Genomic DNA, 288,358 nt, shown 5'->3' on the forward strand with positions numbered 1-288,358 from the left:
CAGATAGTGGAGAGAGATTAGATTAGTGACAAACACATAGAGTTACAAGGTCACACGCATTCAAAGAGGGATTCCATTTAGTATTCAATATGGAATCATCCATACAAATTCACCAAAACTATACAACAGAGAAGCATAAAAGAATCTAAACATTTACAGATTTGAAATCATCCATACAAATTACGGCCATAAGCAAGTGTATAATGACTGATCAGTTGTTCAAAACTCAACTAAAATATGCATAAGCTAGTATTAAAGAAAGGGTACCTTTTCATCCAATCCGTGAATAAAGCCTTCTGTAGCACTCTAGACTCTACCGAAAGGTAGTAAAAAATCTACATTTCCCCACCCTACCTACACAGTGTAAGTATGTTAAGAAGCAAGAGAAATCTTAGAACACTCAACATAAACACAATAAACACATGAAGGCATACTAAAATATATGCCAAATTCCCAAATTTACACTAATGCTAATAGATGGGAACTACCTTTCTCATCGTAGATCTCGTGTCTGTAGGGAAAGTGAGCAACAACTTCTCAACTCTCGACTCATGACCCATCCACAACTTGATAACTTCTTATTTACACTGAATTCCTAAAGGTAAAAGTTACATCATCAAGGAAAGTAAAGAAAAATTACATCAGAAAGGAAAGTAAAGAATAAGCAATGCTGAATGCAATTCCTATCCCTTTGCTACCTGATCAGTTGTTCATATCAACCTCCTTATTTATGCACACTTAAGATATAAAAATCATTAAGCAAAAATAACATGACCACCAGCAAAATCATCCCTTTACTACCTCGTCCACACAAAAATTTGGAATTGGATACAAGAGTTTAGCATATCCCCAACCACTGTTCACATGAAGATTATCTATAGTTTAGCATGTCCCCAATGATGATGTCACTCATCATCCATAACTACAAAAAATAGATAACATTGAAGTCCATAACTACAAAAAGGTACTACAAACATTAAAGTAACTTAGTTGCTCGGTGCTTCTTTAACCTGCAAAGAAAGTAAAAAAAACAAAAATAAAGAAAACGATTAGTAAATATATGATAAAAAAAATATTAAAAACCAAAATTATATCATAAACTTACACAAAAAGATGGCCAAACGACATGTCCTCCAGCCACGTCTCTAATAGTTTTCCGCCGTCCTGATGGTCTTATCAGAAGTTCATCGCCCACTATTATAACCCTGACACTAACAAGAGAGAATCCTGGCCCAATCGGTGTGCCATCAACTATCATCGCCGGATCTTCGCTCACAAGAAGTCCTTTCGCCAATTCAATCCCCGGTCGTGCCAAGCTCATCAAAATAACCTAGGCAACATTAAGGAAATGAAAACTTGCAAATTACACAGTCAATGATAGCAGTCAAGTATTGGAATTAGCTGCATGAAAATGTAAAATCAATTATACCTCTGTGGAGGAGCAAGGCGGGTGACTTGTAGGGGGGGAAGTCACATCTCGTGATGGAGTTGCATCGGCAGTATTCTAAAATTATTATAAAATAGAAACGTTATGTAAAGAAACTCATTTTACAATTTTGTATCTTACTTGTATGCAACATAATTTCAAACATTACCTGGCTACCACTGAAATTTGACATGAAATTCTGAAGCTGCTGGGTCACCTCATCCTTAAACTGGCGAAAATCCTCCCTAATTTGTTCTTTGTCATTTCGCTCTTCTTCAATCATTCTCCGATAATCCATGCGATTCGGTGATGGCCCAAAACAATCAGTTGGAGTTGTACCAAACCCCATCATCCGTACCCTGCCATGTCTCTCTGATCCCATGAAATGGGCAAAGGCGTCGTCTCTGGAAATTGCAACGTTGCTACTGGAAGACTCAGGATGCTCCATCTCGTACTGTGTAAACTTTTTCTGAAAATAAGAAAAAAAAACAATAGAAATAAAGCTTAACATAAAACCGGCCAAATAAAAAAAAAATAGCATATAGTATTGGCACATTATATTTAATAACATACTATCAGATCCTCTGACGCTGTATCAACAATCTTCCCATTTTTCTTCGTATGAGTAAGCTTGAATAGTTCAGGGCGGCTAAGAACCTTGCCACTTCCTTTCTCCTGTCAACAGGAAAATAATTTTATCATGTCAAAACCAATATATAAATGAAGAGTTAAATTAGAAGTTCATGAAATTACCAGATCATAGCGTTTACATGCGAAGCTCTGAGTCCCATTTGTGTGCATCATCACTTGTTTGGATCGGTTAGCCTTGTTCGTTATACTGCGCTTCTGAAATTAGCAACCAAATATAATAATGTTAATTTTTTTATATTAATGTTAAAACCAAAATAAGATTGCATTTTACCTGAGCAAGCGATGACTACCAATGGGCGCAGAGACCCGTCCACTGGTCACCAATTACTCTATCATCCGTGCATGGGAAACCAGGCTTGAAGTAAGTTTTTCTCAAATAACACTTCCAATCTTTCCATTTTGTACCGATATTACTCAATGTCCAACTCTTATGCATCTCATCAACATCATAGTAATCCTAAATTGACATGTAAGAAGTCTTTAATACCATGGAATTATAACAAAATTTAAAATGAAAATAATACTAGCTTCCTAAAATAACTTGTAGGAAGTTAATAATACAATTTATTTTCATCGTACCTGAACAACTTCCCACGCATCTTCTTTCTTTTCGTTAGGCACTTGCCTCCAGTCGAATTGGTCAATTGGTAACTTAGCACCAAGTCTTGCTACAGTGCCCAAGAAATTTGTGAATTTTTTCCCTATTTTTCCTACGGGCTGCCCAAATTTATTAAAGACTACTCTCTTCCTTTGGCTCCTAGGGCGTCCCCATGTATCTTTGCAGTAAGTGGGACCACGTCTCTTCCAAGACCTCCTCGACGAGGAGGCAACATCCTGTGTCTCAGGAACAGAGGAGGGTTGTGTATGCAAGTGCCCGACCTGGTCATCCAGATCCTCGGTCTGCTCATCCCCCTGTCCTATCTGGGAATCATCATGTGTATCTTGGGCCTGAGAATGTGAGGGTGGCATAGTGAGATTGCGTTTCCTCATGTCTGATCACCTGTACATGATTAACAATTGAGATTGATATCTTAAATAATAAGCATACAACTATTGCAAATTGATAACAATTTAACGATTTGACATTTAAGTGGAGATGATCATGTATCCATCAAATTTCAAAAGATAGCAAGTGTAAGTATTTTAGTAAACAAAGCCTATAAATTTAAGAACATTAAGAATAGAGCAACATTTAGTGATTCAAAACTCCCAAATATGATACCCCCTCAACCATTTCTTAGAAAAAGAACAGGTACAAGTGTTCCACTACACAAAGTCTACAAATGTAAGAACATTAACAAAAGAGCGACATTTTGTCAAAATTCAAACAAATCAACCATCAAAGCAGTACACCAAATAGAGAAAGAGATATGATCCCGTTTATTTATCGTTGGCAAAGGGACTCTCATCGCCGTCACTATCATCTGAATCTGTATCACATTCTTCATCATCTGGTATTGCCTGGGTCAATTGTTCCAACGGTTCATCAATTTCTGTCCCTACTATATCTATTCGTTCGCAGCTATTTACGTCTTCCAAATTTTGGATTTGTGCTGCCTCGGTCTGGACATCTCCCTCATCATTGTTCCCATGTACCTCGTACAAGTCCCTAGGTTTTGTCTTCACAACCACATGCCAGTCTTTGTTACCGGGGTGATCTTGCACATAGAATACTTGCTCAGCTTGAGATGCAAAGACAAAAGGCTCATTTTTATAAATATGACGTGTCATATTTACAACTGTATAACCGAACGCATCTATTTTTATTCCCCTGTTCGGCGTTACAACATCAAACCAATCACATTTGAAAAGCAATGCCTTCAGGCGTCCAAAGTAGTTAAGTTCAATGATATCTGTTAAAACACCATAATAACTAATATCTCCTGCTATTGGATTCTGATCCCTGGCACTTGAAAAACTTCTTGTATTTGCAGTGACAACAACTCCACAATTCTGTGTTTTCCTTTTCTGTTCGCGAGCCTTTGTGTGAAAGCGGAAACCTTTACTAATAAACCCTTTGTATTTCCTAGCGACGGGCGCTGGCCCCCCAGCTAACCATCTAAGCTTTTCTGATATATGCTCACTCCTTGTCCGCTGCAAATTTTGAACCTATTCAAAATTTGATAATGATTAGCAAAGACCAACGTGTATGCTAAATAAAGTTGAAGAGTAGCTTAATGTGGGTGTGAGCTGACATGTGTGCCAAACCAAGTTGGAAATTTTTTATTGTGAATTTGCTCTATATCCCTTGCCCTAGCACGAGGATGCAACCTTTGAGTATGGTTTACATGTTCTCTGCATAAGCATTAATGTACGTAAGAGAAATGAGTTTCCAAGTATTTACCGAATAGATTAAAGACAATTTAATTGGCTTACGCAATAAATGGAATAACTGCAGGGCAGTTGAAGAGAACATATCGATGTGCCTGTTCAATTGTGGTTTGATCTAAAGGGCAACTCTTAACTTCGCCTAGAGGGCGTCCTGCTAGTGAGAATATAGAAAATCCTTCTTCCATTTCAACATGTGCATCTTCATCATTCCTTACCGGCCGATTCAACTTTGATTCAACACCTTCCAAATATCTTGAACAAAACGTCAAACATTCTTCTGCCAGGTACCCCTCTGCAATAGATCCCTCGGGACGACTTCTATTGCGCACATATGACTTTAATGTGAGAAGGTACCTACACAATCACAGCGTGCATTACTTTCACTAATATGAATTTATAGAAACCTTCAAGATCGAATCAAATTTTTTGATGAACTGTGCATACCTCTCTATGGGGTACATCCATCGGTATTGTACCGGTCCAGCCAACATTGCCTCATCCGCTAAATGAATAGGTAAATGCACCATAATATCAAAAAAGGCAGGAGGGAATATCTTCTCCATATGGCAAAGTGTTAGTGCAATCCTATCTTGTAGTTTGAGGATGTCGCCTACATTGAGGACTTTTGAACATAATTCTTTGAAGAAGTTACATAGCTCAATCAATACGGAGCTGACGTTCTTAGGCAATGATGAGCGTATAGCTAATGGAAGTAGCTGCTGCATCAAAACATGACAATCATGACTCTTCAATCCCGAAATCTTGCGCTCTCGAACATTCACACGTCGCGAGATATTTGAGGAATAGCCATCTGGAAGCTTGACATCCTTTAGGATGTTGCAAAGAACCTCTTTCTCCTTTGGAGACATTGTGAAGCATGCTGGGCGCAAGTATGTTTTGTTCCTTATAGTAGTCACTGGGTGAAGTGTCCTTCTCAGTCCCATTTCTTGTAAATCTAATCGTGCTTTTACACTGTCCTTTGTTTTCCCTTCAATATTCAATAATGTACCAATTACACTGTCGCAAACGTTCTTCTCAATGTGCATCACATCTAGGTTGTGGCGCAATAAGAGCGATTCCCAGTAAGGAAGACTGAAAAATATACTTTTTTTCTTCCAATTATGCTCCTTAGGAGGCTTCTCTTTTTTCTTAGCAGCGGAGGCAGAAATGTTTTCCTCCAAGGGACTCTCCTCTACAACCCTCTTCTTCCCACGTTTACCTTGCTTCTTTGCACCGGTATCTTGCTTCTTGCCAAATGTGATGTTAATGCTTTGTAGTTGATCCAGTACCTGTGTCCCTGATAGGGGAATCGGAGCTAACCTCTTCTCCTTAGTGCCATTAAAAGAAGACTTATCAGACCGAAATCTGTGATTGGCCTCTAAGAATCGTCGGTGTCCCATGTAACAAAACTTCCTTCCATGCTTCAAACGCAGAGAACATGTGTCCTTGTTACAAGAAGGACAGGCCAGTTTCCCTTTGGTGCTCCATCCCGATAAGTTAGCATATGCAGGGAAGTCGCTGATCGTCCATAAAAGTGATGCATGCATCTGAAATGTCTCCTGCCTCGATGCGTCATAAGTCTGCAAACCTGACACCCATAATTCCTTCAACTCTTCGATCAGAGGTTGTAAGTAGACATCAATGTCATTCCCGGGACTAGAAGGGCCAGGAATTAACAATGACAACATTATATATGGTTGCTTCATGCACATCCATGGTGGAAGATTATATGGAATGAGCACAACGGGCCATGTGCTGTGAGCAATACTCATCGTCCTAAATGGATTGAAGCCGTCGCTTGCTAATCCAAGTCTAACATTGCAAGGTTCAGAAGAAAACCACGGATATATGTAGTCAAAAGTTTGCCAGGCCGTAGAGTCTGCAGGATGCCTTAATATATCGTCTTTGGTACGGTTCTCATAATGCCATGTCATGAAAGAAGCCGTTTTAGTTGACATATACAACCTCTGCAACCTTGGCTTCAAAGGAAAATGACGCAAAATCTTTGCGGGAACTTTCTGCTCTCTTGTGGACGAATGGGTTCTCTGCTCATCTGAATTCCCTTCAATTGTTTTCCACCTTGAAGCCCCACAAATACGACATTGAGAATCATTGGAGGCTTCCTTCCAGTATAGCATACAATCATTTGGGCATGCATCTATTTTGTCGTAATGGAGGCCCAAATCCCTAATAATCTTCTTAGTTTCATAAAAGGACTTCGGCAATGCTTCACCCTTAGGAAGTACCTCTTTCAACAACTCAAGCAACATGGTGAATGATTTGTTGCTCCACCCATTAAGAAACTTTATGTGAAACAATCGAACCACGAAGGATAATTTAGTGAACTTGCATCCTGGGTATAATTCTTGCTCCGCATCTTGTAATAGTTTAAAAAACTTATCCGCATGTCCATTAAGCTCGTCCATACGTGCATCTGCTGAATGACCCTCCTCATCTAGTGGTCTATTATCATGATCATGGCTCGATCTTGGGTGTATATCATTCAATAGTTCGTGCATTTCATCTTGTATAATTGGTTCATGAGGTGCTTGGTATTCATTATTACTCATAGCACGAGATGACCCTTCCCCATGATTAACCCATCTACTGTAGCCCAAGAGCATCCCATTCCACAACAAATGTCCCTCGGCCTCTTCTCGATCAACCAATCTAACATTGCCGCATTTGTTACATGGGCAAAATATCTTTCCTCCATGAGCTCCATGAGTAAACGCGAAGTTAAGAAATTGAGAAACTCCTTCCTCGTACGCCGGGTCATTCCTATTGTATCCAAAAGTGAACACAAATTAAACATATTAAAATTATACATAATCAATCCAATTTCTTCCACATTTGAAAAACCTAAACGCTATCATAGTCATACCTTGGAAGTTGGATCCAACTTCGATCCATGACTTTTTGAGATTTGTCCGTACAAGTAGACCCAAAGCAAGGGAATCTCTATTCTATGGCCTATCCTATTATCTTTTGCTAGCCATACGTAGATGTAGACCCAAAGCAGGGGAAATCAACTCTCTTTAAGTTCTTTAGAGGCTCCTCTGGAGCCAAACCTGCACTTGAAAGACGATGAGAGCATATCCCTTTGAACTTTAACATCTTTTGATAAAGAAGATGAAGTTTCTTTAGCCCCAAAACACCCTGATAATATCTATAAAAGAAGTAATAGCGTAGCCCCAAAACAGAGTTTCTTCACCTCATTTCCCAGGGAAAGATGATTGTCATTTAGATTCAGCCCCACCCTTCAATCTTGATTTGCATAATACCCGGCCCTGAGAAGCTTGAGGTTACATGTAACCAAAGGCATGCTGCAACATGGACTGGTAACACTCTTTGGGAACACCTAAATATCAGCATATCCATGGAATTGCAATTGGTGATTTGATTCTTTTTCTATCGACACTACAGACTATCACTTGCCTCGTTATAGTGCCACATGCTTTAAGCTATTTTTTTCTTAACAGATGGACCCTACCAAATTAAACATAAATTGCTGACTTTAACTAATGGTGGTCCTCGCTAGCATAAAGTAAATTAACAGTAGAAATAATCAAAAATAAAATAATAACTAAAGGAGATTAAACAACTATAGCACATCAGAGTGGGTCTCAGCTACATCAAACAGCTTCCTCATGAACAAACAGCCTTGAAGTGGGGCCACATCACTATCAAGGCCTTCCTCACGAACTGTACTTTTGCTGCCTTTGTTGAGCTGTGGTTCCCACCTTGGATCATAAACAGCCCAAATATCCCCCTTCTTGCATAGGTTTTTATTACCTTTCGGTGCTCCAATTTTTGTATTTGCTGATTCACTATATCCTCAACCTCACTTTAAGGTTGTACTTTAGCAATTTGTTTTTATTTTATTGGGACTTGGATCCATTCCATCAGAGTCTTATATTCTTTATATGACACATTTTAGGATTTTTGGTTTGGACAAACCATTCTTTTTCATCATTTCATTCTAATTCCCGAAAGTGTGTCCAAGTTCTTATTTAATTCATTTTCCAGGGTGGTATCATACGTCAACAACTTTATTATCTTCTCAAAGACGAGAAAGATGGACAGGTGAGACTGTGAGACATCATTTATTCATTTAGATGTCCGTTTATGGTAAATGTGTTACCAACCGTAATTGTTTCAAGGATTTAATTCCATGTCTTGGGCACTAGTAACTTTTTAGGTGCATTTTATTATGAAAATAACACTTCTTTATGTTTTCACATCTGGAAATTTTCTATGTAACTTCAAATCAGCGCCCACAGAGCTATACATGTTTGGCCATGATGATCTCATTCACTTAAGACACTGGACTATCATTTGAACGAATTGGCTGCATGCCATTGTTTTTATTTTCTCATTGCTAAACGATGATCTCTTGTCTTCTCTCGGTTTCTTTTAGGAAAATAACACTTCTTTATTGTTTTTATTTTCTCATTGCTAAACGATGATCTCTTGGCTGCATGCCTACTTGAATGATAACGTGATTTCTTGTAAACCGGTAGAAAATTCCACATTGGAGTCTATTTGTCTTGGTCTTTTGAAAAATGCATGTGTATTTTCTCCATTACAGATCTGCGAGGCTTTGTGCTGCTTCAGTCAATTGATTGTAATTGGTCACGTAAAATTCCAATTTTGTTAATCACTAGTAATATTGACCATTCTCTCGGTAATCATTGAAATTTACATGTTTTCCTCTTTGGATTTGAGAGTCTGAAAATCCTATATATGGGTGTACTTGAAGCATCTTGTATTTGTTTTATTATTATTGTTTAAAAACCACTAGAATATTTCTACCTTGATGTCAATATCAATTTTGACTTAAGGTTTGTCAGATCTAAGGTATAAACAGTAAAGAGAAGACAAACACTTAAATTATACATCGTTAAAAGATTTTGCTGGTCATAAAATGATATTAAGCAGGCAACAACACTTGAAAAGTTCTCAAGAAACATTGACATATCAGAGTTGAGTTTCTCCTAGTCTAATCCATGTTTTACAAAGAGTGGCTAAAATATTTATGCTAAATTGAGGTTTTCTCATACACCTTGTAGTTTAAGAATTTAGGCAGAGGACCTGCCAGGCAACAAGATCAATAGCAAGAAAAGAACATTTAGCAGACTACCCTGTTATCGATATTGAAAATATCTGAATCTTCAAAACAAATGCGATTTAGGATTTAAAACAAATAGGAAACATACTATGACATCAACCCTTCTCCAACTTCTTTGACATCTAAACTGAAATCACTGTACATTACAAGAGGTGTAAGAACTGGAAGAATAAAGAGTTCCACAACAATCTGCAACAACTGAAGTTCCTAATCCAGACATATATAAATCATTTTCCAAATGAAACAACCCACTAAACTGTAATACTTTTGGGAGCCACCATCATTCATAATCTCCTTGGTGTCCTTGGCAAGGATCTCAGTTGCAACTCACAGAGATGCTAGGTTGCTGAAAGGGCTCAAGGGCATACCGATAACACCTCTGTACGTATATATCTCTATAACAAAACCTTAATTTTTTTTTAATAAAATAGAGAGTAGAGACAAACAAACGACTCAAATAAAAAAAAAAACTTCTAAAGCAATAAAACCTCTAAATCTGTCTGAGAGGGTGTCCAACACCCTCCAATCTCTCCACAGTGAGGAGACTGGCAAGAAATCTTCTTTGTTTGCCAATCCAATCACTCCCTTTTGACGATGATAAGACAAAGCCAAAGTATCAGCACCTATTGTGAATGGGATCCGATCCTCTTCGAACTCTTCTTTTGCTTGACTGATTGGGATCGAACGTGGGAGGTGTGGGTACTGGTTTCTCCTTAGTGTTCAGGTTCTCGACAGCAACGGCCTTCAGAATTCGTGGTTTCTCTGCTGCTATCCCATTGTCTTCATCCCATTTGATGGCAAGGCCTATACTTCTCAAGCCAGAAACCTTCTCTGGTTGAACAGTTCAGAGCCCAATACAGACAAGGATGATAAGCACTCTGTAAGTACACAAAACCATGGCTTCTTCTCCCACAAAGACAAATACAAAATCTCTATGGTTACAGTAATAGCAGAGTAAGCAACTCTGATACTGTAATCCTTCTCTTATTGTGGCCCATTCCTGTAGATATAAGCCTGCTTTTATCTCTGATCTATGTGGGTCTTAAAAGCATAAAGCCAGAGGGCCCATCAGTCCTAAAGAAGTTAGATTCACTTCAATCATAAGCCTGCAATCCAAGCAATTAAAGGCTGTTTTAGAAGGTTCTGACAGGCTTGAATAAAGAGATTGGAACAACATCCTTGAGAAGACAAGTATCTTTTCGTTGGTTCCCTCCATCATTTGCATTGCTTTTGTCTATCAAACAAAGACCAACTTGAACTTGGGGCAGACCACCACGTCACGCCCGACCAGGCTTATGTGTACATGCAGCTGAGCATGCTATACTGTTTTTTAGCTTAGTTAGCACAGCTTAACTCTGCTAATGGAAGGTAGTGAGTTCTATGCATTTGCTTTGTTGGAATAATTACTGAAATCTTTTGATTAATAAGAACACATAGAAAAAAGGCCAGTGAGCATCTACAATTTTTTAAAAAAAAAGAAAAGAAAATGGCCAAAGGAAGATAAAGAAAAATGACCAATCTACCCCTATAAACTCTGTATGTCATTAAAAAATAGCTAACTTTATAACCCAACAAATACACAACAAATTCACAGTGCTCATTTGTGATTGTTAAATCAAGCTTAAAACAATCTTAAGGGTCATTATGCCACATCTGCATAAGATGAATGATTTGTTGGTTCTTCTTTTCTTTTCTTTTTTAAAGGTAAATGAATGTTGTTTCTTCTCTATCTTAAGATGAATGATTTGTAATTGAACAAATGCTGAAATTGGATTTTTTGGTTCTTTTAATATATATTATTGAATAATGATAAGGGAACCGATAGTGGAACCGAACAAATAGCCTTTTCCCAAGTTAGATTTCTTTTCCTTGTTTTTTGGCTTTTTGTTTCCTTCAAATAGCAAGACTACTAAAAACATGGAATTATGTCGTGAAAAACTTTCATAGAAAACAAAACTATTCGACATTACAAAATAAGGTTAGTTTTCATGAGGTTACTACTGCACAATAATCAAAACAAAGATATCATATCCTTATTGAGGATACTTAATTTTTTTGAGGTTACTACTACACAAGAATCAAAACAACCAGAAAAATTGCTCTGAAATTGAAATAAGAGGAATCTCAATAGCTTTCGACAAGAAAAGGAAATCAATCCTTTAAAATGAAAAAAAAATCTGTGAAATTTGAGACTCAATTAGGAGAAGATCCATAGAGATAACAAAATAATATAAACACCAAACCAGATCACAAATATCATGACAAAACTAGTAAAATTAACGAAAAAGAAACAAAAGTTACCTCTAATTAAGATTCCTTTTCTTCTTTTCTTCTCCTTTGTCTTATCCTTCTCTAATCTTGCCAAAATTACCAAAGGGAAAGAGAATCATAAATCTATTAACAGATGAAATGAAAAACAACTGAAAATACAAAGGAACCGTAGCTCGAAAATCAGAAAATGGGTATAAGTGAAAACAAAAAACAGAGCCTTGGCACATATTTATAAAGAAAGAGAGAGATGGAACCAATAAGCAATAACTTGAAACCCTTTTTCAAAAAGAAAAGAGAAATCAAGGGGACTCACATTGTTGGAACGATGATAGATATCTTAGGCCAGAAGGAACCCTAACCCCAAATCAACCCCCTTCTTCTTCGTTTGACAGTGGCCAAAAACCCCAAATCAGCCGCCTTCTTCTTCGTTTGACAGTGGCCAAAAACCCCAAATCAGCCCCCTTCTTCTTCGTTTGACATTGGCCAAAAATCCCAAATCAAACCCCTTCTTCTTCGTTGACAGTGGCGAAAAACAAGGAAGGGCGTGGAGATGGAACCAAATGCAGAGGGATGGTCGAAACCCTAGCAAATAAAGGAAAAAGAACTGTGAAATCCTACAAAACAAAGCAATAGAAGCTTCTCTCTTCCTTAGTTTCTTCTCCTTCGTCAATCGGCAATGTAGATTACGGTTTCTCGACAGTTTTGGGCTCCTAATCGTTAGCGGATCCTGATGGAAAAGAGGGAGCGGGAGAGAAAAGCTAGGGCATGAGACAGAAAATATGGGTTAGCGCGGGAGAGGAAAAGAGGGAGCGGGAGAGAAAAAAAATAGGGCGCGAGTGTTTAATCGTTTTCTCCGACGATATACCAGCGGTCGTCAAATTTACCGCGGGTAAAGACCCACTTTCAACAGCGGTTTTAAAGACCGCTGCTAAATTCCCGCTGGTAATTGAGGATTTTGTTGTAGTGATCGCCGTTATCGGTTTTTAAACATTTGATCTTCCAATCAATATTACTATCCACTGGTTCTTGGAACTCTATGAACTTTCCAAGAACTTCTGATTTTTTTTTTTTAGAAAATAAACCCACATGTAACGGGAGAAATCATTCATAAATATCAACAAATAATTCATGATTCTAATCGAAGGTACTCTTACTTTTCCAAAGACGTGTGTTTACTGTCATGTAATGGGGTTGCTTTCCCTTGTGGCTTTCATTAGGTGGCTTGTCCACCCCCCCCCCAATGACATGTTTTTCCATATTTCAATGTATCAGTTTGCCCCGTGGCCTCTTAATTTTGGGTTAAAAAAATGTATACGCAATTGAATTTGGGACTACCATATAAAATTTCTCCCCCAATTATTATGTGACAACGATAGAGGATGTTCATGTAGGTAAAAAAACATGAAAAGACACTCTCTTTTGATTATAGGTGAAGTTTGAAAAATCTGGTATAGTTTGTTTTTCCCCCTTTTCTTTCCGTGTGATCCATGCATATCTAATTACAGGGTCCATCAAACCTCTCGATAAAATTTGGTATTATTCTTTTACTTATCGATTTCATCGTCCTAGTGTGCAAATAGAGGGAGCATAATCGAGACATGCTTATCTTCCCCCACAAAAGAAAGCGAAAATCTACTTTCGTTTGGGTGGTGATAAGGAATAAAACCACTTCTCTTATTATATGATAAAATCACTACACAAAGTTGGAATTCAAAGAGACTCCATAAAGAAATTAACCCTTTACAAGGTTGGGATAGTAATCTAATGAGAAATTAAGTTCCGTCTTGGTCATATAAATACATGATTTGGCGATGATTGACACATGGCCAAGCTCTTATTTGGAGGCACTAAACCCACATTTCTTAATTGAAAGCCATTGATTTCGAGTCTTTATATTCCCATGGCCCCATGCAGAGTTGGTGCAATTTCATTGGTTGTCGCAATTAATTTCACATGGTTTGGACCAATTGATGGAGAAAGATGTTTTGTTTGACATTTCCAAACACTATATCAAGAGGAAGGTTAATAAAAAAATTTGGGTTTTAACAGACCTAGATGTTGATGTTTTGTGTCTTGTAATTCGTGTGTTAGTGTGTTTATCTCTTTTTTGTCCATGGTTTAAGACTCACACGACTGTCTTTGGATGGGCTAAGCACAATAAAGGGATGTGAACCTCGATTGGTGGAAGGTGAGTCAAGTTCTTCACGAGTGTGTCCGTGAGCTTAGTGTTTGCATGTTCCTTAGGATTTGCACACGAAGTCACGAAAGAATGATATGGGGAAATTTTCTAAATCTCTGTTTGTTTTGGATTTTAAGAATCCAGTTTGAGCCCAAAACAGTTTTTTGAAAAGAAAAAAATGGGCATTTTGTACACAAATTATTGAGATAAAGATTTGATTTGTTTTCAAAATCAATTCTACAATGTGAACCAAATGCCCACTTTTGCCAAGAACTTATTACTGCTCAAAATCCCAAAACAAATTGTTTCTGAGGTGTTCAAATTTAGTGATTTATATGTAAAAAGCAAAAAAAAGGATACTTTCAATATTTTGTAAAAATTCCATTTATATGATTTTTTTCTAAGAAAAAAAGATAAAAAGAGCTGCCTATTGAAGTTTGAGTGTAAGAAAACCCGGCTATTATCTGATTTTGATTCTATAGTTGTCATATGGGGCTGATGGGGAGATCACCACCGGCTAGATTGACAGGATGCTCACTTGATCAGATTTCACATAGGGACAACTGGGTGGGTCAATGATTAGACAATTATTATACTCATCAAAAATTTAACGCAATTAACTACACCTATTTTCTTAAGGGAAATGATAAATGCGGCCCCTTTTCATCACTCGGGACACCCAGCAGCAGTGTATCAATGACTGCAGCCAAAGGTTTCAACTGATTTGATTGCCACGTACACTGCAGTTGGGTGGCCCATGTGATGAAAAGGGGCGCATTTATCATATCCCTTTTCTTAATCAATTGAAAGTAAAATTAGAGAACTATACCTGGTCATGGCCTCAACCCTATAATTTATAAAGTTGTTGTAGGAAGAACACAAGACATTTGAAAGCCTAGTTTCTTTTTTTATTAAAACCTTATATTTTATTTGGGAAATGATATTAGCAGAACCGTATTTTGATATTTTCACAATCAATCTTGTCTTTTACTATTTAATGGCCTGTCAAAAAGTATTAAAATTCCCAAAAAGCTCTCATGAGCCAATTAAAGATGAAAAGATAGCTGAGTTTGTGCACATATCAAAATATAGCCGACATTAGGTGCAGCAATTTCTTCATCCCATCGTGCTTGCGTCAGAGATCCCTTGTGCTTTGGTACCAACTAATGCAGGGAGCGTGGAGTGGTAAACCAAAGATAAAGATCAACACAAGAAGCGAATAAAATAATCTCGTGGGGGTATGAAAACCCATGCCACGGTTTGGAGAAAAAACTCCAATATAACACGTGAAAGGAGCGAAGCTCCTTCACCCATGTAAAAGAGCCAATGCTCTCTACACAAGTGATATCCCAAAATAAACTTTATTCAATCTTTTTTTTCTTTCCTCATGTCATTACATTATATAAAGAGCCAAAACCTAAGAATAGCAATCCTAATTTCTTGCCTAACTATTATTCTCAATCTTCAAACTAAAGTAACATAAATAAAAAGTAGAAACATGACTAAAATATTCCTAAATTAGTGATCCCATAATATTCCTATACCATATCCGTAAAATGCCTATAACTTAACCAAATCAAGTCTAAATCACCCAATCTTGAGCTCTTTAGATAGGTAATTGAAAAACCTTTCTAAAAACACCGAAATCAGGCCAAAAGAACAAGATTTGATGTCCTAAAAAAGTACTACAAATAAAATGACTAAAATAGAAAATAAAAAATAAAAGGCTTGTTCAACGCCATGCGTTCTACATTAAGGATTCCTTATTGGCGTCCCTATTGACTTTGAGGATTACTCTATAACCCAATATTAGCTGAAAGTGATCCTAAGTCATAACCAGCATTAGGTAGACTATAGACGCATAGCGGGACCATGAACCAATATCACCCCTCACGTCTAAGGACATATAAAGGGTCTGGTTTGGTAGAATAGCCTTATCCATATTTCTTGTCGACAGGTAATTATTTGTTAAGTGCACAAACCATTTGTTAGACCCATTCTACTTGCTTAGGGTCCAATATCCTAGTGGCTGAGAGAAGCCACCCCAATGCATTTATGGAGGCAAAGTCTGATGCTAGTTGAGTAAAGAAAGAGATGTCTAGTCTGAACCACAACCAGGAACCTTTTACGTCTACAAAGAGCAAGAATATCATATCTCCCTGCCCCTTAGGATCTATGAATCCGTGGGCAAGATATTCCTATGAGGATACCTAAGGACAATCGTGTGTCAAAGTAAAACAAACACATCACGCACTCCTTTATAGTACCCAGTTAATGTCATGAAATGAAATCTTTACTTATAAATAAAGTTTCAATACATCAATGACCGGCTTTTAGGGCATAAACTCTAATAAATCAGTCATCCAACATGTCGGTATTTTGGAGAATTTTATGGACTGGTCCGTCAGTTAGGACAATGATGACAATGATGGAGTGGGCCTTATGGTATGGCCTCAATTTCCGAGCAGCAATCATTAGAGCATAGGCAAACTTTTTGATCTTCTGATACCAACTTTCAGCATCATGGAGTAACCGGCTAATGTTGTATATTAGAAACTAGTTCTTATTTTCTTCTCGGGCTATTGCCATCGGGCTGACAACGAGGTCTAGATAAAGTTCTTCGCCAGGCTCGAACTTTGTAAGCAAGGCCAGTGAACCAAGGTAGTGATTAAGTTGCTCGGAAGTGCATTGACATTCCTCGGTCCAACGGAATTCGTTCACGTTCCTCGATATCTTGAAGAATATAAGACATTTCTTAGTATATTTGGACATAAATCAGCTAAACACAGCGATCTGACTAGTAAGTTTTTGCGCATCCTTGGTAGTTGGAGGCGGAGCCATGTCAAGGAGGACCTTTTTTTTTCTCCGAGTTGGCTTCAAATCCTCTTTGGATTACCATGAAAATGAGGAACTTCTGGGTGGTGACCTCGAACATGGACTTTGTGGTGCTTTTGGTGGAGGATGGCGAAGGTTTCTATTAGGTCGGTAACATGGTGGTCAGCCTTCAGGGTCTTGAAGAGCATGCCATCGATGTAAGCCTCCATGTTTTCGCCAATCTGTTGCTTGATTAAGCTATTGATGATCCCCTAATAGGTCACTACCACATTTTTTAGCCCAAACGGCATAAGTCGGGAGAAGTACAATCATTGCTCGGTGATGAAATATGCCTTTAGGATAACAGGTTCGTACATCTTGATATGATTGTAGCTAGAGAAGGCATCCATAAAGCTCAGCAACTTGTGCCTGGAGGTGGCATCGAGGAGGAGATTTCTCCGAAGAAGTGGGTAAAAATCCTTCAGGCAGGCTCCCATTTAGGTTGGTGAAGTCGATGTATATTCTTGACTTTCTTTGGGCTTCTTCACCATCACTATGTTTGCAAGCCAATCTGGGTAGTGGATTTCAGGATGAAACCGGCTCAGAGAAGCTTGTCGACCTCTTCTCTGTGACGTTGTCTTTCGAGGGCGAAGTTTCGCTTCTTCTGCTTGACGGGCTTGAAGCGCGGGTCAACTTACAGCTTTTGGACAGCTAACATCAGTCGATATTTTATATCAGCTAGCGTCCAAGCAAGGACTTCAGCATTGGTCTTTAGGATGTTAATCAAGTTTACTTGGAGCTCTCCCTAGAGGTCCAAACCAATTTGGATGGCTCGGTCATCGTCCCCATCGAACAATGGTACTGCGGTCAAGTCTTTAGCCGGCTTGCCTCGGACAACTCGAGCCTAATCCCTGAGGTCAGGCAACTTGATAGGGAGAGCCTCCTTGGCCATGTTGGTTCAGTTTAGGGCAGCAACATAACAACTGCGAGCCACAGCCTGGTCTCCTTGGGCTTCTCCCACTCCCTCACTAGTAGAGAACTTCATCTTAAGATGGCTAGTTTAGACCACGGCTAGGAGAGCATTCAACGTTGGTCGGCCGATGGAACCTTGAAGACCAGGAAAGTTGCCATGGTCGTTCTCTGATTGGGGGCAGTGCCTCTCAGTGATGGGCAGCTCTATGGATCCCTCATCCTTCACAATGTTGCCTAAGAATCCAAAGAGAAGGGAGCTCTATGGATCGTAACTAAGTCATAGGTGATCAGATCCAAAGTGGATCCAGTGTCAAAACACTAATGTATTCCTATTTCCACATGTCAATATTAAAAGTATTGTTCCCTCCATTTTTTCAATGATTTAAAAACCTTGTTACGTCCAGTAAGCCCATGGCAAATAAAAAAAAGATGAGGGCAACCCTATTTGCTTATTGGAAAAGCTCCTTTCCCAAGGTCGACCTACACATTTGTATTCCCACGTGTTGATGATCTATAAGTCAGGCGGCATCATCAAAATACCCGACTTTAAAAACCCTAGACAGCCTCTGATTCGTCCTCGATTCCATGCTCCTTTCATACTAAAATACTCTCTCTCTCTCTCTCTCTCTCTCTCTCTCTCTCAACCAAAACCTAAAACCGTCTTGACAGCAAAATTAGAGGTTTCTCTGACTAAAACCGCCCCTTTTGGTATAAAAAGGGTAAAAAGCATCGTTTGAAGCCATTAAAAAAGCTCGACAAAGGACAGGTTCTTTCCAAATCTCCAACAGGTTTTTTCCATCTCTGATCTTCTTCTCCAATCCTGATTTTTGTACTGTGTTTTGATAAGATCTCAAAAGGCTTTGAAATATAAACTATGCGATTGAGATGGGGCGAGGCAAGATCATTATCAGAAGGATCGATAATTCTTCGAGCAGGCAAGTGACATTTTCGAAGCGAAGAAACGGATTGCTAAAAAAAGCCGAGGAGTTGGCGATTTTATGCGATGCCGAAGTGGGTTTCATGATCTTTTCGAGTACAGGGAGGCTCTATGATTTCTCGAGCACCAGGTCAATGGAATTTAATCTTCTCTTTTTTTATTCCTTTCTCTTCATATTCCTTAATATTTTCGTGTCATTTTGATTTTGATTTTTTTTAAATAAGATTATGCATCTTCTCATCTTAACTTTATGAATAATATCGTTGGTTCTTTCTTTTTTTCTTTGCTTAGTTTGATGCTGATTTATATTTCATTTCTATTTGCTAGTTTTCATAGATGAAGTTTGATAATAGTTATTAGATATAGAGTTTCATGTTTTATTGATAGATAGTAAAGGATTCAATATTTTTAGAGTTGATCGTATGAATACGAACTGCATGGCATGTGGCTAACTTGCTGGTTTAGAAATCATGGCCTTTATCATAGGGAGGTTATTCTTTGTTTCCTTATTATTCCAATGAAGACTCTGATGGCTTACATGTGATGTGACTATGAGAGTCTCGAAAAATGGCTAAGTGGTGGGTGTGGAGGGATTGTTTAAGGATTGTTAGCTTGCCTAGTTTTCAAAATGAATCAACAAATGTTTATGCAGAGGGCCGGTATTGAGGAAAAGTTGGGAGTTAAATGTATTAATGCTGGTTAAGTACTGTAGTGTTGCAAGAAAATGGTGTAACTGGGTATTGGGTTTTCTCTGCTTGACCAAAAGTTGTCCTACTTTTGCTTCTATGGAAGATTGTTGTCTTCAACCCGGATTTGATCTGATAGAATGTTCGAGGTATGAAAACCTTTAGTGATGCCTTTTTTGGAGATGAGCTTTTCCGTCGCTAATTACTTATAGCGATATAGTTCTTTGCTTTTCGGTTACTGATTTAGTCTGCTGCCAAAACCTATATTTCTTATAGTGGATGTGGTGAATGTTACCAAAGACAGTTCTTCTAACATGTGGCATAAGTGTCTTGTTCACATGAGTGAGAAGGAGTTGCAGATTCTGGCAAAGAAGGCATTTTTTCTTTCGCCAAAGCTAAGCATCTTGACCCTTGTGATGATTGTTTATTAGGTAAACAAGACGGGGTTTATATTAATATGTCATCATAAAGAAAATTTAATGTTTTAGACATGATTTATTCTTATGTATTATTGGAATGAAACCAACTATGTTGGAGGGAGAAGATGAGTTTCATGAGAAGAAAATTATTTTCTTGATGCCAAACACACAGAAAGTAGCCTAGGTTGTTATACTACTCAATACCCTTCAAATTTCACTAAAATGGCTTACATATGAAGAAGATACATGGCCCAAAATATAACCTATACTTCAAATCCGAGATTAACAAGACCTTAAGCTACCACTAGAACAGTAACATATGAAAGCTAATGACTTGCACAATTCCAAAACATAAAACTAAGTTCATAGAACAATAACTCCTAAAAACTAGATTTCCAATGTAGTCGAGACTATCTTGCAAGCTACCAATGAAGTAACAATTTCCAAGACAATGGAAAAACCAAGAGTCAAGTAGTCAAGGGTCAAGTGGTCAAGCTTACATTTCCAACATGTATGTGGTCCCATTGAGGTGGAGTCTCTTGGTGGCAATCGCTATTTTGTCACTTTATTGACGATGCATAGAGGAAAGCATGGGCTACTTGTTGAGAATAAAAGACCAAGTGTTCTAAAATTCTCAGCGATTTCATGCTATGGTAGAATGAGAGACAGTAAAACCTTTGAAGTGCCTACGTAATGATAATGGGAGAGCGAATACATGAAACGAGTCTAAACATGGTAGAAGGCATGAGAAGATAGTTCTTGGCACTCCATAGCATAATGGGATGGTAGAGATGAACTGCACAATTACTAAGAGAGGCAGATGCATTATGAAGATTGCTAAGTTACCAAAGTCATTTTGGGGTGAAGCAATTCGCACTGCTTATTACTTAATTGATAGATCTCCCTCGATTGCTTTGAGTTTTGATATTCTAGAAAGAGTATGGACAGGAAAAGATATTTACTCCTCTTATGTGAAGTTGTTTGAGTGTAAATCCTTTGCCCATGTGCCCAAAGAGCAGGGGTTACAGCTTGATGATAAAAGCTAAACCATGTATATTTGTGGGCGATGAAAATGAAGAATTTGGCTACAGATTATGGGATCCTGGAAAGAGTATGATAGTCAGAAGCAGAGATGTTGTCTAATCTTTTTAAGGTCTAGAAGTTATTTTTCATCATAAAATTTCACATAAATTTACATACAAAACACCTTGAGTTTTTCCATGAATCCTTTTTCGTAGAAAATTATTCTCTTTCCTCTTTTGTGTTGGATGAATTTTCCCTTAGAAGGGAAAGTTTATCAATCTTTGGAATTTGCCTCGATGGCAAATCTCATATAGAGTTAGACTTTCCCCCGCTCTTATTAGTAATCCATAGCTAACATGAAAATCATTAGAAAAGATATTTAACTTTCAAAATTTAATACAAAAGGAGGAAAACCAAACAGGCAACCCCCTTTTTGTCAACCTAATCTAATCAATCAAATTAAATAACAAGGGCAAGTGCATTTGGCAAATCTTGTAAGAGAGAAAGAATTATAAATGACCAATATAGAATTACAAATCAGAAAGAATCTTGTAATTTCGGACGAAATTTTAGAAATGATGAATTAATTATTTTTTTACCAGATTCGACCGAAATTTCAGGATTTCGGCTGAAATTTCAATTTCGACCAAGGCTGAAATTGGGACCGAAACGGAAATTTAAAACCATGACGATAAGTACATGTATTTTCGAGTCCAAAACGGACCAGATTTATGAACTATAAGGGTATGTAATTTCGAGTCCAAAATGGACTAGATTTATGAACTGTAAGTGTATGTATTTTCGAGCACAAAACAGATAAGATATATGAACTGTAAGTGTATGTATTTTTTAGTCCAAAACAGACCAGATATATGAACTATAAGTATCTTTGTTTTTTAGTCCATACTACCGCCGGCAGCATGGAGCCAAGCAAAAAAGAACCTCCGCTCCCACCTAGGCTGAGGGATTATGATCCTAAACGAAAAACCTCTAAAGATTCTTGGCCAAAGAAAGTATTGCCCTCCCTCGGCGCACTCCCCCGGAAAAAGCACTGCCGGAAGTGATCGACGGTAATACGCCATCTCAGATCCTAAACAAGAAACCTCCAAAGATTCTTGGCCAAAGAAAGTATTGCCCTCGCTCGGTGCACTCCCTATGAGAAAACACTGCCGGAAGTGATCGACGGAAATACACCTTCTCAAATTCAGCACTTGAACAAGAAAGGCAGAAAAGCACTGCCAAGATTCCGGGTTCAATTGAGCCAGAACCAATTGATAATATCTCATGATCTCTGAAATAATCTATGTAATGGAAGGCAAAGCCCACCGTGAAAGAAGGCCTCATAGAGGTAAATCTCGATCACCCTTCCTTTAGAGGCGGCTTCACCAGCCCTCGATATTCGAAGAACAACATTTTCTGGAATGAAATATTCCATCCTAATCCTAGCAAGACCACCCTTTGTCACTAGAGACATACCGGAGGGTACACGGCTACTCAAGCCAGCAACCGAAATAGTAGAAGGACGATACTCATGAAAGGAAGCCAGCTTCAGGAGACCAAGTGTGGTGCAAGTCATAAGATTTCATAATCTAGAGAATAAGAAGAAGCAACATCGATTGCCTTTTATAGACAAGGCTCTCAGCAAAGAGACCCTTCATATAATGAGCGGAAGCAAACATATGGCAACACCCCAGAGGTTTTCACAAGGAACTTGCACTGGTTTCTGTTGCCACATGGTGGAACACAACATCATCTAGCCATTGTCGGATACAAGCAACAACGTTTCGATCCAACTCCTTCCATTCATCAATTTTAATGGATTCTAGCTTCTTCTCTATTCCTTGAATTGGCAAATAGTGGTCTCTTGAATATAATAGGTCTTCCATCTTGGCTTTCTAGATTAACCAATTTCCTCCATTTAGGCTAATCATCCTTGATGTACTACTTGCCTCCATCCTTCTGATCCACAGACGAAGGAAAAACTCCCAACCTGGCTCTGATACCAGTTTGTTGGGGAAACACGAATAAACCGCAGCGGATAAATTCCCCCCTTCTATCTGCCAATCAAGAAACTAACAACGACAAGAAAACCATAAAGCACGAAAAATAGCAATTCACCACACAAATCAAGAACACGTGATTTAACATGGAAAACCCTTCGATGTGAAAGGAAAAACCACGGGACAAACTCCGAAAGAAATCCATAAAAGAAAAGAGAAGTACAAAGTCTTTCTTCTCAAGTTTTCCCAAAAACTTGAGGAATACACAAGAATAGAAGATTAACAATCAAATCTTGGAGGAAATACGAGATACCTCACAAACCCCTTGTAAGAGAACACTTTCCCACCTCAAAGAACCAAGCGTGAGAGATCTTCTTCTTCTTCTCCAAGAACCACTCCAAAACCCTAGGTTTTGGCTCCTCTTCTCTCTTCTTTCTTTCCCAAGCAAAGACTTCAAGCTTCAATGGAGATTAGGGCTTCCAAAAAACCCCTTTAGAATTTACCCTAAAGCAAACCCTAGATGGCACAAGAGAAACCCTTATTCTCTCTTTCTATTTCTCCCTCTCTCTCTCCTCGTTTTTTTGTTTCCACTATTTTTCACTCGTTGGAAACCCCACCCACCGACTCTCTATTTTGATTAAGAGAGTGGCGTGAGTGGGGTGGGGCCTACATGGGGTGGACCCCAAAACACTAATATCATAATAATGGCAAAGCTAGTATACAAAACTAGATTCCTTCACAATAGGATAACGTTTTTTTGAAATGGAGATTTAGACCTTAAAAAACAATTTTGATTGCTCAATAGGTCTTAAGTCACTCAAAATTCAGTCACATAAATCAATTTCAAATATTTGAAAATTTCAGATCCAATCGGATCATAAACAACTCACAAATGAGACATAAGCCAAAAAAACACCCTCAACATGATCCTAAATCCCATGAGCTGAATGGATTATGTGCCCTATGGTTTCCTCAATCAAACCTCATAAAGACGTGGAGAAAAAAAATAGATAGTGCAGTATGATAACATTTCTCAACCTAATATCTCAAAGAGATGCAGGAACAACTCATGAAATCAATCTGATATTACTAATGGAGTCAGGGTTTCCTTAACCCACTCACAAAGAAATGAAAGAACCATCCCACAGCTATTCAAAGATGTAAAATAAGCCTCTCAATCTTGGGTTCAAGGTCTAGATCAAAGTCATACTTTGTTAGAGATTTTAAACAAAGAAAAGTCAAAAACTACTTTTTCTTGTGGCTTTAAAATTTGGAGGAAAGATTCAAAAATTTGAAAGATCCCTCTTGTTTTCAAAGCAAGTGACTTTTGTGGTTTATGGGGACTTGAACCCAAGACCTTGGGGTGAGAGGAGATGGCTCTCAACTACAATGCAAAAACATTTAGTCCCACATTGGAACTTTTGAGAAAGTTTCTCATCCTTATGGTGGAGTGGAGGAAAGGCTTGGGCCTTTCAAGAGGCATTGGAATTTGTTGGGTGACTTGGTTTTGTATGAATACAAGTTCATATACAAACACACGAGGGCGCGCCTGCCTCACCAGGCCGGGTTGTGGCCGAGGTCCGAGTTTGAGAATAATAAAATGACCTTTTTAGTGCTAAAAACGGTTTTATTTTTTCATTAAAACCAAATCAGATTTTACTTTCCCACGCGTTTTTTCAAGTGATACCTGTTACGCCCAGAATTGGTAACAGATAGGGCAGTGACGAAGGAGCTGATTTGACGAGTCCTAATTGCTGAACTGATTAAAAGGTTATGACCTGCACAGTAGAACACGAGGTCAGAAGACCAACCTAGAGTCGTAACTCCGAACAGGCCCTTCGACACTCAAGTCAGTGATGGGTACAACTGAGCATATCAAATCTATAAACAGTGATTTTTTGGGATTCGAGTCCCTTACCTTGTCTTATGAGGGCTATTTATAGTGAGGCTTTGAGTGTCAGTTTATTGATTTACCCTTTTGAGACAGGTGTCGTCCTGTTATTGGATGAAGTTTTGCCCTTGTTTCCTTACCCTTGGACAGGTGTAGGCCCAAGGTTGGGTGAGGTGAGTACATGATTCTCTCTTTTTCTTGGTGCAATGACCGTGATACCCTTTAGGGAATGAGGGCTTTATGGGTTTGCCCTAGTGCCACGTGTCGTATGATGATTGGAGCTGTTTCTCATACCCCATCATTTCCCCCCAGTTCTTCAAGTCCTTGTAATGACTTGGGGAAGTTTTCTTGGGCGTTTACACAGGAGGTGGCCAAGTCTTCGATGAACTGGGGTTCCCCAGATCGGCTCCAAACAAACTGGATATTCTTGTTTCTTGAATTCAGATCGGCTTCGGGTAATCTGAAAAATTGATTTCTTTATTCAACACTCAGGCCGATTGAAGTTATTCAGATCAGCTTTAGACGATCTGGTTGACTTATGTATTCAACACTCGGGCCGGTTAAAATTATTCAAATCGGCTTCAGACAAATTGGATATTCTTGTTTCTTGAATTCAGATCAGCTTCGGGCGATCTGGAAAATTGATTTCTATATTCAACACTCAGGCCGGTTGAAGTTACTCATATCGGCTTTAGACGATCTAGAAAATTGACTTCTGTATTCAACACTCAGGCCGGTTGAAGTTATTCAGATCGGCTTCAGACGAATTGGATATTCTTGTTTCTTGAATTCAGATCGGCTTCGGGCGATCTTGAAAATTGATTTCTGTATTCAACACTCAGGCCGGTTGAAGTTCTTCAGATCGGCTTTAGACGATCTGGAAAATTGACTTCTATATTCAACACTCAGGCCAGTTGAAGTTATTCAGATCGGCTTCAGACGAATTGGATATTCTTGTTTCTTGAATTCAGATCGGCTCCAGACGATCTGAACTTTTGTCGTTTAGTGGATTGCGTTATATCCACCCCGGCTCCAGACGATCTAGACTTATGTCGTTTAGTGGATTGCGTTATATCCACCCCGGCTTCAGACGATCTTGACTTTTGTCGTTTAGTGGATTGCGTTATATCCACCATGGCTTCAGACGATCTGAACTATTTTCATTTAGTGGATTGCGTTATATACACCACGGCTCCGGACGATCTGAACTTTTGTCGTTTAGTGGATTGTGTTATATCCACCCCGGTTCCGAATGGTCTGGACTTTTGTCGTATAGTGGATTGCGTTATATCCACCACGGCTCCAGACGATCTGAACTTTTGACGTTTAGTGGATTGCGTTATATCCACCATGGCTTCAGACGATCTGAACTTTTGTCGTTTAGTGGATTGTGTTATATCCACCACGGCTTCGGACTATCAGAACTTTTGTCGTTTAGGGCATTGCGTTATATCCACCACAGCTCTAGATGATCTGAACTTTTGTACGATCTCCCATAGTTTGTAGTTTTTGGTGAGTGGATTTTTATTCATTCCCTTTCCGGACTTTCCTCCATTCTCATTCCATTTCTGGTATTTTTATTTTCCTTCTGGCACTTGACTCTTCGTTTTTCAAGTCTTAATTAAATACCATGCCGCGTGGCGCTCAACGGATCGCGGATTTGACTGGCCGTCTGACAGGTTGGCATATAAAAGGGCCTGCGGGGTCTCATTTTTACCACCCGTAATTTTTGTTTTCCTTGTTGCTCTGCTAGTGCAATTTGTTTCTTTTGCACAGTTCGGTGCGGCTTGCTTGAGCTCGGGGTCATATTATCCATAGGTAATTCTCTAGATCATTTTCTATTTTTCTTTCGCCGCTTATGTGTAGTAGTTCTAGTTCGGAGTCCGGTCCAGGGTCTAGCTCAGGTTCGTCCTCGGGAGGAACTTTCTCCTCAAGCGGCACCAGTTCGGGTTCGTCGGAGAGAACGAGAACGGACTTAGGTTTGAGAGGGCATCAGGCCATGGCTGGCCGGCCAGCTGATGTAGTTGTAGACCCTGAAGGTGACGAGGAGGAGGTAGATATAGGTTCGGACGAGGTCATTGTGGACCTGAATCTGAGTCCTGTCCTGGTTGAGAATCCGGACTACCCAACTTCTGATAGCGATGGAGACGAAGAAGGTAATGAAGAAGGTAACCTTGATAGGAGAGCGTCTGTTTCCTGTAGTGGGAGCAGGGCAGTCGACATCGTGGCTACGGCAAGGATGGAGGGCGGTATTAGAGAAGGTACCGCAGCTGCTCGGGTGGAAAACACCCTTGATGTCTCTCGACTTAGTGATGTTTGAGATCGGTACTGTATTCCTGATCGATTTACTTTGAGAGTTGCTATAGAGTGGGACAGGGCGTGTAACGATAGAGTCAACTTGTGTATATACGAAGAGGCCATGAAGACTGATTTTAGGCTACCGATTAATTCCTTTATAGCCGCAGTGCTGAGATTCTACGGCCTGGCCCCTGCTCAAGTGGTGCCGAACTCGTGGAGGACTTTAGCCGGCTTTGCCTATCTTTTACGGTTCCGTCTTCAATGGAACTTGTCTATGCCTCTCTTCAAAAGGTGTGCTCAACTGAAAAGCCATCGATTGGGAGGTTGGATTTATATCAGCCAACGACCTGAAATGAGGATGATCACCGATATTCCGACCTCCATACACACTTGGAAGAGCAGGTTCTTCTATGCCAGCTCTGAGGAAGGATGGCTGATCTCAACTAATTGGTCTTTTCTGAACACGAAGACCATGAGTCGTAAACCGAATTTAGATGATGAGGACGAGGTGACCCTAACAATGATCCATGATGAGATCCGTCAGAATGGTCTTATCCATTGCTCGGAGTTTTCCAGGAAGGAGGTTTTGGTTGAGATCGGGATTAGTGCCGCCTCCCGAACACATAGGTATCGTAGGTCGTTCTTAGTTACTTGCGCTTCTTTCATTAGGTTTCCTTAGCCTGGACTGATCTTCGATACTTACGTTTTTTTTTTTGGTGCAAAGATGCAGAAGCAGTCAGCCTGGGAGAAGGTGCGTCAGTCCGTCCTTGGGAAGAGCGATGGCCAGAAGAGAAAGGTGCCTGAACCGGTTGCCCCTACCGCTCAAGTTAAAGGAAAAGCCATCCCATGTGACAAGGGCAGCAAAGCTCCTAAATCCGTAAAGGTGGTTGAGGGATCTTCGGCCAGTCAAACCACCCGTTCTGGAGATGATGACACGCATGTCCTTGGCTTAGAGGCGGCACTTACTACTCGGGTAGGGGCGAATACTTCTTTTCGCCCGAAGTGGGGAGTGAAAAAGGATGACTGCGGCCTAGACGATACCTGGGTTGCTCATGAGATCATCTCGAAGAGCCGTTTACACAAGGACCAGCTTCGAATCCTTCATGAGAACCACGAGATGGTTGAGGCAGGTGGTTTTGGTGCTCTTTACCAGGTACCCTTCTTCTTAATGTGTTCGGCTTGTTCATTAGTCTTGGATCATGATTGGGAACCTTACTTTAGTTCATATGGTTTTTCAGCTCAGATGCTATTGGACCGATATAGCGGATAAGTGTGCCTACTTTTCCAAGACGCTGACCTCGTCTGAAGAGAAAGTCGGTAAGTTGGAGAAAGACAAGGCCGACTTGGAGACGATTGCTGCGGAGGAGAGGGCTACCATCGAGCGTTTGACCGAGGAACTTAAGGAGCATAAGGAGTTGACGAGAAAGGCCGTTAATTTTGCAGAAAAACGGCAAGGGAATCACCAGTCTACTCTGGCCAAAGCGGTGCAGGCCAAGGAGGACGAGCTGGTCAACCTAGCCATTGTGTCGTTAGGGATGGTTTTGACGAGTGCAAGTCCCTTGTCAGGGCGAAGTTTTCTGACTTGGACCTTGATGATGAGCTCCTTCCTGTGCCGGAAGAAAACTATCAGGAGACCGATCAGGGTCAATCTCCCGTCCTCGCTGTCTCAGAAGTGGAACTCCTGGCTCCAACTCAGTCCGATCCAACTGCGAATCAGGGGACCATTGATGCCTCTTCGTGAACTCTATCTCTCTTCGTCTTGTTATGTATCGTTCCTCTTATTTTAGGACTCGTTGGGTCGGCCTTGGGCCAAGTTGTACAACACCCATAGGGCTTTTTGAATGGAATATATTTTGTGAATTTTTACAAGTGTTTGAGTCCGCCCACGTATGTTTATGTTCACCCTGTTTGCTTTAATTCGGGGTGAATGTCGATCCATTTGAAGTACATCGTTAAGTTCAATAAGAACGGCTGGGGTGAATGGTATAAATCCGAACTGAAAGAATTAGGCCTTCTCAAAAGATCTTAGGTTCCCTACTTTAGCCTCTTCCGACCAAAAATATATTTCCGGTCTCAATGTGAATGGCTGAGGTGAACCAAGTTAGCCCGAGCTGAATGACTTGGGCTTTCATTAAAAGTTTTTTTGTTTTCTACTTCAACTTATCCCGACCATAAATGTATTTCCGGCCTTACTAGAAATGGTCGAAGCGAACCAAGTTAGCCCGAGCTGAATGACTTGGGCTTTCATTAAAAGTTTTATGGTTTTCTACTTCAACTTATCCCCACCAGAAATGTATTTCCGGCCTTAATGGAAATGGTCGAAGCGAACAAAGTTAGCCCGAGCTAAATGACTTGGGCTTTCATTAAAAGTTTTTTCGGTTTTCTACTTCAACTTATCCCGACCAGAAATGTATTTCCGGCCTTAATGGAAATGGTCAAAGCGAACCAAGTTAGCCCGAGCTGAATGACTTGGGCTTTCATTAAAAGTTTTTTTGGTTTTCTACTTCAACTTATCCCGACCAGAAATGTATTTCCGGCCTTAATGGAAATGGACGAAGCGAACCAAGTTAATATTAGTGCGAGGCGAATGGGTTGGTGACTTGCAAAATGCGGTAGTATTTTTCATTAATCGTAAAAAAAACCAATGCGATTACATCTGTATTCTTTTTCACTTTCTTCTTTCTCGTAAGGATGCTACTGATAGTACTTCCTCAGGTTTTTGGAGTTCCAAGCATGGGGGAGCTGGTGCTCGTCGAGGGTCTCCAACTTGTAACTGCCAGGTTGGATCACTTCTACCACTTTATACAGCCCCTCCCAAGTGGGGGAGAATTTTCTGACTTTTCTGGGTTGGGATACGACAGCTTTTCTCAAGACCAGATCACCCACGCGATGTTCTCTAGGGTGGATTTTGGTGTCGTGGTAGCGAGACACCCTCTATTTATATGTCGCGGCTCGAATCTGGGACTCTCCACGGACTTCTTCGAGTAGGTCTAGATTGGCACCGAGCCCTCCCTCGTTCAGTTGCTCGTTGAAGCAGGTTACCCGCAGAGAGGGGACGCCGATGTCGATAGGGATTATGGCCTCAGTTCCAAAAGTTAGGTTAAAGGGGGATTCTCGCGTCGCGGTGCGCGGAGTAGTGTGGTATGCCCATAAGACATGGTACAATTCGTCGGCCCATCATCATGCCTTTTCATCCAACCTCTTCTTGATGCCTTGAAGGAGGATTCTGTTCGTGACTTCTGTCTGTCCATTGGTCTGAGGGTGGGCCACGAAGGTGAACCACTGCTCAATCTTGAGGTCTACACAGAATTTTTGGAAACTTTTGTTATCGAACTGTTTACCATTGTCCGTTATCAGAACTCGAGGGATTCCAAATCGACAAACCACGGATTCCCAGAAAAATGCTTGGATGTTTTGTTCGGTGATCTTGGCGAGGGGCTCTACCTCCACCCACTTCGTGAAGTAGTCTATGGTGACTACCACAAACTCTCGCCCTCCTGGAGCTGGTGGGAAGGGACCTAAGATGTCCATTCCCCATACAGCAAAAGGGAGCGGGCTGATTATAGGGGCCATTGGAATGGCTGGTTGGTGACTAGTAGACGAGAATTTCTAACACCTCTCGCATTTCTTTACCAGATTCAGAGCGTCTTGCCTCAGGGTCGGCCAATATAGGCTCCTAAGCAATACCTTGATGGCCAGAGCTTTGCCTCCTAGATGCTCTCCGCAGATCCCCTCATGTGTCTCCTGTAGCGTGTATGTAGCATCGTCTGGTCAGAGACATTTTAGGTACGGGAGAGTGTATGACCTTTTGTAGAGATTTTCCCAATCAATACCCATTAAGTGTGTGGAACGCTTCATCTCCAACAGTCACAAATATGATTGTTGAGAGAGAAACTTTCGAGCCTCTTAATTGTATTTATGTCTCCTCCAACAGACATATTTTCCTCTATATAAGAGAGAGATCAAAGCACTATTGCAAACACCTCTATTCTCACGAATTCTGTTTTGCAATGAGAAATACAGTTTCTGTTCTTGTTTTGGTTTATCTTCTTTTTCCTTCATTCCTTCGTGTCTGAGCACAATACTAAGGTGGTTCTAAGTATGGCTTTTGAGAATCAAACTTCAACTTCTATCCTTCCCACCCCTATTGTAAACAGAGTTCTAACTACTATTCCATACTTCTCAAAAATAGAACATTTTACTAGTTTGAACTACAAGTGGTGGAAACAACGAATCCTTTTTTGCCCTGCAACAAACTAGCACAACTTATGTTCTCACCCAACCAAAAACACGGGAAGATGCTCCTGATTTTTCTACTTTGAATCACAATGACTACATCAGCAAAAATCATTTACTGAATGGATTATCAAATGAGCTTTACAATGTTTATTACTCCTATGAACATGCTAGTGAAATATGGAATGCCTTAGTAACTAAATATGAATTAGAGGATGCTGGAAATAGGAAGTATATCATAGGAAACTTCTTAGACTTTGCAATGAAAGATGGAAAAACAATTTCTGCCCAAATAGATGAGTATCAATTCCTAGTTGGAGAATTGTCTACGGAAGGTATGAAGTTATATGAATCATTCGTGGCAGGTTCTCTCATTGAGAAATTGTTGTTGTCTTGGAAAGATTTTAAAATCGGAATGAAGCACAAGATAAAGGAATGGATTATAGACCAAGTAGTTGTTCAGATTAAGATTGAAGAGAAAAACATACTTAAAGACAAACAACAGAAGGCCAAAGAGGTTACCTCTAAAGCAAACATAGTTGAAACTAAGAGTGATAGGTTTAAGAACCTGAAAACCATAAAGGATAACAAGTTCAAGAAACCTACACAAATGAAGAAAGGGGTCTGTTTTGAATGTGAAAATCCTGACAATACAAGAAGGATTGCTGACACAGAAAGACTAGTTCGTACAGTGCTAAGGCTATTCTAACCAAGCCGGATGTGATTGTAGCGGTTTTGACTGAGGTAAATTTGATGAAAAATCCAAAGGAGTGGGTTCTGTATACTGGTGCTACTAAGCACATTTGTGGAGATCGAACCTCTTTCTAGCACTACACCACTATTAAAGAAGGAGATCAAGTCTTCATGGGAAACTCAATCCTCAAAAGTCATTGGTAAAAGCAAGGTCCTACTGAAGTTAACTTCAGGAAAGGTACTTGCACTCCAGAAGGTGCTGCATGTGTCGTAATAGGACGAAACTTGGTGTCAGGAGCGCTTCTCAACAAGAATGGTCTGAAGCTCACCCTTGAATCCGATAAGGTGATTATTTTTATTTTTATTTTTATTTTGAATGATCGCCAATTTTATTAAAAAGAAAGACTGAGGTGGCCAAATTACATAGAAAGTACAAATAGAGAAAGTAAAGGATTGTCATAAAGGGCTAGAGTCACCTTGAAATCCAAATATAAGTCCGGTTTGGCAACCTAGTGGGGGTGAATAGGTTGTTTAGAAGACTTTTACCTTTTGAAAAACTTTTCCCAAAATCACCCTAGTTTTATCCCTTAGTTAATTAAGTTTAGTTAGTTGAGCTTAAATGAATATTACAAATAGCGTAAGCTCAAAATTCAAGTTGATTCACAAACTTAATTAACAATGTAATTTGGCCTAATTAGAATGGTAATGATATATATGATAAATGCCTATGCTAATTACTCACTTAAGTAAAGATAAGAAAATGCAAACAAACATATAGTGAGTGAGAGAGGAAGTGAGAGATTGCACCAAGATGGAGAAGAAGATTGCACACAAGATTTTTATAGTGGTTCGGTCTTAAACCTAAGACCTACTCCACTCTTCCCAAGTTGATCTCTTGAGGAATCCACTAATAATCTTCTTCGCCACACCGGCCGATTACAATGAGCACCACCGCTCCAAGGGACTAAAATATGGTGCCCCTTTCGCCAAATACAAACCGAGATTCCAAGCTCCAAGGGTCTTCTACGGCGCCCTTTGTTGCCAAGTACAATAAAGAGTTGAAGATGTAGCTTGCTTGCCTCTTAGTAGGCTGATTACATGTAAATATCCCTCACTCTCACTCAAGAAAAAGATGAACAAATAAAAGCTCTAAGGTCTCTCAAGAACAACTAAAGTCAAGGCACAAGAGAGAAGGGGAGAGTAAAAATCTTGGTAGAATGTAGCAAATATGCCTTTAAATGCTCAAAGAATGTTAGGTTTAACCATTAAGTTCCCAAAGGCCCCAAGGTTCATATATATAGGGGAGGTCAAGATATGCCTTTTTTTAGGCTCCCCAACGGTCTTCTCGGAGTCCGCGCACGGAGTTCCGAGTGGAACGTTACAGGTTTATTTTTGAACGTGGACCATTTTTCAAAGCTCCGAGAAATTATCTCGGAGTTCCGAGTAGGCCATTTTCAGCAGGATATTCTTATCTTGTAAAATTCATATCTTCTTCGTTTCTTGTCGGATTTCGACGTTCTTATTCTCTACGGATATAAGAAAAATGAGAGCTATCTGTTAAAAATATTTTTAAAAATATTTTAAAATATTTTAAACAAGTTTTGAAAGGATTTAGTTACTGGTCCAGGTTGGCCTTCGAAACTCGATTTTTGTTCAAATGTGATGGAATGCCATATGGGTCCCAACATGTTGGTACACCACCATGGCCATTCACTTATGCATTTTTGTCCTTTAAGCTTATTGGTCTCTTTGAAAAAATATATTTTTAGGGGTTTTGAAATGTGCTTTGACTAGAGAAAACACAAGAGAGATAGGTGATACAATCTACCCTTTTTACCACTCTCTTGAATGAACTTTTGAGGTAGCCATTGCTTGATCTTCTCTTTAGTGCATGGCTTGCTTTGGGATCTTCAAGGTTGAGCTTTTTTGCTTGACACCTTCCACGGATGATGCCACCATTTGGTTCAAGCTCCTTTGCAAGTTGTTGATCCACAAGCTTTGGCCTTCATTGATCTTCCTTTGTTTGTTCAATGCTTTGAGATAAGTAATGTTGAGCTTCTCCTTGGTTGATCCTCCAAGGTATTTTTGATCCAAGTATGCTTTAGCTCATTTGCATTGTGTTTGGTCCATCTTCAAGCATAGGCCATCAATGGTGTGTGCTAGCATAGATTGACCTGTGAATTACCTGTCTATAGCACAATACTCAAGGCAAACGATCAGTCCATAAACGACTAATCAATTTGAGTTTGTTAATCATCAAAACAAGGTGATTGATTGAACCCATGAGAACCCATAGGCTAACAATCTCCCACTTTTTATGACGACAAACTAAATTGATTAGATACGTGGGAGGAACCTCTTATGAGGATTAGATAAACAAGATAATGATTACAACTCCCCCTCAACATATGTGTAAGTTAAATTTACCAAATTATAGTATAGAATTCATATGAATTATGGACATCTAATCAATTTCATAATTCTCCCCCTTTTAGCATAAGCAAAAAGGAAGGATTAACAGTTAAGCACAATACAAAGCATGAATGATATTCAATGAATATAGATGCTCCCCCTAACTTCTTATCATGAATACAAGATAAACAAGGTATAGATGCCATGATAAGAGCATAACAACATAGAAACAAGATACCAAATGTAAATCAAGTCTATGTTGGAAAAAAAATAAAGAAACATTACATTTTAGCTCAAATTTGTAAGATATATGAATAAAATCAAAAATTGAATAACCCTATGACCCGTAATTAATTTCACAAGAATAATATGGCAAAATAAAGCTCATGTTATACTTATCATGAAGGAAATAGAGTAAATGTAAAGTTTAGCCTGATAAGACCCCCCCCCCCATTTTTTTTTTTTTGTTAAGATATGCAACATAAAGCACAATTGGTGGGGAAATGTTGGAATGGACAGTGTAAACATCTTACCGTGATCCATACAAATGTAAAGATAGCAATAATTAGCTCTCCTCCTAAAGATTTGTCATTGGCCTTAGGTGAAACGTATGAGGTAAGGCATGACAAGGCATAATAGGCCAAAAATATAAAAGAGAATACATGGCCAATAAAACTTATCATGAATATATAGAATAAATCACTTTACAAGCACGTGATAAGGAGATCTTTTCATAGGGAATAGGAAAATCGACTATGGTATGGTCCTATGAAGGAGTTCTAGAGATTCTACAAGATATAGCTCTAGAATAGATTACTTATTCTTGGAATAAATGATACCAAATTTAAGATCTAACCAAATTGATTATCCAATATAAGTATGAAGCCTAAGAGGATATGACACTAAGGCTCAAGCTAAGGGTACTTGCCATAAATGAGATATGATCTCAAAAATGAAAGTATAAGACAAACCCAACTACAATACAAATGAAGCAATAGGGCTGCAAATGAGTATACTTAATATATAAAATGTAATACCCATATCAAACATCATATGATAAGATGAAAATGACAGATATTTACACATATTGCTCCCCCTTTGTTAGAGACTCATACCAGGTATGAATCCAAAGGGCTATCCAAACACAGAGTCACCAAGGGTTTGAGAGATGATTAGTTAAAAAACAACCCTTGGGCTACAAATGCATGATTGCTAGGGGTAATCAAATGATACCCAAAGGAGATGATAATCTAGCAGACCATGCTCCCCCTAACTATGTGTATATATATATTATATATATATATATATATATATATATATATATAACATTTCAAAGCACGCAAGGCTTATCATGGTTAAGATGCTGGCAAGAAGCCAAAATTAGATGCATTGATTAAAGGTGAGGGTACAATCTCTTTCTTAACAAGTAACAAGGCTAAAAGCACCAATTAAGTAGCTTTTAACTTTAAAATTCAACATCTTTACCATATAGCTAATATCATACAAGGGGTGATAACGATAGATTATATAAATATGCCAATTTTGCTTAAATCTATAAGACTCAGACGAAGGAGGAATAGACTATAGAACTATGTCTGAGAGAGACATCCATGGCTCATGCAAGTGAAAGCATACCACTATAGATAATCATGAGCAAGATATGACATTTTAAAGCATTCATAGATAGTCTACCATGTTTGGATACAAGGAACATGACACATAGGGTGCATGGTCCAAACATTTGCATCACATCTACAAACCACATATATAATGGTAAGGCATTAAGCACAAAAGTGCATAAGCCCATAAAAAACCAAAATGTGTGGGAGACACATGTCCGCATCATAATGTATTGCATGCCAACCACCATAATGGGTAAATGCCTAACAATGATACTAGATTCTTATAACGTTTTTAATTTTACTCAAATGAGTTTCATACATTGAATCTAGCCTCATTTTCAACTTCCCTGTATAATATATTCTTATATGAATTTAGGCAAAGATCCAAGGACTTAGAAAATATTCTTCAAGAGAGAACACCTTGGACACATGTATTCCAAAATGAACTACCATGACTAAATAATTTCATCTAAATTTCAAGGTTCATCTTAGTCATGAGAGGATATCCACTTTAAGCTTTTGGAACACATCTACTTTAACCCATTAAGATTTCTTATTACATTTAATGATAACCATTTAGCACATAATACGAAAGTCTTGTGAATGGGTTTGAAGGACAACTACGTGCATAATAATTTATAAACATATTAGCTCACCTAGGGCACAAGAGATGTCTAAGAAAGGATTTGAATAAGTTTTCCTAGACATGGCATTTAATCTCTTAGTTTTGTTAGAAATGATATATAAATGCCTAATAAACTAGCAAAAGCCAATTTTGTCCAAACTAGAGTTCAAGTATGAAAGATGTATACTTATGAGTTTAACATGAACTCATGGACAATGGTGAGGTTGATAATCATTTAAGCATAGATATGATTTTCACATTAAGTTCTCTATTGTGGCTTTTCATGTGGATGAATACTAAGTGCAAGGGGGTATAAGTTATGGTGGCTTTTCATATAGATACGTACCAATCAAGCAATATAAGCCTATTGTATCTATACTACATTTTCTAATGATGTCATCATTAGGCTCAACCTAGATACATAGAGATAGTTTAAGATGTACACATGTATCTAGAAACATATTTTCTAATAATTTTCACATCGAAGCTCAAATATAAACTAGATATCAAAATGGGATATCTAGGGAACCTTTTCCAATAGATATTGTAAATAAGTACAACATGTCAAAGTCTCATGGTACACAAGTTTAAGCATATAAACTTTGAATATTTTCAAAAAGATATTCATCAATTAAGATCATATACATATAGATACATGGGAATCAATCAAAGATAAGCTCGTGGTATCTATAATATATTTTTCAAAAGATTTTCAAATTAAAACACATACCCCTAATACTAAGATAAGCAAGATATATTCATGTTGGAGGTTTTGGAACCCAAACCAACTTGGGTCCAACTAGGTTTGTGTTATACAATGAATCTTTTCTTATCCATATAAGTTTAACATTTTTCACAAACCTATATCTACACTTGATTTTATAGTGTCCAAATCTACCACAATAGTCACAAGAAATGGAAGAACAAGTAGGACTACTATACTCATTACAAGAAGATTGATGACAACATTTATGATTTACTTCTTGTAAATTTTGGTTTTCCAAAACCAATATTTCATTTTTAGACCTCATGTCATTCATTTCTTCTTTCAAAGTTCTAATTTCTTGAGTAGAATTAATTCTTAGTTTTTCATTCTCTTCTTCCAAGAATTTACATTCTTCAATCAACACCAAGTTGTCTTTTTCCAATTTTTCATTTTCTTCAATCAATCTCTTTTCTTTAATCAATAAATCATTAAACTCTCTTTCCAACTTTTTAACCTCTTTGGAAGTAGAAGCAACTGACTTACTAAGAGTTATATTTTTCAACATCTGCTTGTGGGATTCTTGATATAAATTTTAAAATGCTTCTTGGAGTTCATCAAGAGATATTTCATTTTGTTCATTTGAAGAATCATTTTCTATTTCTTCTAATGCTATAAGACAAATATTTTCTTTATAGTTATTTTCAAGTGTAGTCCAAATTTAGTGAAATCCAAATAGAAGTCCGGTTTGGCAACCTAGAAAGGGGGTGAATAGGTTGTTTATAAGACTTTTACCTTTTGAAAAACTTTTTCCAAAATCACCCTAGTTTTATCCCTTAGTTAATTAAGTTTAGTTAGTTGAGCTTAAATGAATATTACAAATAGTGTGAGCTCAAAATTCAAGTTGATTCACAAACTTAATTAACAATGTAATTTGGCCTAATTAGAATGGTAATAATATGTATGATAAATGCCTATGCTAATCACTCACTTAAGTAAAGATAAGAAAATGCAAGCAAACATATAGTGAGAGAGAGAGAGGGAGTGAGAGATTGCACCAAGGTGGAGAAGAAGATTGCACACAAGATTTTTATAGTGGTTCGGTCTTAAACCCAAGACCTACTCCACTCTTCCCAAGTTGATCTCTTGAGGAATTCACTAATAACTTCTTCGCCACACCGGCCGATTACAACAAGCACCACCGCCCTAAGGGACTTAAATACGGCGCCCCTTTCGTCAAATACAAACCGAGATTCCAAGCTCCAAGGGTCTTCTACGGCACCCTTTGTTGCCAAGTACAACAAAGAGTTGAAGATGTAGCTTGCTTGCCTCTTAGTAGGCTGATTACATGTAAATATCCCTCACTCTCACTCAAGAAAAGGATGAACAAATAAAAGCTCTAAGGTTTCTCAAGAACAATCTAAAGACGAAACACAAGAGAGAAGGAGAGAGTGAAAATCTTGATGGAATGTAGTAAATATGCCTTTAAATGCTCAAAGAATGTTAAGTTTAACCATTGAGTAAGTTCCTAAAGGCCCCAAGGTTCATATATATATAGGGGAGGTCAAGATACGTTACAGGTTTATTTTTTAACCTGAACCATTTCTCGGAGCTCCGAGAAATTATCTCAGAGTTCCGAGCTCGGAGCTCCGAGAATAATTCTCAGGAGTTCCGAGTAGGCCATTTTCAGCAGGATATTCTTATCTTGTAAAATCCATATCTCCTTCGTTTCTTGTCGGATTTTGATGTTCTTATACTCTACAGATATAAGAAAAATGAGAGCTATCTGTTAAAAATATTTTTAAAAATATTTTAAAATATTTTAAACAAGTTTTGATAGGATTTAGTTGTTGGTTCAGGTTGGCCTTCGGAACTCGATTTTTGGTCAAATGTGATGGAATGTCATATGGGTCCCAACATGTTGGTACACCACCATGGCCATTCACTTATCCATTTATGTCCTTCTTTAAGCTTATTGGTCTCTTTGAAAAATATTTTTTTAGGGGTTTTAAGATGTGCCTTGACTAGAGAAAACACAAGAGAGATAGGTGATATAATCTACCATTTTTACCACTCTCTTGGATGAACTCTTGAGGTAGTCATTGCTTGATCTTCTCTTTAGTGCATGGCTTGCTTTGGGATCTTCAAGGTTGAACTTATTTGCTTGACACCTTCCAAGGATGATGGCACCATTTGGTTCAAGTTCCTTTGCAAGTTGTTGATCCACAAGCTTTGGCCTTCATTGATCTTCCTTTGTTTGTTCAATGCTTTGAGATAACTAATGTTGAGCTTCTCCTTGGTTGATCCTCCAAGGTATGATTGATTTAAGTATGCTTTAGCCCATTTGCATTGTGTTTGGTCCATCTTCAAGCATAGGCCATCAATGGTGTGTGCTAGCATGGATGACCTGTGAATTACCTATCTATAGCACAACACTCAAGGCAAACGATTAGTCCATAAACGACTAATCAATTTGAGTTTGTTAATCATCAAAACAAGGTGATTGAATGAACCTATGAGAACCCTTGGGCTAACACTCCTTAAACACTCCCAATCTAGCCATCTTATCTGCCACTCATTTGCTGACCGACGAACATGTTGATAGGGTATGGCCAAAGTTCTTGTATATTCCTCATCGAAATATGATTCAAACCTCCAAGGGTTCTTCTGTCAACCTTGTAGCCACTTAATTACATTGACTGAATCCCCTTTAATTTGTTTCTAAGAATAATCCGCTAGGCGATTAGTTGTAAGAATAATGTGTTTGTAGTAAATGGCTACAATGCCAATAGCTTGTTTGTACTTAATGTACTTGAAATCTTAAATGAAAAATCATCTTCTTCTACTTGCATAGTTGAATCTTATGATATATGACAATGACAAATATACCCCTAATATGTAAAATACGTCTAACAATGATTAAGAAGGAACAAGGCGGAGATTGGTACTAGGGTTCCGGAAAACAAGGTGGGGCGGGTGATGGGAGTTAGTTATGGTAAAAGGTAATTCTTTGAAGACAAGTGAGTGAAGTGGTTATCCTAGTGTATATTTTAACTGAGATTTTTTATATTTGTACCAATATGGATGCTTCCTTCTTTCATGTATTGTGTGAAGTAAATGAGATGACTAATTCTCTAGCTAAAGATGGGGACAGTAGAGACGTTTAGTGAGTGGTGGGGCAAGCAGCGCCACTGTTGCAATTTCTTTTCTTCTTAATAAATTGTTGCCTAAGTAAACAAACAAAAGGCTTCAGAACTTGATGATGACCAGTCATTCCTAAATTTCAGATAAAGCAACAATCAATTTGAACCTAGATTTTTAATGGTGAACATAAAAGTATTAAGCTCTGTTTACAAATTTCACTAGGATAATAATTGAAAGAATTGCAGTGGATCACGTAAACCATTACTTATGAAAGCTAAAGTTTAAGATAAAGAACTACATTTAGGCTTGTGTTTGAGGTTGATCTATCTAATTGAAGTTATTATATACCTGATAAGATAAAATGATCAACTTACTCGGGGTAGAGCCTCTATCTCAGTTGGTCAAAGGCTTTGTTCTTTGACCTTGAGGTCGGACGTCTAATCCTAGCTTACCTCCCCCAAAAAAATGATCAACTTACTCAGATGCAGTATGGTAGAAAACAGGTACAAAGTTACACCTACTAGCATGAAACACTACTTCCCTAGATATTATTTGAAGAGGTGTATCTTAGTTATATATTCTTTCTCTCTCTCTAGGCTGTGAGCAACCCTTTTCCCCCATTTTCTCTTAGTCTTTCTTTCTCCATTCTTTCGTCGCTTCTCTGTATGGATATGCATCACTACACCACAGCTTACAGATAGCCAACGACTTAACCCAAGGTGTAGGATATTTTGATCTTCTAAGATAAGGCATATAATCTTGTCTTTAGGGATTGCATGCATGATGATATCTTAACCAATATAATTACGAAAACAATACTGACAAGTGTTTTCTCTATTATTATCAGCATGAAATCAGTAATCGATCGGTACAAGAAAACAAAAGAGCAGTGTCATGTGTTAAACCCAACTTCAGAAGTCAAGGTATGCCTTCCATAAAAATTAAATACATTTTCTTCTGCAAATTGTCCTGCGATAATAAATACATGTTGAGGAATAAAAATTGTCGATAACCATCAGATTTTTACATTTTTGTACTGCCTGATGACTCATAAGTTAAAAGAAGGCATTTCTCATACAGGAAATAACAAAAGCTAAACCAAAAGAGTTTATGTTTAGAATTACCTAAAAATGTGAAGAAACAATGACCATTTGAGTTTCTATTTCGAAGCAATGACCATTTGAGTTTCTATTTCGAATCATGCCATGATCATAACAATAAATTTGTAATCAACCAAGAGTCAAAGAGCCTCGAATCTTATGAATGTTGGTGTTTCTATATAGGGACAGTATAATCTGATACGTCAATGTTCAACCAATGTAGGCTTGTGGAATATAAACCCATTGAAACAGGAGGAATAAAAGACTAATATGATACCATGAAAGAAGAAGATAGATACACTGCATTCTCCATAAACTGCATTAATAGGCACTGCAATGTATAATTCAGTTTACTGGAACTTGAATGAAAAGATGATGCTTGAAAATAATGAAAATCAAAATTCAAATGTTGGTTGACTTTGGTTTTAGATTGAAAATAGTTTGGGCAGTGAAAATCTAAATTTTCTACCTCATGGCTATGGTTTTAGATTTGAAATAATTTTTGTAGGGAGAATCTAAATTTTCTACCGCATGGCCATGAATCAACCACCACATTGGAGATATCATTCAACTTAAAAGAATGTCAATTTCTAAATCATGCCAATTAAAGTTTATGTTAGATCTATATATTTATGCGGATGAATTTTTTTCAAGCATGCACTGAATGTACTAAATCTTGTGCCCTTGGATTCAATAGTTTTGGAAAAGGGAAGCAGCGAGCTTGACGCAACAATTACAGCAGTTGCAAGAGAGTCATCGGTAAAAAATTTCAACCCCAATTACGTTCATATTAGAGTAACTTATATCAATAAAATCATTGAAGTTATTCCATATGAATTTAATCCATTATACCAATGAAAATATTCAAAGACTGACTACTAGTAACTTGATTTAAGGTATTGGAACATTCAAGTTAGAAAAAGGGTGCATATGTAAGACTGCGTGGAGTTTATAGAGACAAAATATCCTACGAATTTTTTAGCAATGCCTTGAAAAAGGCGTGCGACTCACACATGATATAAAAACCAAATGTTTATAGAAATGATCCGTATTTATGAAATGGGAGACAGGCATTTATTCATTAATTACATAAGGTGTGAAAAAGTACAAAGGTTATAAGTACTACGTACCAAAATAAAAATTGCATCCCCCATGGTAAACATATTCCAAAACAAGCAAGAATATAGTGAAAGGTTGTGCAGACACATCAGGAGATTAAGACAAAAAGTACTTAACAATTTACAATTTCCTTATAATGCAACATATGCTGATTTGTAGACACATCTAAAAGTGCTAGTTATAATATCAGGAGATTAAGAAAAAAAATTATTTACAAATTTACAGTTTGTTTATAATGTAACATACACTGATTAGCAGACACATCTAAAAGTGCTAGTTATAATCCTTTACTACCAAACTTATTTGTGCTTCGAAAACATAATTCGAATTTATGGTTTATCAATCGACAAAATTGCTTTCAACTTATCAAAAAAACGAAATAAACACATTGTATACCTCATATTCTAGCAAAAGAATTGTAATCAATAAAAGACATAATCTTTCCTGTCACATTATGCTGGATGCAAATTAATATCTCACACTTGAAATATGACTTTTAGACTGGTAACATACTATTTATTCTGATCATGAAAATTGCAGGCAGTTGATGGGGGAAGAGCTTTCAGGTTTGAGTGTCAAGGACCTACAAAATCTAGAGAATCAATTGCAAATGAGTCTGCAGGGTGTTAGAATGAAAAAGGTCCTAAGACACTAGGCCTCATATAATGCTTCTCTTTGATCCTCCCAAATTTCATATAAATCACATGCATAGATTGTAATGTCGTCGTTCATTTTTGCAGGAACAAATTCGAACTGAAGAAATTCAAGAATTGAACCGAAAGGTCAATCCAAAACAGTGGGCAACATTTATCATATTCTTTTGCTTTAAGTGCGATGCCCTTCAAGTAGCTAATCTTCGCTTGTTATTTGCAGGGGAACATAATTCATCAAGAAAATATGGAACTGTCTAAGACGGTAAACCTCATTCGTCAAGAAAACATGGAATTATATAAAAAGGTACTGGTTTGGACAGCTAATATGAACATCAAATACGTCTACAAATTTTTGAACCAAACACATTAAACCTTTTGTAGTTTTATATTTCAATTGTAGTCAGCCTAAGCAATAACTCAAATCTCTCCGGCCTCAGGTTTATGCAACAAGAGAGTTAAATGGTCTAAACATAAATTCAATTCTTCCAAGTGGATTTACCATTACAGAAGACTTGCATGTACCTGTCAATCTCCAACTAAGCCAGCCTCAACAAGAAAACTATGAGACACCAGCAAGAACTGTGAAGTTGGGGTAAAATATTTTCCTCTCCAATCTTCTTGAAAATTCAAATAAGTGTAGGAAATATATCTATCCAATTTTGATCCCAACTCATATTTCCTTGAAATTTGTAGCAGATTGCAATTGCATTAGAGAAGCAGATTTATGAACCATAGAAGGGGATGTTACTTCACCTCATATCATTACCATAACCAAGGTTCAATCATCAAGTGATATGTATGCTACACTACAGTAGGATGACTGTGCAACACAAGTTCTTTAAATCTGGTGTCATGTGTCACATGATCAAAGAAATCAATATTCTATGTAAAGATATGTAGTAATAAAAAAGCACAGATGTGCATGGTGTTTGTAGTTATTTGGGAGTTCAAAATCATAATCCATGACAAGAGCCTTTGGCTTTAATACTAAGATCTGTAATTGTATTTTGTAAGGAGCATGCATAATTAGTTATTAACTATGTAGACATGGAAAACCCCACCACCAACATCCAAAATACCAGCAAGAATTCGTAAGGCTAACAACTACTGAAGCATTATAGAATGAGAATCCACAATCTATGAGCAAGAAACTTAAAATACATTGGCTGGTGAGCAACTGATGTGGAGGGCTTATACGGACTTGGGCACCCTCCCGTTAACAACCGGCTTTTAAGGGTGAGTTCTACCTGGGTCCCATCAGTAGTTTCCGAGTTGGGGCATGGTAACTCCAGTCTACCACCAGGAAGGTCTCTCAGTTCGCAACTTGATCCCACGCGGAGGGGAGATTTTTGGGGTTCCACACGAGCAAAAATCCCACTTCGGTTGGTAAGATTTGAAAGAATTCTTCCCCTTAACAGCTGTCTTTTAAGGGTGAGTTCTACCCCGGTCCCGACACATGAACCACAATATGGAAGGTAAAAGAATTCCCCAAAAAGACTTCAGAACCAACTTAAAGAATTCTTCCTTCTAAAACCAAATGGGTGGAGCCATCAAAACCAGAAGTCAACGATACTATCAAGCAAGATAAGTAGCAACATTGAATAAACCAAAGAACAACAATGATAAGATCACTAACAAAATAAGAACACATGTATAGGTCCTCTTCAAGATAGCCATAAAGTTTACAATCAATCATCTGATATATATATATATATATAAATATATATATATATATATATATATATATACCTCAGAAAGTTTACAATCAATCATCTGTAAAATTCATTGTTGATTTGCTTCAATGCACGCATTCCTTTGATCTCAAGATTCTTGAGTGAGGGAAGTTGCCCAAGTGGTGGGATATTTTCACATCTTTGGCAATCAATAAGAGAAACGTCAACTAGATTTGTGAGTGCCAAGTTCAGCATCCATCCTGGAAATTGAATACCCTCATAGCCTTTTATCCCCAAATCTTTCAAACTGCAGTGCGGTTCAAGGCCTTCTAACACTTTTTCCTGCATCTCAACATCAACACGACCATCCTCCCATGATAACACCAATTCTCTAAGGTTTTTCTTGCTTTTCAAGTTGACTTCTTCGGCATCTCTTGCACTTCTCACTAGGCTAAGTTGTTTTATTGATAGTTCTCCTCTAAGGTTTAGATTGCGCAACTCACTGAGGCGACGTCCTTCCTCGTCACCCACAATGAAAATGGATAGCGTTTGGAGGCAACTTAGCTGCCCAATCCTAATGGGCACACGAGATAATGAGTCACAACCATAAGTATCCACGTGCCTAAGGCTACTCATTTTTCCCATATCCTTGGGCAAATTACAGAGCTTGAAACAGCCTCTTAGTTTCAATGTTTGCAAATTTTGTAGGTAGCTAACCGATTCAGGTACTGTTCTAATGTACCCATTCCAGGAGAGGTTGAGGTATCTTAGCTGTTTCAAATTGCACATTGAATCTGGGATCTCTTTAACATCAAGTCTACTTAGATCTAGGCATTGCAGGTATCTAAGTTCCATGATGTCTCTAGGGATTTGGACATGATAAGATTTACCTGGCAATAGTATAGTCCGTAAGGTTTTGGCCTTATATAAGCTCTGGTCTTCTAATGGTGAATCAGAATAGACATATCGAGTCGATGGAGGAATATTTTCGGTTTTTTCCGGATCCACAATATAACATTTGTTCCCAATAATAGACCGTGCAAGATCGTGCACCAAGTCATGCATCTTGCACCTTGTTATATTTCCGTCACCATCTTTTTCTATGTCTTGGAAGAAAGACCTCCATAATAAATCATTGAAAATCTCATTTCCAATTTCTTCCAACTCCATTCTTCCATTAGGGGTAACAAAGCCATTAGCCATCCACATTAGAATAAGTTCTTCTCTCTCAATAGTAAAGCCATTAGGGAACACTGAGCAAAAAGATACGCATTGCCTTAGACGAGATGGCAAATTAGTATAGCTCAATCTTAGAGCAGGAAAAATGGACAAATTTTCATCTTCTAGTTCCCATATTTGGTTGTCTCTTACAGACAACCACGAAGCTTCCTCCCTTTTGAGACGCAAGAGGCTTCCTAGTGCCTTTGCTTGCAATGGCACACCCCAACATTTCTCGACAATCTCTTTACCAATTGCGACCAAGTTTGGATGATCTTCACTTCTCCCTGATACAAATGCCTGACTCTCAAACAGAGACCAACAATCACTGTCTGATAAACCAGTCAAGTGGAGGAGGGATTCAGGAACCGCCCCCATCATCGATGCAACCGTTTCACAACGAGTAGTTACAACGATTTTGCTCCCTTTACCTCTACAAGCTAAGACTTGCTTCAAATTATCCCACTTCTCTCTATTTTCGTTCCAAACACCATCAAGTACAAGCAAAATTCTCTTCTCACAAATTATATCTCGGAGGCGTAGTTGCATCTCTTCCAACTGTGGACGTTCAGCTGAACTTCCAGTTACAGATACGAAAATTGCTTTTACAATTCTAGTAACAGAAAAATCTTCAGACACATAAATCCACATTCTTAGCTCAAAATGGCCCTTTACAATCTCATCATTGTAGACCAATTGAGCAAGTGTGGTCTTCCCCATTCCCCCCATGCCAACAATGCCAATAACAGGGACATCATTTTCATTACTAACAGCAGCTAGCAATAGTTTCGCAATTTTTACTTTATCCTCATCTCTCCCATAAACTTCTAACTCATTTACAAAGGACAACATAGTGGGTGTTCTCTCTTCACTCTCAGAACTCATAATTGTTACTTCCAATTTGAACTTTTTCATCTCATTTGCAATTAAGTGTAATCTCTTGGGGATATCTTTTATCCTAGTTCTTATCTCATGGTGAAATGTATTATGTTGGAAATGAAAACAAGGCAAGATGGTATTGCTTACGTGAATGTTGCCACGCCCAATTGTTCCTACAACTTCTAATTGCTGATCTTCCACAGCCAAGTCTGCCAAGATGTCATCAGCATCATAGGCCGCATCTGAAAGCTCTGAGAGCCAATCCTTCAACTCCCCATTCTTGACTCCCATTGCCTCTCCATTTGGAAGTATAAGTTGAATCTTTTTTACAATTCTCAAAAGCTTTTTCATATCTTTCTTTACACCCCCGAGTAGATGAAACTTGTTTTGGATTAGAGAGTTCAAATTCTCAAACAGTATATTTAGGATAGCTTCTGCCATATTTCCTTGGTGACTGAAAAAAAAATTCTCTCAAGCTAGAGCAGTAGAATCACACAGATATCTTGCAAGCTTTATCATGTTGTGTTATATAGACAGCTCTTCTTTTTACTTTTTCTTTTTCTTTTTGTTTTTTGCTTTTAGTACGTTTTATTTATTCCTTTCAGAACTTGAAAATCTTACTTTTGTAATACGAGACCATACTACTCTTTATGCTCTTAATCTTCCGTTAACTTAGCAAAAGAGTCCCCTCTTTATCTTGAAAATGTGGCTGTTTTTAAAATAAATGATCATAGCCACTATAACAAACTTACCCTTTTAAATTCTAATCTTGACAAACACCCCATTCCTCACACATGCCTATCACTTTCATCTATCTGACAAGACATGAACGGAGTAGCTACAAGACATAATAGACCCACTCTTTAACTACAAGACATAAATAGACCCTCTCTTTACCTCTCTCTCTCTCTCTCTCACACACACACACAAAAGACATAAGGATACCCCTTTCACGTGACATGTCCTGCACAACTCAACTCAACTCAACTCAACTCAACTCAATATATAAAATAATTATCATACTCAACTCAACTCAACTAAGCCTTTGTCCCAACTAGTTGGGGTCGGCTAATGAATCCTTTTAGAAAATTTTCATCAAGAAGGTGAAAGGATCTACCCAGCTCAAATTGACTAAGTCTACTCCTGACACTAGTTGAGTTCGTCTACATGGATCATTTTCTTCCATTCTATCCTATCCAATGTGATATTCTCTTTTATGTTCCTAGCCAACAAGTCTTTCTTCACTGTTTCTACCCAAGTTGTTATAAAATTAAGGAAATGAAATCACCCGCCCTAACGGTTTCCGTGAGAACGGTTCACTACTTGAGGATAAATTCACCCCCTTTAATGTTTTTCTTTGCCTTTTAAACTTAACGGATAACATTAAAGAGGGGGATTTTATCCGTTTCCGCTGGGGGGGTGGGGGGGAATATCATTCCCCTAAAATAATTATCACAATACCTATATTTGACTAGGGGTGCTACTCGGGTCGGGTTGGATCGAGTTGAGGCGAACCCTAACACAATCCAACACAAGCCTCAAGTTGAGGATGGTCAACCCTAACCTAACCTGCTTCTAAATCTCTCAACCCTTACCCAACCCCTCTACCCGAAATCGGGTTTGGTTGGTTCGGGTTCACAAATTTGCAAAACAGAAAAATACAATAACCCAAAGAAAATTAAGATCAAATTAGAGAACGAAGGTCGGGTTTGGGTCAGATCGGGTTGCCACGGCCTCAACCCTAACCTAACCCGAAATTAAAGTCGGGTTAGGCTTTCCCAACCCTAACCCAACCCAACATGAGGAAATGCCAACCTGAGCTAAAATCGGGTTGAACTGTTGAGCCCGACCCAAGTTGCACCCCTATATTTAGCACAAGCAACAATTATGAATGTGATTGTGCTGAAATCAATTTTTATTAAGGCCGTGTTTGGCGATCGTGATTTTTTTTTCCCATGAAATATTAGCTTAGGGCGGGAAATCGGGAATGGAAGAGAACTGAGGGAGATCCGAGTGATGAGAGGGCAAGTAAAGGCCGAAAATAATAACACTACAAGAAAAAGGACATTTAGCGACGTTCACGAGCATCGGTAAAACATCGTAAAAACATCGGTGAAAGTAACACCGACGGTTTGTCGTAGCGTCGGTAATGCTACCGTGACTAAACCCTTTTACCGACGGTTTCAATAAACCATCGCTGTATGATGTTATACCGACGGTTTTAAACGTCGGTAAAAAAGGGGTGAAAGAGCCGGAAAAAGGACATTCACCGATGGTTGTTAACAACGTCGGTAAAGGTTTTTTTACACCGACGGCCATGAGCGTCGGTAAATGAGACTATTACGACTTTCTCTTAAAACTATACCGACGTTCATTGGAACCGTCGGTGTGCATGACATACACCGGCGTTCTGGACCGTCGGTAAAAGATGTAGAGGCATTTTCTTTTTATTATTCACCGACGGTTTTATGACCGCCGGTGATTAGCATTTTTTATTTTTTTTGGAAATAAAGCTGTACAGTGAATTAGAACCTGTATAAAACCTATACCACCATAAGAAAGTAACATATATATACACATATTGGCATCCAAAGTCATCAAACCACCATTTCCATTTAAATTAAACCAAAGAAGGTCCTCCAAACAAAAATCATCAAACCAACTATCTCCATCTCCATATAAAATAAAAAAATATACCTCCAAACAATATTCATCAAACCAACCATCTCCATCTAAAATCAACCCATATGCCAACAACGTCTTCCTCACTGTGACATCCAACAGTACTAAAAAAAGACTATTTAAAGGACATTAAATGACACTATAATGGCATCCATCATTTCAAATACAATGACAAGAAACAAAATTATATAAAAGGTTCCATCCCTTCCTCTAAAAATCCATAGATCGACGATCCTGAGAACATGAAATAATCTCCATACACCCTGCATGTCACATAATGTTACAATAGTATAAGAGATCTCAAAATATTAAAAAAAAAATGAAAAAGTTAGGATTGTGTAAAGGAGCAATGTCCTCTCTCCCCTAGGATTACATGATGACCAAGGGGAGCTTTCAGGGATAGCTTTCATTTCAATTCCTGACAACCTAGAAAAACTTGCCAGATCATTGAGCTCTTTGACCATTCATCAGTAAAAAGAAGAGAAAAGTGTTTGCATAGTAAATCAATGAAGACCCCATCAAGACAAATTACATAATATTACCCCAAGTTATATTGCCTTACAGCAATAGCATTTGCTTAAAAAGTTATCTCGCATTCCTTCATGGTCATTTGATGATTCTTTTTTTTTTAATATTTTCATCTGCTGTTTTTGTTTTATTCTTTTCCATTTTTCCCAATTTTCCATTTGCATTTTGTTTTTTTTTTTTGGAATTGCTTTCCTCAATAACTAGAAGCTTAGTATGATATGTTGGCGACGAAATACCAATAGGAGATAACGAGGCCCTTACAAGAGGCTATGGATATCATGAGGAACACTGCTGCGCCTCCAATGGCTGCTGTTGGAGTTCTTTTGCCCCACCCAAGTTTATAATCTATTGTCTTTGGTTCGATTACAGTGATGGAAATGATTGTTTTTGTTCAACAAGGTCAACATACAAGAATACATGTCATCCATCCTTTAATCTGGAATTACACCAGTTCTATGAATACCATAGATTGCATCTTCTTATTGGGGTAAAAATCATGAATTTAGCTTTGTCTTCATTCATGAGGTGGCTCATCTGAAACATAAAACAGACCATCCGCGATGGACGCTAGCAAATCCCTTTATAAAGAAGATTCCTCGATATTTTACACTCAAGTTGTAATGGGTTGGGCCTCTATTTTACACCCATGCATAGCATGGAATCACATACCTATACTGTCCTGACGAGTAAAAGTGAGCATCTTATAACATGAACTAAACACAAATGATTTTCAAATTGAGATACTCTGCAGATTTGTTCCAAGTCTATAGAGATTAAGCATCAAAATTCCAGCATTTTCAAAATAAGATGCAATAACCTCAGATCTAAAGTGTCTGTATATTTTCTGAGCCATTGAAAAAGAGCTATGTCACAAAATATCGTTCTTGGGATTCTCAGCAAGGGAAAATCACAGGATAATTTATTTATTTTTATTTTTCTCAGGTTTATGTCGGAAAAAATGGTAAAAGAAAATTATTAGAGCCTCTAATTTTTTAGGGACAACCTACAAGTAAATACTATGTTCCAAATCTTTGAAAGTAAAAATCAAGTATAAGAGCAATGTTAGGGTCATGAACCTTCAACTACCCAAGTCTAACAGAGGCTTGACCATAGAGGAAAAGCAAAGTTACCTGAAGGTGTATCAGGTAATCCGCAATTATGTAACCTGAAAACAAAGGAAAACCAAGTGTAATGAATAATTTTTTAAATATACTACTTGTGAATAAATTTAGCATCAAGCTATAATAAACCTGTCATCATATTAAAACTACTTACCCAGTTCGATGGCCAAGCGATTACTCCACCTACAGCGTCTCCAATCTGAGTGGAGAGATAGGTTTTTCTAACCAGAGGCTCTTTTGGCTCCAATGCAACCGTGATCTGAACCTCAGTGAAATTACGGCCTAATGGCACCCCCTCGACTTCATGTGTCGGATCGACACTCAACCGAATACCACGGGCCACTTCAACCCCATCATTTTGAATGCTCATTATGGTAACCTTAGAAAAATCCAAATGATCATAAAAAAAATACAATTATTTATTAAGTCACAAACCAATATATCATTTAAGCTAAAATTAAATAGCATTTATACCCGATCGCCATGGATATATCTATGGCTGCCTGAGGAGGTTGCATGCGATCGTGACTGAGTATGATTGTCGGGTGGCTAACATACAACAAGATAGATATATATTAAGGTAATAGTGAACTAAAAGAACTATGTATTGAATAAAAAATTAATGTCATACATTGCTATTTTGGACGCCTTGGAACTGTGCTACGAGTGCCGCCAATTGGCGTTCCAAATGGGCCTGATTTTGTTGCATTTTTTCTTCCATTTGGGCCTGCTTCTCTCTCAAACATCCCACCTCATTTGTGAGTTCCTCGTTCGCCCTTTGAAGTGATGCAGCCCTCTCTTGCGACATCCCACCACTGCGCGTAGAGCCAAATATGGAAGTAGGGGTAATCCCGCCACCCATCATGCGTACCCTGCCATGTCTCTCCACACCAAGTACAAGGCCGAGGCTGATATCGGGATGCTGAGACTCAATCTCTTTTATCTGATCCTGAAAAAACCAATATGTGATAGAATAAAATCTTTTACACGGTTCTATAACATTTTTTTAAACAAGTATCAATGTTATGAAACATACTATAATATTTTGCTCTACAGCATCATAAGTCCCGTTTTTCTTACGGTAAAGACGAATGAACATGTCACCTCGACTTACAGCATTCCCATCATTATTTTTATTCTGTCCTCAAATGAAGAATATCATTGATAGCTTGTCATAATATACTTTTTTTCGGGAGAGTGAAGAATATACTTTTTTTCTTCCAATTATGTTCCTTACGAGGCTTTTCCTTGGTCTTCTCAATAGCAGAAATAGACATTTCCGCGGATTCACTTGGTTTCTTCCCACGTTTCCTCTTCTTCCCACCAGTAACCTCCTCCTTCCCATTGATATTGGCCTCCTTCCCACTGGTATTTGCCTTCTTCCCCTTTGTATCCTTCTTATCAAGGATAACATTAACATTTTCTAATTGTTCTAGGGCCTGACGCCCTGTCAGCGACCTTGGAGCTGGCCTCCTTTCCTCGGTGCCATCAAAACTCATTTTATCAAAACAGAATTTATACTTTACGGGTAAGAATCGTCGGTGGCCCATGTAACATTGCTTCCTTCCATAGTTCAACCACTGAGAACATGTGTCCTTACAGCAACATGGGCAAGCAAGTTCGCCTTTAGTGTTCCATCCTAACAGGTTAGCATATGCAAAAAAGTCACTAATTGTCCACAACACAGCTGCATGCATCTGAAACGTCTCATTTCTCGAAGCATCAAATGTCTGAAAACTCATATCCCATAGTTCTTTCAACTCTTCAATCAAAGGTTGTAAATAGACGTCTAAGTCATTTCCAGGTCCAGATGGTCCAGGAATAAGCAATGAGAGCATCATGTACGGTTGTTTCATGCACAACCATGGTGGCAAGTTATATGGAATAAGAACAATAGGCCACGTGCTGTGAGCAATACTCATCGTCCGAAAGGGATTGAACCCGTCACTTGCTAACCCAAGTCTAACATTACGAGGATCTGACGAAAAGTTTGGATATCTACAGTCCAAATCATGCCATGCCGGGGAGTCTGCAGGGTGCCTGAATATACCATCATTTGTTCGTTTATCATCATGCCATGTCATGAAAGCAGCTGTTTTCTTTGACATATATAGTTTCTGCAATCTTGATGTAATTGGAAAGTAACGCAGAATCTTAGCCGGAATGTTTGAGTCTTTTCTCGATGTCTGAGTTATTACATCGTCTGGATGCAATGCATATGTCTTCCACCTGGAAGCCCCACATATATGACATATAGTCTCTTTCGCGTCTTCCTTCCAAAACAACATACAATCATTGGGACATGCATCTATTTTATCATAGTGGAGGCCCAAATCACTAATGATCTTCTTCGTTTCATAAAATGACTCTGGCACCGATGCTCCCGCGGGAAATGCCTCTTTCAACAACTCAAGTAATATGGTGAAAGATTTGTTACTCCATCCATTGAGACACTTTATGTAAAAAATTCGAACAACGAAAGACAATTTTGAGAGCTTGCACCCTGGATATAGTTCTAGCTCGGTATCCTCTAATAATTTGTAGAATTTCTTTGCATTTGCATCAGGCCCCTCTCTACTTGTTTGATCTGGCCTTGCCCCATTATCTGCTGGCAAGTTGTCCTAATTATGGTTCACCCTTGGCCTTATGTCTTCTAACAATTCATGCATTTCGTCTTGTATCATCGGTTCTTCGTTCATTTGGCGATCACTACCAGCCATATCAACCGCCGATGATCCAGTTTCCGCATGGAAAACCCATCTGGTGTAGCCCTTCATGATCCCATCGACGATCAAATGATCAAAGCAATCTTTAACATCGACCAATTGAATGTTGGCACAATTAACACATGGGCATTTGAACTTATTTCCCATATACTGTATTAGCAAGTGCAAATTTAATAAACTCCACAACGCCAAGCGTATACGCTGGTTCATTCCTAATTAAAACATAGTTGAAAAAATGTGAGATCTGTATCTTCAACTAATGGAAAAATCAAATCTTACTATGAAAAGGTAACGTCACTTTTGAGGGCCATACCTAGGCAGTTGCATCCAACCTTTGTTCTTTGCTTAATTAGTAAATTTTTCAAGAACAATATGGAATTTATTGAAATGATGGATACATATGGAAAGAAAAACCACGTTGCTAATTCCAGCAAATTTTTATATGTCTGCAATTAATAACAACCATATCATTTTAAAATCCATTGCAGTTCCATGTTTCTAAGGAAAGGGTTTTCCAATAAATAAATTAATGATAAACTGAATTTTCTAAGGAGAGGGGTTTCCAATAAAAAAAATATTATAAGTAACAATGAAAATGGGAAGACGCATATCCAGGCCCATGCTATGCATAGTTGTAAAATGGACGCTAGCAATTCCCAAAGCAACTTTATTTCAGAAAGAGAAAAAAAAACAAGATTGAGGGTGCTTGTTTGTCAAAAAAAACTAATCCTAGCCACTCCCATTTCTAACCCAAAACTCATTAAATATGTCTCAAGAGATGTAGCCAAAAACCCAAAAGTTCAATCACATGAAAATGCCAATGAGACAGGCATCACAACTAGTTCGGCGAAGTATTACAATATGTTTCCCAACTTATTATGCATTTTTAATTTATTCTAACTTAAGAATAGAACTTATCAATTGCTCTCTTTTACCTATGAAAAAAAAAGGAATAGAACTTTTCAAAGTTAGGCTCACCTCATATGGAAATCATATATCCTAGATCAAAAGCATCACCTGGTGCGATCCAACACATCTTTTGTTGCCAAATTTACATACCTATCCAACAAGCACTATCATCACTCCCATCTGTTGGTTGTCTCTACCTTCAACTGCCCAAAGCTCTTCCAATTGCCACCACGCCAGGTTCAGTCCCTGCCATATCGCTCCTGTCCCCACAACCCTCAACTGTCCAAATCTGTAATTTGATCTTTGTTTATTGCAAAGCTCTTCCCACCGCCACCACTGAATGGCCAGTCCATGCCCTTATCGCTACTCTCCCTGCTACCCTAACTATCCAAATCTGTGATTTGATCTTTTTTTATTACTCTCCTAAAGAAGGTGAGATGGTTGCTTGATGCGGGACAGATCCACGAATTTCAAGAATAACAAAATTTGAATTTCCGGAATTAGAAAAATAGATAACTTTAGAAATTGGTTCGAGAAATGATCCAGTTGTTGGATTTCTTTCAAACTTTAGTACGAGACAGGAAATAACTTCAGAAGGAAATTATCAAAATCCAAGTTCAATCAGATCATAAAAACTCAAATCTTGGAGGTTTTTCTAAATTCGCACGATTTCAATATTCAAATAAAATATTGATCATAAAACACACTCTAACTGATAAATCGAGTTGAAAATTGACTATGTTTGGTTGACTATAATCTGAGAAAATCCTCAAAATTCACACAAATCCGACAGTTTAGATCAATAGCTCTGATCAATCTCAGAATTCTTTTATAGGATTGCCCCAACATATTTGCTCTTTCAATGTTGTGAAGAAAAAAATCAAATAAATACACAAATGAGGAGGAAATAATGAAGATTCAGGCTACTTATGGCCTAAACTAAGGGAAGAATTTTTCATCGCATAGGCAATATTCAAGAAAGAGGAGATAAAAGCAACATAGAATGAAATCAACCTATTGGGAGAAAATGGTTAGACACGATTTGAAGATGAATACGACACATTCAGATGACATAATTCATTATTCTCAAATGAATTGAGATAGACTAGATCATGAATTTTGACAAAACAGTGAAATGAAACTATATATACATTAGGTTGTGTCTTCTCTAGTTACAGTACCACAAGTTGAGGTTATGACAGACTTTGAACATATAAATTGAAATAGTTGCCACAACCAACTTCTTGTGGAAGTACTAAGACGCTAGAATCTTGTTAACTCTCAGAGGATATTAAACAAACAGCATACATGCATTCCTTAATATAGCACTCCAATACAAAACAACTCTCAAAGACAGAACAGTAATGGCCTGTTAATGAATTTGGTTGTAACAACTTCTCCACAATTGTTCTTACTTGAGGCTAATAGAAGTAATGGGCGTTGATGTACCAAATTAAATGTGAGGCTAATGGAGCTAATGTCCTTGGTAGCAAATGGAATTAATGCCCTTGGTTCACAGCTTGTTTGGCATACAAACTGACATTAATACAAATTCAAAATGTGACTAGCAACTATTTAATCATGGGCTCACTAATTAGAGTATTTGATTGGCTGATGGAACATGGCAAAGAGCACACACTCAACGGGTGTTTAGGTGGGTAAATAGGGCGTTTACAACTTGAATAAAAGTGGTCTTCGTTGACAGCTTCCATGGCAATTGAATGGCATGAATTTCAGGTCTACTTGAAAGCTTTCTTAACCAAAGAAAAAAACACCTGACGGGACACAAAATAGGGTAGATTGAGTATGGATCTTTCACAAGATCTGGACAAAAATTTGGGGAATTAAAAAAAATACTCACTGTTGGAACTCCAAGGCATGTAATAACAACAACAACAATAACAATAAGAAATAAAAGCCTAGATGGAAAAAAATCAAACAAAAGCAAAGCCCTAGGGCAAGGAGAAATATAAAATAGAAAGAAATCATGAACCTCCAGATGCACTTCCTGCGATCACACAAACTCAAATCATAAATAAATATAAAATATGAAGAAATGGGAAGATAAAAGGAGTAAATCCTTTATACAAATTCTTAGGGTTTCAACGCAAACTCTCCGGAGTCTACAAATACCAGAAACTGAGAAATAAAAATCAATGAAAAAAAAATTACATGGGTTATGTGCTAACAAAATGGATAAACCCAAGCACACCTTTCAGATGATTGCCGATGTGGGTTTCCTCTTCTTGTTTGTGGCTGCTATATTGGCAATGAACAAAAAGAAGAATAGGGAAAACAAATGAACAGAAGAGGGAAGATATCGTATGAAAGGGTGGAGGAGCCACCGTTAACTCCAAAAGCAATAAAAGTTAACGATTTCTGTTATAGGGGAGGAAAATATCCATCAGAAGGGGGAAAATATCACTGCCCTAAAAAATATGCATACCTTTCTTCTACTTGTTCTTCTTCTTCTTCTTCTTCTTACTATTCTTTTCTAATGGGGTTTTTTTGCACGAAATAGGGATCGACAAAATAGGGAACGATTTCTAGAGGGTTTCGATTTAGAAGGGAAAAGATGGGTTTTCATTGAGGATAAGCTGATACGTTTTACAAAGCGTAGGGGTTTGGAAAACTAGGGCGAAAAGATTGGTTTTCGAGAGGATTTTTAGCTGATACGATTAAGAAAGCGCGGGGCATGGAAAAGTAGGGCGCGCGCTTTTCATCCCCAATTCAATGACGTTCCGAAAACAAATGCCGCTTGTTGTTATAGTCACCGACGCGCACTGACCGTTGCTTAATATAAACAAAGATTATCCAATTAATCCCCGACGTTTTATTTAGAAACATAGGTAAATGCTTACTTTTAGTGACGGTTTTTTGGAACGTTGGTACTAGAACGTCGGAAATTATCATATTTCTTGTAGTGTAAAGGGAAACAAACTCTAATAAAAATCCAATTTGGTAGGGGTGCAACTCGGGTCGGGTTGTGTCGGGTTGAGGCCAACCCTAACCCAACCCGAGATAGCATTTTCTCAACCCTAACCCGACCCAACCCGGGTTGAGGATTGTCAACCCTAACCCAACCCGCCTCCAAATCGGGATGGATCGGGTTTGGGTTCATCTAGGGCCAAACAAAAAAATACAAGGAAAAAACATAATCCTAATAAAATCATGAAAAAAATAGAGGAGGGAGGTCGGGTTCGGGTTGGGTTGCCAAGGCCTCAACCCTAACCCAACCCAAAAATATATCGGGTTGGCTTTCCCAACCCAACCCAACCCGAGCCAAAATCGGGTTGAACCCATCGGGTTTGGGTTGAGCCCGACCCAAGTTGCACCCCTAACAGAGAGAGAGGTGGGATATATGCTGCTTTGATGTGTATTGTGGTCATTTACCAAAGTTCTAACTTGACGTAAATGGCTATCTGGTTTTAGTAGGTGAGGTGGTCTTAAATCGGGTGACTACCTCCTTGAGTAGGTGTGAAGGTCTTAGAAGGTGGGTCCTCTGAATTAATAAGGACCTTTGTATCAGTTCCCTATCAATAATTGTTAGGGGTCCACAAAGTCCCACCCACTAGGCATCGGGGAATCTGTTATTATTGGTTATGGTAGTAGGACCCACAACCCCACCTGCCACACATTGACATTGATAATGAGTTCTCCACCTCTGGGTTATACTCATTTTTCCTATTCTATATTTTTGAAAAGTCTATAATTTTCTTGGGATTTGCTAGGGACCATCGCTAAGGTATTTTACGGAACGACTGTTGCATGAGAGCTCAGCCACCTCATGAGTAAGGACAAAGTCTGGTGAATCCGTGAAATGCCTTACGCGATGGTCCCTAGCAAATCCCAATTTTCTTTGTTAATAAGGAAAATTCCAACGATTTTTTGGGGACGTGCTGGACAATTTTTGTTTTTTTTTGTTAAATGCCTTGTATGTATAAGATGCTTTAGCTCTACTTGTACCTTTTAAATATTTTAGTCCTAAGGCATTTTGCTTTATTAAAGGAATGTCGCAATTGATGGGATTACGGTTCTTCTTCATGATGAGGTACAAAGAGAATCCTCCAATTGCTAGTCGACACGTGGCATTGAAGCAAAACTGGAATTACACACTAAAGCCAGGGGTAAACAGGTAACAATACCCTCGAAAAAAAGCACTAAAGTAATCTCTACCCATTCACAGGTTGACACATGTCCAAGCGTAGAAAGGTTATCTAACACCTGGTATTTCACTATAAATAGCCCTCATAAATCCAAAGGTAGGGGTCCGAATCCCGAAATTTACTATTCATAGTTCTGCTTTCCTTATCTGATACGTTATATTGACTTAAGCATCAGAGGGCCTATCCGGAGCTACCACTCCGGGTTGGTTGTCTGACCGGGTGCTACGTTGTGCAGGTCACAGCTATGAGCTATGTGCTATGTACTATGTACTGAACTGACCCCTATGTCCTTTCAAACCAACCTTGTCATTACCTTCACTCATTCCTATCCCGGGCCGGACTAGTCCATCCTTGACTAGCACATCTGTTATAGATTTTGACCGTAACACTTCACATTATTTTTCAGAAAAGTACAGCGGGGTCTACTTCATAGGATGATCGAAACCGTTCATTTGTTGGGTCACAATGTAAATAGGTTCTATCCAGTGAATCATCTCCATAGGATGATCCTCATCCTCCATTCTCTAGAGGTTTTTATATTGTGTAATCCCTCTACGGATCAAAGGGTTAGGATCATCCTATGGGAACAATTTACGGGGTAAAACCTATTTACATTTTGGCCCAACAAATGAAAGGTTTGGATCATCGTATGAAGTGTGCCCATGTATTTATTTGCTTGTGAAAGATCAAGTCACTGGTCATTTGGATTTTGAGAATTGATTTTGAGTCCATGACTGATTGCTGAACTCAAAATTAAAGCCCTGTTTATTTGGATTTTCAGAATTGATTTTGAGTTCAAAACTGATAGTTGACTCAAAATTAAATGCAATTTTGCTTCCAATAATCACTCTTGGACTCAAAATCAATTCTTAAAATTTAAAAAGAACAGGGGCTAATTTTGACTCTAATAATTAGTTGTGGGTTAATTAGTTGTTGGTGTGATTGCATTAGTATAGATGATGAGGATGAAATTGAACCTTTGGTAACTTTATTTTTACAACGTAACTTTCTTTTAATTTTTATCTTAGAAAACAATAGATAATAGAAGTAGGGATTTGCTAGGCAATTTTGAGAAAACCCATTTCGCGGCCGACTTCTGCATGTGAGAACAGCCACCTCAAGTGAATTACATAAATAAGACAAAATCTGCTAAAAAGTTATCCTGCTTGGCTATTCTCTAGTGCAAAAGTAAGCTGAAAAATGGTTTTCCACAAAATTGCCTAGCAAACCCAAACCTTTTTGGTGATCCAAACCAGGCATCATGTCTGGACCAAGTTCAATGATGGTAAGTAGGGGTGCATCCGCCATAGTAAGGTAAGAAAGAGCCAGTGATAGTGCAGACTGCAGTCAGCTGGGGAACACCAGTGGCAAACCTTATTATATAAGATTGTCCTATGTGAGGTCTAGTACTTCCAGTAAAAAATGGCCTTTTGAGTCCTTACCTTATTCCTTCCCTTTTTTGCCAAAATAGTAGCATTTCCCAGCTATATTAAACGTAAACTTTCTTCTTTAGAATGAAATTTGTTAGCAAAAAAGAACCTGTGCCCCTATTAAGCAGAAGTAGAATGAAAATCTCCGAAAAGAAAACTCAAGGAACCATCATCCTGGGCTAGTTCTTAATAATGAGCTCATTTTTCTCTTCTCCTAATCAAGGCCTAGCTGCGCTACGATCCAATAAGCAAGTTATGAGTAGAGTGTTGAGTACTAGAAATAGAGAGAACTGAATGGGAAAAGGATTGAAGGTAGTGTTGGGATTCCCAAGCATATGATTTCAACAGTTCCCTTGTTAATTTTGTTTACCAATCAAAAACCATTCATTTTCTTAGATTATAAGAGGCTAAAGATTTTGGACTCTGCAGGTGAGAAACCCCTGAAGGTATTTGGCAGTGCAACCAACAGCTTTGATATCTATCCACAAAATCCAATCTGTTAAGTATAACCTTGTTAGAAGAATGTGTTGAATTTAAACGAGCTTTAAAAAAAATAGAATACACAAAGTGGGTTGGATTTGATTATTGGAATACTTAGCAGAATGTGATTGGGAATTTGGAATGGGAAGCCATAGCCATCTTAATGAGACAATCATATAACTTAACTACAAAAGAACTCACTGAATGAATTAGGAAACTGTTATAGCATCCCAACACTACCTTCACTTGGTTTAATACCAACCCTTCCTAGGTGGAATAACATCGTTTTAATACCAAATCAGCTAACAACTTTTCCCGAAAGCCAATGCCTTAAGAGTCAGAGCAGCTAGTTGAGCCCTAAGCACCATAGAAAAAGCAGGACTTCAACAAAACAAAGAAAGAGAACATCAAAAATAAAAGATATGGAATTTCTTTCCCAAAGCAACCCAGACAACTATGTATATGGGCATAGAGCTCCAAAAGATAGATTGAAGAAGAACGGATCACATAAGAATCTAAAGGGAGAGGGCATATTCAAATTCGCATCAGAGCAACAATCCTTCTTTATCATCAAAGAGAAGATGTTTCAGAGGATGTTGCACAAAGCATTTCAGTAGATAATGAATTTCTGGCATTAGTAAGACAAATCCATAGAATTGAACAAGAAATTAGAGTTTCTATAGCATCTGCTTAAAAATATACATAAACAAAAAGTAGGCTAAAACCAGCATATCTTTGACAACCACCTGCATTTAAGGCCCAGATTGCATTTAGAGAATTGATGAGCAGACAGCCTATGAAAAAAAATATTCAAACAAAAGGGTTTTTTTTTTCATTTTTACAAAGAAAGCAAGAGAGCATACATAAGTAAGTATCTGCATGGAGGCATGTGTACAAAACAAACAACAGTCTGGACAGCTTTCAATAAATTTATAATAAAATTGATGATCATACAACAAGGATAATGTAGAATGAAATACAAATAGTTCCCACTCATGTTTTTTCATCTGCATAAGCCCACCCTTGTTCCAGTCCTAGCTTCCCAATGCCCATGTCCCACAGATTTTAATTGATGCACTGGCTAAGTTGGTCGATCCAGCTCTCAAAGGACTAAATCCTCCCAAATATCTTTCACGATTTACTAATGTGGTTGTTTCCTGTAGAAGGTAAATAATGGACAGAAACAGCCACTATAAGATAAGCAAGCTCTGTCTCGAAAATGGAAACTAGCAATAAGATGCATGTATCAACAGAAACAAAGTATTGAAGTATGGAAGCCTTATCATATCGGGGAACACGCATGTGTACAAAACAAACAACAGTCTGGGCAGCTTTCAATAAATTTATAATAGAAATTGATGATCATACAACAAGGATAATGTAGAATGAAATACAAATAGTTCCCACTCATTTTTTTCTTCTGCATAAGCCCACGCTTGTTGCAGTCCTAGCTTCCCAATGCCCATGTCCCACATAGATTTTGATTGACGCACTGGCTAAGTTGGTCGATCCAGCTCTCAAAGGACTAAATCCTCCCAAATATCTTTCACGATTTACTAATGTGGTTGTTTCCTGTAGAGGGTAAATAATGGACAGAAGCAGCCACTACAAGATAAGAAAGCTCTGTCTCAAAAATGGCAAACTAGCAATAAGAAGCATGTACCAACAGAAACAAAGGATTGAAGTATGGAAGCCTTATCATATCGGGGAACACATTTTCGGTTCTCTTGGTGGATTGTCATTGTATGTTATCTATTATTTTACATCTTTTTGCTTCAAAAGGTTACACTTATAGACAGACAACTTTGAATAATCAGGACGATTATATTTTCTTGTCTTGTTAAAATGCATTAGCTTCTTATTAACTCTAATAATTCCCCATATACATGTTACTTGGATATTGGAGGCAATTCTTTATGGACATATGCATCTTCTCTAGAATATCAGTCGGCCCTTGAAGGTTACATGGTCAAAGAAAGTAATACCCTACATTTTGAATAAATAGGATATTGAACAATTGCTATGTAGTTTGCGATGAAAAAGGATTCAGAAATTTGAAAAACTAATCCTGGGATGTTAAAATCAAAGGTTCTGAAGGACAAACTAAAGCCTTAATTTAGCCTAGATAGATTCCGAAGTTTATGATGAAAATGGATTCCAAAGTTTTAAAATGCTTTAATAGTCATTGGAATTCCCAACTTAAATAATAAAAACCATATTCAGTGCTTTTGAAATCCAGGATTGCATCCAAATAGCGTAATATTAAATCCTTAAAAAATACAGGATGCTATCCAAATAGGCATATTTTAAAATCCAGGATTTAATAATCAAGCTTTCTTCAATTCTAGATTTTTGATGTAGCACATGTGATGGCATGCATGTGTACCTAGCATGATGGCCTAGATTTTGGTGTTATAATGGTGGTCAAAGAGTTAAAAAGCCTAGGAAATAAATTTTGCATGTAGTTGTAATATTTTGGAAGTGGTTGTATCAGAACTAGGAGATTAGAGTTACAATGTGTTTTGAAAGTTGTATTTGCTATAGTTCCAAGTAGGGTCAAAATCTTAGGTAATGGTATGCTTGAAAGTTGTTACCATTTGGGTTTTACTTAGTTTCTCAGTTGCCTTTTTTTTCTTTTTCAAGGTCCTTCCTCTGCATGGATGATGGCCTCTATATTGTCAGTGTAACTTATAATTGCTCTTATACAGGTTGAGTTTCTATTATCTCAGTTTTTATGGGGCCAATGCTTTCTCCTTCAAGCTTTGGTAAAAATATTTTGCCACCTTTTCTTTTTACAGCTTTAAATATAAGAGAACAATAAATTTTGAGGAATGCCAGGGTCAGCTGCAGAACAGCACCAATCACAGGAAGTATGTGCAATTTGAAACAACTTTCATAGGGTACAAGCAGGCACATGGCCGTTTCAGACTGGGCTGGTCCATGGCTACAGCAAATCTGCACCATAACCTTTTTCTTAATGGTATCTGCACCATAGCCTTTTAATAGCTATTAAAAGGTGATAGCTTTCTAATGCTCTCAAAATTTAAATGTTTGCCTGGATTCCATCCTCACTGCTTTAGATGAAGATGAAGAAATTAGTTATTTGATTTACCAATTGGAGACAGGAAGGAAAGAGAGAGAGGGCAAACCTATCCCCCTAAAACCAGTTAGTAATACTAACCTAAAAGCTTATGTACTGCATATCCTCCTCAATCTCTTTTGGCATTAGTTCTCTATAAGGAGTGCTGCCATAAATGAAGATTCCAATTGTTTAAGGATGTGTATGTGTTATTATCATATACCCTCAATTTGATTTTGACTTGTTCTTATAAGAGATATGAAACTATATTATTTTGGCTTTAATCTTTTCACTATCATGACTATTATGGTTTTGAAGATATAAATGTTATTGACATAAAGGTTCCTTATGCAACATCATAAAAAGACCATGTCTGAGATCAAAGAATCAGATGCATGTAAGATAGTGATCCTGTTCCTTTAGACCTAAAATTGTTTACAATTTGGAATGATAATTGAGCATCTCATTTTGGTACCACTGAAACGTGTCATGCTGCTCTGAGTTGGCTGCTCTCTCATGCAACAGCCAGCCGTGAAATGCCTTTATGTGAAAGCCATTAGCAAATCCCTACACACACACACACATATATATATAGGGAAATGATTTCAAAGCTCCAATGTTTTGAAAAACATGCGCTCCACACATTTGTCATGTAGCTTTAAGAGCTTTTTGAGAACCGTAATATGTTAGTAATTTTGCATTTTCAAAATCATGTATATTACATGTTTTAGTGTTTTGGAAAATGTTTTATCAAAAGCGTTTGGGAAAAAGAAAATGTTTTCTTGGAAATATTTGCTTTTACAAAAGGATGTAGAAGTGTAGTTGAAAAGATAGTTCCACATCGGATGAGAGAAAAGAAAGAGAAGGGCTTATAAAGCACTACCTTTTCTAACTCTTGTTGATTGCACATTGGGTTGAACCCATGGTTGGACCCGCGGGACGGTGCAACGCACCGTTCGCACACGCGCGCGCGGCGTGGGCAATGGGCTATAGGGCGCATAGTGGCGCTTTATTGGCGCTTTTTTAGGCGCACTTTGCACTTCGCACGTACGCAACGTCGCGATGAAGGTGGACCGGTCAAATGGTTCGCAGGCCCATCAAGCCGAATGGTTCAGTTGGGTTGGGCTTCGGTTCGGGCCTAACGGTCGGCCCAACGGGCCCATGACTCCAACGGTCAAAGGGTGTGATCAAATGGGTTGTGTCCCTTCCCCCAACGGTCATATGCCAAGGGGGTGCGATCCACACCATAGATGGTTGATCTAACGATGACTGGGTTGGAGAGAGATTTTACTCAAACCAACAGTCACCTCTAGAATCGATCAGGACCATTCAATATCAATGGGTGCGATCTAACGGTCAGATTTCAAACATTCTGGAAAGGTGCCCTGTAGAGGTGTTTTTCACACTGAAAAGACACCAGATGGTCTATAAAATATGTGCAAACTTCATTCATTTCAGATTGAAATCGAATTGGCAATTCTGACTGATTTTACACTCTCTTCTACACTCCTACAAAAATCCCCAAGTATTTCTACATACTGTTTTTCTTTTGTTTACTGTTCTAGATACTGTTTTTCTGCAGAAACAGAATCTAGAGATTTCTCTAAGGCTTGAGATTTCGGAAGGGCATTTCGGGTTTGATTCCGCTAGTGCTACGCGTCATCAAACATTAGTAGGGCTTCCCTACTAGGCTTCATTGTATCTTGGAGGCAATTCGCGGATCCCCTTTGCACACTACTAGTGGGGGCGAATCTTGTCTTAAGGAAAGTGATATCACGCCTTGAAGCAACAAGTTTCTGTTTTCTATCATCAACAGTATCCTCAACAAATTTTTCCAACAATCTTAAGACAAGATTTTTCTACTGTTGTTTCAATGGCACTTTATTCAGTTCGTCAAATGACCCAAGACTTTGTCAAACTCGAACGTTTCGACAAAGGAAATTTCAAGCGCTGGCAGAAGAAGTTGCTCTTCATTTTGACATCACTCAAAGTGGTCCATGTTCTCACTACTCTAAAGCCGTCAGCAAATGAAAATGAAACTTTGGCGGAGGCTCGTGCAAGGATGAAGTGGGAACAGGATGACTACATTTGCAAAGGGCACATCCTAAATGCTATGTCAGATACACTATTTGACATATATCAAGGCATGGGATCAGCAAGTGAAATTTGGAATGCACTTGAAGCCAAATACTTGGCGGAAGATGCCAGTAGCAAGAAATTCACTGTGAGTCAATTTTTAAATTTTAAAATGGTAGATGATAAGTCTGTTATTGATCAATTACATGAAATACAACATGTAATTAATCAAATTCATTTGCAAGGCATCCTTCTTGATGATTCCTTCATTGTCCCGTCAATTATTGACAAACTTCCACCAAATTGGAAAGACTTTAGAAAAAGTCTAAAACACAAGAAAGAGGAAATGTCTATTGAAGACTTGGCTCAATGCCTCAGGATTGAGGAAGAGTTAAGAATCAGAGACAAGAAAGAAAATGAAACTGTATCCTCTAAGATCCATTTGGTGGAAAATGTCAAGAATTCGAACCAACAAAGAAAAGGCAATTGGAAGAGAAACAAACACCCTGAAAAGAATACTAATAAGAATAAGAAAAGAAAGGGTACTTGTTTCAACTGTGGCAAACCAGGCCATTACAAGAGTGAGTGCCGACTTCTTAAGGATAAGAAGTCGGGTGCACCAACAGACAAAGAAAAGTTTGTCGCCATGATTTCAGAGGCAAATATGCTTGAAGATGGCAATGATTGGTGGATTGACTCTGGTGCGACGATGCATGTCTGTAAAGACAGGAACCTGTTTTCAACTTATGAAACAGTTGAAGATGGAAGCGTGTTATACATGAGAAATTCGTCGACAGCAGAAGTCAAAGGGAAGGGCAAGGTGGAACTTGAGTTCACATCCGGCAAGCGACTCACTCTAACCGGTGTCTACCATGTACCAGAAGTTAGAAAGAACTTAGTGTCTGGAAGCATTCTCAACAAGAATGGCTTCAAACTTGTATTTGAATCTGACAAGTTCATTCTTTCTAAGGGGGGTACTTTTGTTGGGAAGGGATATATGTATGAAGGGATGTTCAAACTTAATATCAATAAAGTGAATGTCTTTGCTTATGTTTTGGATTCTTCTTTATCTTTATGGCATAATCGTTTAGGACATGTAAATACTAGGAAAATGAATGATATGGTTAAGTTAACCTTAATTCCTAAATATGAAAATGACTTAGTAGATAGATGTAAAACATGCATGCAAACCAAGATAATCACTAAGTCATTTCCTAAAGTAGATAGAACTTCTAACTTGTTAGATTTAATTCATAGTGATGTATGTGACATACATAGTGTTCCCACAAAGGGAGGTAAAAGGTACTTTGTTACATTTATTGATGATCATTCTAAGTACTGTTATGTTTATCTACTTAGTCATAAAGATGAGGTTTTAGAAAAATTTAAGATTTATAAAACTGAAGTAGAAAACCAATGTATAACAAGCATTAAATGTCTCAGATCAGATAGAGGTGGTGAATATCACTTTCCTCATTTCTGTGAATCAGTAGGCATAGTCCATGAAACTTCTGCCCCTTATACACCACAACAAAATGGTGTAGCAGAAAGGAAGAATAGGACACTTACTGAAATGATTAATGCTATGCTTGTTAATTCTGGTTTAAATAAAAGTTTTTGGGGTGAAGCCTTACTTACAGCTTGTCACATTTTGAATAGGGTACCAAGTAAGAAATCTCATATAACCCCTTATGAATTGTGGAAGAAAAGGAAACCAAACTTAAGTTACCTTAAAGTTTGGGGTTGTAGATCTATAGTTAAAGTCCCTAAACCTAAGTTAAGGAAATTAGGTGAAAAGGGTATTGAGTGTATCTTTTTGGGATATGCTAGTCACAGTAAGGCCTATAGGTTCTTAGTTATAGAACCCAATGATTTTATAGATGTCAATACCATAATTGAATCTAGAGATGCCTTTTTCTATGAAAATAGGTTCACTGCAATTCCTAAAGAAATTGAACCTACAACTTCTGTAGATCATCCCTTAGAATCACAAACAGAAGTTGGTGAACCTAGTGTACAACCTAGTAAAATAAGAAGAAGTTCAAGAGATAGAAGGGATAGGAGTTTTGGCCCTGACTTTGTAACCTACCTGGTAGAAGGGACAAGGGAAAAACTCCAAGGTTCTGTCTTGTTAAACTTAAGCATTGAAAGTGACCCTCAAACCTATGGAGAAGCCATAAGGTCACAAGATGTTGCTTTTTGGAAAGAAGCAATTAATGACGAAATGGATTCTATCATGGGTAATAAAACTTGGATTTTGGTTGATCTTCCACCTGGGTCTAAACCTATAGGATGTAAATGGATCTTCAAGAAGAAGATCAATGTAGATGGGACCATAGAAAAGTTTAAGGCAAGGTTAGTTGCCAAAGGGTTTACTCAAAAATCCGGTATTGATTACTTTGACACATATGCACCTGTTGCTAGGATTTCTACCATTAGAGTGTTGATTGCCCTTGCTTCCATATACAAACTTCACATTCACCAGATGGATGTTAAAACCGCATTCTTAAATGGTGAACTTGATGAAGAAGTGTATATGGAACAACCTGAGGGATTTATTCTGCCAGGCCAAGAGCATAAAGTATGTAAGCTTATCAAATCTTTGTATGGGCTTAAGCAAGCCCCTAAACAATGGCATGAAAGATTTGATAAAGTCTTAGTGTCAAATGGTTATAAGATACATGAGTCAGATAAATGTATATACAGTAAATTCAAGGGTGGCAAAGGTGTTGTTATTTGTTTATATGTTGATGACATGTTAATTTTTGGTACTGATATTGCAAGCATTCAAAGTACTAAATCATATCTTTCTCAAAACTTTGATATGAAAGATATGGGTGAAGCTGATGTGATTTTGGGTATTAGAATCATAAGACAGGACAATGGTCTTATTCTAACACAATCACATTATATTGAGAAAGTTCTCAAAAAGTTTAACCATTTTGAATGTTCACCCATTTCAACACCTTTTGACCCAAATATAAAATTGTATCTTAATACTGGTAGGACTATCTCTCAACTAGGGTATGCTAGTGTAATTAGTAGTCTTATGTATGCTATGACTTGTACTAGGCCAGACATAGCATATGCTGTAGGTAAACTTAGTAGGTTTACCAGTAATCCTAGTTTTTCTCATTGGAATGCAGTCTATAGAGTTTTAAAATATTTAAAGAAAACTATAGACTATGGTTTATGTTATAGTGGGTATCCAACTGTAATAGAAGGATACTCTGATGCTAGTTGGATAACTGAGCGTATAGACCATTTATCAACCAGTGGGTGGATTTTCACCCTTGGTGGGGGAGCAGTCTCCTGGGCCTCTAAGAAACAGACATGCATAACAACTTCAACTATGGAAGCAGAGTTTATAGCTCTGGCAGCATGCTGTAAAGAGGCGGAATGGCTTCGGAATTTGTTATTGGAAATTCCGTTATGGTCTAAACCAATGCCATCGATTTATGTCCATTGTGATAGTCAGGCCACACTATCAAGGGCATATAATCATGTTTATAATGGTAAGTCCAGACATATAGGACTTAGACATAGTGCTATAAGAGAGTTACTTACTAATGGAGTAGTAACTATTGATTTTGTGAGATCGAGCCAAAACTTGGCCGATCCATTCACTAAAGCTCTTGCAAGAGATCTGGTGTGTAAAACATCATTAGGGATGGGGTTAAAGCCATTAACCAATAGTCACCAATGATGGAACATCAACTCAACACTTGAATAAACATCAAGTCTTGAGTTCAATGAGTCCAAGTACATCATATGGAGTGATTGCAAGCACTATAATCTGTATTATTTGCCATCCCAAGGTAAAGTGCTTGGTACCTGTAATGTTTAAAAGGAGAAGGCTGAGTATTTAAACTCTTAATAGGCTTATAACATAGTGTTGGAGTGTTTTAGTTACAGGGGCACTCTTGATAAGCCTACCTATGTGAGTGTGGGAGTGGTGCCGCTTCCTATGAGACCTGGCTAGTCTCTAGAGCGCTCATGAAACCAAGATATAGACACAAGGCCAGTTCATGTGTCGGTTTTAGAAATTGCCCAAAGAGGTGAAATCTTGTGTGTGAGACGTATCCGGTTAATCATATAGAATAGCTAGTTCAAAGATACGTCTACTATGCAATTCTGGTTAACTTTGATATGTCCTCACTAAGTGAAGGTTCAAATCGAGAGATACCTTCATCTATGCATAAGATTTCCAAGCCTGATGAGAAAATTTTCTTTGATTTTGAAAATGGTGGGGGATTGTTAGTAATTTTGCATTTTCAAAATCATGTATATTACATGTTTTAGTGTTTTGGAAAATGTTTTATCAAAAGCGTTTGGGAAAAAGAAAATGTTTTCTTGGAAATATTTGCTTTTACAAAAGGATGTAGAAGTGTAGTTGAAAAGATAGTTCCACATCGGATGAGAGAAAAGAAAGAGAAGGGCTTATAAAGCACTACCTTTTCTAACTCTTGTTGATTGCACATTGGGTTGAACCCATGGTTGGACCCGCGGGACGGTGCAACGCACCGTTCGCACACGCGCACGCGCGGCGTGGGCAATGGGCTATAGGGCGCATAGTGGCGCTTTATTGGCGCTTTTTTAGGCGCACTTTGCACTTCGCACGTACGCAACGTCGCGAGGAGCGATTGGAGCCTTTAATTTTTCAGATTTGATCTGCACCGTTGGATCAAGATGAAGGTGGACCGGTCAAATGGTTCGCAGGCCCATCAAGCCGAATGGTTCAGTTGGGTTGGGCTTCGGTTCGGGCCTAACGGTCGGCCCAACGGGCCCATGACTCCAACGGTCAAAGGGTGTGATCAAATGGGTTGTGTCCCTTCCCCCAACGGTCATGTGCCAAGGGGGTGCGATCCACACCATAGATGGTTGATCTAACGATGACTGGGTTGGAGAGAGGTTTTACTCAAACCAACAGTCACCTCTAGAATCGATCAGGACCATTCAATATCAATGGGTGCGATCTAACAGTCAGATTTCAAACATTCTGGAAAGGTGCCCTGTAGAGGTGTTTTTCACACTGAAAAGACACCAGATGGTCTATAAAATATGTGCAAACTTCATTCATTTCAGATTGAAATCGAATTGGCAATTCTGACTGATTTTACACTCTCTTCTACACTCCTACAAAAATCCCCAAGTATTTCTACATACTGTTTTTCTTTTGTTTACTGTTCTAGATACTGTTTTTCTGCAGAAACAGAATCTAGAGATTTCTCTAAGGCTTGAGATTTCGGAAGGGCATTTCGGGTTTGATTCCGCTAGTGCTACGCGTCATCAAACATTAGTAGGGCTTCCCTACTAGGCTTCATTGTATCTTGGAGGCAATTTGCGGATCCCCTTTGCACACTACTAGTGGGGGCGAATCTTGTCTTAAGGAAAGTGATATCACGCCTTGAAGCAACAAGTTTCTGTTTTCTATCATCAACAGTACCCTCAACAAATTTTTCCAACATAATATTCCTCTGACAGCCCATTAAATACTACACGACAAAAGTTGGAGCGCATGTTTGTCAAAACATTGGAGCGCGGAAATCATTTCCCTATATATATATATATATATATATATATATATATATATATATATATATATATATATATATATATATATATATATATTGTTTTGAAAATAAAATTTTGGGAGTCCAATTAATTAATGGAACAACATATAACAAGCTCAAATTTTGTAGGAATGAAATTCCCAATCTGATTAGAATACCTTAGAATACTCCAATTAGAATCATATAACTAGTCCTGGAAAACTTGAAGATCTCACACTGTATTGTGTCTAAACAACAGTAAGTATATGAGTCATGAAATTCACAATTGGAGGGCCATCATCTCTAGAGATTTCATGAAAAATCATTTGGAGAAGAAGAGTTCAAAGGCAAGGTGTTAATCAATATGCAGCACACTTAGATTGCTTGCAAGTAACTCTAAAATATTTCTTCGTGCTTTTTATTCCAAAAAAACACACTTCAAGATCTGGGATTAAATCTATAATAAATTTAAATCACATTTAAATCCAAGAAAATTGAAATAATCAATATTTCAGTATCATGTATGAACAATTTTGTAGTCCATATTAAGCAAGGATGATGTACATACAAGGTTGATGAGAAAGTACGACATACCTAATTGAATTTTATGCAATTTTTTGCATAAATACCATGGTTTTAAATTTTCAAAAAAATGGCACGAAACAGCCAAAATGATTCTTTTTTCATCCCCATTGAAAGAAAAAAAAAAAACAATGAATTCATTCAACTTCATTATTTCGGTCAAAACTTCAAAAATTCGACTGAAATTCGACCAAAATGCATAAACAAAGAAGAAATGTTTTTTTTTCGTTGTAAGCCATTTGACTTTGCATTTCATTTCATTAATATAGAGATATATATTTGGTAGGCTACATTATTTTCAAGCAAAGCGTCTCTTATGCATGGGATGTCAGATCAGCATATGACCAATACCATCTTGTAACTGTAGTATTGACATAGAGTTGGGGTCCTTGGAGGGATGAATGCTCATTGTACTTTCTTACACTCCATTACATTGTACTTCTTTATTGACTTTGTTATTCCAGACTTGTGCGACAATGCATTTCACTTGCATTGTCACTGGGTGTTTGATGTGATTAAGCCAGTATGGATGGCTTTCTTATTTATACGATGGTTTTTAAGTATGAATTTGTGCTTATTCTAGCATTCCATGAAGTTTCATCTTTAAACTTCATCATTTGCATATGTTTCCATACGTTTCAGTGATTTTACAAGATTTCCACGGAAATTTTTGAAACCAAAATGTTTCTATTTCCGTGTCGACCGAAACTCGGGGTGCAACTCAGGTCAGGTTGGGACAGATTGAGGCCAACCCGACCCGACCCGAGGAACCCATTTTTCCAACCCGAACCCAACCCGATTTCCAACCCGACGAGGTTCAACCCGACCCGAGGAACCCGTTTTTCCAACCCGAACCCGACCAGACCTGAGTTCAACCTTAACCCAACCCGAACTCAAACCGGGTTGGGAAAAGTCAACCCGACCCGAACTCAACCCTTTTCGGGTTGAACCCGATCCGAGTTCCACGCCTACCGAAACCAAAATTTTAAACCTTGATAAATACAATGAAAAAGACAATACCCACATCATTTATTAACATAAATTGGAGAAAGGTGAGATGGCATTTATAACCAATGATACCGAATACTTGTAAAGGCCCAACATATCACATCCAACATGACATGATACTCTTACCAGAGACTTAATGGATACTTATGTTGGCCAAAATAATTGTCATTGTTTCAAATATGTGTGTGTGTGTATCACTTTCTTCGAATTAATTATCATGTTGTTGCTTGTTAGTGTCATGCATTTGTAACTATAGTTTTGAGTGTATGAGTTATACATATTCTATTTTTATGCTTATTATTAATTCCATCATTTAAATAAATCAAGTTGAGTTTTATAGTTTTTTGTTTGTAGATGTCTTTTGTCTCAACTCAACTCAACAAAGCATTTGTCCCAAACTAGTTGGGATCGGCTAAATGAATCCTTTAGAAAAATTTCATGAAGAAAGTGAAAGGAATCTTCCCGGCTCTAATCGTGGCTCTTGTTGGGTTCTTCTACATGGATCATTTTCTTCCATTCTATCCTATCCAAGGTCATGTTCTATGTTATGTTTCTAGCCATCATGATATGGAATACTTGTATCTATATGACTATCTGTGTCCTACATTTGGAAATATATTATGTCGTATATCAGTTCACTTGTTCGTGTCGAAAACAACTGTCTTACATTTTGAGTGTATAAGGATCTCTGCCCCGAAGCAAACTCAAATGATGCAAGATCCCACCACTGCAAGCAATACATGGAACCGTTTATGTCTGTCTACCCCCAAAACTGCTCATATTAAGCAATGTATGTTGGTTCCAAACGAGTTCCAAATCTATGTATTGCAATGGGAACACAAATTTTATATGCATATACATATGCATACATACATTACACACACACACACACACATATATATATATATGAGGAAAGAGTTCCTGAGCTAGAGCTCAGATAAGCTTATCTGAGCTCTAGCTCAAAAACACATGTGGCCCCACATTTTTTGGGGCATCCAAAGCATTCATTTGGAAGGCCCTTCCATGGATAGGGTGTGTACCAAAAAGCAGATCGATAGGATCATCCTAACCCAATCAAAGGTGGAGGGGAAAATGGACAGACACTGTGTGTCCATGTTTCTGCCCATTTTTTCCCTCCACAAATGGCAGTGTTAGGATGATCAAATAGGGCTGATTTTTTGTGGAGACTCTATCCATGAAAAGGCCTTCCAAATGAATGCTTTGGATCCCCCCAACAATGTGGGCCCACCCCTGTTTTTACACTCGAGCGCGGATAAGCTTATCTGCGCTCGAGAGCAGAAACCCTTTACTATATATATATATATATATATAGAGAGAGAGAGAGAGAGAGAAGTGTAGCTACACATACGTGTAGCTAACTTAGCTACACCAACGGCTTAAAATACAGTGGGCCCCACATTGTTTGGGTGATGCAAACCATTCATTTGATGGGCCCTCACATAGATAGGGTGTGCCCAAAAAATCAGCTCCATAAGATCATCCCAACCCTACGATTTGTGGAGGCAAAATTGGACGTGTAAAAACCTTCACAAATCTATCAATTTTTGCCTTCACAGTTTGAAGGGTTGGGATGATCCTATGGAGCTGATTTTTTGGGCACACCCTATCAATGTGAGGGCCTATCAAATGAATGGTTTGGATCACCCAAATAATGTGGGCCCACTGTATTTTAAGCCGTCGGTGTAGCTAAGTTAGCTACACATATGTGTAGCTACACTTAACTCATATATATATATATATATATATATATATATATATATATATATATATAGAGAGAGAGAGAGAGAGAGGAAAGTGTTGGTGAGCTTAAGCTCACCAAACTTATGGTGAGCTTAAGCGCCACAATCACATGGGTCCCACATTTTCTGTGGTGATCCAAACCATTCATTTGCAAGGCCCTATCATAGATATGGTGTGTACCAAAAATCAGCTCCATAGGATCATCCTAACCCCTCCATTTGTGGAGGACAAAAATGGGTAGATTTGTGGACAAATAATGTCTGTCCATTTTGACCTCCACAAATGGATGGGTTAGGATGATCCTATGGAGCTGATTTTTGGTACGCACCCCATCTATGTAAGGGCCTTTCAAATGAATGCTTTGGATCATCCTAACAAAGTAGGCCCTAATGTGATTGGGCGCTTTGGACCATAAGTTTGGTGAGCTTAAGCTCACCAACACTTTCCTCATATATATATATATATATATATATATATATATCCTCTGTTCTAAAAGGCGACCGCCCAGGCCGCCTAGGCACTGGGCGCAGAAAAAACGCACTGCCCAGGCCCTGGGCGTTTAAAAAAACTGTTTCATCGCCTGGGCGTTATTAGGCGGTCGCCCAGGCGATGAAGCGGCCGCCTGGGCGCTGAGCGTGGGCCTAGGCGGGGCGGGTTTGAACACTCAGATGAAGATATAGTCTTGCTCTTGGAAGGAGAGGACAATGATTAGTGAAGACTGAAGAAGTGCTTGGATTTTAATCTTTTTTTGTCATGGATTTGTGTTGTATTGTTAAATACTTAAATTATTAAGTACTTTATACTTAATTTCTTATTATGTTTTTGACTTTTTATTATTATTTAATGTTTAGTGCTTATGCATAAAATGGTTTGGATTGTTATGTATTCAAGTATTTATATTTTATATAAAAAAAAATGCAAGATATTATGAAAATATATTAATATCTAAAAAAAAATGAAAAACGCCTAAAAATGCCTGGGCGCTGGGAGGTGAGTCAACCGCCCAGCGCTTTTTAGAACACTGTATATATATATATGAGAAAACGGTTTCTACACACAAGTATAGATAAGTTATCTACACACTAGCTTAAAATACAGTGAAGGGCATATTGTTTGGGTGATCCAAACCATTCATTTGATTGACCCTCACATAGATAGGGTGGGTGTTTACAAAAAATCAGCTCCATAGGATCATTCCAACCCTACGATTTGTGGAGGTAAAATGGATGTGTATAAACCTTCACAAATCTGTCCATTTTTTGCCTCCACGGTTCGAAGGGTTAGGATGATCCCACAGAGCTGATTTTTTCTGGACACCCTATCTATGTGAGGGCCAATCAAATGAATGGTTTGGATCACCCAAACAATGTGGGCCTCCACAGTATTTTAAGCTAGCGTGTAGATAACTTATCTACACTTGTGTGTAGAAACCGCTCTCTCTCTCTCTCTCTCTCTCTCTATATATATATATATATATATATATATATATATATATAGAGAGAGAGAGAGAGAGAAAGAGAGATAATAGTGTTCCTGCGCAGCTGCTCAAATAGCTTATCTGAGCAGCTGCTTCAAAAACTCATGTGGCCCACATTTTTTGGGTGATCCAAAGCATTCATTTGAAAGGCCCTTCCATGGATAGGTTGTGTACCAAGAATCAGCCCTATAGGATCATCCTAACCCAATCAAAGGTGGAGGGGAAAATGGACAGACGTTGTTTCAGACCATTTTCTCCCTCCACAAATGGCAGGGTTAGGATGATCCTAAAGGGCTCATTTTTGGTACACACCCTATCCATGGAAGGGCCTTCCAAATGAATGTTTTGGATCACCCCAAAAATGTGGGGCCACATGAGTTTTTGAAGCAGCTGCTCGGATAAGCTATCTGAGCAGGAACACTTTTCTCACATATATATATGAGGAAAGTGAAGCTACACCGCCGGTGTACCTAACTTAGCTACACCGCCGGCTTAAAATACAATGGGCCCACATTATTTTGGTGATCCAAACCATTCATTTGATTGGCCCTCACATAGATAGGGTGTCCACCAAAAATCAGCTCCATAGGATCATCTCAACCCTTCAAACTGTGGAGGCAAAAATGGACAAATTTGTGAAGGTTTTTACACGTTCATTTTTGCCTCCACAAATCGTGGGGTTGGGATGATCCTATGGAGCTGATTTTTGGTGGACACCCTATCTATGTGAGGGCCAATCAAATGAATTCTTTGGATCACCAAAATAATGTGGGCCCATTGTATTTTAAGCCGGCGGTGTAGCTAAGTTAGCTACACCGGCGGTGTAGCTTCACTTTCCTCTATATATATATATATATATATATATATATATATATATGTGTGTGTGTGGGGGGGGGGGGGGGGATTTGCCAGGGACCATCGCAGAAGGCATTTCACAGCATGGCTGTTGCACGAGAGAGCAGCCACCTCAAATGAATTAAATGAATAAGACAAAATCTGAGCCTATGTGGCTGCTCTCTCATGCAACAGCTGCTCTGCAAAATGCCTTATGTGATGGTCCGTGGCAAATCCCTATATATAAGTGACAAGTGAATAACATTGATTATACTGGCTATAGTTGTAAATTGTAATGTGTCTGTATACCATTCATAAAAAAAAAGGGAAAATTACATTTACACCCCCTCTAGTTTCTGACACATCTACTTCCACCCCTATAGTTTAAAACGTGACAAATACACCTCCATAGATTGAAGGGTTAGGATCATCTGATGGAGCTGATTTTTTGGGCACACCCTATCTATGTCAGGACCCATCAAATGAACGATTTGGATCATCCAAATAATGTGGGCCCATACCCGAATCCAAAGCGTTTGGATTCGGGTATGGGCCCATATTATTTGGATGATCCAAATCGTTCATTTGATGGGTCCTGACATAGATAGGGTGTGCCTAGGGGTGGCCAACCGGTTCGGTCCTCGGTTCTCGGTTCCATGAACCGTAAGAACCGAACCGAACCATAGTACACAGTAGGACCGAACCGAACCGGACCGAACATAATCGGTTCGGTCCGGTCCGGTTCTTCGGTTCTAATGGCTAATTATTAATTATTAATTATAATTTATAAAAACTTTTAATTAAAGTTATAATATAAGTTACTTTCTTATTATAATAATAGTATTAACTATTACTTATTAATATTATAAGTAATTTATATTATTAAGTATATGTATAATAGAAATATAAAAATATTATATATATATATATATATATATATATATATATATATATATATTCAAAGTTCGGTTCTTCGGTTCCGGAACCGAACCGAGAACATTAGTCTCGGAACCGAACCGAATAATTTCGGTTCTTCATCAGTGGAACCGAACCGGACCAAAAATATTTTTTTACAGTTCGGTTCCGGTTCGGTTCTTCGGTTCCGGTTCGGTTCTTTGGTTCTGGTTCGGTTCTTCGGTTCTGGGTGGGTTGGGTCGACCCGCAGGCACGGGTCGCATTTGCCAGGTCTATTTTTGGGACGCAAGTTTCATACAAGTTATTGGCAAACCTGTAATACCGTACTTATTATATCTCCACATATGAGACGTAAGTGATTAATCTAAGTCATTTATTTACTAGACCACACATTATATGACCTTTAGAGCTACTTGGAAGACATGCCCCTATCGGGAAATGATTTCAGCACAACTCTGTTTTGATACATGAGCTCATGTAACTTGTCTTTTAGCATTTAATTGTCACTAAGTACGGCTCTTTAAATACTAAAAGACAAGAAACATGAGCATCATGTATCAAAACATGTTTGTGTTGAAATCATTTCCCCCCTTATCCTGTGTGGACTATTAGTTTTTGGTAAGTAATAAATAACTTAGAGAAGTGATATATTGGCCCTTTGTTTTACTTGGATCATGCCCTCTATTGTATTTATGACTACACTTTTATACTAGAGGGGGCGGTCCGAAGTAGAAAAAGCGTGAATATATCATTTCCCATAATCTTTTGCCATATGTGTAGGTCCCCATTGGTTTTATTTATCGACGGGCCCATCTTAGCCCCATTATTTATGGGCAGTGATAAATCGACCCCCATGTCAAGGTGGCAAACGGGACAAATTCTCGGCCCAGCGTGGCCAATGGGCCGTGCCGTGCCGGCACGCCAAAGGGTGGGGGTTAGGCACGGCATGGCCCGGGGCCCACTCGTGGCGTGCCGTGCCGTGCCGGCACGTTTCAACATGTAACGGTTATTTTTTTTTCAAACAAGTGCATTCTCGGAATTCCGAAAATATGTTTTTTTTTTCTACTGGAATTTTTCTTGGAATTCCGAGAATATGTCTTTTTTTCTACTGGATTTTTTCTAAGAATTCCGAGAATATGTTTTCTCTACTGGAAATTTTCTCGGAACTGCGAGAAAATTCTTGGAGTTTCGAGAAAAATTCCAGTAGAGAAAAACATATTCTCGGTATTCCGAAAATGCACTTGTTGGAAAAAATTGGAAAAATTTGCAAGTCATTTATGAAAAATTTGCAAGTCAAATTGCAAGTAATTTAAAAACAAAGATCGATTGTGCCCGGAATATTTCTCCAGGAACCCGGGTGGCACCTTAAAATTTTGTTAATATAGAAAATTATTAGAGGAGGACATAGAACCCTGCCTCTAACCCACGAACATACAAGAAAAAAAGAAAAAAATGAAGTACAAATATATTGTGAAGTACAAGTAGAAATTAACGACTTCAAAATTTGAATCTTCATATTTCTTCAGGTGAGTCGGTTGAGTCATCTTCTCTTCTGTCTGGTGCTCTATCATCTGCATCCAACCAGTCCTTGAGGCACACGCATACCTCTACTTCTGCTCTGTGTGTCATCTAATACCCTGTTACATGCACTAAAAGCAGACTCCGATGCTACTGTGGACACCGAGGGGGTTAGTAGATCACGTGCCATTGCGGATAGTACTGGATAACTTTTTTTATGTTCTTTCCACCATGTCAAAACATCAAAACTCTCCCATTCATCAGGATTAAGGTAGCTTGAATAATCATTTCTCATATATAATGTTAGCTCATCAGAAGATTTACTAGCACTATGTCTAGGTCTATTTTGATTTATTAGTGACCAAACTAGGTTATTTCTAGGTTGGTAGTTTTGTGAAGAACTCGGTCTTCTATGTCCATGTTCTGTCTCTTACAATGCATACATAGAATGTAATAAATTTGTAATCTCATCTATACTATGCCCAAATCTAATACCTGCGTTTTCATTGCATGCATCTAAAATGACCTCTAAACCTTGTAACTTGATCCTTGGTCTATTATTGTACTTAAAAATATAGAGGAGGAATTTCTTGAAAATATTTTCTAAATTTATCCTCAATTCTATGAAGTAGACTTCCATTGCCCAATCTCGATCTATTATTTTTAAAACAAATAGTAATTTTATATATTTGACCCAAAATTAATTGTGAAGTTGGATAGTAAACACCGGAAAGAAGATTAGTTGCATTTAAAAATGCTTCTAATAAATCTGCAATAATTTCACAATTGTTTCAATATTCTAGAGATATAGTATGATTGCAAGGTGGAGGCATATGTTCTTGGCAAAATATTGTAATTATAGTTTTGAACTCAAATGATGCTTTTAACATTTTATAAGTTGAATTCCACCTAGTTTTAATATCTAAGGGGATTTTTGTAGTTTTTTTCAAAATTTTTACATAAAGCTTTAAATTCTTGTCTTCTATTCCCTGAAGACTGAATAAATTTAAGACAATTCTTAATAATCTCTATCTATGGTGCAATTTCCGATAACTCATCTTGTACAGTTAAATTTAAAATATGGCATGCACATCTAATATGAAATAGTTATTCATCTAAAATAGGTTTCAATTAAGATTTTAATAACCCTATTGATGCAGTATTATTACTAGCATTATCGAAGCTAATAGAAAAAATTTTATTTTGAATTTTAAAATCGTGAATAGTAGATAATATAGATTTTGATATAGAATGGCCATTATGCGGGAATTCTAATTGAGTAAAACTAAGTATTCTTTTTTCTAACATCCAGTTTGAATTAATATAATGTCATGTTACACAAATATAGCCTTCATTTTGTTTACTAGTCCAAATATCAGAAGTAAGTGCAATTTTTCCATTAAAATTTTTAAAACTTGAAATCAATTGTTCTTTGCTTTCAATAAATAATTTAAAGGAATCTGATTTTATAGTATTTCTAGTCACTTTTTTAAAAGCAGGATTTATAGCTTTTTGAATATATTTTTTTAAATCTTTTACTTTCGGCCATAATAAATAGTTGCTCATCTTGTATGATGTATGATGTTAGTTCTCTCCTATTCCTACCTTGAGAATAAGAAAAAGTCCCTAATGAACTAGAAGTGAGGCTTAATTGGGTTTGTTTAGGGTCTAATGACCCACGCTTTGCACTACAAGCAGCGGGATGCCTTGTCAAGTGCCCTGTTCCACCTTTACTCTTTCAACTAAAATCTTTTTTACATAATTTACAAATAGCCCTATATTCTAAAACTCCCTTAGAATCCTTCTTTTCTTCAATGGTAAAGAACTTCCATACTTGTGAAATCCTACCTCTAAACGTTTTAGTACTAGGAGCTTGACTCCCACTAGTACTACAAGGTCCTTCGGTAGGTTCAGGAGCAATTGGATATTCGGATTCTAGAGTATATGTATCGTCATTCCAAGGTTCTATACAAGCCTCCAGTAATTCATCATTTCCCATGATTTCATTTGGTTGAAAATAGTGGTCACTTGAACCGGCCATTTTAAAAAAATTACAAAGATGGGCTATAAGTAAATTTTAAAAAATAAATTCTAAATACCTCAACTTTGCTTGAATCGCCCACGGAGTTGTTAAGCGCCTTCTTGAATACTAATTACCGCAAGTTGTTAAGCACCTCTTTAATCCCTTCTTAATCGCTAATCGAAGTGAGTAACGGAGAGAAGGATTAGAGAGACTAATAAGAGAGAAGGATTAGAGAATTGGATATAATAAGAGAATTTGATGTAATTAGAGAGAAGATTAGAGAGATTAATATGAAAGAGAGAGCAATAAAAGTGAGAGTACTAAGAGAGTAATAAGCGAGTAATTGAGGGTGAGAAATGAAGGGAGGGGGAGAGATATTTATAAGACTTGTAATATAATGAGTTACCAAAATACCCCCAAAATATAGTTGTTGGGGGGGTTATTTTTGTAAAAACATGTGTAATCCCTAAAGTACCTCCAAATATAGTTGTTGGGGGGGGTTATTTGGGTAAAAACAAGTAAAATCACTAATGTACCCCCCAAATATAGTTGTTAGGGGGGTTATTTTGGTAAAAACATGTGTAATCCCCAAAGTACCCCCAAATATAGTTGTTGGGGGGTTATTTTAGTAAAAACATGTGTAATCCCTAAAGTACCCCCCAAATATAGTTGTTGGGAAGGGTATTTTTGGAACACAAGAAATTACACAATGTAATTTCCAAAATTACCCCCCTCACTAGCCGTTTTTTGTAACTTTAAGGGATATTTTTGAGAAAACACAAAAAATTTCAAAAAAACACAAAAAAACGAAGGCAAAATTGCCAGTGGGCCGTGTCGTGCCGTGCCGTGCCGGCGGGCCGACAAGCCTAGCCTGGCACGGCTCACGCCTTCGTGCCGTGCGAGCATGGCCCAATTGCCACCTTGACCCCCATGTGTCTTTCTCTCTCCTCTCGGTTAGGGAGAGAAAGAGGAAAGAAAAAGACACATAGGGGTTCAATTTAAGATATATGGATGTCGATTTATCACTCCCCTTATTTATGTGTGCTTCATTATTTTTTTGCCATTAAGCCCTTTGTGCAGGTCCCACTAGTATAAAATGCATTACTTTATATGGTTCGAGTTTATTTTTGTCACTAAAGTAGATCAGTGATCAGTATATATGTGGGGTTCATTATTTTTTTGCCCTTTATGCCCTCTATATGGGTCGAACTACTATGTGACTCATCCATTTATATGGGCCCCATTGGTTCTTTGCCATTGGGCCTTCCCTCTTAACTTGAGTAATAGATGGGCCTAGATGGGCTCTTCTTGGTCTAGCTGAGGCAGAGAAGTAGTTGACCGTGTGATCTGTAGTAAAAAAAGTGGGTTGGGGATGCTTGGAGTTGGAACCCCTGGAAAATCCTTCAAGTTAGACGAGGCAATACATGGATACAACCAGCATCAGACATGCTTCCATAATAAGTAGGGATGGGTTATCTCGGTCACTTGGCCGGCTGTTGGCCCTAAGTAGGTAGAATGGGTGCGGTGAATGGTTCATGCATTGGACCGGATCATTTACATAATAGCCTATGGACAAGGATATGACTAATGATATACTATTGGTCAGACCCTTTATAAGTCCTTAAACCTGAGGGGTCATATTGGTTTGTGAGCTCACCTTATGGCTTTGGTCCATCTCAGAGTATTCCCGTAATGGGATCTCTCGTGGGTGGTACTGGGCTCTATGATAACCCATGGGATCAATAAGGATGCCAAATAAGGAATCGTCCACCTCTATTGAAAGAGGAAAGTCATTTATAGTCTCGATCTCAACTAAGCCCTTAAATATGATTGGACAATCGATTTTGATAAAGTGTTTACCAAAGGTGTTTTGAGAAAACGGTTGTTTTTCAAAAATATTTGCAAGCCCAAGCTAATAGATTGGAAGGTATACCGTATAGTGGTCCTAGGGGGTAATTAGTGTCCACTCCCTGTAGTGACCAACCTAGTAAGTGTAAGATTTGATGAAGAACATACACAATTGATGTGATTAGGGGTATTTGATCTAACAATCATCTTCGGGATAATGTCCTAGTGGAGACCTCTTACCTTATGCGATTCGTAGTTGGACTACATTGAGTAAGGTTGTAGTGGGGCCCATCTTGGGGCTCTACAAGATCGGTCGTTGGATCTCTGCATCGACCCCACTCTTTACTTGACCTTGATCCCTTGTGGACAAATGTCAAGGACTTATAGATTGCACAGATGGATCAGATTGTTTGTAAAAGTTACGTGGAGGATTTACATTGTACTTCTGGTGTATGCGTTTTGGTGCATATACAATGTGTATTGATTAATTAATTGAGGAATGTTGAAAATTCCAACTGGTGGATAATTTTATGGAAAACTATGGAGAGAGAGAGAGAGAGAGAGAGAGAGAGAGAGAGTTTCTAATTTATGGAACTTTGTTTTAGAAACAAATAATAAGTAAAAAATATTTTTAACTACAACTGGGAAACCAAGCTTTTGGGAATGCTTGGGCGTCCAAGTTTCCTTGGTCATCCAAGACTCTTTCCCTTCTCTATATATATGAGTGAGATGGGAAGGGAAAAGCTGTTGGATGGTTTGCTCTCTCTCTCTCTCTCTCTCTCTCTCTCTCTCTCTCTCTCTCTCTTGTTCAAGAAAAGTTCTCCACGCATTTTTGTCTCCTCTGTGTATGTGTGTCTGTGTCTGTGTCTGTCTCTCTTGTTCAAGAAAAGTTCTCCACGTATTTTTTTCTTGGATCCAAGGTTGACTAAGGAGCTCTTCAACATCCTCCATTGTTCGTATATCTTGCGGAGCCATCACTCCAACTTTCGAGGATTTGAGTTTCTGAGACTTCGAAGCTAACCAGGGAGTCGATCAAGCAAAGAATACTAATCGGGTAGTCAATCTTGGTATTGTTTTATATTCCTTGTGTATTTCAATTTAGTCACCATCATCAATCTAGTAATCTTTGATTCCTGGGTTAAGGACGAGAGAAATTTTTATTTTCTATATCTCCACGGCCTCTTCTGCTGCGCACATGGTTGGAGCCCGATTTTGACCCCAACATGTTGCCCCCACTTGCTTGGGCCGGCACATATAATCGAGCAAGTTCCTCGAGGAGCTAATCCGATTCCGACTATTATTGCTGAAATTTTAAACGGTTTGGACATCGTCACTACATCTTCTCTATCTCCCTTTGCAGGCGGACCAGTCCTTCTCTATGTGTGGTCATGCTTAAAGCTGAATATTGCAATTCCTCCATCCAAGCTCGATGTGTCTCTCTTCAACTTCAATTCTCAGTATCGCCTCACGCATATTGACATTGAGCCTTACAGGGTCACATGGCTGCAATACTATTGCCAAGGTAGCATATCTTGGAGGATGCGCAGGTTTGATAAAGCTGTCATGATGACTAGGAACTCTGATTATGTTAGGTTGCAAGGAATAGAGAAGACATCCTTTGATATCCCGGATCGTATTGTTCGGAAATATGGCGCCTGCCAGGATGCCTTCCAAGTTCACACTGGCTTCTATCCCTCTGAAAAGTATAGTAAGAGGATAGGTAAAGTAGTGACCTCTGCCTGGGATGGAAGATCTCTCACATTGCATAGTGACATTGCTGCTGCTTGTGGGATGACGTAGATCTAGACTATTACCCTTGGTTGTTAGGGGTCAAGGAGGAACAAGATGAATGATAATCAATGAAATCTCTTTGTTTTCACATGTTCTTGTAAAACATAAAAAGAAAAGAAGAAAATAAAAGTTTGATTAAAGGTTTAGATTTCTTAAGTGTTGGCTTCTATTACAGGAAGACCCACCCACTTTTCATCATAGACCCAGCCATTTTTTGTGGGAGCTATCCAATCAGAGCTATCTGAATTTCAAGCACTTTATTAATACTGAAAATAGGGTCGAGGATTCAATGACCAAGGGTTGGTTACCTAGGTCGATCTCGGATATAAAGAATTTCACTGCCAAGAAACAAGTTGCCAATAAGGGTAAATTTTCCCCACTTGAGCCAAGACCACCTCCAAATCCTTTACCTAAGAACTTCAATGAAAAAGAATATTGTGACTTTTATCAGGGTAAATGTCACACTACCAATTCATGTTTAGCCGTGAAGCATTCCATTCAGGACCTTATAGACAAGGGCCTTTTCATTATCCCTCCAAAAACCAATGTCACCACTAATCCTCTTCTGAACCATTCGTCAACACCAGCTTCTACCTTTGCAATTAATGCCCTTTTTACCTCTTTTCCACCCATTGATCTAGTTACCCTAATTTGCACCCTTTCCACCAATCCTTATGTATGGGAGAGTGATATTGAAGAAATCGATTACGTTGAATCCCTCTTCAGATGAAGATGAAAAGACACCTACGCCGGATGTCTCTCACATAGAGGAATCTGTCCCCTATGTCTTTGATGGAAATGTCCGTACCTTTTGTTTTCTCTAACAATGATAGTGATCTTACAGCCTCAGATTTCGAGTGTGATGAGATGAGACATGTCACCCAAGGTGGAATAGCATTCAAACTAGCTTAACTAAGAGTAGAAAATCCTGCTGAAGCAGTAAAGGTGGGAAAGATTCCAGGACTAAACTTGGATGAATATGACTTGAATGTGATGCCCAACATGGAATCATCCATCCCTTCATGTGAGAGATTGCATTTACTCTTTTGATCTCAGCTCAGTCCTTTGTTAAGAGGCTGGCCAGCCATTTTGGTAAAAGTGTTATCAAATGTTTTTGAAAACATTATTTTTTTTAAAAGACTTTGCAAATGCATTTGCGGACTCTAAATTGATTGATCAAATGGTATACCATAGAGTGCACCCTGGGAGTAAGTTATGTCCATCCTCCGTAGGACCCAACTCAGTAGATGGAGGATTGGAGGAAGGACAATCACTTGGAGGTGATTAGGGTATTTTGATTCGATAGAATTCTTTCCTGGTGGGGGCCACTTACGTAATGGGGTTGTACTTATACTACATTGCATGAAATCGTAGTCGGGCCATTTGTGGGCCCTGCAGCATCGACCATTGAATCCCTGCGATGATCCCACTCAGAACTCGCAACACCCGGCCATGAAGGATTGTTGGAAAATCCAGGTTCCAAACTTCATAGTGCACGAGGTATGGATTGAATCCATTGCATATGATGCAAGGAGACACACCTAACATAGGGTGCGTACACACTTAATTGGAGAAGGGGCACTCCATTGGATGGTGGGCCATGTTTAATTAAGCATTTCATAATTAAATGCTTAACTCCTATTGGGTGGGACTTAAGTGATTTAATTGTGCATGTACCTTGAATACTATTTGTTGGGATTTAAGTGAAACCCTATTGGCTAAAAGCTTTGGAGGAATCCTAATGGTTGGTTTTCTACAAAGGAAATGATAGTTAGGGAAGGAATTGGAAACTCAATAGATTGGAAAGCTTCTACACTCTTCTCACAAGTAAAAAAACATTTTCCCCCTTTGCTTTATTAAATAAAGAAAGGTTGTGGGAGGGTTAAGTGTAATTGCACATTGCTTACCAATTCTAGAGGGATTCCTAGTGGGAAACAAACTCCCAAACTTACTCTATAAAAGGGGACATGGGCTGAACGAATTTCAACACTACACACATCAGTTTTTCTTAGAAAAATTCTTGAAATCCTCTCCCCTCTTAAGTTATCTTCTTTCCTTTCTAGTTTAGTAAGTTTTAGTTGAGTTCTAGTTCTAGTTTTTCATCAATTCTAGGTCTAGATCCTCTTAAACTTGAATTGGGTTTGTGAAACCAAATTTGTAGCTTAGATTTCAGTTTGGGTTTGGAACCCAAAGGACCTTCTTCAAACTCCTCCAACTTCGCAAGCTAAGAAACCATCACTTCAACCTTCGGAGGAGTTTGAGTTTGAGAAACCTATCACACCTAGCGAGGAGTAGATCAATAGTGATTATTGGACCAAGGATAATCAAAAGTAAGTTTTTTAACTCATTGAATTCATCACCAATATGAATCTAGTTACTAAGATCGTGGATTGGTTGGTTTGAATAAAAAATTTTGAATTTTGCGCAAATTGGTTCCGCCGCGCTTGCGATTGCACCACCAACTAGCACCATGCAAGCCAGTCAGGACACCGATGACAGCGAAAGAGAAGCTCTCTATTAAAGATGGAGCTCAAAAAGTTGAGCATCAGTCTATCGAAGCTTAGTTGGCTCCTTGATATATCTTATGAATACAAGGCCATGCATTGTCTACCCAGCCAGCCTCAATTCCAGCTTCATGAGTGAACCAAGCAAAAATAATTATACTGCAGCAAAATGGATACTGCGATATTTATAGGTAACAAAAAGTCTTGGCATCAAATACAAGACTGAAGAAGATGGCAGGCTCATTGGATATACAGACAACGACTGAGCAGGATCCATTGATGATCAAAAGAGCACATCTGGTTATATATTCTACATAGAAACAAAGATAGTTTTGGGGTCCTCCAAGAAGCAAATAACAATTGCACTCTCTTCAGCAGAAGCCAAGTATATTACAGCCACTGACGTCACCTGTGAAGCAATTTGCTGAGAAGAATCCTTTCAGACCTACACCAAGAAGAAAAAGGAGCCACATCAATTTATTGTGACAATAAGTCTGCTATTGCCATGGCGAAGAATCCTGTATTCCATAGTAGAACAAAGCACATAGAACTTCGTCATCATTTTATCTGAGACTTAGTCAGCAGAGAGGAGATTCGATTGAACTTCATCAGCACCAACGAACAGCTCGCCGACATATTCACCAAGGCCGTCACTTCAGAAAAGTTAGAATACCTCAAGCAACTTGTAAGAATTACAAATTAAGAGGGGGTGTTGAAGGTAATTAGTAATTTAGAAAAATCTAGAAAGTTGTAGAAATGGAGTTCTTAGGAAATATCTAGTATTAGGTAGAAGATGAAGTCTGTGGAAAGAGATTTGTTCAAGTTTCTAGATTTCTCATGGGTCAGTCTCAAACCTATAAATAGATGATGTATCCCTCATATTGCACACAACTTGAGAGAAATCAGAACTAAGAGTTCCATTTGAAAATCTCTTCTTCTTCCATCTCCTAACTCAACATAACCTAAGATAAGCTAACATGAAGAAAAAACAAAACATAGAACAACCATCATTTTATTCAGACTCCCATAAATGAGAGTACTAGAGCATGTCAACTACGAAACACAATTCCTCCCTCAAGTCTCGAGACCCAACATAAAGACGAACTAAAACATAAAGCTCTACATTCATTTTATTCCATACTTGAACATGTCAAGCACTAGGTCATTCCCAAAGATTCATCCCTTCCGCGATCTTCAGCCACGCCGACCTCGATAAGATGTCCTCCCACCAAGCCTTAACAAGTGGGCGGGACGTAATGAGATCGGCCTTTGGAGTATTCATGAGACAACACATGTATGGAAGATGGCTCAGATCAGCCAACGTAAAATAATCTCCAGCCAAGCACTTGGTCTTGGAGAGGCGCTCCTCGTAGACCTCGAGAACCTTCCCAAGCTTCTCTACTTGGGTCTCTACCACTTGGTGGTCAATCTCCTCACTGAACCATATTGGCTTGAGAAGGATTTCCCGAACAATGGTTGCGGCGCATGGATTGAACTGTTGGGCCTCCACCTCTAACCACTGGTTCACGATCGCTGACTCTGTGAGGCTATTGTGCCTCAAAAGATCCGGCCCTGTTTCCTTGTACTTCAGCGCTACGTACTTGGCGATCACACGTGATTCTGGTAATTGGATTAACATAAGGAAACATAAAACAGAAAATGTCTTAGAAAAGTCATGCCTGAAATTTTTGAAAATTCTGAAAAAATATTCCGAATCTTTTTGAAAAATTCCTGCAATCCAAATACAACATTAGGAGCACTTATAGCCGCGAAGATTTTTTTCATGATAAATTGGTTTCTCCAAGGGGTGATGAGGGTTAAATGGCTAAAAATCAAGATACGAAAAATAGGGAACTAGTGTCTCCGGGGATGAGAAGTGGCAAAAAATGAGACACTGATTTATTATGGGAAAAAAATCATAGTAGCCAAATGTGCACTAGAAGTTTTTTGGATCCAGGGAAAATAAAATAATGTAAAAATAATACTATTAATGGAAAATAAAATCTTATGCCTAGTAAGTTTTCAGTTTCCTTAAAAAAGGGGAAAAGTTATTTTGGGAAAACTTTCATAGAAAATGAGTTTACCAAACATTGGAAAATTCATTTTCCAAGGAAAAAGATGGAAATAATATTTTCCTGCACCCAAACAGCTCATTAGGCTATGTTTCAATTGAGGGAAAAATCTCTCTCACATAAACATATTTTCTAGGAAAATTAGTGTTAAGGGTTTTGTAATCTTAAGAACAAGAAAAATTCTAAATTGAAAGCCGCCCATGCAAAATCCAAGCAGTAAGGGGACCCCATTGGATCTACACGTATTGATAATGGCAGTAAAATTACAAAGTTAAAGGACTGAAGTGCGATGGATCCAATGGGGCAACTTCGCAGCCGGATTTTCTCAGTGGTGCCCTTTAGTTTAGGGCCTGTTCATTTTAGATTATGACAACAGATTGCCCAGAGTCCAATAATAGGTTTTGGACCGGCAATCGGTTGTCATAATCTAAAATGAACAGGGCCTAAGCATTCCTCTGAAAGTAATTATTAATAAATTCTAGAGACTTGGAGGGCATTTTTTTTCAAAAAGTCTTAATCTCTAATATATATATATATATATATATATATATATATATATATATATATGTATGTGTGTGATGGAACACAACATAAATAGGTTGTGCCCCATAAATTATTTCCATAGGCTGATCCTAGCCCTCCAATCTATAGAGGTTTCCATAATTCCTCTTAAATCGGATGGTTAAGATCACTCTACAGATTTTTTATTAAAAAACCATAAAGGAGGGGGGTAAGATTGAAATTATGTGGCTTTAATGGGTGCCTTTATTAAAAAGCATAAAGGAGGGGGTAGGATTGAAAATATGTGTGTTGAATGGGTGCATTTGTTAAAAAAATGTCAAAAAAAGTGATGTGTAAGTCTCATAGAATTTACAAAAAATTCAAAAAATTCTCTTCTTTTCTCTTCTGCTTTATAGTATACTAGTAAAAAACCCGTGCGATGCACGGGCCGACAAAGAACTGTACGGACCACGTCATAGGTTGATCCAAACCGTCCATGTGATGGAACACAACATAAATAGGTTGTGCCCGAAAAATCATTTCCATAGGCTGATCCTAGCCCTCCAATCTATAGATGTTTCCATAAGTCCTCTTATCTTAAATCTAATGTTCAAGATCACCCTATAGTTTTTTAATTAAAAAACCATCAAGGAGGGGGGTAAGATCGAAATTATACAGCTTTAATGGGTGCCTTTGTTAAAAGCATAAAGGAGGGGGTAGGATTGAAATTATATGATTTAATGGGTGCCTTTGTTAAAAGCATAAAGGGGGGGGGGGGGTAGGATTGAAATTATATGAGTTGAATGGGTGCATTTGTTCAAAAAAGTCAAAAAAATGTGACGTGTAATTCTCACGTGATTTTCAAAAAAATGAAAAAAACTCTCTTCTTTTCATCCCAGCTTATTGTATTAGATAGATATATATATTTATGCATGCGTGTATGCGTGTATATATTTATGAAAGAGAAAACAGTTTCTACACACAAGTGTAGATAAGTTATCTACACACTAGCTTAAAATACAGTGGAGGGCATATTGTTTGGGTGATTCAAACCATTCATTTGATTGGCCCTCACATAGATAGGGTGTCCACAAAAAATCAGCTCCATAGGGCCATCCTAACCCTACGATTTGTGGAGGTAAAATGGACGTGTATAAACCTTCTGTGGGACCCGCCTCTCTTGGTCTCTAGTACCCACGTGAATGGTGTGTGCCGTTTTTTTATTATTGAGTTAATTCATCTTTTCCGTGAACTTTGGATCACTAAAGCAATCTGAATTTCAAGCAAAAGAGAATGACAGAGTCACCCCCTAGATGAGAGATCTAAGACCCATAATTGACCAGAAATCTAGATTCGTTACCAGATTCGTTACTAGATCGCAATTACGATACGATTATGGACGCAGTCTTAACAGTTAAATTATCATAGCATTGTAAATTAGCAAAGGAAATCAATGATTTCTAAAGTTTCTATTTCGATAGTTTAAAGATTGAATACACGATGGAGCATTAGAATGTGTCCAGATTATAGATTTACATGAATTTTATGAATTTTCATGAATTTTAAATGTGTTTTGCTATCACTTTTCCAAAGTTGAATAGATCTGTCCAGATTATAGATTTACACATCGACTTATAGCAAATCTCCTCTAAATGAGTTGAGATGTTTACAGTAGATATATATTGACTAGATAAGACAACTGAAAATTTTTCATAGATTGTTAAGATGATTTACTATCAATAATCGATTTTAAAGATATCTATCCAGATTATGAAATTACAAATAAACACATAGTAAAAATAATCTCAATTAACCCAAACTTTGTGAAAAGATGTAATTCTAGCATTAAATCTCAATAAACTATTTTCAGAATTTTTTATTGTAATTTACTATTTGTTTCCAATTTAACGTGACATGTTTGATTTGGCATAAAAATTATAAACTAACATCTAACAGCAACCAAAAATCTTGAAAAATTTGCAAGAGATTATATCAGGTCTTAATTAATTCTCATCCAAATTTCATCTCTGGAAACCCTATATATTTCTTGAAAATTAGTTTTTCCAAAAATACCCTTAGAATTAAATAAAATTTTAAACCTCTTAAATAAAATCCAAAATTCTACAAACAATTCGTACTGTTCTAAAACCTTAAAATTCTATTATATTTAAATTTTCATTAATTTTTTATCTGTTTTGTCATCTTTTTAAATTCGATCTTTGGAATTTTACCCCTTGAAGGGTAAAGTTCAAAAGGTCAAATCGTGGTCAAAACGAAGTCAAAATTTTTGGAAATTCCAGATTTCAATGGTTTTTAATACGCAAAAGACTCAGAGATTGAAAAATTCAAGAAATTTCAAAGGCTTATTAAAGTTGCTTTGTAAAGTGGATTTAAACCCTCTTAATTTCAAATTTTGGATTTTAATATTAAAATATAGATTTTCCAAGAAAAAATTTTAGATTATGAAATAACCTAAACCTGATCTCATCTCCTCAAAATTTCACATGCAAACACTTTCATTTTCATAGTTTTTCAAAGAAAATCACAAATTCCATCCTAGCATGCTTCTAGTTTAAACTACATGACAGAGGGTTTTAGAAGACCAACCTTGCTAGCTTTCCTTTTCTCTAGGGTAAGTGATCCTTGGATATACTCTTTGACTTACCCTTTTAATAGCAAAGAAAACTCCGAAGAATAATAATATAGCCTCCAATGTTGAATATGTTGAATATATGAAAGCATTTTGTGTAGAACCAAGTGGAAGAGATGAACACCAAAGCAACAAAAGAGATGAATGAATTCCAAGGAGGAAGAAAGAGGGATGAATTTTCTAGAGCAAGGCCAAAGGTTGTTCTTGCTTTGTCTTTATAGAAAAAGTTAGGGTTATATTAGATTTGGAAGTTTCCAATGTGAGGACTCCTACCTTTAGTTAGTTTCCAATTCTCACCTATGGCTTGCTTTTTCCTTACCTTCTAAATTGGATTTACTTCTAATATTGATTTCTTGCAAGCCAAGCAATGCTAAATTATACAATGGAGATCCTTCAAGATCAATCTAGAAGCCTTCTCACATATGAAACTAGCTTTTATGAATTATTTTCGTCCAAAAAGGGTTGCCCGACGTTTGAGCTCATTTTTGACCTATTTAGAGGCTAATTCAGGAAACGTCATAAACTACAAAGTTGTAGATCTTTTCTAGACGTTCGAAAAATATATAATTGTAAAGTTTTTAGACCCGAAGGTAAAAAGTTATGGCTATTTTAGTAACCTGACCATATAAGCCTTTTCTAATTATAAATCTTCATTTCTTTATTATTTTTTCAAAACAAATATGATGTCACCAACTACCTCATCCCATGTTGGACGTTTTTGCATGTGACCTCCTCATGTGGGGCACCGACTTATGTGGCCGACCCACATGGGTGGGTTGACATGGACCCCCATCTTGTGGGCTTTAGCCCAATGGGCCTTCTCACATGGGTTTTGAGTTTTTTTCATAAACATTTAATAAAATTCTTTTAAATTCAATATTTTATGAATGGACCTAACCCATGTGACATTTATGGTGTATCCCTAACATATGATTGAACCATCCCCTTTAAAGAAACGAAATTGTTTTGGACCAAAACACCCCTATTTAACCATTACCCACCAAAATGCGACCAAAATACCCTCAAATTGGTTCATTTTTTTAAAGGAAAAAGTTTTTGTGGTCAAACCTCAAAAATATAAAGTTTTTAAGTTTGCTTCTTTTAGTGGGTAATATCAAACAAGATCATTTGGCATTCCCTAAAAATGCCCTCAACACACAAAATTTTCAAATCAAGAGAAACTCCTGAGAAATTTAAATTTAGCCGGCTTTCTAAAATTCACGAAATGACTTGTGAGTCCTTAGACACACTTTAGAGATCAAATGAAACACATTGGAAATGACCAAATTACCCCCGAGGTGGAAAAATGAGGGAAACCCTGAGAAACCCAAAAATAACAGTTTTTCTTATTTGATTGGAAACTTGATTATTCATCTTCCGGAGGCCAATGGAACCCCTTAGAGACTTTTAGGATTGCAAATCAACTTCAAAACTCCTAAAATGAGGTGAAATTCACCCTAAAATGTAAGAATACCTAATCTAATATGGAAGGCCGACTCAAGCCTCAATTAAACTACCGAATCTTTTGCCTTTTAAAGCGTAGTAAGATGGGGGTGTCTACACCTTCACAAATCTGTCTATTTTTTGCCTCCACGGTTCGAAGGGTTAGGATGTTCCTATGGAGCTGGCTGATTTTTATGGACACCCTATCTATGTGAGGGCCAATCAAATGAATGGTTTGGATCACCCAAACAATGTGGGCCTCCACTGTATTTTAAGCTAATGTGTAGATAACTTATCTACACTTGTGTGTAGAAACCGTTTTCTCATATACTAGTAAAAAACCACGTGCGATGCACGGGCCGACAAAGAACTGTACGGACCATATCATCGGTTGATCCAAACCGTCCATGTGATGAAACACAACATAAATAGGTTTTGCCCCAAAAATCATTTCCTTAGGCTGATCCTAGCCCTCCAATCTATAGAGGTTTCCATAATTCCTCTTAAATCGGATGGTTAAGATCACCCTATAGATTTTTGTATTAAAAAACCATAAAGGAGGGGGGTAAGATTGAAATTATGTGGCTTTAATGGGTGCCTTTGTTAAAAAGCATAAAGGACGGGGTACGATTGAAAATATGTAGGTTGAATGGGTGCATTTGTTAAAAAAAGTCAAAAAAGTGATGTGTAATTCTCATAGAATTTTCAGAAAATTCTCTTCTTTTCTCTTCTGCTATATAGCATATAGAAATATGTGTGTGTGCATGTATCTATATATATATATATATAAATATCGAATGTTGACCCTAACCCTCTAGAGATCGGATGGTTAAGATCAACCTAGGGAAATGAGTTTTGGGGCACAACCTGAACCTCTCCCATCTTATGGACGGTTTGGATCATCCTTTGGTGTGGGCTGTACTGTACTTTTTGAAAAATAATGGACTGTAAGGCCTTTCATCATATTAAAACTCATCAAAAAAAAAAAAAAAAAATTTATCGTAGTCAAAACTTGTCCTAAGGTAGAGATCTCACATTTAGAGAGATGAAGGGCTGCTTCTTATGCGCCCCAGAATTGAAATCAACGAACACAAACTCGTACTCCACGCCTTTCTCATGTAAGCATGTCAACATAGTTGCAGTGTATTTGGACATAGGATGACCATAAACCTTGTACGTCATGTTTTTCTATGTGTGTGTGTCTGCGTTTGAATGTTTTTGAGAGGGGAAGAGCGAAGAAAGATAATTATATAGACTATAAACAGAATTAAAGCATCTCTTTCAATATATGAATATGGGTCTCTTTGGAACAAAAAATAGTCACCTACATTGTTCAATGAATCCATTGGATTCTATTATGAGATTTTTTAGGTTTTCTCTTTAAATGGAAGATTTGACTAAAACGTAAGTTGAATTTTCACTCATGTTGATATTACTCCTCAATCTTTATAATTAATATCTTTTCAAACCCTAACATCAAATACTATATCCCATGCATGCTTCCCTTCTACCCATCCACCATTTTTAGTTATATATTTAGGGATTTGCTAGGGTCCATCGCAAAAGGCTTTTCGCAGCTAGTCTGTCGCACTTCAGACCAGCCACCATTCACGAGGTGGCTGGTCTGACATGCGACAGACCAGCCGCGAAATGTCTTTTGCGATGGATGCAAGCAATTCCCATATATTTATGGAGGTTTGAATCTAAAAGAAGACCAAATCACAAGATTGGCAGACAAGTCTTAGTATTTATATTTTGCTTTGAGAAATTCTAAAGTGAAGGCCGCCCTTGCAAAAACCAGCCATAATGGACTCATTTCCGCCGCTAAAGATATATAGGGATGGAATTAGCCTTTTTGGTGAGAGATTTTGTCCATCTCCAATTGTATTTCTTGTAGCATTGAATGCCCAACAATTAGTTCTCAGTTCTCACTACCCATGCCTAATGAAATAAACTAAGGAATACAAGGTCTCTAACAATAATCACGTAAACAAATAAAGGATAATGCTAATCCAAAAGATCTAGCCACTCTGGGACTCCGAACCTCCTGACCACATCCCAAGCTAACTCTCTTGATCTGTGAGATATTATCAACGTCAGATTAAGCCTCGTATGTTTATATGATGATCCTTGACTGATCCAGGCATGCAAAAACAACATGAGGCCAACCTATAAAAAAATACGCAATGAAATAGTGATTTCATGAATTGTGATGGTATAACTGCAACTCATATATATACGAATCAACATGGAAATAACAGTAATGTATAAGTCCAATGCTCATGAGACCTTTGCTTCCTTCAACTGAGAAAAGCAAGCACAGGCCACTAGAGCCCGACCAAAGCATCCTGAGTATCAGATACATAATCACAATACTACTCATGCATCACACAGCATGACATGAAACCTACGTATACCATTGCGCAACAGAGGTATGCATAACACAATAATGGACTGTTAAATCAGAATATAACATATGAGAGAACATGGATTTCATATTGATAAATCATGTGAAACATACAACTAGCATGACATGCCGGGTTCTTTATCATTTGAGAAGCTATTTTGGGAATTTCAGGGTAAAGCCATTGATAAGATTGAAAAGCTCTCAAGTATCAATTTATCATTTGAGATACTAATAGATCATCATAATTTAACACGTATCCAAAACCAAACCACCGTTTGAAACTTCAAAGGGTTCTTTTCTAGGGTACATATCATCAAAGATCCACATAAAATGTACCTAAAAAAGAACTCTTCAAATTTTCAAATCCAAGGCTTGATCACCAATCAACATGAATCACCTCATCAATAAGGAGGTTTGGGGGTGGAGAACACATGAGGAGAATAACCAAAATCTAAGCCAAAACCGAAAAATATCGTAAAACAACCCATGCGGACAGAACCATTCATGGTCCACCGTACGGTCAACCGTCCCGCGGACAGTACTGATGACGGTCGGCCACATGGTCGACCGTCGAAAGAATTCCGTGAAGTCTTTGACGGTCGACCGTGGGTACTCCTGTTTGGGTTTTTCGAATTTCTCCAATTTATTCTGATTTTCACAACTTTAAATGGCTATCACTTGCGCACTGATCATCCAAATTGATCACGGTTGGATCCGTTGGAACCCTTATGATGAGAGAGTTCCATCAAATCCAACCTGGTTATTAGAAACTCATCAGATGACGATCGGTGAAAATCTAGCGTGTAGGGTACAAATCTTCGTATATTCTTCTCTGATTACCAAAAACGGTCAAACTCGAATTCGGTGGAATCTCTATGAGAAGAAGACTCCAATGAACACCGATATAATTAGGATGGAGACACATCCTGGGAGGAGATACAAGAAGATTTAATCATTGGACAGGAAAAAATCCCAACATTCACAATTTGAAGAACATGTTTACTAGATTTAAGAGGTTTTCTTACCTTGATCACGGTCTTTGATCCCCTAGTTTGGTCCTCAATCTCTCACGCGATTTCGGCTTCCTCTTGCCGCCTCCTTTGGTTTTTTAAATTCTCTGAAGGTTTAGCCAAAACTTAGTATTTATACTAGCTTACAAAGAAGCCCTAATCACTTAATTAGAGTTGGAAGAAAAAACCCTGTTCTCAAGAGAGGGGATGAGTTTTACATGGGGGTATTTGGGGTATTTTATTCGTCCTCCTTTAAAGACATTTCTCTCGCGAAATTTAAACAAGACTAGGATACATGAGTCAAGGAACAAGTGTGTACTTCTCCACCATTCACTCCTCGAGGTTCCATGTGGCGACCTGCTCAGTGTGGTTTGCCCACTGAACTTTAACATATGGAATAGTGCAATGCCAAAGTACCTAGTCCTTTTTGTCTATAATCCTTATGGGCACAACCTCGAAAGACAAATCGTCCCTAAGCTCAGGGGGAGATATCCCAACCCTATGAGTTAGGCAGGGAACATACTTTCTCAGCATAGAAACATGAAATAGATTGTGGATGGTAGACAAGCACGGTCGCAAGGCAAGTCCATATGCCACTTCTCCCACTCTCTCAAGGATCTCGAAAGGTCCAACATGCCGAGGGCTGAGCTTCCCACATATTCCAAATCTCATGACACCTTTGGTGGGAGATACCCGAAAGAAGACATGATCACCCACTTGGAATTCCAATTCCATCATTTTGACATCTACATAACTTTTTTGTCACCTTTAGGCTGTCCAAAGTCGCTCTCTAATCAAATGTACCTTTTCAACTGTTTACTGCACAAGCTCAGGGCCCATAATCTTTCTTTCCCTAACATCATCTCAGGAAATCAGGGATCTACACCTCCCATATAAGGCCTTGTGAGGAGCCATCCGAATACTCGCATGATAACTATTGTTTTAGGGAAACTCTACCAGAGGCAGGTGATCATCCCAAGATTGCTTCAAGTAAAATGGCACATGCTCTTAACATGTCCTCCAATGTCTGAATGGTACACTTCGACTAACCATCCGTCTGTGGATGATAAGCCGTAGAAAAGTTCAATGAGGTCCCCATCGCCCTGTGCAAATTGGTCCAAAAGTACAATACAAAATGAGTGTCTTGATTGGACACTCTTGTCATTGGTGCCCCATGCAATCTCACTATTTGTTTGATATATACATTAGCCAGTTCTTCCATTAACAACCCTATTGTAATAGGTAGGGAATGTATGGATTTATTCAGCCAGTCTACAATCATCCATATTATATCATTCGCCTAGGAGTGTGGGGCGAACCTGATACAAAATCCTTAGTAATGGGCACCCATTTCCACTCAGAAATGGGAAGAGATCTCAACATCCCAGCTGGTCTCTGCTGCTCAATCATAATTTACTGACTAGTTAAACACTGAGCTACAAAGTGTGCTGTTTCCCACTTCATATTATTCCTCCAATAACTACATTTTAGGTCCTTGTACATTTTTGTGCTCCCGAGATGTATAATGTATCCGGTACAAAGGGTGTCACGCCCCGAACCGAACCACACAATGGCGCGTGACAACGCCACATATCTGTAGGCTACGTCAGAGATATGCAAGGCAAGGTACACCGGAATAATCCACAAGGTAGAAATGCTTTGTTTTGTTCCGTTAGATACTAGTTCGCTAACCAACCGAAATCCAAAAGGACAAATAATAATAACGTTGTTCTTAGAAACCCAACCCAAATAAAGTAACAAATTATTACAGAGTTCTCAAAGTACTCATGAAAAGATAATAATGGAAATAAAACTGAACCAACGATATTAACGACGCTCGATCTCCGAGCTCACGGCTACGATCTCAGCTAACTCTCAGGATCTGCAAGATATTATCAACAGTCAGCTAATAGCCTTGTACGTTTATATGAGGATCCATGACAGATCTGGGCATACCATAAGATATCAAAGGTCACTAAGATAAGATAACCAACTAGATAGAATAACCTTGAAGAATAACAACAATATAAACATCCAACACCCACAAGACCTTTGCTCCCTCGAACCGAGCAAAGCAAACAGCTCACAATAACCATATTACTCCACTTGGGTACCCAAGCCACGGATGCTCCGCCTCCAGTATTCAATACGTAGGGTATACCGCACAAGCCACTAGGGCTCGACCAAAATAACCCACCTGCCAGGTTTACCGCACAGACTACTAGAGCCCAACCAAAGCAACCTGTGAATACTTCCATCCGAATACAGGGAATACCACACAAACCATAAGAGCCCGACCAAAGATCCCATGTATCTAAGTCTCCAAGTATACTGCACAGACCACGAAAGGCCCGACCAAAGTATAACATACATCAAAGTCTCCAACTATACCACACAGACCACGAAGGGAACAACAAAAGTATACCATACATCCAAATGTTCAAGTATACCGTACAGACCACGAAGGCCCGACCAAAGTATACCGAGTGTTAAGTACACAATTGTAATACTACCCATCCATCACATAGCATGACAAGAGAATCCATGTACACAAGTAACAACACGAATATGCATCGTGTGTAGTGGCGTAACACGTTAGAACCATTAGTACATGCGAACATGGATTTCTCTACAATAGGATATGAAGGAAGGACATTGGCATGACGAGTCCTAACTTTTGAAGTTCAGGATAAAGCAATCAATAGGCATTCGTGTTTCCAAGTACCAAAACATCATTGGAGATACTAACCAAGTGGTACAACATAGTATATAACCAACCCAAACATTATTCGAAATAAAACGGGGTTCTTGGTCGAGTATACGTCGATCACAGATACAACAAGAACCGTACCTCAAAAGTGAAGTTCCAACCTCTTTGGAACTCGAACTCAGTCACCTAGCATCAAGTCATCACTCAAATAATTATAAATATGCAAAATAATGTTATATGTAACCTCTCAGAGACACCCTACGGTGTTTAACTGGGAAGAGATTGGTAAACCAAAGTAGGGTTCCTCTTACTACTTTAAAATTAATGTCACTATATAGTCCTTATAAAATTTTGAAACAATTTTTAACAGAAATTATGCATTTCTAGCATGTTCTTAGAGTACAAGAGCATACAAAACGGACGAGAAACGAAGAAGTTAAGAATTTTCAAAGTTGAGATGCTAGGAGGAAAAACTGCCATGCCGGACGTCCGGGATTCTTGCAGGGTTCCGTCTTAGATCAGGCCCTCCGCTTTGTCAGTCGACCGCCGCTTTACCTGTCGCCCGGCCCTGCGCGGACTCAGTTTTCTCCAAAACGCAATTTTCTCACCGTTTCGGCACAAAAAAGGCTCTAACTTGATCGTTTCCATCGGAATTGGGCATGGCCGGATCCGTTGGAAATCTTAAAGCGAGAAGCCTTCCAAGAGACTGATAATCTCTCTGGAATGTCGCCAGAACTCTCCATAAAGAAATTTGAGCTCCACAACTCCAAGGGACTTAAATACGACGCCCTTTCACTTCTTCACAAAGTTGAGGAAGAAAGAAGAAGATTACAACTCTTTTGCCTCTTGTAGGCTGATTACACAATCAAGAACAAGCTTCAAGTCTCTTAAAGAAAACAAGTATAAAACATATTCCAAACTCCCAAGATTGATTCTAAGTCTCAAGGCACATTAAGGGTTTGGAAAGATAGATTTGATTGCCCAAGTGAATTTTCAAGTTAGTATTGGTTTTAGGTTGAAATTAATAGCCTTAAAAAGTATAATAGTAGAATAAATGTCAAATAACCCCATATATATAGAGATTTCTCAAAACTACCCATTAGTAGGCATTCAATGGCTCTCGTGGTAGAGCCGTCGGGATTTTGAAAAAAAACCTTCTTATCGAGCGCGTTAGACCGCAGACTCTCAATCGACCGAACTCGGTAGACCACGAGGGGTTGGTAGACCCCCCGATAGATTCTGTTCCATTTTTATTTTACATCATATATCCTCGCAGTATACAGGGATTTCACAGTCAACCGAGCACAAAGTGCTTGAAATTTTTTAGTTTAAAACTAATAAAATGACTTTTAATCTTTGAGAACATAGTTTTAACTTAATTTTTTCAAACTTGGGGTCTTTAAAGTGTGCATTTCAACCTAGAAAATCTATGGGAGAATGGGTTTTATATTCTAAACATAAAGACTCCCTTTTGATTTTGATTTCTCCATGTGTGAGATCCTTTTTGGTTATTGACCTTGATTGTGATCCTCTTTACTTTGGCTTGTCCTTGTGACTCCATCCAAGTGTTGAGTATCTCCATTTTGCTTCAGGAATGTGTCAGTGTGTCACCATCAAGTGTTCATCTTCAAGCTTGGCTTTTGTACATTTGCAAGTTGTGGTTCACTAAAACTTGTCCTATAAGCATACACTTGCAAAGCACACAATTAGTCCACTTAATCAATTCGGGTTTGTGAGTCATCAAAACAAAGGTATTTGTTGAACCCTTGGGCTAACATGGACCATGGTCGATGTAACTGAGACCTGTACCCTTTTTGTTTGGTCACCATTTGGTAATACATAAAAATAATCTTTACTTCCCCAGTAATAATCTAAGTACTTTTCTTGTGTCTTTCTCATTTAATGTGATCACCACTCTAGTGTCTCAGTTTCTTTATATGTGCTTATTTTTCCAGGCATTGTCCCTAAGGAGTCTGAGGTAGTGTATCTGCTTCCATTTTCAGGAAACCATTACCCGTCCACAATAGCTCCCGGAAAATCCAAGCCTAATGTCCAGAAGCTCCTCCCGCTTTATTAGAACTGTAGAATCATCGGTCTCCTCACAGCCCAATATCATGGCCGAACCAAATGAGGAAGGTCTATTTCATCTGAGAATGCAACAGATGCTAGAGGCCATGTCCAGGAAAATGGCCGCCATGACGGAAGAAAATAGTCAGTTGAGAGCTCAGCTTAGTGAGAGATCTGGAACCTCTAGAGAACCAGACCCACAAGATGTGCAAGAAGTACACCCACCCACAAGACCAGTACCAGTTACTCCCGACATATTCTAAGAAGAGCTGTATGCGAATGAGAATTGTGTGCAACCTTTAGCAAAAGTAGAAAAAATATGGAATGACAAATTCCGAAAGATGGCCCAGTTGGAGCTGGAAGACCACTCTTTATCCCCTGATGTGATGCTCCCGACAGATTTCAAGATTCCTGACTTTGAGAGGTACGATGGTATAGATTGTCCCACCATGCACTTAAAGATGTACATTGGCATGCTTCAACCTCAGGGTCTCTCCCCAGAGTAGATGGCTCTCGTCTTCCAAATGTCGTTGTTTGGTATCGTACGGAAGTAGTTTCTGTGTCTAGATAAGTTTCAAGCAAGGAGTCGACTTCTTAAAAAGACATCGGTCATATGTGCCCACGAGAATAATTTGGAAAGGATCCTCTAGGCTTGAGTATTTGAGAGTAAGATTCCTCTCTTTGAAACTCTCTCATCTGTTAAGTTGTTATTGTTTGATGAATACATGTCTTCAATAGACTTCGTTGGTTTTTCTTTTAAGACTTTCCTCTCTAGGCACTTCCTTAGGTTTAGTTGATTCGACACCACCTCTGCTTAAGTCGAAAAGAACTTCCATTATTAGTTTCTCTTACAGAATACACTCTAATTCTAGACTATCTGGAAGACTAACTCTATCAAATGTATTTCAAGAGTGGTGGACAACGCCCGTCCAAGTGGAGGACTGATTCAAGAGCGGTGGATAACGCCCCTCCAAGTGTAGTCGATTTCAGAAGAACTCTGGTGAGTCACAGTCGGGAGATTTTGAATATTGCTTTGAAGGGGAGGGGGGTGTGATGAACACTCTAGAAGGATTATCCCGACGGAACTGGTTTTCCGAAGATTGCAAGAAGTGACGGGAAGCACAGAGTATAGTGTTCAACGAAGCATGGACCGTGTGGGAGAAAAATGTATTTCAAGTGAGGAAGATGATCTTATATTGCCATGCATAGGTGGGCAGATGAAGCTGTTTCAAGTCAATCAATCACAACAGGAAAGCGATGGCTATAGTCTTGGCTTCAGCTCCCTCGGAGGTATTAACTCTTCGTTTTCTTTTCATGGTAAAGAGATATCTTTTCCTTGTCCAAATATGCAGGGGCTTGATATGGGTTTCTGTGTAGATGATGAAACCAGTGAGACTTTTGGTATGGAATTCCAGAACCATTGCTTGTTATCCTCTCCTATTCCCTCTCATAATGTGAATCTTGAAAAGAGGTCTATGATGGGCAGGGGCAATTCCATTACTCCAAATGGGCTAGAGGGGGATGAGGGATCTGAAGAAAACTTGGAGTTTGTGGAGAGGGCTGTAGATAATGTTATAGAAGTCAGTGGGAAGGTTGGGGTAAGATACCTCGGACCCTTGTCAGAGTTTCGCGGTATGATAAGGTCGGTTGAATTAAGGGATAAGGTTGGGGGAGAGGTAAATGGGTCTCATATGTGTGAATCTTCGAAGAAGTCACTCCGAGAGTTGGCTAGATTGAAATCAGGGGTTAATTATGGGGGTAAAAAGAGTGAGGTAGAGAAAGTGAGTTCTTCATCGAGTAGTTTTAAGATAGGAAGAAAGGGGAGGAAGTACGTGAAAATTGGTTCTTTATGAAGACGCTATCATGGAATATAAATGGATTGGGCTCTTTGGTGAAGAGAGCTCAAGTAAAAGAAATTGTCAAAAGTTGCAAACCGACTTTAGTATGTTTGCAAGAAACCAAGTTAGAGGTGATAGATAAGGCAATTGCTCGGAGCATTGGTTTTAGAGGTGATTGGAGCTTTACCTTTGTGGGTTCGGTAGGCCTCTCCAGGGGGATTTTGGTTGCTTGGAAGGAGTCTTATTGGAAAGTGGTTGAGGAAAGGAAGGGTAGGTTTTCCCTATCAGTTGTTCTGAAGAGGGTGGAAGATGCGGTGAGGGTTGTTTTCTCCAGGGTTTATGGCCCTTCTTTAGTGGTGGAAAAAAGGTTGCTATGGGAGGAGCTTGATGGGATTAGGGCCCGGTGGCCCCATCTTTGGTTTATAGGTAGAGACTTTAATGAAGTTAGATTTGTGTGTGAAGGAGTGGCTTGTAGGAGGTCCAATGGGAATATGATTTCTTTTGCTGATTTCATTGCTAAGCATGAGTTAATTAATTGACCTTTCATTATCTGGGGCTCGGTTCACTTGGAATAGAGGGGATAGTCACAGTAGGATAGACCGCTTCCTTTTATGTCCGAAATGGATGAGTTAGACCCCCCAAGGTGATTCAAAAAACCCTTGTTCATTCTGTTTCAGATCATTACCCCATTCTCTTGGATCCGAGGTTAGAATCTTGGGGCTCCCCGCCATTTTGATTTTAGATTACGTGGCTCCAGGATCCGAATATGGAAGAAAGGTTGGGAAATTAGTGTGCCTCTGAAAATTTTGAGGGGCCTGCAGATGTGAGAATAGGAAGAAAGTTGAGATTTGTCAAGAAGATGCTGAAGGATTGGGTTAAGGAGAAGAGAGTGGTTGACTCTTGCAGGAAGAACTGGTTGGAAAAAAGAATTGTAGATCTAGGTGCTCATGAGGGATTGGGTAACATCGAATCTAGGGAGGAATTGGGGCACATTAGGGAAGAACATAAAAGTCTCCTTCTACATGAAGAGATATCCTGAAGGCAAAAGTCGAGGGTTAAGTGGCTGAAGGAAGGCGATAAGAACACTGCCTACTTTCATGCCATGGCGAGCGCCAGAAGAAGGAGAAATCAGATTGTCTCATTGATGGTATGCATCAGATGGTAAATCGAAGCCTCTTCCGGAGGGTGTGGATTTTAATACCTTAGGAGGTGATCAGAGAAGGAAATTGGAGGAACCGTTCGAGCTGGAGGAGATTGAGAGGGCTGTTTTCTCTTTGGGATGAGATAAGGCTCCCGGGCCTGATGGGTTCTGTTTGGCCTTCTTCCAATCTTGTTGGGAGTATGTCAATGTGATATAGTGGTATTTTTTCATGAGTTCCATCAGGGTATGGAATTGGATCAAGGTACAGGGGCAACTTTCTTAGCTCTAATTCCTAAGGTTGAGGGTGCTAGTAGGATCTCAGAGTATAGGCCAATTAGTCTCGTGGGTGCCTCTATAAGGTTTTGGCTAAAGTTTTAGCTGAGCATTTAAAGAGGGTGCTTCCAACAATCATATCAGATTATCAATGTGCATTCGTTGAGAAGAGACAAATTTTAGATTGTTCTTTGTTTGCGAATGAGGCCATTGACTCATATAGAAAACTTCGAAAGAAAGGCATTCTTTGTAAATTGGACATGGAGAAAGCTTATGATAGAGTGGATTGGGGACGCCTGGATTTCTCCTTAGAGAGAATGGGATTCGGATGTCTATGGCGTTCGTGGATGAAGAGTTGTGTTTCCTCTGCTTGGTTTTCTATCCTCATAAACGGATCTCCAAATGGATTCTCTAAGTCCTCTCGAGGGCTTAGACAAATAGATCCATTATTCCCTTTCTTATTTGTCATTGTTGCGGAAATCCTTAGTAGGTTACTCGCGATGGGGAGTCTTTTTAGAGGTTTTAGGATCAGTTTGGATGAGGTGGAGGTCTCCCATTTGTAATTTACTGATGATACTTTATTGTTTTGTGAGCCGAAACTGGTTAAGTGCGGAACTTAAAAGCCATTCTGTGATGTTATGAGCTCATTTCGGGTCAAAATCTAATTTCCACAAGTCTAAGTATTTGCCTTGAATATTTCTAAGGAGAGGGCCCAGAAGATAGCTTTGATCCTGGGGTGTGAGTTGGAATCGCTCCCTTCCTCGTGTTTGGGTCTTCCGTTGGGGGTGAGTAGACCGAATAAATACTTGTGGGATCCTATAGTCGATAGGATTGAGAGAAGATTGGGCTCATGGAAAAGGAATCTTGTATCTCGTGGTGGTAGGCTTGTGTTGGTGAAGGCTATATTGTCCAACATATCTATTTACTTCATGTCTTTATTTAAATGCCCTGTGAGTGTCTCTCTTCGAATTGAACAGATTCAGAGGAGATTCTTGTGCGGTGGAAATGAGGAAAAGAAAGGGATTGCTTTGGTCAAATGGGAGGATGTTTGTGTCCCCATCAAGTTGGGCGGGTTGGGTATCAGGAGAGTTAAGGAGTTCAACTATGTGCTTTCGGGAAAATGGTTATGGAGATTTGGGGATGAGCATGATCGGTGGTGGGTTAAGGTCATTAGTAGCAAGTATGAGTGCGATAAGGGGAGATGTGAATCCAATGACTCGTTTGCGATAAGAGGGCTGTCGGTTTGGAGAGATATCTTAAAAATGTCATCTCTTTTCAAGTTAAAGGTTGGATTTAGTGTCTATAGGGGTGATAGAATTTTGTTCTGGCATGATGTGTGGTGCGGGGATGTGTCTTTTAAATGTAGATTCCCGAGATTATTTCGCACGGCTTCTAATAGGGAGGCCTTTGTTTGTGATTGGTTTGATTGGAATGATGGTGTCCTTGTGTGGAATTCGGGGTTTAGAAGATCATTTTTTGAGTGGGAGGTGGAATTGGCCTCTAGCCTGATGGTCCTTCTTGAGGGATGCTATATTAAGAGGAATGGAGAGGATAAAAGGCTTTGGATTGAGGAACCTTCTAGGTCTTTCTTGGTCAAATCTTTCTATAAGAGTTTATTGCCCACTTCTAACCCTTCATATTCAGCAAAGGTATGGAAATTTCAATGCCCCCCCTAGAGTTTGTATCTTTGGTTTGGCTGTTTGTCGTGATAGAATACAAACTATCAATTTTCTGAGAAACCATGGTATGTGGCTTATAGATCATTGCCCCCTATGCCTGCAAGATGGGGAATCTGTGGATCATTTGTTTATGCATTATTCTTTTACTCAGCTCATTTGGCTGTTGGGTTTTCATGAGATTTGGGATTTGTTGGGTTTTCCCAAAGTCTATTCCATCCTTATTGCATCATTGGGGAGGGATTCCTTGGAAGGAAAAAGGGAAAACTTTGTGGAATCTTTGTTTACTCGCTACGTGGTGGTCTATTTGGAAGGAGAGGAATTCTAGGATCTTTGAGGTGAAAGCTAAGAACCCTCATTGGATCTACCTGATGATTATCACTTTGGTTATATGTTGGGTGAGATGCCTTCCTTCCTTCCGGTTTGAATTGGCTTTTGATCTTTGGGAAGGATGGAGGGAGGTTTTTTTTCGTGTTGATTGGAGAGCTCTTGTTTCGCAAAGCTGGGAGTCGCCTCCACAAAATATGCTTAATGTTAATTTTGACGGAGCGAGCTTCCGGGTCCGGCTAGGGTGGGAGGGTTGTGTCACAACGAACAGGGGGGAGTAGTGTGGGCATACTATGGCTCTATAGGTGTTTGTGATGCCTCAGAAGCTGAAGTGAGGGCTGCGCATTTTGGCATTTTGCATATTGATAGAAGTGTGATGGATCAAACCATTGTTGAAGGGGATTTGTTAAATGTGATTCGTTGGCTGAAAGGTGGGGCGGCTTCTCCATGGATATTTCTTTCCATTTTTGATGAGATTGGTGATATAACTTCGGGGTCTTCGATCGGCTATCATCATGTCAGAAGATCGGCAAATGATATGGAGGATGCGCTTGCCAAGCGCGATGTATCTGGTGGTCCTATTATGTGGTTTGACCATCTTCCTCCTTGAGGAGTAGTATGCCGTTAATTGTATATTTCGGTTCTTATGTCTTCTTGTATTCTATTGTAAATATGGGAGTTCCATCTCGGTCTCCTGTTTTTCCGTCATTTATAATATTACCATTTCAAAAAAAAAAAACTAACTAACTCTATCAAATGACCACCATTACGAGACTTCGTCAAATACCACATGTCTTGAAATGTGTTGGTTCACACATCTCCAAACCTTCCTTTCTGAACCCTACCCAATAAAGTTACATCAAAATGTCTTCTTATCAAACTTTCTACAAAGATAGTTAGGCACAAAGACATAGCATTATGAATAACTTATGGAAGGTTTGTTGTCCTACAACAACTCATATTGTGAGATAATTCAATCTTCAGTTGTGGAAGCTGATTCATTACTTCCAACAGTTTTCATATACTCAGCTAAAAACCGAGATGGAATGTTCTTTGCATGCATCACACTACTGAAAACTTCTGTCAAACATCCGTTCTTTCTCTCGGCCTCCTCATTTTGCTGAAGAGTGTGAGGATACATGAACTGCCTATGAATTCTGTGCTTATGTAAGTTGCAAACTCTTTCAATCTGTATTCATCACCGTTATCGGTTTTTAAACATTTGATCTTCCAATCAATATTACTATCCACTGGTTCTTGGAACTCTATGAACTTTCCAAGAACTTCTGATTTTTTTTTTAGAAAATAAACCCACATGTAACGCGAACAAATAATTCATGATTCTAATCGAAGGTACTCTTACTTTTCCAAAGACGTGTGTTTACTGTCATGTAATGGGGTTGCTTTCCCTTGTGGCTTTCATTAGGTGGCTTGTCCACCCCCCCAATGACATGTTTTTCCATATTTCAATGTATCAGTTTGCCCCGTGGCCTCTTAATTTTGGGTTAAAAAAATGTATACGCAATTGAATTTGGGACTGTTTACATTGGTGTCTACCATATAAAATTTCTCCCCCAATTATTAGGTGACAACGATAGAGGATGGTCATGTAGGTAAAAAAACATGAAAAGACACTCTCTTTTGACTATAGGTGAAGTTTGAAAAATCTGGTATAGTTTGTTTTTCCCCCTTTTCTTTCCGTGTGATCCATGCATATCTAATTACAGGGTCCATCAAACCTCTCGATAAAATTTGGTATTATTCTTTTACTTATCGATTTCATCGTCCTAGTGTGCAAATAGAGGGAGCATAATCGAGACATGCTTATCTTCCCCCACAAAAGAAAGCGAAAATCTACTTTTGTTTGGGTGGTGATAAGGAATAAAACCACTTCTCTTATTATATGATAAAATCACTACACAAAGTTGGAATTCAAAGAGACTCCATAAAGAAATTAACCCTTTACAAGGTTGGGATAGTAATCTAATGAGAAATTAAGTTCCGTCTTGGTCATATAAATACATGATTTGGCGATGATTGACACATGGCCAAGCTCTTATTTGGAGGCTCTAAACCCACATTTCTTAATTGAAAGCCATTGATTTCGAGTCTTTATATTCCCATGGCCCCATGCAGAGTTGGTGCAATTTCATTGGTTGTCGCAATTAAGTTCACATGGTTTGGACCAATTGATGGAGAAAGATGTTTTGTTTGACATTTCCAAACACTATATCAAGAGGAAGGTTAATAAAAAATTTTGGGTTTTAACAGACCTAGATGTTGATGTTTTGTGTCTTGTAATTCGTGTGTTAGAGTGTGTTTATCTCTTTTTCGTCCATGGTTTAAGACTCACACGACTGTGTTTGGATGGGCTAAGCACAATAAAGGGATGTGAACCTCGATTGGCGGAAGGTGAGTCAAGTTCTTCACGAGTGTGTCCGTGAGCTTAGTGTTTGCATGTTCCTTAGGATTTGCACACGAAGTCACGAAAGAATGATATGGGGAAATTTTCTAAGTCTCTGTTTGTTTTGGATTTTAAGAATCCAGTTTGAGCCCAAAACAGTTTTTTGCAAAGAAAAAAATGGGCATTTTGTACACAAATCGATCCTAGATCACAACAACAAGTACAAATTGTTGAGATAAAGATTTGATTTGTTTTCAAAATCAATTCTACAATGTGAACCAAATGCCCACTTTTGCCAAGAACTTATTACTGCTCAAAATCCCAAAACAAATTGTTTCTAAGGTGTTCAAATTTAGTGATTTATATGTAAAAAGCAAAAAAAAGGATACTTTCAATATTTTGTAAAAATACCATTTATATGATTTTTTTCTAAGAAAAAAAGATAAAAAGAGCTGCCTATTAAGGTTTAATGACATATATTGAAGTTTGAGTGTAAGAAAACCCGGCTATTATCTGATTTTGATTCTATAGTTGTCATATGGGGCTGATGGGGAGATCACCACCGGCTAGATTGACAGGATGCTCACTTGATCAGATTTCACATAGGGACAACTGGGTAGGTCAATGATTAGACAATTATTATACTCATCAAAAATTTAACGCAATTAACTACACCTATTTTCTTAAGGGATATGATAAATGCGGCCCCTTTTCATCACTTGGGACACCCAGCAGCACTGTATCAATGACTGCAGAGGGGCTGATGTACTTAAAGTCAGAAGGTTTCAACGGATTTGATTGCCACGTACACTGCAGTTGGGTGGCCCATGTGATGAAAAGGGGCGCATTTATCATTTCCCTTTTCTTAATCAATTGAAAGTAAAATTAGTGAACTATACCTGGTCATGGCCTCAACCCTATAATCTATAAAGTTGTTGTAGGAAGAACACAAGACATTTGAAAGCCTAGTTTCTTTTTCATTAAAACCTTAAATTTTATTTGGGAAATGATATCAGCAGAACCGTATTTTGATATTTTTACAATCAATATTGTCTTTTACTATTTAATGGCCTGTCAAAAAGTATTAAAATTCCCAAAAAGCTCTCACGAGCCAATTAAAGATGAAAAGATAGCTGAGTTTGTGCACATATCAAAATATAGCCGACATTAGGTGCAGCAATTTCTTCATTCCATCGTGCTTGCGTCAGAGATCCCTTGTGCTCTGATACCAACTGATGTAGGGAGCGTGGAGTGGTAAACCCAAGATAAAGATCAACACAAGAAGCGAATAAAATAATCTCGTGGGGGTATGAAAATCCATGCCACGGTTTGGAGAAAAACCTCCAATATAACACGTGAAAGGAGCGAAGCTCCTTCACCCATGTAAAAGAGCCAATGCTCTCTACACAAGTGATATCCCAAAATAAACTTTATTCAATGTTTTTTTTCTTTCATCATGTCATTACATTATATAAAGAGCCAAAACCTAATAATAGCAACCCTAATTTCTTGCCTAACTATTATTCTCAATTTTCTAACTAAAGAAACATAAATAAAAAGTAGAAACATGACTAAAATATTCCTAAATTAGTGATCCCGTAATATTCCTATACCATATCCGTAAAATGCCTATAACTTAACCAAATCAAGTCTAAATCGCCTAATCTTGTGCTCTTTGGATAGGTAATTGAAAAACCTTTCTAAAAACACGGAAATCAGGCCAAAAGAACAAGATTTGATATCCTAAAAAAATACTACAAATAAAATGACTAAAATAGAAAATAAAAAATAAAAGGCTTGTTCAACGCCATGCGTTCTGCATCAAGGATTCCTTATTGGGCATCCCTATTAACCTTGAGGATTACTCTATAACCCAATATTAGCTGAAAGTGATCCTAAGTCATAACCACCATTAGGTAAACTATAGACGCATAGCGGGACCATGAACCAATATCACCCCTCACGTCTAAGGACATATAAAGGGTCTGGTTTGGTAGAATAGCCTTATCCATATTTCTTGTCGACAGACTATTTTGTAATTATCTAGTAAGTGAAAAACCATTTGTTAGACCCATTCTACTTGCTTAGGGTCCAATATCCTAGTGGCTAAGAGAAGCCACCCCAATGCATTTATGGAGGCAAAGTCTGATGCTAGTTGAGTAAAGAAAGAGATGTCCAGTCTGAACCACAACCAGGAACCTTTTACGTCTGCAAAGAGCAAGAATATCATATCTCCCTGCCCCTTAGGATCTATGAATCCGTTGGGCAAGATATTCCTATGAGGATACCTAAGGACAAACGTGTGTCAAAGTAAAACAAACACATCACGCACTCCTTTATAGTACCCAGTTAATGTCATGAAATGAAATCTTTACTTATAAATAAAGTTTCAATACATCAATGACCGGCTTTTAGGGCATAAACTCTAATAAATCAGTCATCCCAACATGTCGGTATTTTGGAGAATTTTATGGACTGGTCCGTCAGTTAGGACAATGATGACAATGATGGAGTGGGCCTTATGGTATGGCCTCAATTTCCGAGCAGCAATCATTAGAGCATAGGCAAACATTTTGATCTTCTGATACCTACTTTCAGCATCATGGAGTAACCGGCTAATGTAGTATATTAGAAACTAGTTCTTATTTTCTTCTCGAGCTATTGCCATCAGGCTGACAACGAGGTCTAGATAAAGTTCTTCGCCAGGCTCGAACTTTGTAAGCAAGGCCAGTGAACCAAGGTAGTGATTAAGTTGCTCGGAAGTGCATTGACATTCCTTGGTCCAACAGAATTCGTTCACGTTCCTCGATATCTTGAAGAATATAACACATTTCTTAGTATATTTGGACATAAATCAGCTAAACACAGCGATCTGACTAGTAAGTTTTTGCGCATCCTTGGTAGTTGGAGGCGGAGCCATGTCAAGGAGGACCTTTTTTTTCTCCGAGTTGGCTTCAAATCCTCTTTGGATTACCATGAAAATGAGGAACTTCTGGGTGGTGACCTCGAACATGGACTTTGTGGTGCTTTTGGTGGAGGATGGCGAAGGCTTCTATTAGGTCGGTGACATGGTGGTCAGCCTTCAGAATCTTGAAGAGCATGCCATCGATGTACGCCTCCATGTTTTCGCCAATCTGTTGCTTGATTAAGCTATTGATGATCCCCTAATAGGTCACTACCACATTTTTTAGCCCAAAGGGCATAAGTCGGTAGAAGTACAATCCTTGCTCGGTAATGAAATATGCCTTTAGGATAACAGGTTCGTACATCTTGATATGATTGTAGCTGGAGAAGGCATCCATAAAGCTCAGCAACTTGTGCCTGGAGGTGGCATCGAGGAGGAGATTTCTCCGAAGAAGTGGGTAAAAATCCTTCAGGCAAGCTCCCATTTAGGTTGGTGAAGTCGATGTATATTCTTGACTTTCTTTGGGCTTCTTCACCATCACTATGTTTGCAAGCCAATCTGGGTAGTGGATTTCAGGATGAAACCGGCTCAGAGAAGCTTGTCGACCTCTTCTCTGTGATGTTGTCTTTCGAGGGCGAAGTTTCGCTTCTTCTGCTTGACGGGCTTGAAGCGCGAGTCAACTTACAGCTTTTGGACAGCTAACATCAGTCGATATTTTATATCAGCTAGCATCCAAGCAAGGACTTCAGCATTGGTCTTTAGGATGTTAATCAAGTTTACTTGGAGCTCTCCCTAGAGGTCCAAACCAATTTGGATGGCTCGGTCATCGTCCCCATCGAACAATGGTACTGCAGTCAAGTCTTTAGCCGGCTTGCCTCGGACAACTCGAGCCTAATCCCTGAGGTCAGGCAACTTGATAGGGAGAGCCTCCTTGGCCATGTTGGTTCAGTTTAGGGCAGCAACATAACAACTGCGAGCCACAGCCTGGTCTCCTTGGGCTTCTCCCACTCCCTCACTAGTAGAGAACTTCATCTTAAGATGGCTAGTTTAGACCACGGATAGGAGAGCATTCAACGTTGGTCGGCCGATGGAACCTTGAAGACCAGGAAACTTGCCATGGTCGTTCTCTGATTGGGGGCAGTGCCTCTCAGTGATGGGCAGCTCTATGGATCCCTCATCCTTCACAATGTTGCCTAAGAATCCAAAGAGAAGGGAGCTCTATGGATCGTAACTAAGTCATAGGTGATCAGATCCAAAGTGGATCCAGTGTCAAAACTTAATGTATTCCTATTTCCACGTGTCAATATTAAAAGTATTGTTCCCTCCATTTTTTCAATGATTTAGAAAACCTTGTTACGTCCAGTAAGCCCATGGGAAATAAAAAAAAGATGAGGGCAACCCTATTTGCTTATTGGAAAAGCTCCTTTCCCAAGGTCGACCTACACATTTGTATTCCCACGTGTTGATGATCTATAAGTCAGGCGGCATCATCAAAATACCCGAATTTAAAAACCCTAGACAGCCTCTGATTCGTCCTCGATTCCATGCTCCTTTCATACTAAAATACTCTCTCTCTCTCTCTCTCTCTCTCAACCAAAACCTAAAACCGTCTTGACAGTAAAATTACCAAGGCCTTTCCCAAAATAAGAGGTTTCTCTGACTAAAACCGCCCCTTTTGGTATAAAAACGGTAAAAAGCATCATTTGAAGCCATTAAAAAAGCTCTACAAAAGACAGGTTCTTCCAAATCTCCAACAGGTTTTTTCCATCTCTGATCTTCTTCTCCAATCCTGATTTTTGTACTGTGTTTTGATAAGATCTCAAAAGGCTTTGAAATATAAACTATGCGATTGAGGAGAGGAGAGGCAAGATCATTATCAGAAGGATCGATAATTCTTCGAGCAGGCAAGTGACATTTTCGAAGCGAAGAAACGGATTGCTAAAAAAAGCCGAGGAGTTGGCGATTTTATGCGATGCCGAAGTGGGTTCCATTATCTTTTCGAGTACAGGGAGGCTCTATGATTTCTCGAGCACCAGGTCAATGGAATTTAATCTTCTCTTTTTTTATTCCTTAATATTTTCGTGTCATTTTTATTTTTATTTTTTTTAAATAAGATTATGCATCTTCTCATCTTAACTTTATGAATAATATCGTTGGTTCTTTTTTTTTTTCTTTGCTTAGTTTGATGCTGATTTATATTTCATTTCTATTTGCTAGTTTTCATAGATGAAGTTTGATAATAGTTATTAGATATAGAGTTTCATGTTTTATTGATAGATAGTAAAGGATTCAATATTTTTAGAGTTGATCGTATGAATACGAACTGCATGGCATGTGGCTAACTTGCTGGTTTAGAAATCATGGCCTTTATCATAGGGAGGTTATTCTTTGTTTCCTTATTATTCCAATGAAGACTCTGATGGCTTACATGTGATGTGACTATGAGAGTCTCGAAAAATGGCTAAGTGGTGGGTGTGGAGGGATTGTTTAAGGATTGTTAGCTTGCCTAGTTTTCAAAATGAATCAACAAATGTTTATGCAGAGGGCCGGTATTGAGGAAAAGTTGGGAGTTAAATGTATTAATGCTGGTTAAGTACTGTAGTGTTGCAAGAAAATGGTGTAACTGGGTATTGGGTTTTCTCTGTTTGACCAAAAGTTGTCCTACTTTTGCTTCTATGGAAGATTGTTGTCTTCAACCCGGATTTGATCTGATAGAATGTTCGAGGTATGCAAAAAGAATGTCAGGATATTTGGGGTTTGGTGATGTTGTTGGATAGAGGAAGTAGACGAGGGGTTGAGTTATTTTTTCAATATTAATGTCGGTTTTTTTAACCACCATTAAAAAACAAAAAACAAAAATCATTTTTGCTTTAAACAAATAATACTAAAACAATTCCTATTTTGTTTAAAAATAGTAATATTTAGCGGCAAAAACAAATCCGACAGTATTTCCTTAAATTTCCATTGTGAAAACCTTTAGTGATGCCTTTTTTGGAGATGAGCTTTTCCGTCGCTAATTACTTATAGCGATATAGTTCTTTGCTTTTCGGTTACTGATTTAGTCTGCTGCCAAAACCTATATTTCTTATAGTGGATGTGGTGAATGTTACCAAAGACAGTTCTTCTAACATGTGGCATAAGTGGGAAGGCATTTTTTCTTTCGCCAAAGCTAAGCATCTTGACCCTTGTGATGATTGTTTATTAGGTAAACAAGACGGGGTTTATATTAATATGTCATTATAAAGAAAATTTAATGTTTTAGACATGATTTATTCTTATGTATTATTGGAATGAAACCAACTATGTTGGAGGGAGAAGATGAGTTTCATGAGAAGAAAATTATTTTCTTGATGCCAAACACGCAGAAAGTAGCCTAGGTTGTTATACTACTCAATACCCTTCAAATTTCACTAAAATGGCTTACATATGAAGAAGATACATGGCCCAAAATATAACCTATACTTCAAATCCGAGATTAACAAGACCTTAAGCTACCACTAGAACAGTAACATATGAAAGGTAATGACTTGCACAATTCCAAAACATAAAACTAAGTTCATAGAACAATAACTCCTAAAAACTAGATTTCCAATGTAGTCGAGACTATCTTGCAAGCTACCAATGAAGTAACAATTTCCAAGACAATGGAAAAACCAAGAGTCAAGTAGTCAAGGGTCAAGTGGTCAAGCTTACATTTCCAACATGTATGTGGTCCCATTGAGGTGGAGTCTCTTGGTGGCAATCGCTATTTTGTCACTTTATTGACGATGCATAGAGGAAAGCATGGGCTACTTGTTGAGAATAAAAGACCAAGTGTTCTAAAATTCTCAGCGATTTCATGCTATGGTAGAATGAGAGACAGTAAAACCTTTGAGGTGCCTACGTAATGATAATGGGAGAGCGAATACATGAAACGAGTTTAAAGGTTATTGTTCTAAACATGGCAGAAGGCATGAGAAGATAGTTCTTGGCACTCCATAGCATAATGGGATGGTAGAGAAGAACCGCACAATTACTAAGAGAGGCAGATGCATTATGAAGATTGCTAAGTTACCAAAGTCATTTTGGGGTGAAGCAATTCGCACTGCTTATTACTTAATTAATAGATCTCCCTCGATTGCTTTGAGTTTTGATATTCCAGAAAGAGTATGGACAGGAAAAGATATTTACTCCTCTTATGTGAAGGTGTTTGAGTGTAAATCCTTTGCCCATGTGCCCAAAGAGCAGGGGTTACAGCTTGATGATAAAAGCTAAACCAAGTATATTTGTGGGCGATGAAAATGAAGAATTTGGCTACATATTATGGGATCCTGGAAAGAGTATGATAGTCAGAAGCAGAGATGTTGTCTAATCTTTTTAAGGTCTAGAAGTTATTTTTCATCATAAAATTTCACATAAATTTACATACAAAACACCTTGAGTTTTTCCATGAATCCTTTTTCCTAGAAAATTATTCTCTTTCCTCTTTTGTGTTGGACGAATTTTCCCTTAGAAGGGAAAGTTTATCAATCTTTGGAATTTGCCTCGATGGCAAATCTCATATAGAGTTAGACTTTCCCCCTCTCTTATTAGTAATCCATAGCTAACATGAAATCATTAGAAAAGATATTTAACTTTCAAAATTTAATACAAAAGGAGGAAAACCAAACAGGCAACCCCCTTTTTGTCAACCTAATCTAATCAATCAAATTAAATAACAAGGGCAAGTGCATTTGGCAAATCTTGTAAGGGAGAAAGAATTATAAATGACCAATATAGAATTACAAATCCGAAAGAATCTTGTAATTTCGGACGAAATTTTAGAAATGATGAATTAATTATTTTTTTACCAGATTCGACCGAAATTTCAGGATTTCAGCTGAAATTTCAATTTCGACCAAGGCTGAAATTGGGACCGAAACCGAAATTTAAAACCATGACGATAAGTACATGTATTTTCGAGTCCAAAACGGACCAGATTTATGAACTATAAGGGTATGTAATTTCGAGTCCAAAATGGACTAGATTTATGAACTGTAAGTGTATGTATTTTCGAGCCCAAAACAGATCAGATATATGAACTGTAAGTGTATGTATTTTTTAGTCCAAAACAGACCAGATATATGAACTATAAGTATCTTTGTTTTTTAGTCCATGCTACCGCTGGCAGCATGGAGCCAAGCAAAAAGGAACCTCCGCTCCCACCTAAGCTGAGGGATTATGATCCTAAACGAAAAACCTCTAAAGATTCTTGGCCAAAGAAAGTATTGCCCTCCCTCGGCGCACTCCCCCGGAAAAAGCACTGCCGGAAGTGATCGACGGTAATACGCCATCTCAGATCCTAAACAAGAAACCTCCAAAGATTCTTGGCCAAAGAAAGTATTGCCCTCGCTCGGTGCACTCCCTATGAGAAAACACTGCCGGAAGTGATCGACGGAAATACACCTTCTCAAATTCAGCACTTGAACAAGAAAAGCAGAAAAGCACTGCCAAGATTCCGGGTTCAATTGAGCCAGAACCAATTGATAATATCTCATGATCTCTGAAATAATCTATGTAATGGAAGGCAAAGCCCACCGTGAAAGAAGGCCTCATAGAGGCAAATCTCGATCACCCTTCCTTTAGAGGCGGCTTCACCAGCCCTCGATATTCAAAGAACAACATTTTCTGGAATGAAATATTCCATCCTAATCCTAGCAAGAAGACCACCCTTTGTCACTAGAGACATCCTGGAGGGTACACGGCTACTCAAGCCAGCAACCGAAATAGTAGAAGGACGATACTCATGAAAGGAAGCCAGCTTCAGGAGACCAAGTGTGGTGCAAGTCATAAGATTTCATAATCTAGAGAATAAGAAGAAGCAACATCGATTGCCTTTTATAGACAAGGCTCTCAGCAAAGAGACCCTTCATATAATGAGCGGAAGCAAACATATGGCAACACCCCAGAGGTTTCCACAAGGAACTTGCACTGGTTTCTGTTGCCACATGGTGGAACACAACATCATCTAGCCATTGTCGGATACAAGCAACAACGTTTCGATCCAACTCCTTCCATTCATCAATTTTAATGGATTCTAGCTTCTTCTCTATTCCTTGAATTGGCAAATAGTGGTCTCTTGAATATAATAGGTCTTCCATCTTGGCTTTCTAGATTAACCAATTTCCTCCATTTAGGCAAATCATCCTTGATGTACTACTTGCCTCCATCCTTCTGATCCACGGATGAAGAAAAAACTCCCAACCTGGCTCTGATACCAGTTTGTTGGAGAAACACGAATAAACCGCAGCGGATAAATTCCCCCCTTCTATCTGCCAATCAAGAAACTAACAACGACAAGAAAATCATAAAGCACGAAAAATAGCAATTCACCACACAAATCAAGAACACGTGATTTAACATAGAAAACCCTTCGATGTGAAAGGAAAAACCACGGGACAAACTCCGAAAGAAATCCATAAAAGAAAAGAGAGAAGTACAAAGTCTTTCTTCTCAAGTTTTCCCAAAAACTTGAGGAATACACAAGAATAGAAGATTAACAATCAAATCTTGGAGGAAATACGAGATACCTCACAAACCCCTTGTAAGAGAACACTTTCCCACCTCAAAGAACCAAGCGTGAGAGATCTTCTTCTTCTTCTCCAAGAACCACTCCAAAACCCTAGGTTTTGGCTCCTCTTTTCTCTTCTTTCTTTCCCAAGCAAAGACTTCAAGCTTCAATGGAGATTAGGGCTTCCAAAAAACCCCTTTAGAATTTACCCTAAAGCAAACCCTAGATGGCACAAGAGAAACCCTTATTCTCTCTTTCTATTTCTCCCTCTCTCTCTCCTCGTTTTTTTGTTTCCACTATTTTTCACTCGTTGGAAACCCCACCCACCGACTCTCTGTTTTGATTAAGAGAGTGGCGTGAGTGGGGTGGGGCCTACATGGGGTGGACCCCAAAACACTAATATCATAATAATGGCAAAGCTAGTATACAAAACTAGATTCCTTCACAATAGGATAACGTTTTTTTGAAATGGAGATTTAGACCTTAAAAAACAATTTTGATTGCTCAATAGGTCTTAAGTCACTCAAAATTCAGTCACATAAATCAATTTCAAATATTTGAAAATTTCAGATCCAATCGGATCATAAACAACTCACAAATGAGACATAAGCCAAAAAAACACCCTCAACATGATCCTAAATCCCATGAGCTGAATGGATTATGTGCCCTATGGTTTCCTCAATCAAACCTCATAAAGACGTGGAGAAAAAAAATAGATAGTGCAGTATGATAACATTTCTCAACCTAATATCTCAAAGAGATGCAGGAACAACTCATGAAATCAATCTGATATTACTAATGGAGTCAGGGTTTCCTTAACCCACTCACAAAGAAATGAAAGAACCATCCCACAGCTATTCAAAGATGTAAAATAAGCCTCTCAATCTTGGGTTCAAGGTCTAGATCAAAGTCATACTTTGTTAGAGATTTTAAACAAAGAAAAGTCAAATACTACTTTTTCTTGTGGCTTTAAAATTTGGAGGAAAGATTCAAAAATTTGAAAGATCCCTCTTGTTTTCAAAGCAAGTGACTTCTGTGGTTTATGGGGACTTGAACCCAAGACCTTGGGGTGTGAGGAGATGGCTCTCAACTACAATGCAAAAACATTTAGTCCCACATTGGAACTTTTGAGAAAGTTTCTCATCCTTATGGTGGAGTGGAGGAAAGGCTTGGGCCTTTCAAGAGGCATTGGAATTTGTTGGGTGACTTGGTTTTGTATGAATACAAGTTCATATACAAACACACGAGCGCACGCCTTGCCTCACCAGGCCGGGTTGTGGCCGAGGTCCGGGTTTGAGAATAATAAAATGACCTTTTTAGTGCTAAAAACGGTTTTATTTTTTCATTAAAACCAAATCAGATTTTACTTTCCCACGCGTTTTTTCAAGTGATACCTGTTACGCCCAGAATTGGTAACAGATAGGGCAATGACGAAGGAGCTGATTTGGCGAGTCCTAATTGCTGAACTGATTAAAAGGTTATGACCTGCACAGTAGAACACGAGGTCAGAAGACCAACCTAAAGTCGTAACTCCGAACAGGCCCTTCGACACTCAAGTCAGTGATGGGTACAACTGAGCAGATCAAAGCTATAAACAGTGATTTTTTGGGATTCGAGTCCCTTACCTTATCTTTATGAGGGCTATTTATAGTGAGGCTTTGAGTGTCAGTTTATTCATTTACCCTTTTGGGACAGGTGTCGTCCTGTTATTGGATCAAGTTTTGCCCTTGTTTCCTTACCCTTGGACAGGTGTAGGCCCAAGGTTGGGTGAGGTGAGTACATGATTCTCTCTTTTTCTTGGTGCAATGACCGTGATACCCTTTAGGGAATGAGGGCTTTATGGGTTTGCCCTAGTGCCACGTGTCGTATGATGATTGGAGCTGTTTCTCATACCCCATCATTTCCCCCCAGTTCTTCAAGTCCTTGTAATGACTTGGGGAAGTTTTCTTGGGCGTTTACACAGGAGGTGGCCAAGTCTTCGATGAACTGGGGTTCCCCAGATCGGCTCCAAACGAACTGGATATTCTTGTTTCTTGAATTCAGATCGGCTTCGGGCAATCTGAAAAATTGATTTCTGTATTCAACACTCAGGCCGGTTGAAGTTATTCAGATCAGCTTTAGACGATCTGGTTGACTTATGTATTCATCACTCGGGCCGGTTAAAATTATTCAAATCGGCTTCAGACAAATTGGATATTCTTGTTTCTTGAATTCAGATCAGCTTCGGGCGATCTGAAAAATTGATTTCTATATTCAACACTCAGGTCGGTTGAAGTTACTCATATCGGCTTTAGACGATCTAGAAAATTGACTTCTGTATTCAACACTCAGGCCGGTTGAAGTTATTCAGATCGGCTTCAGACGAATTGGATATTCTTGTTTCTTGAATTCAGATCGGCTTCGGGCGATCTTGAAAATTGATTTCTGTATTCAACACTCAAGCCGGTTGAAGTTATTCAGATCGGCTTTAGACGATCTGGAAAATTGAATTCTATATTCAACACTCAGGCCAGTTGAAGTTATTCAGATCGGCTTCAGACGAATTGGATATTCTTGTTTCTTGAATTCAGATCGGCTCCAGACGATCTGAACTTTTGTCGTTTAGTGGATTGCGTTATATCCACCCCGGCTCTAGACGATCTGGACTTATGTCGTTTAGTGGATTGCGTTATATCCACCCCGGCTTCAGACGATCTTGACTTTTGTCGTTTAGTGGATTGCGTTATATCCACCATGGCTTCAGACGATCTGAACTTTTTTCATTTAGTGGATTGCGTTATATACACCACGGCTCCGGACGATCTGAACTTTTGTCGTTTAGTGGATTGTGTTATATCCACCCCGGTTCCGAATGGTCTGGACTTTTGTCGTATAGTGGATTGAGTTATATCCACCACGGCTCCAGACGATCTGAACTTTTGACGTTTAGTGGATTGCGTTATATCCACCATGGCTTCAGACGATCTGAACTTTTGACGTTTAGTGGATTGTGTTATATCCACCACGGCTTCGGACTATCAGAACTTTTGTCGTTTAGGGCATTGCGTTATATCCACCACAGCTCTAGATGATCTGAACTTTTGTACGATCTCCCATAGTTTGTAGTTTTTGGTGAGTGGATTTTTATTCATTCCCTTTCTGGACTTTCCTCCATTCTCATTCCATTTCTGGTATTTTTATTTTCCTTCTGGCACTTGACTCTTCGTTTTTCAAGTCTTAATTAAATACCATGCCGCGTGGCGCTCAACGGATCGCGGATATGACTGGCCGTCTGACAGGTTGGCATATAAAAGGGCCTGCGGGGTCTCATTTTTACCACCCGTAATTTTTGTTTTCCTTGTTGCTCTGCTAGTGCAATTTGTTCCTTTTGCACAGTTCGGCGCAGCTTGCTTGAGCTCGGGGTCATATTATCCATAGGTAATTCTCTAGATCATTTTCTATTTTTCTTTCGCCGCTTATGTGTAGTAGTTCTAGTTCGGAGTCCGGTCCAGGGTCTAGCTCAGGTTCGTCCTCAGGAGGAACTTTCTCCTCAAGCGGCACCAGTTCGGGTTCGTCGGAGAGAACGAGAACGGACTTAGGTTTGAGAGGGCATCAGGCCATGGCTGGCCGGCCAGCTGATGTAGTTGTAGACCCTGAAGGTGACGAGGAGGAGGTAGATATAGGTTCGGACGAGGTCATTGTGGACCTGAATCTGAGTCATGTCCTGGTTGAGAATCCGGACTACCCAACTTCTGATAGCGATGGAGACGAAGAAGGTGATGAAGAAGGTAACCTTGATAGGAGAGCGTCTGTTTCCTGTGCTGGGAGCAGGGCAGTCGACATCGTGGCTACGGCAAGGATGGAGGGCGGTATTAGAGAAGGTACCGCAGCTGCTTGGGTGGAAAACACCCTTGATGTCTCTCGACTTAGTGATGTTTGAGATCGGTACTGTATTCCTGATCGGTTTACTTTGAGAGTTGCTATAGAGGGGGACAGGGCGTGTAACGATAGAGTCAACTTGTGTATATACGAAGAGGCCATGAAGACTGATTTTAGGCTACCGATTAATTCCTTTATAGCCGCAGTGCTGAGATTCTACGGCCTAGCCCCTGCTCAAGTGGTGCTGAACTCGTGGAGGATTTTAGCTGGCTTTGCCTATCTTTTATGATTCCGTCTTCAATGGAACTTGTCTGTGCCTCTCTTCAAAAGGTGTGCTCAACTGAAAAGCCATCGATTGGGAGGTTGGATTTATATCAGCCAACGACCTGAAATGAGGATGATCACCGGTATTCCGACCTCCATACACACTTGGAAGAGCAGGTTCTTCTATGCCAGCTCTGAGGAAGGATGGCTGATCTCAACTAATTGGTCTTTTCTGAACACGAAGACCATGAGTCGTAAACGGACTTTAGATGATGAGGACGAGGTGACCCTAACAATGATCCATGATGAGATCCGTCAGAATGGTCTTATCCATTGCTCGGAGTTTTCCAGGAAGGAGGTTTTGGTTGAGATCGGGATTAGTGCCGCCTCCCGAACACATAGGTATCGTAGGTCGTTCTTAGTTACTTGCGCTTCTTTCATTAGGTTTCCTTAGCCTGGACTGATCTTCGATACTTACGTTTTTTTTTTTGGTGCAGAGATGCAGAAGCAGTCAACCTGGGAGAAGGTGCGTCAGTCCGTCCTTGGGAAGAGCGATGGCCAGAAGAGAAAGGTGCCTGAACCGGTTGCCCCTACCGCTCAGGTTAAAGGAAAAGCCATCCCATGTGACAAGGGCAGCAAAGCTCCTAAATCCGTAAAGGTGGTTGAGGGATCTTCGGCCAGTCAAACCACCCGTTCTGGAGATGATGACACGCATGTCCTTGGCTTAGAGGCGGCACTTACTACTCGGGTAGGGGCGAATACTTCTTTTCGCCCGAAGTGGGGAGTGAAAAAGGATGACTGCGGCCTAGACGATACCTGGGTTGCTCATGAGATCATCTCGAAGAGCCGTTTACACAAGGACCAGCTTCGAATCCTTCATGAGAACCACGAGATGGTCGAGGCAGGTGGTTTTGGTGCTCTTTACCAGGTACCCTTCTTCTTAATGTGTTCGGCTTGTTCATTAGTCTTGGATCATGATTGGGAACCTTACTTTAGTTCATATGGTTTTTCAGCTCAGATGCTATTGGACCGATATAGCGGATAAGTGTGCCTACTTTTCCAAGACGCTGACCTCGTCTGAAGAGAAAGTCAGTAAGTTGGAGAAAGACAAGGCCGACTTGGAGACGATTGCTGCGGAGGAGAGGGCTACCATTGAGCGTTTGACCGAGGAACTTAAGGAGCAGAAGGAGTTGACGAGAAAGGCCGTTAATTTTGCAGAAAAACAGCAAGGGAATCACCAGTCTACTCTGGCCAAAGCGGTGCAGGCCAAGGAGGACGAGCTGGTCAACCTAGCCATTGTGTCGTTAGGGATGGTTTTGACGAGTGCAAGTCCCTTGTCAGGGCGAAGTTTTCTGACTTGGACCTTGATGATGAGCTCCTTCCTGTGCCGGAAGAAAACTATCAGGAGACCGATCAGGGTCAATCTCCCGTCCTCGCTGTCTCAGAAGTGGAACTCCTGGCTCCAACTCAGTCTGATCCAACTTCGAATCAGGGGACCATTGATGCCTCTTCGTGAACTCTATCTCTCTTCGTCTTGTTATGTATCGTTCCTCTTATTTTAGGACTCGTTGGGTCGGCCTTGGGCCAAGTTGTACAACACCCATAGGGCTTTTTGAATGGAATATATTTTGTGAATTTTTACAAGTGTTTGAGTCCGCCCACGTATGTTTATGTTCACCCTGTTTGCTTTAATTCGGGGTGAATGTCGATCCATTTGAAGTACATCGTTAAGTTCAATAAGAACGGCTGGGGTGAATGGTATAAATCCGAACTGAAAGAATTAGGCCTTCTCAAAAGATCTTAGGTTCCCTACTTAGCCTCTTCCGACCAAAAATATATTTCCGGTCTCAATGTGAATGGCTGAGGTGAACCAAGTTAGCCCGAGCTGAATGACTTGGGCTTTCATTAAAAGTTTTTTGGTTTTCTACTTCAACTTATCCCGACCATAAATGTATTTCCGGCCTTACTAGAAATGGTCGAAGCGAACCAAGTTAGCCCAAGTTGAATGACTTGGGCTTTCATTAAAAGTTTTATGGTTTTCTACTTCAACTTATCCCCACCAGAAATGTATTTCCGGCCTTAATGGAAATGGTCGAAGCGAACAAAGTTAGCCCGAGCTAAATGACTTGGGCTTTCATTAAAAGTTTTTTTGGTTTTCTACTTCAACTTATCCCGACCAGAAATGTATTTCCGGCCTTAATGGAAATGGTCAAAGCGAACCAAGTTAGCCCGAGCTGAATGACTTGGGCTTTCATTAAAAGTTTTTTTGGTTTTCTACTTCAACTTATCCCGACCAGAAATGTATTTCCGGCCTTAATGGAAATGGACGAAGCGAACCAAGTTAATATTAGTGCGAGGCGAATGGGTTGGTGACTTGCAAAATGCGGTAGTATTTTTCATTAATCGTAAAAAAAACCAATGCGATTACATCTGTATTCTTTTTCACTTTCTTCTTTCTCGTAAGGATGCTACTGATAGTACTTCCTCAGGTTTTTGGAGTTCCAAGCATGGGGGAGCTGGTGCTCGTCGAGGGTCTCCAACTTGTAACTGCCAGGTTGGATCACTTCTACCACTTTGTACAGCCCCTCCCAAGTGGGGGAGAGTTTTCTGACTTTTCTGGGTTGGGATACGACAGCTTTTCTCAAGACCAGATCACCCACGCGATGTTCTCTAGGGTGGATTTTGGTGTCGTGGTAGCGAGACACCCTCTATTTATACGTCGCGGCTCGAATCTGGGACTCTCCACGGACTTCTTCGAGTAGGTCTAGATTGGCACCGAGCCCTCCCTCGTTCAGTTGCTCGTTGAAGCAAGTTACCCGCAGAGAGGGGACGCCGATGTCGATAGGGATTATGGCCTCAGTTCCAAAAGTTAGGTTAAAGGGGGATTCTCGCGTCGCGGTGCGCGGAGTAGTGCAGTATGCCCATAAGACATGGTACAATTCGTCGGCCCATCGTCATGCCTTTTCATCCAACCTCTTCTTGATGCCTTGAAGGAGGATTCTGTTCGTGACTTCTGTCTGTCCATTGGTCTGAGGGTGGGCCACGAAGGTGAACCACTGCTCAATTTTGAGGTCTACACAGAATTTTTGGAAACTTTTGTTATCGAACTGTTTACCATTGTCCGTTATCAGAACTCGAGGGATTCCAAATCGACAAACCACGGATTCCCAGAAAAATGCTTGGATGTTTTGTTCGGTGATCTTGGCGAGGGGCTCTACCTCCACCCACTTCGTGAAGTAGTCTATGGTGACTACCACAAACTCTCGCCCTCCTGGAGCTGGTGGGAAGGGACCTAAGATGTCCATTCCCCATACAGCAAAAGGGAGCGGGCTGATTATAGGGGCCATTGGAATGGCTGGTTGGTGACTAGTAGACGAGAATTTCTAACACCTCTCGCATTTCTTTACCAGATTCAGAGCGTCTTGCCTCAGGGTCGGCCAATATAGGCTCCTAAGCAATACCTTGATGGCCAGAGCTTTGCCTCCTAGATGCTCTCCGCAGATCCCCTCATGTGTCTCCTGTAGCGTGTATGTAGCATCATCTGGTCAGAGACATTTTAGGTACGGGAGAGTGTATGACCTTTTGTAGAGATTTTCCCAATCAATACCCATTAAGTGTGTGGAACGCTTCATCTCCAACAGTCACAAATATGATTGTTGAGAGAGAAACTTTCGAGCCTCTTAATTGTATTTATGTCTCCTCCAACAGACATATTTTCCTCTATATAAGAGAGAGATCAAAGCACTATTGCAAACACCTCTATTCTCACGAATTCTGTTTTGCAATGAGAAATACAGTTTCTGTTCTTGTTTTGGTTTATCTTCTTTTTCCTTCATTCCTTCGTGTCTGAGCACAATACTAAGGTGGTTCTAAGTGGACCAGTCAGCGGTTGCACATGGACTGGAGCCTATTCTATTGTTTTATCTTGGAGCATCGATTGGCGGATCCTGGTTGCATCGTAGGGGGCGGATATGATTCTTAAGGAAAGTGAACATGTGGCACTACTCAGCCTTCATTCTTCAAATCTGATTTCCCGAAAGGTTTTCGTCAACAGATAAGTGCAATCGAGTTCTATTTGATTTCTAGAAAGAAAAAAGATTTTTTCGTCAACAAATAAGAGCAATCTGGTTTTATTCAACTTCAAAATTCATTTCAGGAATTTTTAACACTGGTGGAATTTTGGGTCCGAGTTGCACAATTTGGGGCCGAGTAACCTCTCTGGGTTCTAGAAACCTGTTTTGGGGCCGAGTAACTAATTCGAGTCCGACCTTCTCATTTTGAGTTCGATTAAGCCACAGATCAGTCCCTATTGGTTCAATACAGTTTCCAACAATCTTAAAAATCGTATTTTGCTAAAATTGATCCTATGGCTTTTGAGAATCAAACTTCAACTTCTATCCTTCCCACCCCTATTGTAAACAGAGTTCTAATTACTATTCCATACTTCTCAAAAATAGAACATTTTACTAGTTTGAACTACAAGTGGTGGAAACAACGAATCCTTTTTTGCCCTGCAACAAACTAGCACAACTTATGTTCTCACCCAACCAAAAACACGGGAAGATGCTGCTGATTTTTCTACTTTGAATCACAATGACTACATCAGCAAAAATCATTTACTGAATGGATTATCAAATGAGCTTTACAATGTTTATTACTCCTGTGAACATGCTAGTGAAATATGGAATGCCTTAGTAACTAAATATGAATTAGAGGATGCTGGAAATAGGAAGTATATCATAGGAAACTTCTTAGACTTTGCAATGAAAGATGGAAAAACAATTTCTGCCCAAATAGATGAGTATCAATTCCTAGTTGGAGAATTGTCTACGGAAGGTATGAAGTTATATGAATCATTCGTGGCAGGTTCTCTCATTGAGAAATTGTTGTTGTCTTGGAAAGATTTTAAAATCGGAATGAAGCACAAGATAAAGGAATGGATTATAGACCAAGTAGTTGTTCAGATTAAGATTGAAGAGAAAAACATACTTAAAGACAAACAACAGAAGGCCAAAGAGGTTACCTCTAAAGCAAACATAGTTGAAACTAAGAGTGATAGGTTTAAGAACCTGAAAACCATAAAGGATAACAAGTTCAAGAAACCTACACAAATGAAGAAAGGGGTCTGTTTTGAATGTGGAAATCCTGAACAATACAAGAAGGATTGCTGACACAGAAAGACTAGTTCGTACAGTGCTAAGGCTATTCTAACCAAGCCGGATGTGATTGTAGCGGTTTTGACTGAGGTAAATTTGATGAAAAATCCAAAGGAGTGGGTTCTGTATACTGGTGCTACTAAGCACATTTGTGGAGACCAAACCTCTTTCTAGCACTACACCACTATTAAAGAAGGAGATCAAGTCTTCATGGGAAACTCAATCCTCAAAAGTCATTGGTAAAAGCAAGGTCCTACTGAAGTTAACTTCAGGAAAGGTACTTGCACTCCAGAAGGTGCTGCATGTGTCGTAATATGACGAAACTTGGTGTCAGGAGCGCTTCTCAACAAGAATGGTCTGAAGCTCACCCTTGAATCTGATAAGGTGATTATTTTTATTTTTATTTTTATTTTGAATGATCGCCAATTTTATTAAAAAGAAAGACTAAGGTGGCCAAATTACATAGAAAGTACAAATAGAGAAAGTAAAGGATTGTCATAAAGGGCTAGAGTCACCTTGAAATCCAAATATAAGTCCGGTTTGGCAACCTAGTGGGGGTGAATAGGTTGTTTAGAAGACTTTTACCTTTTGAAAAACTTTTCCCAAAATCACCCTAGTTTTATCCCTTAGTTAATTAAGTTTAGTTAGTTGAGCTTAAATGAATATTACAAATAGTGTAAGCTCAAAATTCAAGTTGATTCACAAACTTAATTAACAATGTAATTTGGCCTAATTAGAATGGTAATGATATATATGATAAATGCCTATGCTAATTACTCACTTAAGTAAAGATAAGAAAATGCAAACAAACATATAGTGAGTGAGAGAGGAAGTGAGAGATTGCACCAAGATGGAGAAGAAGATTGCACACAAGATTTTTATAGTGGTTCAGTCTTAAAACCAAGACCTACTCCACTCTTCCCAAGTTGATCTCTTGAGGAATCCACTAATAATCTTCTTCGCCACACCGGCCGATTACAATGAGCACCACCGCTCCAAGGGACTAAAATACGGCGCCCCTTTCGCCAAATACAAACCGAGATTCCAAGCTCCAAGGGTCTTCTACGGCGCCCTTTGTTGCCAAGTACAATAAAGAGTTGAAGATGTAGCTTGCTTGCCTCTTAGTAGGCTGATTACATGTAAATATCCCTCACTCTCACTCAAGAAAAAGATGAACAAATAAAATTCTATGGTCTCTCAAGAACAACTAAAGTCTAGGCACAAGAGAGAAGGAGAGAGTAAAAATCTTGGTAGAATGTAGCAAATATGCCTTTAAATGCTCAAAGAATGTTAGGTTTAACCATTAAGTTCCCAAAGGCCCCAAGGTTCATATATATAGGGGAGGTCAAGATATGCCTTTTTTTAGGCTCCCCAACGGTCTTCTCGGAGTCCGCGCACGGAGTTCCGAGTGGAACGTTACAGGTTTATTTTTGAACGTGGACCATTTTTCAGAGCTCCGAGAAATTATCTCGGAGTTCCGAGTAGGCCATTTTCAGCAGGATATTCCTATCTTGTAAAATTCATATCTTCTTCGTTTCTTTTCGGATTTCGACGTTCTTATTCTCTACGGATTTTAAGAAAAATGAGAGCTATCTGTTAAAAATATTTTTAAAAATATTTGAAAATATTTTAAACAAGTTTTGAAAGGATTTAGTTACTGGTCCAGGTTGGCCTTCGAAACTCAATTTTTGTTCAAATGTGATGGAATGCCATATGGGTCCCAACATGTTGGTACACCACCATGGCCATTCACTTATGCATTTATGTCCTTTAAGCTTATTGGTCTCTTTGAAAAAATATATTTTTAGGGGTTTTGAAATGTGCTTTGACTAGAGAAAACACAAGAGAGATAGGTGATACAATCTACCCTTTTTACCACTCTCTTGAATGAACTTTTGAGGTAGCCATTGCTTGATCTTCTCTTTAGTGCATGGCTTGCTTTGGGATCTTCAAGGTTGAGCTTTTTTGCTTGACACCTTCTACGGATGATGCCACCATTTGGTTCAAGCTCCTTTGCAAGTTGTTGATCCACAAGCTTTGGCCTTCATTGATCTTCCTTTGTTTGTTCAATGCTTTGAGATAACTAATGTTGAGCTTCTCCTTGGTTGATCCTCCAAGGTATTTTTGATCCAAGTATGCTTTAGTTCATTTGCATTGTGTTTGGTCAATCTTCAAGCATAGGCCATCAATGGTGTGTGCTAGCATGGATTGACCTGTGAATTACCTGTCTATAGCACAATACTCAAGGCAAACGATCGGTCCATAAATGACTAATCAATTTGAGTTTGTTAATCATCAAAACAAGGTGATTGATTGAACCCATGAGAACCCATAGGCTAACAATCTCCCACTTTTTATGATGACAAACTAAATTGATTAGATACGTGGGAGGAACCTCTTATGAGGATTAGATAAACAAGATAATGATTACAACTCCCCCTCAACATATGTGTAAGTTAAATTTACCAAATTATAGTATAGAATTCATATGAATTATGGACATCTAATCAATTTCATAATTCTCCCCCTTTTAGCATAAGCAAAAAGGAAGGATTAACAGTTAAGCACAATACAAAGCATGAATGATATTCAATGAATATAGATGCTCCCCCTAACTTCTTATCATGAATACAAGATAAACAAGGTATAGATGCCATGATAAGAGCATAACAACATAGAAACAAGATACCAAATGTAAATCAAGTCTATGTTGGAGAAAAAATAAAGAAACATTATATTTTAGCTCAAATTTGTAGGATATATGAATAAAATCAAAAATTGAATTACCCTATGACCCGTAACTAATTTCACAAGAATAATATGGCAAAATAAAGCTCATGTTATACTTATCATGAAGGAAATAGAGTAAATGTAAAGTTTAGCATGATAAGCCCCCCCCCCTTTTTTTTTTGTTAAGATATGCAACATAAAGCACAATTGGTGGGGAAATGTTGGAATGGACAGTGTAAACATCTTACCGTGATCCATACAAATGTAAAGATAGCAATAATTAGCTCTCCTCCTAAAGATTTGTCATTGGCCTTAGGTGAAACGTATGAGGTAAGGCATAACAAGGCATAATAGGCCAAAAATATAAAAGAGAATACATGGCCAATAAAACTTATCATGAATATATAGAATAAATCACTTTACAAGCACGTGATAAGGAGATCTTTTCATAGGGAATAGGAAAATCGACTATGGAATGGTCCTATGAAGGAGTTCTAGAGATTCTACAAGATATAGCTCTAGAATAGATTACTTATTCTTGGAATAAATGATACCAAATTTAAGATCTAACCAAATTGATTATCCAATATAAGTATGAAGCCTAAGAGGATATGACACTAAGGCTCAAGCTAAGGGTACTTGCCATAAATGAGATATGATCTCAGAAATGAAAGTATAAGACAAAACCCAACTACAATACAAATGAAGCAATAGGGCTGCAAATGAGTATACTTAACATATAAAATGTAATACCCATATCAAACATCATATGATAAGATGAAAATGACAGATATTTACACATATTGCTCCCCCTTTGTTAGAGCCTCATACCAGGTATGAATCCAAAGGGCTATCCAAACACAGAGTCACCAAGGGTTTGAGAGATGATTAGTTAAAAAACAACCCTTGGGCTACAAATGCATGATTGCTAGGGGTAATCAAATGATACCCAAAGGAGATGATAACCTAGCAGATCATGCTCCCCCTAACTATGTGTATATATATATTATATATATATATATATAACATTTCAAAGCACGTAAGGCTTATCATGGTTAAGATGCTGGCAAGAAGCCAAAATTAGATGCATTGATTAAAGGTGAGGGTACAATCTCCTTCTTAACAAGTAAGAAGGCTAAAAGCACCAATTGAGTAGCTTTTAACTTTAAAATTCAACATCTTTACCATATAGCTAATATCATACAAGGGGTGATAACTATAGATTATAAAATAAATATGCCAATTTTGCTTAAATCTATAAGACTCAGACGAAGGAGGAATAGACTATAGAACTATGTCTGAGAGAGACATCCATGGCTCATGCAAGTGAAAGCATACCACTATAGATAATCATGAGCAAGATATGACATTTTAAAGCATTCATAGATAGTCTACCATGTTTGGATACAAGGAACATGACACATAGGGTGCATGGTCCAAACATTTGCATCACATCTACAAACCACATATATAATGGTAAGGCATTAAGCACAAAGTGCATAAGCCCATAAAAAACCAAAATGTGTGGGAGACACATGTCTGCATCATAATATATTGCATGCCAACCACCATAATGGGTAAATGCCTAACAATGATACTAGATTCTTATGACGTTTTCAATTTTACTCAAATGAGTTTCATACATTGAATCTAGCTTCATTTTCAACTTCCCTGTATAATATATTCTTATATGAATTTAGGCAAAGATCCAAGGACTTAGAAAATATTCTTCAAGAGAGAACACCTTAGACACATGTATTCCAAAATGAACTACTATGACTAAATAATTTCATCTAAATTTCAAGGTTCATCTTAGTCATGAGAGGATATCCACTTTAAGCTTTTGGAACACATCTACTTTAACCCATTAAGATTTCTTATTACATTTAATGATAACCATTTAGCACATAATACGAAAGTCTTGTGAATGGGTTTGAAGGACAACTACGTGCATAATAATTTATAAACATATTAGCTCACCTAGGGCACAAGAGATGTCTAAGAAAGGATTTGAATAAGTTTTCCTAGACATGGCATTTAATCTCTTAGTTTTGTTAGAAATGATATATAAATGCCTAATAAACTAGCAAAAGCCAATTTTGCCTAAACTAGAGTTCAAGTATGAAAGATGTATACTTATGAGTTTAACATGAACTCATGGACAATGGTGAGGTTGATAATCATTTAAGCATAGATATGATTTTCAAATTAAGTTCTCTATTGTGGCTTTTCATGTGGATGAATACTAAGTGCAAGGGGGTATAAGTTATTGTGGCTTTTCATATAGATACGTACCAATCAAGCAATATAAGTCTATTGTATCTATACTACATTTTCTAATGATGTCATCATTAGGCTCAACCTAGATACATAGAGATAGTTTAAGATGTACACATGTATCTAGAAACATATTTTCTAATAATTTTCACATCGAAGCTCAAATATAAACTAGATATCAAAATGGGATATCTAGGGAACCTTTTCCAATAGATATTGTAAATAAGTACAACATGTCAAAGTCTCATGGTACACAAGTTTAAGCATATAAACTTTGAATATTTTCAAAAAGATATTCATCAATTAAGATCATATGCATATAGATACATGGAATCAATCAAAGATAAGCTCGTGGTATCTATAATATATTTTTCAAAAGATTTTCAAATTAAAACACATACCCCTAATACTAAGATAAGCAAGATATATTCATGTTGGAGGTTTTGGAACCCAAACCAACTTGGGTCCAACTAGGTTTGTGTTATACAATGAATCTTTTCTTATCCATATAAGTTTAACATTTTTCACAAACCTATATCTACACTTGATTTTATAGTGTCCAAATCTACCACAATAGTCACAAGAAATGGAAGAACAAGTAGGACTACTATACTCATTACAAGAAGATTGATGACAACATTTATGATTTACTTCTTGTAAATTTTGGTTTTCCAAAACCAATATTTCATTTTTAGACCTCATGTCATTCATTTCTTCTTTCAAAGTTCTAATTTCTTGAGTAGAATTAATTCTTAGTTTTTCATTCTCTTCTTCCAAGAATTTACATTCTTCAATCAACACCAAGTTGTCTTTTTCCAATTTTTCATTTTCTTCAATCAATCTCTTTTCTTTAATCAATAAATCATTAAACTCTCTTTCCAACTTTTTAACCTCTTTGGAAGTAGAAGCAAGTGACTTACTAAGAGTTATATTTTTCAACATCTGCTTGTGGGATTCTTGATATAAATTTTAAAATGCTTCTTGGAGTTCATCAAAAGATATTTCCTTTTGTTCATTTGAAGAATCATTTTCTATTTCTTCTAATGCTATAAGACAAATATTTTCTTTATAGTTATTTTCAAGTGTAGTCCAAATTTAGTGAAATCCAAATAGAAGTCCGATTTGGCAACCTAGAAAGGGGGTGAATAGGTTGTTTATAAGACTTTTACCTTTTGAAAAACTTTTCCCAAAATCACCCTAGTTTTATCCCTTAGTTAATTAAGTTTAGTTAGTTGAGCTTAAATGAATATTACAAATAGTGTGAGCTCAAAATTCAAGTTGTTTCACAAACTTAATTAACAATGTAATTTGGCCTAATTAGAATGGTAATAATATGTATGATAAATGCCTATGCTAATCACTCACTTAAGCAAAGATAAGAAAATGCAAGCAAACATATAGTGAGAGAGAGAGAGGGAGTGAGTGAGAGATTGCACCAAGGTGGAGAAGAAGATTGCACATAAGATTTTTATAGTGGTTCGGTCTTAAACTCAAGACCTACTCCACTCTTCCAAAGTTGATCTCTTGAGGAATCCACTAATAATCTTCTTCGCCACACCGGCCGATTACAACAAGCACCACCGCTCTAAGGGACTTAAATACGGCGCCCCTTTCGTCAAATACAAGCCGAGATTCCAAGCTCCAAGGGTCTTCTACGGCACCCTTTGTTGCCAAGTACAACAAAGAGTTGAAGATGTAGCTTGCTTGCCTCTTAGTAGGCTGATTACATGTAAATATCCCTCACTCTCACTCAAGAAAAGGATGAATAAATAAAAGCTCTAAGGTTTCTCAAGAACAATCTAAAGACGAAACACAAGAGAGAAGGAGAGAGTGAAAATCTTGATGGAATGTAGTAAATATGCCTTTAAATGCTCAAAGAATGTTAAGTTTAACCATTGAGTAAGTTCCTAAAGGCTCCAAGGTTCATATATATATAGGGGAGGTCAAGATACGTTACAGGTTTCTTTTTTAACCTGAACCATTTCTCGGAGCTCCGAGAAATTATCTCAGAGTTCCGAGCTCGGAGCTCCGAGAATAATTCTCAGGAGTTCCGAGTAGGCCATTTTCAGCAGGATATTCTTATCTTGTAAAATCCATATCTCCTTCGTTTCTTGTCGGATTTTGATGTTCTTATACTCTACAGATATAAGAAAAATGAGAGCTATCTGTTAAAAATATTTTTAAAAATATTTTAAAATATTTTAAACAAGTTTTGATAGGATTTAGTTGTTGGTTCAGGTTGGCCTTCGGAACTCAGTTTTTGGTCAAATGTGATGGAATGTCATATGGGTCCCAACATGTTGGTACACCACCATGGCCATTCACTTATCCATTTATGTCCTTCTTTAAGCTTATTGGTCTCTTTGAAAAATATTTTTTTAGGGGTTTTAAGATGTGCCTTGACTAGAGAAAACACAAGAGAGATAGGTGATATAATCTACCCTTTTTACCACTCTCTTGGATGAACTCTTGAGGTAGTCATTGCTTGATCTTCTCTTTAGTGCATGGCTTGCTTTGGGATCTTCAAGGTTGAACTTATTTGCTTGACACCTTCCAAGGATGATGCCACCATTTGGTTCAAGTTCCTTTGCAAGTTGTTGATCCACAAGCTTTGGCCTTCATTGATCTTCCTTTGTTTGTTCAATGCTTTGAGATAACTAATGTTGAGCTTCTCCTTGGTTGATCCTCCAAGGTATGATTGATCTAAGTATGCTTTAGCTCATTTGCATTGTGTTTGGTCCATCTTCAAGCATAGGCCATCAATGGTGTGTGCTAGCATGGATTGACCTGTGAATTACCTATCTATAGCACAACACTCAAGGCAAACGATTAGTCCATAAACGACTAATCAATTTGAGTTTGTTAATCATCAAAACAAGGTGATTGAATGAACCTATGATAACCCTTGGGCTAACACTCCTTAAACACTCCCAATCTAGACATCTTATCTGCCACTCATTTGCTGACCGACGAACATGTTGATAGGGTATGGCCAAAGTTCTTGTATATTCCTCATCGAAATATGATTCAAACCTCCAAGGGTTCTTCTGTCAACCTTGTAGCCACTTAATTACATTGACTGAATCCCCTTTAATGTGTTTGTAAGAATAATCCGCTAGGCGATTAGTAGTAAGAATAATGTGTTTGTAGGAAATGGCTACAATGCCAATGGCTTGTTTGTACTTAATGCACTTGAAATCTTAAATGAAAAACCATCTTCTTCAACTTGCATAGTTGAATCTTATGATATATAACAATGACAAATATACCCCTAATATGTAAAATACGTCTAACAATGATTAAGAAGGAACAAGGCGGAGATTGGTACTAGGGTACCGGAAAACAAGGTGGAGCGGGTGATGGGGGTTAGTTATGGTAAAAGGTAATTCTTTGAAGACAAGTGAGTGAAGTGGTTATCCTAGTGTATATTTTAACTGAGATTTTTTATATTTGTACCAATATGGATGCTTCCTTCTTTCATGTATTGTGTGAAGTAAATGAGATGACTAATTCTCTAGCTAAAGATGGGGACAGTAGAGACGTTTAGTGAGTGGTGGGGCAAGCAGCGCCACTGTTGTAATTTCTTTTCTTCTTAACAAATTGTTGCCTAAGCAAACAAACAAAAGGCTTCAGAACTTGATGATGACCAGTCATTCCTAAATTTCAGATAAAGCAACAATCAATTTGAACCTAGATTTTTAATGGTGAACATAAAAGTATTAAGCTCTGTTTACAAATTTCACTAGGATAATAATTGAAAGAATTGCAGTGGATCACGTAAACCATTACTTATGAAAGCTAAAGTTTAAGATAAAGAACTACATTTAGGCTTGTGTTTGAGGTTGATCTATCTAATTGAAGTTATTATATACCTGATAAGATAAAATGATCAACTTACTCGGGGTAGAGCCTCTATCTCAGTTGGTCAAAGGCTTTGTTCTTTGACCTTGAGGTCAGACGTCTAATCCTAGCTTACCTCCCCCAAAAAAATGATCAACTTACTCAGATGCAGTATGGTAGAAAACAGGTACAAAGTTACACCTACTAGCATGAAACACTACTTCCCTAGATATTATTTGAAGAGGTGTATCTTAGTTATATATTCTTTCTCTCTCTCTAGGCTGTGAGCAACCCTTTTCCCCCTTTTTCTCTTAGTCTTTCTTTCTCCATTCTTTCGTCGCTTCTCTGTATGGATATGCATCACTACACCACAGCTTACAGATGGCCAACGACTTAACCCAAGGTGTAGGATATTTTGATCTTCTAAGATAAGGCATATAATCTTGTCTTTAGGGATTGCATGCATGATGATATCTTAACCAATATAATTACGAAAACAATACTGACAAGTGTTTTCTCTATTATTATCAGCATGAAATCAGTAATCGATCGGTACAAGAAAACAAAAGAGCAGTGTCATGTGTTAAACCCAACTTCAGAAGTCAAGGTATGCCTTCCATAAAAATTAAATACATTTTCTTCTGCAAATTGTCCTGCGATAATAAATGCATGTTGAGGAATAAAAATTGTCGATAACCATCAGATTTTTACATTTTTGTACTGCCTGATGACTCATAAGTTAAAAGAAGGCATTTCTCATACAGGAAATAACAAAAGCTAAACCAAAAGAGTTTATGTTTAGAATTACCTAAAAATGTGAAGAAACAATGACCATTTGAGTTTCTATTTCGAAGCAATGACCATTTGAGTTTCTATTTCGAATCATGCCATGATCCTAACAATAAATTTGTAATCAACCAAGAGTCAAAGAGCCTCGAATCTTATGAATGTTGGTGTTTCTATATAGGGACAGTATAATCTGATACGTCAATGTTCAACCAATGTAGGCTTGTGGAATATAAACCCATTGAAACAGGAGGAATAAAAGACTAATATGATACCATGAAAGAAGAAGATAGATACACTGCATTCTCCATAAACTGCATTAATAGGCACTGCAATGTATAATTCAGTTTACTGAAACTTGAATGAAAAGATGATGCTTGAAAATAATGAAAATCAAAATTCAAATGTTGGTTGACTTTGGTTTTAGATTGAAAATAGTTTGGGCAGTGAAAATCTAAATTTTCTACCTCATGGCTATGGTTTTAGATTTGAAATAATTTTTGTAGGGAGAATCTAAATTTTCTACCGCATGGCCATGAATCAACCACATTGGAGATATCATTCAACTTAAAAGAATGTCAATTTCTAAATCATGCCAATTAAAGTTTATGTTAGATCTATATATTTATGCGGATGAAATTTTTTCAAGCATGCACTGAATGTACTAAATCTTGTGCCCTTGGATTCAATAGTTTTGGAAAAGGGAAGCAGCGAGCTTGACGCAACAATTACAGCAGTTGCAAGAGAGTCATCGGTAAAAAATTTCAACCCCAATTACGTTCATATTAGAGTAACTTATATCAATAAAATCATTGAAGTTATTCCATATGAATTTAATCCATTATACCAATGAAAATATTCAAAGACTGACTACTAGTAACTTGATTTAAGGTATTGGAACATTCAAGTTAGAAAAAGGGTGCATATGTAAGACTGCGTGGAGTTTATAGAGACAAAATATCCTACGAATTTTTTAGCAATGCCTTGAAAAAGGCGTGCGACTCACACATGATATAAAAACCAAATGTTTATAGAAATGATCCGTATTTATGAAATGGGAGACAGGCATTTATTCATTAATTACATAAGGTGTGAAAAAGTACAAAGGTTATAAGTACTACGTACCAAATAAAAATTACATCCCCCATGGTAAATATATTCCAAAACAAGCAAGAATATAATTAAAGGTTGTGCAGACACATCAGGAGATTAAGACAAAAAGTACTTAACAATTTACAATTTCCTTATAATGCAACATATGCTGATTTGTAGACACATCTAAAAGTGCTAGTTATAATATCAGGAGATTAAGAAAAAAAATTATTTACAAATTTACAGTTTGTTTATAATGTAACATGCACTGATTAGCAGACACATCTAAAAGTGCTAGTTATAATCCTTTACTACCAAACTTATTTGTGCTTCGAAAACATAATTCGAATTTATGGTTTATCAATCGACAAAATTGCTTTCAACTTATCAAAAAAACGAAATAAACACATTGTATACCTCATATTCTAGCAAAAGAATTGTAATCAATAAAAGACATAATCTTTCCTGTCACATTATGCTGGATGCAAATTAATATCTCACACTTGAAATATGACTTTTAGACTGGTAACATACTATTTATTCTGATCATGAAAATTGCAGGCAGTTGATGGGGGAAGAGCTTTCAGGTTTGAGTGTCAAGGACCTACAAAATCTAGAGAATCAATTGCAAATGAGTCTGCAGGGTGTTAGAATGAAAAAGGTCCTAAGACACTAGGCCTCATATAATGCTTCTCTTTGATCCTCCCAAATTTCATATAAATCACATGCATAGATTGTAATGTCGTCGTTCACTTTTGCAGGAACAAATTCGAACTGAAGAAATTCAAGAATTGAACCGAAAGGTCAATCCAAAACAGTGGGCAACATTTATCATATTCTTTTGCTTTAAGTGTGATGCCCTTCAAGTAGCTAATCTTCGCTTGTTATTTGCAGGGGAACATAATTCATCAAGAAAATATGGAACTGTATAAGACGGTAAACCTCATTCGTCAAGAAAACATGGAATTATATAAAAAGGTACTGGTTTGGACAGCTAATATGAACATCAAATACGTCTACAAATTTTAGAAGCAAACACATTAAACCTTTTGTAGTTTTATATTTCAATTGTAGTCAGCCTAAGCAATAACTCAAATCTCTCCGGCCTCAGGTTTATGCAACAAGAGAGTTAAATGGTCTAAACATAAATTCAATTCTTCCAAGTGGATTTACCATTACGGAAGACTTGCATGTACGTGTCAATCTCCAACTAAGCCAGCCTCAACAAGAAAACTATGAGACACCAGCAAGAACTGTGAAGTTGGGGTAAAATATTTTCCTCTCCAATCTTCTTGAAAATTCAAATAAGTGTAGGAAATATATCTATCCAATTTTGATCCCAACTCATATTTCCTTGAAATTTGTAGCAGATTACAATTGCATTAGAGAAGCAGATTTATGAACCATAGAAGGGGATGTTACTTCACCTCATATCATTACCATAACCAAGGTTCAATCATCAAGTGATATGTATGCTACACTACAGTAGGATGACTGTGCAACACAAGTTCTTTAAATCTGGTGTCATGTGTCACATGATCAAAGAAATCAATATTCTATGTAAAGATATGTAGTAATAAAAAAGCACAGATGTGCATGGTGTTTGTAGTTATTTGGGAGTTCAAAATCATAATCCATGACAAGAGCCTTTGGCTTTAATACTAAGATCTGTAATTGTATTTTGTAAGGAGCATGCATAATTAGTTATTAACTATGTAGACATGGAAAACCCCACCACCAACATCCAAAATACCAGCAAGAATTCGTAAGGCTAACAACTACTGAAGCATTATAGAATGAGAATCCACAATCTATGAGCAAGAAACTTAAAATACATTGGCTGGTGAGCAACTGATGTGGAGGGCTTATACGGACTTGGGCACCCTCCCGTTAACAACCGGCTTTTAAGGGTGAGTTCTACCTGGGTCCCATCAGTAGTTTCCGAGTTGGGGCATGGTAACTCCAGTCTACCACCAGGAAGGTCTCTCAGTTCGCAACTTGATCCCACGCGGAGGGGAGATTTTTGGGGTTCCACACGAGCAAAAATCCCACTTCGGTTGGTAAGATTTGAAAGAATTCTTCCCCTTAACAGCTGTCTTTTAAGGGTGAGTTCTACCCCGGTCCCGACACATGAACCACAATATGGAAGGTAAAAGAATTCCCCAAAAAGACTTCAGAACCAACTTAAAGAATTCTTCCTTCTAGAACCAAATGGGTGGAGCCATCAAAACCAGAAGTCAACGATACTATCAAGCAAGATAAGTAGCAACATTGAATAAACCAAAGAACAACAATGATAAGATCACTAACAAAATAAGAACACATGTATAGGTCCTCTTCAAGATAGCCATAAAGTTTACAATCAATCATCTCATATATATATATATATATATATATATATATATATATATAGATATATATATACACATACCTCAGAAACCTATCCCCCCCCCCCCTCCCAGATAAGTTATCTACACACTAGCCTAAAATACGGTGGGGGTCACATTGTTTGGGTGATCCAAAGCATTCATTTGATTGGCTCTCACATAGATAGGGTGCACCCAAAAAAGTAGCTCCATAGGAACATCCCAACCCTACGATTTGTGGAGGTAAAATGGACGTGTATAAACCTTCACAAATCTATCTATCTTTTGCCTCCACAGTACGTGTGTGTGTGTGTGTGTGTGTGTGTGTGTGTGTGTGTGTGTGAGAGAGAGAGAGAGAGAGAGAGAGAGAGAGAGAGAGAGAGAGAGAATAGTTCCTACTTCGTGGGCTTAAAATACAATGGGGGCGGTTGGAGTCAAAATCCAGTTGGTGCTGAGCTGGAGGCAAAGAGATAGCTATTGAGCTTGTTTTAGGCTAGCGTATATAGACAAACGGTTAGAAGACCGACCTTGAGATGGTTCTCCAGGAAGGCCCTCCGATACTTAAGCCAGTGACAACAACAGATAAAGAAATCCCATTGACAATAGTGAATTTTGGGAACTGTGTCCGGTTCCTTTGGGCCATTACCTAGGTATCCTTATGACACGTGGTAGCTTCCTATTGGGCTGCTATTTTTGCTCTCATCAGGGGCCACATTGTTTGGGTGATCCAAAGCATTCATTAATTGATGGGCCCTCACATAGATATGATAGGGTGTGCCCAAAAATCAGCTCCATAGGATCATCCCAACCCTTCAATTTGTGGAGGCAAAAAAGGTCGGGTATAAACCTTCACAAATATGTCCATTTTTTGCCCTGACAAATCGAAGGGTTGGGATGGTCCTATGGAGCTGATTTTTTGGGCACACCCCATCTATGTGAGGGCCCATCAAATGAAGGCTTTAGATCACCCAAACAGTGTGGCCCTCTTTGTATTTTAAGCCCACGGAGTAGGAACTCTTTTCTAACCATAACCATAATCCTACCTATTACCTACATAATGAATGGGTTGGATGAGTCAAACAACTATGGGAGATGGTGTATTTAGAGGGCTGCTCAGGCTGCGCGATACCTCAGAAACTTTTTCCTGATATATATATATATATATATATATATATATATATATATAGAGAGAGAGAGAGAGAGAGAGAGAGAGTGAACGGTTTCTACACACAAGTGTAGATAAGTTATTTACACGCTAGCTTAAAATACAGTGAGGGCCCACTTTGTCTGGGTGATCCAAAGCATTCATTTGATGGGCCCTCACATAGATAGGGTGTGCCCAAAAAATTATCTTCATTGGGTCATCCTAACCCTTCGAACCGTGGAGGAAAAAATGGAAAGATTTGTGAAGGTTTATACACGTCCATTTTACCTCCACCAATCATAGGGTTGGGATGATCCTATGGAGCTGATTTTTTGTGGATACCCTATCTATGTGAGGGCCAATCAAATGAATGGTTTGGATCACCCAAACAATATGCCCTCCACTGTATTTTAAGCTAGTGTGTAGATAACTTATCTACACTTGTGTGTAGAGACCGTTTTCTCATATATGTGTGGGGGAAAAGGTTTATGAGCTCGAGCGCAGATAGCTTATCTGCGCTCAACTGCTGATAAATCTTGTGGGCCCACATTTATGGGGTGATCCAAAGCATCCATTTGGAAGGCCCTTCCATAGATAAGGTGTGTACAAAAAAATCAGATCCATAGGATCATCCTAACCCATCCAATAGTGGAGGGGAAAATAGACAGACATTGTTTGTCCACAAATCTGCCCATTATTCCCCTCCACAGATGGAAAGGTTAGGATGATCCAATAGAGCTGATATTTTGTGGACACCCTATCTATGATAGGGCCTTCCAAGTGAGTGCTTTGGATCACCCCAAACAATGGGGGCCCACCCTGTTTCTGCACTGGAGCGCAGATAAGCTTATCTAAGAATCATGGTATGGAGATTATCTACAGTTGGCCTATTTACCTTGTGGCCAAACTGTGCCTTTTGAAAAATGGACTTCATTTGAAATCTCATGTTACATGCATGCATATATGTGTACTCATATGTGTGCACAACATATCCTTGACAATAGGAGACAGTAACAGTCTTAACTAACAGATGAAAAAGTTACTGAATAAATAATTAAACCAAATCCAGCAAATTAGCGAAAAAGCAAGTGGGGAATTACAATCTTGCAAAAGTACCTTTATTTCTAAGAGCAATGAATCTAGTTTACCTCGAAATGAAAAGGCTAAGAAATTTTCAAAAATAATTTCTTTTCCAAACAAATCCTGCACTCAAAACAGCACCTAAAACTACACTAAAAGTTCCAACTTATTACAAATTTTAATTTAGACAAAACAAGAGTAGGATCCAACGGAATTTGAAACACACACTAAGGCCTTATTTGGATTTGGATTGCAGGATGACTTATTTTGATAGTTTGGAAAGGAAAACTGTTCTAAAATTTCCTACTTTTTAACACAGAAAAAGATAAATTAAACCCGCCCTATTCGAATTTTGCAGGACCTGCAATTTATGATGATATCCTCTAAATTAATTATAACTACATCATTTCCTTCTAAATTGTGGAAAGAAAAATTTTCCATCATAAATGTTTTTCTTGCAGTCCAAACAAGCCTAAATAGCAGTGTTTAAAAACTCCTTGACTCGACAAGGAACTCGTCCGAGTCGACTACTTTTTACCTCGGCCGCTTTCCGCATTGCACCACATCCACATTCCGCGTTTTGCCGTACAGAGTCAATAAACTCCTTTGACTCTCCCAACTTATGACCGCTTCAACCGTGTCAACCGCGTTCTTGGCCTCGTCAGGGCCGAGTCGACAAGGATTTTTCTTGACCGCGTTCCGCGTCAAATCCGCGTTTTTAAACACTGCTAAATAGAGATAAAGAGTGTAAACTATTTAGTGATACAAGTAATCATAAAAAATAAAAAATAAATAAAAAAGTGGGTACACAATTTAGAGGTACTAATAAGCCTCTAGAAAAGTAGAAATGGAGATACCATTAGTATTTATCAGAAATACATATCACGAAATTTTGATGTAGAAATGAAGAAAGGCCTCAGAAACCACATTTTCCACACCAGAATCCACATCTGAGGACAGCATGCAGCAGCTTGATCATGAACCATCTTTTACAATGTTTTCAAACTAAAAACCTGGATTCTAAAATCCGCGTATCCAAATGGCCCCTTAATGTTTATCAGCATTCAGACATACATATCACTAAATTTTGATGAAGAAATGAAGAATGCCCTTAGAAACCACATTCTTCACACTAGAATCCACATCTGAGGACTAGGCAAACACACTAGGAAAACACAAGATTCAGAGAGCAGCTCTTAGAAAGACACAACCCGTAAAACTTCCAGAACAGAGCCTTTAATTCATTAACTGAAAATAGAAGAAAAAACTACCAGCAATCCTCTGCCCCAAGAGCAGACCATGAATAAACATACAGAGACCAACATAGACCTCTGTCCCAAGAAAATCCTTCTACCCGATGTCCCGACCACAAGCCTGCAGAAAATCCTCCTAATGCAGCTAAACAGGTAGCAGAGCCTATGCAAATCGCAAGGGAGAGAGGCACCCAGAAGTAGGCTCTTGTTTGCTTGATTATCACACCTTGAAAGCAATGAAGAACCATCTGTATATTAGAAAGGAAAACAAAATAGTGGGGACTAGAGGAACCGAAAGAGAGCAAAAAATATAACAGGATCCTCTCACCGAAAATGAAAGAGAAAAAGAGATTTTTTTTCTTTATGAAAATTCCTAATTTGCAAAGTACCTCTTAAGGCACTTTTGGCTACCAGGAATTTGTTTTCATGATAAATTGGTAGTCTCGAAAGTGCAGATGAAGATGAAGTTGCTAAAAATCATGAAACTAAAAACTGTACTCAAAACCCGATAGAGCTTTTCCCAATTTTTAGCAGCATCTCATCACTAGAGAAACCCCATTTCTGGATTTTGTTTCCTGAGTTTTAGCAATTTCACCCTCATCTCCACTTTCGAGACTATCGATTTATCATGAAAACAAATTCTTGGCGGCCAGACACGGCCTTAGTTTTTATTAAAACTCATGAAATAGTAGGAAATTTTAATAATTTTCCTGTAAATTCCTGCAATCCAAACAGAGCCTAAAAAGAGTTTAATGCCTAGCCTATGTTAACATTAGTAGTCTTTAGGGACTTGCAAAAAAATGATTTAAAAAAGATAAGTTTTTAAGCTAAATCATCTTAAGTAAGTGGAATATAATTTTGATATTTGGAATTAATGGATAAAACAATTATTGATAATAAACAAAGGAATAAAGCATATACATTTCAGCATAAGTTCAAAAAGCAAAATCCAAAGTAAGGAGGCATTTGGTGTATATTGAATTGACAGTATTTGGTATAAATTCATTAGATAGATGAAGGAAAGAAAGAAAGTGCAAAGACATGAGTAATTGAAATGCATTATATATAATTAAAAGATAAAGAAGGGTTGAGTAAATAACGAACCTGGGATGGTAGAGTCCAAGGGATGGAAGTTGCAATCAGATGTAGATATATGGTAAATGGGCTATCTTGTGCCAATCCTCTCCTCCCTCCCTTTTGCATCGTCTCTCCAAATTAGGACAGCCGTAAATATGGAGTTGTTGGAGTGCGGTGAGGCGTTGTAGTCCGGCGGGCAATGAAGTCATACCACCACAACTACAGATGGACAAATTTCGAAGCGATGTGAGATTTTCGACCCACTCTGGCAAATTTACCATCCTCGAACAGTGGTAAATTTTTAGATCTTTCAGTGTGGCGACATGTTGTAGCCCATCAGGAAATGATGTCAACATACCACACATATTGATTTCCAGATACTGGAGGGCAGTGAGGTACTGCAAGTCATCCGGCAAAGAAATGAGATCTGGACAGCCCACAATAACCAAACTTTGAAGAGATATCAAGCCCTCTAGTACCCCTTCTTCGGGAAAAGATATTAGACTATCACACCATTTAATCTCCAACTTTTCGAGAGATGTGAGGTTTCGCAATCCCTCTGGCAAAGACACCAGCTTTTTACAACCCAAAATGCTCAATGACTTGAGAGCAATGAAATTGCCCAGCGTACTAGGAAGACTTGCCTCGTTGCAGAATATAATTTCTAAACTTTGGAGTGCATTACTGTGTGGTAGAAACCTATCTAGAAAGGATGGCATCTCATCAAGACCACTAATAGAGAGGGAGGTAAGATGCAGAAAACATGGCAGGGTGATCCAAAAGATAGATTGAAGAAGAACGGATCACATAAGAATCTAAAGGGAGAGGGCATATTCAAATTCGCATCAGAGCAACAATCCTTCTTTATCATCAAAGAGAAGATGTTTCAGAGGATGTTGCACAAAGCATTTCAGTAGATAATGAATTTCTGGCATTAGTAAGACAAATCCATAGAATTGAACAAGAAATTAGAGTTTCTATAGCATCTGCTTAAAAATATACATAAACAAAAAGTAGGCTAAAACCAGCATATCTTTGACAACCACCTGCATTTAAGGCCCAGATTGCATTTAGAGAATTGATGAGCAGACAGCCTATGAAAAAAAATATTCAAACAAAAGGGTTTTTTTTTTTTTTTACGAGAAAGCAAGAGAGCATACATAAGTAAGTATCTGCATGGAGGCATGTGTACAAAACAAACAACAGTCTGGACAGCTTTCAATAAATTTATAATAAAATTGATGATCATACAACAAGGGTAATGTAGAATGAAATACAAATAGTTCGCACTCATTTTTTTTCATCTGCATAAGCCCACCCTTGTTCCAGTCCTAGCTTCCCAATGCCCATGTCCCACATAGATTTTGATTGATGCACTGGCTAAGTTGGTCGATCCAGCTCTCAAAGGACTAAATCCTCCCAAATATCTTTCACAATTTACTAATGTGGTTGTTTCCTGTAGAAGGTAAATAATGGACAGAAGCAGCCACTATAAGATAAGCAAGCTGTGTCTCAAAAAATGGCAAACTAGCAATAAGATGCATGTATCAACAGAAACAAAGTATTGAAGTATGGAAGCCTTATCATATCAGGGAACACGCATGTGTACAAAACAAACAACAGTCTGGGCAGCTTTCAATAAAGTTATAATAGAAATTGATGATCATACAACAAGGATAATGTAGAATGAAATACAAATAGTTCCCACTCATTTTTTTCTTCTGCATAAGCCCACCCTTGTTGCAGTCCTAGCTTCCCAATGCCCATGTCCCACATAGATTTTGATTGATGCACTGGCTAAGTTGGTCGATCCAGCTCTCAAAGGACTAAATCCTCCCAAATATCTTTCACGATTTACTAATGTGGTTGTTTCCTGTAGAGGGTAAATAATGGACAGAAGCAGCCACTATAAGATAAGCAAGCTCTGTCTCAAAAATGGCAAACTAGCAATAAGAAGCATGTACCAACAGAAACAAAGGATTGAAGTACGGAAGCCTTATCATATCGGGGAACACATTTTCGGTTCTCTTGGTGGATTGTCATTGTATGTTATCTATTATTTTACATCTTTTTGCTTCGAAAGGTTACACTTATAGACAGACAACTTTGAATAATCAGGACGATTATATTTTCTTGTCTTGTTAAAATGCTAATGCTTCTTATTAACTCTAATAATTCCCCATATATATGTTACTTGGATATTGGAGGCAATTCTCTATGGACATATGCATCTTCTCTAGAATATCAGTCGGCCCTTGAAGGTTACATGGTCAAAGAAAGTAATAGCCTACATTTTGAATAAATAGGATATTGAACAATTGCTATGTAGTTTGCGATGAAAAAGGATTCAGAAATTTGAAAAACTAATCCTGGGATGTTAAAATCAAAGGTTCTGAAGGACAAACTAAAGTCTTAATTTAGCCTAGATAGGTTCCACTTACATAGGATTCCGAAGTTTATGATGAAAATGGATTCCAAAGTTTTAAAATGCTTTAATAGTCATTGGAATTCCCAACTTAAATAATAAAAACCATATTCCGTGCTCTTGAAACCCAGGATTGCATCCGAATAGCGTAATATTAAATCCTTAACAAATACAGGATGCTATCCAAATAGGCATATTTTAAAATCCAGGATTTAATAATCAAGCTTTCTTCAATTCTAGATTTTTGATGTAGCACATGTGATGGCATGCATGTGTACCTAGCATGATGGCCTAGATTTTGGTGTTATAATGGTGGTCAAAAAGTTAAAAAGCCTTGGAAATAAATTTTGCATGTAGTTGTAATATTTTGGAAGTGGTTGTTTCAGAACTAGGAGATTAGAGTTACAAGGTGTTTTGAAAGTTGTATTTGCTATAGTTCCAAGTAGGGTCAAAATCTTAGGTAATGGTATGCTTGAAAGTTGTAATGGGAGTAAATGCTTTAGATAGTGGAAAAATATGTAAAAGGGGGCTGATCTAAGGGTGTTAAGCCATTGAAGAAAATATTGGAATGAAGTAAAGAAACCCTTTTTGTGGTAGAGCATTGCTCCCATTGTTAGTTCATTCTTCCTTAAGTTTTCTTATGTGTTTTCCCTCCTGTTCTTCTCTCCATTAATTTTGAAGAAATCAAGGATTTTAAAATGATGCCATCCAAACGGCTCCTAAATCTTTAAGCCATGGCTCTATTTTACCACATAAAAATTTAGTCATTAAAACATGTATTCTTCGAATAAATAATTTTCAAGGACATTCATGAAAATAGGAGCAAGGCATGTATGTAGCACACCAAGTTTGATCTGAGGTGGGTTTAAATTTTGTAGTTGGTGTAGTGAAAATTACAAGAATGGAAGTTTACCATTTGGGTTTTACTTAGTTTCTCAGTTGCCTTTTTTTTCTTTTTCAAGGTCCTTCCTCTGCATGGATGATGGCCTCTATATTGTCAGTGTAACTTATAATTGCTCTTATATAGGTTGAGTTTCTATTATCTCAGTTTTTATGGGGCCAATGCTTTCTCCTTCAAGCTTTGGTAAAAATATTTTGCCACCTTTTCTTTTTACAACTTTAAATATAAGAGAACAATAAATTTTGAGGAATGCCAGGGTCAGCTGCAGAACAGCACCAATCACAGAAAGTATGTGCAATTTGAAACAACTTTCATAGGGTACAAGCAGGCACATGGCCGTTTCAGACTGGGCTGGTCCATGGCTACAGCTAATCTGCACCATAACCTTTTTTTAATGGTATCTGCACCATAGCCTTTTAATAGCGCTATTAAAAGATGACAGCTTTCTAATGCTTTCAAAATTTAAATGTTTGCCTGGATTCCATCCTCACTGCTTTAGATGAAGATGAAGAAATTAGTTATTTGATTTACCAATTGGAGACAGGAAGGAAGGAAAGAGAGAGAGGGCAAACCTATCCCCCTAAAACCAGTTAGTAATACTAACCTAAAAGCTTATGTACTGCATATCCTCCTCAATCTCTTTTGGCATTAGTTCTCTATAAGGAGTGCTGCCATAAATGAAGATTCCAATTGTTTAAGGATGTGTTTGTGTTATTATCATATTATCATATACCCTCAATTTGATTTTGACTTGTTCTTATATGAGATATGAAACTATATTATTTTGGCTTTAATCTTTTCACTATCATGATTATTATGGTTTTGAATATATAAATGTTATTGACATAAAGGTTCCTTATGCAACATTATAAAAAGACCATGTCTGAGATCAAAGAATCAGAGGCAGGTAAGATAGTGATCCTGTTCCTTTAGACCTAAAATTGTTTACAATTTGGAATGCTGATTGAGCATCTCATTTTGGTACCACTGACACGTGTCATGCTGCTCTGAGTTGGCTGCTCTCTCATGCAACAGCCAGCCGTGAAATGCCTTTCTGTGAAAGCCATTAGCAAATCCCTACACACACACACACACACACACACACACACACATATATATATATAGGGAAATGATTTCAGAGCTCCAATGTTTTGATAAACATGCGCTCCACACATTTGTCGTGTGGCTTTAAGAGCTTTTTGAGAACCGTAATATTCCTCTGACAGCCCTTTAAATACTACACGACAAAAGTTGGAGCGCATGTTTATCAAAACATTGGAGCGCGGAAATCATTTCCTTATATATATATATATATATATATATATATATATATATATATATATATATATATATATATATATATTGTTTTGAAAATAAAATTTTGGGAGTCCAATTAATTAATGGAACAACATATAACAAGCTCAAATTTTGTAGGAATGAAATTCCCAATCTGATTAGAATACATTAGAATACTCCAATTAGAATCATATAACTAGTCCTGGAAAACCTGAAGATCTCACACTGTATTGTGTCTAAACAACAGTAAGTATATGAGTCATGAAATTCACAATTGGAGGGCCATCATCTCTAGAGATTTCGTGAAAAATCATTTGGAGAAGAAGAGTTCAAAGGCAAGGTGTTAATCAATATGCAGCACACTTAGATTGCTTGCAGGTAACTCTAAAATATTTCTTCGTGCTTTTTATTCCAAAAAAACACACTTCAAGATCTGGGATTGAATCTATAATAAATTTAAATCACATTTAAATCCAAGAAAATAGAAATAATCAATATTTCAGTATCATGTATGAACAATTTTGTAGTCCATATTAAGCAAGGATGATGTGCATACAACAATACAAGGTTGATGAGAAAGTACGACATACCTGATTGATGTTTTTACTTATTGCTCATGTTAATCATCGTAATTTCTTTTATGCAGTATGATGCCTAGCAGACCATCGTTCCATGGTGGGGACTAATACTCGCCTGCTGTCTCGGCTTCAATTTTTTCTCTTCCCATCATCTTAATAGCTACAACAATTTTTCTTCTTTCCATGTACATTTGTATGGCGGTAGTCCTTTTAAGATCTGTAAGAGTCTACATTGATGAAAGAAACAGGTGACATCATTGAAGGCCTAATTTAAACAGCCTTAAAAACATCATGTTCTATCGTAAAAGAAAGGAAAACCACAACAGAAACAAAAAAAAGACTTGAGTTGCTGATGTTACAGCAATTCAAAAAATCACAACATAGCATTTTATGTAATTTTTTGCATAAATACCATGGTTTAAATTTTCAAAAAAATGGCACAAAACGGCCAAAATGATTCCTTTTTCATCCCCATTGAAAAAAAAAAAAAAAAAACCAATGAATTCATTCAACTTCATTATTTCGGTCAAAACTTCGAAAATTCGACTGAAATTCGACCAAAATGCATAAACCAAGAGGAAATGTTTTTTTTTTCGTTGTAAGACATTTGACTTTGCATTTCATTTCATTAATATAGAGATAGATATTTGGTAGGCTACATTATTTTCAAGCAAAGCGTCTCTTATGCATGGGATGTCAGATCAGCATATGACCAATACCATCTTGTAACTGTAGTATTGACATAGAGTTGGGGTCCTTGGAGGGATGAATGCTCAGTGTACTTTCTTATACTCCCTCACATTGTACTTCTTTATTGACTTTGTTATTCCAGACATGTGCGACAATGCATTTCACTTGCATTGTCACTGGGTGTTTGATGTGATTAAGCCAGTATGGATGGCTTCCTTGTTTATGCGATGGTTTTTAAGTATGAATTTGTGCTTATTCTAGCATTCCATGAAGTTTCATCTTTAAACTTCATCATTTCCATATGTTTCCATACGTTTCAGCGATTTTACAAGATTTCCACGGAAATTTTCGAAACCAAAATGTTTCTATTTCCGTGTCGTACGCAACTCGGGGTGCAACTCAGGTCAGGTTGGGACAGATTGAGGCCAACCCGACCCGACCCGAGGAACCCATTTTTCCAACCCGAACCCGACCCGATTTCCAACCCGACGAGGTTCAACCTGACCCGACCCGAGGAACCCGTTTTTCCAACCCGAACCTGACCAGACCTGAGTTCAACCTGAACCCAACCCGAACTCAACCCTTTTCGGGTTGAACCCGATCCGAGTTCCACGCCTACCGAAACCGAAATTTTAAACCTTGATAAATACAATGAAAAAGACAACACCCACATCATTTATTAACATAAATTGGAGAAAGGTGAGATGGCAATTATAACCAATGATACCGAATACTTGTAAAGGCCCAACATATCACATCCAACATGACACGATACTCGTACCAGAGACTTAATGGATACTTATGTTGGCCAAAATAATTGTCATTGTTTCAAATATGTGTGTGTGTGTGTGTATCACTTTCTTCGAATTAATTATCATGCTGTTGCTTGTTAGTGTCATGCATTTGTAACTATAATTTTGAGTGTACGAGTTATACATATTCTATTTTTATGCTTATTATTAATTCCATCATTAAAATAAAATCAAGTTGAGTTTTATAGTTTTTTGTTTGTAGATGTCTTTTGTCTCAACTCAACTCAACAAAGCATTTGTCCCAAACTAGTTGGGATCGGCTAAATGAATCCTTTAGAAAAATTTCATGAAGAAAGTGAAAGGAATCTTCCCGACTCTAATCCTGGCTCTAGTTGGGTTCTTCTACATGGATCATTTTCTTCCATTCTATCCTATCCAAGGTCATGTTCTCTGTTATGTTTCTAGCCATCATGATATGGAATACTTGTATCTACATGACTATATCTGTGTCCTACATTTGGAAATATATTATGTCCTACATCAGTTCACTTGTTCGTGTCGAAAACAATTGTCTTACATTTTGAGTGTATAAGGATCTCTGCCCCGAAGCAAACTCAAATGATGCAAGATCCCACCACTACAAGCAATACATGGAACCGTTTTTGTCTGTCTACCCCCAAAACTGCTCATATTAAGCAATGTATGCCGGTTCCAAACGAGTTCCAAATCCGAGATTATGTATTGCAATGGGAAAACAAATTTTATATGCATATACATATGCACGCACACACACACACACATATATATATGAGGAAAGAGTTCCTGAGCTAGAGCTCAGATAAGCTTATCTGAGCTCTAGCTCAAAAACACATGTGGCCCCACATTTTTCCCACATTTTTTGAGGCATCCAAAGCATTCATTTGGAAGGCCCTTCCATGGATAGGGTGTGTACCAAAAATTAGATCGATAGGATCATCCTAACCCAATCAAAGGTGGAGGGGAAACTGGACAGACACTATGTGTCCATGTTTCTGCCCATTTTTTCCCTCCACAAATGGCAGTGTTAGGATGATCATATAGGGCTGATGTTTGGTGGACACTCTATCCATGAAAAGGCCTTCCAAATGAATGCTTTGGATCCCCCAACAATGTGGGCCCACCCCTGTTTTTACACTCGAGCGCGGATAAGCTTATCTGCGCTCGAGACCAGACCCTTTACTATATATATATATATATATATATATATATATATATATATATATAGTAAAAGGCGACCGCCCAGGCCGCCTAGGCACTGGGAGCAGAAAAAATGCACCGCCCAGGCCCTGGGCTTTTAAAAAAACGGTTCATCGCCTGAGCGTTATTAGGCGACCGCCCAGGCGATGAGGCGGCCGCCCAGGCGATGAAGCGGCTTCTGGGCGCTGAGCGTGGGCCTGGGCAGGGCGGGTTTGAACACTCAAATGAAGATATAGTCTTAGTCTTGGAAGGAGAGGACAATGATTGATGAAGACTGAAGAAGCACTTGGATTTTAATCTTTTTTTGTCATGGATTTGTGTTATATTGTTAAATACTTAAATTATTAAGTACTTTATACTTAATTTCTTATTATGTTTTTTACTTTTTATTATTATTTAATGTTTAGTGCTTATGTATCAAATGGTTTGGATTGTTATGTATTCAAGTATTTATATTTTATATAAAAAGAAAATGCAAGATATTATGAAAATATATTAATATCTAAAACAAATGAAAAACGCCTAAAAATGCCTGGACGCTGAGAGGTGAGTCAGCCGCCCAGCGCTTTTTAGAACACTGTATATATATGAGAAAGCCCAGGCCCTGGGCTTTTAAAAAAACGGTTCATCGCCTGAGCGTTATTAGGCGACCGCCCAGGCGATGAAGCGGCTTCTGGGCGCTGAGCGTGGGCCTGGGCAGGGCGGGTTTGAACACTCAAATGAAGATATAGTCTTAGTCTTGGAAGGAGAGGACAATGATTGATGAAGACTGAAGAAGCACTTGGATTTTAATCTTTTTTTGTCATGGATTTGTGTTATATTGTTAAATACTTAAATTATTAAGTACTTTATACTTAATTTCTTATTATGTTTTTTACTTTTTATTATTATTTAATGTTTAGTGCTTATGTATCAAATGGTTTGGATTGTTATGTATTCAAGTATTTATATTTTATATAAAAAGAAAATGCAAGATATTATGAAAATATATTAATATCTAAAACAAATGAAAAACGCCTAAAAATGCCTGGACGCTGAGAGGTGAGTCAGCAGCCCAGCGCTTTTTAGAACACTGTATATATATGAGAAAACGGTTTCTACACACAAGTGTAGATTACTAGCTTAAAATACAGTGAAGGGCATATTGTTTGGGTGATCCAAACCATTCATTTGATTGGCCCTCACATAGATAGGGTGTCCACAAAAAATCAGCTCCATAAGATCATCCCGACCCTACGATTTGTGGAGGTAAAATGGACGTGTATAAACCTTCACAAATCTGTCCATTTTTTGCCTCCACGGTTCGCACGGAGCTGATTTTTTCTAGACATCCTATCTATGTGAGGGCCAATCAAATGAATGGTTTGGATCACCCAAACAATGTGGGCCTCCACAGTATTTTAAGCTAGTGTGTAGATAACTTATCTACACTTGTGTGTAGAAACAGTTCTCTCTCTCTCTCTCTCTCTCTCTCTCTCTCTCTCTCTCTTTCTGTATATATATATATATATATACAGAGAGAGAGAGAGAGAGAGAGAGAGAGAATAGTGTTCCTGCGCAACTGCTCAGATAGCTTATCTGAGCAGCTGCTTCAAAAACTCAGGTGGCCCACATTTTTGTGGTGATCCAAAGCATTCATTTGAAAGGCCCTTCCATGGATAGGGTGTGTACCAAAGATCAGCCCTATAGGATCATCGTAACCCAATCAAAGGTGGAGGGGAAAATGGACAGACACTGTTTCTGACCATTTTTTCCCTCCACAAATGGCAGGGTTAGGGTGATCCTAAAGGGCTCATTTTTGGCACACACCCTATCCATGGAAGGGCCATCCAAATGAATGCTTTGGATCACCCCAAAAATGTGGGACCACATGAGTTTTTGAAGCAGCTGCTCGGATAAGCTATATGTGTGTGTGTGTGTGGGGGGGGGGGGGGATTTGCCAGGGAGGGACCATCGCAGAAGGCATTTCACAGCATGGCTGTTGCACGAAAGAGCAGCCACCTCAAATGAATTAAATGAATAAGACAAAATCTGAGCCTATGTGGCTGCTCTCTCATGCAACAGCCGCTCTGCAAAATGCCTTATGTGATGGTCCATAGCAAATCCCTATATATAAGTGACAAGTGAATAACATTGATTATACTGACTATAGTTGTAAATTGTAATGTGTCTGTATACCATTCATAAAAAAAATTGTAATGTGTTCGTAAGGAAACAGGGTTCCCATGAGAGAGAACCAAAAGGCTTTGCTCTTGTTAGCAGGGATTTAAGAGAACCAAAAGGCTTTGCTCTTGTTGGCAGAGATATAAAATTACACATCATATTCTTTTGGAAATGAACTTGAGTTTGCCAACAAAGAGATTTTGAAATAGAATACAAAAATATCTAGAATGCAACTCTTCAAAAAGAAGTGCAATAGTTTTTACCTTCGGTTGTTTATGATGAATTCATTGAAATCCATTGGTTGTACTCGTCCATCCTTATTATAAAAGAGCTGGAACCAAAGGAGCCTCCCCCACCATATGCCTTCATATTTGCAGATGCAAAGAAAACCATGCTTAGAACTTCTTACTAATGAAACCAAGTAGACCCAAAAGTTCCTACAAGCCTCCAATAAAAAAAAGAAATAATAAAAGGGGGATTTTTTTTAGGGAAGTGATATATCTGCCCTTTTGAGTACTTGGACACCCAGCAGCAGTGTACGTGGCAATCAGCCCCATTGAATCCTTCTGAAGTGAAGTACATCAGCCCCTCTGCAGTCATTGATACTCTGCTGCTGGGTGTCCCAAGTAATCAAAAGGGGCGGATGTATCACTTCCCTTTTTTATATTATTTTTGGATATTTTCTAAGAACTTTTGGAATCTGTCTTACAGGTTTTAGAAAGTCATTAGGGAAGTTTAGGTTTCTTAAGTTGCAAGTAATTGTAATTTGGTTTCTTTAGTTACTAGGAATTAAGTTTAGAAAGTGTTATCAAGTCTACAGGGTCTTAGGATAGATGATATTTCATGGTAGGAAAAGGGGAAATTAATTATTCAAGCATTGGCCACAACACTGTTGATCGAAGGATTTTCTTTCCCTTTTTCTTTTGCAACTAGGAAGTTGTACAAACAATTCTAGCTCTTCATTCAATATATTCGTCTATTTTGTTGCATGTCCTTCTGGAAACTTGAAAAGTGTCTTTTAGGGCTGCATCAAATCGGGATTGGAGCTCCATGAAACCAGTGATTCTCGTGAGTTTATGTGGCTGGGGAAGGAATAAATCTGGGAGTTCATCAGAGTTGAAGGCAAAACAGAAAGACAGTGTCAGAAGAGAGGAAGTTCTTATTTCATTACATAACTGGGAAGGAATTGAAGCCATCAATTACAGAATTAAAAATGGTTTAAAAACTTGCCTGTGAAGTAAGAAAATTGGGGATTTTTGGATAAAATGTAAAGAGACATTGTCATAGGATATTTTTGCTTGAATTTCGACTCCTCGATTGAGCTTATGAGAATTTTCAACATACATATCACAGGGTGGGATGATTTCCAAAGTGAAGATTGAGAATGTCATGAATATTTTCTCAAAGAAGAACAAGATTGTGACGGAGAAAAGTTTGAAAAGGGAATAATTTGAAGACGGAGATATTGACAAGGAAGACTTTGAGTGGAAGAGGTTGATGAACATGTTGAAGAATATTGTAAATAAGATTCATGTGGCAATCAAGGAATTGATGAAAATAAGACGATGATTGAGTGTCTGTTGTTGATTCACAATAAGACGATTATTGAGAGTGCCTATTGTTGATTCTATGAGCTACCTTCTCCCTACAAAACAACATTGTTCAATGTCAGTAAGATTAGTGAAGGTAAAAAATTTCAACACACTAACTTGGATGGTTCAATAATTTCGACCAGAGTAACAAATGTTATTCAGCAAAACGATAATGACCAAAAATTTCTTTAGTCAATGATGGATGAGTTGGAAAGTTGAGTAGGAAACTCTGTTTGAAGCCCTTCATTCAAGGAATGGATTTTCGCAATACGTTTTTCCGAGATAGATGAAAGAAGGATGAAATGATTCAAGGAATTAAAGTCAAGGACAAGTCCTCTCCCACTGGGATGCAAATACATTAGGCCACAAGTATCTAAAAGCATCCAATCAAAGAGAAATGTTATAGAAGAGGGATGGTTTTTGGTTTTTATTTTATTTTATTTATTTTATTTTATTTTGAGAATTTTCAAAAAAAAAAACAAAGAAGTTTGAGGGGTCTTAGAAAAGTTTGGATTTCTAAATTAGCAAATTATTGCAATTTGACTACTTTAAATGCTAGGATTTGAGTAAATTTACAACAAAGATACTCGGCTGCATGCCTTAATAACTATGATGTTTTATACTTAAGAAAATAGGAGGTTATTCATGTTATCATTCACATGACTAGGCTATTGAAGGTTGTTAATGCCCACATGAGGGACAGAGAGAGAATGGAGAAGAGACGAGAGGAGATGGGATAATGCGTGAGAGAGAGAGAGAGAGAGAGAGAGTCGTCAATCACTCTCACCCACACGAAAGTGTGTGTGTGTGCCCAAAAAATCAGCTCCATAGGATCATCCCAACCCTATGATATGTAGAGGTAAAAATGCACGTATAGAAACCTTCACAAATGTGTCCATTTTTTGCCTCCATAGTTCGAAGGGTTAGGATGATCCTATAGAGCGGATTTTTTGGACGCACCCTATCTATGCGAGGGCCCATCAAATGAATGCTTTGGATCACCCAAACAATGTGGCCACCACCGTATTTTAAGCCTATGGTGTAGATAACTTATCTACACTAGGGTATAGGAACTCTCTCTCTCTCTCTCTCTCTCTCTCTCTCTCTCTCTCTATATATATATATATATATATATATATATATATATATATATATATATATATATATATATGTATGTGTGTGTATGTGTGTGTGTGTGTGTGTGTGTGAGAGAGAGAGAGAGAGAGATGATGGTGCGATCAAGCGCACCACCCTTATGTGCGCTCGAGTGATAAAATATGACGTTATTGGTTATTTGAAGTGGGTCCCGGACTTAACGCAACTACAGGCAAAACAGAAAACAAACCACTTGAAAAACTTATCGCATTTACCATTTCGACGCCTCCTGGTTCGATACCAAACCCCCGTCTTCACCTTCGACTCCAAGCTCGAGCTCTTCTTCTACTCCAAAGTCTGGAACCCTTCAAAACCATTATAGTTTCACTTAAAAAAAACAATGAAATAGGGTTCGGACCTAAAAACCACTGTGTATCTCACGAAGCCGTTACCTTTCCATTTTTTTTATTTTAGGGTTCCTATGACCTAAGTATTTTTATTTTCAAACGAAGTAGGATTTGAGGGAATGTTTTCTTAATTTTATAGTTTCCTTCTTCCTAATCTGTTATCATTTATTTGTTAATGATTTTTTTAATGGTGTTGTCTCTATGAGAATGTGAAATCTAGCTACAAGCATTTCTCTGTAATGGTGAAAATGTGAAATCTATCTACAAGTATGTCCCTGTATTGGTGACAAATGACCAATTTATGATTGATTTCAATCATGGCTATGAACTAGTGGTTACAATGTGGTTTTGTGAACATTAAGGCTCTGTATGTTTTATATTTTGTTAACTGATTGCGAGTAAGAAACTGAAATTTGTGAACATTAAGGCTCTGGTATGAAAACGAATAGCCTATTGAAAGAAGCCGGGATATTCTATACGAGGAACATATTTAACATATTTTAGGATGAGTTGAGGGATAGTACTAGCCGTTGGTATGACCAGTTGAGCAAGGATGGGACCGTGAAAGAATATTATGTAGGTCTCAAAAATGATGTAAAGAGTAAATGTTGTAAGGTAGTGTATGATGATACCGTGTTTAGTTTGAGAGGGAAGGGATATTATGCAAATATATCCTTCATATTATGAACATGAAACAATTGAAAAGGGACCCCGAGTGTTATATGTCGAGGAGATGGTCTATAGAGGCAAGGCATCAAGTAGGGGGTACACTATCTACAAAGCCACAGGAGGCTACTGGCGTGAATCCGTTTCAGAGGTGGTGCCTAATCTCAAGATGGCAACGACTAGTTGATAGACCTGATACTGATGAGAAAGTTTTCAACAGGATGAGTGAATTTTGTGATCTTCTTTTCGCTGAAGAACAAAAGCAGAAAGAAAAGCAAGGTAACTTGGCCTTCTTTCTACATGTTGCATAATGGCCAAATTCCTCACAGGATTTGCACGTTTGTTTCTTTTGTTCAGATCTAGATGCCTCTATGCTAGATTGCAAATGTGTTGCATTCTTTGGCCGGCCCTTGGTCTTCGCAACTGGTAGGTCTCGAATTGTGATATCAGGTATTTGACTCACGCCAAAGTTTGACTGAACTTCGCTACCAATGATTGGGACGTCACTATCATCTAAGTTACCTTGCTTTTCTTTCTGCTTTTGTTCTTCTTTAGCGAAAAGTAGATCACAAAATTCACTCATCCTGTTGAAAACTTTCTCATCAATACCAGGTCTCCAACCAATTGTTGTCATCTTGAGATTAGGCACCACCTATGAAATGGATTCATGCCAGTAGCCTCTTGTAGATATTGTACCCACTACTCGATAATAGACAATCTCCTCAACATATAACGCTCAGGGACTATTTTCAATTGTTTCATGTCCATAATACAAAGGATATGTTTGCATAATATCCCTTCCCTCTCAAGCTTAACACAATCACATGTCACAGTCACTCCATCAATATCATCATACACTACCATACACCATTTTACTCTTTACATCATTTCTGAGACCTATAGAATATTCTTCCACGGTCCCATCCTTGCTCAACTAGCCATACCAACAGCCAATATTACCCCTCAACTCATCCTAAAATATGTTAAACATGTTCCTCGTATAGAATATCCCGACCTCTTCTTCCAATAGGCTATTCATTTTTATACCAGCATTTGAATATTTTGACTTGAAATCTTCTTCGGCTTCCGTTTTACGACATTGAACAAATGCCCTATCATATGCATCTAAGAACTCGTGTAGGGCAGTGTTGTTCACATATCCATCAAAAAAGGAAATCATGCTTTCGCTGCGTTGACTAGAAGACATGCCTTCAGTGAATGTGTTTTGCCAATATGACGGCACTCGATGCTCCTGCTGCTCTCACATCTTAGCTAGCCAATCATTTTTCCCAATTTCATATTTACCAACCAAATGTTGTCATTCCTTCTCACAGTTCACTACTTTTTTGAAAAAAAAAAACACTGATTATAATCGTGGTAGAAATCACTACTGAAATCTCTCATGCCTCTAATATGCTCAAGTAAATGCCTGTGTATGTGTCACGAACAAAACTTATGACGGGTATGTGGAAAAATTCTTCAAATTGCATTTCTCATAGCCACTTCCATATCAGTTATTATTGCACCTGAAGCTTTACCATGCATGCACGTCGACCACTAATCAAATAACCAAGTGAAGGTTTCTTCTGTCTCATCAGCTAGCAGCGCAGATCCGAATAGAGTCGACTATCTATGATCGTTCACTCCTGTAAACGGTGCAAATAGCAGAGATAACCTATTGGTTTTGTAAGTCACATCAAATACAATGACATCGTTGAATGTCATGTAAGCATCTCTCGCCTTATAATCAGCCCAGAACATGGTTCGGAATGTCCCATCCGTATCCAACTCATCGAGAAAAAGAAATTCGGGTCTTCTGATTGCTTCTTTTGGAGACGGTTGGCCACTAAGACAGCTTTTTGGCCCATATTGTTCTCCCTCGGTCTTCTCAAATGGGAAACAACTTGAATTATTAATAGCACACCTGCTGCTCCATCGTATGTAGAATTAATGGCCTTTGTGATCTTAGCAACCGGCATATTGGTCTCACGGAGACAGTCTATCAAAATCTTATAACTTTCATTCTTATTGAATGTATTATGGGAACGATGCATTTGCCGTTTGAGTGGGTAGGTCATAATGTGAGAATGGATGTCACCAAAAGTCGTCATTATCCACTTCTCATCTCTTAGTTTTATGACCATCTTTGCTTTACAATCCTGTATGACAGCTCGGCGTTCCCTCATTTCCCTACTCTCATCTACTTTATTGTCCTTGCACTTTTTCAACCCCTCTCTGTCACATAAATTTCCATGATATCACATCATTTGTTTTCACAGACGTAGCTGTACTGGATTTTCTTTCTCCAAAACCAGTAGCCATCCCATAAATTGTAGAATTCATAGACAGAATTCCAACTTTCAAACACTTGGTCCACAAAGCTTATTCACAACACTCTTCTCATTGTCAGCCTTATTGGGCGTACTAAATATACGATTGTCACCCTCATCTTCGTCATTCATATCAGTATTTGGCCATACTAGATTATCTTCATTCAGATTAACCCCATCATCAAACACAATTAGAACATTGGTGTCAATTTCTTCATTACCTAAGCCGCAGGCTTGCGACGAAGCGTCATCAACGAAACCTAAAGGTGTACCATCATAATCCTCAATACGTAATCGACACGGTTGCGAAGAGATTGGTTCCATTTTAGGTGCCTAAGCATACAACGTAGGCATGAATTGTTAAAAATGAGGCTAAGAGATGAATAACAAAGCTATTAACCTAGAAACTGAAACAAGAGAAATATAAGAATTGCAACAATGAACAAAACTGGAAAAAATAAACATGTAAGACCATGAAAACATATACACCATATACGTTCATTAAAACACCAAAATCAGCAACAATATCTACGTTTCCTATAATTTTGTTCGGACTGGAACTAAAATTGATATAGCACTCCAAAAACTAAATCAAGTACTATTATAACTAAATTTAAAAAAGAAAAATACATCAAGTACTCAAGACTGTAAGATTTCAGTCACAGAACTTATGCTTATATCCTAACTAGTTTGGATTTTCGAGCATTGGCGATTTCCTGAAAGCAAAAGATCATTTCTTCTTTTTATACCCTGCAAACTTCATTATTTTTTTCACTAAAACAAAAAATATTTTTTAGGATTCCCCTTCCCTCTCAAAACCCTAACCTATTATATAGGGTACTTGCAGAATGTACCCACATGATAGACAACCATAAGAAAATGGAAAATGAACTGATTTGTTCGGGATTTTGAGAACCAATTGTGAAAAAAAAAATCATTTTCTTACTCACAATCAGTTCACAAAATCAATAACACACAAGGCCTTAATGTTCACAAAACCATATTGTAACCACTAGTTCATAGCCATGATTAAAATCAAACATAAATTGGTCACTTGTCATCAATAGAAGGACATGCTTGTAGATAGATTTCACATTCTCTCCATTACAGAGACATGCTTGTAGCTAGATTTCACATTCTTGTAGAGACAATACCATTAAAAAAATCATTGGAGAAAAAATCACGACAGATTAGTGAAGGAAAATGTAAAAATAAAAAAACATTCCCCCAAACCCTACTTCGTTTGAAAATATAAAAAAACTTAGGTTAGAAGAACCCTAAAATAAAATTTTCAAAAAAAAAAAAGAAGCCTAAAATAAAAAAAATGGAAAGGTAACGGCTTTGACAGATACACAGTGGTTTTTAGGTTCAAACCCGCTTTCATTGTTTTTTTTAAAATGAACTTAAAATGGTCTTTTAGGGTTCAAACCTTTGGAGTAGAAGAAGAGCTCGAGCTTAAAGTCGAAGGTGAAGACAAGGGTTTGGAGAGAACCCTCTATCGTTTACTCGAAGGAGAAGGGCTCTGCGTCGAAGGAGAAGACGAGGGTTCTTTTTCGCACCAGGAAAAGACAAATGGTAAATGCGATAAGGGTTTCAAGTGTTTTGTTTTTTGTTTTGCCCGTAGCTGCGTTAAGTTCAGGACCCACTTCAAATAGCCAATAGCGTCATATTTTATCACTCGAGCACATATAAGGGTGGTGCACTCCATCATTTTTCTCATATATATATATATATATATATGTGTGTGTGTGTGTGTGTGTGTGTGCCTGTGTGTGTGTGTGTGTGTGAGTAGGGTTACATAAAAAGACCAAAATGACCCTCACGTGTGTGGTGTCCAATACGCCCGCTCTCAACAAACATTATTTTTGTATGTTTCAAAGCTAGAATGTACAAACAGTTATGTTGCTTTATTAAAAAGATACTTTACTTTTGTTACTTGAAATTTGTGAATTCACCTTTTGGGCTGCACCACTTGCCACAGGAATATTTAAATTACGTACAACAAAAGTTTGGCACTTCCTGAATGATGATCATAAGTACCTTGGCAATTTCAGAGGTGTCAGTAGCACTATCTGTACTCCTCAAGCACATTTTTAGATTGCGCCGTTGCATGTATACTACTGCTCCTATAGGCCTGCCATTGCCAATACAAGTTTTTCATGATGGCACCTTGAATGGACTAATTCTAGCTGTAATTACAGAATCTAGCTACCTTAATAACGTAAAATGATTCCATTTAGAAATATAATAGAATAACACTTTATTGCGGACAGTAAAAAGAAAAAAGAATTACAACAGGGGCAGATATTTCCAATCTAAAAGATGGTCTCTGTTACAATCGATCTTAGCTAATAAATCGGTGTTCTCGTTAGCTTCTCTAAGGACATAGTTAAAGTAAAATGTCTTCCCCATAACATCAACAATCTCTTTGACCGTATGGCCCAAATGCAAGGAAGTGGTGAAGTAATTGAAAGTCAACGTTGATGTTAACAAAACTGTGGTAATTACTAGAATTAGGTTCTACAAATAATAATAATAACAATAATAATAATAATAAGAAGAAGAAGAAGAAGAACAACAACAACAACAACATATTATTATTAGTTCTACGCAGTAAAATGTTAGTGATGAGTAGAGCAGTTTCGCAATAGCATGTGTTGGCAGTAACTATGGATTCATAGTGAGTTCACAACTCACAAGGTCGGAGTGAGATAGTAATTAAAGTGAAACCATGAACGCCTAATATCCCTTCTCTCCAAAAAGAAAAAATGGAAAATAATGGTTTTGAGTCTTTTGACCACCACGTGAATTTTATTTTATTTTTAAAGTAAAATGAACTGCAAAAACGTGAAACCATCACGTGAATTTTATCATAGCTAAAGTTAGAATACATAATTCAGAAGTTGAAACAGCTCTACAAATAATTACCTGGTTTTCCAAACAAAATGACATGTCAATCTCCAATTTGGAAAAAAATAATAATAATAACAACAACACGACAATGCACTGAAGTAGCTCTTAGGAGCCAAGATTAATTTGTGAAGCCATCTATGTTAAATGTATGTCAGATTGTTCAAATAACAATTACCTTTACCAGTAAAGACAGACATACCTCAGACCAGCTGCAGCACTCCTTATACTAAGGCCTTCACCAATTTCATTACTTAAGTCAGAATTTCCATCAGCTCTAATTGCCTACAAGCAATAATAAAGGGATCAAGCCCTGGTCAGAGAATTTTGAAACAAGGAAAAGGGAGGATTGACCAAATAAAAAAATTGTATTGGCAGGTGTATCGGCCTAACTCAAAATTGATAAATGTCGGCCACCGTGTGTCAATAATGCGAGTGGGATAGTTTTCTCCTTTTTTTCTTTGTTTTTTTATTATATCTTATCCATCAATATGAGATACATTTTTTCTTTTTTATGCATTGCTTAGTATTTGAAATAAAAAAGATAAGCTTTGCTCCCGCGGTAGCTCACTGTTTACTTTTAAATTTAATTATTGTTGGCTTCTTTTTCAATACATATCTATAATTTTTTTTTGGAAACCGACATATATATATATATATATATATATATATATATATATATATATATATAGGGAAAATTGTTGTTGCGTGATACCTAGGATAAGGTATCTACGCAGTCCCTCAAAAAACCATGTGGGCCCATATTGTTTGGATGATCCAAAGCATTCATTTGGATGGGCCCTTACATAGATAGGGTGTGCACAAAAAATCAGCTCTGTAGGATCATCCTAACCCTTTGATTTGTGGAGATTAAAATGGATGGGTATAAACATCCACAAATCTGTCCATTTTTAACCTCCACAAATCGAAGAGTTAGGATGATCCTATGGAGCTGCTTTTTTGTGCACACCCTATCTATGTAAGGGCCTATCCAAATGAATGCTTTGGATCATCCAAACAATGTGGGCCCACATGATTTTTTTGAACTCTTGCGCAGATAAGTTATCTGCGCTAGCACAAAAACAGTTTCCATATATATATATATATATATATATATATATATATATATATATATATAGAGAGAGAGAGAGAGAGAGAGAAGCGTTCCTGCGCTGCAGCGCAGGGAGCTTCCCTGCGCTTCAGTGGCTTATAAAGCCTCCCATCAGTTCGCAAAAAGTGATGAATGGGAGGCTTTATAAGCCACTAAAGCGCAGGGAGCTCCCTGCGCTGCAGCACAGGAACACTTTCCTCATATATATATATATATATATATATATATATATATATATATATATATATATATATATATATATATATACACACACTAAGCCTGTAGGATTCCAAAATGTCATTCGTCTTTTCCAAGAATAGTTTTTCCGAGAAATATTTTTCCGCCCTCCAAAATTTGAGTTTCCCACGTTACAAATGCACTTTACCAACAATTTAGGTTTGCCGCCCCAAGAATTTAAATTTTGCGTCTAAGAATTCAGGTTTGCCGCCCCTTGTTTAAGTTTGTGATATTACTAATTCCAGTTTTCCGCCTATAAATTAGAGTCACTTTCTAATTTATGCTACCACTCCAACAAATTAGGTTTGCCGCCCCATTAATTAAGTTTTTGCCATTACTAATTTCAGTTTCTAACTTATTAAACAGGGCAACTTTCTAATTACCGTTACCACCACAAAAATTAAAGATATGCAGCTACTAAATTGGGTTTTGAGCCTACTAATTTTCTTTCCTCTCTCTCTACGTTTGCTCCTCCATTACGGTTTTGTGCAAAAAGAAAAGGTTAAGAGCGTATTCTCCAAGAAACTATCCAGCAGCTTCTCTTGCTCGATTCCCAATCAACAAGAGGGATTGAGAACTGGATATCTCCGGCTTCAGATTCATAGATTTTTTTTACCTCTGTTCTTCTCCATCGATACAACTTGGAGTTGGAGTTTTATTTCACATTGAGAATCCGGTGGTTGAGAGATTTAATTCGATCTCCTTAACTATGAGTCTCCAGTCCCTTGATCCTAACACTTTGCTCAAGAAGGGGATTGATTTTCCAGAGCATGCCCTGTTTTTCCAACTTTGCTACTCACGGAATTTCATATCCTTTTCAGAAGAAACACTATTGCCCAACGTAAGACTATTTCATTCATATTTTATTTCTCTATTTTATTTTTATATTTTATTTCTTCTGTGATTTATTTTAGAAAACCCTAAAATTAAATGGATGTTGGGCTCTGTTCCTGCTATTACCGATAAAAGTGTTGTGGTGTTCCAACCTTGCTACTCACGCCATTTCAGTGCTTTTTTCAGAAAAAAGGCTATAGCCGAAAGTAAGACTCTTTGATTCATATTTTATTTTTCCTTTACTTTTTTTTTATTTCTTCTATGGTTTATTTTATAGAAAGGCTATGGTTTATTGAAACTTGGTGTATAACCCATCAATTGGCCCAGCTGTCCGAATATTGAACTTCTTTGATGGATTTTTGTGTAGTTTTATGTTGTGGCTACAGCAAGAGTATGTACCAAGTGGTTAAGATCAATGGGTATGCAACCTACTGAAATAATATAGTGCCACATATATAGTCAGGAGATCTTTGGATCAAATATCAACGGCGGTGCCCTGATTAGGCGTAGCTACGCTCAGACAGCATTTAAAAACTCATGTAAATTGATCAGGTGGTAGAAAAAAAAAAGGTATTGCACATACTTTATATTTACACTTTTAGTTCAGCAAACCCTCTAAAACAGCTTTAGTCAACTAATATTTCTATCGTTCTTGGATGGGGCTCACGTTTTGATTAGGTGGGGCCCACTATTTAACACCCGTGCATAGCATGGGTCCGGAAAACTAGTGTGTGTGTGTGTGTGTGTGTGTGTATATATATGAGAAAAGTGTAGCTACACATACGTGTAGCTAACTTAGCTACACCTACGGCTTAAAATACAGTGGGCCCACATTGTTTAGGTGATCCAAACCATTCATTTGATAGGCCCTCACATTGATAGGGTGTGCCCAAAAAATCAGCTCCATAGGATCATCCCAACCCTTCAAACTGTGGAGGCAAAAATGGATAGATTTGTGAAGGTTTTTACAAGTCCATTTTTGCCTCTACAGATCGTAGGGTTGGGATGATCCTATGGAGCTGATTTTTTGGGCACACCCTATCTATGTGAGGACCCATCAAATGAATGTTTTGCATCACCGAAACAATGTGGGGCCCACTGTATTTTAAGCCGTTGGTGTAGCAAAGTTAGCTACACTAGGTTGGAGAAAAGGGGGAAATGAGAAGGTGCACCCATAGCTAAGTTAGCTACACTAGTCCATCTTATAGTTCGTTTTTGTCATCTCTGTCTTCGGTTTCTATTCCTCACTCTGTTGTCGAGGCTTTGGCTAATCTAGGTTGGAGAGCAGCTATGAGTGCAAACATGGGGGCTTTGAAGGAGAATCACACATGGCAGTTGGTCTCTCTTTCTCTAGGGGCTCAGGTGGTTGGCTGTAAGTGGGTATTCATAGTGAAATATCTACCAGATGGGACGATAGAAAAATTGAAAGCTCCATTGGTTGCAAAGGGGTATACGCAGACATATGGTATTGAATACAAGGACACATTCTCTCTTGTGGCCAAAATTCCTTCCATTAAAGTTTTGATATCCCTTGCAATAACAGATCGTGGCCTTTGTACCAATTAGATGTCAAGAATGCATTCTTGCATGGTGATATGCAAGAGAAGGTATATATGGAGCAACCTCCTGAGTTTGTTGCTCAGGGGGGGATGAAGAATATTGTCTGCAAATTACAAAAGGCTATATATGGTCTTAAGCAATCTCTTTGTGCTTGGTTTGGAAGATCTAGTGGGGCAGTGATACGATTTGTAATGAAACAATGTGTTGTAGACATTCAGTGTTCAGCTATCAGGGCAAAGATGGGAGGATCTTTCGGATTGTTTATGTTGATGATATCATAAATTCATAACTACAGGGAGTGACAGTGTAGGTATACAAAGGTTGAAGGACTTTCTTCAGAAGGAATTCTGCACCAAAGATCTGGTCCGTCTGAGATATTTTCTAGGGATAGAGGTAGCAGATTCACGTGGAGTGTCATCTCTATCACAAAGAAAGTACGCACTGGATATATTGGAAGAGACTAGTCTTCAGGAAGCAAAGCCTACAGAGACTCCCATGGCCCAAACGTTAAGCTTTCACCTGATCAGAGGGAGTTACTAGAGGATCCAGGAAGATATGGGCGTTTAATTAGGAGGTTGATTTACCTCATTGTCACCCGTCCGGATATCGCTTATGCAGTTGGCGTGGTTAGTCAGTATATGAGTTCACCACAGACATCTAATTGGTCGGCAATTATTCAAATAGTGAAATATCTGAAGAAAGCTCCTTGTAAAGGACTCCTCTTCAGAAAATATAATCACATGAGAATTGAGGGGTATTCAGATGCAGACTGGGCAGGATCTCCTGCAGACATGAGGTCTACAAATGGCTACTGCACTTTTGTTAGAGGTAACTTAGTGTCTTGGAAAAACAAGAAACTGGAAGTTGTATCAAGGTCAAGTGCAGAAGCTGAGTACAGAGCCATGGCTTATATGGGTTGCGAGTTGATCTGGTTGAGGTCATTCATGTCAAAGATTGGGCTGCCCTACTCGTGACCTGAGTCGCTCCGCTGTGACAACAAGTCTGTCTTCACATAGCCATGAATCCAGTCTTTCATGAGCGGATAAAACATATAGAGGTGGATTTTTACTTTATTCTTCATCGGATCAAAGAAGGGGAGATTTGCACTGTGCTTACAAGGTCAAATGATCAAATAGCGGGCATGTTTACAAAACCGTTGAACAAGGCTAGATTGAGCGATTTATGTAACAAGCTGGGAATGTATGATATACATACTCCAACTTGAGCGGGAGTGTTGAGAATGGTTGTATATGTGTGCAACCCCTTCTAGGGGTATTTATGTCTTTTCTATGTATTCGCGCACGCACACGCGCGCGCACATATATTGTGTGTGATTGACGAATGCTCTCATTCACTTCTCCGTCTAAACTCTTCTCTCTTCTCTCACATTCATCTTCAATGTAGGGTTTAACACTTACCACTAATAATCATACGTTTTGCACTTGCTTGTTTTTGGTCCAAAGATGAAATTCTTAATGATAGTTGGTTGTATTCACCAATTTTCACGATAATAGCTTGTGCCACATCATGCCATTCAAAAAAAAATTGTGCCACATCAGTATTAACTGTATTTTATATAATTTAGACATTTACTTACTTTTGAGGGGCATTTTACATGTACATTTTCAAAATTACAGTGGCATTCAAAATAGCTCTTTCATTCAATATCTGGGACAGAAGAACCAAAACAAGTTAACAGGAATTTGCTTTTATCACCAATAAATAAGAACGAAAGGGTTTCCTTCTTCGAAGATAATATGCAATTTGTGCCACCAGATATTCATACAATACGCATGGCATTAGCCACTTCAATGAGATTTTTTATCTTGGTCGGAGGAGAAATTACCAAACGTTTAGCATTCTCTCGCGCTTCAATGGGATCTTTTTATCTTGGAGCAGGAATCCACATCATATTCCCTACCAGCCGTCCTGCATCGACCAAGCGCCATGATTTTGCTTTCTTGGTGGATCTTGGGCATAAATTCCTTTCCTTTCCAAAAGAAGTTCTGAACACGCCCTTAGGGAAGTGACTGCAAAATGCATTAACTTACTAAAGTCACTTGTGTCTTTGGAAGAGATGCATGTATCGGGGTTTGAGGAAGATAGAGGGCCTTGGATGTGTTTGAGGAAGATAGTGGGCTTTGGATGTGGGATCATCTATCTTTTTCTTCAATGAAGTCATCATAGGCCCTCTAGTAGGAGGGAGCTCAGGTGCAAGTAACAAAACGGCTTTGGTCAGACATGTCAACCCATTGGGTTGGGTCTGGTTCAGCTTTCCACTGCCCGAAAAAAATCCAATTGGGTTGATCTAAAAATGCTAAAACCATCAACCGAAGCATACCCAAATATTTTCTATTTAGATAGGATGATATATGCACTCCCTTGTTTTGATAATAGCACTCATCACTTTAACAAACGCTTATTCATGGGTTGTTGGTATCCTTTTGGGAATTGCAACAGACTTTAATAGCCAATTAGAAAAGAGTAAAATGAAGAGTGGTCTGGTTATCAAGAAAAAGGGAGATGATTGGCATTTCCCTATAAATGTACATACATACATAATATAACACAAGCTGTGATTGCCCCCATTAATTTTTACAGAAATGCCGCACTTGATGAGATGTCGAGTGATAACTTTCAAACAACTAAAATGCCCTCAAACTACACAGATTCGATAGAAAGAAAGAGGGGAGAAGAAAGAGCAAGGAGATGAAAGAGGAGGGAAGAAGAAAAGGGGGAAATGATGAAGGTGAAGAAGAGAATAGTAGGTGGTGATGCATGTGGTGACTGCTGAGATATTCATTTCCCAACATCATCCGGCCTTCTTAACGTAATCATCTAGTTCTATAATTCTATGATCAAATCTCACCAACAATAACATGATCTGAATTGATGGGAAATTCGAGAGGAAGTGGGTGGGCGATGTTGAAACATTCTTCTTAAAATTAGCACATATCCCTCTAAACTTCTGGCTTGTTTCTTTTACTTTACTCTTAGCATTTGAATCTTTAACAAGCAATGCTACATGCAAGCTTTTATTGAAATATTTTGGAATAATGTGTGGCCTATTTATATTTAACACATCATTACTTTGTTTATGGTCAGCTTATGTTATGGTATTGTATTGGGTCAGTTCTGTTGGGGGTTGGGTTAGGACTATGCATCTTTCACCCGAATCGGTTTGGGTCAGATCAATACTGGCCCCTTAGCCATTGGGTTTTTACTCTACAATTGGAATAGCACAAAATCGTCCATTTATTTCCTTCAATTGGGTTTTTAATGTACACTTGGAATAGCGCCAAGTATGGAATAGCACCAATTTCACTCTACAATTGGAATTGCCCACTCCAAACATAGCTCTATATATCTGGTTTCTTTTCCCATTTGCTATATCTTCGACATGGAATCACATTGAGCTTAAAAGGCTTCTTAAAAACAATAAAATTTTAAATTGTGCATCTCAAGGCTTACAAGGATGCTCCTTTGAGCCATATAACACAGACCACAGATCACACAGAGCCTTACTAGATGAAATTTGTAACGACCCGATTCCCAGGATCAAAGCCCGGGTTTACGGAGAACCTGGTGCTTGTGGGTTGAGTCGTTAATTTGGATTAGATAGCTAATAGGTGACATATGATATGTCACACCTTTAAGGTCAACCGAAAATTCGAACGACATAGGAGAACTACTCTAAAAACTTTAGTAAGTAAGCACATAATTAGAGACTTCATGGTACCGAAATTTTAGTTGAGAAATAAAGCGATTAAATTCTAACCCATAGTTTTCTTCTCATTCCAAGTTGTTTTTATATTTATAGATGTATCCAAGAAGGAAGAGAACTGGCAATGCTAATCAAGCTCCTGCACCTAACAACAATACTCAAAGCCCAACTCCAGCTCAAAATCAAGACGGTCTGCAATTACTGGCTGAAATCCTCAGGACAAATCAAGAGGCTAATCAAGCTGCTCTTCAAGCTATTGCAGCCAGCCTTGGGACTCGTCAGGAGCCGAGACCCCGTGACAATGCCTCGCAGGTGCACCGTCGGTTCCGAGATTACCAACCATCCGAGTTCAATGGGACAGGCGATCCCTTAACTGCAGACCATTGGCTTACAGAAATAGAAGGGATCGTTACTGTAATGGAGTGCACCGACGTGCAAAGGATACGCCTTGCCTCCTTCCTGTTGAAGGGAGAGGCGGGTGTATGGTGGAGGAATGTAGTCCAGAATATCCCGCGATCATCTCTGGGACTTGGGGACAGTTCAAATCCCATTTCAACGAACAGTTCTTTCCTACGCGCATCAAGGATCATTTGGCGGGACAATTCGCTGATCTAAAACAGGGAGTCTTGTTCGTGGCTCAGTATGGAGCCAAATTTAGAGAACTTTCACGCTTTGCACCCGGCTACGCAGCCACTGAATCTGATAGAGTCCGAAAATTTATTAACGACCTTCGCCCTTCCATCAGGGCGAGTATTATTAATCTTGGATCACGGACGTTGGCCGAGGCATGTGAGAAGGCAGAGGTGGCAGACGACTGCGAAAAATCTATGCAAGTAGTTAGATCTCAGTCGATTGCTAGCAGAAGTCAACAACCTCCACCCAAGAAGCCGAGAACAGATGGTGGTCCACCTTCAAAGACCTTGTGCCCCCACTGTGGAAAGATCCACGCTGGGCAGTGCCGGAGGACCATGGCAGTATGTTTTAACTGCGGAGACCCTAATCACAGGAGGAGGGACTGCCCTAAGGCACCAACTTATATTCAGAACCGCCCACCTCCGCCACAACAACAACCAGCGCAGCAACACCAAGGAAGAGGAAATCAGTACCGTCCTCTGGCCCAAGATAAGAACACACCGCCGGGAACTGAGAGGTGTTTCTTCGTCCTAGTCAACAATGACACTGAGGTACAGGATGGGGCGACAGAAGGTCAAAAATTTACTTATATATTTTTTTGAATTATTATCCTTGTTACAATCTAAAGCTATATTTAGTTTAGAATTTCCGTTAAAAGCCTGGATTATGGGAAAAAGGGATCATTAGGGTAGAATGTCTACCTAAATTAGAAAGTTAGTAACGTTTACGAGGCAGTGCATAGTACGTCAGAAATTTGAATCAGTAAGAGCGTATGATCTATGGAGCTAAGGAACTTAGAGGTAAAATTTTTATCAATATCGGAAGGAAGGGTTAAAACTTTTATGCCTAAGATCACCTGAAAAGGAAAATTTTGAGGATAACTCGAGGGAGTCAAAAGTTTAGATGGATTTCACAAGGAATCAATTTTAATCATAATTAGGACTCGCAAAGTAAAAATGGATGATCATAAATCTGTCATGCATTGGGATGATAATTACTAAGGTACCTAGAAGTATCATCGTACTATAAAGAAAACTTTGACGATTTATTTCTACATGATATGCTACAAAGAAAACTTGATGATTGCTTTCTACGTGTCTATAAAATTTTTGATGATGATATATGAGTATGTTATGAAATTTGAAGATGATGAGAACATAATACATCGAGATTTTATCAACAAAGATATTTTGAATTATAAAGATTTTTCCTTACGAATGGTGATATTTTAGAGATGGTATGTTGCGACCTCTGACAATCTTGTCATAAAATTTTGAAATTTCAGAATGGCACATACAAAGCTGACTACCAGAAAATGTATGTTGAAGCCAAGGCTATGGGATAGGCAGAGGGATCATGAGTTAGAAAAAATTGCAAGGAGAGAAATGATTGCAGCTAATGAAATGGAACCTATTGAAATTTCCTCTGACTCCGAGGAAGAACCAGAAGTACAAAAACCTGAAGAGGAAGAGCCACAAGAAGAAGAACCAGCAGGAGGGGAACCTGAAGAAGAAGAGCTAGAAGAAGAGGAACCAGCAGGAGGGGAACCTGAAGAGGAGGATCCAGAAGAAGATCCTGAGGAGGAACCTGTTCCTATCGAACAAGAAATCATCAACATATCATCTTACTCAATCGGCGATCAGACGCCCCCATATTCAGAAGATGGGGTCACCAGCAAACGTTGCAGATTGTCAGTCTTCGATAATGTACTGGACGTATACGAGGATGACAATTACGACAGTGACAGTAACTGAAAGGTAGATAATTAATTTTAATGCCATCTTAACTGATAGTTCACTGCGTTACTTGGGATAAGAAAGAGCGGAATTTCGGGGACGAAATTCAATTAAGGGGGGTAGATTGTAATAACTGTGATTATCTTCTTCTTTCAAAACTTTAAGATTTAGGCCATTGGATCAGTGAATCTATTTTCAAGGGTGGGGATCAACGATCCATCAATGATCAACCCTTGATCTTAGTATTAATCACTCTTTTCCCTTTAATTTGCTTTGATCCATAGATCTTAGAATCTAGGGCTATTGAAGGTTATAACTAAATTTCCTAAATGAGAGAAGAAAATAAGTCTTGCTGTAAAAATAATTTCCACGAAAAATATCACTTATAACGTGGAAAGTCAAAAAAATAAAATAAGATAAGTTATGGGAAGAAACCCACGTTTTCCCTTGTATGGGAAAACATGCATATGGTGTGGGTCCACCTAAAATCTTTTCAATAGTCCATTGAATTTGTATACTTTGCTTTTAATTAGTAATAGCATTGCAAAACTACTAATTATATATATATATATATAATTAGGGTAAGTAACAATGATTGTATGATAAATAAGTTACGAATGTTGGGAAGGGAAAAATTCTTTTTCTTTTTGGAGATTTGATATCCACTTTGAAAGGAATCTTGTACGCCTCTTTTGGTATGGTAGATTTGCTTATGTGAAATTCAAAATCTCTCAATTATAGCAGATTTCTTAAAAGATAAGATCTTGTGATTTTGGAATATGAGCAATCAAATCCCAACAATAGTGGGACGCCCAACTCATGTTCCCAAAAAAAAAAACCCATACTCTTTTATATATTGCCTATATTTTGTGGTCCATTGGGAAATCAAGGGATTTGATTGTGAGCAACTGCCATATCTCCTTCGTTCTCTTTTATATATTGTCTATATTTTGTGGTCCATTGGGAAATCAAGGATGTAATTGAGTTACTTAAAGGTTAAGTAACTATATTGAATAGATTAGTTGAAAGATTCAAGGGATCCTGCAATTCAAATTTAGGAAAGCAACCAAAACTACAAGAAAGAAGAGAAGAATATAAGAAACTTAGGCTCTCTCCCACGTCCAAATTTCTGGATGCCCAAGTGAGAGAGAGAGCTGAGAAAAAAAAATAGAAAAGAGAGGAGAAGAAAGGCTAGTTCGAGGCTTTGTCAATCATCTTTCACCTTTGGGAATAGTACACTCTTCAGGTTAGTAGTTGATTTTCTCTAAAAATGTTAAAGTCTTCTGATTTTCAGTTCTTGCTGAAGTAATAAGTAAAGTGATATTGTTACATAGGAATGAAGTCAAACCAATCCAAGTAAATAGATAAATAAAATCGATTTCCGTCAGATTTATGTACATAAAATAAATGAGAGGATGGTAGCGGTTGTATTCCGAATTTATTATATATATAGTTGTACTGCGGATGTATATTCTATTAGGCCTGATTACATAAATAAAATGATTCTATTTGGTTATCTATCTATGAACAATTTTAAGTGGAGTAATTTTGGATACATGAATTTTATTCAAATAGTTCCAGGTCATATGTTAAATAAAATGATTCTTTTATCTCCAAAAAAAGTATCTCCATATAGAAATACTACTAGAATTTTTATTTTATGTAGGCCTTGATTTTAACAGACATATGTACCTATAGTTCATAAGAACAACCTCTCACATGTATATTTTTGTCTAAGCAGTACTAATGGTATATACAACAATAAAACGATCTTTATTTCATGAGCCGTTCCTCAACAGTTCTATGAACTTAAATTACATAAATGCTTCCTTATTACACATATGTGTGGATGAGGGTTATATTTCAGCAATTCCGTATATTTACATATATACATATATAAATCCGATAAAATGGTTTTTATTTCGCATATCCCAATGAATTTCCAACAGTTGGTTTCAGGTGGAGTGGATGGTTCTCTTTTAATTTTCTCATAAATGATTTCGCACCTGATAAATAAGTGTAATCATTCATAGTTTATTCACAGGCAGATTATGCGCATACCTAAATGAAATTTATTCATTTATACTTTCATTCACAGACGTATCATATGCGTACTAAATATGTGGTTATTCATGTTTTTCATCACAAAACCAATTTCATACATGATATATAGTGTAATCATTCATATTCTGATCACATGCAGATTTAGATAAATATATTTAATTAAGCATAGATTTACAAAATGATTTTCTTTTTGGGACAAATTCTTATTCTCACAAAGTATATTCATATAAGTACATTTATTTACTTTCGTACACAATTTCTCATCTTAACCGTCCTAGTTACAAAAATGTTTAAAATGAATCTTGTGTCTAAACATATATCTTTTAAATGATCTTAGAGTGTATTTTAAAATCTCATCAGTTTTGTACACTAAATGATTTAGTGTAAGTTTTCCATCTCTAATACCATGCCACCACACACATACACACACACACACACACATAGTGTTTTGAACTTTTGATTCATCTCAAGCTGGGACAGCACTTGGGTCAGTTCTATGTGATATTAATCTCTTAAATCTAGACAGCACTTGGGTCAGTTTGTGTGTGTATTTTTACATTCTTAAATTGGACAGCGAAAGCACTGTCTGCATGTGCGTTCTTATGCCCCAAAAGGGGGCAGCCATTAGTCGTGTAAGTATGTATTTTATGCCCAAAAACTGGACAACAACATAGTGAATTTTTAGTGCATGTCTTGTGCCCCAAAACAGGGCAGCAGTTGGTGTATTATGTATGGGTGTTTTTACGCCCAAAACTGGGCAGCAATATGATGTCTTGATGTCGAGTTTTATACCCTTAAAACAGGGCAGCTATTAGTGTTGTGGTGAGTGTGATTGTATGCTCGAACAAGGCAGCAATATGGTGTAATTAAGAGCATGTGTGAGTCCCACTACGGGACAGGATCAAGATTAAGTAGTGTACAAAATTTTTGACAACTTGAACCTAGGCTAAACTGCTATTCTCTACACTCAACTATGTGACTTCAGGATCGTTGCACTCCACTCTCTAACAGGAGCCATCTCAGCCTATCGCATTCGTAAGATTAAGGCAGGTGATAGCTAACTTTACTCTTATGGCTTTCAATTCATGCAACAAGAATGGTGAAGTATTTAAATTTTTATGGTTTTCTAAGTTATTATATGATAAATGAAATTCTGTCTCTTATATTACATGTTGGAAATGGAATCTGATTTCTAATAAAGAATTATCAGTTTAATTGTATTTTTTGGAAGTCGTATGGAAACATAAGAAATATCCAAAGAGGAAATGGGAAAGGGTGATGGGAAACCATTGAGTTATCCCCGTAAATAAAAGTATACAACTTGGGAGAACCGCGCAACTCCTAGTTGATGTCAGAATCTTACGGAGACCAAGAGTCCATAGGCGATATGATCTACCGTAATAAGTCCACGCGGAGTCGGCCGTGTCGGCAAGGGCAACAAGCTAGTGGGAGCTGGAGTGCCCTTGGGTTTAAATGAAATTGATATGATAAGAATGTAGCAGATTATAATTGTTCATATTTTTATTGAATTATTCTCTTTCAGTTATTAGTACATTTGTTCACCCTAAATGATTTTTCTATTCAGTTGCAGAAGATTTTGGTAAACCATTATTTTGGAAAATTACAATTGTCTTATCTATAATATATGGATCTTGATATGTTGTTTTAAATTGAATTCTTATACTGGTTCAGTTTCTATCATCCTGCTGACCCTATTTTTCTCTCCAAGACTAGAGAACGCTAACGAGAGTGCGTTTGCGCACGAGGATGTCTAGAAGATAGGATGGTGGGAGCGAATAAGCTGAGAAGACGATACTTTTCGTCGATGTCTCGGTTTTAATTTAGATTGCCTAGTTGGACTTTATTTGGTTGAATAAATTATTGAAATGTTTATGTTATTGTAAGGAAACATTTTGGAAATGGAATAAGAGCTATTTAATGTTCATGCTTTAAAAAAAATAAAAATAAATTATAAGTATGTTGACAGGTGTTTGCTTGTAGCGATCCGGTCACGGGAATCGGGTCGCTAACCCACAGGTCCCGTGACCGGATCGCTACAAGCAAACACCTGTCAAAAAACTCATAAAATTATTTTTTTGTTTAAACAACCATCGCTCTTATTCCATTTCCAAAATGTTTCCTTACAATAACATAAACAGTTCAATAATTTATTCTACCAAATAAACTCCAACTAGGCCATCTAAATTAAAACCGAGACATCGACGAAAAGTATCGTCTTCTCAGCTTATTCGCTCCCACCATCCTATCTTCTAGACATTCTCGTGCGCAAACGCACTCTCGTTAGCGTTCTCTAGTCCTGGGGAGAAACATAGGGTCAGCATGATGATAGAAACTAAACCAGTATGAGAGTTCAATTTAAAACAACAGATCAAGATCCATATATAATAAATAAAACAGTTATAATTTTTCAGAATAATGTTTTACAACTAAATAGAAAAATCATTTTAAAGTGAACAATGTACTACTAACTGAAAGAGAAAAATTCAATAACAATAGGAACAATTATAAATCTACCACAGTCTTATTATAACAATTTCATTTAAACCCAGGGCACTCCAGCTCCCACTAGCTTGTTGCCCTTGCCGACACGGCCGACTCCGCATGGACTTATTACGGTAGATCATATCGCCTAGGGACTCTTGGTCTCCGTAAGATTCCGACATCAACTAGGAGTTGCGCGGTTCTCCCAAGTTGTATACCTTTAATTACGGGGATAACTCAAGGTTTCCTATCACCCTTTACCATTTCCTCTTTGGATATTACTTATATTTCCATACTGCTTCCCAGTTATTCCATGTGATTGACAAATACAATTAAACTGATAATTCTTTATTAGAAATCAGATTCCATTTCCAACATGTAATATATGTGACAAAATTTCATTTACCATAGAATAACTTAGAAAACAATAAAAATGAAGATACTTCACCATTCTTGTTGCATGAATTGAAAGTCAAACGAGCAAAGTTACCTATCACCTGCCTTAATCTTACGAAGGCAGTAGGATGAGATGGCCTCCTGTTAGAGAGTATCGTGCAACGATCTTGAAATCACATAGTTGAGTGTAGAGAATGGCAGTTTAGACTACGTTCAAGTTGCTAAAAATTTTTACAATAATTAATCTTGATCTTGTCCCGTAGTGGGACTCACGCATACTCTTAATTACACCATATTGCTGCCTTGTTCGAGCATACCGTCACACCCAAAAACACTAATAGCTGCCCTGTTTAAGGGCATAAAACTCGTACATCAAAACATCATATTGCTGCCCAGTTTTGGGCGTAAAAACACGCATACTGAGACACTATACTACTGTCCCATTTTGGGCATAGAAATACAGTCATGAAAGACTATCGCTGCCCTGTTTTTGGGCCGAAAAATATACACAGCAAATACCTTATTGCTGTCCCGTTTTTGGGTTACAAAACACACACTACAAATCATTATGTTGTTGTCCTGCTTTGGGACGGAAAACACATACGCGAAAACATTAAGTTGTTGTCCCGTTTTGGGACGGAAAATACATACGCGAAAACATTAAGTTGCTGTCCCGTTTTGGAACGGAAAATACATACGCGAAAACATTAAGTTGCTGTCCCGTTAAAACATTAAGTTGCTGTCCTGTTTTGGGACGGAAAATACATATGCAAAAATATTAAGTTGCTGCCCCGTTTTGGGACGGAAAATACATACGCGAAAACATTAAGTCGCTGTCCCGTTTTGGGACTGAGAACAACATACAAAACAACGCTTAATTTGGTCCATTTTGGGACCAAGAATAACACACAAAAGCAGTGTTAAATCTGGTCCGTTTCGGGACCAAGGAAAACTACTCATTACATCGTTAAATCTGATCCATTTTGGGACCAAGAGAAAACACAATAAGACAAGGAAGGTAATAAGGGTACTTACTTATTTAGTCACGAAAAGTACAAGAAAGTGAATTCTTCTCTTAAGGATCTACAGGACTTCTCTTTCTTCTCCCTTTTTCTTTCTTCTCTTCTTTTCTTCCTACTGTTATTGTGTGCAAGGAGACTAAGGCAAAGACAAATACAGGCAATATATAAAGGAAGCAAGAGTGGGGTGTGGGTTTCTTTTTCTTTTTTTGTGCATGATATGGGGAAATTACCTATATTCCTTGCTTTTTGTTTAGCAATAAAGGTAAGTTGCCAAATCTTATAACTACAAGATCTTTTCCATAAAGTAATTTGCTACTAATTAGGGAATTTGAATTTTAAGTGAATCAATCTATCCCACCAAAAGAGTTTAGCAATAAAGGTAAGTTGCCTAATCTTATAACTACAAAATCTTTTCCATAAAGTAATTTACTACTAATTAGGGGATTTGAAGTTTAAGTGAATCAATTTATCCCACCAAAAGAGTTTAGCAATAAAGGTAAGTTGCCTAATCTTATAACTACAAGATCTTTTCCATAAAGTAATTTGCTACTAATTAGGAGATTTGAATTTTAAGTGAATCAATCTATCCCACCAAAAGAGTTTAGCAATAAAGGTAAGTTGCCAAATCTTATAACTACAAGATCTTTTCCACAAAGTAATTTGCTACTAATTAGGGAATTTGAATTTTAAGTGAATCAATCTATCCCACCAAAAGAGGTGTGCAAGATCTCCCTCAAAAGTGGAGATCAAATCTCCAACCTATCTTATTTATCTCCTCCTTTCTTTATATTTTACTGGATTTTCATTTAATGAAGGTAGCTTTCCCCTAATATGACTTACTTTCTTATTTAATATGTTTCAAATGATTTCTTATTCCGCGGAAAACTTAATCCCCAAGCTAGCGAAATAAATATAGAATAGATTAACAATAGCCATTGATCTCCAGATCGATTGATCTAAGTAGATCAAGGATGAATAAGAGATCTTATTTCGAGATCAAGGGTTGGTCTAAAGTGGATCGATGATCTCGATCCTCAATATACGATCTAATAGTCTAAAATTCAAAATTTAAGGAATTGAGAGAAATGGTCAAAAAGTGGTCGTTACATTCTACCCCCCTTAATTGAATTTCGTCCCCGAATTCCGCTCTTTCTCATCCCAAGTAACGCAGTGAACTATCAGTTAAGATGGAATTAAAATTAACTACCTACCTTTCAATTACTGCCACTGTCGTAATCGTCATCCTCATATACGTCCAGTACATTACCGAAGACTGACAATCTGCGACGTTTGCTGGTGACCTCATCTTCTGAATATGGGGGCGTCTGATCGCCGATTGAGTAAGATGATATGTTGATGATTTCTTGTTCGATAGGAGCAGGGGTTCCTCCTCTTGCCATTTCTTCTAACTCATGATCTCTCTGCCTATCTCATAGCCTTGGCTTCAACATACATTTCCTCGTAGTCAGCTTTGTATGTGCCATCCTGAAATTTCAAAAATTTTATGACAAGATTGTCAGAGGTCGCAACATACTATTTCAAAAATATCACCATTTGTAGGAAAAATCTTCATAACTCAAAATATTTTTGTTGATAAAAATCTCGATGTGTTTATGTCTCATCATCTTCAAATTTCATAGCATACTCATATATCATCATCAAATATCTTAAAAACACGTAGAAAGCAATCATCAAAAATTTCTTTGTAGTATATCATGTAGAAATAAATCGTCAAAGTTTTCTTTATAGTACGATGACACCTCTTGGTACCTTAGTAATTATCATCTCAATGCATGACAGATTTATGATCATCCCTTTTTACTTTGCGAATCCTAATTATGATTAAAATCGATTCCTTGTGAAATCCATCTAAACTTTCGACTCCCTCGAGTTATCTTCAAAATTTTCCTTTTCAGGTGGTCTTAGGCGTAAAAGTTTTAACCCTTCCTTCCGATATTGATAAAGATTACCTCTAAGTTCCTTAACTCTATAGATCGTACGCTCTTACTGATCCCAAAATTCTGACGTACCATGTGCTGCCACGTAAACTTTACTAACCTTCTAATTTATGTAGACATTCTACTCTTATGATCATTTTTTCCATAATCCAGGCTTCTAACGAAAATTCTAAACTAAATATAGCTTTAGATTGTAACAAGGATAATAATTCAAAAATATATATAAGTAAATTTCTGACCTTCTGTGGCCCCATCCTGTACCTCAGTGTCATTGTTGACTAGGGCGAAGAAACGCCTCTTAGTTCCCGGCGATGCGTTCATATCTTGGGCCAGAGGGCGGTACTGATTTCGTCTTCCTTAGTGTTGCTGCGCAGGTTGTTGTTGTGGCGAAGGTGGGTGGTGCTGAATATAAGTTGGTGCCTTAGGACAATCCCACCTCCTGTGATTAGGGTCCCCGCAGTTAAAAAATACTGCCATGGTTCTCCAGCACTGCCCAGCGTGGATCTTTCCACAATGGGGACACAAGGTCTTGGATGGTGGACCACCATCTGTTCTCGGCTTCTTGGGTGGAGGTTGTTGACTTCTGCTAGCGATCGACTGAGATCTAACTACTTGCATAGATTTTTCGCAGTCTTCTGCCACTTCTGCCTTCCCACATGCCTCGGCCAACGGCTGTGATCCAAGATTAATAATACTCGCCCTGATGGAAGGGCGAAGGCCGTTTACAAACTTCCTAACCTTATCTTTTTCTGTTGCTGCATAACCCGGGGCATAGCACGACAAAGCCCTGAACTTGGCCCTATATCGAGCCACCGTCAACGTTCCTTGCTTAAGTTCTGCAAACTGGCCGGCTAATTGATCCTTGACGTGCGAAGGGAAAAACTGATTGTTGAAGCGCTTTGAACTGAGCCCAAGTTTCGTTCCTAACCGTTGGGTAATTTTCTTCTATTGTTTGCCACCAAATACCTGCATCGTCCTTTAGTTGGAATGATGCAAGGCGGATCCTCTGAGTGTCGGTGCAATTCATCACCGCGAAGATCCTCTCCATATCTACTAGCCAATGGTCAGCTGCTAAGGGTTCTCCTTCTCCATTAAACTCAGAGGGATGGTAGTCCCTGAACTACCTATGCACTTGGGTGGCATCCTCATGATTTCTCGGCTCCTGACGAGCCCCGAGACTGACTGCTATGGTTTGCAGAGCTGCCTGGTTAGCCGCCTGATTCTACCGCAGGATCGTCGCAAGCATTTGCAGACCATTTTGATCTTGAACCAGGGCTGGGCCTTGATTATTATTATCGGGTGCAGGGGCTTGGTTTGTGTTGCCAGTCCTGCCAGTTCTCCTTCTTCTGGGATACATCTATAGAATACAAGAACTTGGAATGAGAAGAAAACTATGGGTTAGAATTTAATCTCTTTATTTCATTATTGAAATTTTATGGTATTACTAAGTCTCTACTTATTGTTCACTTACTAAAGTTTCTAGGGTAGTTTTCTCGTCTCGTTCAAAATTTTCGGATGACTCTAGAAGTGTGACACATCATATGTCACCTATTAGCTATTTAATCCTACTTAATGACTCAACCCACAAGCACCAAGTTCTCCGTAAATCTGGGCTCTGATACCACAACTGTAACGACCCGATTCCTGTGACCGGATCGCTACAAGCAAACACCTGTCAAAATACTCATAAAATTATTTTTTGTTTAAACAATCATCGCTCTTATTCCATTTCCAAAATGTTTCCTTACAATAACATAAACATTTCAATAATTTATTCTACCAAATAAAGTCCAACTAGGCCATCTAAATTAAAACCGAAACATCGACGAAAAGTATCGTCTTCTCAGCTTATTCGCTCCCACCATCCTATCTTCTAGACATTCTCGTGCGCAAACGCACTCTCGTTAGCGTTCTCTAGTCCTGGGGAGAAAAATAGGGTCAGCAGGATGATAGAAACTAAACCAGTATGAGAGTTCAATTTAAAACAACAAATCAAGATCCATATATAATAAATAAGACAGTTATAATTTTTCAGAATAATGTTTTACAACTGAATCTTCTACAACTGAATAGAAAAATCATTTTAAAGTGAACAATGTACTTATAACTGAAAGAGAAAAATTCAATAACAATAGGAACAATTATAGATCTACCACATTCTTATCATAACAATTTCATTTAAACCCAGGGCACTCCAGCTCCCACTAGCTTGTTGCCCTTGCCGACACGGCCGACTCCGCGTGGACTTATTACGGTAGATCATACCGCCTAAGGACCTCTTGTTATGGTAGACTTATTTAATTTGAAATAAGATTTTTGTCGTGGTTGTTGGTTATCTTTTTTTTTTTTTTTAATTATGAGTATTTTGACAGGTATGTGCTTGTAGTGATCCGGTCATGGAAATCGGGTCGTTACAAAATTTACATGCCAAAATGTTGTACGTTTAAATAAGCTTCAGTAAGTTACTTGAAGCATAGCATTACAAATATACATACACCAGAAATCATCTTGCACAGAGTATAAGATTGGATAGAAGATGAGCAAATGGATCATCTTACAACAAGCCAGAGATAGAAGCAAACATGAAAGTAGGCAACCAACAATAATCAGTCAATGGAACTAAAAAACTAAAATTTCAATGAAGGTTATAGGTGCGTGGTCATTCTAAGTTCTGCAGATGGAGGAATAAAATTCTTAGACTGAACATTACCAGACACTCCCCGTAAAATCCTTTGCCCAACCGAATTTTGAAAGCTTTTTCCAGTAACTTATTTGCAGCATCTTTGCGGGAGCAAATATATGAATTTCCCCTGGCAATTAAATCAGCAGCACTGATTTCTAGCAACTGCTGACAAGGACAGTTAACCCAAGTCAAAGAGGGAATAATCAGACATTGAATAAGAGGAGTAAATCTGATGAAATAAAAAGACATATATACATGGGTTTTTATATATTGAACTCGCGGACATGCAACTGTAGTCTGTAGCCTGTAGGTAAAAAATAGAGGGGCCCACATCATTGGGCGTGATATAAACCAATCACAAGTTGGACTCCAACATAGATAGGCAATGCCCCAAAAAAATATTCACCATAGGAAGATCCTAACCCTCCGATCTATGGAGGTTTAAAATGGATGGCACAACATAGAAACCTCGATAGATTAGACAAGATCATCCTATGGAAAAGATTTTTGAGGCACGGACTAATCTATGCCGGTCCCCAACTTCTGAATGGTTTAGATCACTCATCATGTTATGAACCTTAGAAAGTTATAATGATATGGATCATTGTTTGTTGTCACTATTTTGTCGATACCATTTATATTTTTTCCACAAAGGTAACTATATGCCAACTCGGAAAGGGGATAGCACATTACAAACTTATCTCAGACTCTCAATAGAACATGTATTCAAATTACTAAATGAACTAGTAAATGGTGGGGCTACCTCTATCCACTTATGGTAATGAATCTTGTATAGTTTCTAAGAAAAGGAATTTTTCCTTTTTGTGAGGTCTCAAAAATGCTAAGATACCTTTTTCTTGCACCAAATATCTTAGCATTTCTAGAGGAACTGGAGCCACATCTCTTTTAGTTTTCGTTTAAGAGTTTTTGCGAATATGTATAATCCGTCATGGGAACCTTTTCACCACCAATATTTCCTACTCCCATTAACTTGATGACACAGATTTGGCAGTCCATATATAGCAAGTTGGCAATCCATTTTTTTCATATCGTCTACCATTTCTAAGCATGAAACGACCATAATGATGCAGCACTCTTCATGATATACACATGAACAACTAGAACTTCAATTGAAACATGATGAAGGTGAGCCATATGGCGCCATCCCTACAGTGTGCCCTTGCAATCATCATTGTAAAGACAAGTATCACCTCACAAAGCAGGTCTCTAGTTCTCACTTTTTATATCCATGATTTCCTTCTATCCTCATTCTAACAAGTTGTGACTGTAACATTGCCTTCAACTTCCAATTTATCTTCCCTAACAAAATGGCTGGATTATATGAACGAGAAGCATCTTAATAGCATTTTTTCACAGTACTTCAATATTATCATTCTAGTGCCTCATTATCACCATACGCTAGCTCCCGTAGATCTTGCCCACACAAAAAACTCTTATAGCCTAACAACAATAGTTGAAAGTTCAGAAAATAGAGACCAAAATATTAGGAGCACTGATGAAGAAAAACTAGAACACAATCATGCAATGGAATTCACAGAGAGAAAATAAGAGAAAGCAGAAGAGAGACCTAAAGTTTAGGAGTGATGATAAAGAAATAGACCACAACCATGAGATGGAATTCGGCAAAGAGGCCACAAGGGAAGAAAAGCATTATAAAATAGTATGATGCATTATCTAGTTTGAGATTCCATAACTTTGAAAAAATAAAATATCCACAGTCAAATATAAAATGATAATTCACAACAACAAGGATAGAATAGTAAATGCCTAGGCTAGCCTTCCGGAAAATAAAAACATAAACCCAATTCCATTAATGCTATCTGAATAGGTCTTGAATTATGAACAGAAAAGAATACAATACAAGAACAGTACTCACAAGCTAACTCTACACTTCATGTTTTGGAGCTAACCATTCCAGTGGTAACATTAACAATTGACTGTAAATGACAACTCCTACAGATACGCACAGATTCAGATCAACAAACCTGTTCAAATAGATATGGATTTGTAATGCAATTCAACTTCGGGCGCTCTTCTTTGAGTCCAATATTAAAAGCTTTGATGTCAGGTAGGACCCATCGACAAAGATCGGAATCTTCAATGTATTTGAGGACTGTTTTTAAACGATCCATACTGGCATGGTTTACCAACCCTGCAAACGCCCCCTTCTTGATGCAAGGAAAGAATCCACCAAACACATTATTATACTAAAAATCATAACATAAAAACATGGACAACATTAAATCCTACAATTTTAGAGACAATTAAAAAATACAATTATTTCCAATTACCTCCGGTGATTTCGTCTCAGCAAGTTTATTTGAGAAATAATCATATACGGCAGAAGCGCTACCCTTCTCAAGATTGATATGTAGGATTAGGTTTTCTGGGCGGTGTTCCACCGGGGGAATCTTCACATGTGTTGACTTACGGTGATCAAAGACTATAACCCTAAGAATTGATGAAGAGAACGTGAGACAAATTATCAATTTAAGCAACAATACAACAAATCAATGTCGTATGTATCGGTATCAATCTACATATATATGACATGAGGAGATTTATCCCCATGAAATGTGTTGCTTCATAGTATGATACAACTCCCATCCTAGTGCACATGTCAGGCCCCCACCGTTTTTGTTTTCCTTTTTTGGTATGCAATCTGGGGTTTGTCCAACCCCTACCAGATTAATTGCATGAAATGAGAATTGCAATTTAGGGGATTCAACTCTACTACAATCAGTATGAAAAATTACAAATATAGAAATACTAAAGAAAAATTACAAAGTAGATAGTTTCAAACTCTCCCACATCATCCTAGACTCCCCCCAGTCGACTCCCTTTTGCCTTGACCGCATTCGGTGTTTTGCCATACAAAGTCAACAAAAACTCAATTGACTCTCCAGAGTTATGACCGCATAAATCGAGTACTCAGCCGCATCAACCGAGTACCCGACCACATCATGCTGAGTTGACTAGGATTTTCTCCAGCCGTGTTTTGACCCGCATCTGCATTTTGAAACACTGGAATATTCAACTAAACTAGCTGGATTGCATAGATCAATGACCACACTATTTCAAAATGCAGATGCAAGTCAAAACGTGGCCAAAGCAAATCCTAGTCAACTTGGCATGACACAGTCGATTACTCAGTTGATGCTACTAAGTACTCGGTTGACGTGAGGCAAGGTAAAAGGGGGTCGACTCGGGGGAGCCCACGATGACGTGGAGGAGTTTTGAAACTATGGACCAGACCATACTTGTGAACCATACAAGATGCATCATTCCTCATATTACTTAATGCATATAACAAAAACAAGAAATACTAAAGAAAAAAAAAGAGAGAGAGATACAACTAAATGCATCTAAAAAAGATGAAGAATCATATTGAAACAATTACAAATCCTATTTACAAAACAAAGAAAGTGGGAAAAAGGAAATACGAAAATTAAAATGCTTAGCCAAGTTATTACCGTTGAATCAATCGCGAAAGCTCAACTGCGAATCCTTTCTGCCCCATAAAATCCAGAAGATAACATGTTTCAAGACCTTCCACATTCAAATCTTCCACCCTAAAAGGAAATAGAACCAAGATATTCAAAAAAATAATAATAATAATACATACAAAAACTTTAAAAAAAAAAAAAAAAAAACCAAGAAAAAAAGGAGATTTTATATGATGTGTGGTTGTATTAAAAAAAAAACTGAAAATGGGTAGAGAGAGAGAGAGAGAGAGAGAGAGAGAGAGAGTTTTGAATACCTAAGAGGCTCTACGGAAGAGTAGGGTAAGATGAGAAAGGGGAGATTGAGATGAGAATGATAGAGATGGGCAAAAAGCGCTGAAAATGCTCCAGTAAAAGAGGGATAATTGTAGAGGATGAGATTGGGGATTTTCTCTTCCGAAACCCTAGTTAGAGCATCCAAGGCCGCTTTTGATCGGAAATTTCTCGAAATCAATGATCTCTGCCATTTCCGGGTAAAGAGAGAGAAGAAAACCATGGAAATTTTGAAGTTCTTTGAGGTAGAAAGGGACTGTTCCCGGAGGAATTTATTTGGGTTCTAATCTTCATAGGTGGGACCCATCTTTGATTGATCGAAACCGTCTATCTAACCCCTACTAAAAAACAGCTGTTAATTGGGTTTTGCATCTTATTGGGGGTAAATTTCGCCACCTAATGAGGTGAAAACACATGGGAGACCTAAAGGGAGTCAGGGTCAAAAGGATAATTTTGTTGCATTTTCAAAAACCCTAGAAATAATAGTTGTCTCAGCGGGAAAACTTCCAAAGTGACATTCCTAAACCCGTCCAACCAGGCAATGAGTCCTTAAAAGGCAACATTCCTTCAATGCTAAGACTCCCGTCTTTAAAAGGGAACCAACTTCAAGGTACGCAAGTCACGATCACTTTTCTCTTTCTCTTCCAAGCTCACCTCAGTTTGTATTGTTGCCCTATTTAACTTGAGCATCGGATAATTCCCTGGAGTCCAACTCCGATCATCTTTTCGGCGTGTCTCTGTGAGCACAAGTACCTCCAGAGCAACAGCCCCTGTAAAATAGATTTTGTCGATTTACCACACCCCTACAAAAATGGTTTCACTGATTTAGTTTACACCCATTTTTGAATGCAAAGTCATCTATGATAGGTTGAATCACCGAATGATGACCTAGTTAGACAAGGTCAAGTGAGTTACATGCCAATTATCACTTGGTAGAAGGTGGAGTAGTAGGCAGTTGAGAACAAGGGAACACACGCGAAAGGTGGAAAAAGTGGACAATTATTAGAAGTTCCCTCATTTAGAACTTGGGGTAATGAGGAACGATTACCCAGGGACAACTATAAAAAGAGGCGTATGTCTTTGATAAAGAGGTGACAAATCCAAATCAAAACATGTCTTAGCTTTTATCTTTTATCGTTCACTTTTTTGTATTGTCATTTACTTTTCCTATTTGTAGATCGTTCGTTACGAATTAAGGAAGCAATGAATTCATCTTCTAAGGTGAGTCTTTCTCTTTAATTCACTATCCCTCACCCTGGTGTTTGTCTGTATTGTTTTGCTAATTAGTTAATCAAACAGTCTCTTGATCCTTAAGAGATGTTTGCATTTTGCGTCCATTGACGACACCATTTTTGTTCTGCGCCCATCGATGTTCCCTGTGAGTCGTTTGCATTTTGCGTGCGTTGACTGCGTGTTTTGCATTTTGTGCCCATCGATGTTCCTTGCGAGTTATTCACATTATGCGTGGGTCAACGTGTCATTTACATTTCGCGTATGTTGACATCCCCATATTTGGTGTCGCATCAAATTGGAAAAAGTCCTTTCCCTTTCCATATGTGTAAAGTCAGTAGAGCTCAATGAAGAAGTGACGTTCCCCTCATCTTCTCAATCACTTGAAATCCAATCCCAAGAGGCGGAAGAATTTTGGTCATCAACCCGTCGAATTGAATTTCGATCTACCTCCTAGGAGCCTCGCAACCCGCGCATTCACCACACTCACACACGTCCACTCCAACCAACAGGTACACTGACCGACTGCACATAACGGTTTTAGAACAAACACCATTTTTTAGCATCCCCGATGGGACCTCTGTTAGACTATATGCCCCTAAAAGCCAGTCATGGTGTAATGCATAAGATTAAATCAATGAATTTCATAAGAGTTAATGGGTACACCAACGAAATGTGGTACGTGCTTTTCCACATCGACACATGTTTTTCCTTAGACAGCATCATAGGAATATCATGCCCATGAATTCATAGATTCTAAGAGGCGAGGACATATGATATTCTAGATCTTTGCAGACCTCAAAAGTTTATGGTTGCAGTTGAGACTGGACATCTCTTTATGTACATAACCAGCATCAGACCTTGCCTCCATACATGAACCGGGGAGGCTAATCTCAAACACTCAAATAGTAGACCCTAAGTAGGCAGAATGGGTACAATGAATGGTTCACGGTCTGAACAGGATCATACTGGGATAGCATGTGGATAAGGAATAAGGATAAGGCTATTATACCTTGACAGAACCCTTTATAAGTCCTTAAACTGAGGGATAATATTGGTCTATGGGCCCGCTCTATAGCTTTGGTCTACCTAACGGTGGTTTTGGCTAGGGAGCACTTTTAGGGTAGTATTGGGTCATAAGATAACCCATGAGGTCAACAAGGGATGCTCGACATAGAATGTAATGTCCGACCTCGCCAAGTGTCGGAAGTGTATATGATCTTGATTAGATCTCGGTCGTAGATCCCCTAATTGATGGATCTGATTGCATCAAACTCTTTAATCGGAGATCAACGGTCTAGATCTATGATCTGACATCCTTACCACACGTCCACTCATTTTGGAATTAAGTAGAAGTTTGCTCTTGTCTTTGACGCCGACCTCCGTCTAACAAGTTTCCGGTGACTAAATGGACTCTTTAGAATTCTCTCATCACAAGGGTTCCAAAGAGGCCCGCCTTGCTCAATTTCATCAAGCGGTTTGGGAGATGCGAGTTTTTAAAGTTAGGCAAACTAGTATTAATCCGTAAGCTGCGCAAATGTGAGAAAAATCAGAGAAGGCTTGTTCGGATGATCTTCAGCCAGAACGGTCGACCGCCGCCTGAGCACGATCGACTGTGGACTGAGACGGACGACCATCTAGGGCTTGTCGACTGATGGTCGGTTGACCGTCCAGTGCGCTTCGTCAACTTCTGGATTTCTTTCGACGATGCCTCTAGGGCATGCTTCATGCACCCAAACCACCCTATATGTGCATGTTAAGATATATTTATGATTTCTAGGCAAATTTTGGATATTAGATGACTGGATTTCAAGTTCCGAGGGATTGGAGATTTACATTTGAGGTAAGTAATATGGCACTTTTTCAGTGTTTTATGGCCCCAAAACCACACATTGTGGATTTGTAACTTGTGATATTTGCTCGAGCTAAGTACATTGTGAGTTTCATTAAACCTTTGAGATTCACATCGATCCTTGCACAATATCCTGCTATTTGGTGAACTATGATCTAGCATGCCTCATTTGAAAGATTTTAATTACTTGTGTTATCATGCTTTGTATATAGATTTCAAAATATTTGTGCCAGGATGTTTTGCGTAAAAGATTTAGAATTATTTTAAAATTATGATATCTTTTAAAAACTTGGACATGTTATTATGATAGGTTTTAAAAGAATTTCATACACTTGTAATAACTCATTTTACGAATTGGTATGCTATTTCGATAAGGTTTAGCACATGTTTTGTGACACTTTTATCGTGATAAGTCCTGTATATGTTTTGTGACCATGACTGGGAAAGATATTTTGTTCAACTTTTATGTGGTATCTATCTCATGGTAGCTATGATTTGATCCTTCCAATGGGAAGAAATACATTGGCCTTCTGATCCTGCCAATGGAAAGCAATACGTTGGCCCTGTCGACTTGTACTCCGAGAAATCGATTTCGATCCGTGTTGTCGGCGCAATAACAAATTTTGTTTTGTGGTCCTTCGGTGTCCTCGTGCTACCAGGTTAAAAGCAGTTGATTCTGTGATACGAGATCTACGACATATAATCGTGAGATTATCAATTTTGTATATTCTAATGTCTAATTCTGTTTTGGTTTGTCAGTTTTGATGTAAAATGAGAATTTCTGAATACATGTCTAGTCATTTCTAATCATGCCTTGCTTGATAACCTGTTTTAGCCTTTTATTCTTGGCATGCATAGACGCAACTAGGGATTTGTTATATTACTTACTGGCCTTTCGAGACCACTCGTGTTTTTCTATTATTTTTTAATCTTGATCTTGCGAGGGACCAGGGAGAGTTCCTACTTAGATTAGCCATGGGAGGTTTTAGTTATCTGGATTTATTATTTTATTTTAGATATATGAGTAATTATTGGTTTTAAACAATTGAAAGAACTGGAATAGTTTAAATTTTCTGTTGGGATTGGAGAGTGGTAGCTTTTGACAGTTTAGCTTATTTATTTGTGGAAATACTTAGTTGCTATGAATAATGCTCCTATTTAATTTGGATGGTTTACAAGAATTGTAAGAAATGTTTGAGCATGAAAGCCTTGCGTGCTTTTAAGGTTCCACTTTGCAGACATACGACGCCTGTCGCGCCTTCAGGTAAGAGGTGTGATAGCTGTCTTTAATTCATAAGTTGTCTACTGAAAATAACTTTTGTGAGGCCCATCTGGTGGCAACCCAAAAGACGCGGGTGTGAATTGGGTTTATAAAATTTTTGCCCATCTAAAAGAATTATTAAGAAATTGAGTCAAAAACAAATTTAACAATAAAAACAAGCAAGATAAAATTTAATGCACAAATAAAAGTAAAGAGAGGAAGTAAAGAGTGCTTCGAGATCTTATAGTGGTTGTAAATAGTGCACCGAGATCTTATAGTGGTTCGGTCCAAAACCCCGGTCCTACATCCACCCGCACCAAAATCAATGGTGGCTTGACTAAAACCCGATCTTTCTTAACGGTGAAGAGCAAACCAATGTAATAATCCAAGATGGCTCTGCGCATCACCACTTGCCGACAGAGAAGGCTCTGCGTATCCCAACACTTGGCGACGGAGATGGCTGTCTCTCAACACATGCCAAATAGACGAATAAAAGAAAGAAAGCCTTCTTCAAAGGCAAAAACATAAAGTAATCTCACAAAAGAATATACATATTGAGCCTAGAATCCAATCCTCACATAAATCTCCAGGAGAGGCACAAAAGGTGATTTTTCACTCAAATGATGTTCCAAACGTGTTATGGAGTATTATTTTTAGTTAAAAGGTTAGATGAGCCATTTATTGGCAAAGAACCCAAAACTAGCCATTTGCCCCCGGGACGGCTCTTTAATGGCTAGTTTCTCTAACGACCACGGGAGAAAATAAAAAATCCCGTATATGGGGCGCAGTTGACTACGGCAGGCCAGTCAACCACTGGGCATTTACTGGATTTTTTATTTTGATTCCAAAATTTCACCGATTGGTCGGCCGAGGGAACCCTGATTTTTGCCTATTTCATATTTTTCCATTGTTCTTTCAAAATGGACTTTGGTCCACATGATTTCCTTTAATGGTTTAACTCAATTATGGTCTCTTTGAGCCCTCTTTGATGCCGCTAATGGATTTAGGTGATGGGATTGGACTTTATACAATCTAAAGACTTGAATTTGACTTGATCTGCACTCGGCTCTTCTTCCTCACTCCAAGTCTTCTTCTTCTTGGATTTTTTGGCTTCCTTGATCTTCAAATTGGCTCCAAGGCCTTGTTCGAAGTTTCTTGACTCTGAACCTTACATAAATCTATAACTTAAACATCAAACACACTTAGAATAACTAAATCACTCGTGTTTGGAATCATCAAAACAAGATAGAAGATTGCCAAGTGTTGAACCATTGGGCTTACATTTACTTTTGTGGAAATACATTTACACTCGTAAAAAGTATAATGGGCATCACCTATTTTGAGTTTTTTGTACGATATTTTTTTTGAGAGCTAGAATTTTTTGTTCTATGTTCTTTCATGTCCTCTTAAAAAAACATTTCTGGATGAAAGCCAACATACCTGCATCTTTACTCTGTTGTCCCTTTCCTTTTTTTTTTGAAAAGGGCAACAGAATATATATATATATATATATATATATATATATATATATATATATATGTAAAAACAGAACCGAGGTGGTCCTGAAGGAACAAAGATAATACAAAGATAGCAGTACAATAATTCAAGGAGGTAGATAGTCAAAGCACTCAAACGCGGCCCGAAAGACTCCTTTCTTGGCAAGGGTGTCTGCTTCCGCATTGGCTGATCTCCTGACATGGCGAAAAACTATTGAGGAGCCCTTAGCTCTGTCCTCTATTTCCTCTAAGAGAGGCAAAAATCGCCAAGGGGGAGAAGCGTTACCCGAAAGCCAGCGAATAACATTTAAGGAATCCCCTTCGACGATAATTTTGTCGCACTCTAGACGAGGCATCGAGAGAAGCCCGCTATGAACGGCTCGGACCTCTGCCTCGTTTGAGTCTGCCACTCCGATAGGCCCCGAGTAGGCCCAGAGGACTTCCCCTTTGTGGTTTCTACATAACCCCCCTACTCCTGCCATTCCTGGATTGCCGATAGACGATCCGTCAAAGTTAAGTTTCAGGGACCCCGGAGGAGGAGGAATCCAGGAGGGGAGGATTTTTACTTTGGTAGCCGATTCCAAGCATATGATTGACCATCCTTCCCAGAGGTCGAAAGCTGAAACAAAACGAAACAGGGGAAGGCTTCGAGCCCAGGATATGACCGCAGCTATCAACTGAATATAAATCCAATAGGGAGATCTAGCCTTCCCTTCAAAGATACGAGCATTCCTCTCTTTCCACAAGAACCACCATGAGGCCAGGAGACACATCTTCCACAGCGTTCTGCCTTTCCTTTTCCAAGGAGTCCAGGCCCAACTCTGAATGAATTCAGCCATAGAGTTGGAGGGGACCCAACTGATTCCAAAACGAGAAAAAATAAGACCCCAAATATGGCGAGCGACCTTACAGTGTATGAAAAGGTGGTCAATGGATTCCCCAGCGGATAAACATAGAGGACAGTGATCTACCAACCACATTCCTCGTTTCCTCAAAAAATCTATAGTTTGAATGCGGCCCCAGCTAACCGACCACCCAAAGAAAGCAACTCTCGGAGGGCAAGATTGTCTCCAAACCGAGGAGGACACATGCTCCACTAAAGAAGGGATCAGATGGTTATAAAAAGATTTGACTGAAAATATCCCCGAAGGATTCCAAATCCAAATCTGACGATCTACGCCCGAAGACTTGATGAAGCAAGAATCCAATAAGGAGAGGAGGGCGCTGTAAGAGTTTTTTGTACGATATTGAACTATCTAAGCCATCTATTTTGTACCAAATCTACCAGAAGGTCTGGATCATCATATGTAAAAGAATTTTTGAGGCAGGACCATTGTCAATAAAGTGTACGACCAAAAAAAAAAAAGAGATGGGAAAATTTCAACTTTAATATGGTATTAGTTAAAAAGTAGTAAAAAGCGGTCAAATAAACGAAAATACGAAAAAACGCGGTTAGTACGTTTAACATTTTGTCATTTACAAAATAAAGCAAGAGTAAAATTAGAAAGTTGGCCAAAAAATGCATTTAATATGTTTTAACCTTGTTTCAACTGTTTTACACAGGTGATTGCGTGCAACCGTAGGGATTAGTCCTGCCCTAAACGGGGGTGAGGATACCCTATGTCATAAAAAAAACTTGTTTTAAATCTTTTATTTTGTTGTAAAGTTTTAAACAAGTATTAGACTGTAACCCTACAAAATGCATTTTAAAAAATGACGCTTTAAATGAAATTTTGCTAATTACGGGTAAACCCAACTCTCATGAGAGGAGCAAATGAACGGTTTAACTATAGCCCCACTAATTTTTTTTGGGAATTGCTAGCGTCCATCGCAAAAGGCATTTCACGGCTGGTTGTCACATGTTGAACCACCCACCCATTGAATGGAGACAAAAGCTGTTGTCTTCATTAATGAGGTAGCTGGTCTGACATGCGACAGACCAGCTGCGAAATGCCTTTTGCGATGGACCCTAGCAAATCCCTTTTTTTTTTCTAACTATGCGTCGCGAAAAAACTTCAGTGGGCCCAGGTAGTTGGATGATCAAAACAATTCATTTGGTGGTCCTTCAGTGGGCCCATCTAATTGAACGATCTAAACCATTGATTTGGTGGTCCCTCTATAGTACTACATACCCTAAAAACCATTCTCCATAAGATACTCATTAGTAGGACTGCAACAGGGTCGGGTTTTTCAAAACCCTAGCCCAACCCTAGATCCCATTATCTCGGCCCTGACCCACCTTGACCTTGAGTCAGGGCCGAGAAACCTCAACCCATTGCCCGCCCTACAGGGCTCAGTGCTGGCCCTGGCCCGTCTTGATTGGCCCTGATTGGGTAAGGCCGGCCCGGCCCGACCCTAATTGACCCTAGTGCAAATACCTGTTAAGAGTGCAAAAAATAAAGCAACCACTTATCATATAGAACAAAATGACCAATAAACAGAGAAAGGGAACAAAATAAGACAATATGAATTCAACAACATGACGGGCAACAGAGACAATTAATAATAATAATCTAAAGAAAAATCAATCCAAGATAATAGAAAACATTAGCAAAAGAAACATGCACATATGGTTCAATTCTATAATAGAAAACTTAGGGTCGGGCCGGATCACGGTACCTGAGGCATTAACCCAGAACCCGACCCGACCTGAGTCAGGGTCTAAAAAAATGAACCCTGACCTGCCCCCAGGATTGGAAAATCCAGCCATGACCCTGTTCGGGGTCAGGGCTAACAGGGCCAAACTTGCACCCATACTCATTAGAGAGAATTTATATGATGGGTGGCCGTGAAAACATGTGAAGTCTAAAAAAAGTAGGTACGACTCACTTTTTTTGATGATTCAAGCCGTTCATATGTTTGGGCACAATGTAAATAGGTTGTGCCCAAAAAATCATTTTCATAGGATGATCCTAACCCTCCGATTAGAACTGATCTGGATATGGAGATTTCCAAAAATCATTTATGGAATCTTCTATAGATCGGAGGGTTAGGATCATCCTATGGAAAATGATGTTTGGGGCAAAACCTATTTACGTTGTGCCCAAACAGATGAACGGTTTGGATCATAAAAAAAAAAAAAAAAAAAAAGTGGAACGTACCTACTTTTTTTTTTGTAGACTTCACGTGTTTTCACCGCCACCCTTCTTATAATTTCTCCTTATTAGAAACTATATTCGTTTGGGATTTTGACAACTGATTATGAGTTCAAAACTGACTCAAAATCAATTCTAAAAATCCAAATTGGACAAAGGTTTCACATCTCTATAAATGACCGTACGGCCTATCTAAATAGGTCTGCCCCATTGTACTTTATACAGTCTAATCTCAAAACATATCCGTACGACCTCACATACACCGGAAGAAAAGAAGGGGAAAACGAGCCCCGATACTAATAGGACAAAAAAAGGTTTTTCTTCTTCCTCTAATTTGTTCTTCGTTTGGATTTATATTGCAAAATAAAAGAGACTTCTAATTGATGAATGAGGACTGTATATCCATGTTTGGATTAACACCCAGATTGCAATTTGGCTTCATACCAGCCCAAAAGGTGTTAAAATCACTTCGTCATTTGCTTTCTATAAGAAAACAACTACAGAAACATCACAAAGAAGCAAACATAAAGCCAAAGAGTTTATGAAAATCTGCTGTGCTCTGAGCTTTGTAGAGGTAGAGAATACCCAGATTGCAATTTGGGTTTATTTCACTCCAAAAGGTGTTAAAAGTCACTTCTGCATTTGTTTTTTGTAAGAAACTACAGTGTTTATTTCACTCCATCACAAAGAATGGTCATAAGGAAAAGGTATCTCAAAATTTATTGTGTTGTGTATTTTGAAAAGGTAGAGAATATCCTTTTTACATAAATTCCTCATATATTTTCATTCTCTACACCTTTTCCTTACCCTGTTTGGATTGCTGGAATTTTGTGGAACAGTTTGGTAAGGAAAAAAATTTGTAAAATTGCCTACTTTTTTAAATTGAACCATCCTTGTTCAATTTTTATTTAGAGGGATCTTCAATGTATGATGATATTCCTCTAAATCAACCATAATCATATTATTTCCCTCTAAATTGTGGAAAGAAAAATTTTTCCAGAGAAAAAATATTCCATCAGAAAAGTTTTTCTTGCAATCCAAACAGGGAGTTTCCTCTAAATTTTATTTAGAGGAACCCAATATCAGTGTTTCTGTTACTGTTCATATTCCTGGTTTTGTCTTTGTTTCTGTTTCCATTACATGCCTGATTTCTCTCCCTCTCTCTCAGAGATCACCTTCAAAGAAAAGAAAAAGAAAATGTCCCCTTTAGGCTTCACAACCTTAAAAAGTTGTTTTTCCTTTCAAAATACCAATGCCAATGCCAGTTCTGCCAATTCATATCTTGCCCGCATTACCCGGCTCGCATCGCTCTTGCCGAGAGTTGCCACTACTGCCACGGTGGGCTCCTCTCTCCTCTTCCATTGGTGGATGCGTGACCGGAGATGGATGAGCAATGTACCAGAAAACACGGTGTATGGTGGTCCAAAACCTCAGAATCATAATCAGAGAGTGACCCTCAATCACCTCAAGAACAAGCATCGAAAGGGCGAACCCATCACTATGGTCACCACCTATGATTATCCTTCTGCAGTCCATCTCGACGAGGCCGGGATCGACATTTGCTTAGTTGGTGATTCTGCCGCTATGGTTGTGCATGGCCATGACACTACCCTTCCCATCACCCTTGACGAGATGCTCGTCCATTGCCGTGCTGTTGCTCGTGGGGCCAAGCGCCCGCTACTTGTCGGTGATCTTCCCTTTGGCACCTACGAGTCCGGACCCGGTCAGGTAAATCAGTATCTATTCTTGAAAATTGAGTTGATAAATTTGTTCTTGAAAATTGAATTGATACGAACTTGGGTATGAGCAAGTTTCCACCAATGAGTCTTGTATCAATCAGATAAATCAGTATTTTTATTGAAAATTTAATTGATAAATTTATTCTTGAAAATTGAATTAATACGAATTCGGGTATGAACTAGTTCCCTCTTTCTCCTTTTTGAATTCGTGTATGACCAAATCTTCCCTTTGACATCTGCGAGGCCTTACCCAGTCAGGTAAATCAGCATTTATTCTTGTAAATCGAATTGATACGAATTTGGGTATGAGCAAGTTTCCACCTGCGAGTGGTTTCAATCAGATAAATCAGTGTTTTTTTTTATTGAAAATTGAATTGATAAATTTGTTCTTGAAAATTGAATTCATACGAAATCGGGTATGAGCCAGTTCTCTCGTTCTCTTTTTTTGTATACGGGTATGACCAATCTTCCCTTCGGCACCTACGAGGCCGGAGCCAGTCATCTAAGTCAGTATTTATTCTTGAAAATTGAATTGATAAATTTGTTCTCGAAAATTGAGTTGATACAAATCTGGGTATGGGCCAGTTTCCATCTGCGAGTCTCTTCTCAATCAGACAAATCAGTATTTTTTTTATTGAAAATTGAATTGATAAATTTGTTCTTGAAAATTGAATTGATATGAATTCGGGTCTGACCAAGTTCCCTCTTTCTCAATCTTATGGTTTATGTCTGTTTTTCTTCTTGTTTTCCTTCTATGAACAGGCTGTCGATACAGCCGTGAAGGTACTCAAAGAAGGGGGAATGGATGCAATTAAACTGGAAGGCGGGGCTCCTTCCAGGATAACAGCAGCGAAGGCGATTGTGGAGGCAGGGATTGCAGTCATGGGACATGTGGGTCTTACGCCTCAGGCCATTAGTGTTCTTGGGGGTTTTAGGCCTCAGGGAAGAAATGTTGCGAGTGCCGTCAAGGTCTTCTTTGACTTATTTTCTCTCTCTTTATTCCTTCTCAATGCTTGCTATTAATTTCAGAGCAACCATTTTATTCTTAATTCCTGAATTTCACGGCTTTGCTGATTGTAATGAAGGTTGTGGAAACAGCACTTGCACTGCAGGAGGCTGGATGCTTCTCTGTTGTTTTAGAATGTGTGCCTGCACCTGTAGCTGCAGCTGCAACCTCTGCCCTCCAAATCCCTACCATAGGTATCGGGGCTGGCCCTTTCTGCAGTGGCCAGGTTAGTTCATTTTCTATCCCCTCAATAGATTCTCATTTTCTGGAAATAAAAATCTTTCTAGTTTCATTTGTTATTCAGAGGAGAATGGGCCTTTGTAGCACTCAATAGTACCGTGTCTATATCATTATCAATGTAGGATATTACACTTGTTTCTTATTAACCAAAGTAAATGTTACACTTGCTCTGGGCAATAAATATTGTTGATGATAGACTCATGCATTTTCAAAATTTTCTTGCACAAGAAAGGATTTGATGAGAATGAAGAACAAAAAATTAGAATGATACAGGACAGACAGCAAGGATCCAACAGAAAGCACGGCAAAAAATGCACGGAAAAGAAAGGTAAAATTAGGGGAATAAGGGAGCTAAGGGGCTTAGCCTAGGGTAAGGCTGGAATGCTTGGGAAATCAGCAAATCTATAACAATGAAGCTAAAATTATGGAATATTAGAGGGCGGGGGACTGATGAGAAGAAGACAACAATTAATGACATAATTTTATTTTTTTTTGGGGGGGGGGGGGGGGGGGTGGGGGTTAGAAAGGTGGATATGATGATCCTACCGGAGTCCAAAAAATGACGAGATAACAGAAGGACTCAAAAACTCTCTATGGGTAGAGATGGAATAGAGTTTGGACCTCTCTGAATGCCAAAGTAACAGCAGGTGGCATCATAATGATATGGAATGGCGCCCAATTCAATATCATTGAGGCGACAAGAAAGGAGTTCTCTATCCGTAACAGTCTCGATATTGAGCAATCCATTGTGGCAATTGTCAGCAGTGTATGGGGTTTCATCGTCAAGAAGAAGAAATATCCTATGGGAATTTAAAAATATATATGAGGGGTGGAGGGTACCGTGGATCATGGGAGGAGACTTCAATACAGTTGGATATCCAGAGGAAAAGAGCAGTGGGGGCAGAATTACAAGAAGTATGGTGAACTTCTCATCCTTTATACAAGAAAGCGAACTGGTAGTTCTTCCATTAGAGGGGGGCAAGATTCACCTAGACAAAAATCAATCGAACATCATCTTATGCATATAGGATAGAGTACTATCTCAAAAGACTGGGAGGAGTGGTATCCTGTTATAGTCCAGAGACCTTTGCTTAGGCCTATCTCAGATCACGGCATTGATGTTAGAAATGAGAGAAGCGAATGCCGAGCCGAGGCCTTCTAAGTTTGACCTAGCGCTATGTGAGACACCGGTTTTGAAGATAGGGTCAAAAAGTCCGTGGCAAGAGTTGAGGGTGATTGGATTAGGATTCATATTGAACCAAAAATTGAAGATGCTAAAGGCAAAAATTAAAGAGTGGCACATGACAAAGGAAGAACAAAAGCCGTTTAGAATGGGACAAGTGTTGCAAGAAATTGACTGCTTAGACAAAGGGGAGTACCACCACCTGCAGAGGAGGATAAAATGGAGAGAAAATCTCTGAAGTTGGAGTACCAACAAATGCTAAGACTAGAAGAAATAAGCTGGAGAAATAAATCTTTGGCCATTTGGATTAAGGAATGCGATAAAAATACCAAATACTTCCACAAGTTAGCAATCGCACCGAGGCAAATTAACTCCATTAACTCTTTCAGTGTAGGAGATGACTTGATATAGGACTAGGTATAAAAAAATTAATCATCCATCATTTCTCCAAGCTTTACTTGATAGAAGAAGAGTGGAGGCCGAAGATGGAAGAACTTTCATTCAAAAGAAGTAGCTATGGGTAGCGAGCGTGGCTAGAGAAGGAATTTTCAGAGGAATAACTGAATAAGTGTGGCTAGAAATCCATAGCATGAAAAAGGACAAGGTACCTGGGTTTGATAGTTACCGTATGGCTTTCTATCAAAGGTATTTGGACTTAATTAAGGAGGTATTGGATTTCATAAAAGAGTTCCATCAAAGAGGAAGATTGGGGAAGGAGATTATTACCATTCTTGTTACACTCATTCCAAAAAAATAGTAGCATCAGAGTTGAAGGATTTGTTCCCAATCAGCTTGGTGCATAGCATGTACAAAATACTGGCCAAGTTACCAGCGAGGAGAGTTATGGAAATGATGGGTAATATGATCTCAAAATTTCAAGCCGCTTTTGTCCCAGAAAGACAGATACTGGATGGAATTCTTATTATTATTATTTTGGTTGGTAAGCCGCATTGAACCTCTGACCTCAGGGTTGGAGAACAAAGCCTTAACTAGCTGATCTAAAGGCAAGATTGACTTAGAAAAGGCGTATGATCACGTGTACTGGAACTTTCTAGAGTTTGTGTAAGAAAAAAAAATGGCATTTGGACCACGAAGGAGAAGCTGGATTAGAGAATGTATAGCCACACCTTCATTCTCAATTCTTGTGAATGGAACGCCGATGAGTTTGTTCAAGGATTCATGAGAGAGAGAGAGAGAGAGAGAGAGAGAGAGAGAGAGAGAGAGAGAGAGAGAGAGAGAGAAGTAACGTCTCCCCCTCATAGAATATATTATATATAATGTGTGTGTCACTAGGGTTATACATGAATGTACCAGAATAGAGTCTGGTATATAAATTACACCACTCCTCTAACACCCCCCCTCAAGCTGGAGTGTATATGTCATACAACCCCATCTTGTTACACACCATTCAACTTTGCTCTTCCTAGTGGTTTGGTAAATATATCAGCTACCTAGTCTCCTGATATAGTAAAAAATAGTACATATTTCCCCTTTCTGAATCTTCTCATGAATGTAATGGCAATCCACCTATACGTGCTTTGTTCACTCATGGAAGAATAGGTTTGAAGTGATATGAACAACATCTTTATTATTGCAATACAATGATGTTGGAGACGAGGAAGGACAACCAATCTCAGATAGAAAAGACGTCAACCAGGTCAACTCTCCACACGTATGAGCCATGGTTCGATACTCTGCTTCTACACTAGATTTAGCCACCACATCCTGTTTCTTACTTTTCCATGACACTAAATTTCCTCCAACAAAGTTGCAATACCCTGTAGTTGATCTTTTATCTGCAGGTGATCCAGCCCAGTCTGCATCAGTGAACCCTTCCAAGTTCATGTGATTATGCGTTTTGAAGAATAAGCCTTTATCAGGAGCCCTCTTCAAGTACTTATTTGGGTAATTGTTGCCCAACGAGAGGCACATGGGGAGCTCATGAACTGACTCACCACACCCACTGTAAAGGAAATATCCGGACGAGTTCACTGTAAAGTAAATCAAGTTGCTAACCAATCTCCTGTACCTGCACCTGCCTGGGTCCTCTAACAAATCTACTTGATCAGGATAAAGCTTGATAGTAGGGTCCATGGGAACCTCAGCTGATTTCACCCCCAAGGATCCGTCTCTTCTAATATGTCCAACACATATTTCCTCTAGGATAAGGACAAACCACCATGTGAATAGGCTACCTCAACTCCAAGGAAGTATCCGAGGCGAACAAGGTGTTTAGTGCGGAATTCTTTCTGAAGGATCTGAAGGAAGACATTTAGTTTTTATATACCTTCCAGTGATAACTATGTCGTCCACATAGACTATCAAGAAAATGTACTCACTATCAGACTGCAACCTAAAAACTGAGTTGTCAACTGCGCATTGCTTCATGCCGAAGCGCATAACTGCCTCACTAAATCTTCCAAACCAAGCTCTAGGAGACTGTTTAAGTCCATAGAGCACTTTACGTAGATGACATACCGATAGATTCATCTCCGCCTGAGCATCATATCCTGGAGGTTGCCCCATGTAAAATTGTAGACTTCCTCGTTGAGGTCAAGGTTTAAAATTTCAGTTTCAGTATCGGTTTCAGACAAACCAAAATTTTGGCTGAATTTCGGTAAAAAAAATCGTTGAAATCCCCAAATTTCTGTAAAAATTTCAATTTCGAAAAAATTAAATATACAAAATGCCGAAATTTCTGAAATTCTGAAATTTCCGCCAAAATTTGGGCCTACACCGAAATCTGTACTTTTGGTGTCGGCCCTGGCCGAAATCCAAAATTTCAGCATTTCAGCCAAAATTTAAAACCATGATTGAGGTCACCATGCAGAAACACAATTTTCACATCTAACTGGTATAGTGGCTAGACCATGTTCACAACTAACGATATCAACTCGCGAACGATGGGATTTCCCAATCTGAGAAAATGTTCCTGTGTTATTCACACCAAAAGTCCGAGTATACCCCTTGCCAGCTAACCGTGCTTTCAAACACATGCTACTAAGCTGACTTCCACCACGAGTCTTCAAAAACACGTCCACTCTCACATATGTATGAGTCATCACAAGAAATCCTTATAGCGTCTATCAATGATCTTTATCAGTGATCTCCCCTTGACTCATGGTGATGTCCTTTGAGTAGATAGCAACTGTTAGTGTATTCCAGTGACACGCAACCACTTCCTCAGTCAAAACTTCACTAGCCATGAAAAGGAATCCACACAGTAGTATTTCCGTGTACCAAATTTTTATGTGTATTTTAGGAGTTTTGGGTAAGAGATAGGTGAAAAAGTAATGCGAGAGAGGTTTTGGGTGAGATTAATGGGGTTTAGGGTTCCCGGGAAGGGGCTTTTCGAGAGAAAACTCAAAAAAGAAGAAGAGAGAAGAAGTAAAACAATAAATGACAAATAATAAGAAGTATGCTACTTATCTCAAGGTTTCATAACATGAGTTTCTTTGGCATTTCACCAAAGAATCCTTGGTATCTTACCAAAGAAGAAGAATATGATGAAGAAGTCTATTCTTCAAGAAATTCCAAATATCAAATAGCAAATGAACGTAGTGTTTTCTTTTCATAAACCCAACATAAACTATTTATATCAAACAAATACAAAACCCTAAGGACTAAACTACGCCTTTTTATGGACTTAAAGACTTGCCCCCACTTAAATTCCCGTAATACATGTGTGGGGCCTATTTGAAATAGCCATTACTCAAAGAACATAAGCTATTTTGATGTAAAAAGACTCTAATCCCCCTATGACGTAAAAAAACTCAAATAACACTCTAAAAACTAAATAAAACTCTTTTAACACTAATGATGGGACCCAGCTTAACTTCTTGATTATTCACATCATTTTGGATGGTCCCCCATCACCTAGGTTAAGAATTTCCCGACGAATAGGATAGGATTTGGGTTATGAATACTAGAGCTAGGGTTTTGAAAGATAATAATGGATGAGATTAGGGTTTGCAAAGTGGAGATATGTTAGGGTTTCAAATTTAGAATATGCCTCTCATCTAAATCTTATGCCTCTTCTAGATCTAGGTAGATCTATTTGCCTGCTCTGATACCATGCAATTTCTATTGGAATAAAGAAAAGGAAAATAAAGAAGTGAAGAAGAAGAGGAAGAAAGAGATTTTTAGGCTCAATATGAGATGTGCCTGTTTCTCAAAGTGACTTGAAGAAGAGGAAGATAAAGATGTTTAGGCACAATATGAGATGACTTTCTCTTTCTCAAGGTGAGAATAGAGAACATGAGCTCTTCATTATATAGTGTACACAGTATATGTGTTTCATGTCAGTAGGAGAACTTTCCAAAAATGACTTAAGGATGATTGCAATCAATTGTACCATAGATACAATATATTGTATCTATGGTACAAATGAATGCAATATATATATATCCATGGTACAAATGAACTTTCTAAAAATGAATGCAATATATCTATGGTACAAAATGAACTTTCCAAAAATGACTCAAGGATGATTCCAAATGAATGCAATCAATTTACCATATATTGTACCTATGGTACAATATATATATATATATATATATATATATATATATATATATATAAATATATATCAGAAAGTGTTCTTGCGCTTGAGCGCAGAGCCGCAGATAGCTTATCTGTGCTTGAGTGCAAAAAAATCATGTGGGCTCACATTTTTGGGGTGATCCAAAGCATTCATTTGGAAGGCCTTTCCATAGATATGGTGTGTACCAAAAATCAGATCCATAGGATCATCCTAACCTATCCAAAAATGGAGGGAAAAAATGAGCCGATTGTCTGTCCATTATTTCCCTCCACTTTTGGATGGGTTAGGATGATCATATGGATCTGATTTTATTTGGACATCCTATCTAGGTAAGGGCCTTCCAAATGAATGCTTTGGATCACGCCAAAAATGTGGGCTGACCCTGTTTTTTCCATTTGAGCGCAGTAACAATAAGCCCTATATATATATATATATATATATATATATATATATATTGTATCCATGGTTTTAAATTTCGGTGGGGACCGAAACCGAAATTTCATTTTTCGGTCAGAAATTTCAATTAAATGCCATTATTTATTAGAAAAAAAGTGTTACAAAATTTCGGTCCGAAATTTCGAACCAGATTACCAAATTTTAGAGCGAAATTTCGGATTTCGCCGAAATTTTGGTTTTCGGTGGGCTCCAAAACGGTTACCGAAACTGAAATTTTAAACCATGATTGTATATAAGAGGACCAACTATGTTGCTATCTTTAGAGAGTTATGATAATTGATTGATAAATCTTTAGAGGTTGCCATCTTTAGAGAGATATGATGAGAATCAACCGCCATCTTTTGAGGTTGCCATCTTTAGAGAGATATGATGATGATTGATTAAATCTTTATACGTTGCCATCTTTAGAGGGATAATGGGATAATTGATCAAATCTTCATCAACTCTGTTAGCTACTTCATTTTTTGGTGCTCTATCAAGTACATAGTGAGCAGGACAAACCCAACCCACGAAAATGGGTCGCACTCAAATAAGTCAGGTCTTCAACAATTGGTAACAAAGAATTTATTAAAAAGGAGAGATATACAAGGCAAAGAAATGGTGGGGCTTCATTACACTAGTAGTTAACTAGGACCGCTTTAAAGTCTGGCCTCGTCAACACCTTTCTTGTCTATAGCCTCTGCTACATCATTTTCACTCTTAGGGATGATGCCCAAAATGGGGAGATATCTTTCTAATCAAATCAAGGACCTTCAAGAAAATATTGGATAATCTTCAAGGGCTGGATTCGATCTCGATGCTCAAGCAATCACAGTCGGTCATTCATCCTCAAGGGATTCAACCCTAAGGATTCCTTCCAAATCCAATTTTCAAATGTGGACAATGAGAAGTGCGAGAACTTCCATTTGGTCAGAATTTTTTACTCCAATGGGTTTGGAAAAAAAAATTGCAATCTCCACTAAGACAGTCCTAAGAACACTGCCAATTTTGAAAGGATCTGGATTATCAAAGGGCTCCCTCAAATTCATTTTTGAGTGGTTAAGGGAACTGGATCTATCTACAAAAAATCTTGTCCTTGGTAGGATAGCTCAATTTAATGCCCTTCCACTTTATAATCAAGCCCCCAAAATTCCTTTCTACATAAAGTTTAACTGACTAGATTTTGGTATCCCATTCCCTTCCCAAGAAGTGACACTATGTTGAAGATCTTCTTGTGACTTTTGTTCCAGACTCCCAATAAATTGCAAATAGTGTAGTTTTCAATCAACTTTCCCTCATTGCTGAACAGACCTTAAGCCCAATTAATGAAGAGATCTTAAATTGATGATGGAAACACACTTTGTGTCCTCTTTCTATGTAGAGGACATTTCATCTTTAAACCCATCAACTTTCAACAACATTCATGCTAGAAAGAGTGTGGAACCAACATCCATGTGGGGATCTTCAGCAACAACATCATTGGTCGTAGGTCCAACGGAAGAATGTAGCACAAGCAGAAGAGTCCGGTAATGACCAGCAGTGGTGAATGTGTAAGTGTCTCTATTTAGGCATTCATTGCTGAGACTTTTAGAAAATTTCAAATTCCTTGTGATTGGGCAGATATTACCTCAATTTGGTCACAAAGTGGAGTTAAACAACGACATTGATTTGGAAAATTACTATAATACTCTTTAATTAGTAAAATATGGGAGATCAATTGAAAGTGAAGGAATCAAAGCAACTCGTGCAAAATATTTTTCCATCAAGAAATGCTCAAGCTTGTTTCGCATAGGAGATAGAAGGCCTCTTAAGAACTCGTATGGGGCTTCTGCCAATTGACTCCGTGGTCAGCCTCATGCTTTCTTCATTTTTTCGTTTGCGTAAGTTGGGATGGAGCCTTTGATCTCAGTGTTTGCATCCGGTATATCCTAAATGCTTGGGATGGAGACTCACTCTCTGTGTGTTTGTTGATAAGGTGAGTTTGTAGTTTGAACCGCCTAAATTTTCATGGTATGAATTTCTCTTTTTTTTTTGACGAAGAAACAAATTCTATTCATAAACCATTGAAAGACTGAAAACTCAGTGCTAATCAGTTTGGTAACCCTAAACATTTTGCTCATTGTCATTGAATCATTTGAGTGCTTATACGTTTAAATTTTGCCTTACACAAACTCTCCAACTTGTTGAGTTTGGTTGTCTGTTTCTCAAATAGCCCCTATCTACAAGAAGGCGATCTCTGTAGCTTATACTATTTTAAGCTTTTTAGAAAATTTGAAACTTTCAATGAAAGGAAAAGCACTGCATTCCAACAACCCCTTTATGGTGTACAAGTTGGCGACTTTTCATTGTCTTAGTAAGGAATATAATCCATATTTATCCTAATTAGTATCTACATCGAGCATCTCAAATTGAATTTCTGCATGGTTCTGACCTGTATTTAGTGAGAGAATAGAACATTCTTTTTCTCTGATATGTGGGCTACAGTTTCTAATGGGAGAATTTATATGATGGGTGGCTGTGAAAACATGTGAAGTCTAAAAAAGTAGGTACGGCCCACTTTTTTTGATGATCCAAACCGTTCATCTGTTTGGGCACAACGTAAATAGGTTGTGCCCCAAAAATCATTTCCATAGGATGATCCTAACCCTCCGATCTGAACTGATCTGAATATGGAGATTTCAAAAAATCATTTATGGAATCTTCTACAGTTCGGAGGGTTAGGATCATCCTATGGAAATGATTTTTTGGTCACAACCTATTTACGTTGTGTCCAAATAGATGAATGGTTTGGATCATCAAAAAAAGTGGGCCGTACCTAGTTTTTTTAGACTTCATGTGTTTTCACGGCCGCCCATCATATAAATTCTCTTCTAATGGAATCTGCACGGCATTTGACTTGTACAAGTAGTTGGGATTAGCTAATTACTAAATGGACTTCATTTTTATCATAATTTAGTTTTTCCACGAATGGCAAAATGGAACATGTGCATGCTATTGATGACCATTATCCTTTTGATGATTCGCCTTGAATCAAGCATCTTTATCATTCAAAAAAAGTAAAAAAAAAAGGAATGTCTGCATGTTACTTGGCAAATTCCATTAGTAGGACAACAACACGATTTTTCTGTTGACACACAATCTCCTATTATGGGAATTAAAACTCCTCTTCCCATTTGATCAATAAATGTGCCGCTTGAATGCATTATTCTATACTGGTGAGTGGACCAATTACGAGTTTGTTGGCACCTGAACCCTTTCCAAGTAAGGTTTTAAATTTCGGTTTCAGTTGGCATGAAACAGAAACATTTTGGTTTTGGTTGAAAATCTCGGTAGAAATCGTGTAAAATTATGAAAATGTATATTCAAATGATGGACATTTAAGATGAAACTTCAAGAAGTACTAGAATAAGCACAAATACATACTAAAAAATCATTAAATAAGTAAAAAACTGCCCATAATGGTTTAACAACAGAAAAACCTAGCGATATATGTTGTACCGCATGTCTAATAATTAGGTACATTACCACACTTCACATGTAACTCATTTAATATTTATACATAATAAATTCATAGACCACATTTTACATGCAATTTATAGAAATATAATTATGTAATACATATTGGTATAGTATATCACCCACGTACTTTTTCTATGCGCTTCAGTTTTGATAAGTGTTTCGGTGGGGATGTAAACAGAAACATTTTGGTCATTATATGCCGGTTTCGGTGGAAATTTAAAACTATGTTTCTAAGTAGTCCTCCAAAGGGACAAGGCAGCCAGAAAATACAAGTAAGATGCTTTCGGCATGTTAATTGCAACTGTATTGAAGGTTATGTAAACCAGTGAAGAACATTTTCAAAAGGTTGTGATCCATTTCGAAAGATCAATGGGTGCATGAAATGCATGAATCTTTGTTTAATGTAACCTAAATTTTGTGCATGTGAATTTATGGTCAACTTTTAAATTTTTATTAGATTCTGTCAATTGCCAAATTTCTGTTCTTTATCCCGGTTGCCTTTTTTTATTTGCTTATGTTCAAATCTTTTATGATATATAGAAGGGATTTGCTAAGCTCCATCGCAAAAGGCTTTTTGCGACTGGTTTGTTGCACGTCAGACCAGCCACCTCGTGAATGGAGACAGAAATTGTTGTCTTCATTAACGAGGTGGCTGGTCTGATGTGCGACAGACCATCCACGAAAAGCCTTTTGCGATGGACGCTAGCAATTCCCTATATAGAAACTAGATCAAAGATGGTCCTTTTCATTTTTAAAATTACTCAAAGAAAAGACGGTCTAGATGGGTACATTTTATACTAAAGGTGACAAACTGTGATTCGTGGGGTTGGCTCGTAATTTTATATTGATGATAAGATGGGAATATGTATGATTATCTAAGATGGCTACATTGGGGGAGAATGTGTATGATTATCTAAGATTACAAACTCTGATTCTTTGGGTTGACTCTCGAGGGTTTTCCTTCTTTTCATTAATAAAATTTCACCCTTCATACAAAAAAAAATGATTGGCTAAGATGGCTACCTTTCTTATCTCTCAAAATAACAAGAGTTCCTTGCCACAGGTGGTTTTAAACATTTCTTTCATATGATCTCATCTCACCACAAGATATCTTATTTCATTCATGATAAATCTAAACCCTGGTGCTTTTTTCTATCGCGCAAGGAAAATCTGAAAACAGTCACACACCCTCTCTATCTTGAGGTGCCTTCTAAAACACTGCAAAAGTATTATCCATCTATTCCTCGCTTATTTGTGCCTTTATTTACAACTATTGCATAAAAAACTGTAGATCTAGGATGTGAACTAATTTTCAGATTAGTGATGGTTATTGAAAGAGTTGGAATGCTTGATGATGCAGGTGCTAGTTTACCATGATCTGTTGGGCATGCTGCAACACCCTCATCATGCCAAGGTTAGTACAGGAACAACTCTGTTTTATCTTGCCCACTTGATTTCTCTTGTTTGTTGCTTTTCTTTTCATTTTTGTCGCTTTTCTTCGTATCTCCAACCATCTATGTCGCTGGGCTCTCTTCCTCTCCTTTTAATAAAATTTGTTCCATTTCAAAAAAATAAAAAAGAAAAAAATCCTCTGAAGTGTATGCCTCTTTTGCAGGTCACCCCCAAATTCTGTAAGCAGTATGGACACGTGGGTGATGCCATTAACAAGGCTCTTTTGGAGTACAAAAAAGAAGTGGAGGACAAGTCATTTCCTGGTGCTGCTCATACGCCATATAAAATTGGTGCAACTGACATTAATGACTTCTTGACTGAGTTACAAAAGATGGGTTTAAGTGAAGCGGCTTCAGCTGCAGCTGCAGTAGCCGAGAAGGCCGAGACAGCTGAGAAATCAGAGGTGTAATAAATTCCGGTAATTAAAAACAGACATGCCAACAGTTGTTTGTTTTACTAGTTTTCTTATTACGATGAATAAGGTCATATACCGAGTCTCAGCTGTTGATCCTTTCCCAATATATCGTGCTATTGATCTTCGATGGTTCGCTCATATCCCCACTTGAAATTTGCTGCTCCTCTAAGTTATAAATGACTAGCGTTTTAGCTTGGACTCGCTCCCATCAAGGCAATCAGGCGAAGGATTTAACATCTGTGAGCTTCTAGCAGACAGAGACTTGAAATTCCGTTGCGCTCTTTCTTCTAACACTAATAATAGTTAGGTTGTTGTGAGAACTACCGCTCTGAGCGGGTTATACCCTGCAGGTTTTGTCAGAATAAATTTAAATTTTAGGACTTGGGAGGTTGATTTACATGTGAAGGAGAGAATATTATGTACTGGGAATTTTTTTCCATGGAATAATAGCAGTGTTATTTGTAGGAAGATAGTGGGATGCAAGTCTGAGCCAGTTACAGTTTTTTTTTTGATAGATTGAGTTTCAGAGTGATTGTTTGTCTCATCGCCTAGTACAATCTGTTGTCTTAAGGACTTTCTACCATTCTTCTCTCAAATCTATCAGGACATTTCACTTTGATTGGCATATTTAACCTCAGAATGTTCAGGAACTTTACATTCTGGATGCAGGTTTTGGATCACATGCATATTTGTTTGTGATAGCCCTTTGAAAATTCTGTAAGCAATCTAAGAACATGTATCAGAACTGGAAGAGTTGGTGCTATAGAGCTAGTTACAACTATAGTTTTTAATTCTACTGAAACCGACATGAACGATCGAAATGTTTTTGTTTCGATCTCCGCCAAACAGATACCGAAACTGAAATGCATAACGAAACCAAAACCGCAAGTGTATCATTTGTATACTATATCTTATATGTTACATAATTATAATTATATTTATATGAATTGCATATGAAATAGGGAAATGTTATCAGCACTATCATATTTTGATGAATGCGCTCCTCACTTTATTAAAAAGTAAGGTATGGCCCGCACCATATGATGATCGAAACCATCCATTAGATGGGCGACAGCCTAAATAGATTGTGCCGCAAAATCATTTACATAGGTTGATCCTAACCCTTCGATCTATAGAGGGACTGAATCTTAGAGGGTTGATTCTCTACAGATCGGAGGGTTAGGATCAACCTATGGAAATGATTTTTGGGGCACCACCTAATTTAGGCTGTGGCCCATCTAATGGATGGTTTGGATCATCCTATGGTGCGGGCCATACCTTACTTGTTAATAAAGTGAGGAGTGCGATCATCAAAATATGGTAGTGCTGATAACATTTCCCATGAAATATGGTGTATATATTATTATATATAAATATTCGTTTAATTTGGGATTGAGCCTCTAGCTCAATGGTCAAGGTGTTGTTCATCAACCTAGAGGTCAGAGGTTCAGCCCCAGCTTACCTACCAAAAAATAAATTATATAATTATCAGGCAGGCATGATATCACATGCAAGTAAGTTTTTTTTTTTTTAAAAAAAAAAAAAAAAAAAAAAAACCATCCTTAATGTCTATCATCTTCATATGTTATTTCTGTGTTTCCAGAATTTTACAAGATTTTTACCAAAATTTCCAACTGAAATTGAAACTTTTTGTTTCCATGCCAAAAGAAATCGGAACCAAAACTAAAATTTAAAGGTTAAAACTCATGATGTTTGAGTCTATATTGCAGACAGTTTTGTTGTATGCTTAGGATGTGTTAGTGATTTTGCATTTTCAAAATCATGTATATTACATGTTTTAGTGTTTTGGAAAATGTTTTATCAAAAGCGTTTGGGAAAAAGAAAATGTTTTCTTGGAAATATTTGCTTTTACAAAAGGATGTAGAAGTGTAGTTGAAAAGATAGTTCCACATCGGATGAGAGAAAAGAAAGAGAAGGGCTTATAAAGCACTACCTTTTCTAACTCTTGTTGATTGCACATTGGGTTGAACCCATGGTTGGACCCGCGGGACGGTGCAACGCACCGTTCGCACACGCGCACGCGCGCGCGGCGTGGGCAATGGGCTATAGGGCGCATAGTGGCGCTTTTTTAGGCGCACTTTGCACTTCGCACCTTTAATTTTTCCAGATTTGATCTGCACCGTTGGATCAAGATGAAGGTGGACCGGTCAAATGGTTCGCAGGCCCATCAAGCCGAATGGTTCAGTTAGGTTGGGCTTCGGTTCGGGCCCAACGGGCCCATGACTCCAACGGTCAAAGGGTGTGATCAAATGGGTTGTGTCCCTTCCCCCAACGGTCATGTGCCAAGGGGGTGCGATCCACACCATAGATGGTTGATCTAACGATGACTGGGTTGGAGAGAGGATTTACTCAAACCAACAGTCACCTCTAGAATCGATCAGGACCATTCAATATCAATGGGTGCGATCTAACGGTCAGATTTCAAACATTCTGGAAAGGTGCCCTGTAGAGGTGTTTTTCACACTGAAAAGATACCAGATGGTCTATAAAAAATGTGCAAACTTCTTATTTCAGATAGAAATCGAATTGGCAATTCTGACTGATTTTACACTCTCTTCTACACTCCTACAAAAATCCCCAAGTATTTCTACATACTGTTTTTTCTTTTGTTTACTGTTCTAGATACTGTTTTTCTGCAGAAACAGAATCTAGAGATTTCTCTAAGGCTTGAAATTTCGGAAGGGCATTTCGGGTTTGATTCCGCTAGTGCTACGCGTCATCAAACATTAGTAGGGCTTCCCTACTAGGCTTCATTGTATCTTGGAGGCAATTCGCGGATCCCCTTTGCACACTACTAGTGGGGGCGAATCTTGTCTTAAGGAAAGTGATATCACGCCTTGAAGCAACAAGTTTCTGTTTTCTATCATCAACAGTACCCTCAACAAATTTTCGAACAGGATGGTCATTAGCCAGGTTTCCATTTTTAGCAAAGAGAGGTTGCTGATATGACTGCTTTGCACTACTGGGACACCATTTTTAAGCCTATTGCTAGGATGTATACACTATTTATGTTGGAAGGAGGATCTTGAACGATTGCAACAATAGAATATATGGGTTGTGAGATGGAATGCTCAATCATGAATCTTAACAGTTATTTATGCAGATCATACAACCAGTTGCTGTCATTTTGACATACCTCTTGTTTCATTTGTCCATAGAAAATAATGATTTGGGTCTCTAGTGTCACATTATTTTGAGAGGAATGCTAAATTGAAGGTTGCCCTTCAAAAACCTAGGCACAAGGGTGCCCAATTGGATCCATTCACTGGGAAATGAAAAATTAAAAGGAATGATAAATTAGGCTGGGTGACATGGATCCAATGGGGTACCCTTGCGCTGTCTTTTTGCAAGGATGAACTTTGTTTTTAACATTCTTCTTATTCTGAGGAGAAAATATATGGTGTCCACCATGTATTAGGGCCCACCCATTTGGATGATCTAATCTATACAGTCGTTTTTTAAACTTTCTGAGCCACGCATTTTACACCAAATATATCATAGGGTTAAGATTATGGTACGGAGAAGGGCTTTGGGGTGCTTGTATTTTTATGGAAATAAACTTACGGCCACCATATAATTTCTCCATTTTAAGTAGGGGTGCAACTTGGGCCGGGTTAGGTAGGGTTGAGGCCAACCCCAATACAACTAGAGATAGCATTGCATCAACATTAATCCAATATTCCAAATAGGGTCGTGTTGGGTTCGGGTTGGCTTGGGTCAGACTGATCTCTTTTCTCTTCTTTCCATTTTTCAGAGTTGTCTGTTACAAAACGGTCGTACAGAGCGAAGAGGTCGTCAAAAGCAAAGGAAGTTTGAACTCCCTTAAGTTTGACCACGGCATTGCCGAGGCCGCTCATGACATTCGGGAGCCCGGATTCGTTTCCGCTTAGAGTGATAGGCTCAATAGGCCCTCTGCTTAATATTTCGAAGTTTCGCATATCAAATTATTGACTCTAGAGATATGGTAATATGGAGAAGACAAAATGGTTTGAAGGACGGGCAGAACTGGAAGCACGCCTTGTTTCAATCTGATCCCGATTCCCAAATCCTGGCAGGGTTGGGTTCAGGTCAGGTCGGATTGCCCAAAGGCCTCAGCCCTAACCCAATCCGAAATTAAATTGGGTTGGCCTTTTCCAACCCAACCCGAGCAAAACGCATTGGCTTGGCTTTTCCCAACCCTAACCTAACTCAACCCAACCCCCTTGGAAACGGCAACCCAACCCTAGCCCAAATTGGGTTAATCCCATCGGGATCAGGTGGGGCCCAACCCAAGTTTCACTCCTCATTTTAAGAGCGAGGACACCTGTTTTAGGGAGCCTCTTAAAAGCCCCCTTAGTTACATTGCTGCTTACATAAAAGTGCATAAAGAATAATGCATTACGAAAATATCCTATCTGTTTCATAAAATGACAACTATGCCCCTATAAAATAACCATTATGATAAGGGTTTTGCTAGGCAATTCTGCGGAAAGCTATTTCGCGGCTGGCTTTTGCATGATAGAACAGCCACCTCAGATGAACTTAATGAATACGACAAAATGCTGAAAAGTCAGCTTGCGTGGGTGTTCTCTCGTGCAAAAGTCAGCCACGAAACAGATTTCAACGAAATTACTTAGCAAATCCCTTATCACAATAGGATGGTTTTTTGATACAACCCTGGCAGAGGCGTAGCAAATATTGTATGACATAAATTTATTTATATACAAATAAATTTCTTTACAGTTACTGCATACACATAGATTACTTTGTAGTTGTTGAATAGGGATTTGCTATGGTAAGGCATTTTGCGGAACGGCTTTTGCATGAGAGAGCAGCCACATAGGCCCACTTTTCAACAGATTATGTCCCTATTCATGAGGTGGCAGCACTCTCATGCAACAGCCGTTCTGCAAAATGCCTTCTGCGATGGTACCTAGCAAATCCCTGTTGAATATTATATATTTGTAAACTTCTTTACATTAGGGGCATGTTTGACATATTGAAAATAAAAATCATGGAATATTTGTTTATCTAGTGTAAAAGGAAGGCCGAAAGGCAAAACAGAAAAAGAGACTTGAGGAGGTGGTTAGTGAGGAGTGGGGATGAAAAACAGGGATATAGAAAAAGTTAAGGCTCTGTTCACTTGCGTTCCCAGGAAAGCAAATCCCTGGAAAACAACCTCTTTTTTCCTTGACAAGACAGAATTCTGGTGTTCACTTGCTTTCCTGAGAAAGTAACAAGCCTAGGTGGAAAATGTCAAATAATGACATGAAAATTGCCAAAAATGATGTGGAAATGTCTCTTTTCTCACACTTACAAGTGTGGGAAACCAAATCCCACTATTTTGGTCAGATTTACTTTCCTGGGAAAACTAGTGATAAAAGGTGAGCAAGCAGTTTCTCGGGAAACCTTTTCCTGCACAGTTCCTGCGCACGTTAACAGGCGCAGGAAACTTTTTCCTACACAGTTTGCCTGGATTTCTTTTCCTAATGCCACATCAGATTCCTGGGAAACCTTTTCTTTTCCTTTCCCAGGAAAACAGGTGACCAGAGCCTCACAAAGCTGAAATCTCTCACCAAGCCTCTCTACCCCTCCCACTCCTTGTGTAAACAAATCTTCCATGAATTTTTTCTTCATTATTGCTAAACATGCCCTAAATGTTGAAACATAAAAATTTATTTATAATACTAAACATGATGTAAAAATAAATTCCTCGACGAATGCTACATTAAAGGATGCCCTTGCAAAAACCCAACCGCAAGCGCAACCCATCGGACCCAGTACCCAACTGCATTTAACCCAGTATACTAAATTTCTTTAATTTTGAATTTTTAGTGCTTTTATTAATGCAATTGGTGATGCGTATCTATTGGGGCGCCCTTGCGGCTTGGTTTTCACAAAAGCACCCTTTAGTTTAGCATTCCTCAGTTATTAAATATTATGCCCCAAAAAACAAGGAAATTGTTATAAACAATTTGAGACAAATGGAGACTGACTTCTATTCAACTTGGACACTTTGCTTTCCTCCACAGGAAGACAAGCTGAATTGCTGCATGCTATATTTTTTTGAAAGTTTCTGAAATAGCAAGAGTCAGTTTTTTTGAATGGCAAAATATTTCATTAAATATGAGACCGAGAGGGTCCCCAAAGTACAAAGGAAATACAATAGAAGCAGTACAGGTTTGGGGGGAAGGAAGTCAAAAAGTCCAATGCTCTCCTTGAAGTAAAAAAGTTGCTGAAATAACAAGAGTCATTTTCAGAATGCAATCTTGCTGATTTGAAGGGCTAAAGCATCAATGGAAGTTAGCTGCCTCTAAAATCAACAACCAAATCTGGGTTAGAAGAACAGCATGGAGGAAGGCGATGTCGAGGAGGTTGCTGAATTTGACATCTTACATGAAGGAACCTTGCCAGTTTTTTTTTCAGCTTCTTATCAAGAACTCTGACCCTCACCTGATGGATGAAGGAAGGGAGCCTCCAAGCTCAAAAAGGTTGGAAGACAAAACGGTTCTAGTGCGTCGGGATCCGATGGCGAAAGGCCCATATCCAGTGAGGAAAGCTGTTTGTACTGAACCAAATCAGCACGCATCTGACTTCAGTGGGGCAGGTTTCAGACATCAAATGGATATGGGCTTTCCAAATCATCTTGTTGAAAAGGAGGCAGGAAAAGAAACAAAAGAGATCAACCAGAACAGTTTTGGAAACTGGTGTGGATTATTCTCCAAAGGTGAAATGAAGATTCAGACCACAAAGCTTGAATACCATGCACAAAAGGAACAAAGAGGAGGAACCACCAGCCATGATCGAAGATGAAGAGCTAGGAGGATGACCACACTGCCTAGTAGGCTATCTTATGGGAAAAAAACCCTACTTCCTAGCGTTGAGGGACCACTTAAATAGCAAATGGAATCTCAAATGTGAGTTCAGTATGTTTGCACTTGCAAATGGATTTTTCCTCTTCGAGTTCCTCAACGAAGAGGACCTTCATATCCTTGAATCAACAGGCAACTCGTATGGAGGGTTCGAGGGAGGCCCCTCTTGCTCCAAAAATGGACAACCGAATGCACTTTGGAAAGACTGAGATTAACCTCGATTCTGATATGGGTGAAATTTCCCGGCCGCCACCTGAAGTTCTGGAATGTCAAATGCCTAAGTAAGATCGCAAGTCTACTCGGACGACCTCTATACATGGATTCCCCTACTGCCGAAGCGTCTAGACTGAGTTATGCAAGGGTGTGTGTGGAAGTTGATGCAAATAAGAACCTTCTAGATACTGCATGGATCCAGACTTCAACCGGAATTGTCCATCAGAGTGTTGAATACAATTGGAAACCCATCCCATGCAAAAGATGCAATGACTCCAGTCACTCCCCAGATAGATTGAGCAAGCAAATACCATAAATCAAGTCAGGCAAAAATGGGTTCAGAAAAAGAAGAACGAAGAAACAAAAGATGAAATTCCTCAGCAGGAGACTTCGACTGGTACAGCTCAAGAGTTAGAGAGGTCGGCAAGGATATCTGAAGGAGAAAGCTTTATAGAAAGCAGGTCTGATGAAGGACTCCTCAGCAAAAACAGTTTCAGTCTCTTAGATAACCTAGAGGTAGAAGAAGCTCCCCAAAATGAGGAAAACAAAGTAATAGAAGCTCCCCAATCCGAAGAACAGAGACAGATGGAGGTAGTGGAAAGCTATGGTCGACCACTTCAAATGACTACCTGTAATCAAAATGAAGCGTGGCAGGAAGTGAGTAGAAAGAGCCACCGGAATTTGAGGAAGAACCAGAGAGCTAAGGAAAATGAGTAAGAAGATGATACACGCTCTTGATTATTAGTGGTTCTTGAGTTACTTTGTGCTCCCATTTTGATTAGATAGTGCTTCTAAGGATAGGTCTTGTCTTTGTTCTTTTGGTCTGATTCCCTATTCTTGTGATAGGGTTAGTCTTTTGTATGCCGATGGTAATTTCTTTATCTCTCTAATAAACCGATAGGGGTCCCCGCCGGCCAAACCCCAGGTTACCTATCAAAAAAAAGAAAGAACACTTTGTTTTATTCAAGTTACTGTGTTAAGCAATGTAGGACCAAGAGATTGTAATTTCTTTCTTCTTTTTTCACATAGCCTTGTAATGCAAGTATTGGCTATATACCCCTCATACTATAAAGGGACTCTTTTATTGAATAAAATTCCTCTCTTATGAGTGCTATTGTGAGTGAAAATCATGAGTGCAATTGCGTGTGAAAATCGTGTGTGGCCTTGAGATTTCCTTGTTGACAAAATAGCAGAACTTGCATGGTTACAGGCTACTGGATCTCCCCACCTTGGCTTGTCGTGTGCAGGCTCCTGAAGATTTATCCTTGGAGCAAGTTCAGAAGCCCAGCACAGTTCGGGTTTTTCTGAACTTCTCTCCTCTTTCAACTTGTCTAGTGCAAGATTCATGCCAAACTGATTCTACATTGATCAGTTTCCCTCCTAGGTTGTCACTTCCTTCTTGCTCTACTATTCACGGTGATAGCAGCAAGGTGACTTGTGGTTTGGGTTCTTTTTATTCTACTGGAGCAGCCCCTTCATCGACCAACGCCTTGCTCACGGTTGGGAGAGTTTATTAAATTCAATTTCACACCTGAAAACCAGCTGATGTGAAAGCCAAACTGTTCCTTTGTTTCAAACGCTTGTTCCTATACTTGCTGTTCCTAATTCCAATAGTTGCAAACTACGCCTGTTGGCCTGGTTTCCATCCACAACACACCCACTTACTGTTCAAGTTTCACCATACTTAAACTCACTGTTGCTCTATTTGCGCACCAATCTGCCTGTGCTTCCTTCCAAATTTCAGCACCACTTGAACGTGCGCTTGCTGCCCAAACTAGGACAGTAAGCTGCTGCTCATTTTCTTCTTCCTGCTGTCCTGTTTCGCGCAAGAAAAAGGGGGCTAGTAGCTGCAGCAGAAGGTGCAGAATTCAGCACTTTAATCCCTTCTATGAAACCCAAACCACCAAAGTCTTGAATCCGCGCCCTTTTGTCACCTATCTCCCATCCTTATTCTTTTATCCATTACCCTACTCAATGCACTCCCTTCTCTTCTCAACCAACCATAGTTCTTGTTATCTATCATCTCCAGAATTTGTTGGCACCTTCCCATTCTGGGGCATCAGAGCATCTGCTATCTGCCTCTGCATCGGATACATGTTTTTCTACGATGGGTTTCTCTTCACTTTTTTCTTCTTCAGTTTCTTTCTCTCTTGTGGTTGTTAGTGGGAGAGAGGCGCCACAGATCTTAGTGAAGAACATATTTGCTACTTGCAACGCGTGTATCTTCCAATCACTATTTAGAAATTCCCAGCATAAATCATCAACATGACCTAATTGACGACTATATATATTGGTCTGAGGCATTATCTGAGTCCGCGTTTTGCCCTACCAGGTCAATCAAAACTCCTTTCAACTCATTGTGAGTCAATAAAAAATTGAGTGACTACCTTTTACAGGCGAGTTCTCATCCGAGTAGTTTGAAACATTCGAAGTTTGAGTTTGAAACACTGCTTGTAATTACCCTAACTAAAAACAGGAAAGGGAGTTTTCACAAGATTTGTAAGGCCGCATTGGGATTTGGACTATAGTTCGTTAGTCACATGGCACCTGCTAGATAACTCAGAAATAGGGGCATTAGTCGATGGTTCTGAAGACCCGCCCAAGGAGACTTTATATTTCACCACATAACTAAGAAATGATTGCCAAAGACACTTCATAGTTTGCCTAAAAACAGGTGAAATTCTGAAATTTCTTATCACGTGGAAATGACTAAAAAATACCTCTATCTCATGGAAAATGATTAAAGTACCATTCTCATATGGAAGATGATTAAAGCACCCCTAACTCATTAAAAATAACAACAATAGAAAAATGATCAAAATACTCCTATCTGATTGAAAATGACAACAGTACACGTATCCCACAAAAATGATAAAAATAAATACATATCTCATGAAGTGACCAGAGTACCCCATTGAAAATGACAAAATACCTTTATCTCATGAAAAAATGGCCAATATACACTTGTATCATAGAAAATAACAAAAGTACCCCATCTTATGAAAAATGACAAAATATAAGTATGGCATGAAAAATAGTAAAATACCCTATCTCATAAAAATGACCAAAGAACCCCTCTCATAGAAACCAACAAAATTGCAGAGGCCAACTTAAGGATATCATACCATGTTAAAACATAAGACAGGAGGAATAGAAGGAAGAAAAGGGTGCAGAAGTCAATGTCTTAGGAAGATACAGTTTAAAACAAGTTTCCAGAACAGGGACTGGAAAGCAAAAACTATCATTGACACTGTATCCCTCTTTCAGAAAACCCCATAAACAGTCTCTAAAACCTCACATGCTGTTGCACGACTGCTATTTTCATATTAATCAGTAAGAAATTGCTAAACTAATCATGCTGGATCAATAATAACCAACTGCACCCAAAGTGAAGAGTGGCAAAAAAGAGGTCTGGTGCAGCAGCTCGGTGGACCACAACCTGAATTGGTGGCCAGACCTAAACATTCACCACACACATGGGCAATGTAGTATGATTGGGGCCAGTCATCGGATTGGACCCACTCTGTGAGGGCTACGGGCTAAGACAAGAACTGATGGGGAATTTTCTAACAGTGGTGATGGTGGTTTGACAATTGACAACACGAAACCGGCCAATAATCCACATTCAACAGGAAAAATCTTAACAACTAGGATTGTCTGATAGTTATGATTCTGAGCAGGGGTGAATCTCCAGTGGGTCTTGTACGATGATCCTTTACAACAAAGGAGATTGGGGTGGAACATCAACTCAACTGGTCCCTGGGGAGCTACCAATATTTTCGCCAGATAAAAAAATAATATTCGCTAGATTATTTGCAGATTGTTCTTTAAAAAAAAAAAAACTCAACTCAACTCAACTAAGCCTTTGTCCCAAACTAGTTGGGGTCGGCTAATGAATCCTTTAGAAAATTTTGTTCTTTTTTTTTTCCAATTCAAAAAAAAAAAAACATGCATCTCTGTTCACATCAATACCAGAACATCAACAGAAAAAAGCAAATTGGAAAGGACACTCACTCTCAGCAAGTCAACACATTGCAAGAGATTTAACATGAAAAATAGAAAATTTCTACCAGGAATCCAGCATACTGAAATAAGATGAGAAGTGGGGAAGATAGCTAGGGTTTTTGTTGATCATGAGAACGGTGTGGCAGGGATGAAGAAGATTCCCGTCGGAGCTCCTTGACGACAGTTGCAAGCGCCTCGGGATTCAAACCATGTTCACAGAGAGCGACAAGAATGGAAAGGGTGTGACGGTCGAGCCCCGTGTCAAGAATATTTGACATGTTAAATGCCAGATCCAGAGATTCACGAGCGGTACGTGCAGCTGCTGGATCCATGCATGCAGCAAATTGGTTTTCTGGATTGCCTGTTAAGCTAAATGAAGTCATGCTTTAAATATTCACAGATGTATCCCATTATGTTATTCAAATATTATCATGTCATAATACATAAAACAATTACAGAAAAAAGGCACTTTCACTGAAAAGCGAAGAAGAAACATCGCAGCTGTGGCTCGAATGGAAAAAGTATAAGCAATATGAAAGGAATAAAAAGCCATGAAAGGTCATATCTCTAAGGGAAAAAGACCCAAGTATGCAAAGGGTCTAAATCCCCTCATATATATATATATATATATATATATATATATATATATGTTTGCAGCTGTCATTTTCTTAGTAGCAGGACTATTTTACCTAAGGTACTGCTCCCAATTTGGAATCTCACTCCTTTCAGCAACACCACCACCCTAAAGTTTCCATGGAACAATTGTTTTTTTTTTTTTTTTTTTGAACAATTGTTAAACAATGTATAAATTTGCTGTCATAAAGTTACAAAAAACTTGGAATTAATTTTGTAATAAAACATATAATTCAGGTTTTTGGGTTACTAAAAACTTGTTATTTGGCTGTCGTAAAGTTTTGAGGCAGCAACTTAATTTTGGCCTGTTTTCAATAGGTTACACTTGAATTCTCTGTAGGCCATCAACATTTTGATTTCCCAGAGCCTATTATCACATGGAGCCTTCAGAAAGAATACAGGGTACAAATTCTCTCTAGAATGGCATCATTCATCCTTATCAAGTTACCTGAAACCAGTATACATAACAGTTGGCAAAGTGTTTCAGTTTAAGAGAATCGGTCATCAAGTGCCAGACTCTTTGGAGGCTGTGTACAAAATTCTTTGGTTTGGAGGAACTTATCAGAAGCTTTCTATAAACATCATACGGTGATTTTCACCGATTGGGTCAAATGAGCAAGGGAATAACACAGAATCAACCCTAGTCTACCATTTCAGTTTATTTTCCTTTAAGATCAAGTAAATTTACCCTGAACATCTTCTCTACAAAAAGCATGATACATCAAATGCACAATGTTGCAAATTAAAGCAGCACTTCTTATGGAATGACATATTGTTAATATAAAAACGTGTTAGTACAAATGGAGAAAATTCTCTTAACTATGAGAATGAGCAAACCATGAATGGAAAGAGTTTCAAATAGACGCTGACGTGCCGAAGAAGAATGGCATATTGTCCTCATCAGTTTTAGACATGCCCATAAGCATTGCTAAGAGTAACAGACCCAATACTGACAAAGATATCAATCATTTATGGACAGAATGGGTGATTTGCAAAAGGCATTAAAAAGTTCTAGATTCCAACAACTGACAATGAGAAATTTATAGGAGCAACAAGATTCACATACAGAGAATGGAAAATAGGAGCACAGAAACATTGAAAAGGCTAAATCTTCAGCAGTTATGGACAGAATGGGTGATTTGTGGAAGGCAAAAGCCTCTAGATTCCAACAACTGACAATAATGAGAGTTTTATAAGAGAGATAAGATTCACAGGCAGATAGTGGAAAATAGGACCACAGAAACATTAAAAAAGATAAAACTTCAGCAATGATTAATATCGAATTTCTAGTGATATCAAAACCAAAATCAAGTTCAAATGTCTTGAGGAACAGCAGAAAATGACTCTGTACCTACAAGTAAGACATGAGTCTACAAGTAAAACAATGGCAGTTCCATTGTGAAAAGGTGTTTACAAGTAAAGCAACAGAAAATGAGTATGTTTCTACAAGTAAGATATGAGTCTACAAGTATAACAATGGCAGTTCGATTGTAAGTTGAATTCTTAAGTTTCTATCTCATTGCTAAATCTTTAACAACGGTTAATATCAAATTACTAGTGACATCAAAACCAAAAGCAAGTTCAAATGCATCAGGTAAAAACGTGTCTACAAGTAAAATGGCAGAAAATGAGTCTGTTCCTACAAGTAAAACATGAGTCTACAAGTATAACCTAAGAAGCACGCGTACGGGTACGGGGTGCGGGTACGACACGACACGGGTACGCGATTTTCCAAAAAACCCGGGTGAGGGTACGTTCGGGTACGCCGAATATAATAATATATTTTAATATTTTATTATATGTTTATAAAAATTACAAAAAATTAAAAAACAATAGGAGAGCAATTAAATAATCAGTTTTGGGCTCTCAATTGGTAGCCACAATCTCAAACAATGAAAATACAAACAAACAAGTACCTAACAAGGGAACAAAATTACATAAAGCCATTTTGTAGCTCACTTTTTTACAAGAGAACAACCAACTAGCAGCATATTTTTTCCTATTCATTTAATTTATCTGAGGTGTATGTTCTAAAAAAGAAAATGAGCCGCGAAATGGTTTTTTGCAAAATTGCCTAGCAAATCCCATATACAGCAGTAAAACTTAATATGGGACTAGCAAATCCCATGTACAACAGTAAAGATCTAGGGTTTAAGGCCTTGTTCGTTTCAGATTTTGAAAATCGATTGTTCTCCCAAAACCTATTTGTAGATTATGACAACTGATTGTCAGCCCTAAACAGGTTTGAGGCTGATAATCAGTTGCCAAAATCTCAAACGAACAGGGCCTAAGTTTGGAGATTATGAGTCTATGACAACTGATTGTCAGCCCTAAACCTATTATTGGACAAAATAGGTTTGGGGAACACAATCAGTTGGCATAATCTCAGGAAAAAAGAAAAAAAAATGGGAGAAAGAGAGAGCAGTAGAGAGAGTTGGAGAGTGAGAAAGAGAGAGAGTTGTAGAGAGATAAATACCTCTGTGAGAGAGGGAGGGAGAGCCGGAGAGAGATTTTCCGTCGGGAGAGGGAGAGGGAGAGGGAGTCGCGCCGAGAGAGAGAGAGAGAGAGAGAGAGAGAGAGAGATTTGCGTTAGGGTGAGAAATAGAAACCATAATTCTTTCTTTTAAGTGTTTTTTAAACACCCCCACCCCCCTCCTTACTCCACACAACCCACCCATTATATTGTATGTCTCATTTAACCCCCAACTTTTACCCCACACAGCCCCCTGTAACTTAACTAAAAAAAACAAGTGAAACGAGTCGGGTGCGCACCCGACGCGCACCCGTGCGCACCGAAGCCCCAAAATTGAATTTTTTTTAAAACCCACAGTTGGGTGCGTACCCGGTACGTACCCGTACCGGATACGCACCTAATACGGGTACGAGGGCTTTTTTAAAGTACGCGTGCTTCATAGAGTATAACAATAGCAGTTCCATTGTAAGTTGAATTCTTAAGTTTCTATCTTATCTGCTCAAAAGCAAGGAGTCATGGTTGTAGAGAATTTAACCGGGTAGAACTCAACTCACCCCCTAAAAGCTAACCATTAAAGGGAGGGTGCCCATTCTCTTATAACCCATCCACATCCATTTCATTTATCCGGTGTGAGACTATTTGCTTCTGCGTGGAACCCCAATAATCTCCCCCTCCTCGTGGAAGCAACATGGACAATCTTGCTCCTCCACACGGCAGCAACGTGGGAACCACGAGATACTACACCGGGGTTTCCGAGATCTTCCCCGAGGGACATTCCCGCCCTCGGAAGCAAACTGGGGTTACCACGCCCTGAGCTATGATACCATCTGTAAGGAATTTAACCGGGTAGAACTCACCCCTCCTAAAAGATACCCATTAGAGGGAGGGTGCCCATTCCCTTATAACTCGTCCCCATCCATTTCATTTATCCGTTGTGGGATTATTTGCTCTTGCGTGGAACCCCAACATTAATGTCGCATTTGCAAATTAGGTTAAATTAAAATAATCTAATTTGCATACAAGAACTAATTTTGGTGGCTTCCAATGAGACCCATTTGTTTTCGCCTTACTTTCATCTTCGTTACATTAGAAAAATAAAAAAATTGTTTCAACTTTCTTTATTTAAAACCCTAGTTTAGATACAATGCATACAAACCTAAAAGTAGCAAAATATATGAACAATAATCCAAGTGAGAGATCTAATAGTTTAAAAGGACTAAAACAAGGAAAAACTAGCCATGAATCGAAACTATTCATGAATTAAGCATTCAAAAAATCAAAGTCGAGATCGGATAACACATGAAATCAATTGATTTGTAGATTCTGGTGACAACCCAAAAATAGTGAATGGATAAACAGAGAAAAGACCAATTTTTTCAGGAAAAAATCGAGTGAAATAGAGAGAACTTACCTTTTGTTGATTCCTCGCAGAAAAAACGAACTGCCTTTGGAGTCAGAGAGAGAGAGAGAGGGCGGGGAATGATATTTCCACCCCTTTTACCATTTGTTTGATAGGTGAGATTTTTGGGTCATCCAATCTAGGGAGATGATAAACTCGCACCCCCGAGATTTGACGTCAAAAGCTTTAAAAAGTTTAGGGAAAAATACACTTAGACCTCCTGTGGTTTCAATTTGTGTAAGGTAGGCCCCCCTCAGTTGACGGTTTGTCCACAGATTGAAGGGTTAGGATGATCTGATGGAGCTGATTTTTTGGGCACACCCTACCTATGTCAGGCCCCATCAAATGAACGGTTTGGATCATCCAAACAATGTGGGTCCATACCCGAATCCAAACACTACCAAAAACAAAGTGGGTGCACATTGTTTGGATGATCCAAAGAGTTCATTTGATGGCCCCTGACATAGATAGGGTGTGCCTAAAAAATCAGCTCCATCGGATCATCCTAACCCTTCAACCTGTGGACGAACCGTCAACTAAGGGGGTCTACCTTACACAAATTGAAACCACAGGGGTCCACTTGTAACTTTTTAAACATTAGGGGTGAAGTTGAATGTGTCAGAAACCACAGGGGCTTTAAGTGTATTTTCCCCTAAAGTTTAGAACTTTATTCACATTACCCGACTTTTTGAAGTTTTTTTGACACCAAATCACAGTAAAATGGTGTGGATGATCCTACAGTGGGTGCGAATTTATCATCTCCCTATTATTGCAAGAGAAATTATATACTGTAGGGCCGTATATGCCCGTATTTTGTTCAAAATGTACGGACAGTCCTGTACCGTACATTTTAAAAAAATACGTGCCCGCACATCATATAATTTCTCCAATTATATTGCGGTCCCACCCATACAACGTGATTCACCAATAAAACGGGATGGGAAAAATTCGAGTTTAATATGGTTTTGGTTCAAAAATATGTAGTAAAAAAATGGAAACATAAAAAATACAATTAAATTTTGTAATTTACAAAATATAGTGGGGGAAAAGTTGGAAAGTTGGTAAAAAAACATGTTTAATACGTTTACAACTTTTTCCTCATAAAAACGGATATTTTTTTGCTGTATGGACAATCGGCTAGGACAGATATTTTCTCCTTTATATGGACAATCGGCTCTGGAGAATTAATCTTCTACACCATTTGCTTCTCTCCAAATATTAGTCAGTTTCCAAGAGATTTGAAGCTGTCGAAGTCCTATTTGATCACTGCTAAGGTTGGGATATTCTTCCATGGGCAAATATAGCTTCCATTGATGACATTTTGCTACGTTTTGAAAACTAAGAGATTCGGAAGTTTCATTGAGTCCTGAGTCGGTCTTCCGCATTAGATTAAGTATTCTTGCATTTTTAAGGAGTTTTGAAGCTGATTTGAAATCCTAAAAGTCTCTAGGCAGTTCTATTGGCCTCCGGAAGATGAAAATTCAAGTTTCCGATCAAGTAGGAAAACCTGCTATTTTTGGAATTTCTTAGGGTTTTCCCTATTTTTCATCAATTTTTGCACTACAGGGGTATTTTGGTCATTTCCTGTGTGTCCCATTTGACCCCCAAGTTGTGTCTGAGAAATCTTGAGTGATTCTGTGAATAGTTTAAAAACCTTATAAATTTAGAACTTCTCAGGGGTTTTACTTGATTTGGAAATTTTGGCAGACGAGGGCATTTTGGGCATTTTCAGGGGATTCCAAGAGAGAGCCAACTTAAAAACTTTCTATTTTAGAAGTTTGACCATGAAGACTTTTCATTTTTTAACTTTCTCCTTCGAGGGCATTTTTGTCACTTTTTGATATGTGTTGATCAAACGGGGTCATTTGGGCAAATTTTTTTTTCCAAGGGGTGAATGAGGTTACGTCATGTGCGTAAGACCCACCATGTGCATCACATGATGTGAGCGCACCATTATAAATTTTGAATTATTCTTTGAAATGGGTTCGATTTCATAAAAGAAAAGAAATAGAAAATGGCTAATATGGTCAGGTTACTAAAACAACCATAACTTTTTAACATAGAAGCTAGTATTCAAGAACTATAAGAGATAGAAAGTGAGACGAATTTAGGGGTGTCAATATTAATTCCAGCAGCTTGGGCAACATCCAATTCTAGTCAACCCTTCTGGTCTAAATAATATTGTGGGTTGCTTTTTACAATTTTTAAAAGTTACATTCAATAGTACCCAAAGATTGAAAAGTAGTCAATGTTCGAAAAGTCAACAATGTAAACATATAAGCTAAATATATGGCAGCCCAAAGTGGATGTGGCTTATTGCCCAACTCACTTGGGTTTCCATTTTATATTAATTTTATTTCCAAAACTTGTAGTGAAAGATTCTAATCTCTCTCTTTCCATTCATACAAGCTTTTTCTTTCTTTCTTTTTCATCTAACACTTTAGAAATAAGATAATGTTCCTAACATTAAGCCTACAATTGATATGGACAATCCACATGAGGCGCACACTCATGGGTCGCACCAAAATTCATCTCATGTGGGTTTCCACTATCCAATTTGAAATCCTTTGCAATTTCCAATTCAATTCCTAATTAAATCAAATTACAAATCCGTCCTATCCAATAGGATCAAAGCTCCATCCAAATAATATGTAATTCCCAAAGTACCCATTTGATTAACACTTAACCAATTTGGTATTCCAATTGTGTCCTAGAGTGACATACCCCATTCGAACTATGTATAGCTATCCCTTAGCATCAAATCCGACGAAACTAGTTCGTCCGCAACCCAATAAATGCGGGACCCCAATCCAAAGGATATAAATGGGTCATTCGAGTTGTGAGTGGATCGTTGCAGGGATTTAACGGTCAATCCTGTGGAACCCAATGGTGGGCCCCATTGCAATCTTGCTCCGTAGTTAAAATTATGAGGGATATTTTCACTTTTATATGGACAATTAGCTTTGGACAATTAATCTTCTACACCATTTGCTTCTCTCCAAATATTATTCAGTTTCCAAGAGATTTGAAGCTGTCGAAGTCCTATATGATCACTGCTATGGTTGGGATCTTCTTCAATGGGCAAATATAGCTTCCATTGATGCCATTTACCACGAAGAGAGAAACTGATTCTATCCATAGTTCTTCTATCTTCATGTCTTTTGGAAGCCGTATTCCTTGAGCTATTGCGTTTAATTTCAAGGCAAATATGTTAGAAAGGGTTGAAACCGTCGGGCAAAATCCCTACACGCAGCGGAATAAAATCGTGTAGAAAAAAATTTCTTCAATTTTGCGGGTATCCTAGGAATCCTAGGGTTTAGATGATCTGATGGTGATCAAAATAAAACATATGAAATATAAATTACCTCAGTTGTTGTTGCGAAGAAGAACCTATGCGTGATTTACTCTTCGAACGGTAAAAAACGATTCGATTGTCGCGGCACTGCAAGTTGAACCCATGGATTCCTTTGTGTTGCACAAAGGGATAGAAAATAATTTTTATTCTCAACTATATACTGATCAAATTAGTACCAAGAGATGTGAAATCGAGTTTCTCTCGATGGAGGTTTTATTATTTCTCAAAAATTAGAACCTAGTATTCAAGAACTATGAGAGATAGAAAGTGAGACGAATTTAGGGTTGTCAATATTAATTTCAACAGCTTGGGTGACATCCAATTCTTGTCAACCCTTCTGGTTTAAATAATATTGTGGGATGCTTTTTACAATTCCCAAAAGTTACTTTCAATAGTACCAAAAGATTGAAAAGTAGTCAATGTTCGGAAAGTCAACAATGTAAACGTATAAGCTAAATATATGGCAGCCCAAAGTGGATGTGGCTAATTGTCCAACTCACTTGGGTTTCCATTTTATAATAATTTTGTTTCCAAAGCTTGTGGCGAAAGATTCCAATCTCTCCATTTCCATTCATACAAGCTTTTTTTTTTTCATCTAACACTACATAAATAAGATAATGTCCCTAACATTAAGTCTACAATTGATATGGACAATCCACATGGGGCGCACACTAATGGGTCGCACCCAAACTCGTCCCGTGTGGGTCTTTGCAATTTTCAATTCAATTCCCAATTAAATCAAATTACAAATCTGTCATATCCAATAGGATCAAAGCTCCATCCAAATAGTATGTAATTCCCAAAGTACCCCTTTGATTAACACATAACCAATTTGGTATTCCAATTGCATCCTAGAGAGACATACACCATGAGAACTATGTATAGCTATCCCTTTGCATCAAATCCGACGAAACTAGTTCGTCCGCAACCCAATAAATACGGGACCCCTATCCAAAGGATATAAATGGGTCATTCGAGTTGTGAGTGGGATCGTTGCTGGGATTTAACGGTCGATCCTGCGGAACCCAATGGTGGGCCCCACTGCAAGCTTGCTCCGTAGTTAAAACTAGGAAGGATATTTTCTCCTTTATATGGACAATCAGGTTTGAATAATTAATCTTCTACACCATTTGCTTCTCTCCAAATATTAGTCTGTTTCCAAGAGATTTGAAGCCGTCGAAGTCCTATTTGATCACAGCTAAGGTTGGGATCTTCTTCCATGGGCAAATATAACTTTCATTGATGACATTTACTACGAAGAGAGAAACTGATTCTATCCATAGTTCTTCTATCTTCATGTCTTTTGCAAGCCGTATTCCTTGACTTATGGCGTTTAATTCCAAGGCATATATGTTAGAAAGGGTTGAAACCCCCGGACAAAATCGCTACATGCAGCGGAATAAAATCGTGTAGAACAAAAATATTCATCAATTTTGTGGTAATCCCAGGAATCCTAGGGTCTAGATGATCTGATGATGATCAAAATAAAACACATAAAATATAAATTACCTTAGTTGTTTTTGCGAAGAAGAACCTATGCATGATTTACTCCTCGAACGGTGAAAAACGATCCGATCGCCGCGGCACCGCAAGTTGAACCCATGGATTCCTTTGTGTTGCACAGAGGGATATAAAATAACTTTTAGTCGAAGCTATATACTGATCAAATTAGTACCAAGAGAAGGGAAATCGAGTTTCTCTCAATGGAGCTTTTATTATTTCTCAAAAACTAGAAGCTAGTATTCAAGAACTATAAGAGATAGAAAGTGAGAAGAATTTAGGGGTGTCAATATTAATTCCAATAGCTTGGGCGACATCCAATTCTCGTCAACCCTTCTAGTTTAAATAATATTGTGTGTTGCTTTTTACAATTCCCAAAAGTTACTTTCAATAGTAACCAAAGATTGAAAAGTAGTCAATGTTCGAAAAGTCAACAATGTAAACATATAAGCTAAATATACGGCAGCGCAAAGTGGATGTGGCTTATTGCCCAACTCACTTGGGTTTCTATTTTATAATAATTTTGTTTTCAGAACTTGTGGTGAAAGATTCCAATCTCTCTCTTTCCATTCATACAAGCTTTTTCTTTTTTTCTTTTTCATCTAACACTTTAGAAATAAGATATTGTTCCTAACATTAAGTCTGCAATTGATAAGGACAATTCACATGGGGCGCACACTCATGGGTCGCACCCAAACTCATTCCATGTGGGTTTGCACTATCCAATTTGAAATCCTTTCCAATTTCCAATTCCATTCCCAATTAAATCAAATTACAAACCCCTCATATCCAATAGGATCAAAGCTCCATCGAAATAGCATGTAATTCCCAAAGCACCCCTTTGATTAACTCTTAACCAATTTGGTGTTGCAATTGTGTCCTACAGTGACATACTGTAGACACCCCATTTTGACCTGACCCATGTTCGTGATGTTTGTGCGAAGCCCTATCCAATCAATGAGTTAGGACCCCAAATTCTACCCTAAGATAGGTTAGGGTCTCCCTAAGATCCCCGTGAAATTTTGTTGAAATCCGAGCATGTTTGCTTAGTAAACGAGGCAAGAGAGTGAGCGCAATGCAGACCAAAAGGGGGGTGAATTTATCTGCACCAGGGGGTGTATTTACAAAGCCATTAAATATAAGCTGTGCAAGGGGGGTGAATTATCCTGTGATGGGCGCGCCCAAGCCGAATAAAACAAATCTGGCGGGGGCGCCTCATCAATATCCGCATGCCTCATCAAGTGGGGGTGCGGATATCAGCTTTTATTTTTGATATATAAAAAGAAAATCAAAAGAAAAAAAGGGAACTGTTCATTCTCGTCTAAAAAATCCAGAGAACAGAGAGAGCGAGAGCAGAGAGGGATTTTGGGTTTTCTTTTATTTTTTCTTTCGCCGATCGTTCCTCCGATCGTTAGTCGGAGATCCAACCTACGATCTGAAGCAGAGAAAGAGAGAGTCGGAGATAGAGAGAGGGAGAGAGAAGGAGAAATCAGAAGAGGGATCTTCATTCTCGTAAGAGATTATAGGGAGAGGGAAATCTCAGATCTGAGATTTTAGATCTGAGAATATATAAAGAAAAGAGAGAGAGAGAGAGAGAGAGAGAGAGAGAGAGAGAGAGAGAGAGAGAGAGAGAGAGATTACTTTTCTTTTTCCCTCCGATCGTCTTCTCCGGTCGGATCTAGTCGGATTTCGGTCGATTTCCGATGGCAAGTTGATTTTCCTTTCTCTTTGTTAGCTCTTGATCATTATCTCCTTCATCAATCTTTGTTTTCTTTCTTAGTTTTCTTTTTATTACTTTCTATTGTTCCCTTTCACCCAAACCCTAGATCTATGCAATTTCTCTTTAGATCTGAATCTCATAGTCTTGGATCTTCTGTATTTCATTGAATTAAAGATTCAGATCTGTTGATTTGAGTTTGACCGGAAGCTATCTTGAATCAAGTTTCATTCCATTTTCTTCTTCTTCTTTTTCCCTTGCTCCCTGCAAACCCCATTACGAGCTCAAGAAAACCTTAGATCTAGTTGTTTGGTCATAAAATCTTGCTTGAGATCTAAGCATCGACTTCAAGAAAATTTCTCTACAGCAGCCAGAATAATTTTAGGTATTTTATTTTTTCTTTTAATTCAGTTTTTCGCAATTGTTGGATCTAATTGGTTTCTTGTCATGGTATTCTCTGGTTTATGTTACTTCTCCTCAATCAGAGATAAGTTTCTTTGATTGTCATTTAATGATGTGTAATCATGATATAAGTTTGGAATTAATGGAAATTTATCATAATCAGCAGTGACTTTCATGGGAGTGAAATTTATATTGATATGTTATTGTAATTTTGACTAAATTTTCACTAATTTTCAGAATTAAAATCGAAGTTAAATGACTATGTTTCATTTGGAATTGGTTACAGATTTCTTGTAATTTGTGATAGATAGTTATTTGCAAATAAGTTGTCATAATTTTATTCAAAATTACTGGTAATTAGTCACAATTTACAATTATTTTGATGATTCAGAATGTAGCACTTTAATCTATGTGTTTATGGTTGAATCTGATGAAAAATCAGGAAGAGACGTGCATAGGGGTTTTGATATGCCTGATCTGTCTGATTTGTATCAGATTTGTGTAATCTCATGTTATTTATAAAAAAATGTTTGAAACAGGCCAGTGATATGCATGGGAATGAGTGTATGTGCATGGGTGTGTGCATATCTATGAATGATGCTTTAATGGCTGAGTTTTCTTTTTAAGTCACAACTGTTGCTTCAATCTTTGTTATGATGTGTTAATCTGGAAGGAACTGACAATGAGATTTGATCGTTAGTTGTAATTTTTTTTATAGTATTTACATGATCTGATTCAATAGCAGGGTAGTGAGATTAGCTTATCGTCTTCTATTAACTATTCTATTTGATATACTTGTGTAAAATCTCACCATGATATATGTAAATTTGTAAGGACAAAGTAACTCACGTGGTAGTAAATATTTAATTTCATGAGAAAGGTTCAAATATATATGATGTTTAAGGCATGTGATTTAAAGATGTGATGACTGAAATAATAAACTATGTCCAGTTTGGGATTATTCTATAGTCTCTAGGTGTTGTCTTTAATTTCTCATGAAGAAATAATGCCTTTGTGGTCTCATATCCATAATATTATTAGTCCTGTGTGTTTCATTGAGAAAACCGTGAAGATTATAAGGATTACACTCTTAATGCGCTTGTAGGAGTATTTAACTGTAATATCTATATAATAATAGTCCCTGAAAACAAATAGATAAGATGCTTATGGTGTCCTCAAAGTGTTCAGAGCCTCTTTATTTTCTCCTTGTTTCTTTGTATCTGGTCATATGCTTTATGTCAACTTGTTTAAATGAGCTAAGCAGTTTAATAATTTGATGTTCCATTATGTAAAGGTTGTTTATTGGGTTCAAATGATGTAGCTGCTGTCCCATAGTTTTATTACTTTGAAATTGTGATTTTGGACGAATTAAAAAGCGCATATCTGCTATCCATAATTACATAGCTGCTGTCCCACAGTTCCATTACTTTGAAATTGTGATTTTGGATTTAAAAGTACATATCTGCTATCCATAATTGCATAGCTGCTGTCCCATAGTTTCATTACTTTGAAATTGTGATTTTGGACGAATTAAAAAGCGCATATCTTCCATCCATAATTGCATAGCTGCTGTCCCACAGTTCCATTACTTTGAAATTGTGATTTTGGATTTAAAAGTACATATCTGCTATCCATAATTGCATAGTTGCTGTCCCATAGTTTCATTACTTTGAAATTGTGATTTTGGACAAATTAAAAAGCACATATCTGCTATTCATAATTGTATAGCTGCTGTCCCATAGTTTCATTACTTTGAAATTGTGATTTTGGATTTAAAAGTACATATCTGCTATCCATAATTGCATAGCTGCTGTCCCATAGTTTCATTACTTTGAAATTGTGATTTTGGACAAATTAAAAAGCACATATCTGCTATTCATAATTGTATAGCTGCTGTCCCATAGTTTCATTACTTTGAAATTGTGATTTTGGATGAATTAAAATGCATGCATCTGCTATCCATAATTGCATAGCTGCTGTCCCATATAGGGGTGTCAACGAGCCGAGCCGAGTCGAGCTTGGCCAGGCTCGGCTCGGCTCGTTAAGCTCAAAGGCTCGGCTCGGTCAGGCTCGGCCAGGCTCGCGAGCCTTATCGAGCTTGGGTTTATCGAGCTTGGGTTATAAAGTTTCGCACATGGCAAAGGTGGCTAGCAAAAGAAAATAAGAAAAAAAAAGTAATCATTACAAACAAAAAGTAAAATAGCTAAATTTATAAAGTTTAAAATGAAAAATTACCAACAAAAGGTAGAAAGTTATGACAATTACGAAAAAAATACCAACAAAAGGTAAAAAGTTATGACAATTACGGGAAAAAATTAATTTCTCCCAAGAATTACAATCCCCGATTTTTCTCAAAAAAACACAACCGTTTGATTAGCACTGCCCTCAATACGTTTTGTTAGATGTTGACAAAACAGATGATATTGACATGAAAATACCAACCTCATGATGAAACAGCCTACTGTATTATATTTAGGAATATTCTTTTATACAAAAGTGGGTTTTCTTAACGAGCCAAGCAGAGCCGAGCCTGGCCTAACTCGGGCTCGGCTCGGCTCGTTAACGATTCGAGCCGAACTCGAGTCGAGCTTTTTTCGAGCTGAGCTCCAGCGAGCTTCCGAGCCCGAGCCAAAATTGACACCCTTAGTCCCATAGTTTCATTACTTTGAAATTGTGATTTTGGATGAATTAAAAAGCATGTATCTGCTATCCATAATTACATAGCTGCTGTCCAACAGTCTCTATGCCTTACAATTATAGTTTTGGTTGAATTAAGATGCATATATCTACTGTCCATCAATGTATAATTACTGTCCCGCATTTTACAGACTTTGTAATTATAATTTGGTTAGGTTTGTATGTTATGAAATGTTTTCTTTGAATAGAACCCGCTACTTTGTGTGCTATGAGTATTTGAAGCAATTGTCTAATCTTTTGGGTACCTTCAGATGTTGGTTCTCTCTTCATTGCAGAGGGGGCAATGATGGCGATAGTCGGAGCCTCCCCTTTAGAGAGACAATTTGTGTCTCTATAGAGCAAGCCCAGCCTCAGGGGACTTGCTTGGTCCAAGTAGTGTCCCCCTCTCTATTTTAGTAGACTTCTCTAGTCTTTTAGAAACCATTAGATGATAGTTTCTCTTCCTCATTTAGGAGACCATTGTGGTCTTATTAGCGAGTTCCATCATAGGAGACACGCTTTGTCTCATTAGGCAGCTCTCCTCTGGGAACAAGCCTCGTTGCTTAGAGCCCGCCTTTTTCCATTGGAGGCATACAGTGCCTCATTTATAGAACCTCCCCGGTTTGTCTCTCTTTTGAGTTGAAAGACATGCTATGTCTTATTTGTCCCCCTTTATAGAGTGTTAGAGAGTCTTTGACTCATTTATCCTTTTTAGTGGTTGTATTAGAGAGTCTTTGACTCATTCCTCCTTTAAGTTGTAGTATTAGAGAGCCTTTGGCTCACTCGTCCTTTGGATGACAATATTAGAGAGTCTTTGACTCGCTCGTCTTTTGATAGCGGTATTAGAGAGTCTTTAACTCATTTCCCCATCCCTTTAATTATTTTTAGGAGCTTCTCCTTAGTGTTGTCGTCGCTTTTATTTGTTTGAGACTTGTCCAGTTTCATTAGAGATTTGCCTTTTGGATCTTAGATCATTTCGTCATTCTTGATAGTTAGCTTATTTGGTTTAGGGGTTTCCCCTGTTAGCCCTAGGGTTTGACCCTAGGGTGTTGCTTTGCTTTTTTTCCTTAGGTCTTTGACCAAAAGGGTGAAATCAGAAATTAAAAATCTAAAAATATCAGAAACTCGAAATCCAAAAACATTTGAAAAGCTTTAAAACCCAAAAACATTAATACATTTAAAACCCAAAAACATTTGAAATTTAAAACATAAAAAACATTTGAAAACCCCAAAAGAAATCTAAAGTGTTGAGTATTTTAGAAGTAGTAATTAGGAGAGTTCGTTTCGAACTACATTGGCTTGATCCTCTCCCACGAGGTACGTAGTGCAGCTCGGGATTTATATCCCAAGTCCAACCAAACTTTTGTAAATAACATTTTAAATCTTTTTGAATAAGCAGTCTTTAAAACCTTGTTTTCAAAAGATCTTCCTCTAGAGTTAGGAGTTTCTCCTAGATAGAGAGTTTTAGAGTTAGGAGTTTCTCCTAGATAGAGAGTTTTAGAGTTAGGAGTTTCTTTTGATAGGTTGTTTGTTTGTTTGTTTGTTGTGTGTTTGTTTTAGAGTTAGAGGCCTGCCCTAGAGTTATAGGAGCGCCTCCGTCCGGTCAGTCGGCGATCTACATCGCCGAGTGATAACTAGAGTAGGATACGTTAGTCCACCCTTTGTTTTTCTTAGGAAACTCAGCCTAGTTACACATAGGTTGTAAGAACCACCTGCATTAGCTTGGGGCTAATCTGCATTTAGTTAGGGCATATAGGGTGTCCTAAAATCCACAATTCACTGAAATTTAAATAATCGTACAAAAAATTTTAATAACCGGTCCGGTCTTTTAGATCGAGTCTAGGATAGAGGTCTAGGTGTCTTAGGCATCCTAGCTTAGAATAGGTGCGAAGAACTACGTTGCCTTGATTCTCGTGGAGGCGGGGATACGTAGGCTTCTTTGGATGAATATCAGACCATCCAAGGACTCGGGCTAATCATTTAGAGTCTTAGGATTCGTTGTGTAGTTATTGTATTTTTTTGATGTGTTTTCTTACTTTCTTGTACTGATCCTATACCTTTAGCTATAGCTTGCATGTGCTTGCACATCAGAACTTAGATACCCATTAGGCATGTCACTCATAACCTAGCTATGCTTAGGTGACACATCTTTCATTTTATTTTATGTGTGCTTATTATCTTTATCCTCAGGAAATGCATGCTTAGGTAGACGACTCTAGAGGATTGTTCCCATTTCACATGATTTTTACCCAAACTTCTTTGTAGTTAATGAAAATGGCATACGAGACCAAGTGCTTGCACTCGGACGAATTGGTGGTGCTCTTCAGACCTTCTCCATTTGTAACCAGGCACAAACCCATATATATTTCTGGTTATCCATTGCACAGAGGATTTGATTTTAGGGTTCCATGGCATATCCATGGATGGCGACTCTGAGTTTATTTTAGGTATGTCTCGGTTTCGAGCCTTGGCTCCGGATCAAGACATATCTCTTTCTTTTTATATCGCCACTCGTGCTATGCTATGAGGGTGGCATCCGTTTTGAGAGTTCCTTGGTAGAGCTCTCCATTCACGTGGATGATCCAGAGGGTGTTAGGGACCCGTTCCTTCACCGTCCTCGGATCGGGGTCCACACATACACCGTTAGAACTATGTATAGCTATCCCTTTGCATCAATTCCGACGAAACTAGTTCGTCCGCAATCCAATAAATGCGGGACCCCTATCCAAAGGATATAAATGGGTCATTCGAGTTGTGAGTGGGATCATTGCTGGGATTTAACGGTCAATCCTGCGGAACCCAATGGTGGGCCCCACTGCAAGCTTGCTCCGTAGTTAAAACTAGGAAGGATATTTTCTCCTTTATATGGACAATTAGATTTGAATAATTAATCTTCTACACCATTTGCTTCTCTCCAAATATTAGTTTGTTTCCAAGAGATTTGAAGCTGTCGAAGTCTTATTTGATCACTGCTAAGGTTGGGATCTTCTTCCATGGGCAAATATAATTTCCATTGATGACATTTACTACGAAGAGAGAAACTGATTCTATCCATAGTTCTTCTATCTTCATGTCTTTTGCAAGCCGTATTCGATGAGCTATGGCGTTTAATTCCGAGGCATATATGTTACAAAGGGTTGAAACCCTCGGACAAAATCGCTACACGCAGCGGAATAAAATCGTGTAGAACAAAAATATTCATCAATTTTGTGGTAATCCCAGGAATCCTAGGGTCTAGATGATCTGATGATGATCAAAATAAAACACATAAAATATAAATTACCTTAGTTGTTATTGCGAAGAAGATCCTATGCATGATTTACTCCTCGAACGATGAAAAACGATCCAATCGCCGCGGCACCGCAAGTTGAACCCATGGATTCCTTTGTGTTGCACAAAGGGATATAAAATAATTTTTAGTCTAAGCTATATAGTGATCAAATTAGTACCAAGAGAAGGGAAATCGAGTTTCTCTCGATGGAGCTTTTATTATTTCTCAAAAACTAGAAGCTAGTATTCAAGAACTATAAGATATAGAAAGTGAGAAGAATTTAGGGGTGTCAATATTAATTCCAATAGCTTGGGCGACATCCAATTCTCGTCAACCCTTATGGTTTAAATAATATTGTGGGTTGCTTTTTACAATTCCCAAAAGTTACTTTCAATAGTACCTAAAGATTGAAAAGTAGTCAATGTTCGAAAAGTCAACAATGTAAAAATATAAGCAAAATATACGGCAGCCGAAAGTGGATGTGGCTTATTGCCCAATTTCACTTGGATTTCCATTTTATATTAATTTTGTTTCCAAAAATTGTGGTGAAAGATTCCAATCTCTCTCTTTCCATTCATACAAGCTTTTTCTTTTTCATCTAACACTTTAGAAATAAGATATTGTTCCTAACATTAAGTCTGCAATTGATAAGGACAATCCACATGGGGCGCACACTCATGGGTCGCACCCAAACTCGTTCCATGTGGGTTTGCACTATCCAATTTGAAATCCTTTGCAATTTCCAATTCCATTCCCAATTAAATCAAATTACAAACCCCTCATATTCAATAGGATCAAAGCTCCATCCAAATAGTATGTAATTCCCAAAGTACCCCTTTGATTAAATTTTAACCAATTTGGTATTGCAATTGTGTCCTAGAGTGACATACACCGTTAGAACTATGTATAACTATCCCTTTGCATCAAATCCGACGAAACTAGTTCGTTCGCAACCCAATAAATGCGGGACCCATATCCAAAGGATATAAATGGGTCATTCGAGTTGTGAGTAGGATCATTGCAGGAATTTAACAGTCGATCCTGCGGAACCCAATGGTGGGCCCCACTGCAATCTTGCTCCGTAGTTAAAACTAGGAAGGATATTTTCTCCTTTATATGGACAATCAGATTTGAATAATTAATCTTCTACACCATTTGCTTCTCTCCAAATATTAGTTTGTTTCCAAGAGATTTGAAGCTGTCGAAGTCTTATTTGATCACTGCTAAGGTTGGGATCTTCTTCCATGGGCAAATATAATTTCCATTGATGACATTTACTACGAAGAGAGAAACTGATTCTATCCATAGTTCTTCTATCTTCATGTCTTTTGCAAGCCGTATTCGATGAGCTATGGCGTTTAATTCCGAGGCATATATGTTAGAAAGGGTTGAAACCCCCGGACAAAATCACTACACGCAGCGGAATAAAATCGTGTAGAACAAAAATATTCATCAATTTTGTGGGTATCCCAGGAATCCTAGGGTCTAGATGATCTGATGATGATCAAAATAAAACACATAAAATATAAATTACCTTAGTTGTTATTGCGAAGAAGAACCTATGCATGATTTACTCCTGGAATGGTGAAAAACGATCCGGTCGCCACCACACCGCAAGTTGAACCCATGGATTCCATTTTGTTGCACAAAGGGATAGAAAATAACTTTTATTCTCCCTATATACTGATCAAATCAGTACCAAGAGATGGAAAATCGTGTTTCTCTCGATGGAGGTTTTATTATTTGTCAAAGAGTGGAAGCTAGTATTCAATAACTACAGGAAATATAAAGTGAGACGAATTTAGGGGTGTCAATAGTAATTCCAACAGCTTGGGTGACATCCAATTCTCGCAACCCTTCTGGTTTAAATAATATTGTGGGTTGCTTTTTAAAATTCCCGAAAGTTACTTTCAATAGTACCCAAAGATCGAAAAGTTGTAAATGTTCGAAAAGTCAACAATGTAAACATATAAGCTAAATATATGGTAGCCCAAAGTGGATGTTGCTTATTGCCCAACTCACTTGGGTTTCCAGTTTATATTAATTTTTATTAGCAAAACTTGTGGTGAAAGATTCCAATCTCTCTTTCCATTCATACAAGCTTTTTCTTTTTTTCTTTTTCATCTAATACTTTAGAAATAAGATAAAGTTCATAACATTAAGTCTACAATTGATATGGACAATCCACATGGGGCGCACACTCATGGGTCGCACCCAAACTCTTCCCATGTGGGTTTCCACAATCCAATTTGAAATCCCTTGAAATTTCCAATTCAATTCCCAATTAAATCAAATTACAAATCCGTCCTATCCAATAGGATCAAAACTCCATCCAAATAATATGTAATTCCCAAAGTACCCATTTGATTAACATTTAACCAATTTGGTATTCCAATTGTGTCCTAGAGTGACATACACCATTAGAACTATGCATAGCTATCCCTTTGCATCAAATCCGACGAAACTAGTTCGTCCGCAATCAAATAAATGCGGGACCCCTATCCAAAGGATATAAATGGGTCATTCGAGTTGTGAGTGGGATCCTTGCAGGGATTTAACGGTCGATCATGCAGAACCTAATGGTGGGCCCCACTGCAATCTTGCTCCGTAGTTAAAACTAGGAGGGATATTTTCTCCTTTATATGGACAATTAGCTTTGGACAATTAATCTACTACACCATTTGCTTCTCTCCAAATATTAGTCAGTTTTTAAGAGATTTGAAGCTCTCGAAGTCGTATTTGATCACTGCTAAGGTTGGGATCTTCTTCCATGGGCAAATATAGCCTCTATTGATGACATTTACCACGAAGAGAGAAACTGATTCTATCCATAGTTTTTCTATCTTCATGTCTTTTGCAAACGATATTCCTTGAGCTATGGTGTTTAATTTCAAGGCAAATATGTTAGATAGCGTTGAAACCCCCAGGCAAAATCGCTACACGCAGCGGAATAAAATCGTGTAGAACAAAAATTTTCTTCAATTTTGCGGGTATCTGTAGACACCCCATTTTGACTGGACCCAAGTTCGCTGTGTTTGTGCGAAACCCCATCCAATCACCAAGCTAGGATCCTAAATTGCATTACAAGTTAGGTTAGGGTCTCACCAAGGCCCCCGCCAAATTTCATCAAAAGCCGACCCGATTTGTCAAAAAGGACGAGCCAGGGAAGAGGTGTGGTATGAATGTATAAGGGGGGTGAGTTATCTGCAGAGTAGAATATCCAGGTGAGAATAGGGGTGAATTATCCTGTGATGGGCGCGCCCAAGCCGAATAGGACAAATCTGGCGGGCGAGCCTCATCAATTTCTGCGCGCCTCATCAAGTGGGGGTGCGAATATCAACACTGTTACTTTGATATATATAAAAAAAAATAAAAAGGAACGGGGACTGTTCATTCTCGTTGAAAACAAAGAAAAGAGAGAGCGAGAGCAGAGAGAGATTTGGGTTTTCTTTCATTTTTCTTCTTCCGCCGATCGTTCCTATGATCGTTAGTCGGAGATCCAACCTCCGATCCGAAGCAAAGAGAGAGAGAGTCGGAGATAGAGAGAGGGAGAGAGAGAGAGAGAGAGAGAGAGAGAGAGAGAGAGAGAGAGATCTGAGAAGAGAAAAATCTAAAAATCTTCAAGCCTTTGCTCGTTTCATCATCTTCTCCGGTAATCTTTTCCGGTAAGCTTGCCGTATCTCCGGCCGAAAGCTCTTTTCATTTTTTAAAACCCCTAAAATCCGAGCTCTTCTTGTGCAGATATATATATATATATATATATATATATATATATATATATATATATTTTATAAAGTTTTAGATATATGTTTTTACTTGCAAAAGACCTCAGATCTGGAGGTTTTGCTTTGAAACTTTAGCTTTACCTCTTCATATCTTGCATTTGTCCTTCATAAACCCTAGATATGGTCAATTCTCTTTTAAATCTTGCGTGTTCCTTTGATTAATCATCGGATTTGTTAATTCTCTTGTTTTTCTTAATTTTCAAAGCTAGCTTCATCTCAAGCCTTATTTTCTCTTCTTTTAATTATAGATCCGAAAATTTTCAAACCCTAGCTCAAACACCAAAACCTTAGATCCAGAGAGATAGAGTCTTAATTCATCATTTTACAATGTTAAACCCGTAGATCTGGCCATTTACCTTGCGGATCTGTCAAACCTCCATGAGATTCAACCTTCCTCATCACAGATCTATGCATTTTCATTAGAGATCGAAATTCTTTTGGTCAAATTGCTTATTTTCAAAGAAGAAAGAAAGGAAAGAATTAGATCTGAATGAGCTCAGCTCAATCCTTTGCTATCTCAAAGATTTTCAGAAAATCAGAGTCATCCGATCTAATCATTCGTCATTTTCGATTGGAGATCGCCATATTCAGTATAAAATTCTAACGGATTTGAGGTATTTTCATCATTTAATCTTTGTCAGAACTCAAGAAATTTCTTGTATGTTGTATTGATTTCTTTTTGATTTGTGGATGTCTAGAAGTTCCATTCTCTTTGAGATTGTTCTTTTAGATGATTTCTAAATTTTGATATGAATCAGAGTTCATATTTTAGCCTTCGCATGTAAATTAGAGTACATTACATTGGTTAATTCACATTGATAATAGCTGCCCTCATATATTTTAGGAATTTTATCACTGGTCTCTTGGCTGTGGATTGTGGATACTTGATCTATTTCTCTTGGTTTCGTTTCTTGCAAAGTGCCTTTTATTTTTGTCTGAATGGTGAGTTCTTATGGTCTCATTTGGAAGAAGAAAGGAGTGATGTTTTATTCTCAACTTCGGTTTCCTGTGAATTCTCATTTCCTTTTTGGCGTGTGAGTTAGGAAGGTGTAGTAGTAGTGACATGTTCTAATTCATGCTTATGCTGATTACTTCTAAGATGTCCATGATTACTATTGCATTATCAGTAGGTGAGTCAAATGATAGAATGAGATAAATACATCATCTCTTTATCTTAGTTTGTTCATGTAGTCTGATTGGATCATTTGGATTTTGTTTACACTCAAAACCCCATCATTTGGCCCATAAGACTGGATTTGAGTCCTTTCAATCCATTGAAATGTGTATTATCTGTATTCGTACGTTGAAATGGATATGTATGAGAAGCGTTAGGTTCTTGTAGCATATAATTTATTTGGATTTTTGGGCGATTTTATCAAAGGATGGGATGGGCAGATATGTGTAGTTGTGTCTGATATGGTTGATTTCATCCTTTACCTCACCCCCATGCATACATGTTGCTGGTATTTTCATATATTAATCCTTTGATGTGCATTGTTAGTTTTGGAGATTCATAAATACTTAGCATTGGGAATTGCTATGGGTTGTGAATTATCACCGATGTTCATAGTATGTTTCTAAAAGCTTGTCACTGATAATGGCATTTCAAATCGTAATGGATAATAGCACTATCAAATAAATGTTAAAGGTTATAATCATTTGTTGATTGAAGAAATTGATTTGGAAATTCCTTACTTCCTTCATATCTGGAGTAATAATTTTGCTATACTAGTCATGATTGCAAGTAGATTTGTCCACACTATATGGCATAAATCCAGCCCATGACTTAGCACTGTTTTGGCACAATGTGAGCCCATGGTTCACCCACTGGCAGCACAATTCTGTCCATGATTTAACACTAGTTTTGTGCACATTTTGAGCCCATGGTTCAGTCATTGCTAGTGCAAATCAGCCCCCTGTTTTGAACATGTTTAACCCGCAGATCCGCCCCCTGTTTTGAACAGTTTCAACCCGCAAATCAGCCCCTGTTTGGTACACTTCAGCCCCTATTGTATACGTGTTCATGCACATATGAATGAATACATGTGATTATGAAAATACATATGGCTGTGGGTGAATACATGTACGAATGTGGCTGTGAGAGTGTACATGCATGTGTGTAATTGTGCGGAGTCTTTTGCATATTCTGTGTGAACTCTGGAATGACCACTCTGTATCGTAATAATGCTGTAAATGTTAGGTGTTAAAATTTCATGGTTACCCTTTGAATTCATTCTCCAAAACTTATCGATGCTCAATTACAGGTTATGGCTCTCGGTGTTTACTAGAATCATATTTCTAAAAAGAATATTCAAAAGCTCATTTGCCTAAACAGCTGTTGGTTTGAGTGTGCACTTTATATTTTATTTGAGCACTTCTCACGAAGCATGTTTTATACGCTAGGTAAGCACTACGTTATGATCAAGAAATGAGTGTATCTAGGCTCATGTTGAAAATTGTATTTTGATGTGGGGCTGATGGGCATATACATTGGTTTTGCATATTTTAAATATAGGATTGTAATGAGGAGGTTGATCCTGACAATGTGCATAAGTAGCATCCCCCCTTTTATTTCATTTACTCTATAAGGAATAATTTCAGTACGATTGTGCAGGATTGGAAAATGAATAAATTTTACCAAGTTTCCCATTTTCTATTCCATTTAGAATTGGTAAATAGGTTATTCTTTAAGTGTGGTGTTATTATTATTATTTTTTTAGATTGTGACCATTTTGGTTTTCTATAAATCTCAACAGTCTTATTCTAGAAATGGCATAAACATTCTTGTGCATTATTGCTTACATAATTTCAGCTCATACCTCTCTGTTATTTGTAAAAAAAAAAAAAGATTTAGAAAGGTCAGATTAGACTATTGAAGAGAAAGAGATTGGATACCATTTCTTTTATGCCACATCCTTTTATGCACTTAGGAAAATAATGTGAAGAATTATTCTTATGACCTTTTTGATCTCCAGCTTTGATGTCATTGTGGTTTAGACCTTTTGGTTCAAAACAGTTAAGGCTTAGATACTCTTCTTGTCATTAATAATTGAAATAAATGTTCATGTATAATGTTTTGTTCAGGTTATAGCTGCTTTATGATTCTGTCATTTGTAGAGACTACGGATATAACTCTCATCTTGCTTAGATAATAAGATAGGCTGCCTATCTGATTTGGTTTGGATTGCGCATAGCATAGACTGGAATTTGACATTTTCTCCTGTTATGTTAGAGAAGCAGCAGGTGCCCATGTCGGCATGTTTTTTGTAGTTTCTAGCCTTTAAGGTGATAGAGATAGCATTTGAGTTATATCGGCTTTGGTTTGGGCTTTTCATCTTAGTTCCGTTTTAATTGATAATGGTGAGTGTTTATTGGATCGAGGGCAATGAAAGAGTCTTCTGGAGCCCTCATTTAGGAGACCATTGTGGTCTCATTAGGGAGTTATATTAGGAGACATGCTTTATCTCATCAAGGCGATCCTCCCTTGGAGACAAGCCTTATCGTTTAGAGCCTATCCCTTAGGGAGTTACCTTAGTTTGGTATGGAGTTCTTTCGTAGGAGGCATGCCTTGCCTCATTTATAGAGTCTCTGTTTGGAGATAAACCTTGTCTCATTTAGAGATTTTTCCCTTTAGGAGGCCTACCCAGCTTCATGTTAGAATAACCCCTTCTTCTGTAGCGAGTCTTTGACTTATTACCCTCGCTTTTTGGTAGCGTTATTAGAGAGTCATCGACTCATTTGCCCCCTCTCCTTTAGTATTTTAGTTAGGAGTTTCTCCTTTAGAGTTGTTATCATTCATCTTGATTATAAACTAACTTAGTCTTATTAGAGCTTTGCTTATTTGGGATCTTAGATCATTTTCATTGTTCTTGAGACACTTGTTTGCTTGTTCGTGGATTGTTACATCTTGTTTTGAGATACTAGTTTGTTAGTTTGGGGTTTTCCCTTTACCCTAAGGGTTTTACCCTAGGGTGTTGCATTGTGTGTTCCCTTTGGCCTTTGACCAAAAGGGTGAAAACATTTGAAATTTTAAAATCCATAAACCTTTGAAATCTTAAAGTCATAAGAGCATTGAAATCATTTAAAATCACAAAAATATTAGAATATTTGAAAACTAAAAAAACAGTAGAAATTTGAAACCCAAAAACAGTTGAATATTTTAAAATTCAAAAACATTGAAATATCTTAAAATTCAAAAACAGTTGAAAAATATCAAAAACCTTATGTCATTTTGAAATGCTTTAAAGCTTTAGGAGCGTAGTAGGAGAGTTCGTTTCGAACTACGTTGGCTTGATCCTCTTCCACGAGGTACGTAGTGCAGCTTGGGATTTATATCCCAAGTCCAGCCAAACTTTTGTAAATAGCATTTTAAACCTTTTTGAATAAGCAACCTTTAAAACCTTGCTTTCAAAAGATCTTCCTCTAGAGTTAGGAGTTTCTCCTAGATAGAGAGTTTTAGAGTTAGGAGTTTCTTTTGATAGGTTGTTTGTTTGTTTGTTTGTTTGTTGTGTGCTTATTTTAGAGTTAAGGGTCTGTCCTAGAGTTATAGGAGCGCCTCCGTCCGGTCAGTCGGAGATCCACATCGCCGAGTGATGACAAGAGTATAATACGTTAGTTCACCCTTTGTTTTACTTAGGAAACATAGCCTAGTTACACATTGGTTGTAGGAACCACCTGCATTAGCTTAGGGTTAATCTGCATTTAGTTAGGGCATATAGAATGTCCTAAAATCCACAATTCACTCGAATTTAAATAATCGTACAAGAAACTTTAATAACTGGTCCGGTCTTTTAGATCGAGTCTAGGATAGAGGTCTAGGTGTCTTAGGCATCATAGTTTAGAATAGGCGCGAAGAACTACGTTGCACTGATTCTTGCGGAGGCGGGGATACGTAGGCTTCTTTGGATGAATATCTGACCATCCGAGGACTCGGGCTAAATCGTTTAGAGTCTTAGGATTTGTTATGTTGTATGTTTTGTTATATTTTCTTACTTTCTTGTACTGATCCTATACCTTTAGCTGTAGCATGTATGTGTATGTCCACTAGAACTTAGACACCAGTTAGGTATGTCATTCATAACCTAGCAATGTTTAGGTGACACATATTTTATCTTACTTTATGTGTGCTTATTATTTCATCCCCGAGTCATGCATGATTAGGTAGACGTTCACTCGGGGATATTTGTTCCCATTTCACATGATTTTTACCCAAACTTCTTTGGAGTTAATGAAAATGGCATAAGAGACCAAGTGCTTGCACTCGGACGAATTGGGGGTGCTCTTCAGACCTTCTCCATTCGTAACCGGGCACGAACCCATATATATTTCTGGTTATCCATTGCACAGAGGATTTGATTTTGAGGTTCCATGGCTTATCCATGGATGGTGACTCTGAGTTTGTTTAGGTACGTTTCGAATCCGGACTTGTTTCCGAATCGAAAGGTATCTCTTTTATATCGCCACTCATGCTATGCTATGAGGGTGGCATCCGTTTCGAGAGTTCCTTGGTAGAGCTCTCCTTCAGACGTGGATGATCCAGAGGGTGTTAGGGACTCATTCCCTCACCGTCCTCGGATCGGGGTCCACAGGCTGGCGACTCTGCTGGGGAGTTCTTGAAACATTGCCTAACTCTATTAAAATGCCATTTTTACTAACTTTGGAAAAATTTGAGCTAAAATCATTTTAAATGGGAATTCTATCGTTAGAATCCAGGGGCACCAGATAGGTGCATAATTAAAACAAGGGATTCACACACTGCACATCATATGTTATCATATTGTTCATTCTTTACTTTTTTTTATTGTTTTTCATTATTCTTGGCTCCACAGGATAGATACAATGCGTGCCCGACTGGGATGTCATTACCCTGATGGTGCTGTTGTATCTATTTCCAAGCTATGCGCCGGTGCTGCAGCCGTAAACGCTAGGTGTACTTGTGTTTACAGCAGCCGATGAGCAATGAAGCATACTATGCATAACACTAGGTGTACTTGTGTTATACATATTAAGTATGTTTCATACGCATAGTACCCGATAGATTGAGTTCGGAGCCTTACTTTGTTTTATATATTATGTATATACGTACTGACTTAGTAAAATCCAACTAGGAAGTACCCGTGTTTATATAAGTACATTGCATTCATATAGGGTCGAACGTGTGTTGCTCATACATGTGGAGCCTAGAGTTAGGAACTTTGTCCCATTTGTAGACTAGGGTAGCTCATTTTATATGGCTACAACACGGTCCTAGTACACTCATTAGTCAGTCTTGAGTCGAGATTTTCTTGACTCAGCTAGATTAGAATTAGGGCTGGTGGCCCTGGTTAGGATTTGTGTGTATGTGTATATGTATATACTTATATATACGATTATATATATTAGGGTTCTCCTCTTAGTTAGAGTTCCTTATTCTTTTCAATCAGTTGTATCCATTTGTTGTTCAGATCTAGATCTAGTCAGTGGCTTTTTGATCGCCATTACCTTGACCAGGTTTAGTCCTTGATATGTTGATTATAGGATTTGACCCGTTGTTGTATGTTTTCACCTATGGTCAGTCCTTCATTTACCCTTCTCTGGTAACGATATTCCGAGCTTATCTTACCATCATTATTCATATACCTTTGATTGAGTTATGGGGATCCCTTGTATAGCCGTTATGCTGCCGGATTTTATCCAGAATATTTTGAGCATGACCGCTATTTCTTAGAGTTAAGAGAACCATGAGTTTACCTTACTTTGACTTTCTTGTCTAGCGCCGTTATGCTACCGGATTTTATCCAGAATATTTTGAGCATGACCGCTATTTCTTAGAGTTAGCAAAATCACGAGTTTACCTTACCTTGACTTTCTTGTTTAGTCGTTATGCTGTCGAATTTTTCGCAACATATTTTGAGCATAACTGCTACTCTTTAGAGTCAGTTCACTTAGTCTGGGCCTTGACCTCCTTGTATAGCCGTTATGCTGCTGGATTTTATCCAAAACATGTTAAGCATGATTGCTATCCTTTGGAGTCAGTCTACCTTGTCTTGATTCCAATGTATAGTCTGGATTAGCTTGGAGCCCACTTTTAGTGGAAACTTCTGATTTGATCAGTTGTATATATATCCTTTCAGTTTCACTTGGTTAGTGGCTTGTACATGTCGTTCTCGTGGTCACAATTTATTTGTTACCCTTTGATTATATATCTATTCTTTTGTTGTGTCATAGATTCAAATTGTGTATCTGTTCTTCATTAGGGTATGTGTTTATCTGTCTACCTGTTATGTCTTAGATCTGGTTGATGGCTTGTCCGTTGTCCCTATGACCATGATCTATCATTTTGATCTTCTTGATCGCACAGTTGATGATATTCATCGCTAGATTTAGATCCGGTTTGCGACCTACTTTTGTCATTTTATGGCCGCGGTCTATTTTCTGATCTATTGATTATCCTTCATCTTTGATGAAAAATTCAATGTCCCAAATTGTATCCCTCCCCTGTAATTGATCATCAAATTTATCCCTTTCATTTGTTTATGGATATCTCCTTTCTCTCATAATTTTGTCTTGTCTGGGTGATTAGGTTTGATCATGGCAAATAATGTGTTGAAGAGTTGGATAAAGGAGACTCTTAAAACTCTTCCGCGTGAACATTCAGAGAGGAGTATGGCCGAGAAGTTTATTAGTACATTCAATCATCTGAGCATACTCGGTTTAGACTGAAAATTTCTCCAAGCAGCTGCCAATCTTTGGGATCCTATTCTTCATGTCTTTAGATTCGGTTCCTTTGAATTTTGTCCTATCTTTGAGGATTGGTGCGTCCTATTGGAGCTCCCATTGGAAGGACTCTGGGCCAACCTTTGAGTCCAGATGACCCTCATTCTCTTTTCTGCAAATTGTTTAAAAATTCCATGGTTGACGCCCTGTCATATCTCACAGACACAGGCGTGCGAGTCCAAGACCTCATCAAACTTTTTTCTAAAAATGTTGACCCTACTGACTCTCGTTTTCAGAGTTGTCGGCGAAATGCTTTGATTTTTGGTGTCTTCGCACGTTATGTGCTTCGTGGAGATTCTTATAATGCTCCTTTGGCCCTGTTAGTCGTGGTGGATCAAATCAATGAAGGAAGGAATCCTGTTCCCACCAAACTCGCAGAATCTTTCTCTGGACTGGATCTTATTGCTCGTCAAGAGGTTCATGATAATTCTTTGGATGTGTAAAATTGCTGTACATATGGCTTTGTGAAAAGCTCACTATCCTCCAGCCAAAAAGCCATGACAAGTACACCTTGAAGGATTTCTCATCCTGGCAACCAATGGCCAACCGACCACAATCCATCGATGAGTGGCGTAATTGGTTGCAGCATGTGGAGGAAACCCAATTTTGTTGTGTGAGTCATTCTTGCTTGCGAGTTATAACTAGCACTTACCCATATCCCTTTGTGTATCTCATGGGTTTAGAAAAGTCAAACTTTTATGTACCAATCCGTTTTCTTCATCAGATCACAGGATGCCCTTGTCCCCCCGGAACTGTAACACCTCCTTTATGTGAAAAATTGTCTCCTGATCTCATTCAGTCTATTGTAGCTGCTTGGAGAAATAAGGTCGTGGGAAAGAGGTTTGCCTTAACATCTAAGGTCCGACGTGGAGAGTTACCGGGAGAGCTCGCAGGCAAAAGAGCTCAGATTGCAGAGCCTTGAGGACCTTCGGCATGAGATTGTCATTCCTTTATTGTTTTCATTTGTTTTACTTGAATATAATCAGAGTCAAAAATTGTAAATCTGGTTTCATTATAAATGAAAATTTAAAGAAAAGAAATTTACTTGATACATGTTATAGACAGTTGGCAATTCAGGGTTTCATCATTTTTCATGTAACCAATCGCTGGCGTTGTAACCTGTCAATATAATCAATACAAAGGATGTTTGTTTTTCTTTTTTCTCTATTGGTGCAAACTATCTTATTTCATTTGTCAATCATTTAATCTAGTTTGTTAACTTCCAATCAGGATTCTGAAAGATAGCAACCATCGCTCCCAAAAAGGACTCCCAAGCTAAGCCTACCTGGTCTAGACCTACTTCAGTGTCTAGACTCGTTCGTCACTTTGATTCTCCTATGTCATCTACAATACAAATACCTTCTTCACCAGAGTCTTCAAATTCCTTTGAAGTAAACCAAATGGCCGACCCAACTGACCTTCTGTTGAGCATGCAAGAGATGATGAAGAATCTCACCTGAGACATGGAGGGAATGAAAGAAGAAATGGCAAACATGAAGACCTAGATAAGTGATAAGACTTCCACGTCTAGAGGCCCCATACTTCAGCCTCCTCGTGCTACATCTCCGGGAACGCAGAGACCTGTTATCCAGCCTTTCAAGGTTGATTTAGATGATGAGCAATACGCCGCAGAGTATTGCGCTCCAAGGGTTGATGGAGAAAAGGAGAAGTTTGAAAAATTTGAGAAGGAAATGTCCGAGAAATTTAGTAAGATGGCTCATGAAATGGAGCAAATGAAAGTACAGGGGCCCTAGAAATTTGATGTCTCCGAATTAATACTGTCTTCGACAGTATCCTTGCCGCCTAACTTCAAAGCTCCTGATTATGATAAATATGACGGAACCGGGTGTCCACGTAATCACATGAGATGGTTTATCATTCTCTCGCAGCAGTATGGTTTGAGTCGTGAACAGATGGCCCAGTTGTTTTCGATTTCTCTGACAGGAATCGCAAAGAAGTGGTTCTTAAGGTTGAAACCTGAGGAAGTGAGAACCCTGGAAGACATTTCTGAGAAACTGATAGAGCAGTTCTCGATGGAAGAAGGCATTGAGGTCACGAAGAGAGACCTAAAACAGCTGAAGCAAGGTCCTTAAGAGACCTTTACTTTCTTTACCAGGCGTTGGAGATGCAAGTCCTCTCAGCTAAGCCAGAGAATGTCTGAATCAGAGCAGATAAAGTTAGTTCTGAAGAGTTTGTCTCCTCAGTACTTTCATTTCTTGGCACCGCAGCATTACCCGAGTTTTGATCATTTGATCAAGACTGGTACTCAAACTGAGGATGCCATAGCAAAAGGCTTGAGAGCCAAGGTTTCTTCTGAGATTAGAGAAGGTAAAAGGCCTATGGTCCAGCCTAAGGAGGTTCACGCTGTTAGTTACACCAAGCCTGCGGCCAGAGTTGTTACAAAAGCTGCAAGGGCACCAAGGAGAGGTACATTTGAAAGAAAGTTTGATCCCCTTCCATATCATATAACAATGATATTCAAGAGGCTGATGAAAGATAGGAAGATCCGGTTGCCGGATATCAAACCTCCACCCAATCCCTTACCCGCATTCTGGAAGATAGATCAATACTGTGAATATCACAGAGGTCCAGGGCATTTAACCGAAAACTGTTTGGCCTTGAAACATGCAATCCAGAATATGATTGACAAGGACGAACTGGCAGTTGAGAGACCAAACGTCACTTAGAACCCACTTCCCAACCATCATGCTATGCCTCCTCCTACTACCAATGCAATTTTTGCTAATGAACCTCTACTTGACCCATCCACCCTCATTTGTGTCATTACCACAGAAAAAACCTATGTCATGAAGTTTGACGAAGGGGAGCTGGAAGCAGCAGAAAGGAGGAAGCCTTATGTAATCTCATTTGACGACGATGAATTGGCTGAATCGTCTTCATCTCAGTCTAGTGTATTTCAGACTGATAATGCAGGAAGAGCAAGGAAAACTCTGTATGTCTTAAAGGCTGAAGACTTTGAAGAAGATGAACTAATGTTTTTAGATGATCATTGTGACGAGATGTGTTACATGACCCGAGGTGGGCGTGTATTCAAACCTCCAGAGCCGAGTGTAGAAAATTCGGCAGAGGTTGCAAGAAATGCAGAGAATCCGAAGCAGAACAAGGTCAGTGCAGATGAAGAAGAAGAGAGCTTGCTGAAGCAGTTGAAAAAGACTCAGGCTAATATCTCAGTATGAGGCTTACTCATGGCCTCATCTAAGCACAGAAAGTTAGTCCTTCGAGAGCTTAACTCTGCGCAAGTCTCTGTAGAGACTACTCCTGATGAGCTGGTGAGCTTGGTCACCATGACAAAAGTGTCCAAAACTCTATCTTTCAATGATGATGATCTACCTTCTGAGGGCCGAGACCACACAAAATCTCTAAAAATCACTGTTGTTTGCAATAAGAAGAGAGTACCAGAGGTGTTGGTTGACAACGACTCTGCTCTGAATGTCTGCCCATTAAGTACTGCGACAACCCTTGGATTTGGTCCTGCGGATTTCATTCCATCTGAACAGGGTATTCTGGCATACGATGGTACTCGTCGAGATGTGATCGGAACTCTGGTCACTGAAATACAAATCAGAGGAGAAGACTTTGAAATAGAGTTCCAGGTTTTGGACATCAAAGCCTCATTTCTGTTGTTACTTGGCCGCCCTTGGTCGCACAAGTTCGGGGTTGTTCCATTCTCTCTTCATCAAAAGCTGAAGTTTCTTCACAAAAGCAGAGTGATAACTGTAAAGGGAGACCGAGACCTTGAAGTAGGACTGATTACTCAGGATCTGAATGTGGAGAAGACTGAGGATATTAGTTTGACTGGATTTTCACTAGAGGTGACTGCCATCACCTTTGAGGAAGCTATGAATGAGGAAATTTGTTTCCTGACCAGCACAAACTCAAATGTTGTCAGGATGATTCGCCGACAAGGGTATATACCAGACGCCGGGTTGGGTAAATATCATCAGGGTCTGACTGAGTTCCCTGAGTTCAAAACATTCAATGGTCTATTTGGGCTGGGGTACAAACCCACAAAGAAAGAAGTTAAAGAAATGAAACAGCTAATGCGAAAATGGGCTGAATGTCGCCGAAGAGGGTTAGAATTACCGATGGCGCCAATTAACTTGACAATGAACGGCCGGTTCAGAAAAGAGGGTGCAGATTTCCCTTTCTGTGGCTTTGCCGAGATTTGGCTAGATGAAATACAGGACAGCGGTTACCGGGCTTTGAAATTTTCTTTGATCTGCAGTTAGAAGACAAGCAGACAAGTATGCAGACAAAAGTTGAGTCAGAAGCTGATTGGGCAGAACATGTAGAGCCAAGCCTTCTGAGTTCACTATTTCTTGAAGATTCAAAGACTGTTGCAGTGATTAATCGGAGGGCCTTGATTCTGAACCCTACTCATTTAATCACCCCGGCAGAGGAACCGTTGACTAACTGGACCTCTCAGGTCATACCTCAGGTTACTTTCCTATACAGTCGTGTCCCTTCAAAAGAGTCAGTTGTCCATAAGTATGCGTCAGTCTCTGAGTCTGATTCGGAGTCAGTTTATTCTAACAATTCTTTTGATGCAGGTACTATAAAGGTTGAGTCTCCTGAAGTCGATGGTGATTCCCCTTCTTCCAGCGGGATTGAGTCAGATGCTGTTTCTATCGTTGATTCAGATATTATTTCAGTACACAGTCCAGAGTCAGTCGACATTGATGCCGACATATTTGTTGAGTCTGTAAATGTGTCTCAAGAGTAAACTGTAAAGCCCGATGTGGGTAATTCATCATTTGATGTACTTGATTCAACATTCAATGAAATAAAGGATTCTTTTTCTGTGTACATTCCTGTCTCCACTTTTGTTTCTAATGTTTCTGCTTCAGAATCTGATAATCTTAATAATAACAATAAAGACTCCCCCTCTGATGAGGATGCCGACGACACTCCCCCTGAAATCAAACACATGATTCAACAGGAGGAGAGTCGTCGAGCAAAACCACTTGAAGAGGAAATTGAAACCATGAATATAGGTGACGAAACCTTGATTCGGGGGGATTCGAATTGGCAAAATTTTATCTCTTGAAAAACGCGAGGAATTAATCACCCTACTCAAAGAGTTCAAGGAAGTTTTTGCTTGGTCATATGATGACATGCGAGGATTAAGTGAAGAAATTGTTCAGCATCGCTTACCCTTAATTCCTGGTACTAAGCCAAAGAAGCAAAAACTCCGAAAACTCAAAACTGAATGGGAGTTGAAAGTTTATTAAGAAGTAAAGAAGCTGTTAGAAGTAAAATTCATTCAAGTAGTGGAATATCCAGAATGGCTTGCAAACATTGTACCGGTGCCCAAAAAGGACGGAAAAGTTTGAATGTGTGTCAATTTTCTAGACCTGAACAAGGCAAGTCCTAAGGATGACTTTCCTCTTCCAAACATTGATCTCCTGGTAGATAATACAGATGGGCATGCTCTCTTATCTTTTATGGATGGATTCTCAGGCTACAATCAAATTAAGATGGCGCCCGAGGACATGGTGAATACAACGTTCATTACTCAATGGGGTACTTACTACTACAGGGTGATGCCGTTTGGTCTGAAAAATGCTGGTGCTACATATCAGAGGGCTGCTACAACTCTTTTGCATGATATGATCCATAAAGAGGTCGAAGTATATGTCGATGACATGATTGTGAAAGGCAAAACTCGACCTGAACATACAATTGCATTAAGAAAATTCTTTGAAAGAATAAGGAAGTATCAGCTTCGCCTAAACCCGAGTAAGTGCATCTTTGGTGTTACATCAGGAAAGCTTTTAGGGTTTATGGTCAGCGAAAGAGGGATCGAAGTAGACCCGCAAAAGATCAAGACGATTCAAGAAATGCAGCCGCCGAAGACAGAAAGGCAGATCCGAGGTTTCCTTGGCAAAGTTCAGTATCTGAGACGGTTCATAGCACATCTGATGATGACGTGTGAACCCATTTTCAAGCTTCTGAAGAAGAATTCCTCGAAGAAGTGGAATGAAGAATGTCAGGAGGCCTTTGAAAAAGTTAAGCAATGCTTATCCTTGCCCCTATTTTATCGCCAGTCATTCCGGGCCAGCCGTTATTGTTGTACTTGTCTATCACAGATACAGCAATGGGTTGCATGCTTGCTCAGCAAGATTCAGAGTCTAAAAGGGAGAAGCCCATTTACTACATTAGTAAGAAGATGCTATAGTACGAGTTAAAGTACACTATTTTGGAAAAGATATGTCTAGCATTAGTTTGGGCTACCCAGAGGCTTAGACATTATTTGCTTTCAAGCAAGATCTTTTTGCTTTCATGGATGGATCCGCTAAAATACTTGTTTGAGAAACCCGCCCTTACAGGAAGAACCGCAAGGTGGTTATTGTTATTGTTTGAGTTTGACATTACCTATGTCACTCAGAAATCAGTTAAAGGGCGTGTCGTTGCTGAACAGTTGGCTGATGCATCTATTGAAGAGAATGCTTTTCTGAAGGCAGAATTTCCTGACGAAGAGATCATGGAAATTGAAGAGACTTCGAGTACTAAGTGGCTTATGTACCTTTGATGGAGCTGTAAACAATCGAGGACAAGAAGTAGGAGCTGTATTGATATCCCCTCGGAAGGAGTATATTCCTGTCTCTATCAAGTTGCAGTTTGAGTGCACCAACAACATGGCTGAGTATGAAGCTTGCATTGCCGGGTTAGAGGCAGTCTTAGCTTTGGAGATTCAGGATATTGATGTGTTTGGGGATTCTATCTTGATCATTTGCCAGATTAATGGGCAATGGAAAACTCGAGAAATAAATTGATCCCTTATAACACTTATTTGGAATCTTTGGTCAGAAAGTTCAAGAACATCACATTTACTCACTTGTCAAGGACCAGAAATTATTTTGCTGACGCTTTGGCTACTTTGGCCTCGATGTTAGACATTTCTGTATCAATGGAGGTTCAGCCGCTAGTTGTTAAACTCTAGTGGGCCCCTTCGCATGTGAATGCTGTAAAGATTTCAGCTAGGTGTCTAGATGGGAAGCCATGGTATACAGATATCAAGAATCTTATTGCTGGTAAAGGGCATCCTCCAGAAGCTTCAAGCAAAGAGAGGAAGACTCTTCAGAAGTTGGCTGCCAACTTTATTATTTGTGGTGAAGAGCTGTAAAGAAGGTCATTTGATGGCATACAGCTCCTGTGTGTAGAAGAAGACAAAGCTGCAGAGCATATTGAGCAGACCCATGAAGGAGTTTGTAGACCTCATATGAATGAAAAAATGCTATCAAGAAAGATTTTGAGACTTGGATTCTATTGGCCCACAATGGAAGCAGACTGCTTCGCATTTGTGAAGAAATGCCATAAGTGTCAAGTCTATGCAAATCTTATTCATGTTCCTCCTTCGGAGTTGCACTCTATGACTTCTCCATGGCCGTTTTCAGTATGGGGAATTGACATAATTGGGAAGGTTTATCCGAAGTCTTTGAGCGGGCATGAGTACATTCTAGTCGCAATTGACTATTTTACGCAATGGATTGAGGCCACTTCGTACGCTTCCATAACTTCAAACACCGTTGCAAAGTTCATCCGTGCCAATATTATTTGCAGATATGGAGTGCCTCATGAGCTGATTTTAGATAATGGGTCGCATTTCAAGAAAAAGGTGTTACACCTGTGTGGAGAATTTAAAATAAGACATCACAAGTCATCTCCTTACAGACCTCAAACAAACGGAGCTGTAGAGGCGGCAAATAAGAATATTAAAGTCATTATTAGCAAGATGACTGAGACTTATAAGGATTTGTCGAATAAGCTTCCATATGCCTTATGGGCTTATCGGACATCGATCAGATCTTCAACAGGTGTAACTCCATATTCTTTGGTGTACGGAATGGAGGCGGTCCTCCCTGTTGAGCTAAGAATTCCCTCTTTGAGAGTGATGATGGAAGCTGATCTACCAGAGTCTGATTGGGCTTGAGCGAGGTATGATGAGCTGCAGATGATAGATGAGAAGAGGTTGAGAGCCTTGTACCATATTCAGGGATATCAGAGGCGAATTGAGAGAGCTTTCAATAAGAAAGTTTGCGTCAGAGATTTGAAGCCTGGAGATCTTGTTCTGAAGTCCTATAGGGCACCGATATTCGATCCGAGAGGTAAATTCAGGCCAAACTGGTCTGGTCCTTACATCGTCGATGAAGTCCTGCCTAGAAAAGCCGTAAGACTCCTCAATGAAAATGGAGAAAAATTAAATGAACTTACAAACCTGGATCAGTTAAAAAAGTATTATGCTTAAATACACCAGGAGGCCGTCTTTGATCGACCTGAGCTTTGAGCCGACAGCCTAAATGTTTCAAACCGTTTTGCAAACCCTTTGGGCCTATAAAACAACTTGTTTTCTTTGATAAACCCAAACTTGGGGCATTTTTTTTATATATATATATATATATATATATATAAAAGAGAGTGGTTTGAACTACATTATGACCTGATCCATTTTTTAAGGGTACGTAGGTAGCCTGATTAATTCAGGTTTGGTCACGTCTCTTGCAGCTTTTTGAAGGAAAATTCCTTGGAGTCCAAATGGGGCGAACTACGCAGACCTGATTCCCATTTTCTTCAGGGATACGTAGGTAGTCTGGAGGGTCCAGATTCGGTCCAATTACATTCAAACACATTAGGGTTTAGCCTTTTTCGAACCTAAGCCTACCTGAAAGTCCTTCTGGTGTATTTAGGCCCAGGTTTGTAGAGAAACAAAAAAAAATAAAAATGATGGAGTCTTAGACCCGCTAAGCTGAAAACCCGAAAGGGCAGTTTAGGCAAAAATCAGAGCATTGAGCCTGCTGGATGGAAAATCTGCAAGGGCAGACAGTCCAGGCAAAAATTAAGGCATGCGGTCCGCTAAATCGAAAACCCAAAAGGGCGATTTGGTCATGGCAGGACTTCATGAAGGGCAGAGCTTTTTGAAAGCCAGTCGAGCTTTTATTTTTCTCTTTGGCTCTTCTTTAATGTCTGAGTAAGTGCCATAAGAGCTTCTTTCGTCTCCCTTTGAGATAGGTAGATTGAAACTAAGCAATCTGAAGGGATTATAACCATAACGAAAATCTTGAAAAGAGGTTGAAACATCTTTAAACATGGTATTTAAAAGACTCTAAGAGTGGTGGACCTTTAGCCATTTTAAAATGTTTATCAGTTTAAGAAGCAGATTCGGTCTCTTTTGGAGTCTTGTTTAAAACTCGTCAAAGTCTTTGGTCATTGTCTATCAAAGTCAGTCTGTTGTCGAGTCAAAGTCAATTTTCAGAGTCCTGCTTAGTCAGTATTTCTTCCAAAGCCGGGGTGATAAAAACTTAGAGATTCAGAGAAGCAGAGAATTTGTGGCTAAGCAGAACAGTGTTCAGATGTCGACAAGCTTTCAGCTCAGTTCCGGTATCAGCAGATGGCAGAGATGAGAAAATTGTGAATAGAACCAATTTCTTGTACCTATAAAAAGCCATGTAAACCCAAGTGTTTATCAGAAAAATTTGTTGTAATCTAAAATGTTCAGTAATAAAAGCCTTTGGCCCATTCCTTTTGTGCTGCTCTCCAATGAATTTTGCCATGGAAGTAATCATACTAGGGGCATCTTTTATAACTTACGTCATAAAAGATGTCAAGTAATCATTGATACTTGAGATAGATATTTTCATAAAATAGAGACTAGAGAAGTTCGAGCGCTCTTTATATTGAGCTATTAGTTAGGTTATTCTCCTTTGGAGTTGAATTTCTTTGAAAAATCTTTATCCCAGCGGAGTCTAGAATTCACTCCAGTGATTTTCAAATTTTAGTCGAATGCTTTGCATCTTTTAAAAGGGGTTGACCCTCTAAAATTCATTCAAGTTACTTGAGTCCGGTCTTTGACCAAAGTCACACTTTTCAGTCATTCTTTGTGAAGAAATGACTGGTCCTTTAATGAAATCATTAAGAGTTGATCTCTTCTTTCAGTTATTATGAGTTTCTCAGTTTCCTATTGTTTTGAAAGATTTTAATAAAGATAGAAATGGACAGATTCTGTATTCCACGGTCTAGCCTTTTCTTTCGCCGTTTTAAAGGTTTTAATAAGGTAAAGAATTACTAGGCTTCGTGCTACACGGCCTAGTCCTTCGTTTGTTTTGAAAAAGGAGGTTCTAATAGAGTAAGAAATTGCCAGATTTAGTGTTATACTATCTGGTTGTTTTTTTCAATCTTCGTTTTGAAAGAGGTTTTTAACAGAAAGAGAAATTACCAAACCTGTGTTACACGGTTTGGTCTTTTTTGAAAGATTTTTAACAGAGATGAAAATTACCGAACTTGTGTTACACGGTTTGGTCTTTTTGAAAGATTTTAACAGAAATGGAAATTACCGAACCTGTGTTACACGGTTTGGTCTTTTTTGAAAGATTTTAACAGAGATAGAAATTACCGAACCTGTATTACACGGTTTGGTCCTTTTGAAAATTTTTAACAGAAATGGAAATTACAGAACCTGTGTTACACGGTTTGGTCTTTTTGAAAGATTTTAACAGAAATGGAAATTACCGAACCTCTGTTACACGGTTTGGTCTTAACAGAGATAGAAATTACCGAACCTGTATTACCCGGTTTGGTCTTTTTTTGAAAGATTTTAATAGAGATAGAAATTATCGAACCTGTGTTACACGGTTTGGTCTTTTTGAAAGATTTTTAATGGAGGAACTCGCTGAACCTGTGTTACGCGGTTTGGTCTTTTCTTCAATCGTTTTAAAAGGGGAAATATTATCAAACCTGTGTTACACGGTTTGGAATTTTCTTCGATCATTTTGAGGGTTGCAGTAAGGAAAATATTTCTGATCCTGTGTTACACGGATTGGTCTTTTCTTCCTTCGCCCGGGTATTTAGTACCCTGATGATTAGTAGTGCAATGTCAAGTATCGACTTGCCTAATCATCGTTCCGTAATGTGTAGCTTCTTAACGAGTTAGGAGTCATGCGTATCTGCGAAGAGGTTTGTATGGGACTGTTTAGCAGGACATACGAATTTGGGTTTATGTGGAACTGTTTAACAGAACAGCGTAATCCGGAGTGATTCACTACCTTGAAAGAGAGGAGTCAGAGTTACTCGGATAGTTAAACAGATGTATTTTCAGCAATGATCTGTATATCTATCGTCAGGCTTGAGACTTAGTTTCGCCTCGGTATTAGAAGTTTGAGTTTAGCTCAAATATTCGAGTACCCTAATAATTGGTCAAGTTTTAGACTGATCGGCATGGTATAAAAAAAATAAAAACTCTTTGAGTGATTGAAGTGATTAATTTGTTTGTTTGGTTTGTGCTCTTTGAGCAATTGTTGTGTGTACTTTGGTTTAGCCTGATAAAAAAAAAAGAGAAAAAGAAAGAAAGTGTGTTTGTGTTTTTATTACTGTTCGTTTATCTTTGCTAGCTAGTTTAAATAGTTGAGTCGGGAGCGTTAGAGAGAGGCTATCTCTTTGAGATATCTTAGTTGCCGAGTTAAGAGTCGGTGAGAGGCTATCTCCCTATTGTTGGTAGAGTCTTACCCTTGTGAATGCCGTTCTTAGAACCAAAAATCCAAAAAATTACTTTGCTTTCGGGTCAGTTAAAATGTGTCGTCTATTCAGCTTTGCCATTCGCGTGACAAGCACGCTCTGCCAAAGAGGGGCATCTGTAGACACCCCATTTTGACCGGACCCAAGTTCGTTGTGTTTGTGCGAAACCCCATCCAATCACCAAGCTAGGATCCTAAATTACATTACAAGTTAGGTTAGGGTCTCACCAAGGCCCCCGCCAAATTTCATTAAAAGCCGACCCGATTTGTCAAATAGGACGAGCCAGGGAAGAGGTGTGGTATGAATGTATAAGGGGGGTGAGTTATCTGCAGAGTAGAATATCCAGGTGAGAAGAGGGGTGAATTATCCTGTGATGGGCGCGCCCAAGCCGAATAGGACAAATCTGGCGGGAGCGCCTCATCAATTTCCGCACGCCTCATCAAGTGGGGGTGCGGATATCAACACTGTTACTTTGATATATATAAAAAATAAATAAAAAGGAAGGGGTTTTCTTTCATTTTTCTTCCTCCGCCGATCGTTCCTCCGATCGTTAGTCAGAGATCCAACCTCCGATCCAAAGCAGAGAGAGAGAGAGTCGGAGATAGAGAGAGGGAGAGAGAAGGAGAAAGAGAGAGAGATCTGAGAAGAGAAAAATCTAAAAATCTTCAAGCCTTTGCTCGTTTCATCATCTTCTCCGGTAATCTTTTCCGGTAAGCTTGCCATATCTCCGGCCGAAAGCTCTTTTCATTTTTTAAAACCCCTAAAATCCGAGCTCTTCTTGTGCATATATATATATATATATATATATATTTTATAGAGTTTTAGATATATGTTTTTACTTGCAAAAGACCTCAGATCTGGTGGTTTTGCTTTGAAACTTTAGCTTTACCTCTTCATATCTTGCATTTGTCCTTCATAAACCCTAGATCTGGTCAATTCTCTTTTAAATCTTGCGTGTTCCTTTGATTAATCATCAGATTTGTTAATTCTCTTGTTTTTCTTAATTTTCAAAGCTAGCTTCATCTCAAGCCCTATTTTCTCTTCTTTTAATTATAGATCCGAAAATTTTCAAACCCTAGCTCAAACACCAAAACCTTAGATCCAGAGAGATAGAGTCTTGATTCATCATTTTACAATGTTAAACCCGTAGATCTGGCCATTTACCTTGCGGATCTGTCAAACCTCCATGAGATTCAACCTTCCTCATCACAGATCTATGCATTTTCATTAGAGATCGAAATTCTTTTGGTCAAATTGCTTATTTTCAAAGAAGAAAGAAAGGAAAGAATTAGATCTGAATGAGCTCAGCTCAATCCTTTGCTATCTCAAAGATTTTCAGAAAATCAGAGTCATCCGATCTAATCATTCGTCATTTTTGATTGGAGATCGCCACATTCAGTATAAAATTCTATCAAATTTGAGGTATTTTCATCATTTAATCTTTGTCAGAACTCAAGAAATTTCTTGTATGTTGTATTGATTTGATTCTTTTTGATTTGTGGATGTCTATAAGTTCCATTCTCTTTGAGATTGTTCTTTTAGATGATTCCTAAATTTTGATATGAATCGGAGTTCATATTTTAGCCTTCGCATGTCAATTAGAGTACATTATATTGGTTAATTCACATTGATAATAGCAGCCCTCATATATTTAAGGAATTTTATCACTGGTCTCTTGGCTGTGGATTGTGGATACTTGATCTATTTCTCTTGGTTTCGTTTCTTGCAAAGTGCCTCTTATTTTTGTCTGAATGGTGAGTTCTTATGGTCTCATTTGGAAGATGTAAGCCCAAGGGTCTACTCTCCTATCTTTTTTTGATGATTCTAAACATAATTGATTATGTTCTTGAATACTAATCAATTTGCCTTGAAGTGTTGTGTTAAGATAGGTTGATCATTGAAGAAACCAACACTCCACATGGTCATGCTTGAAGATGTACCAAACAAGAGTCAAAGGAGCTAAGTGGAGCTCACATTATCTCTCAAGGAAGCATACACAAAGTGGAAGAGCAATTGAAGACCAAGGCTAAAGAGAAGTTTGAAGGTTACCTAGAATTCAATGTACATCTTTTCTCTTTAGATTTCTAAGTCAAGGCAAAGTGTTTTAAAATAATTTTTCAAAATCACTTAAGAACTTAAATGGCTTAGTGAATGGTTATGTGGTGGACCAACATGTTGGGACCCTCATAACATTCCAAATTATCTTAGGAATTGAGTTCCAAAAGCCCAAAATCAAATAGCAACAAAAAAATATAAAAAGTCTGCTGATTTTAGGCTTCTCGGAGCTCGGAGCTCGGAACTTCGAGAAATGGTCCAGTAGTATTTTTTACTTCTGATCATTTTCTTGGAACTCCGAGAAATGGTCTAGTAGAATTTTTCTTTTTCTGGCCGTTCTCTCGGAACTCCGAGAATTTGTCTCGGAGAGCGCGACAGCACAGAAAAGAGCCGTTGGAATTTGAATTAAAATGTGGTTTTTGATATTAACACCCCCAAACGGTCATATTTTGTCAAGAGACTATATATACACATTCAAGAGGATTATTTTTTTCTCTTGAATATTTTGGAAAAACCTCCTTAAGCATTCATACAAACTTGCAACCCATTTGAGCTTAAGAATTTGTTTTCTCCCCAAACCTGCCTTGCACTTGTAAATCAATCGAGTTTGGATTTAGGCTTTCAACTTGCAACCTACTTTAGAGAAGCATTTAAGGGACTACAACGTGCATCAAGCTTTCAAGAGAAACCAAGCTATTCATCTTCTTTTCTTGTAAAGGTGGCTAGGGCATCCTACCTTAATACCCTAGAGAGTATCGCTTAGAACTCGGCGAAGAAGGAGAGTCGGTGTAAAGGTGTAAGGGCATCCTCATTTAATATCCCTTGGAAGTGTAATCGCCTCGGAGCCGGGCATCGTGGAGGTCTCGCATAGTGGAAAACCTTAAGGACGATCTTAAGAAGAGTGGAGTAGGGCTTTGCCCGAACCACTATATATCGGTGTGTTCTTTCTTTTTCTTGCACTTTCATTCTTGATTTTGGTTTGGTATTTCATTTTGTTTTGATCTCATTTGAACTAACCAAAATCCCATCAAGAGAAGAAAATTCAAATTAGGTTCAGTACTTAAATTTCAAAAGGCATAATTTAGTGTTAAAATCAATTCACCCCCCCTCTTGCATATTTCAGAAGATGAAAGGAGTGATGTTTTATTCTCAACTTCGGTTTCCTGTGAATTCTCATTTCCTTTTTGGCGTGTGAGTTAGGAAGGTGTAGCAGTAGTGACATGTTCTAATTCATGCTTATGCTGATTACTTCTAAGATGTCCATGATTACTATTGCATTATCAGTAGGTGAGTCAAATGATAGAATGAGATAAATACATCATCTCTTTATCTTAGTTTGTTCATGTAGTCTGATTGGACCATTTGGATTTTGTTTACACTCAAAACCCCATCATTTGGCTCATAAGACTGGATTTGAGTCCTTTCAATCCATTGAAATGTGTATTATCTGTATTCGTACGTTGAAATGGATATGTATGAGAAGCGTTAGGTTCTTGTGCCATAGAATTTATTTGGATTTTTGGGCCATTTTATCAAAGGATGGGATGGGCAAATATGTGTAGTTGTGTCTGATATGGTTGATTTCATCCTTTACCTCACCCCCATGCATACATGTTGCTGGTATTTTCATATATTAATCCTTTGATGTGCATTGTTAGTTTTGGAGATTCATAAATACTTAGCATTGAGAATTGCTATGGGTTGTGAATTATCAGAGATGTTCATAGTATGTTTCTAAAAGCTTGTCACTGATAATGGCATTTCAAATCGTAATGGATAATAGCACTATCAAATAAATGTTAGAGGTTATAATCATTTGTTGATTGAAGAAATTGATTTGGAAATTCCTTACTTCCTTCATATCTGGAGTAATAATTTTGCTATACTAGTCATGATTGCAAGTAGATTTGTCCACACTATATGGCATAAATCCAGCCCATGACTTAGCACTGTTTTGGCACAATGTGAGCCCATGGTTCACCCACTGGAAGAACAATTCTGTCCATGATTTAACACCAGTTTTGCGCACATTTTGAGCCCATGGTTCAGTCATTGCTAGTGCAAATCAGCCCCCTGTTTTGAACATGTTTAACCCGCAGATCCGCCCCCTGTTTTGAACAGTTTCAACCCGCAAATCAGCCCCTGTTTGGTACCTTCAGCCCCTATTGTATACATGTTCATGCACATATGAATGAATACATGTGATTATGAAAATACATATGGCTGTGGGTGAATACATGTACGAATGTGGCTGTGAGAGTGTACATGCATGTGTGTAATTGTGCGGAGTCTTTTGCATATTCTGTGTGAACTCTGGAATGACCACTCTGTATCGTAATAATGCTGTAAATGTTAGGTGTTAAAATTTCATGGTTACCCTTTGAATTCATTCTCCAAAACTTATAGATGCTCAATTACAGGTTATGGCTCTCGGTGTTTACTAGAATCATATTTCTAAAAAGAATATTCAAAAGCTCATTTGCCTAAACAGCTGTTGGTTTGAGTGTGCACTTTATATTTTATTTGAGCACTTCTCACGAAGCATGTTTTATACGCTAGGTAAGCACTACGTTATGATCAAGAAATGAGTGTATCTAGGCTCATGTTGAAAATTGTATTTTGATGTGGGGCTGATGGGCATATACATTGGTTTTGCATATTTTAAATATAGGATTGTAATGAGGAGGTTGATCCTTACAATGTGCATAAGTAGCATCCCCCCTTTTATTTCATTTACTCTATAAGGAATAATTTCAGTACGATTGTGCAGGATTGGAAAATGAATAAATTCTACCAGGTTTCCCATTTTCTGTTCCATTTAGAATTGCTAAATAGGTTATTCTTTAAGTGTGGTGTTATTATTTTATTCTTTTGAGATTGTCACCATTTTGGTTTTCTATAAATCTCAACAGTCTTATTCTAGAAATGGCATAAACATTCAAGGAACTCTCGAAACGGATGCCACCCTCATAGCATAGCATGAGTGGCGATATAAAAGAAATACCTCTCGATTCGGGAACAAGTCCGGATTCGAAACGTACCTAAACAAACTCAGAGTCGCCATCCATGTATAAGCCATGGAACCCCAAAATCAAATCCTCTGTGCAATAGATAACCAGAAATATATATGTGTTTGTGCCTGGTTACAAATGGAGAAGGTCTGAAGAGCACCCTCAATTCGTCCAAGTGCAAGCACTTGGTCTCTCATGCCATTTTCATTAACTCCAAAGAGGTTTGGGTAAAAATCATGTGAAATAGGAACAAATATCCCCGAGTGAACGTCTACCTAATCATGCATGACTCGGGGATGAAATAATAAGCACACATAAAGTAAGATAAAAGATGTGTCACCTAAACATTGCTAGGTTATGAATGACATACCTAACTGGTGTCTAAGTTCTAGTGGACATACACATACATGCTACAGCTAAAGGTATATGATCAGTACAAGAAAGTAAGAAAACATAACAAAACATACAACATAACAAATCCTAAGACTAAACAATTTAGCCCGAGTCCTCGGATGGTCTGATATTCATCCAAAGAAGCCTACGTATCCCCGCCTCCGCAAGAATCAGAGCAACGTAGTTATTCGCGCCTATTCTAAACTATGATGCCTAAGACACCTAAACCTCTATCCTAGACTTGATCTAAAAGACCGGACCAGTTATTAAAGTTTCTTGTACGATTATTTAAATTCCAGTGAATTGTGGATTTTATGACACTCTATATGCCCTAACTAAACGCAGATTAGCCCTAAGCTAATGCAGGTGGTTCCTACAACCTATGTGTAACTAGGCTATGTTTCCTAAGTAAAACAAAGGGTGAACTAAGGTATCCTACTCTAGTCATCACTCGGCGATGTGGATCGCCGACTGACCGGACGGAGGCGCTCCTATAACTCTAGGACAGACCCCTAACTCTAAAATAAGCACACAACAAACAAACAAACAAACAACCTATCAAAAGAAACTCCTAACTCTAAAACTCTCTATCTAGGAGAAACTCCTAACTCTAGAGGAAGATCTTTTGAAAGCAAGGTTTTAAAGATTGCTTATTCAAAAAGGTTTAAAATGCTATTTACAAAAGTTTGGCTGAAGTTGGGATATAAATCCCAAGCTGCACTACGCACCTCGTGGAAGAGGATCAAGCCAACGTAGTTCGAAACGAACTCTCCTACTACGCTCCTAAAGCTTTAAAGCATTTCAAAATGACATAAGGTTTTTGATATTTTTCAACTGTTTTTGAATTTTAAGATATTTCAATGTTTTTGAATTTTAAAATATTCAATTGTTTTTGAATTTTAAAATATTCAATTGTTTTTGGGTTTCAAATTTCTACTGTTTTTTGAGTTTTCAAATATTCTAATGTTTTTGTGATTTTAAATGATTTCAATGCTCTTATGACTTTAAGATTTCAAAGGTTTATGGATTTTAAAATTTTAAATGTTTTCACCCTTTTGGTCAAAGGCCAAAGGGAACACACAATACAACACCCTAGGGAAAAACCCTTAGGGTAAAGGGGAAACCCCAAACTAACAAACTAGTATCTCAAAACAAGATGTAACAATCCACGAACAAGCAAACAAGTGTCTCAAGAACAATAAAAATGATCTAAGATCCCAAATAAGCAAAGCTCTAATAAGACTAAGTTAGTCTCTAATCAAGATGAATGATAACAACTTTAAAGGAGAAACTCCTAACTAAAATACTAAAGGAGAGGGGGCAAATGAGTCGATGACTCTCTAATAACGCTACCAAAAAGCGAGGGTAATAAGTCAAAGACTCGCTACAGAAGAAGGGGTTATTCTAACATGAAGCTGGGTAGGCCTCCTAAAGGGAAAAATCTCTAAATGAGACAAGGTTTATCTCCAAACAGAGACTCTATAAATGAGGCAAGGCATGCCTCCTACGAAAGAACTCCATACCAAACTAAGGTAACTCCCTAAGGGATAGGCTCTAAACGATAAGGCTTGTCTCCAAGGGAGGATCGCCTTGATGAGATAAAGCATGTCTCCTAATATAACTCCCTAATGAGACCCACAATGGTCTCTATGAGGGCTCCAGAAGACTCTTTCATTGCCCTCGATCCAATAAACACTCACCATTATCAATTAAAACGGAACTAAGATGAAAAGCCCAAACCAAAGCCGATATAACTCAAATGCTATCTCTATCACCTTAAAGGCTAGAAACTAAAAAAAAACATGCCGACATGGGCACTTGCTGCTTCTCTAACATAACAGGAGAAAATGTCAAATTCCAGTCTATGCTATGCGCACATCCAAACCAAATCAGATAGGCAGCCTATCTTATTATCTAAGCAAGATGAGAGTTATATCCGTAGTCTCTACAAATGACAGAATCATAAATCAGCTATAACCTAAACAAAACATTATACATGAACATTTATTTCAATTATTAATGACAAGAAGAGTATCTAAGCCATAACTGTTTTGAACCAAAAGGTCTAAACCACAATGACATCAAAGCTGGAGATCAAAAATGTCATAAGAATAATTCTTCACATTATTTTCCTAAGTGCATAAAAGGATGTGGCATAAAAGAAATGGTATCCAATCTCTTTCTCTTCAATAGTCTAATCTGACCTTTCTAAATCTTTTTTTTTTTTTTTTACAAATAACAGAGAGGTATGAGCTAAAATTATGTAAGCACCGATCCTGAGAGGACAGAGTACCGAGGGACGCGAGATCCCCCTGCAATCCTCAAGGATCTCCATATGTGAAGGAGAGCTCTAGCAAGGAACTCTCAAAAGAAGTGCCACTCTCACAGCATAGCATGAGTGGCGATACATAAGGAATGAGATACATCTTGATCAGGAGCCAAGGCTCGAAACTAAGATATACCTAAAAATAACCTAGTGTCGCCATCCATGGATTCGCCATGGAACCAAAACAAATGCTCTGTCTGCAACGGATAACCAGAGATACAAAAGTTCCATGCCTGATTACGAATGGAGAAGGTCCGAAGAGCACCCCCAATTCGTCTGAGTGCAAACACTTGGTCTCTTATGCCATTTATCATTAACCTCGAAGAGTTTCGGGTGAAAAATCATGTGAAATGAGAACAAATATCCCCGAGTGGACGTCTACCTAAACATGCGTGACCCGGGGATGATAAGCATATACAAAAATAAATAAAAGACGTGTGTCGCCTAATCACAGCTAGGTTATGAGTGACATGTCTAACTGGTGTATAAGTTCTGATGGACAAACACATGCATGCTACAGCTAAAGGTATAAGTCTGCACGGGATGAGAAATCTAAGACTAGCAGTTAATCATGAAATGAATTAAGATACAGTAAACGAAATAATAAAAAAAATAAACAAAAATACAGGCAGATAAAAGAATGAGCATGCGAGTAAGCCGAGAAATGAACACACTCTATCATGATTCTATGCAAAAATCATCATCAATATATAAACACAAACTCTAAAGTGCTAACAACAGACCCTAAGACTCTAATGTTTAAGCCCGAGTCTTTAGATGATATGATGTTCATCCAAAGAAGCCTACGTATCCCCGCCTCCACGAGAATCAAGGCAACGTAGTTCTTCGCGCTTATTCTAAGCTAGGATGCCTAAGACACCTAGACCTCTATCCTATACTCGACCTAAAACACCAGACTAGTTCTTAAAGCTTTTTGTGCGATTATTAAATTCTAGTGAATTGTAGATTTTAGGACATCCTATATGCCCTAACTAAATGCAGGTTAGTCCTAAGCTAATGCAGGTAGTTCCTACAACCTACGTGTAACTAGGCTGTATGCCCTAAGAAAAACAAAGGGTGGACTAACGCATCATATTCTAGTCATCAGTTGGCGATGTGGAAAACCAACTGACCGGACGGAGGCGCTCCTATAACTCTAGGACAAACCCCTAACTCTAAGACAGCACACAACAAACAAACAACAATCAAATAACACATCAAGGAGAAACTCCTAACTCTGAAACTCTCTATCTAGGACAAACTCCTAACTCTAGGGAAGATCTATTTGAAAACAAGGTTTTAAAAGATTTTTAAGTTTTTAAAGGGTTTGAAAAGTTTTTTATTTACAAAGTTTGGCAGGTGTGGACCCCGATCCAAGAGAGGTGGCGGCGGTGGGCGGTGAGCCCACGCGCTAAGGTCTCTATGGATCATCCACGTGAATGGAGAGCTCTACCAAGGAACTCTCGAAAGAATGTGCCTCTCACAGCATGAGTGGCGATATAAAAGGTGAGATACCTCTCGATTCGGGGACTAGCCCAGATTCAAGGCGTACCTTAAACAAAGAAGAGTCGCCATCCAAGGAAGTGGGCCAAGGATCCCATACTATGCTCTGTTGCAACGGATAACCAGAGATTATAAAAGAGGGTTCGTGCCTGGTTACGAATTCGGAAGGTCTAAAGAGCACCTCATCCGCCCAAGTGCAAACACCTGGTCTCTTATGCCATTTACTTAATAATTTTGAAGAGTTTTGGACGAGAATCATATGAAATGGGAACACAAATCTCCGAGAAGACATCTATCTAATCATGCATGTCTCGGAGGAATAATAAACACACATAAAAGAAATAAAAGTGCCACCTGAGAATAACTAGGTTATGAATGTCAAACCTAAATTGGTGTCTAAGTTCTGATGAACAAACACATGCATGACACACCAAAAAAGTATAAGGTCTGCGCAATAAAGTAAGAAAACACTGCAAAACATAGAAAATGACTCGATACCATACAACCCTAAGACTCTAATCTATACCTAGGCCCGAGTCTTTAGATGATCTGATGCTTATCCAAAGAAGCCTACGTATCCCCGCCTCCACGAGAATCAAGGCAACGTAGTTCTTCGCACCTATTCTAAGCTATGATGCCTAAGACATCTAGACCTCTATCCTAGACTCGATCTAAAAGGCCTGACTGATTTTTAAAGCTTTTTTGTGTGATTATTTAAATTTCAATGGATTGTAGATTTTAGGACACCCTATATGCCCTAACTAAATGCAGGTGAGCCCTAAGCTAATGCAGGTGGTTCCTATAATCTATGTGTAGCTAGGCTGTATATCCTAGGAAAAACAGTAGGATCTATCGCATCTTAGACCTAGTCATCAATTAGCGATGTGGATCGCCAACTGACCGGACGGAGGCGTAAAACTCCTAGCTAGGACTCACTCCTAACTCTAACACAAGCAAATGAAACACACAACAAACAAACAACGAACGAGGGAGCAACTCCCGACTCAAAAACTCTCTAACTAGAACAACCTCCTAACTCTAAAGGAAGATCCTTTCGAAAAAACAATATTTTGAAAGATTTTTATAATTTTGAAAGATTTAAAATGCTTATCTTTAAAGGTTTGGCTGGACTTGGGATGTGGATCCCAAGCTGCACTACGTACCTCGTGGAAGAGGATCAAGCCAACGTAGTTCGGAACAGATTTCCTAACTAGTCCTAATGACTCAAGATTTTTGAGATTTTTGGTTTTTCAGATGTTTTTGATATTTTGGTTGTTTTATAGTGTTTTTTTTTGAGTTTTTGACGCAAGAGGACTGAATCCTATCATCATAAGGGGAGGACAGACTCCTGAAATCCCGCAAAGGTTGGACAACATCCTATGCTTTGCGGGGGGGAATGAACAGAATAACAACTCTGCAAGGGTTGGACAACATCCTATACCTTACAAGAGCGGATAGAAAAACACAAGATTTGATGAGAGGTTGGATAAAATCCTAACCCCTATGATGATAGGACTGACTCCTGAAAGAAAGACAGACTCTCTAGCTAAGGACAGACTCCTATGCTAAGGACTGACTCTGAAAATAGGATTCTAAGAAGGAGGTGCTAATGAGACAAAGCCTGTCTCCTAAAAGAAAATAAGATAAAGAAGGGTGTTAGTGAGACTATCAAGCTAAGATAAAGCTCACAAGTAATGAGGAAAAAGAGACCTTGCGTATATTTAGCAAAGGTAAAACACCCAGCCGGGCCGGACAGCTACCTAGCCCTAGGGTGCAACAAATGTGCAACCCAATACCCATAAGGGTAAGGGGTATGTTGCCAAGCCGAGTAGGATGTTCTCCCAAAACCAAATGATGCACAAAGAGGAGGTTTAGCAAGAAAATGAGACTGGATAAGTCTCTTAGACACAGAGGTAAGATAAAGAAAAATGCTAACAAGGAAAAAGGGACATTGTGCATATTTGGCAAAGGTAAAAACACCCAGCCGGGCCGGACAGCTACCTAGCCCTAGGGTGCAACAAATGTGCAACCCAATACCCATAAGGGTCGGGGTATGATGCCAAGCCGAGTAAGGTGTTCTCCCAAAACCAAAAGACGCACAAAGAGGAGGTTTAGCAAGAGAATGAGATTGGGTGAGACTCCTAAACACAAAGATGAGCTCCAAGAGAGGTGCTGACGAGACATGGCATGTCTCCTAAAGGTGAATCCACTAATGAGACAAAGCTTGTCTCTAAAGGGTATAACTTTCTCTGTCTGAGACATAGCCTGTCTCCCTGAGAGGGCTCTAGAGAACTCTTTCATTGCCCTTGCAATGAATGGATTTCTAATTTCTAGGGGATACATACCATAAAGACTTGGACAAGTCTTTAAATAAATGAGAGGAGTGCTACTTGGACTAATCGAGTCCCCTAAGGATGGGCTTAAGCTAGCGCCTTCATCGCCCTTGCAACGAGAGGGAATTCTAGTATCTACAGAATTTAACAAAAATCTAAAAGACTGTGTTAGTCTATCAAAGAGAGAAGAAAAGTCTACCAGATAATCATAAATTCCATTCTATTTTTATAAAAATAAATCAAGTACTAAACAAAGAAAAATTTTCAATAGAACAATACACGATCTATAGCAATTATAAAATGATAACAACATTAATTAGTCCAGACCAGCCGCTGGATAGCCTAATAAAGTAAAAAACAATATCAAACACTTCAAAACCAACCACAAACCCCAATACGGGGACTCCAATGAAATCAGATGATACCAAAGTAATCATCTGATATCAAATACACATGATAATATTTCTAATCCCGCCTTGAGATCAGACAGTACTCATGTCGATGATATCGAATAGAGCAGTCATCTGATCTCCTTCTTCCTATTAAACAATTTATTTAAATAAAAAGAAATGAGTATAATGAACTTTGATATAATCTCACCTGAACAATCCATTTATCTTCAGAATCTAACTCAAAATTAAATAAGAGGAAAGAAGAGGGGAGAGGGTATTATCATAATCCAATAAATCCCTCTAAGGGTGGGCTTGGGCTATCACCTTCATCGCCGTGGCGATGAATAGGGATGAATCTAAAGAAATTCCTAAAATGGCAATTATCAAAACTAATTGTACAATGATACGATTTTATCAAGGAATATATATGCAATAATATTACAAATCAAAATGAAAATGAACTTAAAAAAAAAAAACTAAAGAGAAGGTTCTAAAACATATAAATATGGACACAATGAAGCCACACAAATACTAAAGTAATAAAAATACCTACTAAACTCCCTATTACTTATCAACAGAGCATTACAAAATGATAAAAAAAATTAATTGAAGCATGGGCATATCTACCAAGTAATTATGTCAACCTTTCCAAATAATATTTTGGTGTTCAACTATGACAAGGATGACTGTTGAAACTAATTAGCCTAAGTAAGAAAGATATTTTCATTGAAATGTGACATAGACTCCAAAAACAAACAATCCTTTTTAAAACTTTTAGTGAGTGCTGTTTCTTCATTTTTAGGCCTCCTTTTTACATCATTGAGCAACTGAGTAGGAGAAGTAACTTTAGTAATAAATTCATTAACCACATAAATGTTATCAGGAAGGTCATTGAATACTTCCTCGTAATGTGAAACATTTAAACCATCAAGTGTATCATCGCATAAAACAAAGTCAATTCTGACTGTTCATCAGTAGGTTGGAATTCATAAGCTGTACCATAAGTATCTATCACCTCCCACATGTTTCTATAAGTAGAACAAATATCATGATTGTATGTATCTTCTAGTAAAAGATGCCAATCTAAATATATCCCATCACAAGCAGACATAGGATGCAGTTTTAAACTACCTAGAATGTCTTCAAAAGTAGTAAAAAAAAACAGTATTATCTCTTTATCATCACATAGAACTGGTACATGCAATGATTTTAAATGTATCATCTACCAAAGCTAACTCAGAATTTACAACAAATCCACAAACGTTCCCAATAAAATTCATGTCTTCTCTGAACATCTGTCCCAATGTTTCAGGTTCATTTCTCATTTGTGAGCTTGTGAATGCATCAAAAGGTTGAAAACAAGTCAAATTAAAAAATCTCAACCTCATGAAAATGAATTACAGTTTCTATTGGAAAAGAATCAGTATCTGCTTTATCTGGAGATGTTATTAAATTTGTTTAGTGATGCATGTTATCTGTTAAGACTATAAAATCCATTTCTAGAACTAAGTTAAAGCATAAAAGCATACTGATGGATATTCAAGACATTGTTCGGATGAGTCTTGTCTTGACAAAAATTCCAAAATGTTGACACTAATAGATCCCAAAAGCTCCTTACAATTAATCAGATAGCCATCTGTTTGGGTACATACACCCTACGAACAGCTTGTAAAATAGCACATGATAATTCAGACATACAAACATACATAGAATTGAACTATAAATGAATGGACTGAAAACATATACGATCCTAGAGACAAAACAAAACACATATCTAATGTGACAGACGCCCATCTACACACTTACACACATACATATGGACATATGGACACTCAACTTCACTTTGATTTTTTCTCAAATTCACAAAAGGGACAAAATAGATCAAATACGTAGACAGCACGTCCATAATTGTATCCACATTCCTCAAGATACCATTACCTCATGAAACTAACAAGTTTATAGCTTATACACTACTTAGATTCAAACAAGAAACTGAACATTATGAATTCTCCAAATATATGAAACAGAAAAATAAGAGGAATATTAAAAATACAATAAAATACCTGGAGAGGAAGATTTCAATGCTCAAAACAGAGGCAGATAACAGACTCTCTCAAAAATCCTTACAATATATGCTTAGAAGATGAAATTAAAGCCAAATTTTTTTTACAAGTTTATTAGATCCCCTTTCTTTAAACCTCTGTTCTGATCTTCTTCTTCTTGCTTCTAACTTCCAGATGAAAACTGAGACGAGAAATTGACCGAATTTGATGAAGAATGTTTTAAATCTAGGATTTCCTGAAGAGACAATAAGAAATATGACTCGGATCTACTCCCTCTCTCTCTGATGCTCTAATTTTTTATAGATCTGAGGTTTTGGATGAGTTAGGGCTTAGCAAAATGAAAAAAGAGATAGAGAGATGCTAACTGATGGTAAAAATGGCAGAAATCCGGCTGGAATTTCACAGAAGAATGACCGGAGAAGACGATCGAAAAAAAAAAATGGTTAGGGAAAAAAACGAGATCTGAAGGATCTGTAATCTGTGATCTGGTAGGGAAGATAATGGAGGAAGAAAATCCGACGAAACGCTGGCCGGAATCCGGCAAGAGTTGGTCGGAGAAGATGAAATCCCAATCGGAAAAAAAAGATTTGGGTTTTTGTGAGACTCGAAAACGTATATAAAGAAAAGAAAAAACTACTAAGATGATGAAATAAGGTGCTTGAAGCTACTTGCCGATGGAAAGAATGGCCGGATTCCGATCAGATCTACCGGAGAAGATGGAAAAATGAGATTAGGCGAATTTGGGGATTTCTCCTCTCTCTGTGTTATTTCTCTTCTAATCACGAATTTTTTTTTAAAAAAAAATGAGATTAAGCAGCTATTTAAAAAGGATTTTGGGTGTTGATATTGACACTCCAATTGATGAGCGCGCGATTTTGCGCGTCCCATTCGGATAAAAATTACACCATTCCAGAATAAAATTGCCCCCCTCTTAGGATAAACACACCCCCCTCTTCTGTTTTACACTACGGCTTCGCCTGGGTTCGTTTGCTAGGCAAACGCGCTCGGTTTTAAACGAAATTTTGCAGGGACCTAGATGAGACCTTAACCTAGCTAAGGGTGGAATTTGGGATCCTAGCTGATTGATTTGATTGGATTTTTGCTCAAATACGGGAGGCTCAAGGTATGGTCAAAATGGGGTGTCTACAGCAGGACTTGGGATAAAGATCCCAAGCTGCACTACGTACCTCGTGGAAGAGGATCAAGCCAACGATATTCGAAAATAAACTCTCCTACTACGCTCTTAAAATCTTAAAGCTTCCAAATGTCTCAATATTTTTTGAAGTTTTCAAAGTATTTAAATGCTTTTGAACCTTTAAATGTTTTCACTCTTAAATGGAACACGCAAGTAAAACCACAAACTAGGGCAAAGCCCTAAATCTAAAGGGGAAACCCAGAATAAGCAACTAGTTTCTCAAAGAGACGATCCACAACAAGTAAACAAGCGCCCCAAGAACAGAGAAAACGATCTAAGATCCCAAGCCAGCAAGGCTTTAATAACAAAGAAGAAGACAACGACTCTAAAGGACTAACTCCTAAGCTATAAGACAAACTAACAGTCTATAAAATAGACTCCTGAACAATCAATACTAAAAAGGATACAAGTAAGCCAAAGCAAATCTAACACTCTATGAGGGGGTGTAAATGAGACTGGACATGTCTCCTACGGGTTAACCCTCTGATGAGACCAAGGTGGTCTCCTAAAAAGAAAACTCTTCTATTGAGACAGAGCAAATCTCCTAAAAAGGGAAAACATCCTAATGAGACAAAGTGTGTCCCCTAAAATGAGACTCATGGAAATTTGATGGTCTATACATTATTTAGAAGTGATCCTAGAAGTTTAGATGTCTATGTTAACATGTAGCACGGGTTCCATTCATTTAGCATAAAAAAAATCATTGAAAGCACTCTGCACAACATGCAATTTTCACAAGTAAGGCTCTAAAATACAAACTAAATCATGAAAATTGATCAATATATGATTTTTGACTTGCTAGCATGCTCATCATATCCCAATACAAGCATTAGAATCAATATAGGCTCAAAACAATCTACAAAAAAAGAAAAGGTGAAATTTCCACCCAACATGTAATTTTCACAAAACCTGGTAAAAAATGCCAAACAATTCATGAAAATGATTCAATATATGATTTAAAACTTGCTACCATGCTCATCATATCCCAATACAAGCATTAGAATCAATATAGGCTCAAAACAATCTAAAAAGAAAAGAAAATGTGAAATTTCCACCCAACATGTAATTTTCACAAAAACTGGTCACAAATGCCAAACAATTCATGAAAATGATTCAATATATGATTTAAAACTTATTACCAAGCTCAAAACATCCAAAACAATCATTGAAATTGAATAAAGCTCAAGTTGTCCGTGATTTTCAAGAAATGGCATAGTTATGACATATAGTGTGAAAAATGCAACTTTGCACTGAATTTTGGATCCCTCAAACATCAAAACCATAAAAAACTCTACTAGTCAAAATTGTAGATCTTAGCATAAGAGACATTCTCTCAGTTGGCTACTTCGTTTAGATCTGGCCAGAAGTGGCTGAAAAATGGCCTCTTATGATCCATCGCCATTAAAAGACATTAGTGTTTTAACCGAAAGTTCGGGCTCCGTTCTGACACTCAAAACATCGTTTCTGGAAATTTCCGCTCAAGGACAAAGTATTAAAAATCTTGTGAAGAACATTTTCCCTTCTACGGCTTCGGACGAAACAGACCTGAAATAGCCTTAAAATGGCCAAAAAGTTGTTGTTGCAGAAATGACAGTTTTTTTAGAAAAATTGAAGCTTGTAAGTAGTTTTTGACATATTAAAAAGCCTTTATGGAAACATTTGCTCAATAAGATAGTTTTAGGAAATATTATAACGAACATTTTTCCAGTTGACAGTTTTGAACAATTCTGGCCAGAAGCAGCCCACAAGTTACTCGACACGATAATTTCTAAAAAACTAGCAAAAACAGCGTTGCGGACTGAAAACTTTAAACGGGCACAACTCTCTCGTCTTTTGGCCAAATTTAGGCCGCCATATGTCGTACTGACCGGCTCGACGAGATCTACAAGATTGAGATGTTTATTTTTGGTGATTTTGAGCTTTAGAAATCTAGAAATTAAAAAAAGAGGGCTGGACAGCATGCATTTAGGCTTAATTCATCGGAGGAAGTGCATTGAGCCAAATGACATTGGTTCAAAGAGCCTTTATTTAGGTAAAATGAATGCTTGACATGACTTAACAATTACAGCTTGCCTAATTTCACCACCTCCATTAGTTATGATTGTTGTAATTTCTAGAGTGAATTTAAGCAAAAGAAACATATAGCATTTGAAGAAGCAAATTGAGTAGGTATGAAGACAAACATGGTGGCACCTATGTCAGAAGACCAACATCGGCATCACCCTGTTCAAACAATTATATTTTACCTCATCTCATCTCTCTTGACAGAGTAGAAACATTCTTAAAAGAAGTCAGAAAAACAATCCAAGCAGCAAAGACAAGGCAAATTCATGCAATTATTAAAACATGATAGTGTCAACATCAGCTTGTAAGGGCATCACTACGAGCACTACCCTGTTTTGATAATGGCTTGGAACCCACCTTGTTTGTGTTTTACATCACAGTAAGATGGAAATGTTGCTAAAGTCCCTAAAAGGTCTCACAAAGCAATTAAAAGGAAGAGATGAACTGGAGCATACAACCAAGCCAATGTGGTCAACTTGAACATTAAAAGGTGTCAACAATGTTTTGCTTCAACACTTGCACTGGAGCTCTGCAACTATCAAAACTTGGTAGGACTAATATCATTTTCAAACGAATGAACAAGAGCATGTAAGTTAGGACAGTGCATATAACAAATCATGGTTGTGCTAACCTGTGGACCCCGATCCGAGAGACAGGTGGGGGACGAGCCCCCAGCGGCCTCTCGATCATCCACATGAATGGAGAGCTCTACCAAGGAACTCTCGAAACGGATGCCACCCTCATAGCATAGCACGAGTGGCGATATAAAAAGAAAGAGATATGTTTTGATCCAAAGCCAAGGCTCGAAACCAAGACATACCTAAAATAAACTCAGAGTCGCCATCCATGGATAGGCCATGGAACCCCAAAATCAAATCCTCTGTGCAATGGATAACCAGAAATATATATGGGCTCGTGCCTAATTACGAATGGAGAAGGTCCGAAGAGCACCCCCAATTCGTCCGAGTGCAAGCACTGGGTCTCTTATGCCATTTTCATTAACTCCAAAGAAGTTTGGGTAAAAATCATGTGAAATGGGTGTAAGCACAAGGGTCTACTCTCCTATCTTGTTTTGATGATTCTAAACATAATTGATTATGTTATTGAATACTAATCAATTTGCCTTGAAGTGTTGTGTTTAAGATAGGATTGATCATTGAAGAAACCAACACACTACATGGTCATGCTTGAAGATGTACCACACAAGAGTCAAAGGAGCTAAGTGGAGCTCACATCATCTCTCAAGCAAGCATACACAAGATGGAAGACCAATTGAAGACCAATACTAAAAGAGAAGTTGAGGTTTACCTAGAATTCAATGTACATCTTTTCTCCTTAGATTTCTAAATCAAGGCAAAGTGTTTTTATATAGTTTTTCAAAATCACTTAAGAACTTAAATGGTTTAGTGAATGGTTATGTGATGGACCAACATGTTGGGACCCTCATAAACATTCCAAAATTATCATAGGAGTTGAGTTCCAAAAGCCCAAAATCAAATAAGCAATAAAAACTAAAAAATCTGCTTATTTTAGGCTTCTCGGAACTCTGAGAGTTTCCCTCGGAACTCCAAGAAATGGTCCAGTAGTATTTTTCACTTCTGGTCATTTTCTCGGAACTTCGAGAAATGGTCCAGTAGAATTTTTCCATCCTCTGGTCGTTCTCTCGGAACTCCGAGAATTTCTCGGAGCTCCAAGAATGGTTCTCGGAACTCCGAGAACGTCGCGACAGCTTAGAAAATAGCCGTTGGAATTTGAACAAAAATTTGTTTTTTGATATCAACACCCCCAAACGGTCATATTTTCTTGAGAAGCTATATATACACATTCAAGAGGATTATTTTACTCTCTTGAATATTTGGAAAATCATCCTTAAGCTTTCAAACACTTGCAAATCCTTTGAGCTTGAGAATTTGTTTTTCTTCTCCCCAAACTTGCCTTGCAACTTGCAAATCTTTTGAGTTTGGATTTAGGCTTTTACTTGCAACCTATATTGGAGAGCAATCAAAGGGACAACATTGTGCATCAAGCTTTCAAGAGAAGCCAAGCAAAATCTTCATCTTCTATTATTGTAAAGGTGGCTAGGGCATTCTATCTTAATACCCTAGGGAGTATCGCTTAGAACTCGGCGAAGAAGGAGAGTCGGTGTAAAGGTGTAAGGGCATTCTCATTTAATATCCCTTGAAAGTGTAATCGCCTCAGAGCCGGGCATCGTGGAGGTCTCGCATAATGGAAAACCTTAAGGACGATCTTAAGAAGAGTGGAGTAGGGCTTTGCCCGAACCACTATATATCGGTGTGTTCTTTCTTTTTCTTGCACTTTCATTCTTGATTTTGGTTTGGTATTTCATTTTATTTTGATCTCATTTGAACTAACCAAAATCTAATCAAGAGAAGAAAATTCAAATTAGGTTTCATAATTAATTTTCAAAAGGCAAAATTTAGTGTTAAAATCAATTCACCCCCCTCTTGTTTATTTCAATTGGTATTAGAGCCCCGTCTCTACTTTATTTAAAAACCCTAACCGGTCTAGAGAAAAGATTCTAAAAATGGCAAACTACCCTCAACACCATGAAGGTTACTCAAACACTAGGCCACCCTATTTTGATGGAACCAACTATGGATTTTGGAAAACTAAAATAAAAATCTACTTAACTCAAGATTACCAAATATGGAGAGCCATTCACAATGGATATACATTACCCACTAGAAATCTAAATGATTGGACCGAAGCCGAACAACAAGCCTCCAACTACAATGCCAAAGCCATGAATTCCCTAATTTGTGCTTTGTCACCTGGAGAATTCAATAGAGTTTCAAATTTGAATTCGGCAAAGGAAATTTGGGATACCCTAGAAGTTACATATGAGGGAACAAACCAAGTTAAAGAATCTAAAATGAATCATATATTTACGCAATATGAACTCTTTCAAATGACACCCGATGAAACTATTGCCGAAATGTACACTAGATTCACTAACCTAGTAAATGGACTAAGGGGACTTGGAAAATAATTTTCAAATAGAGATTTAGTGATCAAAATCCTTAGATACCTATCTTTATCATGGGAATCCAAAAACTCCGCAATCACCGAAGCCAAGGATATGAATACATTGAACCTAGATGAACTAATAGGGTCCTTGATAACCCATGAGATGATTTTCAAAACAAAAGCACCCGAAATTGAAAAAGGAAAATGTGTTGCTTTTGCTTGTGATGTAGGTGACAACGAAGAGGCAAAAGAAGACATAGAAGATGAAGTAGCCCTCCTAACTAGAAGGATCAAGTTCTTGCAAAGGAACATGGGAGGCATGAGAAATAGAAGGACCAATCCTCCATTCAAGAAGAAAGAAGAGCTCAGTGACGGATCGTCTCAACCCCGATGTTATGGATGCAAGAAGCTTGGACACATTCGCCCGGATTATCCACTCAACAATGAGCCTACCTCAAATAATCGCTTCAAGAGAAGAGAAGGCAAGAAAGGAATGACCGCCACATGGGATGAAGAATTTGAAAGTGAAGGCGAACAAAATGATGGAGAAGATTGCTTGATAGCAAAAAACCTTTGCTTCATGGTCTCAACAAACGACAATCAAGAGGTAAATACTTTAAATGATGTCATTGTTTTAAAAGAAGTTCTAGATTCCTTGCAAAATGTACATGATGAACTTGAAATTGAACTTGATAAAAATGCATCACTTGAAAATTCTCTTTCTAACATGACAAAAGAATTTGGTTGGTTAAAGAAAGACCATGAATTTTTGGATGATGAAAATAAAAAATATAAAGTCGAAATTCATGATTTAAATGCTACCATCAAAATCTTAAATGAAAATCGACAAGAACTATCTATTGAAAACAACATGCTAAAGTATGAAAATAGTAAACTGTCTTATGAATATGATGAACTAAAGAAACTTTTTGAAAAATTTGAGCATAGTTCATTAAAATTGGATAGGCTTGTTAATATTCAAAGAATGTCACATGCTAAAAGTGGACTTGGACATAAATGGAATACTACAATATCAAACTATAAAAATAAATTTGTAAAGGCTTCTTCTAGTGGTACTAAAACTTGTTTTTATTGTGGTCTAGAAGGACATTATAAAGTTGCTTGCATATATGCTAAACAAGATAAAATCAAATTGAACTCCAAAGTGAAAACAAATGAACTTAGCAAGATTAGAAAGATTTGGGTACCTAAAGGATCTCACTTGCCTATTCATATGTAGGTATGCCTTAAAAGCCATAACAAGAAGAACACATGGTACCTTGATAGTTGATGCTCTAGACACATGACAGGAGACCTCACTCAATTTGCATCCCTATCACTCAAGGATGGTGGAGACGTTACCTTTGGAGATGATAAGAAAGGAAAAGTCAAAGGAGAAGGCACCATAGGTAACTCTACCTCTCCCATACATTATGTACTTTATATTGATGGCTTATCCCATAATCTTATTAGCATTAGTCAATTGTGTGACAATGGTTTTGAAGTAGTCTTCAACCCTGACAAATGCATTGTTAAAAATAAGATAGATGGAAAAGTGAAATTCATAGGTTCTAGAGACAATAACATTTACACTATTGGACTAGATGATCTTAGACTCCAAAATGTGACTTGTCTTAATGCTATTAGTGAAGATTCTTGGTTGTGGCATAGGAGGTTGGGTCATGCCGGAATGGATCTCATTTCGACCCTCTCCTCAAAAGAAATTGTTAGAGGATTGCCTAAGTTCAAATACACCAAAGATCACATTTGTAGAACTTGTCAATTAGGAAAACAATTGAAGAGCTCATTTGCCCCTAAAAATATGATTTCAACCACCTACCCCTTGCAACTACTTTATATGGATCTTTTTGGACCAATGAAGACAAGTAGCGTAGGTGGAAAGAGGTATGTGTTTGTAGTTGTGGATGACTACTCACGATTTACATGGGTCATATTTTTAGCACATAAAGATGAAACCTATGAAATTTTTTTAAAGTTGTGTAATCAAATACAAAATGAAAAAGGAATTGCCATATCTTACATTAGGAGTGACCATGGAACAGAATTTGAAAATGTTCACTTTGACACATACTGTAATGAACATGGTATCAAACACAATTTTTCGGCACCTAGGACACCTCAACAAAATTGGGTTGTAGAAAGAAAGAACCGAACCCTCCAAGAAATGGTTAGAATAATGTTGCATGAAAATGATCTCCCTATATACTTTTGGGCGGAGGCGGTTAGCACCGCTTGCTATATCATAAATAGGGTATATATAAGGCCAATTTCTAAGAAAACACCTTATGAGTTTTGGAAAAACTTGAAACCAAATATAAGCTATTTTAGAGTGTTTGGTTGTAAATGCTATATCTTGAACATTAAAGATAACCTACACAAATTTGATAAAAAGTCGGATGATGGCATATTCTTAGGGTATTCTACACATAGCAAGGCATATAGAGTGTTTAATAGAAGAACCCTAGTTGTAGATGAATCCATGCATGCTACATTTGATGAGAGAGAGCCAACACCTCAAGAAATGCTAGATGATGATGATGAACCTATTGAATACCTCTCACCTAAGACAAATGCTCCTCCCCATGCATCTACAAGTAATACATTACCTAGTGAGGAAGTAGAAAATGAAGATGATGACTCATTACTTAGGGATAGGAGAATATTGGTAGATCA

General features: G+C 38.2%; 8 protein-coding genes and 2 pseudogenes across 21 annotated transcripts; 3 read left to right on the forward strand and 7 right to left on the reverse strand.

Annotated features, from left to right (window-relative positions):
• Positions 1-986: 986 nt before the first annotated feature.
• On the reverse strand, positions 987-11,973 carry LOC143858213 (uncharacterized). The gene is made up of 9 exons (XM_077368868.1): positions 11,841-11,973; positions 2,657-3,077; positions 2,349-2,534; positions 2,180-2,272; positions 2,000-2,101; positions 1,596-1,895; positions 1,430-1,504; positions 1,106-1,330; positions 987-1,010 (listed from the first exon to the last, which is right to left on the reverse strand). Exons 4-9 carry the CDS (start codon positions 2,228-2,230, stop codon positions 987-989), a joined length of 777 nt encoding a protein of 258 aa, XP_077224983.1. The 5' UTR covers positions 2,231-2,272; positions 2,349-2,534; positions 2,657-3,077; positions 11,841-11,973.
• On the reverse strand, positions 3,458-17,033 carry CLE45 (CLAVATA3/ESR-RELATED 45). Its single transcript, XM_077368869.1, has 6 exons — positions 16,886-17,033; positions 10,163-10,370; positions 4,853-7,189; positions 4,454-4,762; positions 4,273-4,372; positions 3,458-4,171 (listed from the first exon to the last, which is right to left on the reverse strand). Exons 1-6 carry the CDS (start codon positions 17,031-17,033, stop codon positions 3,458-3,460), a joined length of 3,816 nt encoding a protein of 1,271 aa, XP_077224984.1.
• A 1,627-nt stretch (positions 17,034-18,660) lies between these two features.
• Positions 18,661-44,100, forward strand: LOC143857754 (MADS-box transcription factor 23-like). Of its 2 annotated transcripts, none has more exons than XM_077368218.1 (8): positions 18,661-18,842; positions 41,312-41,387; positions 42,262-42,323; positions 43,224-43,323; positions 43,424-43,465; positions 43,557-43,640; positions 43,774-43,928; positions 44,033-44,100. In XM_077368218.1, exons 1-8 carry the CDS (start codon positions 18,661-18,663, stop codon positions 44,046-44,048), a joined length of 717 nt encoding a protein of 238 aa, XP_077224333.1. In that variant the 3' UTR covers positions 44,049-44,100. The 2 variants fall into 2 exon arrangements, with proteins under 2 accessions (XP_077224333.1, XP_077224334.1); XM_077368219.1 differs by having other exon boundaries at positions 44,030-44,048.
• Positions 44,101-45,105: 1,005 nt separating this feature from the next.
• LOC143858217 (putative disease resistance protein RGA1 pseudogene) lies at positions 45,106-47,547 on the reverse strand (annotated as a pseudogene).
• Positions 47,548-49,700: 2,153 nt separating this feature from the next.
• LOC143857753 (uncharacterized) lies at positions 49,701-57,877 on the reverse strand. 4 transcript variants are annotated; one of them, XR_013238748.1, is made up of 8 exons: positions 57,519-57,877; positions 57,285-57,328; positions 52,474-56,847; positions 52,069-52,386; positions 51,912-51,986; positions 51,592-51,816; positions 51,447-51,481; positions 49,701-50,051 (listed from the first exon to the last, which is right to left on the reverse strand). XR_013238748.1 is itself a non-coding variant. In XM_077368216.1 (7 exons), the coding sequence occupies exons 2-6, from the start codon at positions 52,534-52,536 to the stop codon at positions 51,473-51,475; spliced, it is 690 nt and encodes a 229-aa protein (XP_077224331.1). In that variant the 5' UTR covers positions 52,537-56,847; positions 57,285-57,512; the 3' UTR covers positions 49,701-50,051; positions 51,447-51,472. The 4 variants fall into 3 exon arrangements, 1 of the variants encoding a protein (XP_077224331.1); XR_013238747.1 differs by having other exon boundaries at positions 57,285-57,331; XR_013238746.1 differs by lacking the exon at positions 57,519-57,877 and having other exon boundaries at positions 57,285-57,512.
• A 31,401-nt stretch (positions 57,878-89,278) lies between these two features.
• On the reverse strand, positions 89,279-99,609 carry LOC143858218 (glutathione S-transferase F13 pseudogene; annotated as a pseudogene).
• Positions 99,610-113,910: 14,301 nt separating this feature from the next.
• Positions 113,911-141,702, forward strand: LOC143858219 (MADS-box transcription factor 23-like). Its single transcript, XM_077368872.1, has 9 exons — positions 113,911-114,012; positions 115,398-115,576; positions 138,726-138,801; positions 139,673-139,734; positions 140,634-140,733; positions 140,834-140,875; positions 140,967-141,050; positions 141,184-141,338; positions 141,440-141,702. The coding sequence occupies exons 1-9, from the start codon at positions 113,911-113,913 to the stop codon at positions 141,456-141,458; spliced, it is 819 nt and encodes a 272-aa protein (XP_077224987.1). The 3' UTR covers positions 141,459-141,702.
• Positions 141,703-148,181: 6,479 nt separating this feature from the next.
• Positions 148,182-190,527, reverse strand: LOC143857946 (uncharacterized). 7 transcript variants are annotated; one of them, XM_077368508.1, is made up of 10 exons: positions 190,275-190,527; positions 189,988-190,086; positions 188,806-188,965; positions 188,500-188,682; positions 186,521-186,655; positions 166,236-166,318; positions 165,164-165,257; positions 152,205-152,419; positions 148,701-148,865; positions 148,182-148,448 (listed from the first exon to the last, which is right to left on the reverse strand). In XM_077368508.1, the coding sequence occupies exons 1-8, from the start codon at positions 190,511-190,513 to the stop codon at positions 152,297-152,299; spliced, it is 1,116 nt and encodes a 371-aa protein (XP_077224623.1). In that variant the 5' UTR covers positions 190,514-190,527; the 3' UTR covers positions 148,182-148,448; positions 148,701-148,865; positions 152,205-152,296. The 7 variants fall into 7 exon arrangements, with proteins under 7 accessions (XP_077224623.1, XP_077224624.1, XP_077224625.1 ...); XM_077368509.1 differs by lacking the exon at positions 148,701-148,865; XM_077368510.1 differs by lacking the exon at positions 148,182-148,448 and having other exon boundaries at positions 148,597-148,865; positions 188,500-188,679.
• Positions 190,528-199,390: 8,863 nt separating this feature from the next.
• LOC143857806 (3-methyl-2-oxobutanoate hydroxymethyltransferase 1, mitochondrial-like) lies at positions 199,391-214,298 on the forward strand. 2 transcript variants are annotated; one of them, XM_077368300.1, is made up of 6 exons: positions 199,391-199,538; positions 200,393-200,952; positions 201,726-201,932; positions 202,049-202,195; positions 213,250-213,303; positions 213,505-214,298. In XM_077368300.1, the coding sequence occupies exons 2-6, from the start codon at positions 200,422-200,424 to the stop codon at positions 213,748-213,750; spliced, it is 1,185 nt and encodes a 394-aa protein (XP_077224415.1). In that variant the 5' UTR covers positions 199,391-199,538; positions 200,393-200,421; the 3' UTR covers positions 213,751-214,298. The 2 variants fall into 2 exon arrangements, with proteins under 2 accessions (XP_077224415.1, XP_077224416.1); XM_077368301.1 differs by lacking the exon at positions 199,391-199,538 and adding an exon at positions 199,638-199,798.
• A 10,391-nt stretch (positions 214,299-224,689) lies between these two features.
• On the reverse strand, positions 224,690-229,521 carry LOC143858259 (mitotic-spindle organizing protein 1A-like). Of its 3 annotated transcripts, none has more exons than XM_077368917.1 (2): positions 229,364-229,521; positions 224,690-225,207 (listed from the first exon to the last, which is right to left on the reverse strand). In XM_077368917.1, exon 2 carries the CDS (start codon positions 225,176-225,178, stop codon positions 224,957-224,959), a length of 222 nt encoding a protein of 73 aa, XP_077225032.1. In that variant the 5' UTR covers positions 225,179-225,207; positions 229,364-229,521; the 3' UTR covers positions 224,690-224,956. The 3 variants fall into 3 exon arrangements, with proteins under 3 accessions (XP_077225032.1, XP_077225033.1, XP_077225031.1); XM_077368918.1 differs by having other exon boundaries at positions 224,690-225,215; XM_077368916.1 differs by lacking the exon at positions 229,364-229,521 and adding an exon at positions 227,956-228,082.
• Between the last annotated feature and the right edge of the window lie 58,837 nt (positions 229,522-288,358).

The sequence above is a fragment of the Tasmannia lanceolata genome, unplaced genomic scaffold (assembly GCF_043159265.1).
Source record: "Tasmannia lanceolata isolate RefF3 unplaced genomic scaffold, GAP_Taslan_0.1 ptg000025l, whole genome shotgun sequence".
Taxonomy (NCBI): Eukaryota; Viridiplantae; Streptophyta; class Magnoliopsida; order Canellales; family Winteraceae; genus Tasmannia; species Tasmannia lanceolata.

Bases quoted from the DNA above. Each gene is read 5' to 3' on its own strand.
- LOC143858213 (XM_077368868.1), bottom strand. From the start codon at position 2,230: ATGATGCACACAAATGGGACTCAGAGCTTCGCATGTAAACGCTATGAT. The intron at 1,505-1,595 runs GTAATGTTTGAA...TAATAATTTTAG, and splicing joins CAAATTTCAGTGGTAGCCAG to AATACTGCCGATGCAACTCC. The intron at 1,331-1,429 runs GTATAATTGATT...AATGTTGCCTAG, and splicing joins CGCCTTGCTCCTCCACAGAG to GTTATTTTGATGAGCTTGGC.
- CLE45 (XM_077368869.1), bottom strand. From the start codon at position 17,033: ATGGAGGCTTACATCGATGGCATGCTCTTCAAGACCCTGAAGGCTGAC. The intron at 4,763-4,852 runs GTATGCACAGTT...GTGATTGTGTAG, and splicing joins TGGATGTACCCCATAGAGAG to GTACCTTCTCACATTAAAGT. The intron at 4,172-4,272 runs GTCAGCTCACAC...CAAAATTTGCAG, and splicing joins CAACTTGGTTTGGCACACAT to CGGACAAGGAGTGAGCATAT.
- LOC143857754 (XM_077368219.1), top strand. From the start codon at position 18,661: ATGGGGCGAGGCAAGATCATTATCAGAAGGATCGATAATTCTTCGAGC. The intron at 18,843-41,311 runs GTCAATGGAATT...TATTATTATCAG, and splicing joins TATGATTTCTCGAGCACCAG to CATGAAATCAGTAATCGATC. The intron at 43,324-43,423 runs GTCCTAAGACAC...TCATTTTTGCAG, and splicing joins AGGGTGTTAGAATGAAAAAG to GAACAAATTCGAACTGAAGA.
- LOC143857753 (XM_077368216.1), bottom strand. From the start codon at position 52,536: ATGTTCATTCGTCTTTACCGTAAGAAAAACGGGACTTATGATGCTGTA. The intron at 52,387-52,473 runs GTATGTTTCATA...TGGTTTTTTCAG, and splicing joins CTGTAGAGCAAAATATTATA to GATCAGATAAAAGAGATTGA. The intron at 51,817-51,911 runs GTATAAATGCTA...GATTTTTCTAAG, and splicing joins GATATATCCATGGCGATCGG to GTTACCATAATGAGCATTCA.
- LOC143858219 (XM_077368872.1), top strand. From the start codon at position 113,911: ATGATTGTAGCTGGAGAAGGCATCCATAAAGCTCAGCAACTTGTGCCT. The intron at 138,802-139,672 runs GTATGCCTTCCA...TGGATTCAATAG, and splicing joins ACCCAACTTCAGAAGTCAAG to TTTTGGAAAAGGGAAGCAGC. The intron at 140,734-140,833 runs GTCCTAAGACAC...TCACTTTTGCAG, and splicing joins AGGGTGTTAGAATGAAAAAG to GAACAAATTCGAACTGAAGA.
- LOC143857946 (XM_077368509.1), bottom strand. From the start codon at position 190,513: ATGGTTTTCTTCTCTCTCTTTACCCGGAAATGGCAGAGATCATTGATT. The intron at 188,683-188,805 runs GTAATTGGAAAT...CCTTGCATCAAG, and splicing joins CTGAGACGAAATCACCGGAG to AAGGGGGCGTTTGCAGGGTT. The intron at 152,420-165,163 runs GTACTTATGATC...TCATCAATGTAG, and splicing joins ACACCTCTGAAATTGCCAAG to ACTCTTACAGATCTTAAAAG.
- LOC143857806 (XM_077368300.1), top strand. From the start codon at position 200,422: ATGTCCCCTTTAGGCTTCACAACCTTAAAAAGTTGTTTTTCCTTTCAA. The intron at 200,953-201,725 runs GTAAATCAGTAT...TTCTATGAACAG, and splicing joins ACGAGTCCGGACCCGGTCAG to GCTGTCGATACAGCCGTGAA. The intron at 201,933-202,048 runs GTCTTCTTTGAC...ATTGTAATGAAG, and splicing joins ATGTTGCGAGTGCCGTCAAG to GTTGTGGAAACAGCACTTGC.
- LOC143858259 (XM_077368917.1), bottom strand. From the start codon at position 225,178: ATGGATCCAGCAGCTGCACGTACCGCTCGTGAATCTCTGGATCTGGCA.